Genomic DNA, 288,358 nt, shown 5'->3' with positions numbered 1-288,358 from the left:
CAGGTCTATTGTTTTTGTGCACAGATAATGCAATTTATTATTGCTAACAATGACATGTACATTAATGATGCACTGGTATCCCCACAGGATGATATATACCATCTCCTTGCTATCCCACCCTTTCTTCAAAGGTTTTATTTCTGCAAAGTAATTAGCAAAGTGTTTGACAACTTGCACTTACCTGCGTCATCACACTCACTTCTGTGTCACAATGCAGCCTGTGCAGAACCTCCTGCTCTGCAAAATGAACCCATCATGTTCAAATCTATTTCTTCATGATATTAAATTCTTAAAACAGTGTGATTGCAACACACTTTGACTATATAAAGCATTTTCTATCATTCATTCTTATCAAATTTGGATTGTAGAAACCATTGAAGAACAGTGTCATTTTATTAGCAGCAACACTGATTAGTGCTGCCTAGTATGTTTATAAATGCAGTTCTGTCTCACAGTTCATCGTGCTTACAACACATTTTTATAGATGGTTGTACAGACAGCAGCCATATGCATGCTGTGCCTCACACAACCATTTTAATGTGTTGGTTTTACTACGAATAAATCTGTTCTCTGCTGGGCATTTATCACTTGTTTTTATGATAAGTTCACATATCTTAAGTAGATGTTCTTTTAAGTCTTCTATTGCAAAACATTACTTTAAGGTATCATTTAAAAATCCCTTTCCTGTGTTACGGTAACAATGACAGAACAAAAGCAGAATTGGAACTCCCTTCCAGAAGGACAAGGAAAACATGTCAGGACTGTGGGCATTGAACTCCACTTTAATTCCCTATTAGACCATCTCCTAACTCTTCAAATTCAAATATTTGTTATTCTCTCCAGTTCTACACCATCATGATTAATGCTTTCCTCTTGTGGACCATTTTTAGTAGATTGTTATAACTTTCTCACATCATAATTTTGTGTGGCTTTCCCAAGCAATAGATAAGGATCAACCACCCATTCTCATTCTTGGCCAAGTTTCCTTTTAGGATATTTTGACTACTCCATTCTTCCAAACACTACATATTTCATTTTCCAAAAATTATTATAATAAAAATATGACTTTGTAGAAGACTGCTGCGAGATAAATTTTCAGCTCACTTAATTTCATAATAAGTGCCAATGCTATACAATGTCGTAATTCCAGGATAGATAACGGCCCTATGTCTTGGTCTTAATGACAACTACAACAAAGCTTTAGTCATAAATATGACAAATTCCACTTTTATAAGTGAGGTTTAGTTTGTTTGTTTGAAGAATTGTGGGAGTTTTATGGTTTTATTTGGGGAGGTTTCCCCCAACAAATCTTCAAATCTATTTTTGTTATTTGGAAAGCTCATCTGAGAGCCCCAATGGACCTTGAAGTCCTTTAAGATTAGAGCTTTAAGTTTTCAAGCGTAGAGTTTTATTTCTAGTTAGTAAAACATTGTAAGCATTAAATTATTGGTTGCTAAATATTAAACTTGAAAAAACCAAGTTGTCCTTTACATTTAGCTATGGTTAGTCAGTGAAAATTGTACATTTGAAAGGTGTAGTTCTATATTTATTTGAAGTTGAATCCACTAAACCACAAACAAATGGTTTTCTAGTCTCCTGCTTCTAGAAAATCAAATAGAAGCTTGCAATTACTTGAACTGCACACCATCTGCTGCCACACATATCTGCACACCATCTTCATCAGGAGCTGGAGGAGCTGGAGGAGTAGGTATGTCTGGGAAGTAGGTCAGCATTCTTGGGGTTTAACATACTTCAGAATAACTCTCCTTACTTAAAAAATTATTCAGTGGTATGATGAGGAATTGAGAAGCATTCATGATGTGCTCCTACTTGAGTTCCTACTGTCAAAACTTCAACATATAACAACAACAAGAAATATTTTCATTAATTTGTTTGATTTGGAGCAGGTCTTTGGAAAAAAAAATCTTCGTTCTTCACAGATTTTTAATTTTTATATGGTTGTAAGAGTTCATTTTTCTTTATCTGATTAAATGTCTATAGAAAGCTGTTCAAACAGGTTCATCAGTAACATATGTCAACCACATAAAATTAGGCCAAGCACTGGCATCTGTTAGCAGCTATTTTCTCAGCTTGAAAAGTTCAGAAAAGGGAGAGCAGCACAGAAATCAGTTCTGTCAAAGAGCATTGAACACTAAACTGAGTAAGTCAGAGGAATCACACAATACTGTGATCTGGAAGGGACCCACAAGGATCAGCAATCCCAGCCTTAAGTGAATGTGGGGACCAAACCCACCACCTTGGATTATTTGTGTCACACCTCAACGCACTGAGCTCATCTCAGGGTAAGCTTTGCCAATGGCACAAAAAGGCACTGAAACATCCCATCATCCCTTGAAATGCAGGTTATGTTTGTTTTCTGTTGAGTCCTACATAGAAGCTTTCTTTCCACCTACTGTATAGTCAGCTTGCAATATGAAAACAGGAAAGAGCCACTTTTCTCTCTGAAAGGATATTTTTTTATCACAAAAGTATTTTTACCCCAAAATAAAATGTTTCAGCACCTTTTTGCTGATTTTTTATTTAAAGTATGAGTTTGGTTACAATGTTAGAAAGACTGTAGGCTGATATTTTTTAAAAAATAAATATTAAATCCTGTTGTAATCAAAGTGATTAAACACACAGTAAAGATTTGCACTCAGAGTGCACCATACTTTGGTTATTCAGTGTTATTTTTGTGATATTTTTAAAACTGAATGAGGATTTTTTTTCCTTGTGCAAAAACGACCTGAAATAATTTAGTTTTATTAAATCCATTTTTAAATAATACATTAATACTGCACCATTATGTCTGCAGTAGTACTGAAGCTCCAGATATCAAAAATATTATATAAGTTATGGGAATTACAAGCCAGCTGGGAGACCTATTTAGGATGATAAAGAATCAAAGCAATGTCCCTAGAGAGCAGTACAGTTATGTAGTTTATTAGAATGTTTTAAAATAACAGTTTAATTCAGATAAGAAATAAGAAATCCAGATTTGGGTCAAGCATATTTTAAAGACTTGAATTAATTTTGACTTTCACCATTTGAAAAAGCAACGCAAAAAATATAACATCCATTAAAAAGTTTTGTTTGTAAAATCTTCATTACCTATTGAGAATATATTGTTATTACATGAAATTTCCAACCATTTCTAGTTTAAACTTTGTATAAAATTCTGCCTCTGCCAATTAGACATGCATCAGTCCCTCAGCACAAAGCAATTTTACCATGTGATGTTCTAATGCAAAAGGCACAACACATGAAAAAGCATGGGGTTTGTAGAGTGAATATTTAGTTATTCTTTAGGGTGTCATTTGTGGCTTTATGAAAGAACAAATCTTAAAAAAAAGAGAGGAAGGCGTTCTCCTGCAAGTAGAGAGGGATACAGAAGATTACAATACAACATACAACATAATCATATATTTACTGCACAAAACCAACCACAGAAATATATACATTCATTTTGAGAGTTACAGCAGATGTTCACCTACTTGAAGTTAAGGCCAACAGCTCTCCCCACCCCCATAAAGCACTGCCTAAGGGGAGAAAACATCAACAAACCAAACAAAACCAAACAACAAAATCAAAACACATATATGACTTATCTTATCTATGGATCTCAGCTCCCTAGCTGCTCAACTTGAGGCTTTTGGGTTATAGGATGACCTAAAATAGCTAAAAATATTCAGAATATGCAGGTAGCTGCTCTGTAACTTATATCAACCAATGCATTACAAGGCTTTTAAAAACTGCCAAGCTGCAAATAAAAGCCATTCCAAACCCACATTCCTTTAAAATGTCACCTGCAAAGCAAAAAAAAGGAACTAATTTTGTAAATTTTTCCTTCCTTTTATCACCTAATGCTTAGGTTATTTGTCCATGAAGCATTCCTCTTCGGCCTGATAGGATTCAAATATATATTGCCAAGAGAGAGATGCGGATGTAGGAGTCCATGACCAGTTGTGCAATTTCCATTAAATGGATAGAGTCTAAAATTCAGTAAACCGTGTGCAGAAAGAAAAGTAGAGGAAGGACTGCACCAGCACAGAGGTAGAAATTGACCAGTTCTGGTTTTAGTATGACTGTAAAGCAGAAGAATTTTTGCTCACTCTCTCTGTAGGCACACTTTAATCCACACACTGGCCTCATTCCTTAGTCCTGAGGCAGTAACTCAACAGAAGAATTTCCCCAGGCCTGCAAGCAATATGCAGCACCTGAGGGAAAGCCCACTCCTCCCTGTCCTTGCCCCTCTTTCCCAAGTGCTCAGGTCTGCTGGAGCCGGTCACTCTGATCCAAACGTTCATATGCTCATAGCAAAGACTGGCTGTAGAAAGGACAAAACGGCCACCCTCATCCCTTAATCAACAATCCACCCCAAAAATGTGATAAATTTAATAATTTATTTATTTATGGGCACTAAAAATACAGGGTCATAGCACTCCTCCTACTTTCCAGCTACTGCTGTTGCATTCCTGCTTCCAAGAATGTTAGTTAAGGCCTCTGCTTCTTAGACAATTGTATCTATATAGGAATACAAGAACAAAAATTGATGTTATTTTCTACTTTTCTTGTTCGCTTGGACAGTTTTATGTCGCTGTTTTAAAGCCAGTGTACACTCACAAGGATTGCATTACCACAAGTTTTGTCCATGTCTGCATTTATTTACTCATTTTTTCATAAGAGAAGAAATAAATAACTTTAGAAATTGATTGGACTCAGTTCATGTACTAATCATTTTATATATATGTATGTGTAAAAAAATCAAGAAAACTGGACATGGCAGTTGCCACTATAAACAAAATCAATGGACTCTCAGACACGAAAATATAACATTTACTTGGAGGAAAAAAGAGTTCTTATCTTTCACTTGTCCTTATAATACAATCAAATTAAACTGCTTTGAGAGAGGAAAAATAGAAAAATGCTCTAGTTGTAACTGGTGTTCTGGGCCAGGTGGTCTCCATATGCTATGTAATTGTCAGTTCCAGTTTTCCTTTTCCACCCACCAAAAAAGCCTTCAATGTCTGTTACTCTGCCATTCAACCGGTTATTGGGTGCATAAAATGGTGTCAGAAATTCATTAGGAGCTACCAACTGCACCACCTGAAAATCTCCTACTTAACAATTCAAGATAAAATTATTTTTAATAGCAATAAATTGTTTCAGAATAAATTTGGAGATGGTGTTCTGGGTATACTGATGGTATCCTCTTCTTACTGCAGATATATGTTTACATTCATACTTGCTAGATTTAGCTAACTTGTCACAATGAATTATTTTAAAAGTCAAGGAGCAAGCAGTTTCCATCTACAGAAGTGTATAATGATTGAATAATCTTTCTGGATGTTGCCAGTAGTAAATTTCTCCAGATTTTGGCTCACACGTCTTTGCCTTAATGTCTAAGGTGACAAGTAAATTCAGCTTGGAAGTTGTAGGAAATATTAGTACTGGCATATATTCAGTAGACTCAGCACATCCATCAACACCATGTATTTGTCCTTAAAACTGAATTATGAATTATTGTCCCTTAGGTCTCCTACTGTCCTTTTCAAAAAAAAAAAAAAAAAAAAAAGAGTGAGAAAGATTACTCTATTTCTCTGCCTATCAATCTTTTTTCTTTACTTTAAAAAGCTGCTTCTTGTTCACCCACTCTACGTAAGATTATTATCAAGTATTTTTCTCTGATGGTAATGACCCTGTCATATTCTTCACGGGTAGCAAAAGGATTTTAAGCAGTTGAGTGTCCCATGGGAATGTAAGAAATCTTGCAATCATATATCTGCAGTTAGAGACAGACAGCACAAAACCTTCCAACATTTGTCATTCAGTTTTGCTCTACCTTTTATGCACATTTTATGGTGGCAGCATTTCCTCTTCAAGATGGACTAGGAGGAATTTGGAAGTAAGAAGTGTTTTTCAGGTAGGGACTTACAAATTAAGATGATGTGCAGGGAGGTCTAATTTGAGAGGTTTAAAATTAGAAAAGGCAAATCAGGTTTTGGTGGGTTTGTTGTTGTTGTTGTTTTTTTTTTTTTTTTTTTTTTTTTTGTGGGGTGTTTGTTTGTTTGTTTGTTTGTTTGTTTGTTTGTTTGTTTGTTTGTTGGGGGGGGTTGCTTGCCTGGTTTAGTTTGGGTTTTTTAATCACTGTTACACCTTTGACTCCAAACCTTAAAGTTGCTGTTAGATATTAGTCTTTGGAGGGGGCTTAGATGGAGCCAGTCTTGCTTTAGCTCCTTGCAAGATCCCAATCTGTAGATAAGGGGATGGATCAGTGTTGTCTGACCACAATGATCTCTTCATATTTCTTAATTGGCGTATGCTGTAATTAAACGTACATAAAATTCAAAGAAAAGAACTATTGAAGGATTTATGATAATGGAAGTTCTAGCATGAGGGGAAAATGACTTTCTTATCACTAAAGAGTTTATACAATGAGTACAGCTTTGCTTAGAGAGGTAAATACACTTGTAAACTTTATGTCCAACCCCAAAATGAATGTGTCCGTGTCTCTCTCATGACACTTCTAGCAACTGGAAAAAATATCCCCAGATAAACACAGCAGTGAACCTATGGATTCACAGTTTCTGCTAAAGCAATCACTGTAACATGTAAACCACTGCTTTCAGACATGAGGAACATCCTGAAGCAGCTAAATTAAAAATTATTTTTACAGATTGGAAACAGTTGCCAGTGCACCACGTATCTACATAGATTTATTTTATTTCCCCCCAGGATCAACATGCAGAGTCAGATAGTAAGTCCTGTGAAGACACAATAACATTACAGAATTCATGCCAAGAGTTCCACCTCTGAGACTCCCTGTGCATTAACTATTGAAACAGCTGACTGCTATTTATTTCAGTTGCCCTATAAAAAGCCCTCAAATTTACTAAAATTAGTCTCTAAAACACATAAAGATGCAATTACAATCTTTGTGAACTCATTTACATGGTTAGTATAAGTGAATTTAACTAAGAAAAATGCAATTGACTGATTGTAATTAACAATATCAGTTTCATTCAAATACCAGTTTTGAAGAACATTTAATTGTTCTGCAAAACTGGTATTTTTAATAGAGGCAGAATGATCATCAATAGAACCTGAGTACCACCTTGCTACCTTATATAACCCTCAGATTATACACAAATCAAAGAATGAGTGCTAAGAAATTATTCTGAAAACAGTTAGAATTTTAGCATAATTTAAATTAATTTTACTCTGGATACTATATAATTATGGGTTGGCAATATCATAATGTTCTACTAAGGAGCTGCAAGGTGCCTACTTCCAGGGAGACACAGATTGGACAAAAGCCAATGGGAAATATAAATTTCACATCCTAATCTCTTCAAATGAAATCCTACCCCCTCTAGAAGTCAAGGGGAGTTTCACTCTTGACTTTAGTGGGAAGGTTTTAATCTGTAAACAAAAGAAGACTTCTTCATTGACATTCTCTAATTTTGTATCCTGTTGGCTGATACCTTTTTGAAAAGGAAGTTCAGTCCTGTCTGTTCAGACCCAGTCCTTAGTTTTACAAACCTCAGGGGGTCCAATTAGAAGTAGAGAAAAATTTAAAAGCTGTATTTTGCCACTTAAACACAGAAAACCATTTTGTACCAGACACATAAAAATGCACATTTAAATATGACAATGGATTTGCCAGCATGAAGGAAGTTCAAGTAGCGTAGTTAAAAGGTAAAGTTTTCCAATGCTGCACTGTTCAGTTTGCATGGGCTTTTAAACTCTTATCTGAACTGTTCACATTAGCTCACCAAACTGTATAATAATTTATCACGATTTTCTAAGTAGGGAAAAAAAATACTATTTATACTTGTTCTACTCATTTACTTTTGAGATTACTCAAACTGAAACCCAACATATTTCACTATTTACTGACAGATGTCCAACACTGAAAAAGCATTTAATGATTCCTTCTGCCAGAGTCTTCCTTAATTATAAAAGGAACCAAGTTCAGTGCTGTTATTTAGTTACATTCTAAAATGTTTCTTGGACTCTCTACAGTCATTTTGTTCTCATAGACTGGATGATGTCTCCAGCGTGACTAGTCCAGACTCTGGATGCACGCTCTCCTGACTTTATAACAAATACTTATCATCTGCCAAACTCAACTTGCTACAGATTTGTCTGCACTGTAGTTGGAATGGAAAAAGCTAGGATATCGAAGCAGACACTTTGCTACAAAAAAACCCTCAAAACAAATTTCAGAATGTAACAACAAAGGCACTTAAAAGACACCACAGACTTTTAGGAGGAAATCTCAACTGAGATGGATTTCAGAACACAAGAAACGCTTAAAAAGGAATCAAATATCTTGTCATCACTTGTCAAGTGGCTCTTCTAACACGTCTGTACCTGACAGATTGCTCTCCCTCCTTCCAGGAACAAAAAGACAGTACAACCAATGTTAATATTTACATTACACAGGCAAAACAGTCTCATGAACCATCTTGATGGGCAAGAGAGGCAAACCAGAGACTGTGATGAACATGTGGAATAAATTTTTGGATATGATGACTAGCACAGTCCACTCTCTGTACAAGTGCTTTTTACTTCTAAACAGGTCAGTTTTATAAAAACAAATAGCCAATGTATTCAATTGACTTTTCTTCAGAATGATCTCTCCAGAGCTTTTCCCCTGTAATTCACCTCTTCCTACCTACTTTTACTGGTTTCTTTGTTGTAAAAGCTTCTTCAACCATTGTGCCAAGATGCAGTCCAACAAATGTTGTGGTGGTTCCTGACATGAAAATTTACATAAAATGTTTCATATTGATTAATTTAGTTATTTTCTAAATGAGAAAGCCAGGAACTAACATTGGGTGTTTTCTGCCAAGAGAGAATCTGACTCCCTGGAGTAAGTTTTCATGAGAAAAAAACATGGCCAGCTCAAAGTTAGGCTTTAGATGAAAACAGATAACCTTTCCTGCAGAAAAATTATAAAACTCTTCTATCACATCTCTTATGTCAGAAGACAAGAGCTGAAAATCAACAGGGCTAAGAACAGTGGCCAAGTGTATAATTTTCAGTATAGACTGTTGAACTATTACTTTTGCACGTCTCTCTGCAGTCTGATGTGGACAAAGCACAGCTGCCAAGTGTGAGTGCTGGGACAAAGCAGAAATAATGAAGTGTTACGGCCCAATAGGGAATGTAGGTTAAGGATTTGAACAGGCAAAAAGTGTGAAGGGCTGATGCAGAGCAGTCCAGCTGCCAGAAAAAGGAATAGGCAAGAGGGAAAGGTACCTGCAGCAATCATGTCAAAAGAGGCTACCCAGACCTACTGTCAGGACGGTGGCCAGTCATTTATTAGTGTTTTGAAATCTGATTTCAGTTGAAACTTCAGAAAAGCCAAGTTAAAAATTCTGTTCACTGGATTGAACAGGGAATATAAAAAACACCGAAGTTATCTGGAAAAGAAAAGGACAATGTGGGGCTGTGGATGTCCCATAGGAAACTTTTAATGATGGCAGTAAAATAATAATTAGAAAAAATGCATAAGAAAGCTCAATCAATAATAAAATGCATCAACATATGTTGTATAAAACTGCAAGAATTATAGCCTAAAAAAGTGATGACCTAAAATTACTCAAGCACCTCTCAAGATAATAATAATGCAGATCCAGTATAAGATAGTTAAAAAGAATGAAAAAATGTTTGCAATAACATCTCTAAAGATAGCAAGACAAAGGGTAAGAAAATATTTTTCTTTGGATCATTTAATCTGTGGAATTATTTCGTTTCTTCCTGTTAGAAATATAATACTGAACTGAATGAAGCTCTGATGAAGAACTGAAAGCAATGCAAACAGGAAGGAAAGTACAATCCCATAGGTAAATGGATGTAATATGGAGGGGAAAAGATAAGATTTAGCTCTACAATATTACTCTCCAGTCAACTAAAGGAAATGCAGCCTTTTTTCTACCTCTATTACCCTCCCCACAGCCCCAAGATTTTAACTGGGTTCTTGATAAGTGAAAAAAAGTTTGATCTATTCGAAGAATCTGAAGTTATTGAAACAGCATTAAAAAGTTTCTTTTGCCTGAGTGGCAGCTGGTAAGAGCATTAAGACACGTCACACAAAAGTTCAGGAACAGAGATGATGGCACATGAAAGTGAGCAAGACTGCAAAATAAAGCAAATGTGTTACTGCAAAATTCTCTTGCCTCATTTCATGAGTGTAATGACCCAAAGTGAGAGACTAATGTCAGGTTTAGGGCACCAGAGTGGCACTTGCTAAACACATCATAACGTGTCAATGCTTGGGCTTTAGACAGCTCAGCTACCCTAGATCATCATCCTCTGCTGAGAATTCCAAGAGAAAAAACCTAGCGTTTGCTGCAGAAGTAACAAGAGGGCAGCCTGCCAGATAAACTTAGAAAAACTGGGGAAAAGAAAACAGGGCAACAAAACAAAGCCAAATATAATTTGAAAGTTAGGATCTTGTAAAGATATAAATAAAGTACCTTGGATTTTTGAGCCTAGTAGTGGGCTAGAAAAACACTCTCTTGTTACACTAAAGCTAAAGATGGAATTGGTTCAATTGGCTGCTCTAAAGGCATATCAAGAAACCATTTTTTAGTGGGCATTATTTTCACATGTTGGCATCTGCATTCATCTCTCAAAATGAACAGGGTGGGGCCATAGGCACGTGTAAGAGATTGATTACCCTAATTAGAAGGGTACCTTATGATTAAAACTGTGATATAAAACAAAAAAAAAACCCCAAACAATTGAAAACCATAAATATCAGCTGTTGAGAGCCATCCAAGAGGTAGGCACTGTTACAAGAGTAATTCAAACATTTTGTTGTCGTATTGGAAGATCAGAGGTGTGAGCCCTCTCTGATCATCTTTCAGATATTCCAAATAACTCAGCATACAGAAATTGTCTGCTTTTAACATTGTTTCCAGATGTACTCTTTGCCAGTTTTCTTCTATTTGGACTGATATGAATGACCTGAGCCTTGGGAATGCAATTATACTCTGGGACAAAAATGTTATTTTCTCCAAATAAAGAACAAAAATCTGCAAGGCAAAGATATGTGGTGACGTCTCATCTAAGTTGCTCTTCACCCCAGAAGAGAGGGCAAAGGAAGTTTTGATTACTCCACCCATTTTAGAGTTTCAATGTATGAACACATTCCAACATATTCAAGTAATTAATTAGATGGCTTCAGATTCAGTCTTACAGCACTGAGTGCCCATTAAATTACAGAATAGCAATTGTGTTATTAGTATATATATTTATTTTGGGGGGGAGAAAATGAGACTAATTGGAAAAAATGTAATTGAACTAAATAATTAAGTCAAAGATACAGAATTTGCATTTCAGCAGTGGTGACTAATCCTTCTGATAGGGCAGGCAGAGCATCCTCAAGTATTAGTATATGGAGTGTAACCCTAGAAAGATGCCAGTGTATGAGACACTGCTGGGCTGTGTGTAGTAGAATCAATATGCAACAGGTCTGCCCAGAGTCTGCTTTCAGCCCACACTGAAAACTCTTTGGCCCAACAGTGACAGAGGCTGGAAACAGGCTCCCAGAGCCAAGAGGAGTAAATATGGCCAGTTCCCAAGAGCTGTCATCCTCAGAGCCTCATGGCTGCCTTCTGGCCAGCCTGCTGCTTCCTTAAAGCCAGACCTGAAGCCAGCACTTGACAGGAGGGGACTTCTGGCTTCCTGGGAATAAGCATCACTTAGTGTATCACAGATCCCAGGAATTATCCCTCTGATCCACAAAGACTCCACAAGCTGTACTTTAAGCAATGCTACTTTTGACTATTCAAATTTCAAGTAGCTGGAATTCATCTTCCAGTGAACCACTAAGCTGAGAATTCTACTGTTAGTTTGATGGGAGAACCTCTTTTTGGAGCAAATGGATGAATGACTGGCCAGTTATAGTTATACTAGGAACTCTCTGGGGACCTCCCATCACATACCAGGTACATATCTTCCATCTAATAAAAGTATATTTCATCACTATACAAGATACCATGACAATAAAGAGAACAGCACAATTGCAACTGCCAGCCAGTTTGATGTCAGTCAGTCCAGCCCAACACAGAAGAGAAATCTGGATAACATGACACTGGTCCAGTTAGCAGTGCCCCAGGCCTCACCAGTGTATTTTCATCACTGACTTTATTTCTACCATTCATATTTCAGTTACTATTTTACAATTACCTGTATGTCCTTTACTGTATCGATTATCTCGGTAATGCATTCCAAACAAAACTCATTCAAGCTACAGTACTTGTGGATGAATTTCATCTGAGACTCTTGGTTCTTTAGAGGAATAAAATGCTGAGAAAAGGCTTCACCTTGCTGGTGGATACTGGGCTGTTTTTCAGTGAGTGCTCACTGAGAAGAAACCAGTCCCTGTTAGCACTGAAACCAGCAATGCTGCAGTGAGCTCAGAAGCAGTTTTTTCTCTCTTCTCTGTAAGAATTATTTTTATAAGACAAAATTACTTCCTACTTTTGATGCTGGAGTCTGTGAGTCTGTTCTTCATGGAAGAACCATACATGTGCAGCTCACAGATAATCATAACTCTTTACATCACTTTCTGCAATTTCCAACTTCCCTTACATATGACTAAATATGAATTCAGTGCTACATAAACATCTAAAATGAACCCTCCTCATCATTCACAAGTGGGAATATTAAAACCACTAGACATTTGAAGTTAAGGGACAATTTCTTTTACTGTAAATAGATCAAATTTGCTTAATAAAACAATTATCCGTATCACTGATTTTCATTTATTCAAACAAAAATATTGTTCATTCCAGTGAAAGGCCACTACGAGTTCAAATATATTTCATGTCTCCTTTTAACAATTGATGTTTTCTTTTACCTAAGGGCAAACATTAACATTTGCACACCATAAATTTAGTCTCCAAGCAGCAATACTCTTTAGTTCACTAAGAAAATTCACAGAAATTGTTTTGCTTAGCAATTGTAAAAAATCAGTTTAGATAATATAGCTGCTGAAATTGAGCATCATTATTCAACTTTCTATTACAAATACAGGCAGTATTGTATTGCTTACGTAGAATATGAGAGCAGCTTTCCCATTTAATATCGGATTTCTGCACCAAAATTATTTTTTCCTTCTGGAGAAGGTAAAGCTGAAAAAACATGAGTTCTCCCACCAGTGGGAATCTCTGTCCCATCAAGCAAGAGGTCAGCAGTTTACTGCTGTGCAGGCAAGACCGGCTCTTTCAGAAATGCTCCTTAATCATTCTTTTTCTTGTTTGTTGTCTGGCTTATTGGTTGTTTTGGTTTTGCAGAAGTGGGAGGAGAGTAGAAATTCTTGTTGGGATGGGTAACAATCTTATCAAAAGTCAAACAAACGGTTGTGTCACAACATGGAATTGTACACACTAGAAACTACATTTATCTCATCTTCTTGATATGTTCTACGACAACCTTTCAACCACTACATCCCTGTCCCAAGAGAAGTCCAGCAGATGTTGGACCGAGTCGGAAGATTTGCCATAGCACTGCCCTTCTGACCAAACACAGACTGGTGACAACTGAGGTCACACCAGCCAGGAACCACACCGTTTTACCTGGCTGTCTGAACCGCTATTGCTGAAAATAAAAGCATAAAAGAGAAGGAGCAGCCAGTGCTTTAAATTGATAGTCTCCTGCCCATGCAACTAGGGTGCTTATTTTGGTTTGTCTTTAGAAATGAAAGAGGCTGATACATTTTCAGTAGGTGGGGAATCAAACATACTAGACGAAAAAGTCAAAGTGAGTTGGATAAGTAAACAAAATATATCAAAGGAACTCAACTCCTTGGCAGTGGTAACAGTGGATTCCAGTGGAGCTTGTGTCTGGAAAATTGGACTCCAGGGCCCAAAGGGATTAATTTTTCAAATTTATTTTACTTTCCTGTTGCAGATTTGGAACTTTGTACTCTTAGGTCTTCCACTCATTTTCTTTCTCCCTCTAAGAACTGGATAGCAGGTCAGAGAAAAAAAAGCTGAAAATATGTATTAATTACACAGTAGATTTAAAGACTTCCTTTCAACTTGGTACTATAAATAGGAAAACAAACAAAGCTATTGACATTAGTCACTATCAGAGAGGAAATTATTTCTCTGATTATTCCACATATACTGTTTTTCTACAATTCTATTTTAAACTCATAAAGTTGCTACAATACATAATAAGGTAACAATTTTGTCATACTACTGTTATGTAATGCTATTTCAGAGCATTGTAACACTACTTACAAACACCCTTAAAAAGAGAATGTGAGCACTTACATACTGTGAGGCCTTTTACTAACAAAGACCTGATAATAATGTCCTTCTGGGACACAGTGCATTGTTTTGGGAAACCAGTAATCTTTAATTCAAACTATAAATTACAATGACTCTTGGCATTCCATCAAAGTGAAATCTTTGCAAGCATAGCTATTTTAGTTTTTTCTCTTGCATCATTAAAAGAAACAAACTTTGGATCCTCTGCCCAAAAGCTAATCAGAAGAAACGTGACAACTTTCAGATTAAGTCTTTAGAGAAATGCTCAAGGCTTCAAGTATGCTTTTTTAGTCTTTTATTTGAATGTCTTGGCTTCTTTGAGCCTAAGCAAGTCTCACTTTTAAAGTGGGGTTTTACTGCTAAAAACCCTCTCTAGTAATTTTATAGAATCATAAAACTGTTTGGATTGGAGGAAATCCCAAAGATCCTCTTGTTCCAATCCCCCTGCCATGGGTAGGGACACCTTCCACCAGACCAGATAAAGCAGATAAAGTAGCTAGAATACCAAAAGAAATGTTTCTCTTTGATGACTTTATTCAGCTCATCTAAAGCAAAGAGGGGAAAAAAACCCCCTCATTTATTTCATTGTATAATGAATGCAGCTCTAAATGAGTGCAAGTTAGCAGATGAAAGTCTGGTTACTGCAGAGCAAGAACAGTCAAACCTAAATCCTACAGCTGACTCATTTATATTTGAATTTTTTAAACTAAAGTCCGATTTTTAACCCAAGTTCAGTGAAATTGTTCATCTATTTGTAGGCAGATCCTTTCTCATCAAGAGGTATTTTAAGGTAACACACATCACTACATTATGCCAATTCTCTGTCGCAGACATAATTCGTTCTGATTTGACTGAAGTTTTAATCAGCTGCCAGGAGAGCAAGTCCTTCACTGGTGGCATTCAAAACCAGCTCTAATACCCGAGCTGCCTTGGGAATTAGAGCTGACCTTATTGTTATAGCTCTGAATGCACATACAATGCATTTTTATCTTGCACAGCTAAAAAAAATGGTTTTCTATGCCTTGAAAATTAACAGAGTAATCTTATAAAACAGCTACAAACTGTATTTACACATAAATGAGTGAAGTGCTACATGTAGATAAGCAGCAACTCAAACTAAGCTGAGAGGCATTCAGAACAGTAATTACATTAAAAATCAGGTATTTAACCAAAACCAAACAGTTTTAGAAAGTTTTATTTGGGCAACAGATCTTATTTGGGATACAGTGAGGGATGCCTGACACAACAAAAAATTAAATCCTTCCATCCTACAGAGCATGGGTAAAGACTTCTCCGGAAGGTTGTATCACACTGGGCATCCCACTTCATGTGAAATGTATGGGGAAAATCAGGAATGGAGAAAAAGTGCAAACTTCTTGGGTGTGCAGAACATTTGAAAGAACTGGATTTATTCTCTAAAGAGCAGACTAAGGAAAGGTACAGTGAAACACTCTAAAATATGCCAAACAAAAAAGAAGTTGCTCTTCATATAAAAAATAAGACCAGAAAGCTCATTTTCAATCTGCAGCAGGGGAATTTCCAGCTGTACAGCCAATGACATTGATAAAAAAGATTGTGTGGTATGTTCAGAACTCAGTTTTCCTTCCTTGGGACAAACTTCAGTACTCTAGGTTCCCCCAGGCTTATTTGTCATAAACCTCATAAAATGAGATTGTACTCAAAGCTGTGCAAGCCCTGGGATAACATGAACACAGACACATATATAGGTATGAAAACTATTCTCCTGAACAAGAAACAACAACCAAAGCTACTTATTCAGAAAATATAACTTGCAACACACACCTAAGTAGGATTTCATCAATTGAAGACAGAATCAAATGAATTCACAGTGTCTCAGCACACTACAATGGTATTTTGGTAATTGCTGATTTGCCCCCTGCTTGAAATATAACTCAGCAACAAGAGTGAATTACTACACTTTTAAGTCTGTATTCCCTTAAGTCTAGGATAATAGCATAATTTATTTTGGAAAGGACCTCCAGAGATCATTTAATCAAACCCTCTGCTCAAAAGAGGACTAATTAGGTCAGGTTGCTCAAGGCCTTGTACAGTTGAGTCTTGACAATAGCCCAGGAGAGAGATCCCAGCACCACTCTGAACAGAATATTCCAGTATTTAACGGTTATAAGGCTTTTTATGAACTTGCTTGAATTTGCTTTTCTTATTTTGAGAGATGTTACAAAAGAATACATCTATATTCTTAAACTTGTCTTCAGGAGTGTTAACACTGAATATCAAGAGAGGCATAAAAATCACTGCTAATAAAGTATTTTTACCAGATTGATCACCACATTTTCACAAAAAAACCCTCCAAATTGATGAATTATTCATAAATAGGTGTTTCAGTGGGTAAGTAGGACCAGGTTTGTTCTGCAGTAAGAATCATGTTAAGCTTTTCTGGTTTTTGCAAGATTAATTTTTCAAAAAAAACCAAATTGCTTTAAATACCTTTATTAGTCATTGTTACCAAAGCAATCCAGAAGCAATGTGAGTCTCTCACATATTGAATATATTTATTTTTCTCAGTATTTGTCAAGCTTCTTTGGGTTATATTTGGGTTATTATAGTATATATATTATTATGTGTATTTGGGTTATTGTTATATCATACAACTACCCCCAAACTAGATTATGGAACCCTTAAACACTACTGGGAAGATGCACTTGGAATTCCAGTCAGAGTCAGGCATGAAATTGGCAGTCCAGGATTTTTTAAATCTAAGCTTTTATACTGCACAACCAGAGAATTTGTTTCCAAATCTCACATCTGAAACTTCTGCTTGATTGTTGAAGATGCTGATGGTAAGTTTCCTGTGTATGCATCTGTGGCTTATCACCAGACATTACAGGGCTGAGTTAGCCTGACACTTACCCAATTTCTTTGCCTAATTAAAATATTTCATGCCTGCTGCCCATGTACCTGCACAGCCTGAACATTCTATAACCAGCATGCACCTATACTCCTGACTATACTCCTGACTATAGAGATATTTTCTACCTTGTCTCTGAGTTCTCATCTTTCCACAACATCAAAAAGTAGAATCCTGTAAATTTAAAATTAAGGACTTCATAGAATATACAATAACTTAATTGTCTGCCATCTTTAAGGACAAATATACTCATTATAAGGGCGGGGGGAAGAAAAATAAGCAAAACCCACCACCAAACTCAGAGTTAAGCCCTGATAAGATATTATCACTGACTTTACTTAGTACCAAGCACATTATAAAGCCATTCTAAAAGGGAACATAGAGAGTCTCCTGTGTTCTCACAGGTATGAATCATGAGAACATGGGACATATGTGAAGGAACTAAATAATCTTAATTCCTTCCTGAAATTCTTAAATCTCTAATCATGTTCTAAAGAGGAAAATTAAGAACAATTAGGTCATATGCTTAGTCTTTGTAAAACTTCTAGCCTAGTGTGTTTTGCAGCAAGGTACACCACACTTCTTAGAAATACTTGATACAGCCATGCAGCAAGTTGTGGAAATTGGTTTTTAAGTACCAGCTTTAGTTTATGCATTTTTCTTTCAGTGATTTATTTAAAGCAGTTGAAAGATACAGCAGTGGTTTTGCAGTAATGAAAATTCCATTTCTTGTAGCACTTGTGTCTTGGCTTCATAGCTGCTGATTTGCTCCAAAATATATTACATAATAAAATGGAATTTCCAGACAGAAGTCAGTACTTAGCTGCAAGATATATATCAGGGAAAACCTCTTCTACACATTGGCTGCTAATTATATGCTATTGGTTCTTGACAGAAATACTTTCTGGGTTACATTTATTTTTTTGTTCTCATAAAGATATTTAGAGAAGACTCTATAGCATACTTCCATTTTATTTCCCACACAAATCTATCCAGCAGAATCTAACAGCAGAAGCAGCAGAATAATCTGCCAGAATAATCTAAGATTTGATGGCGGAGCAAGGCAGAATTACCATTTCTAAGGAAAAGTGGTGTGTATTACTCAAACTTAAATATTGGATCCATATAACATTCAAGATTATAAACAAGTAATCTACTAGTTCTTTATTCAATTTAATCAAATTTTCTACATGGAATGCATCTACAGTTCAAGGGAGGAAGTGGAAGGGAGTCCCAATTTTGTTTAACTGGAAAAAAGCCATTGGGTTTTCAAAAAAATCCCAGTTACATAGAACCCAGAAAGTACACTATTTCTAAAAATATGTCCCAGTGGATATTCTAATAAGAAAGATGAAAAGGCTTGAATAAATTAGAATAAAGTCAATATAAACCATTATGTGATGGTCTAATTAACTGTATGAAATATGTAGATAAAATGTAGTAGCCTATATTCACTATAGAACACTGTCTAGTGAAGTCACAGATTTTCCAAACTAAGAGGAAGATCAAATCATAAACTTATGTACTCAGATTCTTTCTGTGTGACATACAAGCTTAACACCACATCCTACACTTTATTAAGAGAATGAGATGCTGGAATGCTGAGAAGTGAATAAAGAACATATAGCCAGTCCATTCCCTTACATTTTTTCTCAGGAAAAGCAGATAAATCAGAATATTTTTATTTAGGCCTTGTCTAACAGCTGAGTTAAAATACACTTTCAAAACAAATTTAGAAGACAAATATGTATTGATCAATGTGTATTCATCCATATTCTTGAGTAGTGCAAACCTCCAGCTGTTCTAAATATAGAGAGATTTGACCGATTGCTATCTCTTTGACTAAAGCATTTTATCAAGTGAAAATAAACTCCCTTCCTACATTTGTAGTTGGTAAAGAAAATCTATCCAGTTTGTAAAAATATCACCACATGGAAAGAGATACAAATCCTAGGCAAAAAATGAAATAGAAACACTTAAAGTAATAAACACATCTCATTTTTAGGAGAGACTCTTTAGCAAAGTATTTTTTCTGGAGATAAAATGCCAGCATTGCAATGCAAGGGGTAAATGAAAGGGGTCAATCCGGAAAAAAAATTATAATTCAAGTGACCTTGTACACAAATGATACAATTCTTTAGTGCTTTGTCTTTCACCTGCATTAAGCCAGACCCTTGGTGTTACTGTCACCACGGGCAGCATTTGCAGAGCCCTGGGCAGGGCCAGGCTGTGGGGACAGTGAGGGCCCAGGAACAGCCTGAGTGCAGCCCTGGCACAGCTGCCCCACAGCTGGCACAGCCCCGGGGGAGCCAGCCCAGGTCAGAGACCTGCTCAGAGACACAGCTCCAGCACCACAGGTAATAATACAGAGGACTTGTGCTTTGCCCAGGAAACTTCCACTCCATGAAAGGGTGAATCTTTTTGAATAAGAGATTTTAACGTTTTGGGAAAGTTGATTACTAGTGTGTTGGTTGGTGAAGGTTTATTTTGTTTTGATTTGGGGTTTTTTTAGGCTCTAAAATCAAATCTTTCAAGCAAATTCCAGAGGAAATATTTTTTCCTTATCAGACTCCTTCGCTATGTCTTGCAACTGTCACCCACCTTTTCAGTTATGTCTCCAGACACCATTCTCACCACAATCAACTTCTAGCTCTCCTATCCTGCAGTGGGATACTGACACCTATAAATTTAAATAAGAGATAAAGCTACAGCTGTATGTACATGGAAACTTTGAAATAAATAAGGAGGACATTTTTCTATCTATCACGTTTCACATACACACACAGAGTTTACTTTTGCAATACTTTAAGATTTTCCATAAACACAGGTTACCTTGAGGGTTTTTGTATGAAACTAAAGTCTGATATTAGTGAAAATGGAGCTTTTCATAATAAGTATTAACAGGTCCATTAGTTCTCTGATTGGGTTTGGAAAGATTCTTTTTTTTAAACCAACCACAATCCTGGATCTCCTTTCTCCAAAAGTGGAAAGACTATTTTTAACCTATTCCAACTCCAATACCTCCTCACATCTGAAAAAGACATCGAGCAGACATGGTGTTCCCTGAAAAAAAGTAAACTTTTAACATATTTATGGGACCCCAATGTTTCATTCAAAACAGTATTAAAAGGTAAAAACCGTCCCACAAACCTAGAGATTTTCCATATATATTCCCAAACTTTCACTCTTCTACAGTAAAGCCCCACTGGAAGAGTAGTGCACAGATAATAAAAGTTGATATACTTCATATTTGGTCATTAATTAAAAACTGAACTAAGAAAGTGGCACCTTATTTTGTGAAATCTCCAAATGCTCCAAAAGGAAGAAGAGCCACCACTTCATTCCTTGGCCTTTTAATATTTTCCTGTTGCCCAGAGTTCACTCCCCAGACCTCCAACCTACAGCTAGCATAATGTTCCTTTGTTAGAAGTAAATATATTTCACAGATGTAGTGTTAAAATAAAATTTTGCTTCCTTGTGAAATGGACAGAGGTGACCTTGCCAGTGGGTGAGGTAGAGTAAGCTGTAAGAACCTCAGTGCAGCAGCTACTGAATTACACACCTCCATATCCTTGACCTGCAGCTGCAGCGAGTGTGGGTTTTCAGGAATCTGGGCTGGACACAGGTGTTCTGCTGGAGGTAGGGCTCTACTTAGACCTTACCTGAAGTTAGTCCTCACCTCTGTCTTATCTCTGGCACTTAAATTAACTGGAAATTACAAAGGGAGTCAACAGCCAATTGCTAGTCACCTGGCAAAAAAAATGGATAAACAAAAGGAGCAAAAGAATAGTGTTTTCAGAGTATTTTCAAGGCAGTTACAAAATTATCACAAGGCAAAAAACTGGCAAAATACAGACTTGGATCAAAACTTTTCAGACCTTCAAAAGCAAACTGCAAGTATAAATGGGTGAACAAAAAAATAGATGGCTGTGAAAGAAGGAAAGAAATCCCCTAGATACTGAAGAAGGGGGCGGGGGGAATGTAAGAACTTATTTCCTAATTTAAGAAAAAATAAAACTGGACATGCAAGAAAAGGTAATTGAATACCATCACAAATGGCTGCACAGTTTTTCCCCAGAATTACAGAAAGCTTCCTTCAGAGCAAGTTGTAGGACCTGTCTTGAATCTCAGGAGTAATTAATTTTTGATAGATCTGATTTCTTCTGGATTACCTCTGAAATCAAGGATTAAGAATTTTGTGACCCATACACAATGCCTGCAACAATTTTTCCTCTCAGACAAGTAAGAAATGAGGCTGAGATAATTTCTTACTCCAGTGTTACCTGTTGCCTTTTTAAGTACCAGTTGTTTGGTTTGTTTAAGTAGTGCAACAGATTCCACGGATTTTGTTTAGTCTACAGGCCATCTTCTGAGCAGCCATTTAAAGAACACATGCCAATAATTTGCTGAATATCTACTGTATGCCAGAGGCTATCAGAGGAAAAAGAATCCTTCAGCTGACTGTAACAAATAGAATAATAATACCAAACAAGAAAAATATACAATAATATTATCAAATAGGTATTTTATGGTTATGAACCAATATTTTTTGCATTCTGCATTCATCATGATCTCCTTTAAATATTTCTCAAAATGCCTCAGAGGCAAAATATTAAAAAGGCCTAAGGAATGTAGGTGCCTTACTCAGGTTTTAAAACATGACTTAAGTTAGTTTGTTAGCTGGATACTTCTGAATTTTTTTTCTGTTCTCTATATTTAGGGTACATCCCATTGGTAACTGCATAAACATCTTAGACTTCAAATAAAACCACTTTGGGTAAGTAGTCAAATTCCCTCATATTTTGTAGTGTCCAGAAGGCATCCCAATTCTTTGTGATTTCGTATGAAAACTGCGTGTACTCACATCCAAAAATGTGAGTATGTGCAAGGCAGTTCAAAGGTAACACCAGTAGAACACATATTCTACGAAATACAAAGTTATCATGGGTACTCCAAACTCTGGTTTCATATTAGCTCATTCTTAGTGACCTTATCCCAACTTTCCAGGTCAGGTTTTGAGTGTCCTGCACATACTGTAACTTTCAGGAACGTATCTAAAGCTCTCATTTTGGCTTCACTTAATACTCATGAATTGTGTGACTCAGAGTGAGTCAAGCAGATGTGTACACAAGCATATAATTTTCTGATTTACCTTCCCCTTCCCTTTTTCCTCTTTTAGCTACCTTTGAGCAAGCCTGTTAGTCCCTCTTTTGTCTTTCCAGAATTGCACGTGTAAGCAATATTAAAACCAACAATACCCTCACCATCTTCTTCCCTGTGTCCCAATGGTTCAGTCCAGTTCAGTTCTTAGGTAGAAGTCTCTTTTCCAACATGTCTGCTTTACTTAAGATGTAATTAGAAGCATGAGGCAGCTTTTCCCAGTTCATTCTGAAGCATCTGGCATTGACCACTACTTGCCTTCTGTATGTCAATGTATATGTTCATGAAATTAAAACCAGACTAAGATAATCCTTGACCAAGTAAAATGCCAAATTTGCATTCTAGAATTCATAAGAAATCTACATCTACTTCACAGCATAGGCATGCTCATCTCCTCCTGGACCTCTGTCTCTATCATTATGAAAAAAGGAATTAAACCAAAGGCAGCAAGTAATAAAACCAGTAGATGGATGACAGAGCAGCCTGCTAGTGACATTCCTTTGCCTGTGCTCCATTCTTACTTCTGTCACATTAATTTATGCAAACAGTGACAAGAAATAGAAGAAAAAGCATATAACCAGCATCCATCACATCTGACACAAATATTTTAGTTTTAGTAGGCATTGAAAGAGGGAGTTTACAAATCTGGGATATATTTTTAAGTTTCATCTCTTTTGCTGTGGAGTATACTCCAAAGAAAGCTTTTTGCTCCACCAAATAGCTTATCATGCACACCTGAAGTTAATTCATACCACCACATCTTCACCATTAATTCTTCAATCAGTTAATGAGCTCTAATTAAGAACTGTCCAAAAATGCAAAGAGGGAAGATGACACTGGTGCAGAGCCCAAGCCTCACCACAGTCATCCCCAGCACCCTCCTGGCTCTGCCAGACAGCTTGAAGGAGGTGTCCAGTTTTGTAAATGAACCAAACCATAAATATGCAAAAGGCAGGAAAAATCCCAGGTTGCTGATTTTGGTTTATACACAGTTATAGGGACAGGAATCTTGCTGAAGGTTATTCACACCATTTCTCCCAGACTTGGTGCTGTTCATCCAAATCACACCACAAAGAAGCAAATTTTCATTGTCAACCTCATCTACACCCTTCTCTATTGATACCTGCAAGTTCTATTTAGTTCTCAGGAGGTTTTTATGAGCAGGAATTAAAAACATTCCCAGGAAAGGTCCCATCTGTACAGGTGTCTGAGGGGTGGCTGCTGTGAGAGGAGCCCCGGCCAGCCCCACAACACCCACGGCCAGACAGGCTGAGCCCTTGGGGAAGCTGCTGCAGCCTCTCTGAGAGGATTTAAGGAGAAAATGCCACAAACATGCTGATCAGTGAGAAAAAAAGTGTGGTTAACAGGCCTGTGACAGCCGAGGTCAGAAAAGGAGAGGAGGAGGCAATCCAGACACTCACCATTGTGGCTGGATATTGATCCTTGGGACTGCTTTTACCAGTGATTTTACCAATATATAGTGAAGAAATCACAAGAGGATCATTGCTTAAGGGGGTCATGGCCAGCCATGCCACCATGGCAATACCAGAGAAACCTCCCTAAGGCACTGCCCTTTGTCAGACTGCTCTAGAGCTCTGCTTCCACCTCTCCCCATGAACAAAACATTCCTGCACACCAGGGCCTGTCCCCTATACATTCCTCTTACAACCTGAGCCTCAGTCTCTGTCTCACGTACCATCCACGCTTACTCATCCTCTCTGTGGGTGGTAGCATCAGCATTTGAAGATGCCCAGAGAAGTAAATTGCAAGTTCAATTCTGCCATTCCAAAGACTGCTCGCCTTGCAGATGTTGCTGTGTTTGTGCATCTGTGTGTGGCTCACACGAGTGCAAGGCCTGGAGCTGGGGGTGATGGACCAGTCAGCACTGAAACAAGAAAAGGAACCCAGAGCAAACTTCCAGAAAAGATCACACAAACATTTTCTCAGGATAAACTGAGAAGTTCCCAATTAAAAAAAAAAAAAATAAACAACCCAAATGAATCAAAGCAAAACCCCTAACAAAACAACACAGAAATTTATTCCTTTCTCAGCAGGCTTTATTATCTCAAAGATAGAGATCAGGTTGAATTCAACTACAGAGTTAAAAAATAAATCTCTAATTTAAATAATTTTGAACAGCAGATAAACTAATGATATTTTGATAACCGTACTATGCGTGCTATGCAACTTCTCATTGCATATAATGGTTTTTTTTTTTTCTTTTTATCTATGAGATGAATTGCTAAGATCCTCTTGATAAGCAAGTTCTGTGATATAAAGTTATGAGGCAAATAACTATCCAGTCCAATCATGGCACATTTCTTAGCTATACCACAGGTAAGCTATTAACAGTGTTTATCTGTTTGGCATTCTGTTTATCCTTGTGGGAGATCCAGTATCTGCCATCTCTGCTTGTCTGTCAAATCCCCTCAGCTGCTCCTTGTATGAGCTTGCCAGAGACGTCTTGTGTGCTGTGCCCTGCTGAGGCTCCCTCCTCCTCTGCTCCAGGCTGGCTTCCAACTTGTGCCTCACTCTGCCAACTGGAGACCTGCCTAAGCAGCTCTGTTTTGTTACTGGTCAATGTCCATTAATAATACCACTTCACATCATCTCACTAATCCAAAAGACATCATTACTTAAATAAAACACAATCAAGACCTAATAGCAGGCCACTCTTAAGCTGCTGGACAACTCAAAGCCAATTCAAGCAAAGAAAAATCAACTTAAGAAAAAAACCTGCAGAAATAACTACAAATAGAATTTACCAAAGTCTGGATATAAGAAACACAAAACAAACTTAGCAGGATAAGATACACTCCCTCCTAATATGAAGTTTCTAACAGCCAAATTTTAATTTTATTCATGATGATATGAATCTTCAGCAATTCTACCGTTTTCCCAGATAGCCATTCTGGATTTGCCCCACCAGAGCCAAGATCAGCATCTGGCTTCTGAACCCCATTCTCTCACTTAAAAGCAGCTGATATGAAGTACTTATGTATTTTATTTTAGGCTTTTCAACCTTCTATTAAACCTTTTGGGTTTGGGGAAAAATTATTTCTTGGATATCACTGAAGTTACTACCACTCCTTTCCTTGGTAATTAAGATTTATCTCTAGCAATGCAAATAAAGTGTGCTAAAACAAATCTGAACAATACCGAGGATTTTTTTTTTAAATGTGTAATTTTTATAGGCTCAAGAGTACTAATGTTGCCCTTCCTGTGCTCACCAGACATCCCTATTGGCTCTAGCACACAACTCAGCCTTTTACCTTACACAGAGATGCCTATAGAAGCTGACAGAATGAAGAAGCTTCACATAAAAAAGAAAATCCACCCATCTGGGACCACTTTGCTATTTTCAGTTTTCCAGCTTTTCACTAGAATCAGAAAGACTAAGTTGCAAGAAAAAAATTTCCTTCTCTGGTTGAAATTCAGAAATATGTAAGTCAGCACCACTGTGGTTCTAATCTCAGCTTTCAGCTTGAAGAGCAGAACTGTGGTCACTTGTTCTCTGTAACTACCAGAGAATTCAGGAAAACTGTTAAGATCAAATTATGCCTTTTCAAGGACAGGCAACTCACATGGTAATGTGCTGAGCCACCACCAAGGAATGCTCTGGATTCTATTAATACAGGGGCAATTTTGTAGCATTTTCTCTAAATATGTAGCCTTACAAAAAAGCCTTATTTTCATGAAGCTAACACAGGAAAATGTGGTTAGAAACTTACTGGTTAAGTATAGTAACTTTGGCTTGAATAAGAGGACAATTATTCTGGAGTTTGTAATTTAGGAATTAACAGTTAGATCATAAAATAGATTACTGGTAAACACAAAGTATTAAGGATTAGAATAATACTTTTTTTTTTCTTTTCTTTTCTTTTTTTTCTTTTTTTTTTTGTTACTGACACCAAGAGAGCAATTCACTATCTGTAGTATGCATGCATAAAATGATTAGACTTGGATGCAGTTTTTGAGGTATGTGTTCAAGAACATTCAGTTACATCTTAATTTTTTCCAAAAATTTTATACATTCATTTACATTAATGCATGATAAATAAGCTGAAATACCATATGTTCATATGGCAACACCTAACGAGCTCTTGAAAACATGTTTTTAAAGTGTTTATCAATTCACTATTAATTTTTTAACAGAAAATTTCCAAACTGCTTTCTCAACAGCTTGCTATCATAAAAAGCATGCAAAAATTCTGTTATATACACTGAAATACTTTATATAACCTGGAGGGAGTATTAAATTTCTTAAGTGCATATTACACCAGTACACCTTTCCTGTGGCTAATCAGAACTAGAAAGCAGTCACAGCAATTCTGCAGTCAGTGTGAGGTGTTTCAAACTGTTCATCTAGAAAAACACAGTTTCTATTTGCAGTCCAAATGGTGCAGTGCTCACAAGAACTGTGCCTTGTCAGAGCTCCCCTGTGTTAAATACCAACCCTCCCCTGGAACACAGAGCTCCAGTGTGATTTCACTGTGTGAAGATGGCAGAATTCTTTGGCATTGGTGAAGAGACCTGTGTTTCTCAGACTGCTTGTATTACTTTAAATATGTATATAACATCTTAGAATTACTTTTGATTATTTTCTGAAAAATATTGTTCAATACTCAGATGCTGACAAAAAATTCAAAAATGAAAAGAGATAATCATTCTACACTGACTGGAACTGTAGCACACATTAAAACTGCTATGAGTAATCACCTTTCACAGAAGGATTCTGTATCTGTATTCTGCTATTCTGCTTCAGTATCACACTATGCAACCAGTTCAAGCAGAAGTATGGAAAGTTTTCTGAACAAGAATAAATTTAAAAGATCAAGAAATTTCAGCTTTGATATGAGTTGCACCAGAGATGTAAACATTAAACATTACAATAGAGAAAATGGCCAGAAATTATCTCTCAGGTTTTTTTATCATTCAAGGAAACTCGTAGTCACACAAAAAAGAAATCTTTAAGTAGATTTAAAGTTAAGAATAGGAACTGTGTTTTCACATAGTGAATCCTGAAATGGTAGCATCTATAACTTCAATATTTTGAATGCAAATATACAGATTCAAAATGAAACAAGCAAAGTACTATAAAGAAGTTTTGTCACCAGCTTTCAAACATGACAGTAGAGATGCTCTGAAGAGGAAACATCTTCTATAACAAATTCCTTTGAACTGGGACATTGCACTGAGATGTTCTTACACACGTGTGAGCTTCCACTCGGCCACTCTTTGGGATAGGATAAAGGATTAGATGGATTGTGGATCTGACACTTTACTTGTGCTTTCCATTTTATACAAAGACATATGAATACAAAAAAAGCACCCTACTGCTTTCCAAGGATACTAGAAAAGGAATTTGCATGATAGAGCTCTCCCAATGATCATACAAGATTTAAATTTTAACTCTTTAGCTTAAGTTGTTCTGCCTCCAGCTATTGAACACTTCCTCAATGGACAGGAAATCATCTCTAGTTCCTGAGGTCCTCAGAGCAGATAGAGTTTCAGAATGGAAAAAAATGAGAATTACCAAATCAAACAATCAGTTTCCTGTCTTTCAGGAGCCTCGTGCCTTACTGTATAATACAATATAAACATGAGCTCTGTTTTCTCTTAGCATTTTCATTTCAGTCCATAATAAAATAAATATCCTTATTCATATAAAAGAAATCAAATTAAAATGAAGTTGACATATTACATTGGAAATTAGTTTTATGCCAATGATAAAAACAGATCCAAACCATTTACTATTCTACTTTCATTCCATTGCAGTATTTGTAAAAACTGGTTAACACAAGTGATGAGCCATTCATGCTACAAGATATAAAAACATATAAAACTGACATTACAGAAACTGTCAGAATTTTGTTATTTCTGCAGTGTCAGTCTATGGCTTGTTATCTCCCACACTGTGCACCCTGCTCCAGGATTAAATTGAAGCCATCAGAAGAGCCACAGGGAGCCTCTAAAAAAAATCCTGCTAGTGATCTGGGACTTGGGAGTTGCTAAGAGGAGTCCTACCAATTCAGATAGCCAGGCTGCTGAAGAAAAGCAGGAGAGTTGGCAGTAGAAGATCCCTGGCAGTGCCTGGGCCAGGAATAAGAAACAAAGTATTTTTCAGCTGATTTTTTAATGGAGGATGATGTGGTCATGCTACATCTCTGTGTCTATCAGAGGGCTTGACTCGATTGCTCCAGTCCCTGAGAACAATGACTGCAGGTTTTATAGGCAGCTCCAGAATGCAAAGACATAATAGGACAGACAGAAATTGCTCCAGGCAGAGGGAAGAGGTGGTTCTTAGAGCTGGCTAAAGGGAATATATTTTCTATATTCTGAAACTTGAAAAAAACCACCCTGAAAAAAACAAACAAACAAACAAACAAAAACAATCAAACAAACAAACAAATACTTGAACTTTCAGTAGCCACATCACTCCACCCTTAGAAGTTTCTGTAATAGAACAGTTCAAACTCCTCCTCTTTCTCTCCTATGCAAGAGCAGGAGTCTCTCCTCCCTCAATCTTCATTCTCTCCTAACCCTGCTGGAGAGATGATCCCTTTCCCACAGGGACAACTTCAGTTTAACTACTTGCTCTCTGATTATGAAATGCTTGAGGCTGTGCTAGTGACTTATGTTCATCACTACCAGAGCAATGTGAAGTATCTGCTTTCTCCAAAAGACAGAGAGAGTACTAAAGAAGGGATAAGCCATCTCATGCTTTAAAATTTAAAGACTTTTAGGGGATTTGCGGACATAATATGTTTGCTTTCATTTGCAGATACAGTTCAGTATAATAAGTAGATGATAATTAGGAGCAATCTATGCATCAGATTCTTTCAGTAGGACTTACCCCTGCTAGTAAACATTCATCTTATTTTACACAGCTTACTTAATATTCACACTTTATATGCATAAGAAATTTTATTCTTCTTTCAGCCTTTTTGGCTAATTTTTCCAGAGTTGTATTCCATGAGATTTACACTGCAAAAATGCTGAAGCTGTGCTGAGGCAGTCTCTTCTTTTCTTAACAATATTTTTTTTTTTTTTAATCAAGCAACTTCAACATATTCAGACTGTCACCAAAATAGCTAAGCACCCCTAGGACTATAATGCTTGTCCAGACAAATGCACATTCCTGTCTGTAGAGACCTAGCCGGAATGTCTAGCATCAGAATTTCACATTTTGTGCAGTCAATTCTATTTCACATACTAAGCCACAAACCCATTACAGTTGAAAACAGCAGAAAGTCTGTTTTAAATTAGGTGACGCAAATACAGTAGTAACAGAACCCCAGAGAGAGCCCAGATGTATAGTGTATACACACAGGAAAGGCAACCAAGTAGGAAAGGCAGGTATCTCTTAAAATGCTTTCCAAATTCACGGGTTTAACAACAATTAACACTACTAATGAATAAAACAACACATTTACTGAACAAAACGGCAACGTAGTGTTTTACATTTCCCTTTTACTGAAGCTCTACCAAATATGAGCAAGAGAAACAGGTAACACCAGAGTGTCTTCAAGGAAGACTATTACAGCAAGGGCTCTCTTCCTTTGAATGCACAGCTGCAAGAAACAGGACAATGTGAACAACTAAGGGACGACAAGCCTTGCAAAAAAGACATTTAGGCTCACAAGAGTCATGATCATTTACCAGAAAAAACCATGAGAAAAAAATTAGACAATATTGCATTTTATACTATAGCTCCTTTAGACAGCAAGATGACTGCCTGAATCAATCTCATTTTTAGACTACCTGAAATTGTTCTAGCTTCAATGTGGAGACAGAAACAAACAGCCGACAATTTTTTAAATAGAATTGTTCTATTTTTCAAAATCATGATTTATGAAATGACCTGATGTAAAAAAAAAAAAAAAGTTTCCATGATTAGACTAAACCCATACCTGTAAATGAGTTAAAATAACTCAGGTCATTTTCTAATGGAGAATTGCATTAAATTATTTGATTATTAAATAAAATAACTAATTTATTTAAAATTGGGAGTATTTGAAGAGACTTGTCAACTCATCCAGTTCAGTTCTTCCAGCTATGGATCTAGCCATAGTACATTGTTCCACTTGTCCAAGGACAAAGGAAGTTATTCATAACTGGTTAGTGGCAGTAGAACATACACCTTTTGCTCTGTTCTGAGATTTTTAAGGCCAAGAAAAAATTGACTTGTTGAGGTGATAAAGCCTTGATTTATATTAAGGTAGCTCAGTAATTCAAGAAGAGCTGGCGCAAACACTAAAGAAGTTGTAGCTATTCACACACACACAGAAAAAATGCAAATTGAAGAAATATTGAAAAAATAGTACTTTTAAATTGACATTTAAAACCCCACAGAAATCCTCTACCTTTAAGAAGGAAGCAAGAGAATCATGCACATTATGAAGCATAAGTTAAATATGAATCACACAGTAGTTATGTCAAATTGCTATTTTACAATCAGCAGCTGGCTCAGAAACAGTTGAGAAATTGGAATCTTTTCTGTTCCAAAAAGTTGGCTACAAAATCAAGCATCTCTTACACTCATTGAAAGGTGCACAGGATATTTATTTTGCATCAGTACACTACAGACACAAAAAAAAGACATTAAAGCCAAGTGTAGCATCTCACTAAGGAAAAAAATATTGTCCAAAATGTTTCATTTCTTGTTCTGTATCAATCCTCTAGATCTTTCCTTTTTTCCCCATGTTCATCTCTACAAATTTCTTTTAGTTGCATAGGTTTTCCCTGCTATATTTTTCTATAGTATTTGCTTCTCCTTTATACAATAACCAATCTATATTTAAAAATCAGTTCTTCTCATAGAAGTGATTATTTTAGATTCTTCAAATCCATAAGCCAATGTTTTAAATTCATGAGACACTTTAAAGAAAGCCCGTCTTGTCGTATTTGACTAAAATGAGTCAACATAATAAAAGATGAAACAATATTAGTCTTAAGACATACATACTTTGATATTAATTTAAAAATATTTCATCGTCAACTGTCACTCTGGCACATTCACTCTATAGTTCATCCTGTCTTATTATTTATGTTAGAAAAATCTTTTAGTAATAAATTTATCCAATTTACCCTGACGGAGTCAGCCCATGATTCAAAAAAATGAAGTTGGCAGCATACAACAGGAGTGACAGGATAATGAAGAAGATTTTTACTCTCAGGCATTGTTTTACTGTCTTTGTACAAGGTTTCTTTCCTGTCTCAAGCTGTCAGTTGGGGTAGCTTGGGAATGACATGGATGAAGGGGTTTCCCTTCTCTAAAGTACCAACCACTCAGTGTTCCCATATTCAGACTTAAAATATATCTAATAAATGTCTTCATACTGCACCTGTAAATAATCACTGCAAATAGAACTGATCTTTATAATTTTTTTCTTAACAAAATAAAACAAGCATCCTTATAATATCAAGAACTTTGCTAAAAATGCTAAAGCTTTTTTTGAAAGATACTCCCTAGCCAAAGTAATGAATGGGATTTAAGCCTAAAGCAAGGTCTTTAGCTCTGGTTCATTATTGCATCCAGACATGTGGCTCTTCTGGAAGATTGGGGGTTTTTTCTTCACATTTTAATTAATTTCTGCATTTCAATAAAGCTGGTATATAAGCCTAATGGCATTAGAGTTTTATCATCCATACTTTTGTGAAGATTAGTTCAAATTGAGAGTAAATCTTAATAAATGCAGAATATTTCTGAGACTTGTTGCATAGCTTTCCTCATGTCTGAAAGAATAAAAAGTGGGCCTGAGCTTCAAGATTTGGTATACTTTGTCAATCAATAAAGATCTCTGCTGAGGGCAAGATAAGTATCCAAGATTTGCATTACAGCATGAAATTTGCATCAAGACAAAAAAACAGAAGAAAAAAAACCAACAGAATTTCTTATCAAGCAATAAGGCAGAAATATTTCATTTAAAGTCTTTTCCCAAAGACCCTAAACATTTATTTCAAAAGATGCATTCAAAATAAAATGGATGCAAAAAAGTAACAGAGAGGATAAGAACTCTTTTACAAGAAATGACTACAAGTACTGCCTGATCCAAAAAAATAACAGAGAAAATAAGATCTCTTTTTTTACAAGAGATGACTACAAGTACTGCCCAATTCAATCTACCTAAGCTGATGTTAATAGAGAATATGATAATTTACCATCAACATACTAATAAAAAAATAAGTACGCTTTTTATGCAAATATATGATAAAGTAGCCGTAGATAGATGTAGGCAGCAATTTACAAGGCTCTTTTTAATATCAAACAATCTTCTGGAACAATCTTTCAGCTACAGAAACAACTGAACTCATCTCAGATGAGGCCTGATAAATTTACAATAGACTTTATTTTCTTGCTCTTTTACACATTTCTTAACCTCTCAAGTGTAGGAATGCTTTCCTAATGCTTTAATGTTTTTTCTTGCTTGATCTATGTTTTTTAGCATCTATTTTGTGTTTCATGACAGCATTAAAAAAATGCAGGAAACCGTATATAATGATATGATTCTGTCACTGTAATTTTGGTCTTGTGCATCTCAATGATCACATGGCTTTGATATGCCACAGAAAGCTTTAAAATGCTGCATTTAATGGTATATGTGGTGAGCCACAATTGTAGAGCTTGGTAATGCTTGCTTTGGCTTTGCAAAATGGGATATCAAAGAGGTATAAGATCAACTTGCCATATTTGGCACCATCAAGTTTAAGTTAAACTTGTATCCTAGGTGAATGGACAGTCAAATAAAACCATCCCTCTGGAAATAGCAGGGTACTGTGCATAAACTAGAAAAATTATTGGTTGTAAAGCAGTCTGGACTGAATATAACAAACTCAGCTGGCTTGAGCTCAGGGAGCTGTTTCTTTTGCTTCATAACAGAGCTTTTGTTTCAGAAGTTGGAGACCCTGTGTTTAGTCCAGCAACAAACTCTGAAATGAATCAACCATGTGTAGGTTTGATCATGTGTTTACCAAGGCTTCCAAGTGTGTATTATTTTGTCCTTGTACCTTAGTATGATGTGGCTGCCTGTGTACTATCCTACACTAAAAGAAAAAAACTAAAAATAAACCAAAGCCTCCCCCTTAAAATATTTTTAAAAAGCAATTGTGCCAGAAAAATACATTTCTAATCATCCAGAAGACACACCTACTATCACACTAGCTCCCACAAAATGGCTTTTTCCCCCCATCTCAAACAACTCATCACACATTTTCCTTCGTTCTTCATGGTAAATGGGTCATACTCTATGACCTATTCTTAATTCCTTCTGTCAGTCACCAAAATTTCCCTACTCCTATTGCCATTTTAGTCTTCTTTCATGGACTAAACTACATTATACAACCCAAGTTTCCCATTTCAGGTCATTATTATTATTTTAAGGTAATTTCCAACTTAAATATACACCCATTCCAGCTGAATGTGGAAGTACAAGTCAGCGTGAGGAAAGTTTGTATAAAGTCTTTTGTATATTCAAATTTCAGCCAGTGTGTTCCACAAAAAAAGCTTTTGTGAAATCATTACCTTGGAGATGAAATAGCACTGTGCTCGAAACATACTATCTTACAGCCTGAAATTTGTGGTTTATAATAATTACTTAAGAACATTACTCAGGAACAGAAAAACAATGGCAAGCAGGAAGTTGTATCTATTTTATTCAAAATACTTTTACAGTACATGACTTCATGTACTTGACACCATCAGGAAGGACTGGGAAGCTTTACCTAGAGGTACTGACAGCTTAACTGGGGTTAGAGGGATGCCCACTTGGTAGCAAGGGAAAGAAACTTCACTTGCACTGACAGACACAATTGTGCCTTGCATTTTATGCACTCCCAAGGGAGATTTGTGCTTCACTGTTTAGAGAATCACACTGTGAGTCAGTCTTCAAACCTTCCATAGGTGAACAGAAAGATCAGGCAAGAAGTTAAAGGAATGCAGATACTGACTCAATTTACATACAGCACAAGTAGCTGAACTATTTTGAGACCTGAAAAGGAAATCCAGTTAATATTGAGAAAAGGGGCAAGTAATTTGCCCAGTTTGTTAGGGAGGTTTTCCAACAATCCACAATGTTGATTTAATCCATTTCTAAATTTAGTTATTTGGCATTTTACTAAAATACAAGTTTAGAACCCTCACTATTGCTTTGAATGAAAACCTGGTGAGCTCAGCTACCCGGTCTGATTTGCTTTCACCACTACTGAACAAGGCAAGAATCTACTCATTTTTTATCCTATTGTTGCAGACACCCACAGGGATAAACTCATACTATTCCAGCTTAGCAAATATCCACAACATCAGTCTGTGGCTATATGGTTTGCTACAGTTTTTTCATCTGTATATTTCAAATCTTAGTGTTCCCCACCTCTTAACTTCCTACAAAGAGGACAGCAAAATGTCAAAGTTCCAAAATACTGGGAAGGCCCTCTGGATGAGCTGGTTTGTGTATTTTGATGTACATTCATTGACACTAACTGAAGACCACTAGACAAAAGGAAAACTGATACTAGGAAATCCAAATGATGCTGTGCACTGAAAACCCTTTGGATTGGAAACAGCATCTTTACCTAAATACTGCTCAGGTAGATGTTCTTTTCTTTTCCATTCCTCTGTCACAAACTATTTTTCAAGTGAGAAACAGGAAAAACAACACAACCAAAAAAACCAAACCAAAACAAAAAAGATCCCAGGAACAACTTTCATTACCTCACCAAATTTTTTCTTTGTTCATAATTTTGGGGAAAATTATGATAACCTTATATATAATTGATATGTTTATTTTGTTTTCTCCTTGTGAAAAAGTAGATTTAAGGTTCTTAAAAACTATGAATAGTTTGCATAACTTTTGCCACTACCCTGGCCAGTGTAAAATAGTAGCAATCTAAAGGAATTAAAAGTCCAGCAAATTTTCAGAAAGCACAACAGAAAATACGGAGAACAGACATACAGAATTAACTTACATCTTAAGTCTGCTGTTGAGTACCACCATACTGAAGCAGTAAATAAGGATCCATTTTTGTACCTGTCAAAAAACAATAGGCAAAGGACTCCTAGTAATATATTAATTAGCAAGGGACAGAAAATTTCATAATATGCTTATAGTAATCTATCATGGTAAGAATATGAGCAAAAAAACCTCTATATTTCTAATAAATTGATTTTCTTAGATTTATAGTGAGAAAATGAACAGCATAATCTCAGGTAATGAAGACTAAATCGTGCTTCTGATATCACTTATTGATGACTTAAATGGACATAAGTTTATTTAAACAACCATATAAATAAAAGTGGCATCAGGATGAGATTACACTGTGTATGGCCTGAATTAAAGTTCTCTTACAGAGATATTCGTGTTTGAGAACTCAAGCTTGTCATTAGTTCACCTTCCTTGCTGCTGATTTCTGAATACTTATTCCACAGTAGATATTGAAATACACAGAGTGGAAGGGAAGTCTACAGGACTTACCACAGCAGGAATTAGCATCAAGTTACAGCATAAGAAGGAGTGATGAAAAGTTCATGATAAACCATACAGCTGGATTTTCTTTTAAAACAAAACAAATATATAGTATTTTCAGACATTTTGCTCAATTTAAAACGTTTAAATTGAATTATACTTTAAAATTCTTATGATTGCAAATAGACTGCCTTAGTCTGATGAGTCTCATTTTACAGACTTGGAAGAAGAGGAAAAAATATAACCAAGAAATGCTATTTACTGGTTGTTTTTAAAATCAACCTGATCAGTTTTATTTTACAAAGGAATGTTGGTCTTTAAATTCTGGCATCACAGGACTTACTAACTCAGAGAATTTCCCCTTTTCAACTACATAATTCTCCTAGTCCTAGCTCTCACTCCTTGTTTCTTTTGGTGTAATAGATTATCTCAAAAAATCTCAACATGGGTAAAAACTTGTCCTCATGGGCTTCAGGTTACTATAAGTGTGAGATGAAGCTCCATAACTGGCACAGAGAATACATAAAGATACATTTTTATGGCAGTTCACTTAAAGAAAGAAAAAAAACAGCTGTCTGAGACTGCTCAAATATTTGGAGCATTACAGCCACGTTGTGAGAAGCTGCTGAAAAATCAAATACAAATGAAATCATGAAAGATGGGTGATAACTGGAGCTTATCATAACTCAGATACATCACAGGAACACCAACAGCCACATGCCAAAAGCCAGACAAAGAGATGGACCCAGCTCAGCTTCACAAGAATCAATGTATCTGCTTTGGAGGAGACTTCTTACAACCCTGAGTGACAGGGCAGGGAGCAAGGCAGGACTTTAAGGCAGAATTATTTGCACCTACCTCAGAATCAGCAGTTCAAAAGTGGCTAAAGGGTTTGCATTCCTAAGCTAAGTTTTAGTAGAACCCACACTGGAGCAAGGTTGCTTTTCAAGTAGACATAATGCAGATCTGTTTAAAAAGGCAAGTTTAGACAACAATTCATAAATAATTACCTATTACCTATTCATAAACAATATGCCTATCCTTGGTATATCCTGTATATCCAAATCTTGTTCCCAGGTCCAGCAGTTTTCAAGCCTTGGACTGGTACACGTTCAGCAACCCCTTTTAAAGCCTAAGGTAGCTTTCCTTCTCCCTTTATATGTAGCTATATGTCTGTTCTCTGCCCTATAAGCATTTCCCAGGTCCTCTGCAAACTCTCCAGCTGCTTGTACTGAGCTGTGAAAGCTCTGCCAGGTGAGCATGGCCAGCAACACTCAGAAGCTAATTCCAGGGAAGGCCCAACATCCCTTCCCTTTGAAAAAGTCCACACGAACTGAAGCAATCCCTCCTCAGGCCTAATTTCATCTTTTTATGAAGTGTAGTGCACAATAAGCTGTGACCAAACAAGTGACAAAATACACCTATCTATCACACCATGGATGGAATACAGCGCTCAATTGCTGATTTTAAAAATATCTTCCTGCTAAATTTAACTTGCTCACTCTCACAGTACAGCAGGACATTTTGTACCACCCAACCCTCTTGGTTGTGCTTCCCAGCAGTACCACAACAGTGGAGAATCCTTGGGAGCTCTTTTACAAGGAGCCCCACAAGGGTTGTATTTAATGTGTGCTTGATCAAGAGCTCACTGATCTCTGATATTTTCACTTAAAATGAGACTTTTTAATTTCTGGATGGATAAAGGAGCATATTTCTGTTGCAGGCCAATTTACTTGTGAGGGAACAGCAGGGGAGGGTTTGTTTTCTGAGGGAGGTCATCTTTTCCCATGAAGTAGCCTTTACTGGTATTAGACTGTTTGCTGTTTTGTTATGGTGATTTTGTAAAGCTCCCCAGCCATAGGTTTGGCATAGACCTATGAAAGGCTGGTACGGGCTTCAATTTTTAGCAACTCTTGATATTTAACAACTTTTCTTTAAACAAATTATTAAAAACCTTGGATCTGAGCTGTCTACCAAATCATGACCATCAGAATACACCGTTTAAATTTGACTAAATAAAAGCAGCAATTTTTTAAAAAAGGTGAAGATGAACACGTTTTAAAGTGAGAGGCCTAAAAAGTAAGAGAGGAAGCAAAGCACTTAGCATCTATTTTTGAGGGAAATTTTTCAAAAACAAAATAATTCCTGCATTTCATGCTGCTGTCTTCTGCATAGAAAGAAGCCACTGTTTTACAAGCCAGACCATTTTGCCTTTGGGGAGGGGAAGTCAGGAACAGGGAAACTCCCTGTTGAAGGGACAGCAGCAACATTCCCATGCCTGCAGCCCATTCCTGTGGCTCCCACAGCTGGAAATTAAACAGAAAAAGTGGGTAATGCAAACTTGTGGTCAGGTTTCAAAGTTAGTAGATTGTACCAGCTTGGCACGCTTGAAATCAAACTGTGCATTCTTTCATTCCATTTTTTATTGTTTGATCCATGTAGGTGTTTTCAATTTTATGAATGTGCACTGTGACAGTGTGCTACTGCTCTCTCCACCACCACAAGTCTTAAAACACAGTTTGTGTTCCTCTTTCTCAATGCAGTTTGAGATTAAATTTCACAACATGACTAACAGTGTAAGTGTAAATAATATAAAATAAATTAGGAGCTTCATTTTGTAGGATAATTTAATGGGTACTTTTTAAATATTTTTATTTCTCAAAAACGGTAAGTCCAGTAAGTTTCAGAAACTTATCATAAAGTTATAGTAACACAAGCTTTTGTGTTTTCTAAACATTTCTAAAAATGGGACAACAAGCTACTATCTCTTTGCCATTCCTTTTTTATAATAAAGAAATAGCTCTAGAATTTTCTTGGGAATTTGAGACATATTCAAAGCAGATAATACATAAATTCCTTACAGGCTAAGGTAAGCCATTGGGGATACAAGCCTTGGAGACAAAGCAGTTCTGATAAATGAACCCTGACAGAGACAACAAAGTGACAGACCCACAGGCAACTCTGAAGGCAGCAGCTCTCCTGCCTGTGAAGCTGCCACGAAGCATTACATGCCCAGGTATTTTCACCTGCCTGTTCATTATTCTCACTCCTGTCAAAATGCATCTCTCTTGCTACACTGTCATTGACAGAACACTCACTTTGGGCTCCAAAGGCAAACAGGCCAAATTCAGAGCTCTAGCAATCTGACATGAGCCCACTGAAGTCAATAGCTATGCTTGCTTATATATTCATGAAGAATTTTGTGTCAGTGTCTTAAAATTCTGCACTATTCAATTAGGTGCAATTCAGCACAGGTTTGTAGGAATTTAAGGGATTATTTCAAACAGCAAAACTGCAAGATTGTAGCTTATCTCAGCTTATCCAGATACTATCTGGAATTGTTCTGAGTTTTAGAATCAACACTCCATCAATCTCTTCCTCTTTGCTGTTTGCAGCACAGGCATCACTGAATGCTGGACACTGAATGGCCATTTTCATTTAGTCATTTTCCTTTCCCAAAGAGCAGCTCACTGCAAATCAGCCTTTCTCATTCACTGCTTCCTATGGGTCTTTCCAAGTATTTTCATATATCCCTAATCAACTTGGGTCAAACGGAAGAGTATATACAGAGGAATAATCATCCTTTTTGATTTTTTCATCCACTCCAACATTTCTCCAACTCAAAATGATGGTAACATCATTCTGGTTTATATTTGTCTTAGCACCATATAAATGCCCAGGAAATATATATTGATTCTATTTTTCCTACATAAACCCTCCCAGATACACACACTTTTTAAAGAAATGTTCTAGCTACCTTGCAGTAGTTGGAACAAGTCCTGGGGAGAAAAAAGACACAGATAAGTATAAACCCCAATGAGGTACACAGACATATTTACATGCTTAAAAATCAGGCACCTGCCAAAATACTAGAAAGATCATAATCATAGCTGGCTTGCAGATGTGAGAATAAATAAAAAAGAGAAAGAGTATTCATGGTTATGATAGGTTGGATGTTTTTATCTAGGGGAAACTTAAAGACAAGATTGCTATACTTCATCTGGAATGAATTCTGAGCCTTTTCCATACCTAAAAATAAAAACAGATGTATAAAATCCTATTGGCATGACAAAGCCCAGCTTTGAAAAGGCTATTGTCTGCAAATCTGCTGATCCTTTAGGTCTATCTTTAGGAGGACTAAGGGATTCTGAGCAATCTAGGGATGATAGCAGGGTATCATATATATAATATTCAGTTCTTGGAGTAATTTTTTTTCCTCTCCATCTTTCAGTCTTGTTCTCGTATCTGATTATAAATCGGTAGACAATTAGAAGACTAAGCCATATAATAATTTTTGGGAAATTACTGCAAGTCATCACCTGGAGTCATACTGGATGCAATAACTTTATCCTTAGTCTAAGACAAACATGGCCTCCTGTACTTCACAACTTGAAAATACACAGTGTGGAGGCTATAAATATATTAAAGCCTTACTTTCTCCAAACACAGAGAATCTGCACCAGCAGTGCACCTGTCACAGACAGGTGATCTCTGGCTTTAATGTCTCGCAGCATTACAAACAAATAGTCCTATTTCAACCTTCAGTATTTTGTCCACTGTATTTCAGAAATTCTGCAACTGATTTTATAGTCTTTTCATAGTACCACCTTCTGGAATGTTCAGATTTTTTTCTGAACAATGTTTTGGTTTAGCAATCTTATCTCAAGGCATTATGTATAAATTCATCAAATGTTTTTCATTATACCTCTTTAACTTTAATTATATAAATAAGCAAAATATTTACATCCTCATAATCTATGTAAAAACCACCAGAAGTAATTTAATACTGAAATATAGGGATTTGGGACTCATCAGCATCACTGAATATTGTTATGTAGTATAACATTTACTTACTGCTATGACAGTTTGGTAACCAATACCCTTTGAGTGTCCAATCACATAAGTTTTAAAATAATGGAGTGGGGGAAAAAGCAATGTAATGGAACTTGGATTTCTTAACTAAGGATCCAAATGTGAAATTCCATGTTCATATCTTTTTACTGCCTTTTTAATAGAATTTCACAAAGATACAAGTAAATTAAGATATATTTTAATCTGGAGTTTTATATTTTGTGCCTTTTCATCTTCCTCAACCATCACTACAGTAGTAGACCTTGTTACTTTTTGCTTCAGTCCAGACTAGTTACAAATGAATCTAATTATTTTATACTTTGGGCAATGTGCCTGGCAGACAGCAGGGCTTGGACACCCACTGATGCTTTGAAGATACATGTTGAAAGCAAAACATGAAATCATGTTTTACTGATAAAGTTATTAATTTTCATGGTATTGACTAGAAAATAATCACTTCCTGGAAAAATCTGGGCAGCTGAGATTATTACTGACTACCATAGAATTACTGAAGTATTGTGAGCACATGTTAAACATGTCTTTAAAGTGTTAGGGGGAAATGAACACTACTAAAAGTGAATGAAGCAGAAATCAACATACTGATCATTTAATCTAAGACACATTATAGAGAAAAAAGGTGTATCACAGTTTCAAAATAACATCAGATAGGAAAATGCATATGCAAAAATTTATGCTTAAGCGGCATTTATTGATTCTTTTGTAGTTCTCCCAGAGCTGCTATATTCTCCTCTGTTTGTCCTAATATCAGATGAAAATATTAATATTTTTTACATTAAACAATGACCTTGACTTGCCTTCTACAAGTTCCCAAACAACATGTAAACACACCACCTCTGAGAGAGGAATTTCGTGCTCTGCAGAAATCTATTCCCATGGACAGGAAGCTTAAGGCAATTTGGGAGTTTTAGTGCAATCCTTGTTTCACTCTCCCATGTCACATGAACTACTCAATGCCTTCTGGGAGCTGCTGTTTACACATCCAGCCCACTGGGCTCCTGGGACTGGTCCCTAAGACTTTGTAGGAACTGTGCACTGAAGGCTGCCCCACATTTCAAAAGGAAATGGTCAGCCCTAAACAGAGTTTTCAAATCTTAGACAATTAAAAGGCACCAACCCAAATTAAAAGCTTTTCTGTGCCTAAATTTTAAAGCTGCTACATGGAATTCAACCACTTTCCTCAAAGGGTTTTTTTTATTTTCTGGGATAAAACTGAAACTTGGTCTAGAGAAGATATATTACATGGCATGCTTATGCATGTGATTCAGGTTTCATCTGCTTGGACTATTAAAATGACCATTTTATGAACGGAGGGGGATAATTAAACATTTTTGAAGTCTGAAAGCACTCATATTCCAAAGCAGTCATCAACTGGCAACCTCTGTGACTTCTTTGAGAGGATTGTCATTTTGGAGGAGTGAGTTAAATAAAATGGGACTTTTATATTTATTAAATTATAAACTACTAATGTATTTTTTCTTTTATTACTAGTTAGATGTAATTTATGTTTTGGCCCTCATCTTCTCAAAACTGGGCAGGTACGAAATGGAGCTTCCTGAGGCACAAGGAAATGTTCACAGCTCCCTGAAATGTTACCTTCGTTCTCTCTGTGTTCATTCTTATAGAACAGGATAAACTTTTTCTACTTCAAAATACTTTAACAAGTGATCACTCATGAAGATTTCTATGCATAGGAAGAGGAAGTAGAGGACTTTCATGGCTGGACATAAATTCATTTGCTGTTAGAAATTCACCCTCTTAACTCTCTCCAGGTCTTAATTTTGCACGTTTAAAAGGAACTGTGAGGGTGGTAGCATGAATGTTGCCAAAAACTAATAAATATGTTACAAGTGTGTGACACATGCAGACCATTAGTCTGTGCCTGCACTGCCTCCTTGTGTATAGAGATTGGCCACCAGTGCTCCCCAACACAAAACAATACCACAAAACAATGCAGAAGAGGGACTTTAGAGGCCTTTTATACTTAAATATCTGTGTTCATAATTTGTCCCAAGTCGTAATTAAAAATGGACTGTGGTATGTAGATATTGGCCCACTGCTTCAAGAACAACACTTATTAAAGCAGAACTAAACAGGGACACTCTCTTTGATAATATGATAAACAGCTGCCAATGCGAGCAACTGAGCCTGCCTACACTGTCCCCTTTTAGCCCTCCCAGCCCAGGTATTAGTTTCAATTGATCTCCTTCAAAAGGAAGTTTCAGATAAAATGTAAAAAAAACCAACCAAAACCAAACCAACAAAAAACCCAATCCCTCCCCCTCGCCCTCTGCCAAAACAAAACAAAAAAGCCAAAAAAAACCCCCCAAAAAACCAAAAACAAACAAACAAACAAAAAAATTTGAATGTGTTGTGTTTCAAAACTGTGAGAGACTTGAGTTTTAGTTAGCCATTGGAAAAATTCAGAAATGGCAATCAAAATGCTGATTTCTGGCAGTTCTGGTGTGTAATAGCAATATGTAAAAACAAAACAGAAACTGAGAAATGGCATCAAATATATGTGTCTCATTTTCAGTTGTCTTAAACGAGGAAAATTCTGGTATCCCTTATGCATTATATTTTAGAAGATGTTACGCACATTACACTAATTGTTCTTTTTGTTTTTTCTCTTGAATGAAGTATAATTATGATTACAACAGGCTATGATCTCAAAAAGAAATTCATACAAATAAAAAGAATGATGGGTTGCTGTTATCAGACACACAGTGCAGTCCTATAAAATGCCAGTAGGTGAGCCTTGAAAGCTTGAGGAGTTTGGCTGAAATAAGCCTCCAAAAACTTGAACTGAATGACCATGCCGAGCTGGTAATGCTGCAGGATACTTGATACTTCCTGCAGCTTGCTGAACAGGATGGAGATGTACTGCTTATATGCAGTAAAACACTATTTCAGCAATATTTTTCTGGAGAGGGAGGTGTAGGAAGACCAGATTATTCTACAAGACAGTCATGATTAAGATCCAGCTAAGTCAATGACACCAGGCAACACAGTCATTGCTGCTTTTCTCCAATGAACTTCATAGGCAGACATTATTTACTTTGTTTTATCCTGAGGCCAAACACATAGCACATTCCCAAAAAAATTCTGGTCAGAATATATTCCATTCACAAATGTGAATATGTGATAGCTCCTCAAAAAGATACAGCTCAAGGCACAGGTTTCTATCAAAGCAATCACCATTTCCAGGGGTCGGCAGGAACAATCTGCCTTCTTAAGACTTGAAAAATCCTCAACCCCACACCCCTGTGCCAAATCTCCCTTTTCTTAATGTTAACAATATCCCATGTTTCTGTCAACGAAGTTCTGGAAGAAGGATTCTACTAACTCATTTCTGAGGTAACATCCCTGAAGTGAAAGCAGCATGGATTATTGTCTTGATTTGATCTTATCTTAGAGAAACATTGAAGATAAGATTCTCCAAATATGTCTTCATCTTCATGATGCTGAGGAACTGGATACAAGTTTGATGGTTGACATTTTTAACTCTCAGTTTTAACCATATAGTTAAACAATGGGATAAACCCCTGCAGCAAGAGATGTGTAAGTTCCTACCAACTACAGCCCCCTTCCAAATCAGCAGACTCCTTCAAACAGCAGTCATGTCATTTAACCCTTTCCATCCCTAACTATAACCTTAACATTGACTTCATTCCTTACACAGGCCTACAAGTTTTAACCTGGTATGTTGGTGTTTCTGGTAGCAAATCCCTTTAATGCACATTCATTTTAAAATGGTAAGGATTTATTTTTTTTTTCACCAGACACTGTACAAATTCAACCTTCAATATACATACAGCAACAAATATGAATCCAATTTCTGGCCACACTACAGGCCTGCTTTTGGATCTGTGTAGGTTGCACAGTGCAGCTGCCACTCCAGTTTTGCTTATGTCATTCTCAATACATTCTCCTTAGAAATAGAACAGTAATGATAAAATTTCTGTGGTTTTGTGGTACCTGAGCTAAAAAACCTGAACTATGCTGTTTTGTATTTAATTTCTTTTACTATCCTTTTTCCTCCCTATTTCTTGGGAATCTGAAAGAAAAAATCAGTGGGCACAGTCATTCCCTAGCCCAAAGGGGCTGAGGGTTGGAGAAAGCCTTGGCTTCATCCTTCAATTGCTTAGATAATGGAACTGGGGCAGTTCAGTGAAGCTGTATGCTATTATTCATATCAGCAAAAGGTACATTACCCCTCTTGAAGATAGAATCATGGTAAGTAATAGTGCCATCATTTTGTGTATATGCATGTGTTTATATATTTCTCTCCTTTTAAAACTACAAAAAGGAGCTGATCAATATTTCATGTAGCAGAGATCATTCCACTGATCTCCATCGGCAAGACAACTTCTTTTACAAGGGTTCACTTCTCTGAAGCAGTGTAACTCACTTTTCTTCCTAATAATAATCATATAACAGACAACTCTCAGCAAACATAGATTTGCACCAGAAATGAGACAATGATAAAATACCCACCTACTTAAACCAGAAGAATTAAAGCAACAGAGAAGCCAGTGGGTGATGACTTTTAAGGTAGACATTTATTTTGCAATATTCACTTATGTGCTGTGAATAGAATTGGAGAGGGCATCAACATCTGTCTGAAATTAGAAAAAAAAAAAAGTCAAGTCAATATTCCTGAGATACAGGTAAACCAACAAAATACCCATACTCTTCTTTACAGTACATTGTTTATTCCCAGTGAAATGACCCCTTTATATGTATTACTTTTGATGATGTCAAGGAATATATTAGAAAAATACAGTGTGACTGCAAGAGAGCCAAAGAACATCATATTTACAGTTACATTTCATTATGGTGCCTATAGCCTGAAGAATGTGAAAGAGCTGCTGCTGTGAATTTCTTGTGACCTACAGTGGTCCAAGGAAACATATTCTCTTCTCCATAGTTCCTAACCCCTCCCCCTCTCTGCCCCAAAATACAACAATGACCCATCTGTGCACATACAAGAGAGCGATTCCTAATATTTAAACATGGATTAATCTGCCAACTTTGATGTATCAGGGACAGAACATAATGAATGTCACAGTGCTTAGTCTTTCTTTTCACTAAAACTGTCTTGAAGAGTAATGAGGAACAAAAAAGCCGACAGAAAGAACAAACCACTATGGATCACAGATGATTTAATAAATAACATCATTCACTTCTCTTCTGTTCCTCTCTGAAAATATTTTCACATTTTAGCCCTCTTTCAGATTCAAGAAAGAAAATATTTCTCCTGAAATTATATCTAAGAGCTGTAATTTTCTAACAAAAATCTTTAATTTTATGGCATTCATAAAGCTTTTCTGTGCTCCAAATCATTACCTATTCTTTGACATATTTTCATGGCTGCAATTACTTCACTCTGCACTTCACTAGAACACCATCATTACAACTTAGAAGGTTATGAACAATAACTAGGAAAACAAGCTAAATCAATTAAGTGTAAATCAATAATCCCTACATAAATAATTTGATGGGTGGCAACATGTGGATCTTCACCTAAATGACATGTAACTTTTCTCTTGTAACTGCTGAATCTGATGGCAATTTATTACATATCTGCATGGCTTGATGTGCTAGTAAGTTAAAAGGGGTCCTGGTACAAGAATTCATATAGAATTGAAAATACCTTTCTATTAATGTAAGTGTGCTACCTCATCCAAATTAATACTTAGAATTTTTTCCTCTTTGTTCTACTTTGGATTGATGTAGGACCACAAAATTCAGTGGGTATCTTTCCACTGCCACTTTGGGAGATGAACCACATCCCCTAAACTTAAAGATCCATAAAGGGACTGTGTGAAATTACTATTCTCTACACTATGAGAATTCTTGTTCTGTCTCACCACTACCTGAAATGCTTCCATTTCTTTTCCTGGACAGAGATAGTCTTTTTCCTTTTTCCTAGGGAAGAGTTTAGCTGTATCCATTCAGGTAAACAGAAAGGCTCAAAACAAAGTCAGAGAAGGCATGTGTGATAAGAGACCGGAAGCAGCAAGAATGCTGGTGACAAAGACATATAATTTATAAGCATGAAGAGGAAACTTGAAATTTTATAGCGTATGAGATTTTCCTACAACAAAGTATTGAGTAAAAATAATAAATTGCCATTGGGACTACCTACTGATATTGTAAGCAGCAAGTTAATCTGGTCTGTTCTACAAAGCATCCAGTGACTGAGAACTACACACACCAGCAGAGCAACAATAGTACAGATTTAAGGAGACCTGTATGCAGTTAGAGTGTAAGACAGACAATTGTAAGACAGGATGAAATATTCCATAAGCAGCCAGGGGTTGTATCACAGTCAGTGGGGGAGATGGTTCAGTGGTGCACACGGTAGTGTTGGGTTAAATGGTTGATGATCTTAGAGGTCTTTTCCAACTTTAATGAGTCTGTGCCTAAGCTGTGGCACAGAAAGGTCAGATACATACAGCATTTTGGTGTTCCACAGCTGTACTGTGGGTACCTACCTGGGGTGTGAGAATAACCTCGAGTGTCTCTTCACTGAATGGCTCAGCACCCAATGCTCAGCACTCAAGGGAGCTCAGATGTAACCGTGCCATGCACTTCAGTCCCCTCACGCAAATCTAATGACACTGATACCAACTGCTCAGGAAACCAAGGACAGAAAGAGTTAGGTATATTAACGGAGCACAGTGAAATGAAAGATATTTTAGGAAAGGACAATCGATTTTTGAAGCATAATTTGACACATAAAAGAAACATGTATTTTATTTATAAAGTATATATTTATTAATTGCTGTAAGGCATTAAAGAAATCAGTGAAGGGAGATTTTTAAAAAATCCACCAAAACGTGACCATGGTTTTCTCTCATTTTCCAGAGGAGCTGGGGGAGAACCCGATCCCAGCCGAAATCTTCGGCTGGAGCTGCTGCCCAACCAAGCTGTGCCGGAGGTTTCCAGCCGAGGGGCCGTTACCAGTTCCCGCCGCGCAGGTGGGACAGGCGGGAGTGCGAGAGGGAGGTTTCCCGGTGAGAGGAGCGAGGACCCGGCTCCCCGGGCTGCAGGATGGGGCGAGGCGGGGAATGGTGCTCGGTGGCGGGCTTTTCCTTCACCACCCCGCTCCCTCCTTTCTTACAGCCGCCTCAGAGCGAAGCCCCCGGAGTTTCCCCCAGGGTGTGTGAGAACAAGCTGCGCCCGGGAGGGCCGTGAGGGGAACGAGCGGCCGGGGCCAGGCCGGACCTGCCCGCACCAGCGCCAGCGGCGCTTTCGGGGGGTCAGAAGGGCCACCCCGCACCTCAGCGCCCCAGCTCCTGTCACGCACATTCCTCTCCTCAGTTCTGTCCTGTTTCGCTCCCTCCCCTGCCGGCGCCCCCTCCCCCGCCTGTCCCCAGTGTCGCCCCCCTGCCCGTCCCCGCTCCGCGCCCCCGCCCTGCGCCCCCGCCCTGGCTCCGCGGGGCGCCGCGGCCGCCTCTGCGCATGCTCGGGGGAGGGGGCCCGCGCGGAGCGGCGCGGAGCGGAGCGGGCGGGGGGCGGCGGTGACCCGCTGAGGGGACACCCCGGCCCCGGCCCCGGCCCGCTCCCGCCGCGCCTCCCGCGGCCCCCGAGCGCCTCGGGGAGGGCCGGCGGTGCCCGTGGAGCGGCTGGAGTGCCGCCGCCGAGGCGGAGGGCGGTGCTGTGGGCGGCCGGGGCAGCCCCGCGATTGGCCTCCGCCCGGCGGCTGGCGTGTCACTCGGGCTCCGGGGGTGGCCCTGGGAGCCGCTCGCCCAGCCCTCTGACGGGATGAAGCCTTTAGGGGGGATGCGGAGCTCTTTGCGTTTTGATTAAAGCCCCTCGTCTCCCCTCAGTCTGAAGGCAGGGCACCGGGGAGGACGGGTCGGAGGGGCCTGTGCAAGGCCGGGCAGAGCGGGAGCGGGGCGAGAGAGGAAACCTCTCGGTTTATCACGTATGGCTCTATAGGAGAAGTCATCTCTGGGAATATAGTGGAAAGGACGGAGCTGGTATAAACTGAAGGCGCCCGTGTTTAATTCACACTTGTGGGTGCCCAGCATGGAGATGCAGAGATGGTCCACAAGGTGGAAAACGAGAAGGTGGCCCTGGGACTCGGCTGTGACCGTGCTCATCACCTTCGCTTTCCTTCTCCGGGCTGCAGAGGTCAGAGGAGGTAAGAAAGCAAAGGGGAGTCCAGTGGCCTCTCTCCCCTCCTCGGGGAAAGGACCCAGGGCACGGCTGAGGCCGCGTTCCAGAGGAAACCTGTCAGAGCTCCCGGTGCTGGGGAGGCTGAGCCTCCCTCCAGGTGCCGCGACGGGACGGCTCCGGTCAGCCTGAAACTTTGGATGTGTTTTTAATGAGCTAAAGGAGATGCACTGGCGGGGTGGGAGAATGAAAGAAATACTTGTTGAACAGAGAGACTTATCCTCTTCCAGCGCTGGACTCTTGTTTGGTGGAGTGTGCGTCCAACTTTGTTTTGTTGAGCTGAAGTTCACCAGGTTGTGAGTGGAATTGACCGACAAGTCAATTTCAAGCCTCTTCGTCGGAGGGGCAAGGAAAGGGAAAGTTGGGGGTGCTCTGATTTTCTCCGTTTTCCACTTTTTTTTTTTTTTTTTTTTTTTTTTTCTCTCTTTTGCAACGGGTTTTAGTGGTCGAGAAGTTTTGCAGGGCGCAAGCGGAGGAGCAAACACACTTTCAGGGCCCTTTGGCAGCCGTGCGGAGGGCAGCTCGGGGGGCAGCGGCGCCCCGCAGGTGGTGCGGGCGGTGCGGGGCCCGGAGATGCCCGGGGGGCTCGGGGGGCTCAGCCCGAGGACCGCCGGGCTCCCCGCGGGCCGTGTCAGCGTCCCCAGCCCCGTCCCAGCCCTGCAGCCTCCCCGGGGTGCCGAGTGGTCCCTTAGGTGTCCGTGGAGCCGGTGGGCAGGGTGCGGCCCGCGGGGGACTCGCAGGGGAAACAAGAGGCGGGCGGCAGCGGAGCAGCCTCAGCAGAAAGGAATCGCCGCCCCCTCCCCCGCACCGCCCCTCTCGCTCTGCGCGCTTTCCCGGCCGCACCGCTCTCCCTGCGCTCCCCGCGCTCCGCCAGCCCGGCCGCGCTCTCGGGGCTGAGCTCGCACTTCGCCGGGCTGCAGCGCGGAGTCTCCGTGGTGGGAGAGCTCTCTCCTACTGGGGGTGAAAACGCTGCCTCTTCCTCCTTTCCTTCCTCCCTCCCGCCGGAGCCCGCAGGCGCATCTGGAGGCCAGTCTGGCTGGGACTGAGGTTTTTATTTTTTTGTGGGTCTGCCATCAATGAAGGGGCTTAGCTCTCCGAAATGAAGGGTTTAATTTTTTATGTATTTATTAATTTAACGAGGTATTTCTCGATCTGAATCCAGAATCAACAGGCGTCCTGGAGGGAGCAGGGAAAGGTGATGAGTTTCCATTCAAGCCTTTATACCTGGGCGCAACCTTGGCGGTGTCAGATCAGTCAGGGCTCCTGCCCCCTGCTGGCCCCGTTTCTGACAGGGACCAAGGGGTCAGATTTCATCCCTCCTGCAACTCCACGGGCTCGCTGGTTACACCAGCGTGAATTAACCTCGCTGAGCTCCAAGGATTCGGCTTCTCGTTACTATGTGGAAACTAAATTTCTTCAAGGAAAATACCGTCGTCAAAGGCGTGATTGATTTCTTATGCCACTTTTCACAGTAGAACTGACTAAATTAAGTAGGGTTTATGTAGACTATGTTTACATAATGGGCTGGATGCAAATGACAAGTTAAAAGAAAATCTGAACCCAAGAAGCACAGGAAAAGTCAACAGAACTTACACTGAAGTCAACAGAACTGACACTTACTGGACTGTATTCAGCAACATTAGGCAGATTAATTTGGTTGTGGTAACTTTATTCAAAACTAAAAGGCTGTATTGATAGCCTTCTAGTCTTTTGGATAAAGGACATTTCAGAAATATAGAACTAGAGGCTCCTTATTCTTTGTAGAAGCATTCAGAAAAGAACTTAGTTCTTGGCCTTTTCTGCGATACAGTATGCTATTTGCTTAGGAACTACAGGGAGCTGTGTGTTCAGGGCTTGATCTGTTATTGAAGTCAGTAAGAGTTTTTCCATTGACTACAGAGGGACTAGAATTTGACCTAATTTCTCTAACAGAGTACAAGGGACTTGTTTCTGAATCATCTGTTATGCACTCTAATCTTATTTAAAGTAGTTAAAAGATAACATAGGGCATAATGATTCCTATTTGAAAATTGGAGAGGGAAAATACCAAGGAATAAAAAATATAGCATGAATGGCAGGTAAACAATATGACTAAGTGAAAATGCTGGATAAAATATGAATGCTGGGCAAAATATGAGTTGCTCTTTTAAACTCTTTTAAATCTTCTGTTCTTCAATTTTCTTTTCATAAACTATCTCTATGAAAAGAAAATTACATGGTGTATTCATATGAAGTGTTAATCATATAGTAGTGACTTTTTAAAGACTACAGAAATCATTCCATGTAGACAAACCTCAACACATTCCTAAAATTCTTGACTTTTTAAAAAGTTTCTTTATTTAACAAAAAACCCCACCAAAATATAGGGAAGTATGAGGTGTCTTTCATACTTGTAATAAATGGTGTGCAAAGAAGTGTTTGGGCTCTTGAGTTATTTCTTCTTTAGACAGAAAAAGTTACAGAAGTGAGAATCAACTGTATGGGAAAAGCAGTGACTCATACTTGGTCAGCTCAGTGCCCACCAGCTCTTAAGTGGCTCTTTTCAGAAAATGTTTTTGCTTTATGACTTGGCTAAAGTAAACAAAATTCAGTATTTTTAAAGACATCCTTTGATTTCCTTTCCCCTTCCTCACCTTTAATACTAAAACTGTTGGTAATGTGTTTGGAATGAATAAACTCATTTAGTCAAAATGGCATGGCCTCAACACTATAAATTTTTGTACGGGCTTGACATCAATGCACTATTGTGATGCTGATTTAAATTTCATGGGCAAGAAATGAAAAATCAGCCTTTTTATTATTTATAAGCTTTTTCAAGCAAATGGAAATCTAGCTCTTAATCTGGGTGAAAAAAAAAAAGATTTAAGAAGCCTTACTGAAAATGAGGTTATGAATTTATATATAGAAAACTTTGGACCTTCTGTGTAAGCGATGAGCAGATTTGTTTCTAGAATAAATAGATACTTCTTGCTGTCATCTTTGGGAATACAAAGGTTCCTTGTGCTTCCCACACACAGGCTTGGAAAGCAGTGGGAGTTCTAGGTGCAGGAGGAATGCAGAACTGGGCCAATTAGTGATGGCAAAAGGAGAGTTTTCTTTGTGGATGCACACTTAACACTGCTACCTACTTGTGTTTGCTTAGTAAGGAAGATATGGATCTGTCTGTTGAATTAAAACTCTTGCATGCATCCAGCTAGTCTAAAGCTGTACAAAATGTGTTTTAAACTAGGAGAGTACAAATTTCTTCTCAGATATATCTGTGATATAAAACACTTTTGGTTTTAACTGATCAATTAATTTTTAAGATTGAAAAAGAATATAACATTATAAGCATTCCTTCATTTTTCAGTGAAATTGTCTTGTGTGATAATTTGTGTGCATTTTTCAGACTGTTATTCCCAAAGTTGGCAAAAATGAATAAATCAGAGGGTGATTTCACTAGGTGCAGCTAGTGGTTTAGCTGAAGTTTTTCTGAGTCCCAGGGATCAGCAGGTGAAACGGTCCAATCTTCCTAGAATACTGCAAGAAACGCCTGCATGTATATGTCTGGTTTGCTATGTAATTTTGATTTCTTAATTGTTTCTAAGGTAAAATAATCATTTCAACTTTGGCAGCAGACATCAGATACAGAAAAAAATGACTGGTATGTGTTGTTGATTCTCTAGAGTGTGTATCCTTACATTGAATTTAGAGGGAGACCTCACATGGATACAAGAAAGGACTATTCAGGCTGCAGGAAATGGTCACTTTCCTACCTCTGCAGAAAAGAAGTTTCTCAGCTTGAGTTTTGTGTATATCTTAACAAATTTAACTGTATAGGTGCACAAATACTCTGTGGGTATGGCTTGAAATAATCTCTTCCCTAGTATCTATGATTGAAATAACAATAGGAAAAAAACCCCTTTGATATAAAAACTTTCCTGGTGCTTATCTTTTGTTCTGATTACTAAGAAAAACCTATGAAAAACAACCCACTCCCAAAGCTCACAATTGTTTCTAAAATTGGTGTCTGCAGCAGATACGAAATGTAGGAAAAAGTTGCCATACTTATTTTTATAACTGTCATGCCCAAAGGTACTTGATCTCCCCCAAAGAGAACCCTTAATTCTGACACAGTTGCAGCAGGAGCCATGACATTACTGCTGAGGTTATACCTAAAACACCCTGGAGCAATTATGTCTTTCCCGGATTTGTTTTGTACAGTGGTGAACAGTAGGGTTCCCATCTGCCAGCAAGATTAAGAAGTTGCTTTTCTTTTCTCTGTAGAGCGTTCTGCTTCTTTTCAGAAGAAATCCTCCTAGCATTGGTTAATTTATCATTGTTCTGAGTATTTGTTGATAATGGGGGGGATAAATTAAGCAGAGCTTGAGAGAAATCTCTTATGTTCTAAGAATGTGAAGTCTCATGTAGTGATAGAGATTTGCCCTCTGGATGGACACAATAGAGAACAGTGACTTAAAATGAATTAGGTTAACACACATGCCTGTTGCAAGGGCTTATAACTGTTCTACTCAGTATTAAATACCGAGTTTACAGACTGTAAATGTAAGGATTAATTGTTGACTCGGTTATTACAATAGTAGTAGAATCTGGCAGAACTTAAATTCTTTTTAGCACATTAGCAGACATAAGGGACTGTAAAAACCTTTGTGAATTTCAGATCTGGGACTTCACTGCAAGTCCAAGTGTTAATGTACACAATGTGCAAAATAGAAGATACTTGGCAGAGCTCATATTACAGAAGCAGAGTGTTTGCTGCAAACCAAATGGAAAGATGCATTATAAAAGATGAATAAAAAACCAACTCAGATCCTGATCCAGCTGTAAATAATGTCACTGGCAGCTAAGCTTTGTCTATGATAGAAATTAGCTTAGTAGAAATCAAATTACAGTCACATTTTTATAGTAGACTAAGTGCTACCTACTCTTCCCTTACCTGTGTACCTTTCATCACTAAAATTATCATAGTGATCTGATATATTATCAGCATTCAGAGTTTATACATAGTTCAAGACTTTATTACCTGCTTAAGAGGAGTTCCTGCTAATATTGGTAGGATACAGAATTGAATCTGATTTCCTTGCATTTCTCTCACAAGTGAGATGATACTTTTGACATTGGGGAAAATACGGTGAAAGATTTTAGTTGAACAGTTTGGTTCTATCAAATTAAATAGGATTATATTTAATGGCATCATTTCTAAATCTTGTCGTCGGCTGTATTCTGTGTTTAAAGCTGAAAAATGTACAAATGTTCCATATTTGGAAACTGTCATTTATTGGAAGATATTTTTAAACTCTTATTTGGATTAGTTCTCAGTAAATACCTTGATGACAAAACTTTTAAGTGGACTCAGTTTCTTTCATGTTTAATTGCTGAGGAAATATCTTGTCTCTTCCTGTGGCACGGACCATTTTTAGACTGTGTCTCTTTTTTATATGGTAATAGAAACAGGATACTCAAGAATGCAATACTTGTTTTGCTGATTTTCACAGCTGAAACTACTGTGTCTGCAGTCTGTACAAAAAGAACTTTTTGAATCTTTAGCAGAGGCCTCAGTATAGTTGGACACTTGAAATGCAGTCCTAAAAGATTTTGCTCTGGTGCAAATTAAGAATAAGTCCATAGAAATATGGAGACAAATATTAAAATATTCTAAAATAACAGATCAATACAGATCTGCACAGATGATGAACAAGCCCAGTCGTCTGGGGTTCTAAGTGAAACCTTTTATGAAATCACCATCAGGTCTGTACTGATAAAAGTACAATCTATCCAGTCTCAAGAGGGCTCTGAATAACCCAAAAGTCACATTTTGTAGTGAAATACATTGTGATAAAAAAACTCAAAATCTAGGTTACATTTCAGAATTATGCAATGTGATGAAAACTTAAAAGATTTTTTTTTAATGAATATGTCTAGTAAATAAATCAGCACACAAGCTGATGTTGCTAAAGATCTGAATGCATAGTTGTACATAGACAAGTTTTCCAATGGTTTCAATATAGGATACAAGTGGTGTGGGGAGAGGATTGTGTTTTTTGGGGTTTTGGTTTGTACCATATGAGTGTTAGAGGTTGGTCTTTAAAGTGAGATGTAGGTAGCAGTTGATGAGTATCAAAATTGCCTCCTGTAAATGCCTAGACTGTCTGCATAGCCTTTGAAATACGATAATGTATTGAGTAGATTTTGCAGCATAGGAAGTCAAGGAAGAAATTCCAAATAACTGGTGTGGAAAAAGAAGTAGCCAGTTCTGAGGAGTTTCACAGAAACCTCTGTTGGTGAAATAGTTAGTCCTAGGCTATTTAAAGCATTCCTGTATGCATCTGGATAATCTCTACTTCTTGTAAGCATTAAATATGAAAGCACTGCAATAGCACCTATTTCTAAAAATGTCACCAGTCAAGATTCCAATTACATAATTCATCTAGGAAATTCATGTAGGAAAATTCTTAACAGGTAAAACAACCTTGAAGTATGTCCTGAATATATTCAGTTAATCTCATAGATTTATATTCAGATTCCTAGGAAAAAAAACAGCTTAATTTTCAGGAGCACCATGTAATTAGGCAACTCAATTTGTTTCCTTTTTGTACCTTGAAGATGCTCTGTAACTCACTTTTGAAGCCCATAAAACAGAGAGTTCATTTTATCCAGCTCTAAAAAGTCCATCTATGAAAAGTACTGGAACTTTCCCAAAGGACACTGCAGAACCAGTGCTTTGATGCTCATTCCCAGAGCAGCTCTTCTGTTACAGGGCTGGGAGTTGGGAGGCAGGGGTTCTCAGACTGCCAAGCCCAAAAGCCAGTGAGGAGGGCTGCTCTGCCCGGAGCTGGCCAGGAGGCAGTGGTGAGGGCTGAAGAGTGCCTGATCCTTTTCTGGTGCTTAGACACCTATGGCTGAACTGCAGGGAATCATTTCTTGGGATACAGAGACTAGAGCCTGCAGTGGGAAGGCAATAGAGTCCCTTGTAAGAACTGTAAAGCTCAGTGAAGCAGTTGAGTATAACATGCTTTTCAATTCCTGCTTTTGGATGTTCTGTATTAATACCTAACAGATGAAGAACACAGTAAAATAAGAAGTGTATATAATACCATTATACATATTTCAGTTTTTAAAGGCTATCTAGCATAACTGCCCACTATAAGTAAAAGTGTCCAAGAGTAAAATTAAGAACAGAAATATTCTTACCACATTAGAAATAATATAGTTTTCTGGTGATTTATTTTGTATCCTAAAAGTCAATAAACTATCAGTTTATCAAATCCAGATTCTAATGCTGCTGGTAAAAAAGAGGTAAAGACCTCTAACATTAGGTCTTGGACCATTTAATGAGTGTTGGTTAGAAACTTTCATCATTGTTGATCTTTATTCACCTGTGGAATAGATGGAATGTCCTTAGAATGAGCTCTTAGAGTTATAAAGATTCAAAGTTTTAAGAAAACTAAATATACTAAACAACAATAGGTTAGTATGTTTTTAATAGGTAGTAGGGTTTCAAACACCTGTGGTGCAGTCAGTACCTTCTGCTTAGGTCCTTAGAATCCTAAAATACCTAGAAATCCAACTAGAGGTAGCCTCTTTTCAAAATCTTGTCCACCTCCATATAAGAAGTCCCTTCATTAGTACTCAACAAATACACACATTTTAGTCTACCAGACCATCACAGCTTGTAAGTTTTAAATGATCTGTTACAGCGACATAAAACTGGACTAAACTTTGAGAAAACACTCCATTTAGTACTGAAGATTAATGTTTCAAGGCTCTTTAAGTTTTAGTTTTTGCAGTGGTTCCATTGGAACAACTTACTGGCAGAATGAAGCCTATTTCCATGGAAAAATATGAAGTAAAATAATAGTAACTTAGAAACATTAGTCTTTCTAAATTTCTCATATAATTGTTTGTACTGGGGAAATTTAACCTCTTTTCTACTCCAGGGTTGTATCTCCCTAATTAGGAGTTATTGGTTGTAACTCTTAAAGATTCTTTGTGGAGTGAACACTGATAAATTTTCACTTTCACACCAATCAAAAAATATGCATTGCTGAAGAATTATGAGAACTCAAGAATTTATCTGTTTATTGTATCAGAAAAATGTATACTACTGTTTAAAAGTACTCTTTACTGTATCAGAAAGAAGGAAAGGTAAAGTTGCTATAGGTATTAACAGTATAGCAAACATTGAGTTGCCCCCTCAGTTTGCTAAGGTGAATCTGTAAAGTAAAGAATACTGTCTCCTTTTTCTCCCCCTTTGAGTTTTGTTATTGTTTGCTTTGAATTTGTGTCCTCCATTAGGCAATCTGGAAGCATCTTGTAGATTATGTGGATAAGCAGAGCCTTTAAATAGGGAAGGATCATTGTGTCTGTGCTCTCTCATAAAATTGAGACTAACATCCAGGAGTTAACAGACCAAAATCTAAATATAATAGGATTTCAATTTCTTTGCTTTATTAGGTAATTGGACAAGGAATAAACACATTTTAGTCTAAATTAGTCATCCCCTGGCAATTTCTTATGAGAATGAGTTTTGCAGCCAGACATTGCCACTGCAGTCACTGCCTCCTGTCAGTCCTGGAGGGTTCCAGTTTGAGGTGTGATGGTGAAGCCCCTCCCTCTAAAAATGCACGTAATGGTTTCCTGTCTTCAATATGATTTTACCCTATCTACAATAACTGTCTTGAACTGTCTGGCCCTTAGGCACCAGCACCTTCATCTGCTGTTCAAAAGTGCTTTGCTGTATAGCTTATAGCAAAAGAACAGGTGTCAACTTGGTACACCCTATCTGTGAAGGTTCAGGGCTCCATTCCCACTGCAGCTTGTAAGTGGTTTGCAGCATGTTCCATGTTAAATAGAAGAAAACTTCAGGTGTTGGACCTTTAGATAGACCCATTCTGACTTCCATGGTTATCTTTTAAGGAATAATCAAACTCACTCAAAAATTCTCTATTCCGTCAGCAACAGATTTTCAATTCCAAGTCTACTGAGGACCACTGCATACATCTGGGATGGGATCACTCTAAATGTTTGACCTCTTCAGATCTGAGTAAGACGTGAAATACTGTGTGAGATCCACACTAATGTGGAATTGCAGCCACTCATGGAATTGGCACATAAACTGCTTCTTACTACAGCTGTACCTAAATTAGAAACCTGGCTGATAACCAGCTAGCCTAGGTGGGTCAAAAAATATTTCAGAAAAAGCAGTATGCAGGGAATTTTTTTTCTTCAGAAAAAGAGTTTCCAGTAATAAAGTGTCGATGTCATTTTATTTGAATGAAAAGAATATGATACAGAATTTGTCAATTTATTTTTCACTACAGCAGACTTAAATTGCTGGTAAAATACTGTGATTGTGAGATGATATGTATGCTAAGAAATAGAAAATCAGTTTTTACATATACTGAAGTGTCAATTTAAGTGTCAATTTATTGTCATTAGCTACTTAGGGTGCTACAGGACAGAACATTCTACTTAGGTGAAACAGTACAGCTCTATTTTTAGGGTGTGTTAATGGCCTAATGTTTACCAACCTCACACTGAAAATAATGTCACTCACTAAATTGATCTGAGTAAAAAAAACTTTGTAAAAAGCCTGTTTTAGATCAAAACATTTTCAGTATTGCAAAGGCACTAAAATAAAGACAATTAACCTTTAAAAGGTATTGTAGCTAGAAAGATAATATGTATAGATTTTACTCTTTTATTCAAAATAATTCCAAAGATGATATCGCTGCCATTAGATGGACTGTTGATCCATCTTTCTTGGGTTCTGTGCAGTTTGCCTTTGCAGGGTCAGATAGGCTTTGTCACCATGCAGAAATTTAATGGTGGCTGCTGAAGCAGAAATGAGGAATTTTATTGCCTTTTACTGAGGTACTAAGTTCACCATGGTCTCAGTTACAGACAGGATACATATTTCATAAACTAAGATAGGATGAAGCACCATTCATTTAATTACTGTCTATATTTAAATAAATGCAAATGTAATGAACCAGACATGACCATTCCAATGCAAATTTTCTTGCATATGTTACAACTTGTCCCTTTCTTGTAATGTCTTTTCTAGCATTCCCATAGGGAGATGGAGGATTGCTAAGCATTTTTACTGAAAATTGGGGTCATCTTTAAGAGGAGGAGGAGGCTTAATGTCACATATTGAATAAACCATGAGTATAGGTTGTGTGTCCAAAGGACTTCAGTTTCTGCCTTCCTTTACAGTTTCTCAGCCCCTCCATTCCCTGCTATCATAATTTGTATTGTTATGGAACCTGGGAACCTCCTCCATGGGCAGTTTCCACCAAGAGAAAGAGAGAGCCATGTTGTGTAATAGATTCCAGCTCAAATGTCAGGAAGTCTAAGCGAAGGAAGCAAGTCCTCTGAACTTGAATAATGAATGATGTTTATATTTGTGACATTAGGGCATGTCAGAAATTAATCTACTATTTTCACCAGATTCTGCTTAACTCCAGATCGTACCACACCGAGCAATGGTAGTAATTGTTAGGTGTAATGCAGTAAAAAGGCAGCAGAATTTGATCCATATGTGTTGTACCAGTATTATTAATAATGATATATCACAGATTCCATTTCAATTTGTATATTGTGGAGTGAATGAAAGCTATGATATTTTCAACTGTGATTATATGATAATGTAGTCTAGATTTCTACAGACTTTTTACATCTTTAATGGCATTCTATTTTTACAATATAGGTTATGAATTAATTGAATAGAAAGCAGTGTCATAGTCTTTAAAACAAATATAATGTTGTCTGTAGAGGAAATCTAGGATTGGAAATGCTAAGCAAAATTGGAAGTAAATTTTTGGATGCATTTTTTTCCTCTCCAAGTAAACAGAAAATGCATGAAGCTCCCCTTATGTATTTGATGCTTGATAGTCTCTCCTGACCTGCTATGTAGAAGTGTGATCTAGTATCCAGTTTACAACTACTTAGCTTCAATGAATCCTTTTAATTTCCAGCAGAAATATTCTGATTTTTTTCATAAATTTCCTAATGGAAGAAAGCTGAAGGGAAGGGAAGGAAGAGTAAATATGACTTTGGAGTTATATTAAATATGAAATGCTCTGGACCAAATGTTCTGATCCATTCCTCTGTAAGTATGAAAAGCTCACTGAGTGAATGGCTCTACTTCAGTTGTACCACAATAATGAAGACCAGAATTTAACTCTACAGTTTTAAATATTGCAGTTACAAGTCATTTTGGGGCTTGAGATGTGACACCATTGATTTTTCTTTGTGTGTTTTACCTTCTTTATATTTGAAAATACAGGAACTTATGATGAAGTTAAATGAATTGTTATCTTGAAAGATACTGGAATGCTCAGGTTCCCATCTCACACAATTCTGATTTTTAAAAAGGGATTTTTGAAGAATTCACCTTTGCCATTCCAGAAATCTTGGTATTTTTAAGCATTTCTGCTTTGGCCACTGCTGCACAGTCTTTCAGTGGCAGTGAGAGCTGCACACGTCTCTCTGAAGTCTCTTGAATCAAGGACACCGTTGAACTTTGCATTATAGTCATTAGTGCAGATCAATCCTCTGCAAAAGTAGCAGAGTGGAAATTTGCATTTTGATTGCAGACTGCAGGCTTGCCCTGAGGAACACAGGCTTCTTTTCATAGGGTTGTCTTGTGGTAGCATCTGGATTGCCTGCAAGAGCTGGCCTTCATGCCTTGAAGCAGTTGTGCAACATGGCCATAAACATTCTACAATAAGGGACCTGCTTTCCAGGTCTGGATCTTGTATTTTGTCAAATTTGCCCTGGCAAACAGTTGAGTTTTCAAAGTTGATGTTGTAAGGACATCATTAATTTTGTAAGGAGAATTAACTCAATCCCAAGAACTGGTAAACAGAGCTGTTTGCATGATTCTTGTTTGTTATTTCCTTGCCATCTGAAATCTTGACACTAAATTGGAAGGATACAAAAGCATTACATTATATAACATTAATTTGCATTTTTTCTTTACTTTTTGAGAAAATTATTGGGGAAAGGTAAAATCATTTAGGCAAGCTGTTAATCATAAGGAAGGTCTCATGAAAGACCCTTGACCTGTCAATATATGGGTTATATTAATGTTGCCCCATATAAACACAAGCTGAGATCTTAGTTTGTGGACCACACAAACAGGCAAACTGCATGTCCTTAGCCCTGGTGCTCCTTCTGGTTACTGCTTACCATTCTCAGAAATCATGTGGGAGCAGCATGCTAGAGAAAAGGCAGTTTTCAGAAGAAACAGAAGCTGTCAAGATGCTGTTCAGTGACATTGAACACTGCAGACCCTGGCAGAGAGAAGCCACAGGCTCTGCTCTTCCCCGCCTATGAGTTGCCTTCCTACCTCTCTCCCTGGTCTTCTAAACAGGCAGTGTTGGCTGTGTGAGGACTGCTCATTGTGCTTTAGACGTTGAGCAGGTTACCTGTAGCCATTTGGGCCTGAGCTGCACTTTTTCAAGAGCTGCTTATTTTAGACTGTATTCCTACATATGTGTGTTCTGTGGCAACTGCTTCTGCTGCTTTCTGGAGAGACATTGAGCATGTTATCTGAGCAGGCCCAGTGAGCTCATCAAGAATTTTAAGACTAAGGTAATAGCAGCATTGTCAAGCCTACTGAATGTTTGTTACAAAAAAAAAAAAAAAAAATCTTGAAATTCCTTGAGACAAAATCTCTACAGAAAAAAGAGGGGTTTTCTGCAGAAACCTCTCTATATGGTAGCCCCAGCCATGACACAGCAGGATTCATGCTTCTTATACATTCCTGCCTGGCATTCCTGTTATCTAAGACTTCTAGAGAACTTCTGTACTTTTTATTTGTTGGCTAGTATGGCTATCTGAACTCTTAATATAAATTAGAGAAGCAGTTTCTGTTACTTGTCATCTATATGAATTTAATAGGTCAGCCATGTTATCTTTGGGAATAGACTAATTACCTTTTTTGTGTTAATTCCTTCATGTAACTTGTCATTTCTATATAACTTGTCATTTCACCTAGCTTGTTGCTTCTATGAAAAATTGCATTTCTAGTAATTATTTTAAACTGACTTGTCATTTCACCTAGCTTGTTGCTTCTATGAAAAATTGCATTTCTAGTAATTATTTTAAACTGACTAGTCCTGCTATTTTGTGTTTTGTTAATCACAGTTTGTGGAAATAAATAAATAGCCAACTGTAGACTATTAGCAGAATGTTTGTTCTTATTATTTGGAATTTGTGGTTTGAAGATTGTCCTATTATTATTCTGTTTCTTGTCTGGAAGTTTTTTAGCAGCAGAACTAGCAGGGAGTAATGAATAATCTTGTTTATGGGTGAATGGTCTCCCAGTCAGCCAGGCAAAGAAAAACCATTATTCTAAAAAGTAATGAAGACTCTGGTACAAATTACAGAAAAGAGCAAAGGATAAAGGAATGTAGCAGCAGTTAACTTACACAGTGAAGTGAATTTTTTTACTAGTATTTCTACAATGGTTCTGCATTACTGGTTCCAAATAATACAGGTACATCAAAAATAGCTGTTGCTTACTAGAAAAAAAAGTGGCAGTTACTTCAGAATGTTCCTTCAGTCTCTGTGGCAATTCCTTCAGAACTGTGTGGAACACCTATAGAAAATACATTATATCCATTAAAATTATTTTTTCAGTACTCAACAGAGAATTTAGACTAATACCACAGTGTTTTCACACTATTGAAAGTTTTCTTTTGAGAACGTTTAATTTCTTGAATTTGCCTTATATGTGGATTTTAGGTAAATTCAGGTGTGTACTGTAACATTCATTTCCAATATGTTAGTTCACAACAAACCTAGACTATTTGGTTTAAGTTTAATAACTCAATGATGATCCCATGCAAAAAGGAAATGAGAAATTGCAAGATGTGAAGAAAAATTTTAAAAGTTCACAAGCATTTTTGTGTGAATGTATTTTAAGACAGAAGAAGTTTTGTACTTTCTAGGCTGACTGAGAAAACAAAGATTGGTTTAACCACAAAGTTGAGTTTTTCAGGTTTGGCGGTGTCAGGAGATGAATAGGAAGAACTAGTTAAACTTAACTTTGTTCACATCTGTGCAAATAGTTGTTTAAATAGTTGAATATTCACAGGTAGTGAATTTTAAACCTTAAGTTGATATTTGTTGACAAGTAATATGAATGATAATAGAGAATAAATCAGCTTTAGTTAATGCCACAGTGTAGTTCAAAGATATGAAGTCAGACTTACCAAGCTCATTTCTCAGCTTTAACATTGAAATTCATTTAAAACTTTGTCTTCCCAAATAAAGTGGTTATGAGTTTGCCAACATAAAAACTGTGGAATGGCTCAAATGAAAAAAAGTCTGTTGACATTGTGTTTCCACTCCAAAAAATACATTAAAAAAGCTATGATTTGTAGGTAGTATGGGAATGAGCACCTTAATTTTTCCTAGGAGAAAAGACATGCAGTATGCTAACTTTTTCTCTCATTGCTTCTCTTGGAGTGCTTGTCCATTCAGTACTTTTGCCAGTACTTGCTTGTCCATTCAGTACTTTTGGAGAACTTAAAAATTAAGGCTTTTTGTTGGCTTTATATATATGCAGGCTTTTTTGTTTGTTTTAATTTGCATCAATATCAGTGCAATAACATCTCTGGATTTCAACTTTAGATTGTTAGACACTGAGCAGAGAGGTGATCTTATTGTACTTGGTCTCTAAAGTATAAATTTGCATTTTAACTTGGGAATAATGAAAGACTGCACTCTGTACATTTAGTCCTTGTAGGCACAGGACTTCTTTCACTAACTTGGATGTGAAATTAGTTTAACTGCTTCCTTATTCTTTTTTGTCTGAGAAAACAGTTATATGTAATCAGAATATATTTTGATGTTTGCAACAGATGATTTTGTGGTAGCAGATTATTAGCAGCTGAATGCTTCTAAAAGTTTAATGCAAACTTTCAAGATCAGTTCCACTTTTGAGAAGTCGCTCATTTAAAGCATGTATTGGAAGATTGAAGCAGCAAATCCTCAGCATTTGCAACTGGTGATTTTCAGTGTGTAGGCAAGTAGTTTGAAAATCATTTGATCAGACATAATTTGATCATAAAAATCACATTGGATGGGATGAACTCTTACATATTTTAAAATGAATAATCCTGTTAAAATAATATTATGGTGTAGGAGTAATGTGCAATAAGTCAAAATAAAATGCAGCTACTGCTCTGATTAGACATATACTTTTTAAAAGGAATTAAAAGGCTTTTTGGAGGCTGCATGTCATAGAGATGCAAGATAAATAATTCTTTTTGGTTTTTGTTTTTTTTTTTTTAACTTTGTCAGCTGAACCTGTTGATGTGCTAAAAGCATTAGAATTTCACAATTCTCCAGAAGGAGTAACAAGAACAGCAGGATTTTGCACAAACAGAAGGAATTCAAAAGGATCGGATGTTGCTTACAGAGTTTCAAAAACTGCACAGCTGAGTGCCCCAACAAAGCAGCTGTACCCAGGTAAGATTGGCAAAAACCTGTTACTTTTGTACATTACCTTGCTGCATATGGTTTTATGTTCTCTAAAGCCTAGCATGTAGTCCATTATCAGTAGCACAAAACACTTCTCTTATCCCTAGAGTTGGGCGTGCATATGAATGGCAAGATGGGCTCCTAAATAATTGGCTCCTAATAATAGCCACTAAATATTTCAGTTTTTATTTGCTTTAGTTATAAAACTCTTCATCAAATTCTGTCACTGCTGGAATTGACTTGTAAGTCATATTACCTGTTCTTTCATGATGCTATCTGATGGAAACCTAATCTGGTGGCTTTGGCAAGTTTCCGCCTGTTTCAGTAGTGCATTTAAGAGCAGTTGTGCTTTCTGGAGTAATACTGCAGTGGGAGAAATGAGTTGTGGTTGGCCATTGCAAAATCATTCCCAGAAGTACCATCTGGTAACAATTATCGCAGAATATCTGGGTATTTGGGGGACTAAACAGGGCTAGTTGTGGATAGCTGTGATTCCATCTTCTCTCAAATTTCTCTGAAATGAAATAGTCAGATTTTGGGAAAGATCTTTGATTATTACGGAGAGACTTTTATTCCATTATTCTATCACTTGTCACCTGACTCAAACTGTTAAGGAAAATAATAATAACAATATTAAAACCCCAAATCATTGAAGATTTAAATTTTATGTTTTGACACATCATATAGAGTTAGAACAAGTCATACAGAATACATGCAGATTAGAAGTGGCAAAGAGAAATGCTTCCTTTTTTTTTGTCCTTCAGAGTAGCAATTGTATAGATACCACTCAGATCCAGAAAAGGGTCAAGCATGCTTTATTTTGTAGTAATAACGTATTCTCAGAGCAGCAGCTGTACGCAGTTCAAGAGTAACTTACACATTTCCGTAACTCATCACTTACTATTGGTGGAAAAAGATCAAAGCAAAATTCACTACAGATATAACATTTATATTATTTTTAATACAGTTCATCAGGTTTTAATAGACCATCTCAACTAAGTTTAATGGAAAATGTCCTTCTATCCTTTACAGTAGTGAAGAACCATCAAAACAATTTTTTGGAGGTGATGATGGTAATTACTTCCTTTTCAATCTTGCGGAACAGGCATCCTCTCTCCTCACCACAAGAAATCCTCTTTTTTCAGATTATTCTTAAAGAAATTTGAGTGATCACGTCCCTTTCTCTTAGTGCTCTGTAGCAGTGGAAAGACAAGAAGATATCCAAGATAAGAGCAAGCTGTGAGATATCATTTCAGCTAAACAATACACATTTTAATGTGTCCCATCCTTGCTTTCATCTAACTCATGTACTATATCCAGTAATTTTTCCATCTTTTAAAAATTAATTTAATTTAATTTACTAACTTCACAGAATATAATGGACCTTGATTTCATTGACGAGAAAGTTATTAAATGATTGTGATATGTAAACTGCTTAGATTTTGTGGTACTGTTGTTGTACATGCTCTTAGTTATCTTTTACAAAAGCATAAAGGAATGATAACCCAGATATATAAAAAGATTTTTCTAGATATTTTCCCTCCAATTCTTACTGGTATCCATAGTTATTATTCAAATAGAACCATTCCAATTAACAAGAAATTTAAAAGTGTTTGAGAAGGCTTTGAAGACTATTCCAGATGTATGTCCAAGAACTATATAGGCATATAGTTTTCATGCTAAAATGTCGTTTCTTTTTTGACTTTTTCAATCAAAGCTGTGTTTAGAGGAAATTTTCTTCTGATTACCCAAAGTAGACTCAAGATAAAATGTTTGGGAATATTATGTCATAGCAGCGATTACAGAAACTACTGAGCTGAGACACATGACTCTTTTTCAGTCACCTTTCTTAAACAGCTCACGTATTCCTCTAGGATGTTATGTGTTTGAAGAGCACATGCCCAGACAAGCTGAATTATTATCACCTGCCTTAAGCACTTTCAACATATCTTTCAGATTAGCAGTGCAGATAGGGCAGGTACTCAGTGCTTTTCTTAGAGTTTCTTTGCCCTGTGTTGATAGCCATCTTTTTTCTTTTCCTTTTTTGTCATCTATTTGCCATGACATTAGAAGGTATAACATATAGCTTAATTTAATGTACTTTACCCTGTCATGAAAAATTTTTAGTAATGACTCACCAGAGTAGATGAAATGTTTCCTATCTGTTGAGCTTTGATTCCTTCAAAATAGGATGTCAAAACAATGTATAAATATGGTCTGTGTTACTACAGTGTTTCAACAAGCCTCCATAAAAAAGGTAGAAAGTGGTAGAAAGCACACAGAGTATCATTGCAGCAGATAAAATAAAAATGTAATACCAGCGGGTTCTGGTTAGAAGGGTAGTATGTCATTTAAGGGAAATTCTAGAGATTTTGTTTACACATTGTAATTCAAGAAGTAAAAACTTGTCTTCAAGGAAGAAACTGGGTTTTCCCACAATACCTGTCTTGGAAACAATCTTGGAAACAATATTTTCTCTGTTGGAAGAAGAAATTCCAAAATCAGAGTTTGACGAATTCTTATATGTTTTAATTCATTCCAAAACCACAAGATATTATTTTATTAAAGCTTGTTCTGCTATTATATTAAAATGTTTAAGTACATTTTATCCACTCTCCTGCACACAAAGCTGCAGTTATATTCATTGCCAATGTTATTATTAGATTCTCATCTATTTCTTGTATGTCAAATTACAACTGAAGCCACATGGATCCAGAGCATATTCTGAATTTTAGAATCTGTCTTACATTGTTTGTTATTAAGCCTAATAGAGTTTCACATCGAGCGAAATGCAGATTTACCACAAGATTCAACAGAAGTGGTACTACAGTACTTCCTTTATTAACTATACCTACTTTTAATTTTGTTTAGTTGTAAAGGTGGAAGCAGTGTTTGATATATCATTTCTACTTCAAAAAGAAAGCCTCAGGAAATAAGTGAGAAGTAATATTCTTTGATTTTGCTTCCATTAAAGAAAATTAATCACGTATTTTTTTAATGTTATGCACCATATAATTCAACAAAGACTCAAATATATATTGTGAGAGAGAAACTAAAATAAATTGTTATCAAGGGCTACTGAAGTGCCTGGGAGTCATTGCTAAGGTAGTGATGCTTGTTCTGTTGAGTGAAAATGTAGTGCACACTTTTTAATTAGAAGGTTGCTAGACAGAAGATGAATTTAAAAAGCAGTGAATGTGAAACTACCGTGGTTCTGTCATACTTTGTGTTATTACATAAATTCACAATAGATTTAGATTACCTTTCCTACAAAGACAGGCTGAGAGAGCTAGGCTTGTTCATCCTGGAGGAGAGAAGGCTCTGAGTACACCCCATTATTGGGGCAGTCCTTCAGTAACATTTAAGCACTCTTAAGCCTTTCAGTACTTAAAGGGGCTTATGAAAAACAGAGGTAGGGACTATTTACTTGAGCAGGTAGTGATAGGACAAGGGAAAATGGCTTTAAAGAATAAGAGGAGAGAGCATTGGAGGTTATGAAAAAAATCTTCACTCAGAGGGTGGTCAGGCACTGAAACAGGTTGCCCACAGAAGCTGTGGATAAAACCTGAAAGTGTTCAAGGCCAGCTTGGATGGGGCCCTGAGCAACTGGTCTAGTGTGGCATCCCCACCATGGCAGGAGGTGGCAAGAGATGAGTTTTAAGGTCCCTTTCAATCCAAACCATTCCATGATTGTATGATTTACAAGTTATGTTTTTAAGAACCATTAAGGTATAACTTTCAGGAATTAAAGTGAGACCAGAAAGAAAAAAAAAAAAAAAAAAAAAAAAGACATAGAAAGTATTCCTAATATAGTTTTTTATGTACTCATTTTTGAGAATTAGAAAGCCCTGCAGTTTGTGTGCTAGATCCTATGTGCTTATATAAAAAAAGTAAAAATGGTTTCATCTTTTCTGAATTTATAACTATATATATCACTTTATTTACAGGTGGAGGTTTTCCAGAAGATTTTTCAATATTAATGACAGTAAAACCTAAAAAGGGTATTCAGTCTTTCCTTTTGTCTATCTACAATGAACAAGGAATTCAGCAAGTAGGTGTTGAAGTTGGTAGATCCCCTGTCTTCCTGTTTGAAGACCAAAATGGAAAACCTGCCCCAGAAGACTATCCTCTTTTCAGAACAGTCAACATCGCTGATGGCAAGTAAGTGTAAAATTTTAAAATGGAAAATGTATTTCAGACCACTGTGTGTGTGATTATCTATTTACAAGCAGTTTCCTTAAATCTTTCAATAAGTCAGTAACATAGTTTCTAGCTAGTTGGTCTGGTATAGTACAAAATTAGAGAAGCTTTGCAGCAGAATACAATTCCAGCTCCAAGTAGCGCATACAGCTAAAAATGAAACAAACCACCTTTCTTATCAGCCATTTTTGTAAATCAAGGGTGAGGAAATAGTCATATAAGTTAATCCGACCCAAACTTCATCTATGAAGATTCTTCCTGTGCAATATACAGAGAAGCTGTTTTCAAAAAGTCTCAAGGAATAATCTCATTAAAAGAAATGTCTGGTCCATCTGAAGGTGGTAGGCAGCATGAAGACAAGCTGACAAGACAGAGTAGTATTTCTTCTATCTTGAGCCAAACCAGCAGATAAATAAAATAGTTTGTGATATCTATGTATAAGGAAATCCTATGTATATGGAAATCAGGAAAGAATAAGCTGAACAATTAATCCCAAGTGCTGCAAGGGTTTATACTGCACCCCCAATAAAGGAATTAATCTCAAACACCCATTGGATTAGTAACACAGTTAGTTTTTTGTAGCTTTGTAGACAAGCAATCATTCTCTGTGAATGTCTTTCTTGTAAAAGGACATTAATTCTTTCAAAGGCTTTTATTTGCTGTGCTACAGTCCAAGAAGAGCAGCCACAATCTTCAGAGATACACAATAATAAATTTTACTAAAGCAAAAGAAAACAACTCAGTGAGGAAGGGCAAAAATTGAACTATAATGAAATATGTTTATAAAGCAATAAAGAAGAAAAAAAAGGAAAAAAGTAATTGTCTGTTTGGCCAAGTGTTACCAGACAATGAAATTATATGATGAAACCTAGACTTGATTCACTTCTCTAGCAGAAGGAGTGATAAAAAACAATGCAGATTTTTTAAAATGGATTTCTGCTAAATAACAAAGCTTTGACATAAAATTTCATCCAAATTATTAATAAACTTGCAAAAATGAAGAAATAAAAATGATCTTGATTTGGTACACTATCCTACAGTGAGGCCATGCAAATTCTAAATCAACTGGAGTCAGTCCTAGGCACAGTGAGCTGTGATTTCATGCTTTCAGCTTCTACACACTTACAAAAGATAAGCCAACAATTTTCTTCTGACTCAGCTATTTTATGAAGGATCTAGGACAACAATCTTCATCTCAAACTGAGATATATTTAAAAAGTGTGAACAGTCCAATGTGCCTGAGGATGCATGGCCAGTTTGCTTTTATAATGATAGTGTTTAACAGCATTCCAGAGAAAACATGGAATTATAGTTCTGGCTCAGTGATACTGTTTAGCAGTCAGATTCCATTAGCTTCAAGGTGTTCCTTTTGATACACAGACACTCTTTGTAACAATGATCTAAGCTTTCTCTCTGATTAAGGCAACCCTAATGCCACAAATGCCAACTAAAATAATTTGATTCCAGCCTTCCTCTTACCAGTCACTAGCATGACATATTTTATATTTTTTGCCCTGGTGTATCAAAGATTCTTTAACCTTTTGCTCCATGCTGGATTACAGAGCGGTCTGCTTTTATTCTTAAACATTTGTCATAGCAGAGAGGCTCACAAAATTAATGTAGCCTGTCATGATTATTCATAAAGAACATAGTAGAGTTGGGCAAAACATACAAAGCTTTATTCTCAAATGTCTGTAAAATAAACTCACTTGTCAGTACTCTGAATCACTTAATTCACTTTTTGGTGAATATTATGTAGGCAAGGCTATTGTTGCAGGAGTAATGCCAAGTATTTGTAAATATATATTTATCTGGAAAAGTGTCTAAGCTGGGACTGTTGTATGTATTTGAAAAATATCTATGGGATACCTTCAAATATGCAAAAGAGCATAGTAAAATTTTGGTGGCTGATCACACATAAAAATAGTAAATTGTAAATAATAAATAATAACCTGCCAGGTTAACTATATTTGCACAAGTAATTTGGAAAATCAAACATATTTGTAAAAAATAATCTGCTATCAGATCTTTCAGTCTATTAGAGTATAAACTGTGCACTGGCTTCTAGTTTGAGTTTGGTAATGTTCTCTGGTTAAAGCTGCAGAGAAGGTCAGCTTGAGCTTCAGCTTTCTGAGGGTGTTCACAACGAGCTGCAGATCAGACTCCTTTGGGGGACAGAATGTATACAGCAAATAGTCAAAATACTTTATACACTTGTGTATGTATAAAAGAAAGAAATAAAAGGAGACATTTTAAATTTTATCTGTGAATTAATTGGTGCACCATGTTCCTATAAACTGATTTGATAAGGACACAATGGCCAAGTTTTAAAAACATAAATTACAATCAAATTATTTTGGGTCTTTTTAATAGGTGGCATCGAGTAGCTATCAGTGTGGAGAAAAAGAGTGTTACAATGATTGTTGACTGTAACAAAAAAACTACAAAACCACTTGACAGAAGTGACAAAACAGTTGTGGACACCAATGGCATCACTGTCTTTGGAACCAGAATTCTGGATGAAGAAGTTTTTGAGGTACAAATCAATTATGGACAAATGGAATTGAGTTATTTTGTATTGAGTGAGATGCTTAATGCAAACTAGAATAATATTTTAGGTCAAATGCTGGGATAATGTAAAAACTTTTTTTCTAGAGCATGTTAGGATAGGCTGAAATAAAAGAGAAAGGGGAAAGAGTACTGTTGGAAGATTTGGTGCATTTTCCTGTCCTTTTTGTTGTATCTGGAAGGGAGTTGCTTTTTTTGTCTTTCTGCCTAATATTGAGATACCTGAGATATTTGGAAGAATTAATCAGGAAAATTTGTGTAGTATGATACTAAATCATTGTCTTTCTGTGTCTCTTAAACATTTGCAGATATATGTGTGTGCTGACAGTATTTTAGACCAGGGCAGAAGGACCTGGAAAGTTTTCTGTGTAATATGAATCTGTTATAGTGTTTATCCTACTTATTACTCTTTCCAGTAAATGGAACATACTTTGGCAATAGGGACATATATGTTTCCATCATTTACTGGCCAAGAAGTACATATAGGAAGGGTAAAATGCCTTGAAGAAAGTAAGTAAATGCCAATCATGAGGCCTTTCTGGGTAGAATGCTTATGTCAATAATTATTTTTACAGACTAATTATGAAGCTTCTTAGATCTACACTTTTGAGTTTCTTCTATATGTATATGTATAGTATACGTATACATATACATATACATATGGTTAAAATTGAAGAATTTAAATTAAGAATGAAAAATAAGAAATTAAAGATTGGTAGTTATTTCATCTACAGAACATCTGTGCTCTATTAATGCCCATAGTTTTAGTCTTAGCTTTAAGCAGAACAGACACTTGAGAAGCCACGTAGGTATCAAGAGGGGAAGTAGGAATTTTGAGTTTGTGGCATTGTTATCTTTGTTTTCCTTGGACGTGATGAATTGTGGGCCTTTTGAATATGAAAATTTCTGGGGTGATTTAGTGGATCAACCAGTACAATATGTTTAGTATTTGCAGCCTAGTTCACCTGTAGTCCCCGATACACTGCACATCTGAGGAACATTTTCTGTTTGAAGATTAATTCCGCAGTTGTTTCAGTCTGCGTTGTGACAAGGATTTTTTGGTCTCCTCATGGGATAATTACTTTAAGTTTTCTTTTATATTTCTTTCTTAGGGGAGAAAATGGCTTCCCCAATGTTTGTGTTTGACAATAAACTGTCAAAAATGTGTGCAGTGTGAATATGCATAATAAAAAGGGATTTAGAGAAAAAATAAAATTAGATAAACTAATTTATTTTTTAGTGTTTTCTGTGTGATTTTAGGTTATAATAGAAGCTAAAGCAGCAGGGTCTGTCTTGTTCTTGCGAAGTTTGTAACCATTTTAAAAGTTGTCAAGCAGGGAAATGCACAATAGCTAAACATCAATGTTTGGTTTGTTTAACTCAGTGCAATCGCTAAACAAAGATATGTGTGAAGTTTCAGAGGTGCTGAAATGATCATTCATGCCTGTTTGGAAATAATTTTTTATTATATGTGCATAAAGAGAGATATTTATCATTTACCTAAAAGATGGGAAGAGATGTGATAGAGCGCAATTATCTTTTGGTAAGCAGCTGTTGAAAGAGTCGATAAAGCTGGTAAAGTCGGATGAATATATAATTTAGCAAATTGAAATTAGTACTTAAATCAGAATTACCAAATTAATTGAAGAAACTCAAAAATAACCCTGCATTTTTCTTGAAGTCAAACTTGTGTGAAGTCAAAATGGACACAAGGGTATAACTTTTAAGAATTTGCTAGAATGAATTAAAATTACTTTTCTCTGAGGGTGTTGTCACTTGTGGAAGGAGGGAAAAGGAAAGAAGTAGTAGATGGTTCTCTGCCAGATTTTTTTTCCAAAATCTGGGACACTGACATGGCAAGTCAGTGCTTCACTTCCAGCTGAGACCCACTAAGAAGGAGGCTTTGGACTCACAAAAGAAATTGTGCAGCTGTCTGTAAGGTCACTTTAGAGGCTGAATCTTAAGATTCAGTACTGAGAAGAGCAACATTTCTACCTTTTTTAGCCTCACTATACATTTCTGAATTTCTTCAGTGATTAGATTTTCTTATTCAACTGAGTGGACCTCTCTTCTCTTTTTTCGTTCAGAGAAATCTGCCTTACTGTCTTGTAAGGCTGTCTTTGAAACTGATGGGGGTTTAGGTTTAGTCTCAAGTCTTACTTAAATTAGATTTCAATCCTTTTGGGATGGGTTTCTGCTTTCTTTGTTACTGTAAAGCCACATGGCATAATTTATATCTATGTTCAATTATCTGAATCTGTAGGTAAAAATGTGCATGCTGAAATTGGAATATACCTCAAAGTGTAAACAAAATACTGGGCCATATACAATTTAATGGATCATAAAATCATAGAATATCCTGAATGTGAAGGGACCCACGAGGATCATGGAGTCCAACTCCTGGCCCTGCACAGAAGTCCTCAAGAGTCCCACCATGTGCTGGAGGGCATTGTCCAAATTCTTCTTGAACTCTGTCAGGCTGGTGCTGTGACCACTGCCCTGGAGAGCTGTTCCAGTGCCCAAACACCCTCTGATATCCTCGGATATTTCCTGATATCCAACCTAAACCTTCCCTGGCACAGCTCCATGCCTTTCCCTTGGGTCCTGTCGCTGGTCATCACAGAGATTGGTGTCTGTCCCTCCTCTTCCCCTCTTGAGGAAGTTTCAGACTGCAATGAAGTCTCACCTCTGTCTCCTCTTCTCTAGGGTGAACAAGCCAAGTGAACTCTGTTCCGAGCCTGGCCAAACAAAACATAATCTAGTTCACGTTGAGTTTGTCTACTGTTTTTCTACTCTCTAAAGAGCATTATTTTTGTTTTATTAACAAGAATTTATCCATCCCTTAGTTACTGCTGCTACAATTTCTAAATTTTAGCACTGTTTCCTGAAATCTATCTCTGCTTGCAAGTGTTGTGGTTGTGTGTTAAATGTTCTGTTTTTCACATTCGTGGCAGCTCAGAGTGACATTTGGTGATTTCACAGGTATCCTTGTTAGTATTTCTGTGTTATGAACCCTGCTATAGCTTGAGACCACAATAGTCACTGAAGATACACATAACACAATGTGTCTTATTCTGTGTACAGGAAATTCCAGAAGTTATCTAGTCATGACATTAGATTTAACTGTTTAAGACTTGAAACTGTTACTACAGACTTATATGACACAGCCTTTGTTAGCTTAAATGTAGGAAACAATTATCTTTTACTCAGCGTGTCAGAAGGATTAATATTGTATCCATGCATCACAGAGGTCATCTTATCTTGGATAATAATGATATTTTTACTCATAATAAGCCAATGATTTGGTCATAGGAGCAGTGGAGCACTCTTCAGTCTCCTCAAACTGAATGGAAATTTAAAATGTGAAAATAATAATAATAACCTGTAGATACATATAATGAACTCTTGGACTTCAGTGACCTACTAATTGAAGATGATACTGTTTCTTTTTGGTCTTGAACCAATGTGTGCAGCAGAACATAACTGCACCAAAGCCTGTTGCATCTCTAAGGTAACTCACTGCCACTGAAATCAGGTGCACACAAATGAGTCTGAAACAGGTAATATTACATTACATTATTCTGACCTCCTCACAACTTGATTGTATCTTTTGAAAAAGGAATTACTCTTTCAGTCATATTGCTCTAACATATTTGCATGAATTATTCATTTAGAAGCTTCAGTATAAATATTATTCCTGTGAGGAATGTTTCACACTTACTTTAAAACAGTGTTACGACCCAGTGGCTCAAATATTCTTCTTTTTTTCTAATGGTGTTATATTAAGTTTGTAATACAAGATTTAACTAAATTAAATTCTTGACCATTTAATTTAATTTCATTTTTGTTCTTAATGTTAATCTCTGTTTTCTAGGCAGTTGTCCTATCTTTGTTCTGATTCTGGCAGCATGACTGTTACTAACACAAGAATATGTTATAGCACACTAGCCAATTTTAAGTGCATACATTTTAATTGGTGTGACACAACCTCATGACATAACTTTCCTATGATGATCAATAATTTCTGAATAAGTAAGCATTCTGGGTGCTAAAGCTAAGAGGCATTTTTTTTGGTGGTGCTGTCAGAAAGATTCTTGTTTAGCTGTAAAAGCAAGAAAAAATTATCTAAGGTGTTTTCTAAATCTAGCAGGCAGTTATGTGTTTTATATGAGAAAATTCCAATTTGGAGTTGCCTGCTGCTTATTCCTGAATATAAGTGCTAACCTGAGATTTTATGACATTGTGCTTTTTAATATGGAAATCAATATGATGTTAAAAACAAGATACTGAATTCAGCAAGCACTAAGCACCAGGTGCATACAAATGATGAGAAGCAAATTATAAACCATGAATGCGTCTTAAAATAATAAAATTATGCTGTCTAGAAACTGTATTATTATTAACTGCCAAATTATGAGACCTTCATTTACACTGCTAAGCCCTTGCTCACTGAAGTGAATCTTTTGATATCAGTGGGACTAATTTGTAAATGCTTGTTTTTGAAAGACTGTCACAACATTCCTCAAACTTTTTAATGTGTCTTTTGAAATTAATATCGTCTGTGTTTTCAAATACATATTACAAGAACAGCTGGTTTGTAAGTGCTTGCTGTAAAGAAGAGAACTCTCAAAATGCAAACCAAAAAAAAAAAAAAAGAAAAAAAAAAAAAGGAGTGAGATGCTGGTTCATGGCACCTAGTAAAGGAATTTTGAATTGCATCCATTGAAATATGTTTGTAGCTTAAATGTTTTATAAATAATAGGGATCTTTTTATTCTTTGCCAGCTTTAAGGATTTGTCACTCCTCATTTAATACTATTGGTGTGAACAATACAGGTTTTTTATAAGTATTTTATAATAACTTACTACCTAACAGAGTCGTTATGAAGATATTTCCCTAGAGACACCTTTTTTCCTTCAAAGCTCCACACATCAGACCAATACCATTTTTTAGGCACTTTGCTGTAAATGAATATAACAAGACAAAACCTGGTGTATGAGAGTCTCATTGAAAGCCAATGAAAGCTTTCACAGCACAGTTTATAGATTAAATCCCTGCAGTAATACTTGTTAATAAAGAGTATAGGTTTTGATACTAGGCATTAATCTGTTCTCATGTAAAAAAAGCAATAAATCACTTGTGTACAGCAGGGGATTCCTATTTAAAGGAATAGGAATAACTGAGTGAGCAGCTGGAGACAGACTGAGTGCCCTGGCAGCAGTGTGGGTTAGCCTGCAGTTGAGGACCTCTCCCTCACATATCTGTGTGCATGGGAAGCCCCAGTGGGCAAGTGCAGACTTGAGCAGAATGAGTAGAACTTTATTGACTGCTCAGATTTGCTGTACAGCTAAAGCAGAACAGAGTAGCCAGCCCAGTTAGCCCCCCAGCAGGGAGTGTGAGAGATGTCCTCAGTATCCTCTGCTTCACACCGCAGCACCAGCTAAAAAGAGACACTGCCAAAATTATTCCCACTCTAGTAATGTAGTAATTGCTGCTGACCCACTGACTGTCAGACTAAAAATAACTGTTTAACATTCCAGGCAAAAAATACTTAGAATCAGCCTTTTAGGTATCAACACCAGAGAAAGTGGCCTACTTGAGCACTGAGAAGTGAAAAGAAAACCAGCACCAAAAAAACAGTAAAGCAAAGCTGACAATTTTTTCATTTCAGAGGCACCTTATAAAAAACCAGTATTTCTCACAAAAGCTTTCTATTTGGCTTGGGGTTTTTTACATTATTCTTTTTTTATCTCAAAGATTGGTCATCAGGTGTTTATTAATTTTTTATAGTATTACCAAACTTATGTTCAATGAACAAAGGTAAATCCAGTTTCCCCTTCTTACTTTTGGAAGTAGGAGGGGGAGAAAAGAAGAAGGCAAAGTTCTGGTAATTCATTGGAATTCAAGTTCATTTTCAAGGATTGTTCCCAAGAAACAAAGGAATGGTCACTTAACTAAACTGTTGGTAATTACATTTAAAATTAACAACCTGGCATCAAAGAATGCTGCATGTTGCATCAGCGTCAAAAGATTTAGCAGATAGGTTTTATCATCTCCTCATTTATTATTATGTCTAATACATTTCAGTTTTAAACAACAGATGTAAATAAGATTTCAAAGATACATGAAAATGTGAAAGATTTGTAGATCTTTTATCTAGAAAATAGGATGTCCTTGGGCACACGTGCGTGCCTGTGTTTATGTACACTTGCTGTTGCACAGGCATTGTAGTAAAATCTAATCTCTCAGCCAAGAATTGCAGTTGACTTTGTGAACAGCTGTGTTTTGAAGGTCAAAAATTAAAATTGGCATATCAACCTATTTCTTAACCAAGCTGAACTTATCCTTCTATAAGCATGGTATTCAAAGAATGAAGAAGACATTGATTTCTGTGGAAACTTTGACCTGTACAGTATTCTGCTTTCACAATTTATTGCTTTTACAGTGCTTCAGTTTGGCAGGCTCTAAATATCTTTCTCCAGCTATATTATGCAATGGACCTGGGTTATGGAATATTATATTAAAAGCTCCTGGAATTCCTCAATCCCTCAAATCTTTGCAGCAAGATTAAATGAATTCTGCAGCAGGTTTTTGTAAATTCTATGGTAATAATATCCATGCTGTCTAGACTTTTGTTCTTTGGAGTCTATAGCTGTAACTGTCACATAACTAATTAGAGAAAGTTGCCACAAATACCCAGGTTAGGGTATTTGTGCTGATTTCTGCTGATCTACTAAAAAATTAACTTTGTAATTTTTAGGTTTTAGCCATCATATTAAAATGAAATACTGATTTTGTTCTTCTGAGTTTAGTAACTAGCACTGCTTTTGTTCTGCTTTCATTATTATTTATGTAAACATCTTTAAAATCTAATTATTCTTATAAGCACATAAGAGGTACTAATTGTATCCAGTGTGAATCAGAAAGATATATTTTTCTAATTCTAACCCTCACACTCTAGTTGTAAGAAGTATTTTTGAACTTCTAATATATAAATTAGTCATTTAAGTAATTGCTGGGGGTTGTTTGTTTGTTTGTTTGTTTGTTTGTTTGTTTGTGGGTTTTTTTCCTGCAGACCTTCTGAAGTAATGCTTACCTGGTATTCTGTGGACAGAATAGTTTTCATCTGGCAGGGTTATTGCTTTATTAGGATTCTTGTAAAAGCGATATCTCCAAAATCTGCCTCTGAACTGTTTGAGTTTCTTGTAGAACTAGAGAAAAACCAGACCATTAAAATTTTACACACTGGAAGAAAACCTTAATTTCTGCACTGATTTCTTCATACAGTGCCCTTACAGCCTTCTATGAATTTAAACTTTTGCCTTTTTAACAATTTGGCCATTGATAGTAGAGGTATCTTTTTTCAATTATAGGAACTTTTAGATAATAAATAGACTATAAATGGACTACTTTATGGTTGTAATTCTCCAGTGCATCATATTTATAAAGCATTAGTAAGATTACCTAGTTAGGGGGAAGAGAATGTTTCAAGAAGATCTAAAACTTTTTATGAAGTCAATTAAGGTAATAAGCAGCCATTAGCATTTACTGATATAACAATAAAATAATTACTTCCTTACTAGTCATGCCTTTGATGATTTAAATAATTGAGAAAATCTGACACCATATCTAACTGGAAATTTTCTTTGTTCCCATTTTTGCTGTGGAATCTAAGACTCCAAAAATTTGGAAGCACGTGTAGCAATTATTACCATGAGGCTAGCTAAAGCAATAATCACATGAAGATGTTGCCAAAATTGGAAAGAGAACTTGTTAGTTTACTGCTTTCCTGCAAATTTGATCTCCATTTCCTTTGTTTGTTATTCAATGCTGCATTTTTCTAGTGTAGCACTTATTTTCACATCAAAGCTATTTTTCCAGTGCAGATGCCCCACCTTGTGCATTACTGCTTTGAGTTTTTCAGCAAGTCATGGAAGTGTACATGCACATAAATTTTCTTATTCCAGGAAGGCACTGTGGAATGTCTGTGAGATTCACAGAGGAATTTTCAATGAGTGCATTTAGCACACACTTCTCATTCTTAGCTGGGTTGTTCCTTGTAGTAGAACATCTGATGTGAGTAATGTATGAATGCTCCTTCTAGCTTTCTAGCCTGGTTCTCCACATTTGCTCTGGCATGCAACAAAGAAGTGAATAGCTCCTCAATCAAAACAACTCCTTTTAGTACTCTTGGAGAATTCTTCAAAGAATAACTTATTTTCTGGAGTACCTCTTAGAAGGAATCCTTCTGTACCATGTTTTTGCACTAGGAAAATTGGTGGACAAGATATTTTATGATTCTCAGACAGCTTTTATCATATAATCACAAGACTGTTTCAAAAGTCTCTGATTTTAATTATGAGCATATCCCTGAAGTAGAGAGGAATGAAAATGTTCATAGACTTTAACTATTTTTATTCCATATTGCAATGAATTATTGAACTGTGTGTTGCCTTTGTGAGTTATGTGTCAACTTTGAAAACAACTTAGCGCCTTTTTCTATAAAGAATTTAGGATCCAAACTAAATACTATGATTTAAAATTGGTCCATTTTACTTCCAAAGTAGTTGTATGGTTAATGTTATATAGAATACCTTGCTGGATGTTCTCACTACCTCTGGGCAACTGAGATGTAGCTCCCATCTTTCTTATCCCTAATTAGCTAGTTACATTAAATATCTGACAAACTACTGTTTAAAGTACATTGTTTTAGATGTCGTCCAGGATAAAAAAAAAAAAAAAGGTTATGATTCTCAAAGGTGAACTAGGCTTTTAGAACTTTTTGGGGCAAGTTCAGCCTGCACTTTGTTATGAGGATTAATATGGAAAAGTGGCTGTGTATGTCTGCCTGATAGCTCACCTCACATTCTCTGTCTGCCTTCTGCTGTTGTTCCACTCTCCTCTGTCACCAAAGCATGGTGGACAACTGGCTCAGTAGACGCACGAAAAGCTTTACTTCTATAACATGCTAGATACCACTTCCAACTTTGAAATTGCCTGAGCAGTCTTTGCCAACAGATGTGTTGAAATGTTCATAGAGAAGGAAGAACTAGTCTATAGACAGTAGCCTTTTGTACTTTATTTTTTTCTCTATGTACTTTTCAGAGTACTTTAAGGATGCTAAAATGTATTTGTACATTTTAATCTATTTTTCTTTCTCCTCCTCCATTTTTGCTCTTTCTCTTGATTTCATCACTCTAGCCCATGAGACTTCCTTTTTTCCTGAAATTTTCATATAAGAAAAATGATGTGACATATTCATATATGTTTAGATATGTCAGTATTTTTTACAGGTCAGCTATTGGAATTCTTAATAACTCATAATTCAATGTTCTCCAGACATTGTGGAGATAGATCTTTACATGCCCCATTTATGTCTCCAGGTCATGAAATATGACCAGATTATTTGTAGTTTATTTGCAAGGAACTTTATAAAACTCTATTTTGGTCTCACAAAGTGAAGCAGTTAAATTAAAGAATGTGTTTGTAAAGACTGAAGCAATTCTGTGAAAACTTTTCAAAGAGAAAGAGTGTAGATTTTTCCAACAAATACCTTAGGATGGTAACTAAATCACAATAATGAAATCTGCAGTAATGCGTGTGGAACTTCATTTGCTGATGTGATTGACCTGATCTGAAAGGAAAGCTCTTGGAGTATTCTTACAGTACAGCCAATACTTAACAGGATAAAATACTCAGAGAAACAATTTAATTAGCAAAGACAGAAAATTAAAACAACAAATAGAAAAGGAAAATTAATAACTTACTGGAAATGTTTTTATAGCACATATTGAAGGAAAAACAGGGAAATTAACATTTGGAATTTCAAATGTAAAATCTATTGGTTCTTCAGTAAACTTCTTGCACATGAATAGCCAGTAGCAATTTATGTATTCTGTAAAAATTTAAGTATTCTGTGCAGGATTTCTGAGGGCCTCTATCTATGTGGAGCCATGACAGGCAGACAGGCGGGGCTGAGAAATACAGTCAATGGATCAGGAACAGCTTTAACCAATTTAGGAGCATTTACACCAAGTGGTAACAGCATACCGAGTGCTTCTTGCAAACACTCAATCCAACAGAACTCAGTGCCAAAATTCCATGGCATCCAAGACCAGCACAAAGCTCCAGAGTACTGGCTGTATTCCTGGGCTTGTGTTCTCGTAGGCTCTCCGACTAAACAGTAGTTTCAGGAGCTGTTTGGGCACGGCTCCCGCTGGCTGGCACTCTGCAGACACGGGGATCTGTCCAGGCACCTCAGACAGCCAGGAATGCTCAGGGCCAAAGAGCAAGACCATGCCTTGAGCTCAGCAGGGTGAGGACAGAGGTTCTACACATCCACCTCTAGGCTGCTCAAAAGGTTCACTTACCTCTTTTGTCTTACAGTTCCTTATGCTCTCTCATTTTTTCCTCTGCTTCACTTGGTTTTAATGTGGTTGGTGAAAGAGAAAGGGCAGAGCATTTTGGAAACACTTTGCTGGAGATGGAGAATGTGTAGCCCTGACAGTGACTGACAGTGGGCTGACAGTAGGCTGACAGTGACTGTATAAAACCTCTCAAATCACTCCAGCTCTTGAGGGAGTCATGGAAGAAATCAAAGGGGATATTTTTCTGTATATGTAGTAGGTTTTGTAAGATGTCCAAATCAGGAAGCATTAGTGAATTAAGGAAAATAAAGGAGACAGTCCAGAACTGCTGACAGAGAAACAAACTGCTGCATTTGTAGTATTTATGGAAGCCTAGAAAAAAATATTCTATATCTAAATTAATCTGAGACACACATGAGTCTGTAAAAGTGAAGTGGACTTAGAATACTGTAAAACACAGATTTTTAACATACAGCCATTATGTGCTATGAAACTGTTTCCTACTTTATGAAAAAATAGTTTAAAAAGTTGCAGAACCAGTAAAATTGAAGATTATTGTTTGATTGGTTTTTTTCCAGCTTGAGGAAGTTTTGCTTGTGTCTCTGTTTTTTCAATTTAAAAGGAAGGAATGCTGCAATTATTATTTTCTATTTTAAAATATTCTCCAGTTTTCTTAATTTGTTAAAGGTTACTGTTACAATAGATGTAAAGTGATTCTGGAAATATTGAGAGATTTGTGAACTTTCCCACCTGTAGGTTTTCATCAGCTATGATATCTTGTGTTTTAAGACAAAACAGGTACAGGTATACTAACAAAGATAATGATTTGCCCCTATTTTGGGAAAAACAAAATAAAATCATGTTAGAAGTGTATAAATCTTAAAAATCACCCCCTATGGGGAAATAGTGAGATATTGAAATTAATGGGTTTTGACCAAGAATGTGTGCCAATTTCCAACAAACTTATTTTTATATGAGCATAAGAAGGTCCTGGATGAGAAAATTTATAGTGGAAATGTTGGCAGGAATTAACCTAATGCTGCTTAAATAGTACCACTATGTTGAGACATATGCTGGATACCAGACAGCTTTCTGTGGAAAATGATAAACATACAAAGTCTCTGTAGGGGATCTCAGCAGAGCCATTTTTATTATCCAGAATAGTGGGTCTCTTTCTGTGATGTTGTTTTTATGCATGATATATGGGAATAGAAGCAAAACCAGCATTTTTTAGCAGTTACATTTTTTTCAGTACATTCTGCAGTGTGTATTTACACAGTGCTCACTTAATTATATTTTATTCAACTAAACTGTCTCTGGTACAGACTATTTTATTTTATTTTATTTTATTTTATTTTATTTTATTTTGTTTATTTTATTGTCTTCTTTGAGAATGCATATGTGATGCAAAACTCAGAATTATACTGTTGATCACTTGCATGCTGAGCTGCATGCTGATAGTAGGAAGTGCCCTGAATTAAATCTTAGGTAATTATACTGATTCCCAGTGAAGAAGTAAACAAACAGCATGAAAATCACAGATCAGAACTTATACCCTCCCACTCCCTCCTTTCAAAACCAGACATGATTTTAAACCAGAATTTTGCTCCTAGTCCATTCGCTATCAATTTGCATTGGTTTTGCCATGTGAACAATAGTTGTTTTCCATAATAGCAGAAATTAGGTGGATATGTTATTTTTAACCACAGATGGAAATATCTAAGTATTACGTGCCTGGTTTTGTTTCTGAATGTGAACTCTGTATTCCTGATGAACTGTAGACTACCTTTGGTTTTGTTATTTAATCTGCATATGTTTTTCTGCAGGGTGAGATCCAGCAGCTGTTGATTATAGCTGATCCCAGAGCTGCATTTGACTATTGTGAGCATTATAGCCCAGACTGTGACTCCCCAGTGCCCAATGCTGCTCAGGCTCAAGATCCTCGAGTTGATGAGGTGAGTAATCAGTCATGTATTACTGGATTTATTGCACATTAGTGGTTGTGATGGAGAAAAGTTACCCAAGGAACACTTCCAGCTAAATGGCATGCATTGTTCTAGAGGTGAAGAAATCAGGTTGCAGGAATGCATTCATTCTAGCTGTCCACTCATTTATGTCAAACATTTGGAGGAACCTATCACCCTAATGGTGTTTGGACAACCAGAATTCTCAATGAAGTTATACTGTAATTCTTTTAAAAAATTGTAGCAGTATGAAATTGTCTACTCCTGCATATTTATTCTTCCTGTGTAGGTTTATAATTTTACTGATGCTGGATATCAACAAAAGCCACATTTAAAAGATGTGGGAGCTTTGAGGATCCCACAATTGTAAACTTCTCCTGCTAAAAGTGCCCTGTGTTTTAATGATCTGCGTGCACAAATACATGTGCACACAAAAGAATTTCAGCCAGTTCCACTCATAGGAGGTAAACCAACAAGGACAAAACAGAGTAGGAATTTTTCCCAGAAACATGAAAGATATTTAGAGAAACCATTAGTCACTGTAGACAGTTCTCACAGCCACAAACTGAGTAATTCACCCAGGTCAAGATAGTTCCTCAGATTTGACCTCTGAGCACTTTATGTATTGTTGTACACATTTTAAGTACTTGCATAGAACAGTGTAAAGGGAAACACTTTTCCAAAATGTAACAAGTCATAATTGAACTTGGCTCTGGACAGCTAGTGTGCACGCCATGTGTGATCTCACTGGTTATTACTACTGATTGCTCAAGAGATCAGCATTGAAAATTTGCTGAATTGTTCTCGTCTGCTTTGAGCCTGTTTTGGGAGTGAACATTTCCTAAACACATGGTAATTTTATTTGTTGTTACTATTTATTCTGACTGAAAATTATGTCAACAGACAAAGGCCCATAGGGTGCAGAATTTCTTTCAGAGGGATTCCCTCCCACATCCATTCCATCTGAGGTGTAGTTCAAGATGTGTCAAGTCACCTATACACAGGCAGAGGACTTCAGACTGCGTTGCAGTGTGTGGGGTCTGGGCTTTTCAGGAGGATCCCAGAGGACCTGCTGTCTGTGTGCCTGCATATCTCGATCTCCATATTCCAAACCAGAACAGATTGGAAACATATTTCTAGTAATTTATGCAAAGACAAAAAAAGATAGCAAGAACTAATTTTTTTTTTCCATAAATAAGTTTCAAAGAAAATTTGGAAACTTTCCTGGGCCTTGCTGCTATTTGATTGCTCTTGGGTTTAGTGGATTTTAATATGTTTTTCAAAGGCCTATTTTTCCCTCTTGGTAACACACAGAATTTGTGGGAGTGCCTACAGAGAAAAAAGTAAAATCAAAGATCTGAGTTTGTAATGTGACATTTTAAAATGAATTTGAAAATAAATTCAAAAGCACTTAATGATTAATAAAATGGAGAACTATGGTTTCTATTTATTTAATTTTTTTTGCTGAGAGTGGTGATTTGATTATTTTGTTTAGCTTTCTAAGCTATAATTTCCTTGTGCTCCTTAAGTTTATATGTCACTTTGTATAAATGTTCCCAGCGAAGTCAATAGATCTCTTTAATGTGTAGTAGTGATCTAAAATAATCCCATTAGCAATGCTACCAATATGATAAATATGCCATAGAATAAATGACTGACTGAATTTATAGAATTATAGAATTGTTTGCTAAATAGTAAAAAACCAGTTTGTGCAGGCAGGCTACTTTGTTATCTTTTGAGAAGCAGCCTGTCAAATCACACAGATAATTTCTTTAAGGAAATAAACAAGCTTTATTTAAGTACTGAAAGAAGTTATAGAAGATAGCAGTGCTGATTTTTGTAAACTGTAATTGCAAAACTAAATAAGATTTTAAAAAAATAAAAATGTATTTGCATCTAGTCTATAAGGAAAATGATTGTTTTAAAATGCTTCGTTACATGTATTGAGCAGATTATAACTTTGATTAGTGATATCTGATAGAATTTATAGACTTAGACCTTTGCAAAGTTTCTTGTCAACATATGAAATTTTAATTAAAAAAAAAGATATTGTATGGTAAAGTACCCAACAAAGAGATTCAAATCTGGGTGCCTTATTTCAGAAATTACTGTAAACAACTAGCTGTCGCTGAATTAAATTTTTAGTAGAGTTTCTTAGTAATTGTGCTAGAAATGTAGAAATGTGTGTAAAATGTATGGCATTAAAATTTGTCAGAGTAATGATACTGCAGACAGTAAACCGTGATGGTAACACAACTAAAGGCAACGTTACACACATACAAACCAAAGAAATAACTGCAGGGCAAACATGATGAACTCAGACTTACACTGCAATAACAGTCTGTGTGCATGTGGTAACAGAAGAACCTTTCATCTACAGCAGATTGTCCCCATCTGGGATACTAATCATGCTGAAAGCCAACATGGAAAGATTATTGTTCAGCTTGATTGGTTTCATGGTTTGATCTTCAATGTTTTCACACAAACTCTTGTGGTAGGAAGAGGGAAGAGAGAAAACTGGGCAAAAGGCTAGGCAGGATTATGTCTTCAGAGTCTGGATTAAACCAGCAGAAGCTGAAAATATTTGTTGGGCATTAGCCTCAAAATATTCTGGTTGTTAAAGAAGGGAAAGGGTTTTCCCCAAAATAGTACAGTGCATATCTTGGTTTGTAAATAAAGAACTAAAAATTCAGATGCATGTGTAACTCACTTACTGTATGCAAAGATCCAGGCAAAAAGAAAATATTGGCTGCAGATGAATGGGGTGGGGGAAGAAGAAAGATAGATAATTTCAGATGAGAAAATATCTACTAAAATTTTTAGGAGGGAAATTACCAAAATGGTGTACCTCAAGCTACCTTCAAGCCAACGGTAGATACCTTACTGAAACTTTGGGGGAAATGTTATTCATACTTTAGTTTTCAGTTACAGGTTGACTTTAGGAAGTTTTGAAGTCTGCAAGAGTTAGCCAAGGTGGTCTGATACTCTCTTTTGGCCTTAAGTCTCTGAGCCTTTGAATTATCGCAGTCCAGAATAAGAAACTGATACTTGGCTTAGAGATAAATTATGTGATTTCAGAGCCTATTAATGTGTGTTTCCAGCACTGATTACAAAACCCAGAGGAAGCGATTGACTTTTCATCAGTAAAATAGAAAATTGTATTTGTGAAATTGCATTTAGGAAGATGAATGAGATTTCTCCTGAAATTGCACACTTTTGTAGTCTCCTGGCAAGCTCACAGCCTAGGAAGGCATTCAGTCTGAAAAGCCGGATTATTTTTAGACCACTAAAGAAGCATTGAGAGAAAAAGATTTAGGTAAAAAGATATTGGTTTAAGGGCATTAGTTCTTTGTTTAGCTGCATATAATCCTTATTGCTCTAGGCAGTGCTTCTTTCTCCAAAGGAGCAAATAAGCAAATATCCAGCATTTTAGGTTTGGAGGCTTTTCTTTCAATAGTAGTGCTGATTTAAAGGAATCATTTTCTGAATTTATTTTCACCCTATCCCCTCTTTCCAGTTCAGCTGGTGGAATTGTCTATATGTTTGTTGTGAGAAGGGTCTAAGATTTCATCCAGACTAAAAATAATTACCAACCATAAAATTGGAAAAATTATGGAATATATTGTGGTGAGTTTCCATTAAATGAGTTTGAGAGTGCATGTCACATCACTGCAACATCAGAAATTAAATATTTGCTTTTTAAAATAGTTGAGTTTTTCTCAATGCCTTAAGACCTTCACTGTGCTCTTATATGTAAATTTACTGGACACTGATTTGTAATCATATTGTCTTTATTAATGATACTTTAAGTGTTGTAGTGAGATTTCCTTTTTCTTGTTGCATTTTCTTTTGCTTTTGCATCTCATTCGAACTGCAATTTGGGTGATCCAACAGAGAGCATTTCAATGCCTATTTTTTACCTACAGCATCTCTTCGTGCCTGAATCAAATGCCAAGTTTACCCTAAACAAAGTTCAAGAAGAATCAAGCATCTCACAGTGGGATTCACAAAAATAGCAAGCTGTGAATAAAGACATAGAACCAGTCAGCCTAGAAAGGGAGGACTTATCTTAAATTCTACCCTTGTCTGCAGACTTACCCAGCTGTGCTGTTCTGATCCCCCATTTAATTCTTCTCCCTCAGCAAGATCAACTCCTGCATCCTCTCCTCTCCCTTCCTACAAGGGGTGACTTGAGGATTTCAAGATATAAGCTTTGGAGCTGATTGGGTCTTTATATTTCCATTTTGATTCAGTCAGTCCCTTTCTGGGCCCAAGTGACTGTATTATATGCCTAAACAAGATTTATTTAACTGGCCAACCTCTAACTACCTTTTTGTGTTCAGGCTCTGCAGAATGTGTTGCCCTTGGCTGCTGTCCAGGACTATGGGCTCTGTGTGAGCAGTTCAGGCTGAGCTGTTGGGATAGATGCATGTCAGAACCCTCCCTACACAGAATGCTTCTATTCTCCTGGGATTTGTTCATCAGACCTAAGTGTCATTCAGTCTGAAAACAGGAGAGCAGTAGATTAATAGTATTATCCACACACTTTACTCTGTTATTTATTATAATTTATTTCCATCTTCACAACATGTTTTCATTGAAGTGTGCATCAGTCTTCCTTGTTCTTGCTTGTGAATAGCCAAGTATGAATCTCTGTAGCTGGTCAAGGTCAGAGTGGTGACCTCAGCAGTTGGTACTACACAAAGAGGTGTAGCCTAGAAGTTCAGGAAACTTTGGGGTATTTCACATTGAATGTATGATTTGGTTTTAAGGATCCCATATAGGTTTGAAAATATATTTTAAAACTCTCAACATTGCTTTTCTAAAAGACACACACCTATGCTTTTCTTATAAATACCTTTGTGAACATTCTGGCCTCTGTCTTGTTTTCGAACCCCTTTTTTCCTATAAATGGAAATGTATTAAATTCCTTTCCAGTTCAATCACATATACTTGGCCAGCTCACAGAAATTAGAGCAGTGACAGACCTAGACAGTCTTCATCATCCTTGATGTTGGGCAGTATATTTTCTGGAGTATCATCAGGTCTACTTTTCAAAGCTATCAGGCTTTGAAATCTTCTCTTGGAAGATTATTCTGTAATTCAGTGAATCACACAGTCTGAGTTGTACTGAAGAAATGGCTCCCTAAAGGAACTTGACTTCATTTATTTTGGATCTATCCCAAACTAATGGATTATTTGGAGACATGAAATGTTTTCCTTTAATGAAACGAATTTGGCAAATTAAAAGTGCAAATTGCCCTCAAATATGTTGACTTGGAGGCTTCAGGCATCCTTTCAGAACCTGTTAATTTAGTATCTTTTGTGTGTTTGATGGATCAGAAAGACTAGTTTTCTGAAAAATCCAAAAATAAGACAATTTAAATGTATATTTTAATATTTATTGTTATCTTTAGAACTGCAGTTAGCTAATTTAGCAGATATTAAAAATAGTGATCTTCTTAGCTCTCTTTTTCTTTGCATAGATAGATAGACTTTTTATATAAGGGAGTAACATAATGAAGAACCTTAAAAGTCTTATTCTCCTTTTGAAATAGGATGTCTTTGGAAACTGAAGATAATGTTCTTATCTCCTTGCTTGTATCATTTTCATGAACAATATAAGGACTATAGGGTAGAAGAGCCCATCCTTTAAATAATTTAATTTTACTTCTGCCCTAAGATTTACATCTTCTACCATTTATTTGTTTATATTACAGCAGCTGATTTTTAAAACTCTCATTTTGCTTGGCATCCTTTATTTTATTGCATTTTCTAAACTGTGAGTGAGCCTAGAATATTTCAAAGTCATCTTTGCCTCTTTAGCTTGCACAGGATTTGGCATATCTTTAGGAAATGGAAAAATTGAGCTTATGACTGTTCTGTGGTTTAGGATTTAGTTTATTAATTATTTTAATCTGGAAATGTAAAGCATAATTTGCTAAAATCCTAATTTTGGAATGGGAGGTTAGGTTTTTAGAGTATGGATAGCAGAAGAATCCGTTTCTAAAGTAAGGTTTCCTTCAGAATATTTAAGTTATTTCCCAGTTCAAAAAGGCCTTGTATACTGCTGATCCTCTGCTTCAAAAATTCATCTGATGAAGAAAACAGTTCTTCTCTTTAAATTGGAATTGCATGATGATCTGGTAGTGTAATATAATCGCTCTGGTGAAGAAAGCATGAGGTCATAATGGAAACATTTTGTCCCATCAAAAAGCAGCAGGTTTCATTCTTCCTTTCATTTGTTAGAAAATAGTCATATGCAATATTCATTACAAGAATGGCTGTTTAGTAACTATTGGTGGTCTTACTAGAGAAGATAGAAAAGCAAGAGGAAGAAAATTGCATCACATCTGAAGTATGTGTTACCTGATGTCTCTTAGCTGAAATCCCTTGCTGAGTTTAACTTAATATTGATTTTGGAATTCTAGATCCTTTCTCCTATATATTTAAGAGTCTACTTATTATTTTTCCTCGATTACTAGTGCAACTATGATAGATTTCTGTGAACTCATCAACTTCTGTGAACTAGCACCAGGGCCTGTGTTTTGCATATCCAAAATGTAAAGGAACTTTTCTCAAGGTTTGTTGAGGTCAAACTGATTGGATCATACCCCTGTTTCTGGTCGTCTGATAAAGATGACCTTTTGGTTGTGTAGCTCCAGAAGAAGAAGGGGTATGTGTCAAATATCCAGGCTTAACTGGTAATGGCAGGGTAAGTGTGAGTTGCCAGCTTCACTAAAGCCAATTAATCTGTCCCTGATGTTTGTATATTTCGTCTTCATTTACTTGACTAGTCCTTATCCAGTCCTTTTGTCTCCTATTAAGAACTGGGACAGACTTCATCAGGTTGAGTTGGTAAAACCATTCTGTGAGTAAATCATATTTCTAAAGTGCATCTTTACATCAGCTAGGGGTGTAGAGATGTGTTCCTCCATCTGGACAGATTGTGCCATAGGAAATACACCTGGAAGATTTTGCATCTGTATTTAACTCTTTGCAGCAGGAGCCCTAGAGTTCAATACAAAACATATTCTCTGTTTATTGGCTGTTGTGAAAGATGAGAGTTGCTGGTCTTTCAGAAGAAAAAGTCTTGGTAAAGGAAAGATTGCTAAGAATGAAGTTGATCTTGAAGAACGTTTAGGCTACTACATATTTTCACTTGTCCTCCTTGTATCAGTGAGACTACAAAGTACTGCAATTTCAAAACTCCTTGAATATGGTTTTGGCATAGTGGCTGCATGTCCTAGCTTGTTAGTTCAAGAATTTTTGTCATACCCTTCTGATACTGTTCTCTTAAAGTGGAAGATCTTCACCTGCTTGGCAGTAATCTGACTCCAGCATGGAAACTGTCAATTCTCATCCATCCCTATTATTTCTTTCTGTGTGCCTGCATGTCAGTGCAACCAAAATATACTCTTGTGATCGCATTTTACATATAAGGAAAATTTCACTTTCTTTAACAGAAATGACTGAAGCACAATACCCAAAAGTATTTTCTGTGTGATTATGCATGATGGAATAGATTTATCCACATACTTGTACTTTTTTGTATGTTTTCTAGTTCTCATTCATAAATTTCTGACTTTTTGAATAGGCCTCTTAGCATAAATATCACCCTATTTACTACTTTCTTTTTAATACTAGCATACTTGGCACAGATATTTTTCCTTCCTTTTTTTCCCCTGATCTACATTTCTGTTTAGTTTATGGCCTCTGAAAAACTACTTGTAACTCACTGCAATTTTATTAGTCATGTGGTTGGCGCAATTCAGCACAGCCATTCAGCTTACCTTGAGAAAAGCTGAGATTTGCAAAACAGTTATAATACTGAGCAACACAGAAATATGTATTAATTGTCAGTTGGTCAAAGCAACTGCTGGAATAAATGCTTCCAGTTTCAGCATAGGTTTACCATGCTTACTAAAGAGGAATCTATATGTCTATAAGCTCGTAACAGCATATTAAACTTAAATCTGGCTAACAAAATGGTAGTTCTCTGAAAAATGTCGCTCCACTTACTTCTTAAGATATTGGATATTATTTAACATAGGTAGTGTCTTTTGCTTGGGTTCCAGTAAAAATTACATAGCAGAGCGTTTGATTCATGTTGTTTGGCTGAGAAAGCATTTAAGAGTATGGAATTGGTTACCACTGTTAGGGTGGAATGACTGAATTTAGATGGGTATATGCCACTGAATACTTTTTTTTTGCCTTGTAGATAAACCTAGTTTGTGTGGACTTCTCCAGAGAAGATAAGCAAATCACTTGCAGACATTTTTTTAATTTCCAGATATATACTGCAATTTCAATGCTATTCTGTAATTATTTCAAAAAGTCTGGTTTTATCTGTGCAGTTCTTCCCTTACTTCCTTTTTGTGGTTACTTGTGGTCTCCTAGAAACTTGTCATTGCATTTTCTTTTTTGTGTGGCAGTGGCACACTTCTTTAGAGACAAGCTGTATTGAGTTGCATTGCCAGAACTGCACAAGCCAGAAAACGTGCTTTTATACTTTGACAGACCTGTAAATGTATAATTGCAGTATAGTATTGAATGAGTACCAAAAGTATGTTACATCCTTCTTAAATGTTTATCAAATCTCATGACTAATCAGTTCTTATGTGAAAGGGTAGAAATTATCAAAGGACAAATGAGCAAAAAGCATCTGCCTTCTGAAAAAAAAATCCATCTTCTTTTTAAGAAAAGCTGTTGATCATAGTAAGACTCTGAGGAGTCACAGGAGTGGAGTAATAGAAAGCCATGTAAAAGGATTTTTAAGTGATTAAGGGTCTTTCAGCATTAGTCATACTTGCTGAGGAAATCAACTTCTGTGCATTAAAATCATAAGTTAAAAAAAAATATCAAAAATCATTGCCAGAGGGAACAGTTAAACCAATGTTTTGGTCACATGGTAGGATATAGTTTGGAATATGGAGATCAATTTAAATTTGTTATTTCCTCTAACATATCCATCTCTTTCTGATAATGATGACTTCTATGAATCAGACTGATTTGGAAGTGTAATGTATTAATTCTCTCTCTCATCAATATAATGAAAGAAACAGTTATTGTCTTCATTTTACAGATGGTGCTGACTTGTAACAGGAGAGAGATTTCAGCAGGGACAAGTTCACATGAGGCAATTTGAATGTTTCTTCCTAAAGGGAAAGCAAACACTTGTCCAGACTCTGGCCACAATTCTGCCTTCTTTTGGCTCCCTAGACACACAAAGAGAACTGGTAGCAACCAAGAGTCTGCTTTAATTTATGAGACCAGCCAGTTCTTGTATCATGGTAGGAGTGGAAAGAGAGTTTAAAGCTGCCCTTTCTTCTCAGTTCTGATGAGTTGTACTTGGTGCAGGTAATATGGAGACCAGGATCTTCTTGTCACAGCCAAGAGTACAGCTCAGGAGTTCCTGGCTCTCTAGATCATGCTCACAACACTACACAAGCCAATTTTAAAGCTCCTTTCTCTTGTAAAAGTTGGTGTGCCAAATCTTCATTTGATAAAAATTATAGAAACAGAGGTATGGAGCAGTTTACAGAAGCTGGAAATGAAATTACAGCAGTGAGGCATTTGCTCAGGAAATTTATACCATGGAACTGCCCTGGTTTTCAAACTCAACATCAAAGAAGAGGAAGATAGCCATGTTTTCTTGTGAGCTGTGGCCTCTTTCCTGTATCTGAAATTATTTATTCATGTCAGATATTGGCATCTCTGCTCTTCTGGTCACGTGAAAAAAATACAGGTAAAAGGCATATTATTTGAAATTTAAAGATTAAATAAATATATGGTTTCAAAAGATCTGTTGGTGTTCCCAGTAGTCAAAATTATACTTGATGCTTCTTTGCAGTCCAATAAAATAGAGGTTTTTCCTGGCATTACTACTTACTGTTTTACTACTTCTGTACTGTGCTTTGGAAGAAATAAGAAGCTATGAGGTTTTTTCCCCAAATGAATAATTACATTGAATTGTTCATACTGCCTTAATTTTGTTAAACTTTATTCTTAAGTAAAGGTGAAGATATTTTCCAGTATTCCTAATCTAGTTTGCTACCACTAACATGGGAATGCCTGATATTTTTCCATTTACAATGTAGTACACACCAGAAGATCTTATCGAATATGACTATGAGTATGGGGATGCAGATTATAAAGAAACTGATTCTGTAACAGAGGGACTCCCACTGTTCGAAGAGACAGTAGCACAAACAGAGGTAACAATCTGATCTGTTTGTTGTGTGGTGTCCAGCTGTCTCCTACCACATGGTTTGTCAATTTGTGTCTTTGTATATGAGCTTAATGCTTTCCTCTCACTCATTTCTTTATTTGGAACTGTAATTCTTGCTTTCAGTTGGAGATGGAAGATCTCATGGCTGACAGCATTCATCTCGTATTTGGTTACCTCTCTTTCATTCACCCTTTCTTGATTTTCTTTTCATTTTATTTATGTTTTTCCATTCCATCTTTCATAACGTTTGCAGAAAAAGAAAGCCTTGGTCAAAAAGAAGAAGAGGACAGTGGCCGCTAGCTCAAAGGACAAACCTCAAAAGGCCACAACAAAAAAATCTGAAAAATATGCATTCAAGAAGAAGAAAACTTATCAAGCAGCAACAAAAGACAAACTAGGGGTAAAGGTAGCCAAGAAATAATCAAGATCTTTCCCAGACCAAGACTGGAAGATCTTTGATATTAAGAAAAAAAATTACCTAACCCCACTAGATGAATACATCTGGCTAATACCATAACCTTAATAACAGCAATACCTCTTGAATTTTTCATACATGGTTTATTTTAATAATGTTGTTTTTTTTCATACTAGGCCAACGTTATTGATGGATTTCAAGATTATAGCATAGCTGAAACTGACTATGGGCCCCAGACAGAAGCTCCCTCCAGAGCTACTGAAGCAAATGAGGTAATAAGGACTCTCAAGAAAATACTTGTCTCACCAGGTGTCAGTCATTAAAAAAGTACAAATGCATTTTAAAAGGATGGATTTCTATGTAAAAGATACAAACTCTACCAGCATTTAATGTAGTTTTATGCTTTCTCAGCTGATATCAGAAACTTCTATTTTCTTGGGCAGAATTCCCACTAATTCTGTGGAGATCAGCCAAGTCTTCAGCCCGCAGAGTTCGTGATTCTGGCAATAATTCAGTGATCTGTTGTGTGGGAATGTAGTATTGCTTCTTTCAGTGTGGATGTGAATGGAGCTATGTCTAGCATAAACTAGGTTAGATATTAGACATAGTCCTCCTGATCCAATAGGAAGAGGAGTCTCTAATTTTTCCTGTAATTTTTAAGGTGCAGCATAAAAAGAGCCTAACACAATACAAAGAATTGCTGCCACCACAGTAGCATATGGAAATTGAGTCAGAATTCATAGTTTCCTTTTCATAGTTCTTCACCTAAAAAAGTCAAATTATTTAATTTTCACTTGTTCTATTCAAAAGAAACATTGAAATTTGAACTGTAAAAAAAGATAAAATTATTATTTAGACTTATGTTGGAAAAGGCATTTCTAGAAAGCCACAATAACAGGTCTAAACATTATTTTGTTAAAATTACTGCACCTGAGCCAGTGTTGATTAATATGTTTGCATATTAATTAGCACTAGTGTTAGAAAAATGATGGCAGATTTTAAGAAACATTGTTCTCATTTTTCTTTTGCATATTCCTTTCAAAATTAAGATTTTTGCTTAAAAGATGTACAAAACTCCCCCTCACCCTTTCCTCTGAATATTTGAAAATAGAAAAAGAGTCCACATTTTGTCTATGGTTTTCCTCCTATGTATCGTGTAAGGTGAAGGTGAGCTAAGATATGTTTTACTCATTTTGCTGTAAAGCATTCTTGTGTTCAGTCTCATGTTTGCTTCTCACAAGTTGATCATCAGATGTATCTAAATCACTCAGTTTCCTGGGGAATTCTAAGCTGATTGTGCAATAGTAAAGCTATGAGGTATATTCAAAGTGCTAAATGCCCTCAGAGGTGAGAGCATTTCTTCATAAAGGTAAAATCTGGCTTAGAATTGGTTCTGTTCTGTGTTTATTCCAGCTGTAAGACAGAAGTCATACTCCTGTAACTAATGGAGTTAGGCAAGCGTTAAATGAGAATCTGGCCTTCTATTTTAATTGCAATATATTTCAATGTCATTATTAGATCATGATTTTTTTTAATTACACTGGATGTTGATTAGCTCCTGAATATTTTCAAGATCATACTACTTCATATTGTCTGATCATTTTATATCAATGAATATCTGAACTTCTATTTCTTTCAAAATTATCCTGTATGCAAAATTATCAAAAGCCCTCTATAATAATAGAATAAAGCAATCCTCCTTTATTTCACAACTGGTTTTGTACATCTCAAATATAGCATTCTTTTGAACTGCTTTAGTGCTTTTATGTCGTTTGCTTGGTTTGACAGCTTACATACTTTAAGGTGAAAGTCTAGATTTCAGAAATCTTAAAATTAATCTGATTTGTACTGATGGGATGTTGACTTGGACAAAAAAATGTAAATTACCATGACACACACACAAGTCATGACTTTTACTGGTAAATAACTTCAAAATCATTAACAAGAGAAAAGAAGTTTAGCTTCACATTGGTATTTATAGACAGAAAATAATGGAAAAGGCTGGGCTTAACTAAAGTGATGCTTGCACCTCCTCCACATTGCTATTGTAAAAAGATCTGAACTTATTCACTGCTGATTGCATATGTTCATTCATGAATACTTGTAAGAGTGAAACCAAGCAGCGAAATTCAGCTATATTTGGCACTAAAGTAACATTACGCCAGCAGTACACATAATACTGGATATATTGAATTCAGTGGTTTTGGAAATAAAAAACCGAAGCGTATGGAAACATTACTTCTTTGTACTACTTATACAAAGATCTTTTAATTACTCTGAAAGGCTGAGCTTCCATTCCTTCAGACTCTAATTAAAAGACAATATGCTGTAGTTCTACTGTTCTTTCTTCTTTTGACAAGTCATCATGGTGGATGAGCGTATGCTTACATTGCTTTACTAACAATAACCCACATATTCCTCCTATTCCCAAATCTTTGCTACTGATACGAATAGCAAAATCCTGTTGAAGAAGTATTTGCTGAAGAATACATAACTGGAGAGGATTATGATAAAAAAACTGAGGCAACTGAATATGGAAGCAGAGGAGTAGACCTCAGTGAATCTGATCTGCTGGTAGATGGAGATTTAGGAGAATATGATTTTTATGAATATAAAGAATATGAAGAGAAACCAACTGATTCCACTAATGAGGAGTTTGGTCCAGGTGTTCCTGCAGAGACCGATATCACAGAAACAAGCGTAAGTTGACTGGAGGCATAATGCAGACTAATCTAATTTAGCAATTCTTTTATAATTGCACAGTCTCAGAACTGCACAGACCCTGATCCAGAGGTTCTTGTACATCTCATTTCTGATAGCCTTTGGATCAAGGCCATCCTCTTGTTTTAGTAATCTTGAACTTTTTATTTTTTATCATGTAAGATTTTTGTCTCATTTGCTGAAGGGAGTAAGGGAGGGTGGAAGATGGGAGGGAAAGGAAAGAGGAGGTGGAATTCAAATAATAGATTATAAAATGAACAGTTTTAAAAATCTTTCTAAACTAGAGCTAAAGCTGGAAAAAACATAAGTTTTAATGCAGGTACAAGTGCTGTAATATTTTTATATGATTACTTTAAGAAATCGAAATGCATATAGGTGTCTAGAATTCTATGGCTTTTGCTGCTTTCCAAGAAGAAAATTCATGAGTGGGAAGGTTAAGGCCTGAACCTTTTCATGAAAATAAGCTTAGTCAATAATGACAGGTTTATGGTCTTGCAGAAGTGATTTAACAGCTCGGTAAATATAAAGATAGGATGACATGGTGGATCCTGTGAATCATGCTCTTCATTCTGAGTTTTATAGCTCTCTTTCCCTCTGACTTAATCATAGGCAAAACAGCAAGGCTTTAACTTTCCTTTAGTTGTGCCAAGATCCTTGTTTACCAGTTTACCAGCTGTGGAAGCTGCAAATAAAACTAATATGGCTAAGACTGGAAGAAAAAAAAAATCATATTTGGATTTTTTTAGTTAGGAAGACCCAATATAGTAGAAAAGGAGAATTTTGTTTGCACTATTAGCTCAGTCTTATCTTTATTTTGTCCTCACAAAGACAAAACTTCAGTTTACAAAGGATGCAAGAAATAACAGCAAATGCTGTGAGGATGCTTTTCTCTGCCAACCTTGAAACCCATCCTTCTGTATTTCATTTACCACTCCTTTCTAAACCCTGCTGGGGTCATTGTATTTTTTAATGATCCTTATCTGTGCAATGTGATACAAGTGTACTCTTTTCCTTCTAGCCCAGATGGGGACACTGTGGCAGAATGACACAGAAAAGTTCAGATTATCTGTGAAGCAAAGAGCCCATAAGGCACCATTTGTGCCTGCATTAAGCAAATGGTGCTGTAGACTCTATCCCCTGGTGTAAATTTCAACTTAAAATGCCTTGATACAAAGCTGAAGGAGTCAGGAATCTTGAATTAGAACACAAGCTCTGGTCTGTGCAAGCTTTATTACAGTTCTCATATGCTGAACCAGAGATATGTCATTTTCCTTTGACATATGGCTGTATTCGGAATAACTGAAGTTCTACCTATGATAAAAAAGGCGAGATGGAAAGTACTCAGTATCTGGGAACTTTCAAAAAGGGGAAATATTTCCGAAGATGGAGACCCTGATGTCATTTTTGCAAGTAATCTACACTAATCTAATAAAACACGATTGTCTATACCTCTTGCTACTTGATTTTTATGAACTACCAGTGAGTTTATGAACATCATTACTAGTGAGATCTGTGCCTTTATAAATCAGTGCAAAATGTACAGTCTGTAAATCTCTGTTTTTCCATTCCAAAGTATTTCATGCAGAAATACTAAAACATTATCCTTACTATTCTTACTAATCCTCAGCTATTTTAAAGTAAATATTGAATCACTTACTGAAATTAAAAAAAGTTTTAAAAATTTTAATTTTAAACTAGTCAGAACTTAATTTCTAGTGGATATGTTAGCGATGAAAAGAGGTACTTTTGAAGAAAAATACACTATCTCATGGGTTTTTTAAAAAAAATAATCAGTTCCTTTTTCTTTGTTTGAAACTTGAATCTGTTTTTTCCATTAGAATGTGCTATTGACATACTGTTTTAGGTACTTCTGTTACCTTAATCCTGAACCCAAAACTTGCCACAGAGCTGGTCCTCAAAGAATTTGGCAGTTGATGCTATTTCAGGTAGTGATGAGGCATCATCAGTTATCTATGAAATATTCTTTAGTGTCCACAGAGCCATTTACCTCCTTTCTCATTTATGTCATGAAATCATAGACCTTTCTCAGGTTACTTTACATGTTACGGATGTCTAGTGAATGAAATTAGGAGCTTGAAAGGTACTGTCCATATTGGACCAAGGGATCTTTCTTTCCATCTTACTTTAGGCTGCTTAATTCATAAAGCCATGAAGGATTATTGTCAATTGCCAGGAATATTTCCAATCACATAAGAAAAGAAACAACGTTGTGACTTGCACATAAAAGTTTTAGAATTTAATTTCAAATTCTAAGGTAAAGCATGGGATAAACACTCATGGGATGCACATCTCATTCAAAAAGTACAAATTGACAATATCCAATAATGGAGAAAGCATGCATACAGGTTTTTGCATTTTCCATTTCTCATGTATTGAGGTTTTTTTTATTTATATGGTTTATACCTGTGATGTATTTTTTATAGTACAGACCAATTCCAGCTTTAGCTTTTAGTTACAGGTTGCTGCAATTCTTTATTGTACCAGGTCCTTAGACCTTCTACTGATTTTCATTTTTGGGGTTGTTTTTACTGGCCAGGTGACAGGACATGGGGCTTATGGAGAAAAAGGCCAAAAGGGAGAACCAGCTGTGATTGAACCTGTAAGTACAGACGTCAGAGAGTTTTTCAGTAGCACTGTATGACATATATTCACTGTTAATGCATCATTACCAAACCTTGTTGCTCATGATAGGATGACAGCATCCACATTATCCATGATCTCTGAAACAGTCCCTGTAATGTGGATGGTATAAAGTGGTTACTGATAGTGGCCTGTTCCTGCTACTCCTTTGGTTACATGAAGCACTAACCACATGTTCCTTAAAAAAAGAGAATTTTGTGCAGAGAAAAACAGATCATGATCTTATCTTCAGGCCATTTGGTAACTACATCTTAGACAGATCTACCCAGATAACTTTCAGCTTAGCCACAGGTAACACCGTCACTACATGTTTCAGCAAGGACAAGGAAGTCTTCCTCATTTTTAATGCCATGCAACAATTCAGATTCTCATTCTAATAACTGTAGAGAGAATATTTCTGGGAAAAAATATCAAAACTCTAAGAAATGCAGACTTTAGTACCTCAGATGAAAATATTTTTGTTTCTCTACAAACTAATAAATGAAGTGTTGTTTTTCATCCACCCCTAGGGCATGCTCATTGAAGGACCACCAGGACCAAGAGGACCTGCTGTAAGTAGATTAATCATAATCTCCTTTATTGCATTTTATTTATCCACTATGCTTTTCTATTCACAATAGAATAGATTAACACAATATTGGTCTTATTATAGTTCCTAAATGTATTTCAAATTTAGCACTTTTAGAAGGGTATAGAAAAGGGTCACCTCACATTTTCAGTGACAGCAGGCTACAAGCTGAGGGCACATGAAACTCTAAGTTTTGAATGTTGATTATAAATCTTTGTAAGAAAAAACAATATGCTGTCTTATAAATTATTTTATCCAAATATGTGTTCATCATAACTTTCCAGTGAAAGAATAGTTCAAAAGTCTGCAAACATTCAGCATAATTATGTCATTCATTTTCTATAGGGTCTTACAGGTCCCCCAGGTCTACAAGGTCCCGTTGGTCCTCCGGGTGACCCTGGTGAAAGGGTAAGTCAACAAACAGATTATCCCATGCATTCATGGGATGTCTTGCACTAATTGCAACAAGTGTGAATTAGTTCCTGATCTGACATAGATCCAGAGATTAGAAACTTTAGTGGAATTGAGGCTGATTCATTCAGCTAAACAAATGAACTGAGAATCTGGACAAACATTTTCTTAGCAGTAGAAATATGTGCTGTAAATACAAGCAGAAGTTTAAGTTCTGATTTGTTTGTATTTGTCTGTTTTCATGTGTTTTGCAATATACTAAAGTAACGTATACAAACATTTCATCTGGATTGAATGAATTTTTAAGAAATCATTATGGCCTCAGCTACAATATGTACAAATACAGAGAAAGAAAAGCTTTCAGAATCAAAACACATGAGCGTATTGAAATTGATGGATAATATTTAGATGATCTTGGAAGAATTTATTTGCCATATTAAATAATATTTAGCTTGAGAAACCTACTAAGTCATGAAACTAGTTAAAATTTAAGCTATTATTTTAGTCTTCATGTTCTCATAAGCCTTTTCTTATTGCCACCACAAAAACAATTTTAAAATAGCCTAAATATTTATTTGAGGAAAGTAAGCTACTAAAAGACTTTCCTGTGTTTTATGAGTGACAGTTTACTGGTGAATTCAGCATATTCATGCTGTATTTGTATATACAAGATGTTGAGAAGATGCTATCACTGTATAATGAGATAATATTAAAACCCCAACAATGTTTTACCTTGCTGGTAAGTCAGCATCCACACTTCTGTCATATTTCTGTCCTGTAAATTTAGTAAATATTCCAGAATTTGAACTTGTAAAATGGGAATTTTAACACCTAGTAGTGGAACTACCGACAGTAGTTAGTTTTGTAACTGGCTGCTTACTGAATTCATCATAAGGAAATTCTTGACTGAGCACGTCATGTGCCTGTCATGGACCAGACACAGCACAAATATATAATTGCAGCAATTAGGCTGGGAGGAGAATGGATTGAGAGCAGCCCTGCAGAGAAGGACTTGGGGGTGTTGGTGGACAAGAAGCTTGACATGACCCAGTAACATACACTTGCAGCCAACCGTATCCTGGCTGCATGAAAGAAGCGTGAGCAGCAAGTCAAGTGAGGTGGTTCTGCCCCTCTGCCACTTCTTGTGTGCCTTCTCTGTGAAGACACGCTGAGCTGTGGGGGAAGGCTGCAAGAGAGGTGGAGAGAGACCTCTTAACAGGGCCCATAGTGATAGGACAAAGGGAAGGTTTTTAAATGGAAAGAGAGCAGATTCAGATTAGATATTGGGATGAAATTCCTTACTCCGACAGTGGTGAGGCCCTGTAACAGGTTGCCCAGATGGCTGCACCATCCCTGGAAGTTTTCAAGGCAGGGTTGGATGGGCCTTTGAGCTACCTGGTCTAGTGAAAAGTGTCCCTGCCCATGGCAGGGAGGTTGAAACTAGAACTCTAAGGTCTTTTTGAAGCAATTCCATGAGTGTAAATTTATGTAAGTGACTCAAAGGGTTTCTCTTACATTATAATATTTTTGTTCTCACCTTTTTACTCTCATGTCTCTTCTCTTAGGGTCCACCTGGTCGCCCTGGTCTTCCTGGTGCTGATGGTTTAGCAGGTCCCCCAGGTACCATGTTAATGCTGCCGGTAAGTTATGGTTACAGGGTAAGCAGCCTACAAAAACTGGAAGTGTCTTTCAAGAAATGTATAGGTATTTTCTTTTTTTCATCTAATTTTGTCTGTGGAATGAGAGAATGATACAGAATTTCTTTTATGGTGTAAACATTTGCAATTCATACATATGGTGCCTTTTTTTTCCTCAAAAAACCATATGCTTTAGCTCCTGCATGGCTGACAGATTGGAACCTTCATGAGTGAAAACCACCTTATATTTTTAACAGTAACTATATTTTGCTACTATATGTCCAAAACAAGGAGTTTGCTGTTGTACAGAGGGCCTGTACTCCCAACAGGCGTGTGTGCTTTCAAGTCTCATTGACATGGAGATTTTTAAGTATTCCATGCTTCAAATTGGACTTCAGTGTCCTCTTTGAAGAGTCAGTGCATCCTTTGAATAGAAATATATGCACATAGCCAGCTCTGCTCCCACTGGAGTCAAAGCAAAACACCATCTGTTTTAGCAGGTGGAGGAACAAGCCCAAAGCTGTTAAAGTATCTTGTGCTGGGGTATGAAAAGCACTGTGTGCTTGGAATTAATTATTCCTAAGTGTGTGTATGGATGAAAAAGATCTGTGTCAACTCTGGGCATAGGCAAACTGGACAAACTGTGGGCAGTGCGAGATTCATGCAAGATACCATTCATGGGCCTGATAACTAGTGTGCTTATGCCATACCTTTGGAAATCCATGCTTCTTGTTGCAGCTTTGCATTTCTGCAGCACTGCAGAGCTTCTGCCAGCAGTGTCATTAGCAATAACGGTGCAGGAACAAAGGAATGAGCACTTAAATTTTTATTCTGTAATTTATTTTGAAATTGTCAGAAATTCCACAAAACTGTTTTATTTTAGATGCCAAACATTTTTCAAATTTGTGTCTGCCTTAAATTAAAATACACATTTAATGTGGATAGCTAGCAGTGTACAGAGAATTAATTAATTTGGGTATATATTTTTATTGATGTTTTGGAGGCAAGTAAAGTCTATTTTAACCTCTTTTTTAAATAAACAAGCAAACAAACAAATGGAAACCAATATCTCATAAAATCAGGAAGATATTTGCTCATAGGAGATTATATTTAGACTTCCGTTACAATCACCAATAACTTCATACTCATGTTGGATGCAGTGGTGTCCATGCAGCCATCTTCTAAAGTTAGTAGAATGAACTAAAGGCTGTGACCTTGTGACTTTGAAGCAGTTTGCACTGTTGCAGCAAGTAAGAAGTATGATTTAGATTTCATAAACTCTAAATCCTTTTCTTGTTTTGGTACTTGCAGTTCCGCTTTGGTGGAGATGGTGAGAAGGGCCCAACAATCTCAGCTCAAGAAGCTCAAGCACAAGCTATTCTTCAGCAAGCCAGGGTGAGCACAAAGACCCAAAACCTGATTTGTTTTATATCCTGCAGGATGTGAAGTCAAAGAGGGGGGGTATTTGCTAGAACATTCTAAAAGTCTGTTAGTGTAGAACATGTATGCTGGCTGGCGGCTTTTTCTTGACACCTAGTGTTCTGTTTGTCTTCTCAGATTGCTATGAGAGGTCCACCTGGTCCTATGGGACTCACTGGAAGACCAGGTCCTGTGGTAAGTTGACAAAACAGGGGGTCAGGTTTAAGAACATAGTCATATAGCCCATGGATCTCATTCTGGCCTTGCCTACCTTGTACTTACTTTGTACTTATTTGAAATTAATATTATATCATTATAGTTTGTATTCTTATTCAAGATCTACAATGCAACTTAAATACTAAATGAGTTTTTATTGTAGGTTTTGTGGTGTTTGGACAGAGCACACTGCTGGACTTACAAAAGTAGTGGATAGTTTTACATAAATATGCCTTTACAGGCAATCGTCTCTGTAATGTAGCTACTAATACAATTTGTTGTAGTAAATATGAAACTCTACAGAAAGAGATACTAAAGCAAGGGTTCGCAAAATCACCTTTGCTCAATATTTAAGCTAAACCTGAAAAGTTTGTAAGAGGCATTCCTATAAACAATTAAGAGCCACAGATTTCTAAAATAATTACACCTTTTTTAATTTCAGTCCTGAATTTGACTCAACTGCTAACACCAAATGATCTGGAAATGGCCCTGTGCATGTTAAAATATCTTAGTGTTTGTACGGAATGTGTACACTTGTATTTTTAAGCAGATCTGTACAAGAGCAATTCTTTCTAGAGTAATTTTTCGAAAGTAAATAGTAGCTACCAAGCAGAGAATCTGGCTCACAGATTCCTGATTCATCACAATTAGGTATGCAATACTTGAAAAGAGTCAAATATATTTGATCTATATAACAAACTCATACACGATTTCCAGCAATGTATTTCATTCAAGAGACCTGCAGGATAACATTCAGTCTGTACAGACAATACTCTGGAACTGCTGCAAGCAATGAGGACTTCACAAGGGCTGGTATGATACTGACAGTGGGTTGGATACCTTTAGCAGAGGTATAACCTGCCTTCATACTCATGCTTTTGTGTTTTAAAAGCCTCCATGAATTCCTGTATGCAAAATTCAACAAATTAATAATAGTAATAGTTGTTTTGCTTCTGAACCACCAGGAGGCTCTAGAAATCCAACTCTTTGATCTAGATTTTTTGCCTACAGTTCCAAAAGCAAGTTTCTAGGTCTGTAAATTGTTTTTCTACCCAGCTTCTTTTAAGAATAAAAAAGTTGGAGCTTTTCCTTTTTATTTGAATTTTATTTTGTTAAATTAATTAGTAGCCCATAAGATACATTAGTAATGTATTAGATACTAAAGATCTTAAACATAGTGTCAAAGCCCCAGTCTAGCATTAATTGAGTCTGGTGTTCACATGCTTAATTAACATAGCATAAAAAATAATATCTGCCTAGAGATAGTAAATGTAATCAATTATATTAATTAAAATCAGAGCTTATACCAGAGAAACCCCAAGAGAGAGTCACCACCTACCAAAACCAATCTTCTCTCCACTGCCAGTACCAGTGTGGGATCTGATTTTCAGTTTGCTTAGGACTTGAATTAATATCTGCAAGGTCAGTGAGGATCTTTCTACTCCAGGGTGTGAGACTCAGCACTAATCCAAGCCATTAGATTACTTCTTCTTTCTAATGTTAACCTAGAAGGATTATCAGTTTTCAAAGGTCTGCAACATTTTTTTTCATATTAAATACATACTTTGGGTCAGAATCTGTTTAAAAGTTAAAAAATACCACTATTCTTCTGCACAGAGTAACAAACTCCCATATCTTCTTTCTCTGAGACTGTATTCTGTGTGTGCATGCCAAGATGTTTTGGTTTATTTTGTCTGTTTTTATGAGACCTCTAGCTTACTCTCACTAATACTGCCCCTGATTCCATGTACAGTGTGAATGAATATCTGGTTCTGGCCTGTTTATGATTAAAATTTACTCTTAAAATCTATATCTTCATTTCATAACAATAGAGAGATGTAGTTATATAGATTCTCCACTTCTTCAGGGCCAATTGTAAAAAGGACTTGATAAAAACATCACTGAAGTTCATTACAAGATTAGACAGGGTATTTTTCATTGACTACCATGATCTTTGGATTGAACTCTGAGACTGTTATTTTCTGTACAGCACAGAAATAAAGGTAAAAAGAGGTGGCTTTCAGCTGTCTTATTCTCTACAATGATGCGCTTCTGACTGTACTACTTATGTTCTTACTGTGCTCATACTTAGCTCTCAAATACTAATACAGAACAAAGAGTTACATTTTGCCTTCATATCCATGGGAGTTTTCTTTGGTAAGAGAAATATTTCTGCCCAGTGTTTAGGCAGTGATAAATCAAGGTAGATAAAACTGTAGATAGGAATGATGAGTTCACACCTCCTGATGAATAGAGGATTATTTGTTATTTCTCCCTTTAATTCATGTATGGAAATAAAAAGTAACTTATTATTTTAAAGGGGCTTTTGTATACTTAAACAATATATGTTCTTTTTTTTTTCATCAAGGGTGGACCTGGAGCAGCAGGTGCTAAAGGTGAAAGTGGTGAACCAGGTCCCCAGGTACATTAGTATTCCCTGTTATGTTTGAGCATGTTTTATCTTTAAGAATTTTATTCATATCAATTAGAAGAAATCAATCAATTATATGCTTCCTGCATGCAATTGAAGAAAAATATCCTTTATAATACGATCCTATAATTTCAGTAGCTTGATCAATATTAAGATTGTAGTTAAAATCAATAGCTTGTTTATTCATTCTGAAATATGAAAGTGTAACAATCTTTGTATAACAAAAAGCAATTATCACATGTAGAGTGTCATCAGTTGAAAACCTGTTTAATATTGTCACTTCAGGCTCTTTTCTCTGTTCAATAATGATATGTTAGTCTGCAATGGGATGACCTTGGGCTCTGAACTTATCAGATCTCATAAGGTGAGGGAGGTTGAATTTGATTGGTAATTAAACAGGCTATTTTCAAGAAAGATGTGACAGATCAAGAATAAATCTTTAAGAATCAGTGCATGTTTTGTTTCTCAGCCTAGTATTATATAAACTTCTCCACAGTCATGTCAAAGAGCACTGAAGCACATGGAAATCTTTCAGTTTAAACCTAAAAGCATTAAGGAGATTGTGAAAGAAATCATGAAATAAGTATCCAGAACAATGATTTTGCCAGATCTCAAGTAGTATCATGGATTTGATACATTACTAAGGGCCTGTCTTAAAACTGCACATGGATACTTGCAGTAGAAAAAGAAAAAAATAAAAAATCATTCTGAACAGTTGTACAGTCTTTCAGTTTGGTTACTTACATTTTTAATGTTTTTATTCATTTGCTACACAATATTTTGGATGGCTTGTCCTTACCATTGCTTTTATTCACCTAAAAATGCATTTGGGTGGGAGGTGAGAAAATTTCCACGGTTATGTCCATACAGTAGTCAGTGAAAGTTACATGTGTTTGGAAAGTGAAATTTTTTTTTCAGTCTGGGGTAATTCAGTCTCTCTCTAGTTAATCCCATGTTGTGTAAAGCTAAAACAGCATGTGAGCTCTTTACTAGCACAGCTCACATTTGTATATATATCTGAAATAAGCATTCTTCAGTTTTCACTAAATAATTATAATGGATATAAAATAATTTTGGCATGAGAGGAAGAAGGCTTTTCAAACTACAGGACTGAGATCTTTAAAGCCATGAAAAGAATGTAAGAGACTTACATGTTAAAAGGATGACTTATGGCATGTGTAGTGCCATCTCATCAAAACTGGCATTAGAATTAATACTGCTAAGGCCAGTTTGGATGCCCATGTGCTTTTAAAACCATTGGGAATCTGGGAACGAGAATCCATCTCCTAGGGAAAAAAATGCAGATTTGTGTAGAAAAAAAATCTTACTTTGTTCTTGAGGTGAGGTTTTTTAATAACTTTTTGCTGACATTCATGGAATTCTAAGTGTTACCCTCTTTAAACTCAGGGTCCTCGTGGTGTCCAAGGTGCCCCCGGTCCAAGTGGAAAAGCTGGCAAAAGGGTAGGTAGCATATGATCAGTTCTGCTCTGGGTAAATAGTTTTTATTTAAATGTATTTAAATATTAAGTGATTCCATTGCATTTTCAAGTGTTTGCCCCTTTGGGATTTTGCAGGGACGTCCTGGAGCTGATGGTGCCAGAGGAATGCCAGGAGAACCTGGTGCAAAGGTAAATAATAATGACAATTGAGCCTTTAGTTCAGTCTTGGAATGGGCTAAGCAGATTTTATGTAGGTACCACAACTTCACCCAGGCCAACCCAGAATTCTTCTCTTAAGTGAAAATACTGAGGTTTCAGAGAGCTGGGTCAGATGCAAGAGCTGAGAATGAATCATCCATTTAGAATATGGTAATTAATGGTAATTCCTAGTAGTCTGACTTTGAAGAAACTCGATTCTTGGGGCATGACTTCTCTCTCTCTGAGTTAGTTTCTAGTTACAGTGTATCAGTTATAGTAAAGTCAGTTTTGCAACTGCAAATTGCAGCTGGAATCAAGCTTTTCATTTCAATGTGAAAAGTCTTTTTATAAATAGCATAACTACAGCACAGTGAAAAACTGTGACATTTCTATTACTACAATTTGTAGAAGAAAACTTTGTGAGTTTGATCTGTATGCTCAGCCCCATGTGTTTCATTCAGTAACAAAAGTGAACATACAACCCAAGGGTAGAAATTAACCTTCAGGGGGAAGGCACTATTTATTCAGACAATTTAGCAGACATTTACCAAAGCTGATTCCTCATTTACTAAAGTGATTTCTTTCCTAGGGTGACAGAGGATTTGATGGTCTTCCTGGCCTCCCTGGTGACAAAGGTAACCGGGTAAGAAGAAAAATATGTACATTTATACAACACTAAACTAATAGAGTCACAGAAATAATTCATTATTCGTTAAGAACAGCACTAAGGACTGAGGGGAAAGTTAAAACAGAATGTCTGCTTTTCACTCTACAGATAATAGCTGTACTGTCAGGCAATGTATTCCAATGTGAAACCTTTGAGTAATATCAATCAATAGACAAATATATATACATTTATAGTTTAAATATATTTGCAGAATTCAGATCACATCTTCAGATAGGTTTTCTCTAATTTTTCTTAGTTCAGGAATTTGCCTGTTGGACTTCTAGTCATTGCTCTAAACAGAAGAGTAATAGGGAAAGGAAATTGCATGAAGTTTCTGTATCAGGAGCATGCCAAATTTTAACTTGCCTAGAAGCTTGCTCAAAAAATGAGTATGAATATTTCAATTACAAACTGAATTTTTTAGTGGGGCTTATTCCAGCAACTGCAACTTAAAGAAAGGCCACAGTCAAGTCAGATAAATTAGGAAAATTTTTAGTAATATTTAAAACAACTGAAGTACTTATTCCTTTTGTCATACAAATCTATGGAATGAGACTTCATCTTTCCCTACAAAGCACAGAAATAATCACAGCCAGGGATTTCTGCTTCAGATTATACCCTCAATGTAGGTGCTAGCACCCTGCTGAGTGTCCCTCCTTTACTGTTGTCCTGGTAAGTGCAGTGCACCGTGAAAGAAAAAGTGAATGGGAATGTCAGAAAAACTATTTCCAAATGTGCTAAAGCTCAGTGACCAGGGAATTATTACCTCACCCTTCAGTGGGTAAGCACAGTTGTACTTCCTAGAAAAGCTCGGCTGTGTTGGCTACCAGACCCTAATGTAATTCTTTTTAATATCATCTAAGGGTACTCTTTTGAGTTCTGTTTGCAATGGGTAAAGAAGTTCTGCTGTCATCAAGAATTCGTTTACTGCTCTTTCATCATCCCTGTTTGGGTAAAGAGTGTAAAGCAGTCAGTGCATCCCATGATGGAAGCCCAGCATGCTCAGCAGGCCAACAGCAGAGAGGGCTCCGCATTAAGCACTTGCCACCTGCACTCAGAGGCCTGAACAGAAATTTGGCCTGAGTCAGGCAGTGTGTGTCTGCTTTCCAGCCTGGAATATTAGACTTGTCTGTGGTACCTTGAAGTCACTAAGATTTTTTTTTCAAATATTCAATTTTTTCCATATTTCCATCCCAAAATTAAAAATTTAACACATACCTCCCTACCATTAATAAAAAAAAAGAAAAATAAGTTGGGTTAAAACAGTAATGAAAATAATTACTTACTTTAATATTTCATCCCACTATTTAAAAGCCACTGGATTCTTGTGTTTGTGTGAAAATCTTCTGTATAAATATGCACTTTTCTCCTTGTGAAAGCAGCTCAGTTCAAAGGCAGATAAGAAGGTTATAGCTCTTGCAGTCTTAGATAGTGACAACATGTAATGCAAATGTTGGGTTCTCTTTGGCTTGCAATAATAAACACAGCAAGAAAAGTGAAATACTTCTGTTGAAATTATATTTCAGCTGTAAACGAATCAGCATTGAAAACATACATTTAGAGTAGAAGTTTCAGGGCTGATTTTAGAATTAATGATATTGGACATACGAGTTGCAAACTGAATGTCTCTCTCAGGTTATGTCTCTGTCAAACACAAGTTTTCAGACAGTAGTTACTGAATGAGATTCTTGGACTTCAGTGTAGAGCAGATCACATCATATGATGTCGTATCTCTTTTAACCTTTTTATCTGTGACTTTGAACTTTTGTTATTTAGATTTACTAGATGCACTACTCTTCTTCAGTATAAAAGCAAGACACTATACTTTTAAAATAGATCCAAGGGAAAAATAATTCAGGCTTTAAGAGAACACTTGAAGGCAAGAAATAGAGCTGAAAATTTGAGAATGCTGATAATGATAGGAAGTTTTGTTCTTACTGAATGACAATAGCAGGACATTGAATACACCTACTAATCTATATCTAAGTACCATGTGACTGCAAGAAGAGAAAGGTAGTCCTTAAGGGGGTGAACATTTTCAGTATTTGAAAGCCTAAGTCAGTCTCCACCTTGATATAAATTGGAAGCCAGAGGAAAGACCATGCCTCTCATGTCACCTTTCAGAAGTGTCATCTAACATGTAGAAAAACACTTTCTCTACCTGCAGTTAAAATAGAGTAGTTGCAGAACCTAGCAAAAACATGAAGAGCAATTCATGCATTGAATTAATCTTGAAGGTATTAGAGAGCAGTTCATAAAATTTCTGTTTCTCTTCCATGCTGGGGGAGGACAGAAAGGCAATAGAATAAAATCCTAACATCCCTAGAATTGAGGGATGTGCTCTGGGTATATGAGGGTTACCTAAAATTCCCTAGGAATGCTTGGAAGTGTAAAGAACAGAGCCACTGAACAGTGACTCCATATATCTCTACCAGAATCCCCAGCAGTGGTCAGGCTCCTTGGAGACACTGATAAAATTAAGGCAAACAGCATGAATACTTGGGTGTTGTCCAATGCCAGAAGGAAGTCACAGTCTCAAAGCCCACTGCCCAGAAGGAGGTCAGTCAGTGGTGTTTGAGCTCTGTAGCACACTAGCTCTCTTTAGGAACTGGGAAAGAAAAATAAATCCTAAAAGTATGGTCCAGAATCTACTGAGGTTCTGCATATATAGACTTGAAAAGCCTCAGACTCTGAGGGGAAGTGTGGAAGTCTGGCTGCCTTCCAAAGCCTCAGACAAACCAGTCCCAAGGCTCTCAGTAGCTGGTGCCAGGGTGCGTGGTTCTGAAAGGTGGTTAATAAATCTCTGTATATTCCTGGGCCCTGCAACGAGCTTCTTAACTTCTGCCTCATGTACACGTCTTATTTCACTGCAGTAATACATTGTGTAGGGGAGAGGGAAGGTGGTGATGAGACAAAGGAAAATGTGGGTCACACTGCCTTTTGTAGATGTAGCTTGTTTATGTTCTGGGGCCAAAAATCACAGAATCAGAGAATCACAGAATATTCTGAATTGGAAGGGACCCACAAGCATCACCAAGTCCTACTCTTGTTACAGAGTGAAATTGTACAAACACAAATTATTCATTGTTTCAAAAATGCTCATCTGTTCTTATACAAAGATAATGAAAGATTTTAATGTGTACTATAACTTACAGATCTGTATCACTGTGTCAAGACATGTTTTGACACATCAAACTTCAGCTAACATATTTGTTTTCAATTCCCTTCCCATCCATTATTGCTTCCAGCAGCAGAAAGTTTCCAGCAGTTATTTTAATGACTTTTCTTATCCTTCAGGGAGATCGTGGCCCACAGGGACCCCCTGGCTTACCTGGTGAAGATGGATCAAGAGTAAGTTGCTGTTCACACAGGAAAATCTACAGTGAAGTCTCATATAGTGAGAATAAGGTCATGATAAATGTTAGGTTTCTTCTAAGACTTGTTTTCCTTTTGCACAAAACCAGGGAGAAGATGGGGAAGTTGGTCCAAGAGGTCTCCCAGGTGAAGCTGTAAGCAATTCTTTCTTATTCTTCTGTTTCTGTTACAAACAAAAGTCACATTCAGATATTTTTCCATTCTATTGAACTGTTCTGAATTGCAGGTATAAAAATTATTTCATATGTTTTTATATAGAGAATACTGTTTCTGGCTGAAAGCAAATGGACAGTTTTGTTAGGGTCAAAACAGCACTTAAAGGATTTTAGAATTAAGGATAAATCCAGCTAAGTGTATACAACTTCAAGAATCACAAATGCTGTTTCTTATCCAATTGTGTGAAATCAGTCACTGCCGTTCTTGTCACATCAGAATAGAGCCAAGCCCCTGTTGCTTTTAAAGTGTTACCTAAATATCTACTTATTAGAAATCAAGGCCTAGGTTCTCCTCTTTTTCACACTACCATGCTTCATTGTGTATTTTACACTTGTTGCACATACAGAATTTCCACTCCTGTCAGTTGGAATTCTGCAGGTGCTGTCACTGCAGAACAGAGTTCTGCATTGCAGGCAAGAAATCAAGCCTCAGAGAGGGGAATTTTACCCTAAATTTCTGATCTGCTACTGCCTACTCACAAAGCCCAAAGACATGGCTACAGTTAGTGTCAGTGATTTGTGACTATATGAGGAGACTCAGATCTGCCTACTTTAGCAGCAGAACATGAATGATGACACAATAATGAAAACTACTACTCATTCATATAAGTATAGAACCAAAAGATTATGTTATATACCAAAATCTTCTTCACCTTATTTATGAGAATAGCCATTGGTCTTTTTGTGAAAGTTTTTAGGCATAAGTGCAAAAAATCTAATTTTTGTTTCCAGAATGTATTGTATTTATTGTAATAAAATCACTAGCAACTTTTAATTATTTATTGGATCCTTACTACAGATATAAACACTATTTTGTATTAGAACAGTAGTATAGAGTATGAAACACCATCAGGTTTTCAAAAGAAAGGAATACAAATCTGTATGTTCAGGTCAGACCTTCAGGCCAAGACACAGCTGAAATTTTGTGGAAGATGCTGTGCCAATGTTCTGCACTGGGAAATATAAATATCAATCTCCCACCTTTTTCTGAAGTGACCATAAAGAGGCTTAATCAAAGCTTGCCTTTACACTCGCATCCTGTTCAGAAATATAGTGCCCTTGAAGAAAATCTGTTTTCAGTGATTTTTTCCCTTTCTTCCTTTCTTTCTTCCTAATTAAGGATGCTGCCTTCCCTTCATCCTTCCTACTCCTTATTCCATTCCTTGGCCAGTCCTGCTCACAGGCATCTCTGTTCAGAAAAAATCATGCCGGTATCAATACAGGTTTCTTCTCTTGCAGGGTCCACGGGGATTACTGGGCCCCAGAGGAACACCTGGGCCCCCTGGACAACCTGTACGTATGAGCTGTCAAGTGTTTGCAGTTTCCAGAAGGAAAAAAGGAAATCCACTGAAAATTGCTCTTGTTATGTTGTTTGTTGTAGGGCATTGCAGGTATTGATGGACCTTCAGGCCCAAAGGGAAACATGGTGAGTAAGTAAACTGGGAATTAGAAAGATCCTAAGAATGCTTTCCACATTCTCTCATCCCTGCAACTATGCCATCCCTTCCATTTAATTAAACTTTTATGTCAACTATTTGGATTCATTATGACTTTATATGGAAAAGACAAGGCTTCTGTTCTTAGTTTCCAGCCAAAAGGCCTGACCATGCTTTCTCTCAGACTCCTTTAGCACCATGGACTCCAGTGCTTAGGTCCTATGTGTGGGCTGTTATTCTCTATTAAAGAAAAGGTCAAGATATTCATTAGCATGAAAAAAATTCATACTGGAGAGAAAGTTGCTGGTAGACTTTAAAGAGGGAGGAACAAAGATGAGTTTGTACTCCTTTTAGTCCTGACAATGAAGATCTGTAGTGCAGAAATGCAAACCTAATGCCCTACTATTTTTTTGCATGGTAGGGTCCTCAAGGGGAACCAGGACCTCCTGGTCAGCAAGGAATTCCAGGCCCACAAGTAAGTGTAAAAGAACTCTCAAGAAATATGATGTAATGTGCAGCAAATGTTTAATAGATGGAAATCACTAAAAGGTTAGCTTTTCATGTGCAAAACCGATAAAGCTTCAAGGATTTTATAAATAATGCTGCAAATGTGCCGAGGGCAGTGGGAGCTGAGTTTTCAAGTAAGTTTTCAGAGGGATTTTTCATTCAGGAGAAAAATGACTCATTCAGTGTTCCTGGAATGCAGTAGGAATGGCCACACCTGGAGGAGGGTTCTGAATAGGATCTTGTTACAGACCTACTGCCAGAATAGTGGCTTGTGCAAAAGGCTCGCACAAAACTCCTGATCTAACTTGTAAGTGAAAAAAAAGAGCCACTTATATTTGCCCGTGTGTTTAAACAGATTAATGAGGGACCTTTAGTAGGGTGAATGTATGTACATTGTTCTCCCTGGTTTCTCACACTGGTTTCTTTCTAACAGGGGCTTCCTGGTCCTCAAGGTCCTATTGGGCCTCCTGGTGAAAAAGTAAGTTACAGCATTATTTTGTTATTTCACAATCAGTTCTGTGCCACTTTGTTTATGAGCTTGAGGGCTTCGCTATCTTTTATGGAATAGTAAGCTAAATTTAAATATCAGATCTTCCTGAAATCATCAAGTAAATGAATAACCAATGAATAGCCAGTGGCTTTCCTCTCATATACACTGTTTCACAAGCACAACTTCCTCCCTTTATTTTGGATTAATTTTCTGCTATTACCTTCAGAATGCCATCTACAATATTAAACAATTTGTACTTTTATGTTACCTGATTTCATAGCAAGCTGCAAAAATTATTTTTCTTAATCTCTTTTATATAATAAAGTTTTACCTATTCGAGTCTGATTTTGTTCTTTTTTCAAGGATTATAATAACTCTGCAGTGTAATTGGCATACTGTAGTGTCCTTTGGTGGCTTTTTCCTCATCTGTTTGCACATTTTCTTATGGCTTGAAACTGGTCCTCTATTAATTTAAAAAATGTCACTATTGAATTTTATGCGCATTTCATTTTTGCTGAATTAGTGCTCAATTAATTCTTTGATTTTTTTCTTTGTTATTTACCCTGTTCTTTTGGAGAAATTAATACTTTTTTACCTGTCAGTGTGCTTAAGTATTATTCTAGCAAAATGGACAAATTCCATGATATCAGCATTTCCTAGGCCTTCAAAAAGGCTTTTCAGCTATGAGCTCTGGGGTTCTGTACCCTGCACTCATCACCTCTTGAACTTGTTGATAACTTTCATTGGTGAATCCTTTTATTCCTGAAATTCTATATAGTACTTAGTTCTGTACACTGGAAAACTCTTCCCCACCTTGTGTTATGTGTGTGCATTTTCATAGGGTAGATCCTGAAGCCTGTTCTCAGGACATTATGGATCATTTCTGTAGGCTAAAGATTGTAAGAACTGGCCTTGCACTTACATATGCTATGAAAGTGTCATTCTGGCTTTAATTTTATTTTTGGCATATCCCTGATATCCATATCAAGGGATTTAGGTATGACTGCGTTTTCTGTCCTTAGCTCTTAGGGTCACATGTGTTGGACGTGTTTGTGCTGTTTATAAGATGTGTGTCTGTTACTGCATTTAGGGACCTCAAGGCAAGCCTGGCCTTCCTGGCCTTCCTGGTTCCGATGGGCCTCCTGTAAGTAAACAAATATCTAATCCTTTGAATGTTTAACTACTTTTACTAAGGGACAGATAATTCTGGATACCTATGTTATGAAAAGAAAATGGAGGGGAAAAGCAATGGTAGTCCTAGCTGGCAACAACATTATAAAATCCATCTAAAATCCCTATATCATTTGAGCTGTTAAAACTAAGAGAATTAAATTTTTGAAGCAGCTGCTAAAAACATCTGTGGGCTTTTAAAATGTGGTCCCAGATGATGAAATGCATCTGCAGCATCTTCAGGGATGCATAAATAACCTACTAACACACAAAGGGCCAGAAACTGTTCCACTGTATCCTACCTTGTCAGTCTGGCAGAGCAAATCACCTGTAAAAATGCTCACCACTTTTCTCTGAGGAAGCATGGAACAGACTACATCTTCCTCAGCTTCCTGGCCTAAGGTCCATATTATGTGTTTGAGGTGCTTCTTGCATTGTCTAGACTGGGACACACCTAAGCCAAGCTTTGTAATTGCCAAGGAATTCAGCTTCACTCTGAGGCTGCAGTTGCTCATGTGAACAGAGATTGTAACCACTTGAGCAGCATGGTTTAGGCATTCAGCTTAAATGGAATCATTGGCCATAATGGCATGCCCCTACACTTGCTTTCTTGCAGCAAAACATTTTTTTTTTTATACCACTAAGAGCCATTAGACAATGTTATTTCTGAGATGTTGTCTATCCTTCCTATGCAATTGCCCCTTACAATTTTTCTTTTAAGTGAAATCTGCATCTTTTAAACCTGACTTTTAGCAAGGTTTAACAAGGTCACTGCAAATATATTGCCAGTACAGAACTGTTCCCAGGGCTCTCACAATCTAGCCTTTTACCTGCCAAAGTACCAATTTAATGGAGAATATTAAGTGCGCAATGATAGTCCAGCTGAGTGCCTGTATCTTGAATCATTGTCTAAACATTGGAATGTTTCCCCTTATCCTTTCCTGTGTACTGGAAACAATGTTCCTTTCCAAACAGAGGCATTATTTCTCATCTTCATCTCGTTAAACCATCAAAGCAAGGAGGGAAATGCTGTAAGAGATAATCAGGTGTCAGCCCAGGTGTGTACCTGATACACACTCCTGCCGTGCTGGGTTGACCCCAGTCAGCAGCCAAGCACCCACCTACTCACTGGCTCACTCCTCCCTCAGCAGGGTAGGGGACAGAATCACGAGGGCAAAAGCAAGAAAACTCCTGGGCTGAAGTAACAACAGCTTAATAAGTGGAAAAAATGCTATGCACACAAGCAAAGAAAAATAAGGGATTCATTCACCACTGCCAATTTGCAGGCAGATGGCCAGCCACTTGCTGGGAAATTGGTTATGAATGTCCTCCCTCCTTCTTTCCCTGAGCTTTTATTACTGAGTATGACATCATATGGTATGGAATATTCCCTGGTTAATTTGGAGCAGTGTCCCAGCTGTGTCCCCTCACAGCTCCGTGCCCTCCTGCAGCCTAGTCACAATTATCTGTTAATTTTTAGCTTCATTAAATTACCCTTAAGTTTTGCAATTTAAGTGCAAATTTTGTAAGAAGGTAAAACAGTGGATTGGCTAACATTTTGAGTGCTGTAGCATTAACATCAGTGATATAGAACCAAGTCTAAGATGTAAATTAATTTTGTTCAAAAAGCAAGTCACAGTAGAACAAACACATAGAAGGTTGAAATTAAATCAGCCTTCTATTGAATCTTGTGATAAATTCTGTAATTAAAAAAATATTTTTAGGAATGTCTTCATGCTACAAAATAAATCACCCGTGTTTCAAAATCAAAGGTAAGAGTCTCTTGCATTAAAAGCCTCTTACTGCTGAAACATAAACTAAACAGAAGGACTGGTCAGCATATTCCTGAAAATATTGACATGAATGTAACTTTAGTCCAGTTTTTCCTTTGTTATGTAAATTAAATTGGTATTGAAAGTAAAAGCTTTCCTCAAAATGTGTGTGATTATTCTAATACAGAAGAAATGTGATTAATGACCTGAAATTCAAGTGTCTAAATAATTTTGTTTTAATAATAAAATGCCACTCCTTAGAAATTACTGCTTTTCAAATCAGACACATTTCTCTTAAAACAGGGTCATCCTGGCAAAGAGGGTCAGTCTGGAGATAAAGGTGCATTGGTGAGTTTTAAAACTTTTCCATTTATTTACATAGATTTCAAGAAAGCTTTTGGTAATTTTTCATCTTTAGGACAGATTTGTTACTTACAAGAGCTATTTAAGAAGACAATAGAAAATCCATGACACATTGAAAGCATCTTTTCACAGACAAACGTACATATAAAAATATTAGAGATAGTAAATAAGATAAAGATTACTCTTTTAAATTAAACCTCATCTTGGAGTTGGCAGAGTGGCAATAAAAAGTTTGCACACATTTCTTACAAACAACTTGCAGATATTTTGAGTTTTCAATTCTGTTGTATGGCGTACTCACAAGCATTCTTCAGAAAATGCTTTTTTTGAAGCTATAAAAATGCATGCAGAGACCATGCAATTTTTAGGTCATCTTCAACTCAGTGTCAGAGTTAAGTATTTTCTCTTACCTTATGAAGCCCTCAAAGGGCCTTGAAGCTACTTAAAGTGTTCTTCTTACTCAGTATTGACCTTTATTTATCCAGAATAGCACCCTTTATAGCACCTGAAATCAGTTTCAGTTTTCAGGGGCAATACTAAAAGGCTGTATTCTGCATGACAGGATGAGTGAATTAATAGGTCACTTGAGAAAGTGCAGCACCACTGATATCAGCATATTTGTCAGAAGTGTTGTTATCTGTAAAAGACTTGTAAATTTTGTCCTGATTTCTTAAGAAAATAAAGCTTACATACAGCATTTGTATTTTGAAAGTCCAGGCATGTGGCCATTTGCCAGTTCTTCTGTCTTTTGAATTTTCTGATAAATTTCAGCCAAATTAGATAGAAAATTCAGTTTCTCAGAGATGTTAACAGTCCAATGGTTTCATGAAAAGAAACATTGGAGAGAGGAAACAGACCCTATCTATGTCCCCATTAGTAAAAGATTTTGTTACCTGTCCATCTCAGGCATGGGAGAATCAGCAGAGCTCAGCCTCCAACAGAGGTATTATGTTTCCAGGCTTCCTGGCTTCCACCCTTCATAGAAATCAGTTTCTTTAGGCCCTGCCATCAGATTGCACAGATCCATGTTCAGCATCTTTAAAATACTCACAAAAATGTAACTAAAAGAATCCAGGCACCAGTCAGTAGAGATAGTACCATGAGCCTTTTAGCTTCCAGGCTGGGGATGTCTTTTTTTTTCTTTTTCTTTTTTTTTTTTTTTTTAAGACCATGATTTTTATTTTTCCCACTATTTTGATCTCTATTTTTGACTTGTGTCATCATCATAATTAACCTGTATATTTTCTCCAATAAAACACCACTGGTTTCTAACTGGCATATTTTTGTTTGTTCCTTTTTACAATCACCATTGTTTCAAATAATTTTTATTATGCATAGATGCTTCCCAAATATACAAGTTAAATCCAAGTTCACAATTCTATTAATAATTTATGGTGACATGGTGCTTTTTAATGCCTTAACTTAGTGGCAGGCAGCCCAGTGTTATTTTGCTGTCTCATACATTATAGTGAAAGAATAAGGATTACATTCTGAAGAGAACTGCTTGCTAACCAAAAACTGTGCAAACAAAGGTTCTTTGCTTCAATATATTTTAGGGGCCTCCAGGTCCTCAGGGTCCCATTGGATATCCAGGTCCTCGTGGTGTAAAGGTAAGATTTAATTATTGGATTCCTCCTCTCACACCTTTTGAATATATACTTGTGGTTAATTCTTCATATTCTTCCTTTAGGGTGCTGATGGTGTACGTGGACTGAAGGGATCCAAAGGTGAAAAGGTAAACCTGACTGCAGTTAATTCTTTCCCTTTTTACACTGCAGCGTCTTCTGTCTCCTTCACTGCAGTGTGCTTTATCTCACAGCAATGAATTTATTTTTGTCTTTCCCTAAAGACATCCCAAGCCCAGTGCCTAAATCAGTGACCTTCATGGTTATTTATATTCACTTTGTAGACTAGTACAAAGTGAATATAAAACCTTCAGTTACTAGAATTGTCAATATTCTTTGCAGCAGTTTAGGTAACTTCTCTCTAAAGTGAGTGGAGAGTTAGACATCCCCTCCCTTAATAGTAGATACTGTAGTGGATATGGGAGGCTTGTGCATCAGAGAGATTTGTGGTGACAATATGGTTTTTATCTGTTTTTATAGAGCCATAAGATAGATCTGTATTTTTTATGTACACTGGGCAATGGCTTTCAAGGTATTTTGTCCCAGATCTTTGGCTTCGCCAAAGTGATGGACAGCCCCAGTCAGATCCATATATATGAATGTGAAGAAAGCTCTTATTTCCCCTGATACTATTAATTCAGTGTGTAGAGCTCTTCCTGGAGCAAACACCAACCACTGGGATCTGGACTGACTCCTGATGGTCTGCGGTGGCTGAAACTGCGGCCAGTGTTGGTTTAAAGTCACACTTCCTTCAGCACTCAAAATAGGAGACACACAACAGACACCATCAGTCATACCTCCTGACCACACAGGCAAATCCACTCTTGAGGCTCTGCTGGCTAGTATATATATATAGGTATATAGATATTTATAGATATTTCTAAAGCAGAAGACTCAGTCTTGCCAAAAAGCCCTGATTCAGAACTTGGCTCAGGTGCCAAGAGCTGCTGTACATTTTCAAGCCTTACTAAACCACACTTTGTCTAGACTGCATGCTCATTTTAGAGTTGCTCTAAGCTGAAGAAGCGTGTTTAATGTCCATGGAGACTAGACAGTTCAGAACCCCAGCTTTTTCTTGGGCCTTATTGGATTAATAATATCATGCTTGGACAAAATACAGGACTTGTATGTAAATACATTTCATATATATATGTGCATATGTACCTGTGTATCTCAATGAATACCGATTAGCACAATGTCTCCAATACTTCTCTGTTCCTAAAATTGATCTCACAGTTGCAGTAAGAGAGTGAATTCTACAGAATACCTCCAAAAGTCACAGAAAGATATTGCATAGTTTGTTCTCTTAGTGCTTTTGGGGTGTGTTCACAGGCCTTTTTTTACTGAAATTATTCAACTGCCATTACATGAGAGAAAGCACTGCAAGAGATCAAAATAAATAACCTTATCATTTAGGGAACCCTCCATAGGTCTGGAATGATCCAGGGATATCAGAGGAAGCCTGTATCTGTACTGACTAGTAAATGTGACTAGAACTCTTTAGCTACTTTTCGTTACCAGCAGAGGAGGAAATAGAGCATTCAGCTCTCTCCTCCTACACAGAATAAAATCTGCCTCTTATAGATCTCAATAGCTGGAACCTCACTGTGAAAGCTGAAGAAGAGTTTCAGTTCATTTGGCAGCCATTTGGTCAGTAGTTGACACATGGTCAGTCCTTGCTAAGGGTTCTCATGTAATGATTACTGCCCATATTATTGGCCATAACTGAGCAACTTTTAAAGCTGAAGCTTTTTTGATGTATTCTTCACACTGCCGTTTTCATTTCTTTCTGAATTTTAGAAAAAGCCAACTTAAATTTTTAATTTATGCAATATAAGGTGTTAAAATAAAAGTTTGTTTTATCATATAGAAAGCATGGCAAAACTGCTTTTACACTGATTTGTAGTATATTTTTTTCAATGAATTATAGTGTCACCTCTTTTGAGTTTTTTTAAATTAACACACTTTATTCAAAAACTATATTTACTTGTTTGATTTGTTTTGGGTTTTTTTGTTTTTTGTTTTTTGTTTCAGTTTGGGTTTTTTTTTCTTCGTTTGGTTTGGGATTTTTGTTGGTTTAGTTCATTTTTGTTGGTTGATTGGTTGTGGTTTTTTTGGGGTGTTTTTTTGGTTTGGTTTGGTTTTTTGGTTTATTGGGGTTTTTTTGGTTTTTTAAACTTTTGATGCCTCCTTGCCTATTTTGAGTTGTTTACCACTAGCAGATCTACTTCTATCACCCTTTCTAGGGTTATTGTTGCATACTCCATGACTACTTCCAAATTCAGAATGGCTTTAGCCCTGCAGTCCATCTCACTTGGTGATCAGGGAGAAGATAAAACTTCTGTGGGCCCAGGAATGAAAAAAGCAAACTTCTTTTTGAACACGAGGATTAAATACAAAGTTTTCTTTCTTTTTGTTTTGTTTTGTTTTGTTTTTTTCTTCAGTAATGTGGAGCACATTGTCGCTCTCTTCTGGTTTTATTGGCAGTCCAAATATTACTCAGATTTAAAGTCAGCAGTATTACTTTAGCATATAAAAAACCAATAGCATTATAGTAAAACGTTTTACTATGTTTTTATTCATCACAAAGACCTTTGCTACCGTGTTACAACTAAGCATTAGATGAAAATAGAATCTTTGTTGCCTGGATTTTGCAACAGTAGTTTTATGATGAGTCACACAGGATCACAGAATTTATTTTTTTTATTACTAGGTTGGAAGAGACCTTCAAGATCATTTAATCCAACCCATGCTAGGCAGAAATAAATATTTTTTATTAGAAATAGCAATAATGTGCACCTGTTTTGCCACTCTATTTGGATTCAGTCTTAATGCTTATTTTGTTTCTACTTTCTTTCAATCGCTTCAGCCAGTGAGTAGGCAGGGCTGAGCATTGCTGGATATCAAAATGCTATATAGTGATCACTACTTCTTTTAAGTTATAAGCATTAGTATGTTTAGGTTTTGTGTCAATTTATTAAGATGTTACAGGCAGTCAACTTTTGAGTCATTCGTGATTCTATTAAGGCACTAGATTAAAAGAAAAACTACTTAAAAGGGAAGTTCCGCTATCAAAAGAGTGTCACTGATTTATTTGTCACCAATTTTTTTGGACTATTAAAAAGAATGATAATCAAAAATGGGACTTAATAAAGGACTTTTCAAGACAATTCATATTAAAACAGAATAATGACATTGTTTCTACCTTTAAATAAATTTTTGAACAACTGGTATTAAGAATATTCAAACTAAAAATTGATTTTGTGTAGTGCACTGGTGTACTTTTTATAAAGAAGTAGGTGTCTGATTAGATTTTCTGAAGTTCCCACTTTATCTACACAGTTTATCTTAATCTGTTGTTAATTTATTTTCTCACCTTTTTTGTGGGAAAAAAAAGTTTCTCTGTATTACTAAGTCTTTACATGCATTTCTCCCTTTTTTAGGGTGAAGATGGTTTTCCAGGATTTAAAGGTGACATGGGTCTTAAAGGTGACCGGGTAAGCATTTATTCATAGCCCAAATATTCTTAAAAGTTTAAATGTTATTGTTTTGAAAGGATCACTGAAGTGAACAAAAGTACTTAAAATAAAAATAAAATAAAGGCTAGTATTTAAAGTATTTCTATTCCCTGTGTGTGCATAAATCCAATCCAGAGATATGGTTCTTGTGAATCAAAAATGGCACAATCATAAAAAGGAAGAGAATGTCCATTTTGAATATCCTTTTCACTGAGCTTCTTACTAGGGGATTTTCCTTTCCAAATTCCAAGATCTCCAGTATTTGCCTGAGGAAAAGTTATATAGATAAAATAAATCTATCTAGGATTTCTATTCCAGGCCAGCATTTTGCACATCTCTGCCAAAATGCTGTTTATGTAGCCCAGCGAGCAATTACTTTTTTTCATAGAAAGTGTTGTGGAGGTTGTAAAAAAGCTTTTCATAAGAGGCTCCTGCCTGTATCTGTAGTATGTATAAATAACTGTGAAGATGGTAGCCACGTAAGTACTTAGATAAAGACAGTTTTCTTTCTATGGACTGCCAGGATGCCTTCTCAAAAATTTAAGAAAGGAAAAATAAGAATACAGTTTCCAAATGCAGCTGTCTTCAAGCAAGACAACTAGGCTCTAATGCTCTGAAAGTGATAGTCACTGTCTAATTTTTTAATATATTTGCATTTATATAATGAACATCAGTAGTGATATTTTCCTAATAGGAAACTGGACAGGGCTTACAGCAACCTGATCTATTTGGAGATGTCCCTGTGCACTGCAGGAAGCCTGGATGACCTTTAAAAGTTCCTTCCCGTCCAACTATTGTATGATTCTATTCTCTGTTTAGATTTGCTGAAAATTTATTTTTAAGTAATTGTAGGAAATCTTTCCAATATATGCATGAAGGCCATTGTTGTATTTTAGGGAGAAATTGGTCAGCCAGGTCCACGAGGAGAAGATGGCCCAGAAGGTCCCAAAGGTCGAGCAGGTCCATCTGGGGACCCAGGTGCTGCTGGTCCAGCTGGGGAAAAGGTCAGTAGCCAGAAATCAACAGAAGCAGACCATTGCCTCATTCATAATCTTCATAACTGAAAAACAAGCCTTCAGATCTGCAAAATCTTTTTGTGACACTACTGCAACAGGCCACCAGAGTTCCCATTTGATTAAGAATTGGGAAGTCTTATCTTGTAAGTAAACAAAGAGGCATTGGAGTACTCCAGCAGTACATACGGCAACTCCATTCTTATCCCAAATTACATACAGTGCATGCCAGCTGTGGAAAACTGCAAATAAAATAGCTGGGCACAAAGGAGGATAAAGGTGCTGCTGAAGAGTGAATTAATATTGAGTCATGTTACAACAAATGGTGACTTGGAAATTTTTTAAAATGGAAAACATTTCCCGAAAAAGTAGGTTTGGCAAAAGGGAAAGGGGTTGTTAAGAGAGAGGACTGATAAAAGGATGGTGAAAAAAGAGAGATCAAGCACAAGGTACAAATCTCTGTAGAATCCTGGCTTCAACAAAAACAAAAATAGTTGGTAGTTTTTAAATTCAAATTTGAGTTATTTTTAGTTCTTATTCAAATTACTTGCTATGAATATAGGTTTTCAACTGTTTCTTCTTCACTGTGACATATTTGGGACTCTCAGTATACAAGTCAAGAATCTGAAGCCCTAAATATCAAAAGATATTTGAAAAAGTGTTGGTGTTGATAACACTATATGCTGACCTTGGAATTTTAGACCCCCAGTTTTCCCTTTTTTACAAATATTTACAGCTTTTCTTTCCCACTGGAAGACACACATCTTCTGTGGGTATTCTATGGATACTTGGCCAGAATTGAATGAGTCAGAGAGGAATACCTTGGTGCTGATCCTGTGCTATTTATTTTAGTGCAAAAACTGGAATAGTCATTGTGATCTTTTAGATTTTCCCACAATGTTTAGAAAGTCTGTAAGAGCAGATATAAATGTCTTGTTCCCCTGTCATTCTTCTGATGTATTTAATGCAAATGTACTATCCTTGTAAGGAAAGTAATGAAATTACTGCAGTAGTTCTTGTTCTCTGTGTTCATCTGATTCTATGATAAGAAAACTCTTTTTCCCATGTAGGTCTAAAGCTGGATTTGCTTGGTTAATGAAATTTCAAGTAGGGTGCAAAAAAATTAGGAACAATATCAGAAATGAGCTCAAAATAAAAAAAATTGTATTCGCACGCACAATTTAGGCAACTGGACTTACTGACTCAAAAAATCAGGGGCAAAACTTCCACTGAATCTGGCAGGAGTTTGATGTGCTGTCATGCTGCAAAACATTTAAATCATTGTGATGCATGTGGCTTGTTTCAGGGTGGCAAATAACAGGAAGCATTATAAGTAGGTTCTTAAATGTAAAAATTGTTCTCAATAATGTCTCACCAAAGATATGTGCTTACATGAATATGATAATACTCAATATATTTATTTATGTGCTGTATTTTTTTTTACCAATAGACATTTTGAGGAAAATTTCTTTCTCCATGCAAATCTCTCCTTCCTATTTTGTGTTGTCTATGGTTACTGCAGAGTACCATATGATACTTTACGGTCATTTTCCACTAAGATCTTCTCCAGAACTTGATATTCTAGAACACAGAGAAATTCTTCCCCAAAGTTCCCATCTTTCAAAATCTGAAACTGCTTTCCCTTGCCTTTGAAAGTGGCAAACCATCACTCATCCTCTAGAGGTCTAAAGAGACCAACTCAATGGAGCAGGGTACTGTATTTCTTTTCTGGGAATGGTTGATGTCAGTGCTGATCAGTCTTTTCTGAGCATAGCAAGCTGGTAATGGTTGTTGACAAATCCATTGTCAGCAAATAATCAGAGGGGTATAATTTGTCATAGTCTTGGTTTAAAACTATTCAGGAAAAGAATTGATTCTTCAAATGCCTATTCATGAAAGTCAGCCATCACACAGTATAAATTAAAAATAATTTCTTCTCACTTAAACCTATTAACACCCTGATTTTTTAGAGAATAATTATTGTTTAATGATCTCAACCACATAGAACTGCACAGCACTTCATGGAAGAAAACAACTTTGAGGAATTGGTTTCTCTGTATTCATTCATTGGAGTGCATTTTTGTTTAAATTTGGGGCACTCAGTCCAGTGGATTGTTTATAAAAATTGATATAATTAATTATAAAAATGGATTAATCAGTGGATTAATTATAAAAATGAGAAATTGATTTAATTAATTATTATATTCCATGGAGTATCATCACTCTATGTTGTAGAAAAATTATTTTGTATGGAAGGTTGCTGAACCACAAAGGAGGATACAGTAAAATCTAACACTGCCTTCTCATTGCAGGGTAAGCTCGGCGTACCTGGACTGCCAGGATATCCAGGGAGACAAGGTCCAAAGGTGAGCTGTAAATGAGCTGTATATTGAGTGCCTTGACACTGGTCACAATGGCAGTTATTTCATTTCTGTGTTTGGGGAAGCAGGGTGTGGACATCAAAGAAGAGGCCATTTTTCTCATTTTCTTTCTTGACAATCATATTCTGAAGCAGAATCCTGAATAATGTGGGATTCCATATGTCAGGCTCTTTATGGAGCACCTCTCCTTACTGTACTACCCTTTAGCATCTTCTCCTGAGTTGTATTGTGCCAGCATCAAACTGGCATGCACTAAGCTGGAAAAGGAAGGAATTGCTGACATTCTTGAAAGAGAATAGGCACTATATTGACTAAATGGATGCTGACAATGATGGGAATTTTCAGTGTGGTACAGGGATTCCATTTGTGTCATTACTCCTTCTTCCATGGAATAAACCATATTTCTTTGAAACATATAATTTACAATTTTCCTCATGGTTTTCTTTAGTTTCTTTTAAGACAAACATGACAAAACAAAATCCTTAGTTAATTTAAGTGTATAGATCTATCCTTCAGCTACTTTACATATTTGGATTGCAATAGGAAACCACACAGGGGCTTCTGGTTTAAAACATTTTTATGAAACAAATTTATATCTGTTCATCCTAACACATCTTTAGGAAATGAGCATGTTAAATTAATTGCAGGATCTCTTTTCTGAGATTAGAAAGAAAAAAAAAATTGGATAAAAGCAAAGCTCTACAAACACTGGTGTAGAGGAGACCATTAGGGAGACATTGTAGCTCCAGCCCCTCTCAAAGAAGACCCATCTAGCTAAATATCACAAGGAAAAGAATCCCTTACTAGTCCTACACATCTGAACAGTCATCCTGCAGTAAGATCCTCAATTCTGCTCTGCTTTGGATTTATTTTTATTTCCAAATATGAAATTATGGGGGATTTTGGATGAAATAAATCTTCCTGAGTGAGAAAGTGTTTTTCTGACTCTGCCCTATAGTTTGACCCTTTTTAGTCAAGTGAATGGACCATCTGAAGAATGCTTATTCACTGAACACTGCATCAGTGAAAAATATTAGAATTATCTATGGAAAATACTCATGAAAACTATTCACATTGAAAGACACAGGGGTTTGGGCTTCAGTTTCTTAAATCAAAATGTCTGAGACTTCAGTCTCATTGTTCTTCTTTAGAATTGCCTTTTGAAAAATCTAAGATAAGAGTATTGCATTATTCAGTTCTAAGAACAAAAATGATGTAACATTTCACATAAAAGTTGATGGTTTTTTTCAACAAAGATGAAGACCAAGAACTTCCTTGCATTAAATTTTTATCATGTTAAAATTGAAAATAGTTCTCAAGCTCCATTCACTGTTGCTCTTCTGATTTGTTGCTTAAATGTCCAAGGAAGACTCATGACAGCTACAATAGATAACTAACTAGAGACTTCTTTGGAAACTGAATCACAGACCAGTTCAAATTGACATGAGGGACTGAAAAGAAAAAGCAGAAGAAAAATATATTAGCTATGTAAAGCAAATAGGAAATCTTGTCCCAGTATTGACAAGAAATTTGACATCATTCTTTTTGTTGATACTTCCTTTTCATTAAGTTTTTTTCTAAGAATTGTTTTCAGAGTACTGCCATTGTCTGATAATTTTCAGTACACGTTTTTCTCCAATCCAGTCCTCTTGATTAGCACAGCTGCAAAAACTACTGAACATGTAAGACATTTATAACCAATCATTTGGTCTGTTTTCCAGCCTTTTAATTTTAAAGAACATGCCTGGGTTTCCCAGACTAGAATTTTTAGTTTTATTCTTATATAAAGTTATAACTAGTGAAAAATTAAGAAATAAAAAAGGAAAAGGAATATAAAAGGAAAGGGAAGGAATAAAAATATTACTTTTCTGCCACCAGTCAATATCAGTAAGGGTTTCATTACAATCTGTGTTAGTGAAGTTGTACTACCCCTAAGTCTTTTATGAATATTTGGAATGATTATGTAAAACAGGATTCATTAGAGGAAAGACAGGAGTAAGAACAAGAGATAAAAAAAAAAAAAAAAAAAAAAAAAAAAAAAAAAACCAGAAAAAAATTCAAAGAGCAGCAAGAAATTCTATTTTAGGTTATTGTTATATGTATTTTATTTACCACTAAAATGCTAACAGCAAGCTGCACAGGCATAGATGCATTGTGACAGCAGGGACACTGGCTAGTAAATTTTAGTGGCTGACCAAACCAAACGCTCTCTTCATTTTTGTCCCCAGTCAGGTAGAAGTATATTTTTTCATGATTATTGCCTCTTTGCCTCCCCAGTTCCTTAGGAAAAATTAACACCTTGGCAGATAAAAAGTCTGCTGTGTCACTGAACCTCTATGCCAGAAGCAAAGAAGAAAATAATACTGTTCCCACTGGACTGGGCAGTTAGCAGAAGGAAAAAAGGAGGAACAGAGCTCTGGGAGCAGTTTCAAGTCAGACAACCTCATAAATTCTGCTTATGTATGGGTTGTGTGGATCCGTTATATGAAACAGTCCACTGGTTGGTTTACAGTGAATAAAGAACTTGAAGTAATTAATTTACAGGTCAGTAAAGTGAATAGAGGATGTCACAAATCCTTACCATTTTTTTTGAATTATTTTTTAAAAGAATTATCTTACTGTGAGACAACAAGGCTTTGTTTGTTTGTCTTCATTATGATACAATTATTTCTAGAGGGCTGTTACTTTCCTACCTTAAAAAAAGGTGCAGATGTAAAGAATATTTTATTGTCTAATAAGATGACAAATAATGTCCATTCTGTACGCTGATTTTTTTTTTTTTAATGCTTTCTGGACTTGAGGCATTATGGTAAGTTTATTTACAGCTGTCACATTGCAAGCTTGACATTTACAATGTACATGGAGTTGTGCTTTATGTGTCTACTAAATGTTGGCTTTCCACTGTTTGGCTCTTGATATCCTCTGACATTTGCATTGATTTCTTACATAGGGCTCAACTGGTTTCCCAGGATTTCCAGGTGCCAATGGAGAGAAAGGTGCAAGGGTATGATAATACATTCTTGCATAACACTTAATTAACTTCTAAAATTCAGTGCTGGGGGAAAAGACTGAACATAAGGATACAAGTTACTGTCTAAAGAAAGATAGAAACAGGCTTTTTCACATTCAAGACAGACCTCTATGTCTATGTAAAACAGCACATACTGTGGCACTATCTGCAATTCTTTAAGGTATTAATCTAAATGTACAAGAACTTGGACACTTTCTTGCTGCACATACTGCCATAATTATGTAATTTGAAAAAGAGAATAAAAATCACCTTTGCCTGAAGGGTTTGGGGATTTTTTTGGACAGTCTAGTTGAGCGAGTTGGCAAGAACTATTTTCCTGTATCCCATGAATTATCTTGCTACCATGCAATTTACCCTCAAGGAAATTTCAACTTGTATTTCATTAATATTCTGACTTGCCAGAAGGAGTTTTTTTAGGCTTAGCTTCAAAAAGGCAAGATATACCAGGCAAGATGAAGAACATGTACCATTACATACATTAAAAAAATGTAAAATTACATCTCCTGCTGCTTTGTTTGCTTGAAACAGGTGAGGGGAAATGTGTTAAGCATGTTCTTAAACTATAACAATTAAAAATAGATTAGAAAGAAGGTCACTGGACTGTTGTCTCTAAAACTCAATTGAATATGGCAAGTTATGTTAGAAAGTTGGTGAAATTAAGTCAGAATTCATAGCTGATAGCAGCATCAAGTCAAACAGGTAATATATATTATTATTCTTAAAGTATAAATTCATTATTTTAAGATCAAATATACGAAATCCAATAGAATTTGCATCACTTAAGTACAGTTTAAATTGTTCTTGTATTATTTTAGCTAAGATAAAGATGCATTGTTATGTACAGGCACAAGCAACAAAGCAATGTTTAACTCATCTGTGTTGTGAAAAAATGAGACGACTGCTGATAAAGGCAGCAGTTTGAGAAAAAAAGCGAAATTATAGGATCAAACAGGATGCTTAAAATTGATATATTGATATTATATAGATCTGTTTTCAGGCCTTCATAAAGCTTTAAGTTCAGCTAGGGTATTAACCATATAATTAATACCATCAAACTGCTAGTACACTGAAATATTAGGCTGACCATCCATGAGCCCATAACTGCAGGTTTTGTAATGAGAATCAGACGTTATTGTTAATCTTGCCTAGAGGGTTATCATGTTGTTTTATGCTACCATGCTTACAGGCACTAAGAAAGAGAGTCCTTGTCCTTGAGAAGATCACAGACTGAGTAGCATTTCAAAAACACATCAATTTTATTCTGACAAGTGAAATAAAACCAACAGTAAAAATAAAAAAAGGTGGAGGGAAACCTGTCAAGAAAACAGGTGAATGCATTTAGCTGGTTTCCAATAAAAGGGAGCTTTGTGCTAAAACATCTCTGATGATTTTTTGGTTGCTGGTTTGTTTACCTCAAAGATTAGAAAGTACCAGCCGTCAGGTTCCTTTCTCTAGCTTAAGAATACTTTCTTGAATTTTAAGATTCTTTGCATTACAAAGCACAGCAATTCCAGTGCAGAGGCTAAAGAAAAAATCATGTTGAACATGATTAGGAGATATATTAAAGCAAAAAATTAAGGGCTGATATTCTGGCTAGTTCTGTATCTCTGTCAAGTGTGCATAATTTTGGTAGGTATTACAGTGCCCATTTCTGTTATAAATGAAGAGAGGCTTGCCCTTTCTTTTCTCTATTAACCTGTGGAACTGTCCACAGGAATCTGGGAACTTTGCTTTTAAGGCTGTTCATGATGCCAAATCCTTTAGACTACTGCAGAGGGACTCTGCTTGTTTAGTGCCACCTTCAATACTGTTTTAATGTAGTTTAAAATGTTCTAATGCCTCTGACAGAATCTGACTCTCAGGCAAATTTAGGGCATTTAGTCACAAGCCCCAGTGACCTCAGAAAGATAACCAATTTTATCAAGGACCGTGATTCTGTAAATTGAAATGCAAAGTAGATAGTTAAAGGTAAAATAACATTTAAACTTAAGGGAGTTGCTCTCTGCCTCCAGTAAAAAAAACCCCCTTTACCTCACAGAGTGCCTGCTAAGATTTCTGTGAACTTTTCTTTCCAGGGATTGCATGGCAAACCAGGCCCCAGAGGACAGCGAGGACCAACAGTAAGTTCTTTTGATTTGCAATTTAGAAGCTTCCCTGTGTAAATCGTCTCCACTATACTGTGAAGAATTACTTTTTTTTAGGTTATAATATCCAGTATTTACCATCAAGTCTATCTGTGTTAAATTGACAGGGTCCAAGAGGCTCAAGAGGTCCCAGAGGTCCCACTGGTAAACCAGGTCCAAAGGTAATTGTCAGCACACTGTATAGATTGGCTGCAGGCTGTTTCTTTTAAATAAGTGCGACTCCTTGAACGTACTGTCTTTCCTTTCCAGGGCACTTCAGGCAATGATGGTCCTCCTGGCCCACCAGGCGAAAGGGTTTGTGAAAGCCATCTTTGTTCATGTTTTTTTCCCACTATATAGGAGTGTGATTGAGGGTGGGAGGGTTGTTTTATTTTCAATTCTCCCTCTCATATCTCTGTGCTTTGACCAGGGTAACCAGAACTAACAAAACCTCAGTTCCAATGATGCTTTTCACAAAGTTATAAAAGGGGTGGCTAAAGTTTACTCAAAGCTGTCAGCTGTATCTCAGTTATGTACATATATGACCCAGAGAGTACATACACTCTGTGTTACATCCATGTGCTTTGTATTTCCATGTGCCCTGTGAATTAGAGGTGTACTCACAGCTCAGGCTCTTCTGAATTCCTCACTTACTGCATCTTACTGCCTGTTCATTGGATTAGCAAACACTCAAGCCACATCCAGAAGAGTCTTTTTTGAAGCAGCTGAGGTTTTTTTGTTTGGATCAGCTAAGAATTCCCTTCAACCTATTTTCTGCATGCTTCAGAAATCCTATTGTTCTCTCTAAAACAAAATTTTCTGCTTGCTATTATCATACCAATCAATACACAAATCCACTACACAGCTCATTGTACAGCACTGTAAAGAAAAAAGAGTATTAATAAATCGTATTTGTTATGGGCAGCACTTGAAAACCCAGTCCATTTAAGTGGATGAGCTTTCTGCCAAAGTATTTTTGCAAAGCTTAAACTTTTCTTTTGTAGTCATATTTCAGTAAACTGCTAACCCTTTTGATATAGGAAGCCTAAAGATCTTCTCCCCATATCCACAGCAAGGTCCCAGTGTGCTGTAGGAGTGTTAGTCTTCAGGAGGGAGCTCCTTGTGCATTTTCCCCAGCTCCATAATGTTACCTTTTTTGGCATTAGCGAGGATGTGGGATGGAGAGAATGAGGCAGGAAGGAAATGTGGGTTGCTTTACACTGAGGAGGATCAGAGGCAGCCTCCCAGAAGGGTAACAGCAGATCCTTGTGGAAGAGGAGTTTGCTGACAGCTCCAAGAGTTTGCAAGGAAGAGAAGTTGTGGGGGTACTAAAACAATGAGCAGATCAATCCAAGATGAAGGCATCCCTGGAGAGAAACTGATAAAAGCAAAGAGATGAAGAATCACAGAGCACCATGTCTCTCATCACTTGTATAATATAAGTGTGAGGCATCTATTTGCTTCCCAGGAGGGTGAGTGTCAGCCAAAAAATAAAACTGTCATCTCACTCCTCTGAGACTATTTCAACTACCAAACATAAAAAAAAATAAACAATATTCTGTGTAGCTACTGTAAAAATGAAATTTAGTAACAAAAATGAAAATATAATTTTGATAGCAGCTGTTAGTATTCTAGTGCTTTTTCTCACATAATCTGTCAGTCCACTGGCTTGAAACCTGCAAGCCATCTTGTGATTAAAAGAAAAATGTAAAGCTTTTTTAATTAGAAAGCCTCAAAGTGTGAAAACAGGGGAAATTACTGAGAAAGAAGGTGCTTTTAAATGTAAAACTTTGTGTTCCTATAGCCCAGGTTCTGAGACTGACCAATTTCATTCAGGTATTTTGTAGCTGAGTCAATTTTATTAGTTTTCCTCTATAAAGCTCTACCTTTTTTTTTTTTTTTTAAAGTTTTATGTTATACCCAGAAACAAATGAGGGAAGTTAATTTGTTCACAGACATGGCATATTGAAAAAGGACCCAGACCTTCATATGGAGCATATTTGTGTGTTATGAAGGTTTCCAAAACAGACTTATACATCTTTTTAGAAAAAAATATATTATCGATAGGGCAGTAAGATCACAAAGATTTCTCTCTTTGCCTAACACTTCTTAATTGATTCAGATTTAGTATTTCAGTTTAACAGAAGCCTGGCCTGGAATAAGAATAATTTAAGATCAAATTCTCCCAGGCTGGGCACAAGAGATCCTCTCCCCAGTGCTTTGCCCACTACAGGAGGCAGCTGTGCTCTGCAAGCCTGGGCTCTAAGGAATGAGGCTTATGGAACACCAAGGAGCAAAAGGGTAGAATAATTTGGGAGATATGGCCTCCTGCTTCAAGTCCTTTGCATCAAACCAACATTTCTAACATATTTGGACAGCTGATACCATAGCAAACCCACACATCGCGCACTAAATACAATAGGATAAAGTCTTGAATTTATGACATGGGTACATAACTCAGCTGTGGAACAATGCAAAATGAATAAGACTCTTAAGATTTCACTTAGTACACCAAAAACTAAAGAGCAAATAGGATTTCTGTAAATTGACATAGTACCTTTCAGCATGTCAACAGTAAATTTTAAAAGCTGGCCTCTAGGGGTTTTTATGATAAAAACTTCAGAAAGAGTGATGTAAGCTAGTACTTAGTGAACATACATGCATAAAACAATGCACTCAGTTGATCAGCTTTAGCTAAGTTTGTAAAGCCATGCTGCATGAAAATTTTCTCTCTTCATACATCTGTATATGTACAAAAACAATAAAAATAAAATGCTCATACATCATGATATTTTTAAACTATTTTTCATAATAGCAAAAATGCTGTATTTAAACCCAGCTAACTCTGAAAAGTTTATTCTATTTGGAATTTTGTACTGTTGTACTGATTTGAAATATTATCAGGGTTTAGGAATTTCCAAAGATGAATGTTTGACTGAAAGTTAAAAAGATGACCAAACTATTAACTAAATCCCCTGGTTTATGCAACATTGAAGAACAGTGCTTCTAACTCACAGTTGGTTCCTACTTTATTATGCACAGGGGTAGGATGCAAACATAGTTGATATAAGTAGTTTTCCTCATTTTTTTACTGCATTCCTACACAAGCACTATTGCTTTCAGGAAATCCCTCCAGTGTCTGTGCATGTGAATTGTTGCTACCAATATTTATGATGGTGTGGCTGAGGCTTTATGCTTAAATCCAGACATTACCTGCAGGGTTCCTATATTTTATAATTGAAACAAACTTTTCAATCCAGCTTGAGTAAAACTTCACTTGTTTGGTTGCCTTTAATCCAGGGACCGCAAGGGCCTCAGGGACCCGTTGGATTCCCCGGACCAAAGGGACCTCCAGTAAGTATCTGTTTTATTAAGTATGTGTAACAACAGGAATGGTAATTGTTGCAGAGTGCCTCTGAAGTGAATAATTTATGTAATGAATGGTTTATGTATAGATTATAAATATTCTTGTTGAGCCTTAAGGGTTTAGACTCACATATTTAACATAGTCATTGGTGCAGCTCTTAAGACATTGAGAGTAAAACTGTAAGTCTGGTATGTCCAGCCAGTAACCATGTGACACACTGAGCTCAGGCAAAATGCTACTTTGCTGCTGTATATTTCCTTTGAAGGATTGCTTCACTGAGGAAAAATGAAGAGGAAGGTGGCATTCATTAGTAGCAGAAATGTAGAGAAGTAATAGCACACTTCAGCTGCCCCCTGAACCAGTTTAGGTGTTCTTCTGGTGTGCCTCTGCTCATGTGCAGTACAAAAGCAGCAAACCACCTGTGATTTTTTTTTTTCTCCTATGCATTTGTTACTTCTATTTCCAATTCCAAAGCCTGAAATTTCATCAAGCAATTCTGTAATGCTTAGATTTGTGTTGATTCATTAACCAAAGAAAAGTGGAAGTAGAGGGACTTCCAATGACTTCTGAATTTACAGAAATCTATTTTGAACATGTTTGCATTTGACAACAGTCATTCTCCAAGCAATTTTTAGGACGCAATAGGAAGGACACAAGGAAAAATATTATGAAAATCCTAGCCAGCTAATATAGGAGCAGTTAAAATTTACCAAAGAGTAGTCTAGAAATAAAAAGAACAGAGATTCTGACAGCTATTTGCACACTTTTATTGAGGATGGCTAAGAAACTGCTTGATTTATGAATTTTATAATTTCAGGGTCCACCTGGAAAAGATGGCTTGCCTGGGCACCCTGGACAGCGGGGTGAGACTGTAAGTAAATGTACTTTGCTGTGTTAGTGTTGTCCTAAAGGTTGTGATTATGTGATCAAAACCAAAGAAATGGAGACAACAGGGAAAAGGGAAAGAGGCTGGCATGAAGAGCTTACATAACTGTACTTTTCTTCTAGATAGGGCATGAGAAAGCTTTATTTTGCTCCCATGGTATAAGTGTGAGGTAATTCTTGGCTGTGTCCAATTAGTAACATCAGAATGAGATTAAATATTCAATATAAGTAAAAGAAATTAATACCCACATCTCAATTTAAATTAAGATTTTTCAGACAATTACTATACAGTAGTTTTCTCACTGAATGCTATGTACCAAAAATAGTAACATAAAAAAAGCCTTATTGATGATAAACAGGTAGAAAACTGAAAAGCCAAGACCTTTGGAAAGTAGGATTAGGAATGATTGAACCTATTAAAATAAAATAAAATTTTAAACTATGTAACTCCTCTAGGAATCACAATGAATAAATTCTGGTGTCAAAATGAAAAAGTACTATGTAATACTTTAAATTGAGTTATCTTTAAAAAACACACTACTTCTGTAGTGTCAGAATGTTACTCATATTCCATTATAAAATAAAATTTCTCACTTGGATTTTTCAGAGCCAGAGAAAGGCATAAATGAATTTATTGAGAAATTTTCTCAGCATGTAGAATGTATTTTAGGTGATTTAGCTTCACTGGAAATCTCTTAGTGACTGCTGAGTCACTTCCAATGCTGGAAGGAGGAGCACAGAGCTTAGAGTAACACATCCCTCTGAAAATCTCTTATTTTCTTCTACTAGTATTGTAGCATTTTGACATAGTAATGTTTTGAAATAATAGTGGCTTTTTTCTGTGTGAAACATGATTGACTCCTTCTTTGTTCTTTTCCTTTGCAAAAATGCAAAGACGGTGTTGTGGACCATAGGGATCAATTTTAATCATTGTTTACAATGCAGGAAGCTCAAATTGTTCTCTAGTTTGCTGTTAAAAAGTTACAGTTTTCCCTTTAGTTTTAATGCTTTGAACATGAGGCAGTAATGTGCTAGTACAGGAAAGAAAGAAGAGAGCATCCTGTGCTGCAGCAGGGGGATCTTTTCCTTCTGTCCAGCCATGCTGAGGCCAGCAGCAGTGTCCAGTTCTCCTCAGGACAAGAGAGAGCTCCTGGAGAGAGGCCAGGGCCACTAGGATGATTAAGGGACTGGAGCATCTCTGCTGTCAGTAAAGACTGGTGGAGCCAGGGCTGCTCAGCCTGGAGAAGGCTCAGGTCTTGCCCAAGTGCAGAAGTACCTGAAGTGAGCTGTAAAGAAGATGGAGCCAGGCTCTTCCCCTGGTGCCCAGTGACAGGACAAGAGGCAGTGGGTATAAACTGAAACCCAGGGGGTTCCATCTGAACATAAGGAAATACTTTCTCCATGTGAGGGTGACCCAGCACTGTCACAGAGTACCCAGAGAGGCTGCAGGGTCTCCATCTGAGGTATTCGAAAGCCATCTGGACACATTCCTGAGCAACCAGCTCTCAGCATCCTGCTTCAGCAGAGCAGTTGGACAAAATTACTCCAGAAGACCCTTCCAGCCTCAGCCATTCTGAATATGTGATACAACTTGTAACAAAATATTCAAAATACAATGAAACTATGGATTCTGCTACTATGTGAAATGTGAACCAGGTCCTTCAGGATTCACTCAGTGCTATGGTTCTCTAATTTTGTCTCACTTTTGGCTTAGTAGCATTATACTGATAAAAAAACTTGAATAACTTAGGAGCAAATGCAGCTTTTTATTAGAATTGTTTTCTGCCCTGTGTGTTTGTAAACTTGGGCCAAAACGACATTTAAAATATTTTTCCCCCATGGGTTCTCATATATGTGTTTTTGTAGAAAACCACATGGCTTTAAATCAATCAGTAGGCTTGTTGACTTTCTTTTGCTGATGAACATATCCACTTCAAGTTTTTAAAATATGTATGAATAGAAAACTTTCATTGCACTCACTGGTAGATAAGCGTATTAAGAATTCTGTTTCTTATTTAGACACTTATCTTATTATAAAGTTCATTGGTGCATATTGGCATTTCAGCAATTAGGGAATTAGGATAAGAGACATAGTCAACAAATTAGAGAGGCAGATTTACAGATTGCACTCTGCAGCTTTTTTTATGGAATAATAAGCACATGTTGACAGCAACCAAGGTAACTATTGGTGGAGAAGAGGCTGCAACTTTTTCCCCCAGTAAGACATATACGCTTTGAAGAACTGACATAGTTTGTTGAAATTGTGGACATAGCAACAGTAATATCCTGATAAATAATTTGGAATATAAATGCAGGTATAAGCTTTGTACTGAAAACCAATATTATACCAGCTTGTCCTTAGAAGTGAATATAAATTTCAGTGATGTCAATCTCAGTTTGGCAGGACACATCAACAGTGAAAATTTCCAGATTGTCTGCTGTTATGGAAGAATTTAGTGTTCCATGCTTGTGAAAAGATAAAATGGAAATATACTCCCTGTGTCATCTATTAGAATTAATTGAGGGCCTTCTTGCTACAGTAAATTATTTCAATAAATTGCCTTTCACAGGAAATAAAAAAAATAGAGGCTACTTAAATACTTCAAAGCACACTAGGCATTAGTGTAATTTTTTAATTGCTAAATATTTTAGAGGAAGCCATGGAAGGTTCAGGTGTTCTTGAGTAGTTGCTGCTGAAATCTCCTTTGCTTTTTACATCTTTTAAAAATCTGGGTCTGTAGGAATAGATAAGCTTGTAACAAAAGACAGAAAGCAGGGTACTGAAACCATCATTAGCATCAAGAAACAAAGCATCAATGCATTCTGCAAAATTGAGATTAGCAGGTCTTCTCCAGGTGCTTTCAGTAAGTGGGTGAGGTTCAACATTCATTGTCTTTCCTGACAACAGGCTTACAGCAGAGATTTGATTGTATAAAGGAAGGGACATGGGAATGATTCCATCTGGAGCAGTTCTGATTTTCTGTCTGTAGAACAAATGGGGTGTTTTTGTCTTTTTTTTTTCTTTTTCTCTTTTTTTGTTTTTTAATCCAGATCATTTCAGAGCTCCGCGAGAGTGCCTGAGTTAGGGGCCAAACTGAACCCTGGTAACATCTGGCTGGCAGCCAGAACAGAATCAGAGTAAGGCAGAAAAGCTCAAACAGGAACTGATGAAACAGGGGCAGCTATCAGTCAGACTGTGCCCAGAGGAAAGCTGAGTAGGGCCCAATATTTGAAAATTTGGGGCCAGATGAGCCCTTTGCTTTACACAGGTGAGCAGAGCAAGAGGCAGACACAGGCTGTAAGGCAGGCAGTCTCCTGTAGGACCCTAATGTGACCCACCCGTGTGACTGTCTAACACTCTTCTAAATATTCTAACAATATTTTAAAGAAATATTAGAGCATAATTCAAAAATGCTCTTACAAAGGGACATCCTCATTCCGTTGACTAATTTTGGCCTGAAATCTGGGACCACTGATTAGAAAATAAAAATCCTGTAAAATATGCCCATGTTCTAAAATACTGTCTCAAAAGTATTTCCTTTCTATTCTGGTTTTGACATCACACCGATTTCTCATTAGCTTCATTGTTTTTGTGGCACTCATGTTGCCTTTTCTACCATGTCTATATAACCTTCACCTTCCCTGGATCTTTATTGCTTTTCCTTTTTTTGGTCTCACCTTCACTTTAATGCCCTTCCAACTTAATCCTCCATCTGTGTCATTCTTTAAAAAGCGTTTTTATGTCAGGCTTTATGACTCATAATATACATATGTAAAAATGTATTTTCAACTGTCTTTTAGCTGCATCACTTATGCATTCAAACTCATCTAATCAAGTTCTCCTAGAGAGATCTGTAAAACTGACAGCAATTTTACTGCTGTACCACCTCAAAGAGATGGGAACTGAGAGATGGAAGAAAGATTAATCAGCATTTCATTTCTAAGCATACACAGACAAAAAAGATTTCTCTTTTTTATTTCCTGAAGAGAAGGATTGTGTGACATGGAATTTCTTATTCACCTCTTCAGCACAGATATAAATTTTGCTCTTCAATAACTTATAAAGGGTAATGTAATATTCTATAATTATTTTACAGGGTTTTCAAGGAAAAACTGGTCCTCCTGGTCCTGGTGGTGTTGTTGGCCCTCAGGTACATAATTTCATTTCATAGTTGACTTCATGAGACTAATGTTTAATGGTTATATTATAGATAAGGCAGTTCCTTTTGCTGGACCATATCAATGGTTATATTAACTTTTGTAATAGAAATTGCCTAATAATATTAGAAAGCTATACTTAGTAATCATCATTGATTCCACAAAAAAAAAAAAAAAAAAAAAATTTGGGTTACCTTTCCACTCTGTTTTATGTTTTGGTTTGTTATATTTGTTCATTTGTTATTGGTTCAGAGGTTTTTATGCAATTATGGAATTGGTGGTTTACAGAAGTCAAGGAGATATTTCTACCATTAAACATTTTAGAAAGTACAATGCAACATGTGAATTTCTTGCCAGAGAAAAATTCTCAGTAACTTTTAGACTGTGGAGAGATAAATTCTCAAAATTTCATTTGATTTAACCTTATTCATTTACAACTTAATCAAGCATTTAGAGCTTTTTTAGCTAATTCCCTTAGTGGAACTTTTCTGCTAGGGAATCTGAAGAGAGATCTTTCAACTTTCCTTCCTTACAATACCTATTATTCAGAAAAACAACACTACAGAAGTGTTTCAAGACAAGAATAGTACATGGATTTCTCTCCCGTGTCCTTTTCGTAACCTTCTCCCATACACGCTGTGTTTTAAAGCTTCAGTGCTTAAGGAACAAGGTCAGGATTTCTCTCTTTGGAAGCTGCACAGACGTGTCTGGAGGCAAAATGCAATGCAAGATTTATTTTATAGGACAAAGATATTTTGTAAGTCAGCCTTGCCTGGAGGGAAGGTGAGGAATGTACACTAACCAATGGCAATACTGTTGGGTAACATAACAGCTGGATATGGAGTATCTGCTCCTCTCCACTTCCTCCCACACCCTGCAAGAAATGAAATAACTTCAGGTGACTAAAGCTGTGCTTTTGTGCTTAGGGTCCCACTGGTGAGACTGGGCCAATTGGTGAAAGAGGCCATCCAGGTCCTCCCGGTCCCCCAGGTGAACAAGGCCTCCCAGGTGCTGCAGGAAAAGAAGGTGCCAAGGTATGATGTGGCTTTGGGGAATAAACAGGAAGGGACAGATAAACTGCTGACAGTGTGACATTTCAAATCATCATGCAGACATGCAAAATAAAATCAGAACATACAGTGTAAAATCATGATTGGCAGGTTTCACCCAGAAGGACTTGCAAGACTTTCAGAGTCTTCCAATTTTAGAGCTGTGTCTCCTTCGACTGAAATAGTGAGAATTCTCTTGAGCTGAAAATTAATATTTTTGGAATAAAAACTTTAAAAAAAATTGTTTGCATATACTATGCATTCAATATGGAGATGCATAGTAATGACAGATTCACACCAAGGTAGAAAATTGCATATTGGCATTTGAAGTCAGATGTGTAGTAGTGAATAAAAGGCAGAATTTCACTGAATAAATTTAATTCCTTGCTTAATTTTTGTCTACCATCGGGGAACACGAAAAATATTACTTACCTAGTTACTGTGTAATTCTATTCAATTTTTGATTATAAGTGGGGATCAAAATTTTTTACTGAATGTATCTTTAAACATATTTTAATGGCTTGTGTTTTTCACTATTTGTATTCCATAACTGGTACTGTGCTTTGTCAAAGTTCATTATTAATTTAACCACAGACTATTGTACTGATAAAAGAATTTGTGGGTGAATAGCTGGGGGCACAATCTTTGTTTTCATTACTATAACTAGGATCTGGTAGTTAATTTTTATCATGCATTGTACACTTAATTTTTAAACATATTTTTAAATCAAAATGTTATATGTTTCCCAGGGTGATCCAGGCCCTCAAGGCATTCCTGGGAAAGATGGACCAGCAGGTCTTCGTGGTTTCCCTGGAGAGAGAGGCCTTCCAGGTGCTCAGGTATGATACAAACAACTAGACAAATTGCCATGATAGTTCTAAATAAATGAAACAATGTATTAACTACTTTATTTCATGGAATCTTCTACTGTGCTTAAAATAAATGCAATAAGAGAACAAACATCAAGCATCCAACATTGTCAAATATAATTGTCTAGATAACAAGAAAGGAATTTATTCAGGTTTGTTTCTTTGGATCTGTATGTGTTTCCTATTATATGTGTTGCAAAATTACTCTTGAACTTTCCAGTTTAGTAGACAAGCTCTTTTTTTTCCTTTCCATTTTTTAGGGTCCAGCTGGTCTGAAAGGAGGGGAAGGCCCACAGGGTCCACCTGGCCCAATGGTAAGTAAACATAATAATTTTATGGAAACACAAACAATATGACCCAATAACTTCTTTTTTCTTTAGATGCTGTGGTGTTTTCATGTATGCAGTCTGTAAAACAGCAGACAGATCAGACTTCTACGAAGTAACCATACTGATAAACATGCAGGGATTATGAAGGTAGAAAATATCTGAAGCCTTCTGTCACTAGATTTAGTTACGACATTTACTTGCTGCTCAGTACTTGTCATTAATACAAATTGGTTTTGAGATGAGAGAGGTTTTCCACAGAGGAAAAATCCGTGGATAGTGACTGGTGGACTAATGTTGTGGTGAGCTTGCTTTGGCAGGATGCCAGGTACCCACCAAACTGTTCTATCCGTTCTCTCCTCAGCTGGAGAGGAGAAGACAAGATATGAAGTCAACATAAGGTCAGGGAGATCAGCCACCAGTTACATCATAGGCAAAAGACTGGGAAAATGAGTTTAATTTATTTTCAATCAAATCAGAGTAGGATAGATAAGGCAAAACAAAAACAGTCTGTAAACACCTTCTCCCCACCCTCCCTTCCTCCCAGGCTGAACTTTGCTCCTGATTTTTGCTTTATCCTGCCCCCAAGCAGTGCAGGAGGATGGGGAATGGCCTTCAGTTCATCACACATTCTCACTTCTTCCTCCTCAGGGGAGAACTCCTCACAGTCTTCCCCTTCTCCAGTGTGGGGTCCCTTGGCGGTGAGGCAGTGCTCTCTGAACTTGTCCAACATGAGTCCTTCCCACAGGCTGCAGTTCTTCATGGGCTGCTCCAGCCTGGGTCCCCCCCAGGGTGCAGTCCTTCAGGAGCAGGCTGCTCCAGTGTGGGACCCCATGGGGTCACAAGTGCTGCCAGCCAAGCTGCTCCAGTGTGGGCTCCTCTCTCCACAGGGCCACAGGTCCTGCTGGATCCTGTGCCAGTGCAGACTCTCCACAGGGCCACAGTGTCTGTTGGGCATCCACCTGCTCCAGTGGGTCCCCCATGGGCTGTGAGAGGATCTCTGCTCCCCCTCTGTTGTGCATTTTTTCCCCACTTCTGGAATAGATTATCCAAGAGGTCTTATCCCTGTCACTTACGGGCTCAGCCATGGCCAGCCCATGGGTCCATCTTGGAGCTGGCTGCTGTGAGATCCACTGGACATGGGGGAAAGTCACTTCTTTCTCCCAGAAGTCGTCCTGTAGTCCCCTGCTACCAAACCCTTGCCATGCAAACCCAGTACTCCTGTGTTCCCTTTGTACAACTGTGTAAAATCATGTCATGCAGAAATTTTCCTTCTCGGCATTTTAAACTCAGTAGTAGAGTATGCTTGAAGTTACCCATTCTCTGTTGTCATGCTTTATGCAAAGAAGTTCTACAAGGATGCACTGGCATTCAAAACATGGTAGAGTTATTCCCAAATGTGAATTGTTTAGATTTTGACAGTCATCTTGTCAACTTACTTCTTTCATTCAGTGCAATTGAGGTTAGAAAAGAAAAGAATCAATCATCACAGCTATTCATGTTAGAAAAAAAGTAATGGAAGAGCTGAATTTCCATGTGCTTCAACAAAGCTCTCTTATGTCCTTGCAATTCATATTCAGAATAGAATGCATTAAACAAGGATAAAAAAAGCCACACATAGTACTGTACAAGTAATACATAGGACTTAAATTCTTAAAATGAATTATTGAATTCTTAATGCCAAAAATCTGAATTTACAGTTCCTAACACTGTGAAGTATATATATATTCCCAAAAGGCACCAAAGAATGGAATGGAATGGAATGCAGTAGGGAGAGTGAAAAGGGGTATTGTCTTACCCATTTGAAGAACCTGAAACATTAAAAGAAAGGATGAATCAGAGTCAAGAAAACATAGACCAGAATAGTCTCTTCAATCTAAGGGTCATACCTTGATTTTTTGTTGAAGGAGCCCCTAAGGCTGGAGTGAGCTCTCAGGCAGATGTTTCAGGTGCAGTGACCCAGAGCCCTTCTGAGCATGCAGAGCAGCCAGCACAGGCAGAGCTGACGTGTGACACAGCCCCCTTTGCCAGCCAGCATTGTTCACACAGGAGTTGTGCCACTCCTGTCATGGGTCCTCAGAAAGACACATCACACAAGATGTGAGGCAAAACTACACCCCTTATTCAGTGATAGTTGTATTCTGAAGTACATACGTTTGAATTGAAATTCAGATGATCCATGTTTTTCTAATTCTTATAGGGTGTGTATAAGTCAGTGTTTTAGTTGAAAGCATCAGAGCTTTTTTGAGGAAGATGTCCCCATTTACCATCCTTTGGTTCAAATCAAAGCTCTCTCAGAGCTCATGAATAGTATTCCTTTCATGTGAAACCAAATTGGTAGAGAAAATCCAGGAACACTATTAATGCTCCCCAGCTAATGCGAGTTCAGTGCCAGACTGAAATCATCATTAATTATAGTCCAGAAACACACAGAGTATGGATATCAGGGGCACACTACCAAGGACTTCAGTTCATAAACCCGTTCCTGTTGGGACCACCCTTCCTGCCAAGGTAAACATAAGTCATAGAAACAAACCCTTAGGAGGCTGAGAATTTTTTTCATATAGTTTTTCTGGTCTTTAAGAAATAGATGCAGTGGTAGCAGTGGTTGAAAGAGAGTTTGAAGGGCAAATTTTAATTTTTTCTTAAAATATAAATTGAGCTTATTATAGTGCAAACAGGCCACTTGAAGTACAAACAGGACCAAGTTGCCCTTAAATTATTCCAAGAGTCCTCAGTAGGATTTTTTTATCTGTTTCATCTTTAATTACTAACTTGTTATCTCAAAACAGTATTCGGTGAAAAAAAAGGTGTGTAGCTGCCCTTAATACTGAGTTTCTGTGCACCTTCAAGCAGCACAACTGAACCACAATTGCTTGATTTTTTTTCACAGAAGCTCACAGCAGACCACGAGCATCAAATACTCTGAAAATATTTTCCCATCTATTTTTAGCCAACAACGGGTACACACAGAAGTGTAATTGTAGTGGAGTCTTCATTTGCCATTTATAATAGGAAGAGAATCCATGCCACTGGCTGACTTTCCTCCAGTTCCCTGCCAATACCAATTGTTTCTAACTAGCATATAGAGTCAATTATACGCTTTATTTGGCTGCTGCGTACATCTGCAAGCATACCAAACAAATGACTGCTCCAAATACTGTGCATGCCAATTACTCTGTTTAGAGGGATTTGGACAAAAGAAAGAGATGCATGAATGCATGTCAGAGCAAGAAGGGGTTCTGCAGGATTGAGGGGGGGTATTTTCATGGTTTGGGTTGGTTTTTTTTTTTGGGGGGGCAGGGTGGGCAGTGGTTGTCTGTTATTGTGAGGGGGGGTTGAGTTTTTTGAACAGTTGTCTTTTATCTGCTCTCTTTGTTGCTTCTGTTTGTTTTCTTCCCTTCTCCTACTACTGTGTGGAACGCTGAATCCTGATGAGAGAAAGCTCTTTGGAATGTCAAGCAGTCATTTTTCATTTGCTCATTTAGGAATAGGATGCTCAAATTAGACTCAGAATAAGCCAGCTGTAGGCTACCCAATTATCAGTACTGAACTATCTAGAGCTATCTTCATCTATCTGACAACATTTTACAGTCATGGGAACCTTCACTTGTTGAGCATTTTGTTAACCATCAGTAAAAAGTATTGCTACTACCATGCAATGTATACAATAGCTGTCATTACAAATCTCCTCTCAGGAAGTGACATAAAACCAAGGTTGCTAATGAGTTTATAGTCTCTATAGCAGCAATACAAGGCAAAAGATGACACTTCCATTCTGTAGAGAAGTTTTAAAAGATTAATAAATAAATAAAAAGATTCCAGGATGTGAGCACCACGAGACCAAAGGTTAACATGTGGTTTCATAACATATGGAACTTGTTTCATAGTGGGATAGAGTGACCAGGAAAAAAAAAAAAAAAAAAAAAAACCAAACAAGAACACAAAAAGAGAGAACAGACTTAACAGACTTAAGAAGCTGCTTAAAATGCTTTTCTGAGTTGTGACTATAATTTAGTATGTTCTGCTGTGCTCAGAGGCCATTCTCGCAGAGAAAGGAGCAGTTCCTTGAAAACAGGTGTAGTCCCTCTTCATAGCTCATGTGAAATGCAAAGATAAATGTGAAAAATACTGGCTGAATAAAAAGAGCTACTGGAAATTATGGCCTCTGTTAGTGTCTGCTGTCTGACACAGGAGAGATCTATGAGTTATTTGAGTTTTTTCCTCTCTATTCTTACATCCTCCTGATGAGATAACCTAAAATTGTTTCGCTTATGAGAGCTGACAAGATCAGAGACCATGGTAGTATGGCTGTAGGGTAATGACTTTTTCTTGTTGAATTCACTGAAGCCTTAGGAACTAAAATAACAGAAATAGGACAGAAACTTAGGCAGCCACCCAGACTTAAAAAAAACCCCAACACCTGGAAGGATAAAGTCATCTATGATTTCCATAAAAATTCTTTGTTTGAACACTCATGCAAATTTAGACCTTACCAAAGCAACTTGCTAAAATACTTTGAGAAACCATTCAGCACTCACTTCTGTCACATTTATGTGGAGGGAAAAGCACCTTAAGATGAAATTAGTACTAGTTATGCTAATGAGGTCAGTCCAGGACAAGTATGTCATGAGTAAAGGCAAAATAATGGGGTCCTCATAGGTGAAAGCATCTTAAAATTCCAATATCTGTAAGACTGCAAATTTGATCTTCCTTCAACATGAAAAAAAGGCTATTTAGAGTATCAGTGTACACCGCCTATTACTTTTCTATACTGTGATGTATCATCCAGCGTTTATATCAATTAATGAAGTGAAATTACCAATCATAACTTTGAAGTGTTGCAAACTATCTTGAAGGTGTAAAGCTGAAAAGTTGGGGAAATATTTTTTGTACAGCAAATATTTAACAGGACTCTCTTAATGAAAAATTGTAATTTATTTAAAAGACAGAAAACAAAAATGCAGTTTTAGTGGTTTTCAATACAAAGTGCCTGTTGTTTCACCTTTAATTTGTAATACTAGATTTTTGTCTTTTTCTGTGCTTATCTAAAGGTGCCTGTATATAAAAAAAACCTTCTCTGTAGAACACACTAAATTAGTCACTACACTTGAATGGATTTTTGCAGAGGTGAATGTGATCATCACAGCAATGAACAGCACAAAGCTTTACTAAAAATTTTGGCTGTGGTGTGGCTTAGTTCTGTATTTTGATATGGTGAATATTCTTCCATCAAAACAGGATGCTAATATATTTTGAAACCATAGAGGGAAATAAGTTCTTGAAAACAAGCTGGTTTCAAGGACACTCTCATTAGGATGAACAAGTACAGGAAGTGGTATTTACAAAAAATAAAATTAATAAGTGTTATAAATAATAATTAATAAGTGTTGTATGGACTGTATTGAGTATGAACTTCAAGTCAGTCCATTCAGCCTTTTTTCTTTACTTGTACACAATGGATGCGTAACCTTCGACCAGCTGGACTCATAAACAGCTTCTCTCTGACTTGCCTCATGAAAACCACCTCATGAAAATTACCAGGGCTGTCTGTGCATGCCTTTACCTGTGTATGTTTCTGCAGGGCTCTCCGGGCGAGCGCGGAGCCGCGGGCACCGCCGGCCCCATCGGTCTGCCCGGGCGCCCCGGCCCCCAGGGCCCGCCGGGCCCCGCCGGAGAGAAGGGCGCTCCGGTGAGTATCCACAGTCCACTGAGCTGTCCAGCACAATCCTCCTGCCAGGGTGCTCCTTGTTCCCACTCTGGTGTTCACCTGCTCAATATGGGTTCTCAGAATACCCAACCTACTCATTGTAGAGTCACAAATATGTACATTGTAAAACATTTCTCCTCGTGCTCTCTAAGATCAGGAGGGGCTAAACCTGTTAATATCACACAGGGAGTGGATATAAATCAGTCTTTCATTAAAGCTTCGTACCCAGCCACTCTGCATTAGAGTACAAGTGTATTTGACATCAGCTTCCATTATTACTTCATGTAATTCTCTTATATATTCTCTTCCCTTGATAGTTTTCTTTCTGTTGCAATGTTTTCTGTTTTTCGGGGGTGGTTTGGAGAGGGATGGGTTTTTTAATTTTGTATTGGTACCATGACTCCCTGTACTGAAGGAATTTTCATTACTCTCCTGTGATAATGTGGATTGCTTAATTTTCTTCAAAACCAGGGTGAAAAAGGTCCCCAAGGTCCAGCTGGACGTGATGGAATACAGGGTCCTGTAGGTCTTCCTGGTCCTGCTGGTCCTAGTGGTTCTCCTGGAGAAGATGGTGACAAGGTGAATCATTATAATTGGTACTAGTGCATCTGGGAGATCTGTCAGTACAGTTCTCTGTAGCTTTCCCCACAATAAATAGGGTGATGAAACAACAAATCTTATCCCTGCCTCACCCAAATTCCCTCTGCCTACTGCAAAAAATGCCTAAAAACCTCTTCTATAACTAAATGTCTGAGGGACAGCTGCCATGGGATGTTAGGATTTGTGTTAAAGAATAGCATTTATCCTGACAAAGAAACAAGGATGAAAGTGTGGCAAAACAAGGCAAGTGATGCAAAAATTGATTTTTGCCTATTTTAGAAACTTGGTCTACTGAATGAATAAGATGAAATGTCTTCAGTAATATATAGGGATTCAGAACCCCAGAGGTTGTGCTGATAGGTTGAGGGTGTCAAAATAATTATGTTCACAGCAGAGATACTCTGTTGACCTCTGGCAGCATTTAGAATTCGGCACCTTTCAGGATCAGCTGGTGTGGTTGCTTGACCCAGCACTTCTCTTAGCACAGGGTAAAGGTGAAGATTTCAACATTCATTTTTGTGATGCATGAGTGTTTTTTATACCACAGACAGTATTTTCTGTGATTTAATTTCATGGTCTTATTTATTGTTTAATGAGAACATCATTTTCTAATGTGGTTTCATGGTGATTTGAATAATTTTGAAGTTTTGATATAGTGTGCACTCCAGTGAGAAGTTGTTCAGTCAGAAACAGTTACATGAGTCTGTAAATCAGGGTACTTTCATTATAAGTCATATTGAAGGTGACGTGAGCAACACAGTTTCCTTTATTTAGAGCTCAGATGCATTATACTTCAAAGCCAGGTCTTGCTGCCCTTTTCAATTCAACAATCAATATCTGGATTAATATGACATATTATTGATCACTGCAGAATTGCTCCCTTTAGACTTTCACAGTTGAAGCAGCAGCATAAAACATAGAATAATCATATCAAAGGGAACATTTAGAGATACCATGATACTGACTTCAGCTAAGTGTGAAGGAGACGATTTTAAACTAGTCTAACTTTTAACTTTCAATTACAGGGTGAAATTGGTGAACCAGGTCAGAAAGGAAGTAAAGGTGACAAAGGAGAAAACGTGAGTAGCAAAATCCTTTGTGCATTACATCTGTTCTTTATAAATAAAAGGTATTCATGCATGAAGTATGCAGATAGCCTTGCTACATAAATGAGCAGAAACAAAGACACACACCTAAAATGTTCCTTCAAAATAATTTTAATGCAACACTAGAGGTTTGTACTTACAGATCCAGGCATGTATTTAGTATTGCTCATATTCCTAGAGCTTACAGAATAATTACAAAATGTAAAATACATTCTTAAGCACCTTTCCTGTATCATTGAGATTCCTCCATTCTGAGGAATTTGAGCTGGAGTGACCAAGAATTCCCATATGTTCTCTTACTGTGATGAACTTTACTGACTGTACTGTGTGAACATACCCAGCTTTGGCTTCTTAGCCATGAGGATAAAAACTCTGGAGACTCACTAGAGGAATCTACTAATGTAGTTTTAAAATTTTTAAAGGGTATCTAATTCTTGGGGAGCACAATTAACTGATGATGGATGAAATGGCTTATACAAGTTTTCATATATTATCATTAGGCCAATTTGTGAACCTAGGACTAATCAGGTCTCTAGTGTTTTGATTTGACATTTTTCTGTCTTCAAAAATTAATTCTAAAGTTCAAGCACTTCCTTTTTTTTATTTAGGCCAGACATATAAAATTAAGCTCTTTTCACTGTGAAATTTGAAGCTAGAAATAATAAAACTAGCACTTATTTATTTCTGTTTGATTGTGGTTTCTTTCCTAAAAATTCAAAATGGTATGTTTTCACTTCTGTTCAATTTCAAGAAAAACTGGCACTTTACTTGAATACTTTTCCTTAAAAAAATGGGCAATAATGGCAGAAAAATCTCTTTTATTGTTGTATTTCAACGCTATTCCAGTTAGCAAAGCTCTGAACTCAACACAGGGATATTCATGGCTAAGTGTATTTATCTTGAAAACAGTGTGATCTTTGACATTAACAAGTTATAGAACAGTATATTACTTTAAAAATTACACCAGATTTATGGCTTGCCTATTATCAGATGATGTTTATGGAAGGATAGGTACATACTCAAGCAAATCACAGGTCACAGAATTACAGAATCACAGAATGGCTTGGGCTGGAAATGAACTTCAGGATCAGCTAGTTCCAGCCTCTGATCCAGTTCCACTTCAGGCTTTGCACGCGATCACAGGCACATCCTGTTTTCCCCTTTGCCATGCCTCTTCATTAGAGATGCTTTGCATCAGAGAAATTCAGGAAAAAAACACAAGCTGCACTCTTCTGTTTCAGATAATTTTACCATAGCTAGTTATGCTGAGCATTAGACTGTGACCACATTTCCCACAGTGAGTACTGATGCATTTGGGCCTGTTCCAGCAGACCTGCTTTACAAATTAAGTGTCTGCAGCATTATTATTTGAGAATGTATCCTGGACTCCCAGTCTCAAGGTTTAATGCATTTGAGAATATTACACATTTTTCTTAAAATACAGGATTCAGTGTTGAGGCCTTGGCTGAAATGAATGTAACTCCAATTGAAGTCATGTGTCTTGAATCTATTTGTCCTCAACTGCAGTCATTAAACCCTGAAAATTTCAAAATGTGTTTATTTTAAATCTGCTTTCCTTTCAACATGCTGATAGATGCCTACTGGGGCAGGGAGAAAGGACTTGGTCGCCTCTGAAAGGTTCTGAAGAGGAAGTACCCAGTCTTGAAATCACAGGACATAAAGGACAGATATTTACAATCTCAAACCACCCACAAAAGGCCTTGGTGGGCATTTAGAGCCTGATCACAGCAAGGATCCTGATCAAAGAACTGATTCATCTTTCCTGTTTAAGAAGAGCTGGAAAAATCTTCAATTCCCCATTGAAACTAACAAAGATTTATTTTTGTGGGTTTGAAAATACTGTGCCTAACTATGTTGGCGTATTCTAAGACAGCACAATTTTGCTGTTGATGTGCTGTCCTCTCTTGAACTCCAAAACCTCTGCAGTTATCACTGCTGCCTTAATTAACTGAAGATTCTCTCTTCATTCTGATCAGTCTTTCTCCATTTGCCCTCCAGAGCAATGGAAAAAAAAAAAAATCTGGCCGTGTCCAAATAACTCCTCATTAATCAATTGCAGAGTACGTTCCAACAGTGCTTTATATCAAAATGGGTTTTTAAATGAGTTTAAAAATGTGTAGGCCTCATTCCAGAGCCTATAAAATGAAGGCGCACATTGAAGCATCTCAAAGAGTATAGAAAAATCCATGCATGCCAAATCTCTTTCTCATGGTAACACTTCCCAGTCAGCTGTAGCATTCCTTGGAGTCTTTTCATTTAGATTGTCACCACAGAGGCTAGAAAGCTTTGGTTTATCTATTGCCATCAGGTATGGGACAAAAATAAAACTGTAAAATAGTAGAAATTCAGAGCTTGATGCTACATACTCCCTAGAAAATAAAATGTTCCAAAATATAGATAAAACCCAAAGGAATAGACTACAAGACTTAGGAAGTCCCTTTATTTACTTCTCCTTATAAAGGGCACAATAATCTAATTTTAGTCCTAGTAAAGTCTATAAATCCCAGCATTTTTCTGCTCTAAACCAGAATTGGAAGCCTAGAAGTTGCAGGCAACTTGGCATCTGAAATAGACTAGAATTAACCAAGGCCAGGTGTTAAGTTTTGTGTCTTCTCAGTGTCACTCTTTATCAGTCTACTTCCTCTAGTGTTGCAAAAAGGAGATTCAAATTACCACATCATTTAAACCTAATCATAAAGTAGTATCTTGCATTCCTGTACTCTCATAGCTTCATTATATCACATCTGCATGACTGACTTCTAATTATGTGCAATATAATTTAGTTATTATTCTGCAGGGAGAAAGAAAAAAGATGTTCCTCTCAGAGATTGGTTTTTTTGCCATGCTGTCAAAAAAAGACTTAGTATCAAAGAGAATGTGATTCTCAGTGCTCAGCAAGAACTTGCACTTTTTCATGTCTCCTGGAGGTCAAAATAAGCTTTGTGGCATTGCAAAAATAATTAACAGTTTCATAAAAACTACTCCAAATAATAGGCATTTGAATTAAAGATAGATTTTTAGATGATGCTTTAAACATTGAGGGATATTTTGCATAAATCTCGTTGAAAGTTTTGATATTTTTAGTTGCAAAAAAAACTTTATTTTGATTCACATTCACACTGAAATCTATTCTGCAACTATTCTATCTATTCATTAAAAATGAGCTTCCAACAAATGCCAGCACTGTCTATTATAGATGTGAAAATCTGAGTTTTTGAGAGTTTGTACTGAATGGAAAGGACTAGTGAATGATGCTACATCCTCTTTGGAGAAACATGGAATAGATTGTCATCTTGCAAGTCATTTTCTCTCATGTCTGTATTTGCTTTTAATCTCACTGCAGATGTCACAATCACTAACTTGTCCTTTTGGATGTGTTTGTTGCAGGGTCCTCCGGGTCCCCCAGGTCTGCAGGGTCCTGTTGGAGCCCCGGGTATAGCTGTAAGTAGCTCATTCAAAGCGAGCCCCAACCTTGCATAACTCAGTGGATACTGACTTCTTTGAACTTTTGCTCCTTACTCAGGAATATATTTCAGAACATCACTAACAGTTCTGCCCCTGCTCACTTACATGCAGTCTTTTATTGTAAACAAGCCTGCATGGGTGTTACTCTATGGCAGATTTACAGCACAGCAATAATTTGACAAAATTATTAAAAATTAAAAACTGTAAATAGTGAATAGGGGCTTTCAGTGAACTTGTTTGGTGGTGTGTTTGGCAGCTCAGTACAGATACACTTAAAAGAGAGTGTCTCTTTTTAAAATCCACCTGATACCAAGTGAATTAATTCTTACTTTTATTTAGAAGGCTCTGAATCCTTTTACCCTGAATATTGGTAGAACTTTTGCTACTCATGTTTGCATAGGTATTCAACAGCTGGAATGTTTATGCAGATATAATAGAGAGGGGGAATTCAGGGAAAATTTTTGTAGCAGCACTAATGACCTACATTAAAGCAGGACATGTACTGATATTCTGTTTGTGTAACAGATTTCATCCAGCCAAGATGGTGAACATGCACTTGTTGTGATTCTGAGCTCTTTTGTAGTTGTTTTCCAGTCATTTCCATGGAGCTTTTCCTGTTGTTGTTATCAGAGCTGTGATAGTTTTGCTCTTCATTGTACAGGGAGGTGATGGAGAGCCAGGCCCGAGAGGTCAGCAAGGGATGTTTGGGCAAAAAGGTGATGAAGGTCCTCGAGGCTTCCCTGGGCCCCCAGGCCCTATTGGCTTACAGGTAAATTCCTTTATTATTTTACCTGACATCTGTAAGAACATTGATTTCTGTGTCAGAAACTGAATGACTGTTGTCTTCTAATAAATAAATGATAGCATCAGTTTATTAGAACTGAAAGATCTCATACTGATGGGGTTCATGCACGGATAACAGATTTAATGCAGCAGGACTTACATATATATCTATATCAGAGCATAAATTATCCAGACTCCCACCTAAGCTCTGGATAATCCTGGAAGTGGTTTTAAAATCACCCAGTATAACATTTCTTTGTGTGCATTTTTTGGGTTTTTTTTTCCCCAAAATTTATTGCGCCACCTAGTTTAAGTACCCTAGGACTACCTATACATTTACTGTAATATGAAAAACTTCCTTCCCTTTCTTTCCATTTTAATGCAAATAGTCTTTTTCTTCTTGTTCTGCCATCCTGCCCCCTCCCAAGTTCACAAGTTTGATATGTAGATCTGATTTACATCGCTTCATATTGATTTATAACTAATCATTACTGGGACCCTACTGATAGTATTCTTCTCTGTGGATTTTAGGGTCTGCCTGGCCCACCAGGTGAAAAAGGTGAAAATGGTGATGTGGGCCCAATGGTAAGACTTATTCCCCACTCGTCACTGTGAAGGACATAAATATTCTCCATATATCATTGTCTTTTCTCTACAGCTCACCATTTGATATTTGATAAGATACTCCTGAACTTGGTGAAAAGAGTATGAAACGTTTTGTGTAACATAAACTCTCTCTGGGGTTTACTTTGCTTTCACACATCTATCCCCTCATCATTAATATCAAGATTCATGTAATATGAGAAAATACTGAAAAATGGATAGGAAAGCAAATACTCTGTGTGCCTGAGACAGGACAGTGGCAATCAGGTTCAGGAAAGAAAGAGGAAAAGTAGATATCACTGCACCAGAGAGTCTGGAGGTGCCTTCCTGAATTTCAGGCCATTGTTATTAACATACAGCATCAGGTACTTGCAGGCCAGACAGTGGTAAACACTGTTTGGCTCTGTTTACTTTCCCTGGGTGATGCATTTTCCAGCTGTTTCTCCTGCTGACAGAATGCCTTGTAGGCTGTTTCTGACTGCCACGCAAGCTCTGTACTCCCTACATTGGCCTCCAGCACCTTGTGCCAAGTCTGGATGCTTTACCCCTGCCCATCTGTAGGCACTACAGTGCAGTTCTGCCCCAGGGCTGTCACAGACACTTGGGCTGGTCCAGGGTCTCTGTCAGTGGGCTGAGCATGCAGGGAACCTGTGGGGAAAGAACCAATCCTCAGGGGGCCCTAAGCATCCTGTCATGTCCAGCTCAGGTACTGTGTGACACAGCCTGGCTCTCCTGTCACCTTGTGAACTCATCCAGCAGGCAGCAATCTGGCCCTGCTGTTCCTGTTGCATGGTGAAGATTAAAAGCCCTCCACAGATTGAGTATATTATTTTTCATTATTCATAAGTTCTTCATGATTGTGACTATATTATATCTCTTCTATGATTCTGTCATATCACATTGTCTCTTTGATACAGGGTCCACCTGGCCCACCAGGTCCAAGAGGTCCCCAGGGTCCTAATGGAGCTGATGTAAGAATCAACTTATATTTTGTCTTGCTAATTGAGTAATAAGCACTCTATTTTTGATAACGATTTTTTTGGGATAACAAATACCTTTTATCCCTGTAGGGTCCTCAAGGCCCCCCAGGCTCCATTGGCTCTGTTGGAGGTGTTGGTGAAAAGGTGAGTGTGGACAGAAATCTACTAGAAAGAGAAAATATTGGAATAGGAATGCTATATGATATTCATTCATTAAAATTATTTTCATTGCTGTTTTCAGTTCTCTGTTCAGAAAATTGTCTGCTAGGATATGGAGTGAGTTTGTTTGGGATTTATTAATTTCATATTTCAACCAAGGAACATGCTGGATTGTATCTTCCTTGTTCTTAAAGGAACAATGAGGTACACAGGGATGTAAGGGCTTTTATTCTGTGAATTTTTGAAGCAACAGAGTAAACTATTATATAGGGCAAGCAAAAAGTTCAAAAGAGAGTCTTAAAATGCTTGTTTATGTTTATTTTATCAAGCTACGTGACCTCGACCACATCACCTATGTAAGCCTAAATGCCTTTTGCTGTAATGTTACAGATTTAATATTATTTTTTTCCTGAACATTGGAATGAGAAAGAAGATTCTGAGTGGAGCATTAGATGGAGGAAACAAAATAGAAATATATTCCAGGCCACTATATAAATTGTTATTTAAGAAACTATGTAGATTGTTCTTGAGTATGTAATGATTTGCCAGAGTATCACATATATTCAAAGAAACACCAATGTCAGTAAATCCTAGAAAAGACATCACTAGGAATGTCAGTATTGGTAGTCTTTCAGAAAGCTTTCCATATTGTTAGCTTTTCAGAACATGAAGCAAGATTTCCCTTTTTCTAACTAAAATAGTCTTTTAAAAGAATCTTCAGGTGTTTCATGGGGTTTTTTTTCCTACATGCCCATATACTAAATCACTTGCCAGTGCTCTGGGATGTGGCAAAGAGCAAACTAGAATAATATAGCATAATATTTGGTTTGATGGAGAAATATCCTACTTTGTCTCCCTTACTGTCCTTTGAGACTAGAGGGTACTGAGCTCACACAGATGTCACTGTGTCGAGCTGGCAGTGCTTCACTGCAGTGCTTCTTTCTCAGGGTGGTGCTCTGAGCATCAGCTCCCCTCTTGGGAGCAGCAGCATTCTGGTATTTTCAATCTTTTTTCCCCCAAATTGCACAAGACACACAAAACTCAATGCCCTCCTGCTTGACTGCATTATTAACAAAGATATTCCCTCTAATGTCCCAAGTTCATTACATTGTTCATCCAGTCTACTTTAAAAAAGATCTTGGCCTCATGAAGGGCTGCAGAATTGTTTTTTTTCTCTCTGGGAAGAGTATCAAAAATGTGACACAATCTAAGAGTTGAGAGAAATAAAAAAGTTACTGGGAAAAGGGAGTCAGTATGTCAACGGAATACAGAAAACAATGGGAATTGTGGGAAGAAAACATTTTCCTGTTACCACTACTGAGAAAAATGTTAATTATGACAACATCCAAGGTAGCACCCAATTATATAAAATGCTTTTTAAAAAACATCTGGTATAATATTGTGGCCCACTGAACTTGATAGGAATTTTGCCATTGGTTTCAGTCACCTCTTTAATTTTTAGTGTTTCATGATCAAATTATATTCCAGTCATTTTACAAACACATTGCCTTATATTGAACTCCTTCCTCCTTTGTTTCTCCCTGCAACTCATCTGTGTGATTTAGAATCACTGTTTGTGATGATTAGGCCATGAAATTTAATTCAAGAACACGAAGTTCAGACTGTTTATCACTTGGCTGTCATTTTTTATTTCCTCTAGCTTAATATCCCATATTCTCTGCATTCACAAAGAGAAGCTTCCAAGTGTATTATTGTGGAAGTTTATATAAATTGTAATTACTTTCCTCCCTCCTCCTCCAGTGTGAGTACCTGCCCAGGGTATTTTCCTTGTTAAGATATCTTCCTTCTTAATTTCAGTTCCATTTAAAGAGATTTCAAGCTGAGATATCATCAAGAGTTGTTTTGTCAGGGGGAGTTGCTGCAATGGGAGGACAGGTCATGCTTTTAAACAAAACATGCATTTTTTATTTTCCTTTTCTTCCCACACATTTTTCCCCCAATGTTTTTCTTATTATGTCACCGTGCTTTGGCCTCTGCACCCCTTTCAGGAAAGACACACTATACTAAGGATAATTCAATGCAGCGAGTGTAGAATGTGGAAAAACATTTTGGCATCATCCCTGTCACTGTTGAGGAGACAAGTAGGTTTGCTCACTTGCATATTTTAAAGGTTTGACCAGGAGATATTTTTTAATTAATAGAAGGGTTTCAAAGCCCCCTTATCTTCTGGCAGAGATAAACAATTTTTGTCACACTTAGTGCCATGCATTTTTAACTAGCTTGTTGTTTCCCCTGCTCTGCACACAAGGGCCTGAATGTTCAAAGGCATCAGCACTGCAAATTCCTGTATCCCTGCATTATTAATGCTGTAACCTCCACTGAGGGCCTGGCACTGACACTCAGCAGAACCTCTTAAATCCAGCTGCCACACCAAGAGCAATCTCTTTCTTCTGCTTTTAATTAAGAAAAATAGAAAACCAGAATGTACCTACACATGCTTATCTCTAATTTGTATTAAAGGTCTAACATGCAAATATTCTAAATAGCCAGGAAGTTGCTCATGACTCCTCTAACATGTGCCTTAGAATGTACATAAGAATTTACAAGAGGGGAAGCAGACCAAGTAATGTTAACCCCACACTTCCACAGAACCTAATGAAATAAATTTGCCTTTATAATTTTGATTAATTTGTGGTAACTGCACTGAGCACTGTGCTGTTTTTCTACCCCTTCTCCTTTCCACAGCTCATTATAAACCATTAGAGTTAGACAGCAAGGCAAACCCAATGTCTGCAGAACCTAAGCGTTCATTCTGTAGCCTCTCAGAGTTCAGACCTGGTTTACTGCATGAAAAAGTCTGGTGTTAGAAAACCACTATACTCATCTGGGTTTAAATTTCTTCCTATTATATTGTTCTAAAAAACTTTTCAAAGTAGTACACCAATAAGGAATGCAACACAGTAAACAAGGGAGATCAATAGTTCTCATGCTTAATCATTAATTTACACTGCAGATGGAAGTGAGAGGACAAAATCAATTGAGTGTCCTGGCTCTGAGTTTAGAAACATGTTTGATAAGTGTTCACAGACAATTTTATGTGTGCTTATCCTTTTTACACACATCTGTGTGTAGGCACTGCTAAGGTACCTAATCAAGGTGTGTCTCTGACAGTTTAGGCTACCTGAATATCCACCCTAACAAATTACTTTTAATAACTTTACATGTCCTCCTGAGTGTGATTTTTTCTCATCCTTCTCCATCTCTCCAACATCCTTGTAAACAAGAGCCCTCCCAGAAAGCACAGCCTGTAGAATTTCTCTCAATTAAAATTCGTTCTCCACAGAGCCATTATATGTAACACTGTAACACATATGCAGACCTATGCAAAAGTGATTCTCTCTAGAGTTACAATTTCTCTCTCTCTTTTTTTTTTTTTTTTTTTTTTTTTTTTTTTTTTTGAGTTGTTTTGTTTTTTGTCGTTGTTTTGTTTGGGGTTGGTTTGTTTTTTGGTTTTTTGTTTGTTTGTTTGTTTGTTTGTGAGAGTAGCAAAAAGGAGCAAAAGTAACTTCCCAGAATTCAACCAAAAGGTGGCAGCCTTCCATCCACTTTCTCTGTGCTTTGTATGGACAGTTCTCTAGAACTGATCATAAGGAAAACAACACTTTTTAAGCCTTAAAACTTTTTAATAATGTTTTTTAAATTTTAACTTTTAAACTACTTTGCCCAGCTTGGTAGAAAACATCCTGTTTGCTTAATCCAAGGTGGTTTTCAGAATTGATCATGTCTACACAATGACATGACCCTTTGTAGTTTAGGATGTCTGTCTTTCCTTTTTGAAATTCTGTCAGAGGAAGGCTTTGCCTAAGAAAGACCACAGTAACTTTTGAAAGATCTGAGTGGTTAACAAAAGAGAGAAAAATCTCCAGTGATGGAATAAGCCTATTATTAGATCATAAAATCTGTTTCCAAACAGAACATGAAATATTTCCTATGGAGAAGGCACATCAGATTCTGAATTAATGCCCTTGTTACTAAAAATGAAAAGAAAGATGAGGCCAACAATAGCTATAGATTACACAGGTTTTAGCAGCTATAAATATGCACTCTGTAAATATATATCAGCTACAATCTTCTCCATCAAAACACTGTTTAATTCCATTAAGTTACCTAAGCCAAATACAGCATTTCATAGTATACAGCATTTTATACTTGGAATATAAAAATCACTGTCAGATAAAACAAGGATTGCATACATGGATGAGGCACATTTTTTAGTAGAACAATGATATAGAAATATTAATGTGAGATGAAACTTTAACTGGTCTCATCTTTCACAAATGCCCTTTAAGGGAACATCTTGACATTTTCTAGCCCTTCCAATTTCTCAGTTTTCCACACTGCTGCTCGCTGGGGAGCTGCTGTGCACAGAGCCAACGTCACCCCCAGTGCTCCCCTGGTGCTCTCAAGTGTAGGTCAGAGGGAGCCCAGTGTTGCATGATAGAATGAAGATGTGTTTGTCAACAGGAAGGGTAAGAACTGTGTTATAAATCAAATGTGGATCATCATAAATTACAATATCATTAGGCAGAAAGGCAGGAAAAGAACACACTCTCTCTGAGAAGCTGCCAAGGGGATTACACTGCACAAGGGCTTGTTAGCAAAGACTGGGCACAATCAGTGCTCTTATGTCACTGCTTTATTTTGTCCTGCCATGGGCTCACCTTTGGAAAGGCTCTATATGGTGGACTCTGTGGATATAATATGGCTACTAACTTGAATAACTTATTTTTGCTGATTCCAGACTTCATTCTCTGTTGCTACAAAAATCTCAGTTGATTGATAGTAGGCATGGACAAAACCCCAATGCTAATGATGCTGCAGACTCAGTAAATGCTGTGCACAGAATAAGGAAATTAAGATTATGAATTTTCCTAGAAAACATATTTAATGCTTATTGACCTGAAACATCCACTACAGGTTTTGTTTTGTTTTAAAAAGAATGCTACAGAAGTAAATTAATATTAAACACTAGAAGAGATCATTAATTTTTGAGATTCCTACAAATTTAAGTATATCTAATAAAACATACCAGAATTTCTAAAGGTACATTCACCCTTTAATAGTGCCCTTTTTAAAGGGCATTTTAATATTGTTCCTAAAATGTTGGTTATCTGTTAATTATCCCAGTCTGGAATTCAGTTGAAGGGTACTGAAATATTTTCCTGTAATCTAATTAAATACTTGCACTGGGCCAAATTCTGGTCCCAGTGAGGTTATCATGCTGCTATGAGCTTCTCTGGAAAAAAGTTCAGTACCTACACCATAAGTTTTGGTTTAAAATTGTATTTTATGATTTATAGTTTTATATTGACTATGTGGAAACGACAGACATGCATTAATTAACTGAACTGTCATTAAATGAAGAGAGGTGTGCAGGTCACACATGTTAGGAAGGATACACAAATTTATTCCAAATCTATGAATTCAGTGAATGATTGGGTAAAATGCATTTTCAGTACTGAACTACTCTTGTTCATAGATGTAATTATTGGCAACATTCATTTGGTTTGGAAAAAAATACACTTGGGGGGAAAGATTCCTCCCATTAGCAGTTGGATTGAAAAATTCTTTAGGATAAGAGTATGGATTTCTTAGCTAAGCACTCCGTAACAATCACAAAGCATATTCTGTTATCCTTCCATGACTTGTATCTCTGTGATGCTAATAACTAAATATTCTACTAACAGAAGAGTTTTCTATAAAAGTTTATGCATCTGACCACTGAGCTAGAAAATAATTGGTCATAACTAAACTTTAAAATAAAGAATTGAAAGACAGTCCTTGAGCTAATACAGTGTATTAGCTCAGAAGGAGACCGAATTATCTTAAATGTTAACTTAATAGTGCAATCTTTGACTTGCACAGATTTTCTATTCATACAGTATCATCCTGAAAACCATCTGCTTTATGAAATAAATTTAATCACTGGGAAATACATAGCACACACCTCTGTAGCCTGTGGAGAAAGTTTTTCTAACTGATGCTATTATTTCATCTTAGGTTTTTCTTTGTATAATATTTTCTTCTTCTAACAGTAGCTATAGCAATAATCAGACACAGGAAATTTGCAGCATATGGGATAATAAAGGGGAACATCTTCCAAAGCCCAAAGGGAAGTTTAGTCTCCCTGGCTCAAGAAAATATTAGTTTGATGTATTATCTCTAAAATTTCAGACTCTAGTTCTGCAAAACCACATTCATAACTCAACCCCCTCTAGGTAGACCAAATAAAAAACAGTTCTTATAAACTGTTTAGATAAATAAGCGTGGGAAGAATATGTAATAACAGAAGAAAATTCATAGAAATATTCTCCGTAATGACTCATAAGTTTATTCTTATGCATCTATAGGGTGAGCCTGGAGAAGCTGGTAACCCTGGACCTCCTGGAGAATCTGGAACAGCTGTGAGTATTTTGTTGTGTTGCCATTAACATTTATTATGGTGAACTGAGGTATCTGGCAGTGCTAGCTTTGGTAAGCATTTCCTCAGATCACTTGTGCACTTGTGTATGTCTTCTTTGAATTTGCAGCGAAGAATTTATACCTTTAAAATGACATTTGTTTCCCTATAATCATAGCCACATCTGGTACTAACAGAGGATGGAGATTTCCCAAAAGAATACCTATTTTTCCTTCCATAAGTATTAACTTTGGCTTGCATGTTTTTTCTTTCTGGAAACAGTTCACTGATGCAAACAGGGTACAGAATTTGGCACTTGACCTGAGAGGTCCTAATTTCCCCCTCACATGACAGTGTTTATTGAGAAGTGACATGGCCCTTGTCTGAAAAATGAGTTTGCCATTGCGATCCTTTATTTTGCCCGTTCCATTTCCAGATGGCATTTTGTGTTCATATGTTTTCCACAGGGTCCAAAAGGTGAAAGGGGAGAAAAAGGTGAAGCTGGTCCACCTGGAGCAGCCGGACCTCCAGGTGCTAAAGGACCTCCAGGTGATGATGGGCCTAAGGGTAACCCAGTAAGTGAGCTTCATAATTCTAACCCAAACCACTGTGAAGCATTGCTGAAGTTGCGTGAATACAGAACCATAGCATTTCCTACAACTGCACTACATTCAATATATGCTTCATAAAAGATTTGTGATGACTGCTACCTGCTTGGCAAAGGATGACACATTCCTTGCTTTTTTCCCCTGATCTATCTAGGGCCCAGTTGGTTTTCCTGGAGATCCTGGTCCCCCTGGGGAACCTGGTCCAGCTGTAAGTATACCTTAAAAACAGTTTTAGGTCCTAGTCTTGGTTTGCACTTAATTCTAGTTGAGCCTGTCTCTTTCTTGTCTGGGGATGAGCTCTTGCCTCTAAGATCTGTTGCTTTTCTGTTCATGCACTTCTTGAGGCTTAAAAAATGTCTCGAAATTATTTAATAGTTTTGAAAAATAATGTCCTTGGGAAAAGGCTCTGTAGAAAATTAGTGCTCTTTTATTTACATATGAAAGTTAGTAACTTAAATTAGCTGAACTTTTGTTTATTTTCTTTGAATTCTATAGGGTCAGGATGGTGTTGGTGGAGAGAAGGGTGAAGATGGTGATCCTGGTCAACCTGTAAGACTTTTCTTTCATTTTATTTCACTTGCATGATCAGCTGATCATAAGAAAGTATCTTTTGCCAAATCAGTGGTTTTTATGCAGTCACACTCTTGAAAATATTTTCAGAGTGAATGCTTTTTTCTAGTATACTGAAAAGTAACTATTTATTTCCTTGAAGAGGAGGAACTGCCCATATTAGAGTAACACAATTAAGCAAGGGCTCAATTTCTTTTAGAAGTAGTGATGTGTTAAAGGATTTTTACTGGAGCTGCTGAGGAGCACTAAAAATAGAGCAGCTCCGAGCATAAGAAAGGAATTTTTTGCTGCAGCCAAATAATCTTTGTTAGCTGAACTAATGAAATTAAGCCAAGATCTTAAGCAGTATCTGAGCAATACCCATATTAAGCATTGAAGTTCTAATTCTGTAGATTCTGTCCATTGAAAGGGGCTAACACATGGCAGATGTCTGTGGTATTTAATAAAGATGAGAACTTCATCCTTTCTTACTGCTGAGTTTTTAATTTTCTGTTGCAGGGTCCACCAGGTCCTTCAGGTGAAGCTGGCCCACCTGGTCCTCCTGGGAAAAGAGTAAGGAATATCTCATGTTCTCTTGTGCATTTCTCTTTCTGAGACACTGTGTCCTAGAGAACTTCAGCTACTTATCCCATGCTGGGACAATCATATGATGTTTGTCATTTCTTTTAAATAATGTAATGAGAGAAATGAATAAATAGAACAGCAGAGAAAGCTCTTTAACATGGCTAACATGGAATATAAGAACAAAAATACATAGGGAAGAATGTATCACTTGCCCATAAAGGTGCTTTTTCTTTTCACTGAAGATTCAGTGTCTACTGAATCAGTCTGCTAACAGGAGTGAGTTGGTATGACAGTAATAGCACACACCATCTTTAGGCACATGTTTGTTTGCTATCAGGGAGCAGGAAGAATGTGTCTGTTTTGGTGTCTTTAGTCTCAGAAATAAAATCATTTCAATGCAGATACTGTGCAAAACTATGTCATCCCCTCTGCATACAAAATTAACAGGCAGACATTTCTGTCACTTATGAAGCTATTCCATTATTTCTAAAACCTTTGAAGGTTCACAGGCTTTACAAATATAGCTAATCCAACCCAGTAAATAATGTTGCAGTCCCAGAACTGTTGTAAATGCATCACCCCTTAGGTGTGCTTCAGAGAGCAATTAAATGCAGGTTTTACACTTTAAAAAACAGAAGAAGTGGCATTAATAAATGTAAGCTGAGAATTATTTAACAAAATATGTTAAATTGCTTGATTTAATGGGCTTGAATGAACTGACATGCCTAATTAGTTGTATTTATTTTACACAGTAATCTATTTGATCCACCAGCATACAAAGTATTTATAATATTCTAAATGATTATGGTAACATTAGCAACCTTATCACTAGAACTGAAATATGGCTCGATTGAATATTAGCAATTAGTATGTTTACTTGACATCAAATTAAAATTTCCTGCTTTACTATACACAGAGGCACTAGCTCATTCCTCAGATGGGCTATATTCCCTCTGATTGTACCTAGACAAAAAACCCAGTTTTGAAGCACAAATTCCACTTTACCTGTGGTTTGACACATTTCCAATTTAGGGAAAATGCATGGCTAAACATTACTATGTAGTTCTTTCTGAATTTTGAAGAAAACATTTTGTAAAATCAGATTCAATATGACTTGAGTACCAGAATGTTTCAAACTTGTAGGAAATTTGTATTATGTTGATGTTACACTAGAAAGAAACAGTGAAAGATTGAAAGGTTCATACTTAGATGGAAAAAATGCTTTTCATTAGTTTTCATCATTTGTATGATAGAATCAATTTCAAGAAAAAGCACCAACAAGAGTCTTTTAATTTGGATTGAGGACACAGATTCAGTAGTAATATGGCTGTCTGTGCAGTGCAGCTCTGGCTATACCACTAGAAAGCAATATTCCACCCCATTTTTTGGTTTTTTGTCTCTGATGTAATGAGCTAGCAGAGCTCAGAATTCATACTTTTAATTAAAGGCTCTTGAAATCCTCAACAGTAGGTTCCTTATTTACTTTGTTACTCATTTTCATGCCCCTCTTCTGTTCTATTTTATAACTGACCTGACCTCAGTTTTACTGCCCGGTGTTCTGAAATCATATTTATTACCAGGTGTCAGAGTTTGGAGCAATTTCTGTTTAGTTACAGAGTTACAAAGTTTCCCCAGCTCTCCCTGGGAAGCAAGTTCTAGTGAAAGACATGAACATAAATCGTTTTTCAATTGTATGTAAGAAATTTATAAGCCAAAACCATAATCTACAAAGGGTGGCTTTTGTGACATAGTAATTGATAAAGCCTTTTAAAGTGTTTTTTTTTTTAATTTTCATTAAATAGTAATTATTATTTTACATATTCTGGCTTCTTAAATGAATGATCTGCACATGCGGATCATTCAAAAATTCATGCTCAGAAGGCTTTATACATCAATGGATAAAATGCATTTTATATATTGATGCAAGTAATAAGCTGCAAGTAATGGTAGTAATTGTGGCTGCTTATCTAGAAATAGAGATGCAGACTGAACCCCTCGACAGTTAGGTTGCTATCATTATTTTTCTGAAATTTAATCTCTTACTTTTGGGACTTCTTTTTGGTTTGCCATACAGTACTGGTTAACATGTCTAGTTTGAATTCATTAATTTTCATCTGACAAATGTTAAAAATAGCATGAGGAAAAGATGCCATCAGAGAGTATTTGTCCTTCAGATCAATATGCAATCAATACAGATCAGCACAGACAGCACTCCATGCCTGTGCTCCTCCCAGCCCTTCAGTGTGCCAGGCACTTGAGCTTTGGGATCTACTGCTGGGTTGCTTTCCCCAGGAGTGACAATCAGATGTCCACATCATGTACACATAAACCTCCATATACCAACCAAAAAGTATTAGAAATTTAAAGGTCAAGACTAAGATATGTTTTTATTCTCAACTGGAGGCCATACTATCTTCTTCCATTAAAAGAAGAGATGTCAATACAGAAGGAAGGCCAGCAATTTTGCAGAGCAGAAGTTTATTTGGTTTGTTGCCTTTAAATACAATGTTAAATAACTTAGGAAAAGATAAAGTGTTTCTATGAAGGAGATTTTTTTTTCAGTTTGGCTACAGCATGATGCTGCCTCAGCAGGGTGTACTCACCACTTAAAAATTAAGTTGATTTTCTCTGTTGATTGCAAATGCACAGAATACCTAACAATATGCCAGGTTCCTATCTCAACAGGCTGATGAAATGTAGTAATGGTTTTCTGTGTTGGAAATTGTGTTTTGAGCCAGATGACAGAGAGCTATAAAAAACAATTTAAATTATTTTAATGAAATACAGAGGAACAGAGAAAAAATATTCAATAGACTTGTGTAACAAAAATTGAGAAAGAGCTTGTTTCTGCATGATTTCTTTTGTCTTCTCGGTTCATAAAATGTATCAGGCAGTATGTCCAAAATTACTGCTCAATGTTCATAAAAATCAGCATGGTAGCTGGGGTGATGAGGAGGAGAATCGTGCATTAATGTAAAGTACTGTTCCTGAGCTCCTTTCTGTCAGTTAGAATCTCCCAGCCGCTCCAGCAAGGGCAGTGCAGGAAGGTAAGATGAATAATAACAAGCAGTTTGTCTCCGCAGAAGCCGCGGCTGTGCCAGGCCAGCAGCCGCAGCCCGAGCCAAGGAGCGGCTCCTGCAGCAGCTCTGTGCCTGGGGCAGCCTGGGCACTGCCTGATAACCAACACCCCTGCTCAGCACTCCTCAGTCATTCCATTTGTCTTTTAGCCACCACACTGGGATTAGCCCTGCTAATTAATTCATGCTGCAGCTGCATTTCTAGATTATGCACAGACTGTATTTCCCAAGTACAAACTGCCACATTCAACTCTTTTCAGCTTCTTAGATAGGGTGGATTATAATCCATATGGGAACTTCAGGGCAAGGAGTTTTCAAGCAGTGAAGACAATGGGCATGTAAATTAATTCTTGTAAGATAAAAACTCATGTTTCTAAAATGTTTCTGAATTTATTTATGTACCTGTTGATCTTTCTTGTTATCACTGCAGACTGTAATCCACCCAACAAATTACAACCTACACAAAGGGGTATATGCAGCAGACATCATGAATTATTATTGGAACAGCAAGGATTTAAAATATTCTTCCTGTTTTAAAGAGTCAGTATTTGGCCCAGGGCTTTTAAGCTTCTCTGTATTTTGAAAAATAAAACTTAAGTCCTTTACCCCTTACAGCTCTTAAAAATACCAAAGAAATAAGCTGTTGTTACCCACAACACACGGCCAAAGTCCTCTGTGGGTAATTCAATTCATTTGACATTATCTTTGATGTAAAGTCTGAGCTATCTCTGTTGGCCAAAAGGTTCATGCAGGGCTGCAGATGTTCAATGTCTCCCTGGAGAAAGCTTAATTTCAGAAGCAAATAAATGATCTTAATATACTCCTATGTAAATAGCTATAAAATGAATATAAATTTCCAGGAATGAAAACCAGTAGAGTTCCTCAAGGTATGTGCCAGTAGCAGTGGATAGTGAAATATATCAGGCCATAAAAAGTTTGGGCTAAATTCAGCTCTAGTATAAAAGATGGCTTTAGGTCAAACACTGATCCAAAGCCCTGAGCTCAGAAAGCAAACAGGCAGATGCTTGACTGGAAGTACAGTTCTTATCTGTAATATTAAAATTGTGTCCTGATGCTTTACCTTTAAGGAGCCTGAATTGTTTTTCTATATGTTGTTGAGAAGTAAAAAGCAGTAAATAAATGGAAGCGATTGAATTTTTCTTGTTGCTGGTCTTCAGAACTTTTTTTTCCGTTTAGTTTCTACATATCAGTCTGCTTGTTGCATTAATGAGCAGATGAGTCTTATACAGATTCACAAAATGACAGCATTTGAGCATGGTCACTTTTCTTTCATTTTCCTTTTAAGCTGCTCATTGGTTGGCAAGAAATAGCTACTTGTAATAAAGACATTTCCCAGGCTAAAAATTAACCTTGTAGGAGAACAGTTGGTCCATTATCTTGAGTGCATCTTTTCTAAACTAAGCATATAAGAGAACCATTTTCAGAAGAGCACATTAAATTTTAGACACTGCTCCTGTTCATAGCTGAAGCAATGAATATTAATTACCTGACCTAAAAATCAGCCCTTGATGTTTTGGAGGAGAAAAATGCCTTTTTATTTTTCACTTTCATATTTAGTGGATAATGTGTCAATTTTTGGCTGTCCAAATGTAATCAGGCCCCTTACTGAGCCCATGCCTGACTTTGAGAATAAAGAAGAATTTGCCATGCTGTGCACTGTAGAAAGAGAGGCTTTTTTGGAATCAGTGGATAAACCACAGTGAATAGACAGAAGTCAATGCAAAGCAAGTTTAAAATTAATTTTATTGTACATATAAATTAGTATCTTTCTTTTATATCCTGTTTTGTTGGTTTTGTTTTATTTTCCCAATTTTATTCTTTGGTTTGAACCTCATCATCTTTTAGATATTCTAAAAACTCAGAAAATTTTATAAGGGAATAAGAGCTGTTTGGTATATGTCAAAAAAAGAAATTTTATGCTATTTTGTAAGCATTTGCTACTTATTAAAACCATGGGAATTGCACTTTCAGAATTTTTTTCACTGGTTATATTTGAAAAAACCTGAGATTATGAGCTCAGTGTCCATATTTTACAGGGACCTCCTGGAGCAACGGGTGCTGAAGGCAGACAAGGTGAAAAAGGTGCAAAGGTAATACACTGGATTTTTTTTTTTTTTTTTTGAAGCATAGAAGTATAAACTATTTATAAATTAAAAGTAAATTGCTTATGATGCACTGAGTGTGGAGCTTTTCAAAGTAATAATAGGTAATCTGTAAAATCCACATTCAGACCCAGAATCAATAGCAATATGTAATGGAGTGGAACCAGCAGTGCAGGCCCAGCACAGCCCACCTGTAACAAGCAAGGGCAGCCTGCTCTGCTGGCCTCGCATCTCTCTATGAAGCCACAGACATTTCACTTTGGAAATCATCCTGTGCAGAACCATGGCTTTTAAAAATCACTTTGCCTCTTGTACATCCCTCCACTGCCAACCTCAGTCAGTCCCCCTTCTCTGACCTGGTCTGTTCTTTCCAGGGTGAACCTGGTGCAGAAGGGGCTCCTGGAAAAACAGGGCCAGTTGGTCCACAGGGACCTGCAGGAAAACCTGGCCCAGAGGGTCTCCGGGGCATTCCTGGCCCTGTGGTAAGTAACAGAGCACACAGTATTTTAAGTGTTGTATTTCCTGTATATACTCTGGTAAAGCCAGCTTCTTGTTTTTTTCTAGGGAGAACAAGGTATGCCTGGAGCACCAGGTCAGGATGGCCCCCCTGGACCTCTGGTGAGCATCTTTTTCCTACATGTCAGTCATAGAAGCCTCCAAATACATCACCAAAAGATCTCTCTTCTAACATTTGAGACCTTTAATATTCTGTTAAAATCTGAAGCTGAGTATATAAATGAACTATATGCCTACAAATGCACTGACTTCCTGACAGCTGAACAAGAACTTTTCAGTGCATTGCTGTATTTTAATTTTGTATTTTAAGAAAGTAAAACTGATATGTAAAAGTTTCTGAAGTTAGGTTTCCCTCCTTCGCCTCCCATCCTCCACAGGAGATTGCTATCAGGAGAGTGTGAAGCCTGATTTGCAGTAGACATTGCACACAACACACTGCAGGTGAAAAGTCTGATTCTGCATTCCAAAAGCTTAAAAATTTCACATTTCATTCATGAATTATGCATTTGCCTAGGCTTTTGCATCTAGTGATATCCTGAAGTGGAGATGGAAAGCGTAAGCACTGAATGATATTTTGTACATGAAATGTTATGGCATTTTTGAATATGTGCCAGGTGGAAAAGGTCTCTTATCACTCCTATCCATAGCAGAAGTTGTCCACTGTCACCAGGAAAGCAGTGGTGAGGAGACAGAGACTTAGTATAGCAGCTCTTCTCCTTGTGGACACATCTGCAGTGTGAGATTAACAGCCTCTGAAAAATTCATGTCTTTGGCACAGACACCGCATGCCCTGCATTTTTTACCTCATTCTGTACAAATTACACAAAACCAGCATTGCCATACTTATAAAATCTAAAGATTTCTCAAATTAAGCATTTAGTTGACCCTCTGCTTCAGAGGTTTCTATTCATACAACCCTTTATAGATTTGTAATTATAAAGTAATTTAAATACCACTGTAGCATCATTAGGATTTTTTAAACATACATTTTAACTTCATCTTGGGTTTTATATCACATCATCAATCACAACCATCAACCACTGAATGTGTACTTGGATTTGAACTGCCTTTAGGAACATTTCAAGAAAACATGATCTGAGCAGGATGTTAAAACTTATTTTAACATTACTTCCCTTGATTTATATAGGGCCCACCTGGATTGCCTGGACTGAAGGGAGACCCAGGTTCCAAAGGAGAGAAGGTATGCTTTGCTAATTGGTTGTGTCTTTCTAACTTCAGCCCAGTGTAAAATCTGTAAAAAGTTAGCAGAAAGAAGCAGGAGGGTTTGTATCAGCACGGCATAGTACCATGCCTATCAAACAGCTTCCCACAGCCTTAATAGTCATCATGAAGTTTTAAGCCATATCCAATATCCTGGAAACACCTAGAAAGAAAAAGATTACTGCCTGTGTGGTAATCCATTGACCATGTGATCCTTGCAGTGAAAATCCCAAAGATATTGATGTAAAGAGAAACTGTCAGATTTACCAGAACAAAGCAAGTAGAAATAATGAGTATTGGCATTTTTTATTTTAAAAGAACAAAATATAAATATTTAACAGCTATAATACTTTATTTTGAAATAATGGATTGAGACATCTGGGATAGCATTTTTCTATGGAGTCCCAACAATGTATTGATTGCTTGTGTATCAGAGAAGAACTGTAGAGAAAGAGACATGAATATAGCTGTGCCATGTGAACATGTGCAGGTTTTGTTATCTGCTTGATCAGCTGTTTATGCAGCCATATCACAGGTGGAACTCTGTGAGATGTTGATAGCAGCTACACATGAAAACTGGCATGAAATTTGTACCCAGGGCACTGTGATTTCTGTGCCAGTTTCAGTAAGGACTACCTTCACTTAGATCTTTCACCAAATAAGCAGTCTCAACTTGCACATAATCTGAAAGTTTGAAAGACCATCTAACAACAATAAATACGCTTTTAGAATAATTTGGTTTCAGGTTGATTGTTGACATGCAACAGTGGTAACCATGTGAAAGGTCTAATTTATGTGTTCGCAAAACACATTTACTTTAATGTATATTAACTATATTTTCTTAAATCTTGTTTAGGGACACCCTGGTTTGATTGGCCTGATTGGACCTCCAGGAGAACAGGGTGAAAAGGGTGACAGGGGTCTTCCTGGCCCACAGGGATCTCCTGGAGCCAAGGGTGATGCAGTGAGTACAACACACTTGTGTTTCCGTTCAAGTTCCGTGCAAGCAAGGAGTATATATTTCCAAGCTTCCTTTTGAAAGACATAAAGTTGTTATAAACATTTAACACCCAGAGTCTCCTGCAAGAGGTTAAAACTTTCTTAGGCATTGTAGAAACACAGCAAAATTAAACATCTTTAAATGAAATCATAGAGTGTTTGAGAAAATGAAGGAAACATGTACATCCCAATATGCACACAGAACAAGTTAACAAGACGATAAAAGTAGCAGCAGCAATCTCATCATGTTTATTAATTGCATTCCCCAAAGCAGCTCCCTCTCTTCTAGCTGTTAAACCATGTTTTTAGGGCACTATGTAAAATGTAAGGTTTCCAAGCCAATCTGAAGGGGAACACAGCTGTGACAATCCATTGCAGTCAGTGTAAAAACAACTACATGCAACTTAGATTGTCAGATAATGTCTTAAACTTGCTTATTTTGGCCTCTAGCACATGGCCTAACTCAAAACTCACCACAGGTGGACACTTAATGGAACTACATTTTTCATAGACCTGATTTTTTTAACAGACTCTAGTATGGGGAATACTTCAGTTCTGTGCTTATTCTCTTATTCTGTTTTAGGGAATTTCTGGTCCTGCTGGTCCACTTGGACCCCCTGGTCCTCCTGGATTACCTGTAAGTAATTTCATCCAGCCCTCCTGTTCTAACCATTCCCAAAGCTGTGTGCAATACACTCCAACCAGAGTTATATGTTCTTCTTGCCCATAGGGTCCCCAGGGTCCCAAAGGTTCCAAAGGATCAAGTGTGAGTAACTCTCCTTTATGCTTTCTGCTCTTTCCCTTAGCTTTTGTGTGTGTTATTTTTCAATGTTGTGCAGCATGGTCAACACTGCCCTTCTTTCATTGCTCTATAGGGTCCTGCTGGTCAGAAGGGTGACAGTGGCTTACCTGGTCCACCTGGTCCTCCAGTAAGTAAGAATTCTTACCTTGCATTACACTGACATGGTGAACCTGTTTTGACAAGGGTAGGAAACAATGTTTGGGAACTAAAATATGAATGATTGTTTGAAAATTCATTTTGCAGGAAACACAGATCCACCAGGCACAGAAATACATATAACAAATAAAAAAAAAACCAAAAAGAACACCCCAAAAAATCCCTATAAATCACGCCCCCCCACCCCCAAACAAAGAAGCCCCTCATGCAGTGTTATATTGAAGCACAGAAAACAGAATTCTACTGGTTTCCCCTGATGATACTCTTCTGTTTCCAAATTTATTTTGTATATCAAAACAAACTAAAATGAAGAGTCTAAATCTGAGTGAAGTGTTTCAATTTCTTGAAATTAAATATATTAAATATTGTTTCCTAGACCCCAAGTGGAATTTTTCATAGGAAACATCCAGAGTTTTCAATTTTCATAGAATATGTCTGTGCTTGAGAAAATTAACAGCGATACAGAGGCAACTGTGAGTCAGTTCTGCATGTCACTTTTGTGGGAGCAACAAACTGTTTCCCAAAAAGCAATGTAGTGAGAAGAGTTTAGAGCACAACAATGGTTTGGCCTTCTACAATATTTTTTTTCAAGTAAATCAAAGCACATAGATATGAATCTAAAGGAAAAAAGGTGAAATAAAGAAATAAATGTCTTGAAGAAAGTGTATTCAGGGCATTTCCAAGCCACATTTGGTGGTCTTTCTCTGCTGAAAAACTAAGGGAAGGTATGATTAGATACATTGTTTTCCACTTAGGGCCCTCCAGGTGAGGTAATCCAGCCACTGCCAATTCAGTCACCTAAGAAGACAAGAAGATCTCCTGACTATATGATGTCTGATGCTGGTGATAATATTCTGGATTACTCCGATGGTATGGAGGAGATCTTTGGCTCCCTGAATTCCCTGAAGCAGGATATCGAGCACATGAAGTTTCCTATGGGCACTCAGAATAACCCAGCCCGGACCTGCAAAGATCTGCAGCTCTGCCACCCTGACTTCCCAGACGGTGAGTTCACACTGCACAGCCCCAGAGCCTGGGCTCTGCCAGGGCACCTTGGCACCATTCATCCATTATTGCTGGATGGCTCATACAGTTGCTCAACAAATACCCCTTCACTGAATCCATTTTTACAGGCATAAAAGTTTAAAAATGTAACACATGTTCTCTTGGTAAGAGTCAAAGTTCTTTAAATATATAACCTGATCTACTTTTCAAGTTAAAACCTTTTAAAGTGATGAATAAAAAGCTGTTGTTGTTTTGAAAGGTGGGCCTTGCATTTCCAGGACAATCAAAACAGCAGTGTGATGAAAGAGCTTAGTATAACAATATGAAACAGTTTAGTATTATATGAGATTTATGTTCAATAATAATTCTCAAAAACTTTACTAGTCTTTTAGCCCTGGAAGCAATAATTTTCTCTACTGCATCAGCACTCTTTTTTCTAGATCAGCCAGCAAAGATGCATGGAAGTTTCTTTAATACTGTTTAATGCTACCAAGTAGTAGTGTAATAAAATCCAAAGTAGTATGAAGAGACCCAGTGTTCCTAAGAACTATCTTGATTTTATTATTCTTTGTTGTTTTCTTTTTTTCTTCTAAATAATTTTACCCCTCTGAAAACGTTTAAATGAAAGCCAGCCTTCACTAAATTTTCATCCTTTCATAATTTTTTCAATTGCAATGCATATTTTTCCCAGTTCAAAGCAATATTTTTTTCTGCTTTTAAATGGGAGGAAAAATAGATTTTGACAGTTTAATAATATTTTATTGCTTTCACTCTAGATAGATAAGAACAGATGGTTGCCTTGAGGAGTAGTTAAGCAGTGTATGTGCTATATGAAAAGGACATATTTTACAATTCAGTACCCTCCATAATAAGGAATGGTTTTTACAGAACACATTCACCTTCTTCATTTACCAGTATTTGCTTCTTTAGAGCTGTCTTCATATAAAAGTAATCTTATTTTGGTTAAAATAAAAGCAAATGTGTTCATTAAAATTCCAAATTCTCCAGGGATAAGACTTACAGAAAGGAAAGACTGTTTTCAATATAGAGCCTAAATCAACAGAATTGTTAAACCCCATAAATACTTTGTCTATGCCCTGTATTCAGAAGACAGAACTGGTGAAGGGATTTGTCATTTCTCTTTGAACCCTCCACTGTTTGTTTGAAACTGGATTAGATTAGTTTTCATAAAGTAGTTTGCTGTTCTGTTTGTGAAACATCTGAAGATAAGAACCCTCATAGAAATCATCATTCTAATCAGAATAGCAGATTTTAAAAAGCACTGACTGTGAATGGACCTTGGATGGGGTGCAGCTCTTTCCATGCCCAGCCCTCACTGGTGTTGCAGCTGCATAACCCAGGAGTAAAAAGGTCTTTGCTTGAGGTGGATCCCTCTCAGTGGAAGCTTTGGGTGCTTGTGCCAGCTGCAACCACACCAAGCCCCATGCAGACACCTTTGCGTGCAGATAAGGGTGCAAATTGCTCCAAATTTTGCTCCCTGACCTAAACCATTCAGATAAAATAACCTTCCTACAAACTTTGGAGGATCATTAGGTAACAGTAAAGCCTGGTCCTTCTGAATACCATTTCTACTGTATAAGGCAAATATTTTCTCTTTTGTCTTAGGGGAATATTGGATTGATCCTAACCAGGGCTGTTCTGGAGACTCCTTCAAAGTATACTGCAATTTCACAGCAGGTGGGGAAACTTGCATCTACCCAGATAAGAAATCTGAAGGAGTAAGTACCAATCTGTGTTTTCAGTTGGCTGTTGACAGTTCCTACTAGGCTGTTACAATGTTGAACTAAACAGGATAATTACATTGCCACATTTTCATGTATCTGTCTTTCTAATTACATTTACATTTGCATATATATGAATGGAGCAGTAAAATGGTACATAGAGTTAACAAATACCATTTTCAACGTCAGATAGGGAATCTATGCACCTGCTTGCTAACATTTTGCTACATTTCAGAAGGCAACACAGCTGAGCAGCCACTTACATTACATGATCTAGTATTTTTCACCTAAAACCTAAACCTTCCTGTGTTTCTCTTATGGGTTCATTTAAATCTATTCATTTATTCCTATGCAAAGTAGATGTAAAAGACTGTATTGATACCTTAAGTTTTAGCTTTCATATTTTCCAGATTCTGTACTGCATTAGTATGTAACTCTGAACTTCATATAAAGTGTTAGCAAGTTCTCTTCACAGCTTAGTCAGACAAAACACTCCTTTTCCAGCCTGAGAACTAAGAACACTGTTGCAGCTTCAGGCCCAAAAAGTATAAACAGTGAATTGAGGAGAGTAATCTGGGAGGATGGGACTTCATAACTTGAAGCTGTAATTGGACAATTAACCCCAATATGTAAATGGACCAAAAGTTATAAAAGTGTGAAAACTCATGACTTGGAATCCATCTTGGGTAGAGCCATGTCCAGGCTCTTGTACTGCCTAAGGTGTATCTTTTGAGGGCATTTTTAGTAAATACCTACTTTATTCCTTTAGCACTGTCTAGCCTCTGTTCCAGGTAACCTCTCTAAGCATCAGTATTAACAGTGTCCTTACTCACTGTTAAAGATTACATCTGCTGGGGCATATGGTGTAGAGAGGAAAGCTTTCTGAAATCTTGCCTAAATTACAGGGATCTGTTAGCATCAACACTGGGGAAAACTCATTTAGATACTCCACAGCAACAATTTATACCAGCAGTTCACCTGACTCTTAACAGATTAGGACCATCTCCCTCAAATAGAACTAACTCTCTCTTGGATTCCATTTGAAGTCACTAATTTGAAGGCATTCTCTACAAGAAAAACATTCTATTTTAGACATTTAAAAGGTGGCTGAGATTTCAGGATAAACCATTCTTTATTATCTGGTGCGATATTTGTCCCAAGTAATGTAAAACCTTCATATCTGTCAACTATGTTTTAAATACTTCTGTCTCTGCTGTTTGACCACACAGGTTAGAATTTCATCATGGCCAAAGGAGAATCCAGGATCTTGGTTTAGTGAATTTAAGCGAGGCAAACTTGTAAGTTGTCACTGCAATATAACTGTATTCACAAATCACGTACGTTTCCAGCAGTCAGCAAATCACAGGGAATTTTCTAAATATTTACATAATGAAAAGATCCCCAGCCTTTTTGCCCTAAATATTACAGCAGCTACATGACCTCTTGCCCCTGGACATCAGAAGCCTGGTCTGTACTGTCCCACAGTGATCCCAATGGTCACAGCTGGTGGTGAGGATCTGGAGTACAGATCTCCCACCCCAGTCTAGGTAACTGGAAATATACAGAGTATGCAGAGGTGAGGCTGCAGGCTGACTAACCTTATGATTAACTAAAAACAGATTACCAAACAGATTCTGCTGATTTACACTATAAGGCAGGAGTAATTCTCTGTCTTTCCCAGTAGAACAAAGTTGAAATATGTAATTCTTCATCTTAAATATACTGCAACATCATGAAAATCTATTTACTGAGTCATAGCTGTGTTGACCTTTAAAACTTCATAAAATGTTATGTGTTGGTGGATATTTTTATTAAGGGCAGTTATATGGTTCTCTTTTGTCAAGAATAATTTTGGTTTGCATTGTACCAAAGAAAACAAATAAATATTCATCTAACTTTTCATGTTTTCCAGCTTTCCTATTTGGATGTTGAAGGCAATTCCATTAATATGGTCCAAATGACATTCCTTAAACTACTGAGTGCCTCTGCCAGACAAAATTTCACTTACAACTGTCACCAGTCTGTAGCCTGGCACGACGCACCCTCTGACAGCTATGACAAAGCACTAAGGTTCTTAGGATCCAATGATGAAGAAATGTCTTATGACAACAATCCTTACATCAAAGCTCTCCATGATGGCTGTGCAGTAAGTAGAGCCTCAAAGAGTCTTTACAAAACCAACCTGTCATTTAAAGTAGAAATCAAACAAATCTATTTTTTTCACTGCTTTCTTCTGTGAAAAGCTTTGTAAACACTTTACTTGTCATATACTGATTTTTACTAGATTTTTAACCACAGTACACTAGTGCCATATTCAATTTTCACCTATGTACCAAAAAAGAAATAACCACAAGCCAAGCAGTAGAAAGTGAACAAACTTGGAATGTATGCAGGCTGTCAGCCCTACTGTGCTGAAAGCAGTCTTATCTGCTACTGTGTATGAGCACAGTATAAGGGAGCAGCAGAAGCAAAAAAGATAATGAAAGGAGAAGCCTAAAAGCAGAATATAATTATACTATAAAAGGTATACACAAATAGAATATTTATTGAATACAGCAAAAACATGTGTCATGTAAGTCCTATGTATGTACCCAAACATAGTGAATTAATTTAATAGTTTGATATGTGACTTTGTATTTCCTTTTCTTGCTTTGTGTATGCAAAGCCAGGTGAAGTTAGTGGATTTTACTATTCAGAATCCCCCTTTAGCTCCCTGGAGGTGTCCAGCCATGCATCAGCTCCCTGAGCACTCCCCTTTCAGGGTCTCTGGGGCACAGCAACTGTTACCACTTCTCAGAAACAGAACAGTCTCTATTTAACACTTTGAAACAAAGACATCAAAAGAACAAGTGACAGTTGAAGCCTCCTTAATTATTTTGGAGATTGATAAAGAAGCATTCTGAAGGCAGTTTCTGAGAAGTCAGAGATACAGAATTTGGCACCTGAAAGTGCCAGGAAATACACCTGGCTCTGAGGCAGAGATGCAGCTCAGGAGATGCAAAGCACCTCCCTCCCCTCAGCAGTGAGACTCTAATACACAACTGCTTCATGTCAGCCTTTCTATGTGCCTTGTATTTTCATTTCACCTTTGTTATCCACAGAAGGTAAATGTAGAGCTCCAGAGAGAGCTGAAAGTTGCAAATGTCACTAACTAAAAACACTCAGGTCTGTCAGCTTGGATGCTCATCTGAACTCCAAGACCCTGGTATAGCTGAAAGGGGTCTCAGCAGTATAAGAGACCACCTAAAGGAAGTGCAGTGCTGATAAATGATGTGATGACTGGGCTGTGTGACACATGGAGGAGCTACAGAGCCTTCTCCAGACAGCAAGGGTGTGCCTTCAAAGCTGGCTTCTAAGTGCAGCAGGTGCCAGTTCTGTCAGGATATTACTTTATTTCCTATCCAAATAGGTGCTCTAACATTTTTTGGGGCAGTTACAGTATTTCTTCTTAGAAGTGGATCTTCTCTGTTTCAGAACTAATTAGTGATTTTTTTCACAGAGAAGATGTGCATTGCTGTGAGAATATTATTGTTTATAAAATACTATAGACATGAACTGAGAAGTCTCTAAGAAACATTAAATACCTTAGATTATTTTTGTTTGGTAGGCCTACTTTAGTAAGTAAAAAACCTATGGGCCATTCTCCAGCTAAAATCAAAACATTCCATGTCACATTTTTAAAATAAAATCATAAGAAAACACAAGATTTAGTGTTTGCAGTATCTGGTGCATGATAGGGAAATAATTTAAAAATTCTACACTTCAGAGATAAACTATGAAGATCTACAGCACATGTTAAATGCTCAGATTTATAACAGTTTTGGTTTTTTCCTTCTTTTTTTAACAGTCAAGAAAGGGCTATGCAAAGACGGTGCTGGAAATCAACACGCCCAAAATAGACCAAGTGCCCATAGTTGACGTGATGATCAATGACTTTGGTGATCAGAACCAGAAGTTTGGATTTGAGGTCGGTCCTGTCTGCTTCCTTGGTTAAGCTTAAGACAAAACCAGATCAACACAAATGTTGCACTTTGGTGCTACCAACCCACTTCATGCCACATGCAAGTTTTGAATAAGGATGGCATAGAAAATGTCTTGCTGTGTATGTATGTCTTATCTAGAAAGTAAACGTTGCCCTTGTAGGGCCAGAATCACATGACTTAAACTTATTTTGCAAAGATGCTGTGGCACAGACAGACAACATAGGGCTCACTTCAGGAACACCCCCTTTGGATTCCTTTGGTGCTGTAAAAAAACCAGTGACAATGGTGCTCCTTCCCTTACAACAAAGAGGTGTTTAGAAAGTGTTTAATATAAACTGTAATTATTCTATGTACAGCACTATACTGTGATTTCTCTGTCCACTTCCAAAACTTGCATGTGTCTCTGAATTGCATCTGGCTCTTATTTTACAACTACAAACTACATTGTCAATACTGTGTATGTATTCTGAAAAAAATAAAACTGTAATTGCCAGCAAAGCCAATTCCATTTCTGATTAATAATAAAATCCCTTTGTATATATTGTTGTTGAAGAGCTTTGTTATTTGAAGTTGCCAGTAAAATTAAGGTGGCAAAACTGGAAGATCTTGAGCAGCACACTCAAACAACTCCTTTCTGCTGATATCACTCTGTGAATATAGATAATGAAATTAAAGCACTTTCAAAGGTGCTGTGTTCCATGGTGCTATACCTCAGACTTTTTATTTTCTATTCTAATTCCATAATTTCATAAGATAACTGTATATACCTAAAATAAACAAGTTTATATTTTTGGGTGGGGAAAATATGTAAGAAAAAACCCAAACTTCTGTGTAAGAGAACTGTTTAAAATCTGTGAAATAAATTAGTCATATAGCTTTCCTTTTTTTTTTTTTTTTTTTTTTTTTTTTTTTGTTAATTCATCTGGATTTGTTTCCATTGTGCTTATTTGGTCTACATAAATATAAAAACTGGATTTGAAACAGTTATTTATGGATTTTTGCAGTGTTTACTTAGATATTTATGTAAGCAAAGATGGATATTTGTTTCCTGAACTGGATCCTAAAGATTTCACAGAATAGTCTATACAATATTTGCCCGTCCCATTAATATGAATTATTTTTCTTCCTGTTACTCCACCTGAAGGCCAGGGATGCAATATGTCTAGGTCATGTGATTCTACACAGTTGCTAAGCAACATAGGAGGGACTGCTTCCTCAAGAGCTGTCTTTGACCCAAACCCTTACAATTCACTATTCAAAGCTCGCCAAAAAAACATGTTGGTTTGGCCTTCCCTCTGAACATTTTATTCAGGTAGTTGGAAGTAGAAATTACATTTTAGCTTTACAACACAAAATCCTTTTGTAATTATTTTTCATAATATATGTAAGACTTGAAAATAAATGTTTGTTTCTATTTCTTATAAATTGTTAAATTAAATAGTACTAGTTTCTGCTGGCTCGTTTCCAACTGGTATTTTCTTATGCACGTTTATACATGTAAAAGTGAGATTCCAAAAGTCAACTTCTTGCTGTTCATATTTTCTTTTATTTTTGAACCAAAGTTTGTAACTGTCACCTCAAAGAGGGAAATACAAATTTTATTAATAAAATCAAGTCTTGTTTATCTGGATTGGTCATTCTCTTATTTCAATGTCCAAAACTCACCCACTGCCATTACTGTAACTTCATTCCGCTTCCAGACCATCCAGGCTTGAAAGAAAGGAATGTTACTAAATGTCCTGGCAAGCACTGGGCAACAGCACTGGGAAGAGGTGTTAACAGAGAGGGTAACACCTGGCCATTGGCAGTAGGCAGCAGGGATAAGTTCACAGCTGGTTGGTATGGATTTATAGCTCCAGCAGTCTAGATAATAGCATCAGACACAAGACAGGAGCCTTATACTCCTTCCCCAGCCACTCACAACCTACAGTGACTGTCCATGCCTCAATCTTAGGCTTATCTTTGTAGGACTCCATCAGGTAGGCAAAGGACCCATTTATTAATAGGAAATGGAAGACAAGAACAAGACCAAGACTTGGAAAGGAGTGGAACACAAAATATCCAGCATCTTGTTTTAGACTGCAGAACCAGAACCAGTGATGGGTCCAATGACACGACATAGACCCCTTCTCCAAAAAACCTCCTCTCTTTTTAATCTGCTACCTGTTCTTACTAACTCTGACTATGTCTAAATAAGATGTGAGGGCAACTGCAATAAGTTTGGCAGAGGAGCAGCCACTTTCTCCTGCACAAAGGGGATGGGTTAAGTTAGGGGCTGACCTGTTCAAGCCTATCTAAAAAAACCTCCTTGGCTGAGTGCCTTAGGGTAAAAAATAAAGATGGTTGTGGTTTGGCAGAATCAGGATTAGTCTTCAGCAGAATGTTGTTTTTAAGAATTCAATGATGTATTCAAGCAGCCAAATGAAAACAGATCTTTTCCAGAATTAGTCCAAGCATTTTGCCAAGGTTTATGTCAGCAAGATCACAAAAGAAGAAATGAACTTGTACCTTCTACACTTTTCAGCAAGGACCCATCTGGTTTATTCTTTAACCTTTCTTAAGGCCTTAATCACTTACCTTACTATTTATCCTGTCATGAAAGCATCTCACTATTGCTTGTTATCTAACTCCTCTTTGTCCGTTCTCTTTTTCAATCTGCTGTTCTTGTTTTCCCCAAGTTTCGGATTAAAGGGGGAAAAATGTCATTATATATTCTTGTCTTCAAGCAAAAGTTATGCTCTTGTTTTTCCCTTGAAGGAAGTCTCCTATTAGCAGTGCTTAAAATCCAAACAAACAAACCAAAAGGACACTTAAGAACAGAAAGAAATTTCACATCAAAACTCACATATTGGTCTTCCTGTGATAAAAACTCCAGATTCTATAGTCAAATATATATTCTATAGCCACAGAAACATAAAACATCATATTCATGATATGGTATTATAAAATATGTAGAAACAAATCAAACCTCCAAAACTATGCAAGTTAATTCCTTTACTCAACCAGAATAAAACAATGATCAATAGTCTTCATATACTAAATTAAAGATCTGTGTAATCACAAAAAGACTGAAATTGTTTTATGAAATCTGGATTTTACCTCTAGAAACAAAACTTGGATGTTCCGTGATCATGCGATCTTGAGGGTTCACCCTACCCAAAGCAGACTGGGCAATTTGTTTTGAAAGTTTGCCTCAAGCCCCTCTAAACAGAAAGCCAACCCGGAGCTGGTTTCTTCACTGCAAACACCAATTGTGGTTGTGTTCCATGGAAATGGAGTAACTTAGCACATGGCAAACCAAGCCCAAAAATACTCGAGACTTGGGCAATGTTCTGTCCAGAATTACATGGACATGCAAGAGAGATTTAAATGACAAGCTATGACTAGAGTGGCAGAAACTGTTCTGTGTGCATGACTGGAGTCTTTGCCTCTCTCTCTCACCCAGCACAGGGCAGTATCAACTCACCATGACTAGCACATCTCTTGGAATAAAATGCAATGAAGATATTTTTTTCCATTTCAAGGGAGAGCCATTATGGCTAACATCAACAGTCACCTTGTGCCACTAAAAGCTACAAAGCTTCAAAAAATAAGGACAGTGAGCTCCTTAAGATTCTTCCCCTTGGGAACAGCTTTGTTAATTTTGAAATTAATTTTCACCTGCTAATGGCAGGAAGGAGAAGCCTTAATAGCCACAGATTTTCTATAGCAAGCATACTCATTTTTCTGTGAAAGAACATCTTCTATTGTAGATGCACCAAAAAAATGAAAATTACAAAGACAGGATATTAAATGTCATGTCTATTATATTTACCTGGAAACGTGTCTTATTTGTGTTCCTTTTGAAAGCACATAAATTATCAGAGGCTCATTGTTAGTTCAGTGAAAAGCAATGCCAAGATTATTGCCAGGGAGTAGATTGCTCTAAAGCTATTTATACATTTTGTTTTCAATAAGAACATTGAAGATTAATACAGTAAGGAAGGCTGCAAGCTTACAGATATTCAGACACACTGCTCTAGCAAAAATTGGCCTGGTTTCTTTCTCAGCTGTGTGAATGAAGGCTCTGTTCTAATGAGAGACGACTCAGCCAAAGCCCACAATGGACATGTTTTGTCTAGGTTGTCCAGGGAGCTTTGGCAGACCTTGGCTTTGTTTCCAATATCTCAAGGGTGGAAGAAGTGATCCCCATGAAAACACACATAATTTCAGTAAGACAGGCAAGAGTTGTTAAAAACTCAGCAGTGGGACTGAGATCTAAGTGCCTCCTCCACTCCTTATTATAATATAAGAATTTTGGGGTTTTTTAACATCAAAAAAAGCAATGTAGCTAAATCTTGCTAAAGCATGAAATAACTCCAGTTTGAACTGTGATTAAAACGTGGATGAAAATTAAACATTCAGTCCATCCAATAAGGTGCTGGATGGAAACCAAATTAATTCTCTTCTAGCTCCAGAAGTTCTCTAAACTGTATCTTCTGTTGTGTTTTCAGTGGTTAATTAAAAGAACCTTTCTGAGTTCAAAGGACTGGGACAAGGCTGCCCAGAGCCCCAAGGTCATCTTAACAACCAGGGATGAACACAGGAGCCTCACAGTCAGCTCCCCTCTCACCTGAAATATTTCACAGCCAGAGATCCTGTATGTGGCCTTAGCCCCACCATGGCCTGCAGAAGCCCAGCCTGCAAGCTCTGAAGCTCTCCAGCACAAGTAAAAAGTAAACATAGCTACAGCAGAGCCATAAAGCTGAGTTTTTAAATTAAAAATGTTGATTAAATGAGGACACTCAGGAGACTAAATTTCCAAGAGATGTGACTAACAAAATAAAAACATTTCACTGTAATTGTTGTTTCTGAAATGGAAATTCTGATTTCTTATTTGTTAGTTTACACAGAATGTTACTCAGAAAGTCCACACAAGTCAGCCAGAGTATATCATGGAGCTGCATGACTTCTAGAGCAGGTCCTCCCCATTACAGCAGGAAAGTATATTAAGTGGAAGAAGAGGTGGAGAGATTTAGAATGAAGTTGGTTTTATTGACATAAAAGCTATTCTGTCAAATTTTAACTAAATGAAAAAAAAATGGTAAGGTTTTATATTCTATCCTTACAGTCTCTTGAGCTTGTGCCCTTTTTTTTATTAGAATATCATCTCGGTGGCAGCTCAGGTGAGTAAATAGCTGTGCTTTGTGGTCCTGGTGCCCAAATTAGCTCACAAAATAACATAGCACAATGTCAGGGCTCAGGCTCTGGAGAATGCATAAATAGATCATCTTCCTAACATTCGCTATTCAGTAACTTTCTGATTTGGATGTATAGGGATCACTTATCCCTTTGTCATTCCTCAGAAAGATTTTAGAAATATCTACTTGGCTCTAAGCCTGCAGAGTTGTTCAGTGCACAGATATTAGGATCAAAGCTGTTTACTTTCAGAAAGGGCCAAAAATGGAATCTTAATTTTTGAAAACTTTCCACAGCACTCCAAATTCTGAAAAGAAAAACTTACATTTCACTTTCCAACTTCTCCCTCTTTTTTATTTGTGGTGTTTCCATTTGAAATAATGAGATGTGTTTGTCCTAACTCTTTGAATGCATTTGATTGACAGGAGGAAGTTCACTGGTACCCTCACCAAGGTTGTTTTCCCATATGCTGGGAGACAAGAGCTGAGTACAATACTAACAGTGGAATAAAGGCACCTCTAGAAAAGAAAGGCACAATAAAATAATTGTCAATGTATAACAGAAAGGAGTAAAATGTTGTAGGGGGAAAAGGAGGAAATAAGAAAGCAGTAGGGAAATATGTGGGAAAAGAATGATAGGAGAACCTGCTTCCCTCAACGTAGGCCAGGAGGGTGTGAAATCTTTATGGGCAGTCTGGGAGCATTTCATGTCATTGCTGGTACTGCAGGGCTCAGGTTTGTTTCTCACAATCAATGCAAAGGCAGGGTGCACTGCCCTGTAGTTAGGAGGCAGCAGCAAATCTGGTTTATAAAAAACACACCTGAAGAGTAGCAAAGATTGCAGATCCCTGTGGGAAACACCCAGCACTGCCTGCAGCCACATCCCTGTGCCTTGCTCTCCCTCCTCTCCCTTCCCACACTCACCTCTCTCAGACACTTCTGACACTGCCTCCTCCTCTGCAGGACCTCTTTTCTTGTGGAGCAGACACATTTTGCTGGGGCACTGGAAAGCACAGGAGATCTGAAAAAGGGGATGAGATGCTTAACTTTGAGGGTGAAGAGAGAATGGATGATGGGGGAGGGTGAGCAGGTTCAGAAATCAATATACACCCACACTAAAATGCTGCCAGACTCATAAAATATAAAGCCTGTCTGGACCATCCAAATTAGGAATAGGCAATTTCTGTGTCCTTTTCCTACCACAGAGAAGCATGGCAGCACCAAGGGCTGTCTCTGAAAGGAAAGCCAGATAAAAACAATGAGGAGATCAGCTCACACTGCTGACCCTTTGAAACCTCTCTCTGCACTTTAAAATTTACCTATTTCATTTTCTGAACACATTGACCTCAAACCAAAGCCACAATATCTTAAGGAACCACATTTGAACTCACATCACATTTTTCCATTAAAATAATCCTGAAAAAGCAATAAAAAATTTAAAATGGATAGTTCACATGAAATGAGGATACCTGAAAATGCTCCTGATTAAATGATTCTTGACTATTTCAATGCATTATGCAGTTTTGCATGTGTGCATTCATTTCTCATGTTTTGCATAATCTTTCTGATGACTGTATGCACAATGCACCATGTAGAAACGGCAGTGAGCCAATGTGATTACTCATTAAACTTAATGAGAAGGTTAGAATTATCTACTATAAAACTAAGATGAAAGCAAAATCACAAATTTGAAAGCAAAGGCCTGAAACATATGCAAGTACAGTTAGTTAATACCCTCTTAACATGCAGAACAATAAATACATCATATAGATATAAAGCAAATTTGGATGCATTTTACCCAAGTGGAACTCAGCTGTGATGGTGTATGAAATGATACATTTAACTCTAATCAGACACATAACTCAGAGGAAGAAAAACCACAAAGGGTTCTCTTGCAACACTGGAATATTTTTGATAGCCAGATAGCATTCTGCCCTTTTCTGTTTAAACACTGTAAAGGAAGACAGAGCTTGATATGTGCCTCCAGATCTCTGTAAATAAATGCTGGGTGACTCCTACACACAGAGGTCAGGGCTGTACCAACACAGCAAAAAAAAAGGAAAGGATGAAGCCCAGGGCCTGCAAACAATGTATGTGTGACAAGGGAGAGTTACACAGGAAGATGATCAAGTACAGCTGGTGGATCATAAGATCCATAAAATAGAGTATCCTGAGTTCAGAAGGACTCACAAGGATCATCCAGTCCAACTCCTGGCCCTGCACAGGGCCATCACCAAGAGTCACATCGTGTGCCTGGGAGCATCGTCCAAGCACTTCTTGAAATCTGCCAGGTTTGGTGCTGTGACCACTGCCCTGGGGAGCCTGTTCCAGTGCCCAGCCACCCTCTGGGGAAAAACCTTTGCCTCATATCCACCCTGAGCCTCTTCTCAGCTTCACATGAGTTACCTCAGTTCCATTACTGGTCACCAGGGAGAGAGATCAATGCCTGCCCCTCCATTTCTGCCTGTGAGGAAGTTGTGGACTGCCCTGAGGTCTCACCTGTGTCTCCTCCACACTTACCAAGCCTAGTGACCTCAGCTGCTCCTGATTTGGCTTCCTCTCAAGGTCCTTCACTGGCTTGGTAGCTTTCCAATAGGTTTAAATCTTTCTTCTATTGTGGCACCCAAAACTGCACTCAATACTTACAGTTTAGTAAAGAAAATTAGAAATACTCCAAAGCCCTTCTTTAAGAGGTATCTTTAAGGATGCTTTTAGATGTTTGTTCTGACCAAAACTCCCAGCAGAGGCCCCCAGCAGCAGCCCCCAGGTGACCACTCAGAGCCTGTGGGCCTGGCCTGAGAGGGGCTGTGCTCTACCAGGTGGTTCCAAAGCTCACAAGGAGACCTTGAGCCCATGTGTGTGTCAAAAGAGATGTACCTCCACTTATCCCTAGCCAAAACCCAATGTTATCTTTTTGTCAGGAATTTTCCTCCCCCCAATTCTCATTTCTCCTAAAAGCATCATATTAAAAATGTATCACCCACAGAGTTTTATGCATGTGAAAAAGGTGGATTCTCATTTAGTTGTTACCCTTTCAAAGGCATAATTAAGTTTGAAAAAATCCACCAACAAAATCTCAAACCCCACCAAATACAAACCTTGCCCTCTCCTCTTGTGAGCTCTGACTCCCTGCCCATGGTGCTTGCAGGGCGATGGAACTCTGACCTTCCTCCCTGTCATGCCATGTAAAACCCTTCCCATGAGTTAACACTGCTCTGGGGATCATTCTCTCCAAATCTTCATGTCCTGCAGCTTCCTGAGGTGAAGGACCTTTTTAGAGTGAAGGAACAAAAAGGGTTTGTTTTCTTTACCCAGGTGTTTCTGTGGTAGAATGGGCTGCAAAACCTGAGTAGCTGTGAGCATTTAAACAATATTTAAACAACTCCATAAATGAGCTAGGGATGTGTGTCATTGCACTATCTAAAGAGTTTTTATGCTGAAAACACTCCCATTGAGACATGAATCATATTAAGCAGCTTTGTGGCAGATACGGTAGCTCCTCTTTCTCTGAAAGCTTTGATTGAGAACTAAGCCACATTAAGGGTTTAGTGGTTGAGCCTGGGAGCTTCCTTCAGTAAACTCCTTCCTGAATTAATTGCTGCTAGAGCTCATCACCCATAATAATATTTTCAGAATCTTTCCTCTATTATCTTCCTCTGTCAGGTTAAATTCATCTTTTTGACATGACACACATTAAATACTGTTAAAGAGGAATAAAAGTTTCACTGCTCAATAGGCAGAAATAGCACAGAGTGTTTTTACGGTCCACAGGTCTGATTTTGCACTTGGTGAAATATGAAGGACATTTTGGAAGAATTTTAAAAATAAAGAGTTGAAAATAAAGAATTCTCTTGTCCGCCACCTTTAAGGACCATGGCAAGGATTCTTCTAGATTCACAACTTTAGGACGTTTCTATGCAACATGTACAACAAAGTAAGGGAACTGCACCAGTCTTTCACATAGACAAAAGCATCAAATTACCAGTTGTGGTTTAGGCTGGGCTCCCTTGTCCTGGTTTTCCTTAGCTGTGAATTGTTTTAGGTTGAAGGTATCCTATAGAAACAAATGGAATGATAATACTCAGCTGCCAGGCAGGCAGGTGGGGATTGCAAGTTAAAACACTCCTGAGCAGGGTAGAACTCCAGGCCATGGTAAATTCTTAAATTAACAAAGGTGTAAACCATGCATTCTCCCTTGCTAGGCACTGCTCCTGTGGGGATTGCAAAAAAAGTTCTTACCCTTAATGAGCTAGGATCCAGTTATGCAGGAAATGCAAAGACACATTTCAAACACCTAGAAATGAAAGGAGAGAAAGGTTAAGACAGTCTTGATCTGTATCCCATCTGAAAATACAAGCAAATTCTCTCTGGCAGATGCTTTTAGAACTCGGAAAAAATCAAACCCACAAAAATTATTTTTCTCTAATGCTTTCATGAAAATACTCATGAATTGAAAAAAATTGCTTGAGCTGTAAGTATAAATGATGCATCTTACAGGTGTCCAAAATATAAAAGATGCATCTTACAGGTGTCCAACCTGAAACTGTTTAAGTAGGCTTAGATTTCCTGTACTTAAGTGGAATATGTTTAGTTTTTCAAATTCTTAAAAGCTTTTATATGATATTTGGAAAAAATATCCCTTCAGTCAATAAGACATTGCAAATAGATGCCAGTATAAAACATACAAAATATACTTTAATAGAAGTTACTCACATAAATATAAGTTCATATGAAGATAAAAATAAATTCACTCTTCACTGTGGTGAACTCAACCACTTATAAATACATTTGGTCTAATTTCACAAAATTTCTATGTTTTCTGATGATATCAAACCAAGACTACAGAGAGCTGAAGGCAGATATCAGGTTAAGTGAAAAGGAATCAGAGCCATCCTGCTTTTCTGACTGCCATTATGGTAATGTGATCAGTACCTTGACAGATGCTAAGAAGAATAATTTTGCTGATTGACTTTTCTTCAAACCTAAGGCTGTGGGCAATCAAAGAAAATATGAACATCTGGCTGAGCTTTTGATTGCCATGCTCACTGATGTAGTGCACCCAAATAAGCAACAATTAGTACAGCTTGTGTCAAAAGACCCATCAGTTAATTCAAATTAAGTCAGGAAAATTAAATCCAATTGGCATTCATGCATATTTGTATGCAAAGTTTAAATAAGATTCTTCTGCATTACATTATCCTTTATTTACAAGGGAAACACATGCAAAGTTTTGTGGTTTAAGCAAAAGCCTTATTTTCAAAAGCCTTTTGACTTCTTAAAGCTAAACTTCTGGGAACACTTTTGTGTTCTTTTGAAGGACATATTCAATCTAATAAACATAAAAATATGTTGGCTTTCTCAAACTCATATTTCTCACTTCTTAAAAAATTCAAAATTTCGAAAAGTTATTCATAGGCATTTTGTCAGTAGCAATTACAATAATGGAGAACTGATATGTGGGTAAATTTACTATCTAAGATGGTGCCCAAGATAACTACCAGATTGCAGTAAGAAAGAAAAATCTGAAAGCTGAAGACTAATTTCCTCATGTTTTTGCTTGATTCTGGGTGTACAACCCTGGGAATATGTACTTTCTTTAAAAAAAAAAAAATAGCTTTCCTGTTGGGATTCTATTTATGGTAACAGTAAATTAGGTTGCATGAGAACCTGAGATTAAAACTAATCAAAGGCAAAAGACAAGTTGTGTGTCTAATTTTTTAAAGAGAATTTTAGAAAAAAAAATTTACTTAATTCTAGCTCCTTGCAATAAATAAACTTTAGTCATTGTGTGGCAAATATTGTTTCCAAGTTAAGCTGTTAAATTTTTATTAGTAACTTGGGTGTGAAATCTGTTTTTTTATTTAAAAAAAGTGACACTCTGGCTGAGGTGCTATCTGTGCTCAGCTAACTAGAAGTGAAATTTACTGTAATCTCAGCTAAACCTCAGTTATCTTAATCTGACCTGACTCTAAAATCGTGTTATGAAATTCCAGGATTTCTGCAACTCATTCAGATGTGTGACTCTAAAGCCTAATGCAAACCAGTGTATCTCAGACTACAGAGGGGTCACACTGGCATCCCCAGCTGCAGCTTTGCTCATGGGCTGGGGTCACACTGCTCCTGAGTGCCCAGTGTTGTCAGAGCCAGGGAGCTTCAGAGCAGAGCTAGGAATACCTAAAATACTGATAGAGTAGGAGAGGGACGACGTCTACTGATAGAGTAGGAGAGGGGTGGGTGAGTCAGTCCACTGGCCAGGACACACACACTACATTATCAACTGCCACTAATGCAATGAGTGTGGCCAAGCACCTGTTAAAGTCTTTTCTATTTCTTAGGATTCCCTTTGTTTTGATGCCAAGAAATAGGTTTTCCTAATCACTGACTTCCATGAATATTGCAACTCAAACACTCCTGAGAACAATCAGATCAATTAATTACGAAATTATGCTGCCCTCATAAATCAAGACTTAGCCTGTGATCCATAACTTCAAACAGTCTTTTAGCAGCTGTTTTCTTGAAGTTCTTTCCTTTAAAATAACTAATGTCTCTTACACATCCATCTTCTGATTCAGAGGTTAAGAGTTCTTCTACTAGCGTTACCTTTAGAAATATGGTTGATGGAAAATTCCCTAGGTAGTCTAATGATATGGTCCAGTTACTCTCAAGTGCACAGGCCCCTTATAAATGCTACTCAAAAATCAATATCAATCCTTCAGTGCCTTCAAAAGATGTGGAGTAAGGGCCATAATAATGGTGATTGCCTCCAGCAAATAACTGTTCAGTGATTATACTGCAGTGGCCTGGAAGTCCAAATCCCCCTCAATAACTTTCAAAATGGATGCATGCTGGGAAATGTAAAATCATCCCTAGCAGGCAGGTCAGTAGCTGCAGTTTCTAGTCAAGTACCTATTTATTTACTGTGTTGCTCTCTCATTATTGACATAAGGTTTTGGAGAAGAAAGTCTGCCAAAAAAAAGGTAAGCTGTAAAACAGGTCAGCATTTCAGACATGTTCAGCACAGCAAAGGGTACTGTGCACCACAGGAGAATAAGCTGGCAGCCCCCACCCCCTCCACCCCCTTTGCCTGTTTTATTTAGGAATCTGAAAACAGACTAAGGAGAATACCATTTCAAAGACTGTGTTAGGAGGGAAAATCACTGCAAGTGTAAACAACAAAACAGCATTCATAGTTATCACCTCTGATATTTATTCTCTGAGTAAAGCAGCTGCTTGCTTGGAGTCAGGAACAGGGAACAGGAACAACAGCAAAGTTTGAAGTAGTGTGGCACTTACTTTATCACTACAACTCTGAATGCAATGTTATGGCACTTGCCTGGAGTTCAAGTTTCCAGGGTTTGCACATGAGCATAGTGCAGTGTATTGAAAGTTGAGCACAGGCCAGGTGTAGCAGCCATTGCTTTGACTCCACACTCAGCTGCACCACAGGAGTAAGAGACTGGCTACAAGTCACCCAGAGCCCAACTTGCCTTAAGGCATTGCCTTCCCATCTCATTATCTTCTGCATCTTGATACTGAATCAAAACTAGCCAAACAAAATCGTTTGCCAAGACATCAGGGTTTCCTTAAAGTCTGCTCTTTGGTTGAATCCATGCTTGACCCATGTGTTCAATTCACTCTTAAAAATAAAAGACATGACAAAGTTCTCTCTCCAGAGAATTCTGGCAAACGTGTGCTCCATCTTTCTTAAGATAGGAAGGCCTTGACAAACAGAATAGAATACCTTGCTACATTTACACTTCACCCTACCAAAACTTTTAAGTAAAAATACTGGAAAAAAATTTCCATATACATATATAGATCTATTGCCAGGGATGTTACCTGCTACAAGACACAATGAAGTAATGATGTAATAATAATTAAAAAAACCTTTGGAAATTGAAAGATGGTGATGTTTCTGTATGTTAGAAACAGAAGTACAAAATAAAGACTGAAGAAGAACTCCCATCTGTTGTTTTTTTTTTTTTAATCCTGCATTGGATTTAAATTATTTTTATTTCAACCACCTCTCAAATATTCAAGTTTATTTTCTACCAGTATTCCTACCAATTTAACTGTCTTAGCAAGTTCTGGAAAATCAACCTTTTTTGCAAACATGTTGTACCACTATGTTGAGTTCTACAGCTCCATTAACCATAACAAAGTAATTATCATGTGTTTTTCCTGCATATATAATGTAGTGTTTGTATGAATGCCTATTGCAACTGGAAATGTATTGTGCCACCTAGCAGCTGACAGTTCAAGCAGTCCATAAATATTAGAATAGAGAAAAGCTTAGATTTCAGAGCCAGTTTCATTGAAAATTCTCTGAACTGGCCACTCTCTTTGTGCCATCTGTTCTCATAGGACATTCTGGTAGCTGAGAGGGTTTTTGGTTGAAAAACTTTGAGAACAAATGTTATATCCAAATATATCCTCTGCAATAAGCATTAGGTAGTGAAATAAATTAGACTAAGTACCTACCCAGGAGTAAAATTTAGGTTTTATAGGCATGAGTGTTACCAGAGGTATCAAACTCAGGGAACCCATTATGATTTAGACCCTAGTGATATGGCAATAATAAGATACCTTAAGCAAGCTGCTGGCTGAATCAGTCAAGTTAATCTCAACTGTGTGTTAGTGAAGTCATTTTATCCACATAAGTTGATTTTAGTCCATTAAGACAGCCCTTTTACTTCACAGTGAGCATACTCATTACATTTCCCTACATTCATTTGTCTTCATTCGAAGGAGCACTCAACCACCTTGGTGCTTATTGCCATTAACAAGATTGTGGTTTACCTTAATGCAGTATCAAATGAAGTCACAAAGAGTCATGTGAATGATAGCAAGGGAAACTGCATCAGCGTGCACAACGTTACCATGTAGATGAGAAATATAAATGAGGGATGAAATGCAATTTAGGCAAACACTCAGATGGAAAACAAATGTGCCATTGCAGATAAACAATTCCTGAAGCAGCTGTATAGGAGTCCTCTTTCACTTGCAATGGGATTGGAAATCAGAAGAAATCAGAATGTTAAGCAATCAGGAAATAGTAGATATTTTCACTAAAGTTGTTGTATTTCAGTGAAATTGACAAGACAAGCATTATAAAACATAGAGAGTTAACTGCACGAGCATTCTAAAAGCTTGTGTATTAAAGCTTAAAAATTCATTTGGCAAAGAGACTAATAGGCCTAAAAGCTTTCTAGTTCATTTTAACACCTTCTGCTTTTCTCATTAGTACTGGCACTGATGTTCAGTTATTATTGTAGGATCTCATAATATTTACAAACCCTTGGTATTTTTCCTCCTTAGAGACCTCATCTGAATCACTTTTGAATATCCAGCAGATATTCAAGATACTGAGTTCTTAGAAAGATGCAAGACTCTTTAAATACCATGTGAAGCACAGCTACAATCTCTAACTACTGTGTTTAAAAACTAAAACTTTCCTTGAAGACACTGTCTCATATAAGTACCTGCTGCTGGTTTTATCCTCTGATAATGATCAGTTTGTGCTGATCATGGAGGATTAAGGATCCCAAACCAAACTAATCCCACACTGCTGTACAAAGTCCCCATGTTAATGTCTCTAGCACTTATTATGGTCAACATTTCCAGCACTCCTTTTGAGAAAAAAGGTTTTTACAAGTCCTCGGCCTCCAATATTTGAGAAAAAAAACAACTCCTGAGGCCAAAGTGTATGAATGGGAGAGGATGGCTTTGCCTTTTACAGTACTGATCTTACTAAGTTTTAAAACTCAAGGGAATACATTAATTTGACTGAGTACTCCTCACTTCACTAAAGAATCAACTTTTATCAGCATATAAGGTTTGTTCCCCAACTCTTGCATGGAATGAACTCATGGGAGCTGAGCACAGCCAAGAAAGTGCTTTTTTAGAAGCAAAGTGTCACTGTGTAGCAGCATATGGCCTGCTGAGGTCAGATCAGATGCAGATGTGTTTCAGAAATACTTGCAGTTTTCATTTTCTCTAAAATTAAAAATGTCTACAGGATAAGAAACATCTTCATTAAGGATGGGTTCCTATATGTGCTCCTTTGTGTACACCTTAATCTCCTTCTACATTAGCCATAGGGAATTAATAAGATGCTCAAAGTGAATTTCAGTGAACATGCAGAAGCAGCAGGTAGGTCAGAAGAAATCACTCATCTCTCACTGGCATAGCAGTCACATTGTGGATGTGGATACAGAGCTGAGAGGAACAAGAGTGATGCTATCCAAACTCAGAATGCCTCAACCCATCAGCAGAGTCAAACTACAACCCCACCAGCAAGGGTGACCAGCCCCAGCTACAACCACCACAGACTGTAATTTTGTGAGTAAGCAGCAGTCCAGTAAATTATCTATGTCCATGTGTGTTAACCAAGCTCTTATAACCTATATTTCTGATGCTAATACACTTTTTTCCTAACTTTTTTAAAATGGATTAGCTTATGAAGCATCTTTCTTTCTGTTTGAAGAGCTTCTCAACTCCCTTCCCTGCCTGCCCCCTACACCACTTTTCCAGAAATATATTCCCATGTATTCATATTTGCTGTTTTAAACCTGCATTGGGACTATGTAAATCAAATCTAATCTGCTAAATGGCTAATTGTTGAATTAATGGTGTTTTTAGTGTGTATATTTATATGTAGCTGCCTTGCCCAATTCCCTGACCAATGTGTGTCACCAACAGCTAACCCCAGTACTGCCACTGCAGCTGCACCTCCAAAGAATAGTGGCCTATTCTGCTCTCTGAGGAGAAAGGAAAAGCATCATGACATCCTACTCCCCTTGAAATCTCACCAACTCAGGAACAAGTTCATGCAGGACAGTTTGCTCTGATTCTGTCAGTGTTTATACTTAAGGCAAAAAGGGCATGACGCTGATGACTAACGGTACAAGGACACTGACGTATAAAACTCTATCAATTAAAAGGAAACATCTACTTTCATACATACAAGAATATAGTCAGAAATCTGAAAACCCTTTCTTTGTTCTTCCCAAATTAGATTACACATATATCATTATCATCATCATTTTATGGATATGTAGGAAAAGAGCATGAGAAAAGAACATGCATGATTGACCTTCAAATCAAGCCTCAGCTTGACAGCCTAGATCGATGTATTATCCAGACCTCTCTTTCTCATTCTGTTTCAACTGCCAAAAAGAATTTGTTTGTTATAAATAGGAACTCTCCAACAACAAGCGAAAATAAGATACAGGCAGCCACCTTGCAATGTACCTTTTCTCAAAATTCTCTTTGCTTTTTAAAGAACCCCAAGTTTCCAGGCTGCTTGCATGAATAGCACCCGCATCTCTTGGACTGGAGTGTTCATAATGAAGTGAGATCAACTATTTACAATGTTTCCTGGAGGACATAAAGGTGACATAAGTTATAGATTAATGGCTTTTTGTTCTCTGTGTGGGAAGGTCAGAGGAAATCTCAGGTTCCCAGTGGGTCTCATTTCAGAGGGGGTCTCAGTTTCAACAAAAATGTAAACAGATAGAAAATTCCGGACGCAGACTCTATAACTTAACTGCAAAACAAGCAAACAAGTGGTTTACCACCACTTTTTGAAGTCCATTTAGTTCTAATACTGTGTTTTAAAAAAGAATCTTGACTGGAAGATTCTCATAATTTTTCTTTATGGATATAGAATGATCGAGAAATTGTAAAAAAACCCACAACAATCTTAAATTACAGCTTCAGATGGCCAGTATTCTAACAAATGAAATTATTTTTTAACCCAGGGTACCTTCGAAAGCTATAAATGTCACTGAGATTCCCTTGTTGTGAAGACAGGTAAGGAGTGGGTGTCTGAAGTCATTGTTAGGCCCTAACAGACTTGCATTCATTGCAGGTACAGTTTTTGTTGAAGTACATAAGCCTTGGGAAGAGCACATGCTGGGTAGCTGTCCTCAGGCCAGCAGTAATTAGCTCCCCTAAGAATCCTGTAGTCACGAGGTGCCGTTAGCATTAGGAAATGTACTGCACTTTGAAGATGTAAAAGGATTTCAAAGAGCTCATTGGTACCAGATTATCCACTACACTGGGATTTCTGCATTACTGTTTTTCAACTCTTATTATAAAATTATAAATAGAAATTCAGTAAGTAATTTGTAAGTTATTTTTGACAACCTGTTATTGTACTTATTACTCAAAACCCCAAAACATAAGTTTTTACTAGGAATGTCCCTTTTGTGCAAGGAAACAAAAGTTTGCTTTCATTTATTAAGGAGCCTGAAAATCAGTTCATTTTTCTTTTTCCCCTTGTGTACTCCTTAAAAAAAGTTTGTGGTCTGTATAAAAGAACAGAATTCTTAGAAGTAACTTATTTTTTCTTCCCTGATGATACTCCAAAATTCAATGAAAAAAACCCCAACAAATCACAGAAGGATTTTGTCAGCTTTTCATAATAGGAAAACAGAACAGAAATGTAAGCTGCAAAAGGCTTTCTTTTGCTGCAAAAGCTCAAGATTAATATGAAAGTGATAATCAAAAAACCAAGCGAAAGAGGAGTCACATAGACATCAGAAAAAACCTTTTTCTCAAGGAAGGTAATGCAGCTCAGGGACAGGTTGTTCAGTGAGAACACCTCAGAGGTATTTGAGACTCAGGAAAACAAGGCCAGGACTGGATGCACCAAACTCTAGTAACAGCAGTTCAAGTGGGGCCTGGAGTCGATAACTCCCAGAGGACCCTTCCAAGCAAAAGTTACTGAAACTACTGCAGTTACTGAAACTACCCTAGAATCATCTAAGAAAAGAGTTAATAGGATTTTAGTATAAAGGCTAAACATGGAAAACCCCCTAAATATAGAAATAAAGCCAAATATTGAAATTCTAATGCAAAAAGAGCAAAGATTGAAATAAGGAAACATATGCATTCCTCAAAGTCACACTGTAATTCAGGGCTTTTCACTGAGTTGTACATACTAAATGGAAGCCAAGAAGGGACTCACAACTTTTTTCTTTTCAAGTCATCCTAACAGGAATCAGATATATTTAGTCTATCACAGCAAGTGTCTGTGGAAAGATAAAGTGTTTACTAAAAGTTACCCATATCATCTGTCATAAACATGTCATTTTATACAATAGAAATCCTTTAAAGATAAGTACTATCACTTCAACATACTTTTCTTCATATAAGATTTCCCTTCCTAAAATTTCACCTTTGAGACTTCAAAATGTAACAAGAAATTTTCTTTTTTTTTCCTTTGTTCAGCACTGTTTATACTCAGGCATTCAACTCAACATTGAACGCTAGCAGGGTTTGTAACTGGTTGGATAGGCTGCCTGTTCTGCAGGTAAAAAAAGTATATAATAAATATAAATAAATATAATCAATTCCTCTTGAATACTTGAATTAGTGTATTCCCAACAGGCAAGAAACTGATACTTTATTCTATCATCCTGAGAGCACATCTTATTGTAGAAATGCTAAAGAGAGAACCTAGCATGAAACCCAGCTTCCCTTCCTCATAAGTACATGCCTGACCCACTTATAAGATTGTTCTACTTCTTTAATGAATAAATAGATCATGATTCCACTAGTTTCAGATACAGCAAATTCAAGTGACTCAGCTTTAGTTGGGGAAGCTCATACTACAACTGTTCATAATTTTAAAATCTGGAGATTTATGGTTCGTCTTGTGTACCAGCCAATATCAAAGACATCATATCTGTAGCTATAATATTTTTCTTGCACAGAGATTTTAAAATATATTTGAACTGAAACCTCAGAGAAAATGATGTTTAAATCATGGTGATTTCACTATGAAACCAAAAAAAATAAGACCTACATTAACCAGACTCAGAATTCAGTGCCTATATCAATTCCCTCCATGAAACAAATGACCATCTGCTCCACTTGCACATAAGAAATATTATCTTCTCTCTTTGCTGTCCTAATTATCTCCCCTCGCCCCCTCCCTGCTTTAGCTTTAAATTCTTCTCTTCATATAACACTACCCACCTATTTTTAACTCATGTCTTCCAAATTTCCACTTGGCTGCTCACCTCATCAGCATATGGTAAATCTGCTCACTGGTACTGCAGATCTCCTATCTGGGACCATTTATGAACCATCTTGTAGCTGGCACAGTCATTTACATGTCTTAAAGGCATTTACAAAATGTCACCACCTCAGAATATACCCTCATAAGAAGCTGTGACCAGATCCACTTAAAGCTCATGATCTTAAATTTGTTCACGCTGTAGTGGGTCATAATTTCAAAAATTAAAATAAAGCTTGATGCTAAGTCTGGTATTATCATTCTAATCATCCCATTCTGATCTTGATGCTTCCATTTGATCTGGAAATTTTTCTTATATTGAAAAGTAGGTATTTGTGAGATTAGGAAACTATTTAGTATTTATATTTTTCCTCTCCAAAAGAAGAGGAAAAATGCATTTCTACTCTTAATTCCTTCCACTCTTGATTTTTTTTGGAATACTAGATTCCCTCTTTCAGATGGCCAGTGAGAAAAGTGCACCTAATGAGTGTTCTCCTTTTAAGATAAGATGAAGGGATGTTTCTGACCTTAGAGGGTTTTATTGCTGAAGTTTGAGTCTCTAGTGATTATCTTACAGCTGTTCAATACCAATTCTGGGTTTCACATAAATGAGTAAAGTCTTTCTTGTACATAAGCCAAGAAACAATGTAGAGCTGCTCATCTGAGCTTTTCTAATTGTTTTTATACCATCAGGAAAGGAATTCCTGTAGATAGGTTTGTCATAATACCTTGTTGGCAATTTTTTATTTAACAATTGCCTTTTGAAGCTAAGCAAACCCTCGAGAAGAATAAAGCTATGGTGAATACAGTTGCAATGCTAATTAACAAACATGCTAAAAATGAATGTTTTACTTAGAATTTTTTTTAAAAATGTATTGGATATCAAGTAGGCAGGAAATATATGGAAAATCAAGTTTTATTTCCTTGAAAATTTGACAACCTGCATTAGAATAAATTGAGCAGAAATGCTGGGCAGCAAATTAAAGCAAGGGCCTTGTGTGTGCCCCTGGGCATTATTTCTCTGGTGTTGATGTTTACCTCAGCTGCCCTTTGGGTAGACTGCAGAATTTGAATGAATTTATAAACTTCCCAGTAACCTCTAGGCTCTAAAATACTGCAATACAAAGTACTAGCAGCAGTCACCTGGAAGAGATTTACTGATTAGGCAGCCCAAGATAATTATTAAAGACATAGTAGTTTAAATACTGCTGTCTCATATTTGTAAGCAAAAGAAAGGAAGCATTAGCAACAGATGGACTTTGGCATGTTCCGATACTCTGAAAAACGTCAAACCATGTTTATATAAGAAAATAGAAATGCATCTGAGCTTCTCTGCAGAAAAAAAACTATTAGTAAAGTCAAAACATAAATGAAAACAACTGGCTCTGCTACTATATTTTCTCATTATATCTGATATTGTTGTCCTCGAGTATCTAGAAGTGCTAATGTACAATGTTTAAACTAATCCTGGCTCAGAGGTGAGGTCTGAAGGTGGATACAGAGATTTTATTAATCCCCCTCTCTGATTTTAGTCTGCTAATATTAATTCTTTTTCTTTCTCCATCGTGTGATGTTCTTTGGGATGGGCTATAACTAACCCAAATATCACCCAAAAGGAAGCTATAATATAGATGCTTGATTTGATTTGTCTTTATCAAGTTAATTACTTCATCCTGCACTCACTTTCCTTTATTTTTTGCAGTTTCTTGAACCAAGAGAATGAACTGTTATTGGCTAAGGAAAAGAATAAAAAGAAAGGGAGGGGTAGAGAGAGGAGATGGAATCTTCATTTGTCTGCATTTCTCTGAATCTCAACTTCTTCTTTGCATTCAGGTAGATTCAGTGCTAAAAAATCCTCATTAATAAATAAAAGCGACCTTATAACTCTGTATTGCTTTTGGTCCTGAAGAACATCAAAAGACTGTGCAAACCTAAAGTAAAATGCAATCAATTATGCAAGCTCTGGGGATTATTTCACCAAAGCAATTGATTTAACTTCACCACTGCAGCCACTTTTCATTGGAAACATATCAGCTATTTAACAGCACACTCATAAAACAAGGTAACAAATTACCTCAACATTTCCTAGGGAATAACCTTTCAGTCTTTCACTAGAAGAAGACGGGTCAAAAATCACCTTTATTTTTCTTTTCACTTCAGTTCATATGATCTCTACCTATAAGAAATGTATTAGAAAGGAAGGAAATCCAACTGAAGATTTCATAGAGTAGAATGTATAGCTTAGGTTTCAGTAAATTGATAATGGGATCTTTAATGACTGCATACAACAAGGATTAGGGGTTGTCACATCAAACAGCATTTCTATTTAACAGCACGACAAGAAATAGACTTCAGGGAGAAACACGACTCAATTCACAAATGCAGGGTTTCCATCAGTGGAGATATTCTATCCACGTATGATCCCAGAGGGAGTATATGCAGGACTTTGACGACTGACATTTATCTCAACAAAATGGAGAGTTCCGAGCTTGACAAGGGGCACTACCTAAAAAGAGAGACACTGTCTAAGATATCATATCCAAAGTAATTTGTTTATTTCTTTGTCTTGCTATACATTTTTTCTTCTGTCAAATAGGAAAGTGATTCCTTTTCTTCCCTTCTCTTGGGCTAGGGCCACATCTTACTTTCCCTATGTATCTAAAGAGACAACACTCTCTGATGTTGATGCCCTTCAGACACTTCCCATACTAGTAATACGCAAATTATATTTCCTTTTTTTCAAAAGTGCCGAGAAATCTAGAATTGCCATTATCACTCAGCAGGATACTGTGATGTCTTTCACTGTGTTGTTGGTTATGAAAAGCTACATAACATCATACAGAAATGAAATAACTTCATTTTCACCACTGACTCCTTCTTTCTGACATTCTTCAGTATGTGGATCATCTGTCTTGTATTCCCATGATCAGATATTGAAACTTAGCTTTAAAACTAAACTTTTCTCAGAAACCATAATGCCAGAGACTAGAATCTTTGCCATGTCACAGGGTTCTGTCAGAGAAATCCAGTAAGGTGACATCATTCAGGCAAACACAGTTACACAGAGGAGGATAAAAAAGTCCTAATATACCCAGGTGGACAGTAGAGGAGCACTGAGTGCTGAGTAGCAGCTGCCATTCTGATGGCAGTGCTCATTGAGAGCTGCCAATGTTCATGCACTAAGCTGGAAATGCCTGACTCCAGCAATAACAGGCCAGAAACTGCCAAGTGCCAGGAACACAAAGCGCAGACCACCAGCAGCACTCTATAGCTCCTATAATTCCTGAAGATCTGTTTGGAATGGTATTCCTCTTGACCTCTGTTAGCCCATGGGTCTGCCTGACCTCTCTTGCTGCTTGTGTGGAATCAGCTGTACCAGCATGCAGGTGTGAAACAGCATTTCCCTTGCTTGTAAGCAGTCAGAATGAAAAAAAGGGTTATAAATATTGAAATAGATTCCCAGATGCCAGTGTCTCAGGACAGGTGGGAATATGACAGTGCCCAAGTCTGTCTAAAAGCACACAAGGACTGTGCAGGTAACAGCACTTCTCTGAATAAGAATTTTCTCTGGCTTTGGCAACAATTACCCACGGAGGTTATATTTTGTCCCCCTCATATTAGAATTTTTCTCAAATCAGCACTGTTCTAAAGAGGACAATTTAAAGTGTAATTCAATCTTTATTTGAGATGTATTAACATGTATAAAGAACTGCCTTCACTAAAGCAATTTTCAAAGGGTTTTTTGTGTTTTGTTTTCATTTTCTCTCTTTTTTTAGCCAAACCTGTAACACAATACTTTTATTTAATCATCCTCAGAGATTTTTTCATCTTAATTCTTGAAAAACAAAAAAACTTTATTGATGTGTACTCTAGATACCGCATGATCTAAGGAAGAAATTTAGCATTCATGCATGATATTTTTACTTTGCTGATGGTACAAGCAAAAATATATTGTCAGAGTCCAGGGCATCCCTCTCGGTGCCCTGGAGGGTCAGGGACCTTGGCAGAGATGTCTGGGACCCAAGCAAGAGGGTTTGATCCTGGACAGGGGGATGTGGAGCTGGTCCAGGGAGGTTGGAGACCCCCCACGGAGTGCAGGAAGACACTGGCTTTGATTTTAGTCCATGGGAGAGGCTTCCAACACTGAGAGAGAAATACAAACCACAAAGGTGTGAAAACAGTAGCTTGGCATAGCACAGGGGGGAAAATTTTGTAGTTTGGGGGTTCTTAGAATGGAGGTAAATGGGGAACAAGATGGAGGATTTAGGGCGGTGCCGTGGCTTCTTCTTGTTCCCCCTTGGCATCCATCTTCTGCAGTGATGGTGGCACAAAGTAGTTTAAGGGGATTGGGTCAAAGTAGAGATGACCATTTTAGTATAGGTAATAGGCATTGGCACGGAATTGTAAAAAACAGACACGTAATTAACTATGTGTATAAGAGGAGAGCAATCAGCAGTCAGTCACCTTTTGTCCCAGCCACCATTCAGATCTAGGCTGGGTGCGGATGAAATTGTGAGATACAAAATAATAAACAACACAGGAAATCTTGAAAAACAAGACCTTGAAGACTCTGTTTCTTTCTTGTGATGTGGCTCAGGGCTTTCAGAGGCAAAAGACTCTTAACCACCTGAATCTCGGGTGAAAGACCAAACCCAAGAGTATATAAGGTGGCATTTATTTAAGCAGAATAAAAAGTATGACAAACTAGAGAGAGAGTCACTGAAAGACATTTGGCAGCACTGGTTATATCTGAAAATAATCCAGCTGCCATCTTATTTTAGACAGTCACAGGAGTCTGACTGGCTGATCTAAGAAGCTGTCATCAAAGAGATCTGAAAGCTTGATAAAGTACAAGAGAAATCAAGAGAAATCAATTAGAGAAAGAGAAATCAATTTTTCAAACCCAGCCAATTTTCAACTTGGATGCTTGGGGAACACATGTCTTAAAGGCATTTACAGCAGTATAACTGACTGGCATAAAGGAACTAGAAAAGCTAAATTACTCAAGATAATACTGGATTTGTCTATTTGTTCTGTCATCCACTTTGCACACATTAATATTATGTTCACTGTACTTTATTCATTCTATTTTCCTCTTAACAGATAAAATGGACTCAGCACTTCCACTTTTGGATTCTCTTTTTCCTCATTTGCAGACACCGTATTTACAAAATAATTGTTTCCATTTTTTTTCTGCTAAACATCTTCACCTCCCACTACCATTTCTATTTATGTGTATTCAAGTGTCTAAGTTCTTCTGAAAGTCAACAGACTCTTTAAAGAAACGCCCTCATTTATTTTATGGAAAATACCTCTGGATGTACAGTCCAAAAGGCTTAAATCACTTCTAGGACTGAGACAACGCTGCTGCCTCTTGTTTTCCCTATGGCTGTTTCCTTGTGATGAAAATTGTGGTGCCCATGTCTGTAACTCATTTACACAGCTTTGAAAATGTAACCTGAGATCTCCCCTCCATTTCTCAGCTCCAAAGAATTCTCCACCTTCTCATATAATTTCTTTTAAATCCATGACTTCCAATTAAACTTCTACTAAACAAGTTAATAGAAAAAATATATTGCTGCCTTAAAATTACTGAATTTCTCTTTTTGTTTTATGCTCCCTCAAGGAATGTTTTAAAGAGTGTACTTACATACAACATTTTGCAATGGCTTGGGCATGTTGGGTTTTAAAAGTGATCAGATTTCAATTGTCAATAATGACCTTGCAGGACCTCAATAATTACCACAATTCTCACAGGGTGCTTATTAAACTTTTAATGTTCTTCCTCTTATTTAAAAAACTTTATTCCTTTTGCACAAAAAAAATTCTAGATGATTTCAAGAGGACTATTTATGCCTAAAGCTACTTACTGATGATAAAAGAGTAGTACAGTTTGCTCATATTTTATTTTTCCATATTTGCAGCTATTTTATATTCTGCCCTACCTTGCTATGCACTAAATGCCTTGCAGCTTTTAGATGCTTGATGTTATAATTTTTAACAGTTCTTATATTCCTTTCCAGTGACATCAGATGTAATTTTTATCCTTAATTTTCGTGAAATAAGTGTTTTGTTTTTTTCCTTATATCATAATCACCTCTAACATCTCACAGTAAACAGCAGGTGGTTCTAATCAATCTCCTTCCACCCATTACTTATTCCCATGAATGTTGTCTCTTAAGAGTTTTATGGGTTTGGAACTATACATGGTATAAAACTGTCACATAATTTTCATTTCTGATGATCCATTATTACAAGATACCAGATGTACAGTACTTCTTCTTAATTACCATACTTAGGGCTCATGTCACAGAACTAACTGAGATAATCTTTGAGATAATCTTTTATCTGGGTATTTTCTTCCAACACTGGGAGGACACGATACTACATCACCACAAGATACGCTCACACAATATTTAGAAATTGCTTATAGGAAAAGCAATTTGATTCTCTGAGCAGCAAAAAGAAGTCTGCAAAAAATGCTTTTCCCATGCATTCCTCAACCTCCTGCTGTCCATAGGGCTACTCAAGTGCTATGTTTTGAAGAGCTACCTTCTTAAACCAGTGAAAACAAGTTTTTGTCAGGTAGGAAAATAATACACATACAAGAAACTATCTTGCTTAGTCCTGAATGATATTGCATTGTAAATATTGATTCTTCTCCTCTAGATCCTCACATTTTAGAACTAACATTCCAGAGACAGAATAACTTGTCTGTTGGCCAAAAAAAAAAAAAAAATCTTAAAAAATTAGAATTAAGAATTCTTTCAAAAATTTTAAATTTCATTTTTCTCAAAATAATGGACATTTTAGCCAGCATGTCATTTATAGCCTGATTTTCTAAGCCCACGCTGCCTGAATCATACCAGAGAAAGCCCCTTTTCAGAAGGTCTTGTCAGTCTTGACCACCTGGGAAAGAGATGCTCAGCAAGTCCCTGCTGGACTGTACAGCTCACAGGTCATTAGGAATAAAGTATCTCACGATGATCACTTTCTCTTCTAAGAGTTGCAGAATTTTCGTACTAGTTATGGATTTAAAGAAAAAAATAGTTTGAAGCAGATTTAAGAGTTAAAAGCATATTCAGCAGTGCTATTTTTACATTGCCAAGTAAGCATGAAACTCTGCTTTAACTTCTGAGTAAAAGCAGAGAAGAGCTTATCTTCAATGGGAGAGGGAATATCTGTCTCAAGAGACTGCGCTGCTGCATCTAAAGTCATCCAGAAAACACTGTGTGCCAATCAATTCAGTTCCACTGAGTGCTAAAAGGATGAACAGGCAGGTTTATTTTGCAAACTGAGGCTGAACCTGGCAGTTTGGAAGCTTGGCTTCCTTTCCTTGCCAAGTTCTCTCTAGCCTTAGTTAGCCGTGCACTGCTTCACTAGTCCTTACTAGTGTAGTTTTGTCTTACTTTTCATTATTGTTTTGAATGGCACAAATACAGGAGTGCTCACAGTGGAATCTTCTAAGAAAACTTTTGAAATATTTAATTGGTAAAAATAATTCATATTTCATTGTTTGACTTAACATTCAACCTACTGCAAATAAAAGACATCTTTGTTTTCTGCAGAAATATTATGTCAACTATAAAGTCAGTTTGCTCTAACGTGGGACCATACTTTAGGCTTTGCTTTTGTGATCATATTTTCAATGCAACTTTTCTAACAAGATATTTAAATTATAGTTATGTAGTTCCCAATCAGAAATCTGTTTAATTGCAAGAATTCAGGTGAATAGTGAAAGTAGTCCAGAAGCAAAAATTTTAGAATAGCTAGTATAGAAGTCAATTTTAAAATATTTTTTCTTAGAAAGAAAAAAATCACCTATTCAAATAGATTATGATTACCTTCTATTCAACACTCTCAGAGCAAATTTTTCAGGTGCTGTAAATTGACGTGGCTTCACCAAAATCAGTACATTTTGCAAGTCTACAAGCTGGAGTTCTAACCCTTCATTATCCAAGTGACTTCTTAATACAGCCTGGGTATTGTTCTGAACCATGATTTTCCATGTATACAGAGACTCTCAAAATTCAATGGCTTCCAGACATTCTAATAGCTCTAATTTCATGATAGTTCTTCAAAACTGGATCCTAAATTACTCAAAAGTGCAAAATATATCATCTGCATTTTAGAATCTACACACAAAGTTCCACCCTGATTTATATATTTCTTAACTCTACTGCAGATAGCTGAGAGCTAAGTCTGCTCTAGTTTGCACTGATACGGATGATCTCACCAGATCATTCACCTACAGATTCTTCAACAGCTTAAACAAGCACTGTCATGGTTTCTAGCCTTGCAAGAGGAACCATTCTGCTATCATCATCTTCACACTTCACAGTTTTAAGTATTTCTATCTTATGGGAAGTTCTTCACTGCAGCAATAATAGATCTGTATCATTCAATAACACAGACAGTTCAATCCCATGTATCTGAGGCCATCAGTACTGTTTTCCTGGGATAAGGTTTTTGTTCATCACATGCACCAAGAGGTTATGCATAAAGTCTCTAAAGACTGCCTCACAAACCCTCCAAAAAGGGACATGTCTGAGACAAGCCAGAAAATGGGGCACGTTTTTAAAAGCAGGACTGTTGCAGGTAGAGCTGCAGAGGAACTTGCAGTGCTGCTGGCCTGTAGGCAGAGACAGATTGCTCTCATTTAGACAGCTCCTTGGGGCTTTCAAAATTATGCCATGGGCCATTCCACGGGTGTGAGTTATGAGCTGCAACTGTTTGAAGAGCAGCACTGAATTTCACCTCAATGTATAGGTTCTGCAGCCTGATATATATCATGCTGACATGATATCACTTCTTTCCCATCAGAGCTCTGTTGTTCAAATCAGTGAATTCAGAACTTATTCAGGTTAGCATCTGGGGCTAGTCCCTAACTTTCTGGAATTTGGTAAGCATATCTAATATAATTCAGACCAAGTTTTATTCAGATTTCTATGCTGTTATTTCCAACACTTTCTTGTATTTTTATGTTTCAACCACACAGTAAATTACCTATTGTAAAAAAATATATTACTGATGGATTCATTACTTAATTTGCAAAACTGACACTCAATTCCAGCATATGAATATGCAGGACTAAATAGTGAAAAAATATGATGACGAAGAAGTCTTTACCTGACACATTGTGCCAGCCTCATTCTGCATGTTTTAGCTTTTCACTTTGGGTCCCATTTTTTTTTATCATCCCATATTTATTTTTCTTCTTCTTTGTACACTGATCACTCACAGTTTTTCTTTCATACAGAATGATATTGCAGTCATATTTTCCTTCGAACCGTTGCCATTGGAATAAGTGATGGTGATTTCTCTTATTAGAGCATGTTACAGTAAATAGTAGAAAACACCAAATAATGAACCCAAGGAACAAACAAGTTACCATCAGGTAACTTTTCTTCTGATTCAAAAAGTCCCTTCAGATAACATTGGAAGTGTGTAAAGATTTCTCCAGGTGGCCTTCAAGTCATTAAAAAAATGAACCAATTATTTCTTCTAGCAATATACCTTTGTTAAGGATAAAATACATTCTAATTTGATACAAATCTTCAGTCAAAGAGAGATGCTGCAAGGCATTTTGGACAACAGCAGTCACTGTTCCACAGACCCTTGCTAAATACAGACTTGGCACCCAGGTTTCCCCAAATGAAAAAACAAAGGAGCTGCATTCTTCTGTATCTTGGCCTGCAGAGTGAGGAGTCCTAAGAGAATGATGAGAGACTCAGAGGCAAAGCCTAATCCTTCAGGGGAATCAGTGAAAGACAGGCTGCACTGAGTACCATATTCCCAATCACCTCCCAAAAGGCCTTCCAGGAAAAAGATCACTGTGGCAGTGAATGTTTTTGCACAGGCACCACCGATATAGTGCAGAAATGTTCACATTCTGTAGCTTACTCCAAATCCCTAACAAATTTGGTCCTGCAACTGTCCAATCCTCCATCACTCTTGCAAAAAAAAGCCCACATTTCCATTCCTGGTTTTAAACAGCCTTAGAACTGTGTATTCAGGGAGGCAAAAATCAAGACTTGGACTGTGCAAAGACAAGAAAGATCTTTTGCATCTTTCACCACTGTCAATCGGTCACAGCCAGCAAAAAGAGGAAGTCTCAAATCCATCACTGCGTTTCAAAGAGGTTTGTTTCCTCTCCCAATTTTTCCAGTTTCACAGGGCTTTGAAAAAGCAAACCCATACTTTGAGTTCCCATGTTGTCTGCAGAAACTGAAAAGCCTGAAACACAACACCAGGTCTTTATATTCCAGGACATTTGGTTTGTGGGACGTATTACAAGCCAGTTGCAATATTTTTCAGTATCTTGTCTCACTTTTTTGCTTCATTTCACATGGTACTTCACTAGGCATTACATCAGCTTTTTTCTCCTTTTCTTCTTTTGCAGTTCGGGAATCTGAGATAAAGCTAATTCAGAACATGCTCAGCTATCAGCATTGACTTTATTAAGTTTTATGTAGGCAACTTGAAATTACTGCTATTATTATAAATTATTTCTTCTGCTTTACTTTTTATGGAAGTATTGTAATTACTTTACTGTCAAATCAGCTAATAGATTAATATACCAGAGTAAGACTACACCAAATTTTACAAAACTAATAATTCGTGGACATGGTGTAATATTATCTGGCTTCTGTGGAATTTTGTTAGCTGTTAAATTTTTGCTATCAAGACCATAAATGATAAATGTTCCTTCCCCATTCCTACCCAAAACAGAAGTTTATGTTTCAATTATTGTGACTGGTTCTCACCAGCACAATAAGAAGTTTCCCCTCCAAAATAATAATTCATTGAAATTAAAAGTTAACTAATACTTGCAAAAGCCTATAATTGATAAATTTAAAATAGTAAAAATACAGTTCAGTATGCCAAATAGATTCAAGCACATGGAAGCACTGGAAGACTCTTTTATTGTTCCCATTTCTTCAATTTCAGTATAAAAAAACTGGAATCTGAAGTAGGACTAGAGCAAAACCACTTTGAGTGTACCTTAATACCTCTCAAAGAAATTTTGTCAGACACAACTTGTTAGTCAGTGCCCTCTCCTCGCAAATCAATAATAGAGTTGGCAGTATTCAAAGCACAAAAGGACTGGAAATTGGCTTTCTTGGCAAAAATATTCCTCTGAATCAGCCCTCAGCATCTCTTTTCAAGACAATGCTCCTTTGCTTCAAATACTGTATTCTGCCACTTCCAGAGCAGTGGTGCTCTGCTCAATCCATCTCCTGCCACAGCATGCATTCAACTCCCACAGCTTCATTAGAACAAGATTTCCTTTTATTCATGTTATAAAATGACTAATTTCCTTTTTCAGGATTTAAATACACTTTTTGTGACAAATACTAATTTGTAGACTACATGCTAAGCTTAATGATTTTGATTTCTTCATTTTCATGTTAGAGTCTGCTTCTCAGTTTCTGGAACAGAGTGGATGTATGAATCTTATTGAATCCAAGTAAAGCTTATTTGGCTCTGAAAAGCAGGCAAGGTGAGCTGGAGCCTTCATCCATCACTAATTAACTCCAGAAAGCTGTTAAATAACTAGATTGCAATATTTAGTTTAGACATAAATAAACCTTTGCATTTCTCATTAGAAAGCACTCTCTATTCTTTTACCCTTCAAAGAAATTTGTCACTGATTTTGAAATTTGTCATACTTCTCTATATAATCACTTCCTTTGGCAACTATCCTGTTGTTATTTCATTGGTATGAACCTATTGGCCTGCTGTTCAGCCACCTTTTCTGACCCAGGTGAAGCTAATTTTTTTAATCTGCTGAGACTTAAGCAGGTAATTACAGAAACTATATTTACAACACAGTGGATTACCTGTTTCTTCCCCTTTTCTTGAATTCCATTCCTAGACACAGTCTTCTACTTCTCATCCCTTCTCCCCACCTCAAGGGAGGCTGTGGTTAAGCTGTGGAGAGAATTGGCAGAGAATTTCAGGAGGTGGCCTGGCATTGGTCAGGAAGACCACAATGTACACAAGGCCTCTCCAGGAAAGTTCTGTGCAGCTTTGCAGGACACAAGTCACTTCTAACTTGCATTTCAATTGCTTGGGTTAAAAACAATACCTTCTTTCCCTTGCAAGGTCATAGTGTTTTAAGCAGCTGTGATTTAGATCTAAAAGCTGTTATAATTTCTTCTTGCTTGAGAGTCCAAAGACACACGGGCAGTTAATTTGGGTGACAAATTCAGATGGTGCAGATTTCAGATTCTATACATCTTGTCAGCAGTCTCCCTCGTTCTGGTTCAATAGAAGTTCACATGAGATTTCAGCCTTTTTACAATTTATGTTTCACTGCATCCCTCCTGTGGACCCTGTAAGCTCTGCCAACCCCAAGAATTTCTGTTAATGAGACAGACAATTCATCTGCCATCCCATCCTGCTCAGTCCTTTAGCTTCTCAACTGCAAATAAGAATGAAAATTATTCCTAAGCATTCTGCTTGACAGAGAGTAGGGGTTTTGAGAGATATGAGAATGTACCAAGGCTTTTTTAGGAAACAGTAAGCCTTTCCACCTAATATTTGGCAGGATTATCTTTCTCACCTCTCAAAAGGTCAAGATTTCCAAAGAATATAATTTTCTTTTTCACTAAATCTTTGTGTCCTCAAAGGAAAACAACTCTACACTTATAGTTTTAATTGCTAATCTTTGTCACAACTCGTTATCCAGAAGAAACAAAGGATTGAATTTTCTATGTAGGTGAAAGGAACCACTAAATTCCTATCAGTGCCAATGGCAGAAGATCAAGGTTTGAGGCCCAGCACTCCACAATCATTGTAAATTCAGCTGTCTAGTGGAATCCACACTGAGACACAAGATAGGTGCTAAGCTTTCAGGGTTCTTTCCTGAGAAAGGAACAGCATTCCTAAACTAGAAACATACCTTATCTTGTAGTTATATATTAAATACTGGGGAAAGGGCAGGGAATATCATAGCTTACAGTTAGGTGCCTATATCCAGGTCTCTGCAGTTTAAAAAAAAGAGTGCCACCAAAGTGTGATCAATAGATTAACAGCCTGACCATCAAGGCCATCATGTCCAATTGTAAGGATGCTTAATTCAAAACCGATTCTTCAGCCTAGCCAGTAGGAATTTCATTTCCTAAAAAGGAAATCAAAATGTCCTGGGCTTAAAAACAGATTAAGTGATAGATTTTGACCCAGCTGCACTACAACGCCACTTCTGCTGCATGCAAAGCGTTTGAACAGCTGTATGGTCCAGGCCTTGATGGTTCTGGGGCTGAAAGTGTTGATACACTAAATTAGTTGCCTGTTGCCTACCTTGACTTCCAACCAGCCCAAATTTCCCACTTTTTTGAGCTGCATGTGTCATCTGGAATGGGATGGAGCCATTTCTTTCCACCTTAGTCTTCCTAACCAGACACAGGTTATTCTGAAGTAAAGCAAATCTCTCTCATAGCATGCCTACAAAATTACATGCATAATTACTCATTCTGACATATCTTTTATCAGTGAGTATCCATTCTTTCATTGACTAGTAGCGTTGCTAAAAATTATGTACTGAATATGCACCATTAACAGCCTGGGAAGAAGCTCCTCTTTGCATAATTTTTGAACATCAGTTGGTTACAAAACTTTTTTTTTTTCCCCATTCAACCTTGAGCAGAGTTAGAACTTGTTAGTTGACTTGGCAATAGAAGCATTCAGGTGGTAGGAAAGAGAAATTACCAAATTCCAGTTGAAATTGCTTTGGTAGAGTGTGTTCTCAGGAGGATTTATATACAAAGCAAAGATTGATAGTATTTACATTTTGATGTAGTTGAATGTTTTGAAAAATCAGTCAGTATGATAAATGTGAGTTTCTTATTATCTACTATAATTTTATCCAGCTGTCTTTTGCCAGAATACACCACTGACTGACTAAACATGTTTTTTAACTTATTCTGGTAAAATAAATAGGAAGGAAATTAGGTATGATTTTTTTTTCAAAAACTCATTGCAAAAATAATCAACAGAAAAATTGTCATGCATAGCTAATTCTACAGAAGGATCTATGATATTACTCTGTATGTATCAGAGAGTTAAACTAACTTTTTACAAGCAAAACAGAGCAATACTGTTACTTCAGAAAGTCTTTGGATCTTTTAATAAAACCAGCTTGAAGCTATATTGGGATAACTTGCATCTGGCCTTTATTATCAGAGTATTTAATTTTTAAAAGTCCATATGCGATCATTTCCTGGCTTGGGACATACATATTGAATTTTATTGTAGAGATTTTACTGTTTAAGTTTTCACTTTGACTGATATAAAACAATTACAAGTAAGCTGGTTTAGGTTTGGGAGGGTTTTTTGGGGGGGAGAGGGTGTTGTTGTTATTGTTTTGGATGGGTTTTGTGTGTCTGAGAAGAGGCAAGGAAGAAAAGTTGCTCTTTTCAATGGACTTGAGAAAAAGTCCTTGTGACAAGCTCAACTACACCTAAGCAGTTCTTGACGGATACTTGCCTAGTGTGTTCTTCACCATCCCCACTGATGGGGGCTACACAGCCTTCCTAGGAAATGTCCTGCAGTGTTAAGGATCCTTATAGCTGAGAAACTAATCTTAATATCTAAAATTTTCATGCTGTAGTTGCCAGTCTTTTCTCTTACACACAATGAATATGGAGATCAATGTGGTCTCTTCCTCTTTTCAGCAATCTTTAACATTTGAAGACTATTACTAAGTCTGTTCTCAGTGAGGATCCATTTAAAAAAAACCAACAAAACCTAAATTTATCTCAGGTCCTGTGTTTATGCCACCATCAAGTCACCTTGGATAACTCTACTGTCCTTTCCTGGCTCAGCTGTGAAGGGAAATAACATAAAACCAGTTGAAGTTAAAAGCAAGGGCTCTTACAAGACAGACAAGGTAAAAGCCATCTCATGGCTTTCAGGAGTCAGCTGGCAGGAAATAATTCTGATGGTTTCAGTACAGCAGCTCTGTATTAGCTTGTCTAAACAAAACAACCTAAGGCTTGAAAGTGTTTCTTAAAGACCTTGTCTTGTAACCTACTCCTTCCTCTTTCCCTTCTCCAAAGTAAACTTCTCATCTTTAAATTGCAGTCTGGTACACATGCACCTGGAGATAATATTCAAATTCCTGTTAAGCTCATATTAAAAATAGTACAAACTATTCTATACCCTTTACACCTTGATATTTTCCTTCCTCTTCTTAACAGCAAATTGATAGATTCAATTAAAGTGCTGCTAAGCCAGGCATACCTCACCTTCTACTCTGCAGCTGATTACCAGTATTGTAAAAAGCACAATACTTTGCACTTGGCTTCACAGAACTGCCTTCCATTTTTTAGGTTTTGGGTGGGTTTTTTCATATTTCCTACTTGTCCGCACTATTTTCAATTCTACTCTTGTCTTCTAATTTGGTTGCAGTCCTTCCCAGTTTGGAGTCAAGCAGAGAATGCTCTATAAAGGGCTCAGCAATTAAACTTCCCATGCAGTGCTCAATTCTGCATATCTGGCACAACAGAGCTTGCATACTCATCTTTCTTTCATTAGAGATGGCCCTAATTATGTTAAGGAACAGGTAGAATGAAAAGCCAAATAATTTAATAATCATGAAAATAACACTGCCTTCTAATTCCAAAGGGAGTAGCATGGTCACCCTTGAGAGCAGGCTGCTTATATGGAAAATACAATGTGCATTTTATGCTTTGAAAGAAGGCATTTGATTCTCTGACCTTCATGAGCAAGCCCAGCAACAGCATTATCTGATTTTTTGTTTGTTTGTTTGTTTTTAATAGTAGTTGCTCTTATTTCCAGTGTCATTGCAATACTTTGAAAACAAAATTATCCAAGGCAGTTTGAGTAGATGATCACTGTATGTCCCTTGCGACTGAAATAGTCTATTCTATTCTGTCTATTCTGCTCTGCATCTGCACAATCAATCCCATGTTACTGCTCCTTCAGGCAATGTTACCTTGTACTTGTATCTTGACTGTATTTTTATGTCATTTTAATGGGTGACCTGGTATAAGTTTAGAACTGGTCACTGTTGCATTTGAAAAATTGTAAATTTTATTTTTTTTTCATCTAAGAATTCTGTACCAGACTTCTGGAATAGTATGTAGGGAGTGTATCACAACATTAAAAAAAATTTTAGTCTCTCCTGGGACATGGAAAAAAGAGGAAAGCCACACAAAAGATTCCTGCAAAAGTTGAAACTGATAAAGATGTTCATCGTTACTAGGTCATCCTTCTCATTCACATTGCAGAGAAAAAAATCATGATTGTTGGTGAATATTTCTGTATATTTCAAACACTGGTTTTGAAGCACTGGAGAAAAATAATGAAAGTTGACTCCTCAATTCCCGGTCTCTAATGGCTTAAGGGCAAAACCAAGGTTCTGGGTAAAAGCTGAAATAAAGGGACTGAAATTGAAATTAAAGTGCAGATACAGGAATATCCTCATGGATTTTAATACATTTCACTCAAATTGTCTCTGCCTTTTCCTCTGAGAGTAGAATCTAGACACTGTAAAATTCCACCATCATAGGAAACTCAAGAAAACTGCCCTGTTTCATTTGCTTGGTATCATATTATTCCAGTTCAGGGAGCAAACAGGCTGAAACTCTGGGAGCATCTTCAAGGCTGAACCATTTTAAAGAAATGCATTGCTTTACAATCAGGGAAATCAAATTAAATTCTGTATTCCTTCCATTGCTATTGAGTTCTCACAAACATTTCTTAAAAACCTAAACAAAACAACGAAAGCAGATATGTAGATATGTTTCCAAAGGCAGTAATATGAGCTAAACATACAATCACATATGAATTGCATAAGCATCAGTTAACTATTGCTTCACATGGCTCAATCCATTAATAGGAACAACATAACTGACCTTCTATTCTTTGTTATATGGATTTTCACTTTCTTAATCATTATTCCTGTGTCTCCTGCTTATCACTACTCTGGATATTTTTAGCTGCTTTGCTCAACTCTGAGCAGAAAGAACATAGCTCCTAGGTACACCTGCAGACAGTGTTATGGAGAATACTTAAAATTCTATTTGTATTTAAATGTTTGCTTTTATTGTTCTCGTGATTACGCTGAAAATACATCACTTTTTAACTACAATATTATGGGCCTGGAATGCAGAGGAGTACAGAACCAGGTCTCGAAATTCCAGTTCTTCCCTACATTCATTTACATTTTTACTTAATATAAGTTCATTTTTTCATTTCTTTTTTTTTACAATGGTAAGTTCTTAACAGGCAAGTTAATTTCTCTCCCACTGCAGAAAGATGTTAAGGACTGGTTATATTTCAGTTTGTTCAAAAGGTAATAATAAACATTCACTCTAAGCATTTTCAGCCAGCTTATGATGTTTACTGCAGTGTCTTTTTCTAAGGGCTCATTAGATTTTGAAGAATAATGATTAATTGCTGAATATAATGTATTTTTTCCAACACTGAGAAATGTGTGGGTTATTGTATTCATGTTAAGCAAGTAATTCATTAATATGTCACTTGAAGTATCCACCATCCTAATTTACTATTTCAGGGGCCTAATCTACATGCATTTCCTTGCCAATGGCTGACCTGTTAATTGCAACATCAGCAAGGCTGCAAGATTTATTGTTGGCCTATACTAGAACAGCCTCATTTAAGGATGACTCTACAACACTGACTGAAGAATTAATTAGAATGATTGTGTAGCTTATCCAACATTCTTCAAGACTGTTAGGGAAAAATAATCAGAAAACATTTTTTATTTTTCAAAACTACTGCAGGTAGAACACGATCAATAACAACACATCCTTGTGTCTAAACACTATAACATTCTCAGATGACAGTCATGCATCCAGCAAACACATTGCATGTGCAACATCAGCAAAGCCTGTCAAGTGTTTAAAGCCATGTTTATGTGTCAGAATGTGTATTTCACTATTGGAATTACTTGCAGAATTGGCTGAGCGGCTATAGGCATTAAGTACACATACATGCATACCCACACTATTTCTTTCTGCAGTACTGTCATGATGCTGTCACATACTGCTATCCCTAGGATCACTTCTGTCCAAAGTTATAGGATATGAATTAATATATTTACCTGATTTCATCCTCTGACAATCTGTTTACAAACTTGTCTTAGATGTTTTTTTCAGTTTTCCTATTCTATCTGAACTTAATGCAAATAGGAAACTTGTAATTTATCAAAATTATTTGCATTATTAATATTTTAAAGGTTTTAAAAAGTTTTCCTTCAGCATGGGGTTGATCAGATAGTTGTATGGTTATATAATATGCTTCTCTTGAAATTCCTATTATAGATCTGTCGTAGCCTCAGTGGCCTAAGGGTAAGTAAAAGCCAAAGCCTACAGGGAGAGAAGAACATTTGACTGTAGCAACTCACCTAGCTGGAAATGTCATAGGAGTTTTCAGACCTGCCACTGGAACACATGAAGGCACACTCATCTGCTGAAGGTTTATTATTCAAAACAAACCCTTCAGATGTTTCACCTATGAAATGACATTGTGACTCCTTATAAACCTTGCCTAAAAATTATTTATCAGAGAGGACAGAACCGCCTTTTTCATTTCCCTTACCAGCTGGATGGTCTATGTGGTGATGAGCCACATCAGAGAGCACAGTGGAAGGTACAGTAAGGCTTGGATAACAACAGATTAATTGGAGAGGTCTCCTTTCAATTACCTTATCTCAGATTGTCCACTAGTGCGTTTTTCTCTTTCTCTTCCTGACATCCCTACCAATATAACACATATGTTAGAATAATTTAACCTTACAAGGAGACAGTGAATGGTCACTAAATGACCAGTAACCTTGACACTTTTGTACTTAATGAAAAGAATTCCTAGTCTTTACCTTTGTTCTTACCTTATTAGCAAAGAAATGGAGCCTGTATTTCTGTTGCTGACAGTGCCCATATGTTCTTAACTCCATTTTGTCCTCCTCTCTGTCACAACAGTAATGCATCCATAAAGATCTACATTCTACATGAAGTTAATTACACTGAATCCCCAATATTGTAATTAATTTTCAAAAAACCCTCCCACTATTTCCTGAAATGTAGAATGATTTTTTTAAATGTCAAGTAAATGTGGACAAAATACTCAACACTTGAAGGCAAGACTTTGCTCTCAGCTATAAGACTTTGCAATAAAGACAAAGGTTTCCTGAGAAGGCACGAACCTAGGTCAGCTAACCCTTGTGAGAGTGAGGGGTGTCCTGAATCAAACTAGGACAATAAATTCTGCCACAGACAAATTATTACTCATCAGAGTTCTGTCACTCCAAGGAAAATAGTGATTTTCTGAGTTTCCATTCTCCTCCTGCTTCTCAAATTTCTTCATAACATCCAGTTATTTTGTACTTAGTTACTCTGAGATCTTAAGCACTTCACCTCCAGCTTGTCAACCAATTATCGCTTTTACAGGCTTGCCCCATTTTATGTCATTTGCAGTAAGTAGCATGAAAAAAGTATACAATGCTAGGGAATCACAAAAGGTTTTTAATTTTGAGTAGTTTTTTGGGGTTCCCCCTCCCCTCCACCATCGAAAAATTCTATAATCTATTTTCTTGCCACTGCAGAAGCCACAGCTTTTGTAAACATTCCAATGTTTTCACAAAAGGAAGTCTCCTTGTTCTTCACTTCCTGGTGACTTCTATCACATCTGTGCAAAGTGCAGGTTTTGTCTTCCCAGTCCTGAAATTATTCTACTACTCCACAGCATCACCCTGCTTCTTGTAGACATATCTATCTGGGGTTTTCATTCAACAAGGGGGGCCTAAGGAACAAAAATCTTAGGAGATTATTGTTCACATTAACCCTGTACATGCTGACATGAGAACTCTGTCAAATAGAGAGATAAATACAATTTGGTTTTGCACTTTTGACATAGCACTTGCAATTTTTATGGACTTTTTAGTCTCAAACATTGATATTATCTGTATTTCAGTTCAATGTATCTTTCCCTTTAAACACAGTATTGGAAAGTATTGTATTACTAATGCAATGAACCATTTCTCATGATCAGACATAATCAAATAAATATCAAAACAAATGTATACTGTTGAAGAAACCCTTCCATTAAAACAAAATCTCAGAAGTGGAAATGTAATACAGCAAAGAGAAATGTCCAGCAAATTACAGCTTTCATAAGCTTTGCTAAATGTCCAAGCCAAATTACTTATTTTATGGTGAGCAGAGAAATGGGCCTTGTGCAAATTCCTGATACCATTCTGGTCTTTTTTTTCAGGAGCAAAGTTATAATTGTGTCATCATGACTCAGTGGAAATCTGTTTTCTCTAATATTGCCTTCAGTCCCTTGAAATAAAACCTTGTGAAAACCTCTAAGGACAATGTTTCTGTAATGCAAAAGTTCATAATTTCCTGAGAATGTTCTTTTTATAACCCTGTGGAGCTGAGGTCTAAGAGATGGTGCTGGATCTTGAATACACAGCACTAATCTGTTAATCCATAAATAGATATACAGCTCAACACTTTAATTCATAGTTGTCTAAGTGAGTAAGGAAATTATTAGATTTAATATGACTCTAGATTTAATATGACTTTATTTTAACTCTCCCAGATAGTCATGTGTGTTAAGACTGAAATTTATTTTTGTGAGAGCCCATGTATTTTATAATTACTATCTTAAATATAAAAATTATGAGAAAACATATCTCACACCAGTTGATTATTACCTAAAAGGTCTTGATCATTTAATATAACTACCCAATAGTGCTTTTAACTTTGGCATTCTGGAATTGCATTGAAAATGTTCTTTAAAAAAAAAAAAAAAAAAAAAAAAAAAAAAAAAAAAAAAAAACAAGGCAAAAACCCAAGGCATTTAGTTAATTCGCTGTATAGCTTTTAGTACTGAGCAAAGCTTCTTTTCTAGGCCAAAGCATTTTACTGTTTCAATAAAATATTTAACACTTGATACCAACTTTCCCCAGTGAAAGTTTTTTATATTTTCAAAATATCTTTACATTCTTAGCCAAAAAAATAGAGCAAATAATATATTTCTGACTAATAGTATGATTCCAAAACTTTCTTTTTCTCCACAAGCATTCCATTTTCTCCCACAAAGAAAGGCTCAGAGAAAAGACCTTGTGAGTTTTTTATGATATCATTGTTAATGAGAAACATGTAGGTTGATCTGCTAGGAAGAAAAATATGGCCAAACGATGTCAGAGGAACCTGGTAAGAACAGGGCTGAGTGTCCAGTCTTTCACCAGCAGCAAGGAGCCTCAGCCCAGAGCTGTGCTATCCCAGAATCACACACACAATGGGCAGGGTTGGAAGGCACCACTGGAGCCTGGCCAAGCCCCTGCTCAGGAAGGTCCCCTAGAGCATGTTACTCTGGGTTGTGTCCAGATGGGTTTGAATTTCTCCAGAGGAGATTCCACAACCTCAGTTATGTAACATGCTGCAAGAGTCCCGTGACTTCTCGTATTTTAAAGAGTTGGTAGAAACAGAAAGAGAGAAACAGATCCTTTTGCAGACTGCTTTTTAAGCTAAAGTTTTCAGCTTTAATCAGGTCAAAAAGGGAAGTAAAACACAGAAGAATCAAGCAAAAAGGAGATATTTAAGAAATGATGCAGCTAGAAGCCATGACAAGACATGATCAGACTCTTTTATGTAATCATAGTATATAAACAAGGAAAAAGAATAGATTCCTCTCCTTAGAAAGAGGATGGTGAATTAAGTGCATTTACTTAAAATATTTGTAAAATGACAGCTTTCTGATAATGACAACAAAATAAATAACAGGAACAGTCATATTTTGCTAAAGGATCTACTTTCAGAAGTGACACACAAAGACTTGCATTCCCTCCCAAGTGAGCATCTAAAGCACTGGCTTCAGCAAGGCTTCAGCACTTAGGCTGAAAAGGCTGTCACATTTTACTATTTCTTCACATCTAAGGTTTATTAGGATTTTAGCAATAAGTATCTTTTCTTTCCTAGTGGAACATAAAATTGCACTACTTATGTATATCTTTCATGAGATATTTATAGTGCAGTAGTTGGTTTGTGATTCATTTTCAACAAAATTCCTTTAAAATCAAGTACTTTTCTTTTTGTCTGGAACTGGCTCCTGTAGTTCCCAGACCAGGTCTGCAGGTCAGAAGGGTCTGGTGCCAGCTGGCTTTGCACTGGGTCCATGCATAGCTTGGCACTTGCCTTTTATGAGAAATGAAGGCTAATGCTCCAACCTTCTGACTCAGGCTCAGGAGAAGCACTGATCATGAGGCAACTTCAGGGCACACAGTTATTTTGAAAAAAAGGATGGGTTTTTCGGTATGATGTCAGCATAAACTTTGCCTTATTTTGGTGTGACTGAGTCATACTCCTGGAGACAAACAGTGTTACCCATTCAGTTCATTCAACATCTGTCAAAAGCCAAGATAACAACACACACGAGTTCCTTCAGCAAACAAAACTTCCCTAAGAAAGCACTGTTTGCTCTCTAGGTTTAACACCCAGCACAGAATGAATAGAAGTCAAAATCCCCAGAAACATCAACATTTTGATTACTTTTCCAGCAAGGTCCAAGGATCTTTTCTGCCATAAGTTATCACATGTTAGATTTTTCATCTGCAGGCTGATGTCGTTACCAGGTAGTGCCCAATTTATATATACATTTTTTTCAATGTTATTCTCAAGCTCTTCTTTTTTAATGTTTAGCCTTTATAGCAAAGCACCCACATGCCTAGAAATGCCTAACATCCATTCTCGTATCACACTTGCCTTCATCATAGATATCTTTGTGACTAATCATTCCCCTAAGGTTTATAATTTTACATATTCCTCTTTCCTTTTTTTCCCTCATTATCTTTTTAAGTAGAGATGTGTTTGCATCCTCATTTCCTAAGAGCCATGAGCATGTATATGGACAGCTGCCACAGCTGGGGGATTGAGGTGGACTTGCAAGAGCATTTTTGTCTGTGACCTGCTACTTGCAGTTAATAATTTGGAAACATGGCTTCCAATCTAATTTTTCAATTTTCTTTAAAAGCCAATGGAATATTATCTACCTCTTTTATGTATAAGCTCTTCATTATAATCCTGCTCTTCCAAGCCAGCCAGTTACATCAAATACATGACATTGTTATGGATTGAGCAGCTATTCCAGCTTCCCTTACGTCCCTGCTTTTTGCTGTCATTGACTTTTTTTTTATACAGGCCTTCCCAGTGTACTCTCTTTTAACAGCAGAAGATCAATCATCCTTTCATGCATGATCAAGTATCAGAAACTGCAGTCATTCCAAGATGGATTTGCTCTACCTTTATAGCCTGTTCTTTAGCTACAATTGCACTTAAGGTCACACACTGATTTATCTCTTTCACATAGATTGCTGAAATATTTCTCCATAATGGATATTTTTACTCATAATTTTACTAAGTATCCTAAGATAAAATTCAAAATGACATTAGGCTTTGTTTTTATTGTTTGGCAAGGGCTGTTATAATCTAAAAAAACAATGCATCCTAAAATATTGTGAGCATAATAAACTTATGCAAAGAATTCAACAAAGGAGCATGCAAAGGCCAGAGCAAGCAGGGCATCTACTGTGAGTGTCTATGTAAAGAACACAGGTCACAGAAAACACCCCAAACTTTGGCTTTTACAGATGGTTCCTGTTACCACCCAGGAACAAAGGATCCAGGCTCATAGGGACTTAGGAGAAAGGAGGCAGCATGGGCATTAAGGACCCCATGTCAACTGAATGGAAACCTAAGGAGTGAGACCAGCGCACACGGAAGAAATGATGACCTGGTATTTATCACACAGTGGCTCTGGTTTTATAACATAGGTTGTACAAACTGCTATTATTCAACCGAATTTTTTCTATAGAGTCATAAATCTATTTTCATGGGATAACCTCTTTGCATATAGTCTTTCAAATATATAGCATAACTAAGGTGTGAGGTTGCTTGCACCTTGTGAAATGCAGCTATGCTAAAACAGTAAGACAAAAATTCAACTGAAAGACAGTGAAATCAGTGGTTACAAAAAAGGGGGAAAAAAAACCAAACCAAAAAAGGAAGAATGCAAATGGCAGATATTTTAGACAGTAGCAGTGGGCGATATTCTATGTTGCAGCATGTTGTCGGCAGATAATTACTCTGACAATAGCAGTGCAGAATTTACCCTACAATAACAACTTTAGCCATCTACTTAGATCATAATATGTGACAATTTACAAATACAAAACCACTAGACTAAATGATCTTGTTTAAATGTCACCTTCCTACTCAGATGTTCCACTCTCTGCTTTGTATTCCTAGTTTCATTTCTTTACTTGTATAGAAAACAATACATTTTTAAATTGCATTACCCTTAAAACCAAGGAGAAAGTGAGCCAAGTTTTCTTTTCCCCCAACAAGTATTGGCAGGCTTATGAACTGCGTGTCAGGTATCAAGAATAAATAAGAACAGCTCCAATGAAGTTCATAATGTCTGATAATTCATACCCACTGAGGACCTGAATTGGATTACAAATTGCAGAGTCATTTCTGTCCTTAATTACAGTCATGCCACCTCACTGCAGAATTCATTTCTACAGGTGGAGCTTAGGGTCTGAGCTTACAGAATATTTATGAAAGCTCATGATGCATGAACAGGAGAGGATTTCACTTGGCTTTCACCTCCATCTGAACATTGACTTAGAATATGAATGCTTGTTTTCTAATTTCTACTCTGGTAGTAGAATTTTTAGGCATCTTCTATTGAAAAACTGAGTGTCAATCTGGAAACCAAACCCTGCATGTGTTTGAGATGCAGTCGTGGCTTTCAATTGTTTTCAAATATATCTGTAAGCAAGAATCTCAAAACAGCCTTAAGAAATTCCAAATACTATATATTTCTGTAGGCTAAAATTCCCATAAGAAGTTCCTTGACTAATATTAAAACTAGTGGAGTCTGAAAAGATGTTTTCTTGCTGGAATTGCACAGAACAATTGGAATCTTCAGGGAAAGCAAACACAGCTGCAGCATCTTGAATAAGTGCAGTGATTAAGTGTACTACCACAATTATGGTAATCCATGTTCAATTTGAACTCAGACTGAAACAAGTGAGTTGGAAGGCTGCAGGCATTACCAGAAATAGTGTATTACAGGTGGAGAGGACAGAGAGCTTCCTCAAAGGAAACCTAGCAAAGGAAGATCAAGGGAGCTCTGGATTTCTGCTGGAAGGTTTAACATGTAGGAAAAAGACAGCTAAGGGAGCTAAAACAATGTGGCCATAACAACTAATGTTTATTACCTAGGAGAAATTTAACTTGGAAAACTGAAAGGTGCTTTATCTCCAGAAAATAGCCTAATTTAAATGTGTATTGACTTGACCTCTCTGTGATATAGAACTAAAATTTTAGGAGGAAAATACCTTCTTGTGGTAACTCCAGTACATCTTTTCACACCAAGTCATTCATATATATCACTGAAACAATAATCTTTCCAAGAGGAGGGGCAAAGTTATTCCTTTTCTTATTACAGCCACATATGGGAAGGACAGATATAAGCAAAAAGAACAGATGGGGGGAAAAAGTACAAAAACATCACATTTTGCATCATATTTGGTAAATACGGAAATTTTGGCTTCGTCTCTCATCAGCTGAACCCTTTATTCACTGTTCATTCCTTTTATGAACCTAATTATGATGGGTTTCATCAGACAATAAATAACATGGTTTATCTCAGCTTTAAGTGACCAAATCAGGAGGTTTCTCTGAGCTTGTTATTTGATGCTGAGCATTTGCTTTGTCCTTTTATTCTCCAAAATATACCACAAGACGCTGATGCAAACATTTAGATACAAACTGTGGGCTCAGGAGATAGAAAGCACTGCCTAAGAGTAAAGTATTTGTGCTGCTTATGTTCATGGAACTTTTCTCTTGTATTTGGATCTTTCATGGTAGTTTGGAGCCAATCAGACTTAGCCTTTGTGTCAGAATACTCCAATGAGTAATATTATATACGGGAAGATGATGGCTTAATAACCCATTCTGAAATACTAAAAATGCATCTTGACTGAGGAGAAATGTGTAGCAGCCCAGTTCCTACAGAGTGAAGGCCACTGCAAAGACTATGAGCAGCAGGACACTTCCCCCAGCAGGAAACACTTTTAGCACAGACCTAGAGTTGCAACACCTTTATCTGAGCAAACTTCCAAGTGATGACTCAAATTTTCCCATTGTATCCATAACCCAGAAGGGAAGCTCTGCATTCCATGTGTTGCTAGACAATGTTTTTCTTGTATGTAAGATAATTCCTTTGAAAGCCAGTTGGTTAAGACCTCCATTCTTCATTCATGTCTGCCATTGTTCTTTATTCTTACATAGAATCTTTTTTGTACACATTTTTGCTTCCGCTTCTTTTTCTTATTTATTTTTAATACCAATATGCTGCTTGAAAGCAGACCTCATATTTTGAAAATATTAACTTAAAACTTTCTTTTCATAATTAATTTCCACATATATGTAACACAAAACACTTGGAAAATATGTGTATCTTGATTCAAATTCCTGAAATGCTCTGATGCAGCAAAGTCAATTTTTAATTTGCTTTAGTAAAATAAAAATTTAAAAGCTGGAATAATTAAAATCAATTGAGTTAAGTGTTCCTAAATTTTTGTTGAGTACTTTAAAGAAAACTCGTTTTACAACCAGATAGATCACTAAAGTAGAGCATATAGCAAAGCAAACTTACTGGGGTATTTTATCTGCATTATTAAAGCTTTGAACTGCTTGTGCATATGAAAGAAGTCAAACTTATCAGCAAATTTCAGGGGTTTGTGTGAGTTTGACAAAATGAAAACATTTGGTAGGGTGTATTAATTTCAGCAATGCTTCACTTCAAAAAAGGAATTGGGTAAGAAGAATGGAAAAATCCTTGTGCTAAAGCTCTAAGTCACCCAAGAAAACTTCTTCAAAATGGAAAAAACTTACTTTCAGTATAAATATACCAAATAGGAAAAATAATACTATCTTGAAAATTTGTAAATTTGAATAGCATATATTTGTAAATATGAATAGCATATAAACTTTTTTTTAAAAAAAAAAGATTAAAAACAAAGTGGAACTCTTTTAGTGCATCAAGCTGAAAGACTTTGAGCATTTGTAGGGTTTATTTCACTCTGTAAAATGCATTGTTTAATTCAGTTTTGGAAAGCTGTAGAAAACAATATTTTCTTCTCCAAAATAAAATTCCATTCCTGTTCAGGTCTAGTAATTAGCAGTAATTATTTCCATATTAATTGGTGCATACTGCCTTTAATGTGCTGCTCAAATGTTTATTTTTGATCTGTATCTCATCAGCTAGAACATCCATATGGTTTACTTTGGAAAGATACACTGAACTTGTTTTCAAAAATAATATGGGCCACCAGATATTCACTCAGTCAATTTTCAGAAAGCTTTATGAATCAGAAACTGGCATTTCTTAAATTACTGGGTGCCTGACTTAGCACAATCTGTCATTGATTAAAAAACTAAGAAGTGATGAAATCCCATTGGTGTTCTTTGGAACAGGCGCAGATGGCTCCCATCTCCCTGAATAAGTTTTATTTTGTTTTCCTCCACTCAAAAGGGAAACTCGGTAACACTGTGACAAAAAACATACTACACAGAATAACAAGTTCAGGCACTTTATGAGAAACTGACACATTGTTTTAAAGGAGAATAGTACTTTCTTGGGAACCGAAGTGTTTATAGGATTATAAAATGCCTGGGATGACAGCACACTATGTAACCAGGCAATAAGTAGTGCTGAAATCTTTGAGTCCATTATGATTTTCTCCTGCAGCTTTCTCCTGGAGATATCTCATACTTTCAATGACATAGATGAAAACCAGAGTTCTACAGGACAATCGCTGGGCTTCTCAGCAATTTTCTAACAACAGGCATGGAAAAAATCTCACAATCTTCAGTTCTATTCTAGCTTCAAGAAAGTAAAGTGCTATGGTAGGCATAACTCCAGTTCTATTTCACCATGAAAAACTGCTTTTTTAGCATTGCTTTTCTGTTGCAGTTCTTTGTGCTTCCATCCAGTTTCAATCTTCCTTACTCACTCAAATATTACTTACACCTGGGCTTTCCTCTCCAACCTCTTTCCTCCAAATTTCCCTATCCAAATTCCCTGTGGCTCCAGCAGGTTCTGCTCATCCTCACTCCACTTACCAACTCAGGCCCTGTTATTTGCCCACAGTGCTGACTACAGATATTTACAGATATTTTTCCAAATCCCATCACTTTTTTGTATTCTTATCTAAATTTCTCATCAGAAAGAATAGCTGAGGTTGTGCTCTTCATTCTGCTGTGGCAGAACTATCCCTGAAGACACACACAATTAGCAACACGCATACTCACCTTACAGGATTTTTCACTGACCTGCAATTAACTATTTGAGTGTATACCTAGAATTTGACTGTAATATTTCTCCTTCTATGTTCTAGCAAGTCATCAGCTGCTGTGAGTTTTGGGGGGTGGGTGTTGTTACCAGAATTGTTTGCCTTTCAAACCACTACAGTCCATCTTCAAGGAGAACTTTAAAAAGCTGATCATAGCTGCAGCTGAAGCGCTGCAGAAATGCCCCCGAGCGATCTGCAGGGTTCCTCTGTCAGTGCCAGCCCTCTGCAAAGAGACTGGCAACAAAGCCTGAGTCAACTCACGCAAGTGCAGCGGGAAAAGCTCTCTGCACACAATGTTTATTGAGGGAATAAGCAGCCTGGAACTCCACGTTTCAAAAGCAGATAAATTCCATTAGGAGAGTTTGGTTCTGCTATAATATTTGAGTGTACACAGCACAACTGCAGGTCTTCATTTCCACCTGGACAAAAAAAATCAAACTAACCAGAATGCAAGTATGTGCTGTTGAAATATTTTGTGTTTTATTCCATGTATTTAACCATGATTCACTTGGACATTTAAGGAATTAGGTACTTGTGAACTATTAGGAAGAAGCTTGCTCATTTGTGCCAAATACTCTGCAGAACACTACTATTCACAGCATCAATACCTAAATCAAAGCTACCTTAACAAAAATGAACAGAAAATAATGATTGCTCCTTAAGATAATAAATATTACAGAATACTATATTGTTTCAGAAAAAAGGGGAAAAAAGATAAATCTTTACAAATAGACAGAGCAACAGGAAAAAAGCAATTTAAGATGGCAGTAGGAAACATGGATTTCCCCTAGTCAGACATAGAAGATTGACGTATATACAGAATTGGGGGGAAATAATAGTGAATATACAATAAGAATTCTGTAAAAAGATATCTAGAAATAAATACCTAAATATAAAATATAAATACCTAAAAATAGGCAATAGAAATAAAAAATAGAAACCCAATTTCTAATTGAAACCTGTCTTGTGTTTAACACTGCACTATACACACTGCATTTGCATTGCTATAATTATACATCTGAATATGTATATAATGAAAATGGGATAATCAGAGGTAAGTGCTTTTCCAAAATTTTATAAATAGCAAATTTATAATGTATCAACAGATGTGCTGAGAGGTAGTTAAGGGTTGTTTTTGATGAAGTGATGCTGAAAATTAAAAAGAAGAATTAATGTATGATTTGCAGTCTTTATACTTAATTACATTGGCATTGGTTGATTATAACGGCCGTTTTAAAAGATTTACTAGATTTAGAAATGTTAATGTCCACAGTTTAATCCAAGCTCTCCAGAACTGCCCTTTATTTCTAATATAGAACATACTTCATGGAAGTTTTGTAGATTTTTTTCTTAGTTTTAATTTTATGGCAAGTATCTAAACCCACTGCATTTCTGCATCTGGAACAGTTCTTACTCTCACAGACACTTGTGCTTTCTGAACTCCCTGGCATGGTGCTGTCCTTCCATGCTGGAAGAAAAGTTTTGCAGACTTTGGAAATGTAAAAGGAGTCCTGTATTACTAATCGGAGTTCTGGGGCCAAGAGCTGACTCAAAGAAGCCCTTGAGTCCATCACATCAGGTCACATGTATCTCACAACACTCAATCGTCTACTAAAGTCACTGCTGAACTTGTTTGTATGAGAAACCAATTTTTCCTTATTTCCTTTTAAACACACCTTATGGACTAAACCCAGAAGGAAGCAGTGTGAATTCTTTGGCGCTATATTCACCAGGACATAAACCAAAATGGAATGCATTTTTGGATTCACTGTATTTAAAAAAAAAAAAAAAAAGTTTCCCTTCATATTTAGGATATTTTATTCTATTCACAAAATCATTCTATATTTTCCCAATTTATAATTTTATCCTGTAGGTACAAATGTTTACATCAATAATGGGCTTGTGTGATAAAATTGTGTAATGGTGCTTTTATAGCAGCATTGTAATAGCTTTGGAATTAATGATTAACTCAAGGCTAGAGAACAGCAATTATTCAGCTGGATTTACTTGGAAGGAGCAAAATCTCCCTTACAATTGCTTTAGCAAAACAATTTCTGGAAAAGAGAGAAGATTAGAAAGAAGGTAGTCCCAACAAGAATATTGTTTTTAAAGTGTCTTACAAAGAAATTGGTACATTTATTTTACCAAAGGCTTGAGAAGGGATTTGACTACTGTGTGTAATTATCATCATCAGAGGAAAATGCAGGATATTTAATGAAGCAGAGCTTCATATGATTCATTACAACAGATATTTGTAATCTTTCTAAATCTGAAGGGCTAATTAATAGACTAAATTTTCCAATTACTTCAGACCCCTTCTTCACCTAACCTGTCCTAGCGGAGGGAATCATCCATCTTACCCCCAAGAAAACCTAAAATTAAGGTCTTGTCAATCAACACAAATATTATGTTCTTTTTCTATGAAAAGATCAGGTCACCAAATCTTAGGCCCAGTATTAGAATCAGTTATATTTTATAAATAGAAATGATCCCATTACTTTTATAAATTCAGCTTTTCTTTTTCCTAACTGTCTGAAGTAGCATAGAAAATACAGTAATTGGAAACTTCAGCAACAAAAAACAAAGCACCATTGTGGTAAATTTTAAGTTCATCTTGATAGAAATGAGTGGCAATTTGTCCACTGGACTATTCATGCATTAGCACACAAACTAGTACATTAGTTCAGTGTGGTTTGGCATCCTAGCTAAATTCTTTCCCTGGTGTGTGTCAGGCAGTGCAGAGCAGAGGTGCTCCTTCACTTGCACTTCCCAGTTGCACTGCCTTTCTTGGTCTCCTCATGGAATAACAGCCCCTAGTAGAACCCCTGTCATAAACACATGTGAATGCCTAATGAATTAAATGGAAAAAACTCCAAATTACATTAAACTGATTTTTCTCACATAAATGTGATGCTTAAGCACTCCACAAAGAAAAAAAAAATGTGAATCCAAATTAAGAGAATAAATTCTGACTTGAAAGACACCATATGTAAATGTTGATTACTCTTTGATTATGTTGATTTTGGAGGGGGATTCATAATGAAGGCAGTACATTTTTTACTTAATGTGTCCCACTTTTAAGGAACTGCAGTAAGACAAGTGCAATCAAAGCAGCAGATTTAGTTTACTCAGTCAGGAGCTATACGCACAACTGCTTCTGATTTCCAAACTTGCCACAGTGAATCAGATTAAAGGCCCCGTGCTGTGAACAGCAAGGCAAGGACTGTGCCAAAGCATCAAGGCCCCTCAGTCAAAAGGCTGACATTCACCGAGGTTACTGAAACACAACAGAGGATTTTAATTGAGACAGTATTTTAAAGCAAGCCAGTCAAATACCAGCTTGAGTTCAATGATACCAAGAAGTATGAAATTATATCACACTACAATTCATAGGACATCCAAGAGTCTTGTAGAACAATGATACAGCATTTTGAAAAATCCAGGGATTCATTTCATCAAGTACTTAGATTTCTCTAAGTACTTACATTCCTTAGAAGAATGAATCTCCTTGATTTCAAGTGATAGGTTTGGTCCTAAATCACTTAAGTTCTGCTAAAAATCTCACTTTCTAGCAGAAGTTTCTCAAAAATGTTTCTCATGTTTTGGATAATTATTTCACCTAAAGAGTTCCTTTTCTTTTTTTAAAAAAAGGATGTTTGATTTAATAGTCATGAAGAAATTAAGCATATGGTTATTAAACTTTGGGCAGTTTCTAAACTCCCAAAATTGATTTCCACTGGCACGTTTAATGTCCTGTTTAACCCTAACAGAAAATTAATTAATTCCTTTAACAGCTCATTTGTCCAGCTCCAAGTACCTCACAAACAGATACTAATGAAAATTTCTAAATGTTTCAATACAATCCCACTTTACTAAACTATTACATTGTTGAAAATTGCACTTGTGCAAGAAGAGACATGAATTCTGCCGATTTTGCACAAAAAAGGCTTAAGTGAGGTAAGTTCCACCTCTCTTCTCTGCAAAAATATACTTAGGCAGGGAATGCGCCAATGGATGCGATTACTTCATTAGAAATATCACTTGATTTGGGTCTTCATTTTACCTTACAGGTAGCTTAACAGCTCTGTTATTAATCATGTCTTAATGTAAACACTTTGAGGCTGTTGCTACTCAGTAATGCTCATTACAAATAGTCCCTGTGGGAAACACCAGCTTATTTCATTAAAACTCCCGCCTGCTGTTAATTGCTCTTCAAAAACATGAACAAATTAACTGTGTTTTAAGAGACAGTGGTGTAAATTTGTACACTTGTGTGTGTGATTGCTGGGGTCTAATGATTTTCCTGATAATCCTCTGCTGTGGCACTCAGTGTATGATAGCTTGCGGCACCAGCCTGTTTTAATCAATGTTAGCAGTTAATGTTACACAGGTTAAAAAAAGAAAATATGGTTTGAAAACCATAGTGTTCATCATGCCAGCCAAGACACAGTCTCATTTTGGGTCATGAGTAATTAATTTTTATGTTTTAATGAATATTTTGTGTGAAAGAAACGATGCTTGTTAGCTGGGATGATTAATGTATATTAAATGAGCAAATTAAAAACTCCAGAATATTTTTATTATGACAATGACAAAAATAAGCTATGTGCCACCTTGAAGATGAAATCAAGGGATTTCCACAATTCAAAGAGACATGTGGCTTTATATAAATTGTAATAACATCCAGTTAAAATAATGTAATAAAGAAAAGAGCATTTGATTTAAATGTCCTCAATCAGAATGTTAGTAAACATGCTCTATGCAGTAAAAGCAGCCTCCAGTACAATTTGCCCAGGAATGCATAAGAAAAAGAAAATCACCTTTTTTAAGAAGATTAAGTAATGCTTGTAACAAATATGTATTAAAAAATATTTTTTTATTATCTTCCTCACAAAAACCTACAGCATTATAAGACATTCCAGGGCATCATCACAGATGCCTAAAGTTCCTTGGAAAATCTGTGGCTGGAATCCAAAAATGGAAAGGAATTGAGTAAAGAATAATACGGAGGATATATTTGTTATTGAAGAAATCATTCCTCTCTCTACTAGGACAACTGAACTTGAAGTTTTACTTTGCGTGTTCAGCATTGCCCTCTGATTTTGGGGGAACCAACACTTCAGATTTAGCTGGGCATCTGAAAACTAGCAGTGTGATTGTCATTAATCATCATTAGCCACTTGATTTCAAAAAAGCCCCAAAAAACTTAATGGGTAACAAAGGAAAGGGATACTAAAAATGCCAATGATATTTAAACCTTACGGCATTGATAATGAATGATTTAATTACACAGTAAAGTGTATATTTCAGATAACAAGGCAATATAGCTGCTTTTCCCTGTTCTTTTGTCTGTGTTCTTTTCAATATTCAAGAATGCATAGTAAATGACATCGTTTTGGCTAAGAGTTGTGTTTTAAATAATTATATGAATTCAGGCCCTGGATTTTCAATGCACATAATTCCACAATTTAATCTGACCATAATCAAAGGAATATTTCTATAATACCTACTTAAGTTAAAATTTTTTTTTAATCATCCTGAAATTTTCCAATAATTTGTAATTTTCAATCCTCAGATCTATTATTTTTGCAGAGCAAACTGGAATTTTAGTCCAACTCTGAGCAGTCCTGGGTATTCTTAGCACATGAATAAAATAACCAATATGGTGGAGGCCCACTAATTGCAAACAATGCCTAATAAAAATTAATCCCTCAAGAAGAGAATGTCATTGATGATTGTTTGCTCTACCTATCAACAACTTTATCACTGTTTTGTTAATGTGCTCAATCATGAGAATCTCTTTCTTCTCTGTAGAGTGAATGTTTTCCTAATTTGACATTTATCAGAACATTAGAACATAAAATACCATAAAGACCAAAGGACTTAGAAAAAGTTTAACAGATGCTTAAATAATTCTCTGATTTTTCCTTGTGTAATCTTGATTTAAATGACAGGATCATGTTAAATACAGCCCTGTATGCATAAGGATTTCTAGCAGAGATGCACCTGTTAATTTGCAAACCCTAGAGTCTTTGACACACTCAGCCATCTACTTGCTGAGTTAAGGAAACCTCAGGCTTTTTGCACTAGTGTCGTCCCTGAATTTCTTGCCTTCAAGTGTTTGAGTCTTTGCAGCAGCTTCTCACGCTGCTTCATGTAAACAATATTGTATTCTTAGAATTTATCTGTATGTTTTGCATTCTTGTTCTCTGAGAGAGAACTTGACTGATGGTCATATTGACCAATGGAGTCAGGAGGTTGTAACCTCTTTGGGCCAATCTTGGCCCTCTGTACAAAATGTATATAAGCCTGTTGGAGTCAGAAAATAAAGAGCTTTCCATGTTTCACCAAGCTGCTGCCTGCTGTCCTCTGTGAAGGTCCACTCCCACGTCACAACGTGTTGCCCCTCTAAAGGCAGGGGTAACACACTAGAAGGTGAACAAAACAAGCAAACAAACAAAAGGAAAACAGGCGATTTTTGGTTATATGGTTGGTTGGCAGAACAAAAGATTTTCTGTCTTTTAGCATATAGAGAAAACAGAAGTAACTTGACTTGTAGCAGTCAGAAGAGCCCTGTAGGGAGTAGGAAAATGAAAGAAAAACAGTTTGGGGTAATTTCTTTTTTTAAAAAATGTATTTTGAGTATTTAGTTTACTTGCTTATTTGCACATTCCATTTCCCTTGAAACTGCAATTTTTCAGATGCCAGCGGTACAAATTTAATAATTCATCTGAGGCACAAATTTGACATTTTAGGTCTCCACCAGAGAGTGTAGCTTCTTTACAAAATTAAAATATTTATCTCAAACCAGTGAAAATCTTCTGCTTAATATGAACTCAGCTATTCAAGAGTGTCTCCCATATTCACAGTGTGCATAAGCCAGATACTCTGAGCCATCTGTAAAGATCAAATCACAGTTCTAATGGAGAGATATTGCAGAAGTGCTGCAAAGTCTTGGTGGACTTGGTAGCATTAGGTTAATGGTTGGAGGTTGGAATCCATTATATTAAGGGATTTTTCCAAACTAAGTGATTCCATGATCCTATGAAAGCCATAAAAAGTGATGCTATGACTCCGGCCCATCCATAAGTAACTCAGATTGTAAGGTGCAAAAATCTCTAATCCTTCCTCTCAAAACACCTTTCCTCAAATACCAGGCTCCCCAATCCTACACCACCATCATACTGTGAGGAAAATGAGGAGTTTTCTGTAATAGAACGGAAATTAATAAAGGCATGGCAAATAGAAACCTACTGTGCAGTCTTAGAGATCCTACAAAGACTGAAGAAAATACTTGCTGCTATTGCAGAAACTCAACACTATCACTTGACCTCAGTGGGGTTTGCATAAGTTTTCTCCCTTGCCAATGGAAAAAGAAGTGAATTAATTCCTGAAGATAAGGAGCATCAAAAAAAATCACAATGAACTTGACTCAGCAAGGGTTAAAGTAATGAAGGGAAATTGGTTTATACGTGCTGCACAGATTGAAGCAATGCAACTTGACAAGGAAATGCAATTCTCTGGCTCTTTCACTGAATGAGCAGGTTTAGGGTATGTTTCACAGCTGCAAGAAAATTAGATAATCTGCAGAAGAAACAAGCTTGGATCAGCCAGAAAGGACATCAAGGACAATATTCATACTGCATTTTCATGATAAACAGTCTGAGAATGTCAATGTTTTTTGCATCAAAGAAAAACTCCAGGAAATAGGAATATATACATAGAATTTCCAGGTCAGTTAAAACCCAAAACCTGGAAAAACACCAAAGTACATTTTAAAATTCATGAGCATGTTTGGGGTAATACGTAGCCCAAGGAGATTCCTAGGATGATTCTATAACTGTCCAATTTGGAAGGTAATTTTATTATTTGGATTATCAGAAGGAGCAAAATGGAATAATAAGTCTCCCACAGACCTTGCTATTTGGAAGCTGGGATATCAGAGAAGGGTTTGCTGAGAAAGGGTTCAGCTGGTCTGGGAAGTCACCATGTCTAGAGACTCACCACGGCTGTTAACTTGTTCCAAAACAAAAATGGCTGGCATTTTGGGAAAGGTCATACAAGAGCTGCCAGGACACAATTACAGCCTTAGTACATAAGAAACAGAAATTGTTTAGGATTTTTCAATGCCTAGGTTTTGCACTGTCTTTCATTTTTTATGGTTACAGTTAAAATTAAAGGCAAAACTTGCAAATCTTCAGTCCTTTGGGATTGCATTTCAAAATTCACTGCAACAAGTGCTGAACCTCTCAAGTGTGAATAATGAAAAAAATCAATAGATTCTCTTGATCTAGGGTAATTTAAAGATTAGTTTGACCAGAATGGCAACCAAATCTCTTTTTTTTTTTTTTTTTTTTTTTTTTTTTTTTTAATCCAGAAAAAAGGCTTAATCTGCCTACAAAAGGCCTAATCTGCTACATGGTAGAAATATTTCCTCAACATCAACCTTGCTGAAACCTATCTGGAATGTAAAATACAATAAAAAGGGGCATATTTACTAAAACAGATACTACTTACCTTGAGCTCACAGATTAAGGGAGAGAATAGAACCTACACAGTATATTTAACAGTTACTTATGGGAGGATATTTTTCTGACATGACTTGTTCACACTACCAATGTACCAGTTACATATTTCTTATTGAAATGCATTTTTTTCCAAGTCTTCAAAATTTCTTGAAATTTGGAGGGGTTTTTTTGGATGTAGCTTTGTAGCACGTAAGGAAAATCAATTCATTTACCTAAGATTCCAAGCATATCGGCATTATATGTTATCAATACTACTGGATCTTTCGTAAAACTTAACAAAAAAATAAAATTGTGATGCTGTACATTTGGGCACTTGCAGTAAGTTCCAAAATACTACAATTAAAGAGTAATATATTTTCTGCTACTGTCATTATCCATTCTAATATTAGTAGCATTCTGTGTGAACTCCACTAGACCAGAGCCATCAGTAAGTGTTAAAACTCCTCTTACAGCTTCCTGAACAGATTACAAGCAGGAACAAATTCAAATTATATTTCAATTTTCAACTATTTGTTATAATAAATAACATTAAAAATCTCACATCAGCTTCTTACCAGGTTCAAGACATAATCTCATATACCCTGAGCCTACAAAACAAGACTACCTTTTTTGCATTAATTATAGAACTGCAACCCACACTATTGTGAATCATAATTCTTAGTCTTCTCTGTTAGAGTATGAATGACCAAAAAATTCCCTCAACAAACAATGAGAAGGAGAGCAGAATTAATCTGACCTTGAGATTGATAATTTAAAAAGAAAATATACTATAACTCATATGCTTGTATTTCCTGGCCTCCTGGTTTTAGAACATCAGGCATGGAGAGACTAATTTTAACTCCAGTTTCCAATGCCAGGCTGCACAAGGCACCTACAGGTGCTGCCCCATTTTCCAGGCAATCTTAGTTTGGTCAGCTGAGAAATCCAAATCCATGAATGTTTTTTGCAGTCACAAGCTTTCCAGAATAGAAGCCAACATTTAATTTCCACAGAAAAGTGCTCTGAGTGGGAACATGGCTTTGTATTTCTAAAGTAATCCAGTTTTATTGAAATTTATTGAATGAACAATATTTAAAGAGAAGGTACCTGACTAGTAAATCACTAGAAAAAGACAAATATGCTAAGTGCCCTGCAATTAAAAAATTAAATCAATCAATTTTTAATTGACATACTAATTTGTTGAATGTATAAAGCCAGACACAATGTTTTAACCATGTTTATTTATTGTATTCATGTTACCTGTTACTTTAACCTTCAATGACTGTAAAAAGCCCCAAACCCAGAATCTTCTCTACTAAAAAGACCAGAAAATCTCTTTTTAAACAGAACTTTTCACTGGTTTAATTATGCTCCAAAATGGATGGAACAGAGTAAACTCAGAATGTTAAAGAATCCCATATATAGCCTATGCCCTGCTTTTACTGAAAAGTGAGACTGATTTTTTTTTTTAGATCACATTAAATAAAAGTAGTTTACCCTCTGCTATTGCAGAATTTAGCTGAACTGCACTAACAAAGAAGCACACACTTACTCAAGGACACCTTGCACTGAGAGAAAAAGCCACAACATCCAGATCTCAGTAAAAGCAGAGTAGTTCACATGGGTATTTCTGTGATTAGACTTAGGCAACCAAGACCCAACTCTGATGTACTGACATTGATGGCAGCTTCTCACTGCCTGCTCCTTGTAACTTGTCCAAGTATAGTCATGCTTAATGACTTCAGTTAAAAAATCAATCACTTTTTCTGATGCACGTCACACATTTGTTATCATAAAGCATTGATAAGTGTCATAGGAAGAGATATGCCTCCAGAAAACTAGTGAAGCCTAAGAGAAACCGAAAGCAGAAATTAATAAAATACTGAGGCACATTTCAGTCAGATAGATTAAACTCTGGTGAGTCTCTTATTCAAGAAATTGCTGTATTCACTAGTTTTACCTTGGAGTTTGTGGTTAAAAATGTTTTGGTAATATCATGCAGTTTGAAATAAAAAACAACCAGTCTTGCATTAGCTACAGCAGGCTAGGAGCTTGTCAGAGTATCAGTTGAAACAGCAGGTTCCATATCATTAACTCTCAGTTTATATTATGCTCCAGAGACTTCTAAAGTAGCAGAATGTGTGCATTACTGTGTAGGCAAAATAGGAAAGACAGATGTTGAACTGACCTCTTCTCACTGCAATCTAGTCCACTATACTAACAATTGCACTAGGGATGTCTCTAAAGGTGTACAGAGAACTCCACAAGAATAAAAATGAAAGGCGAATTCATTAAGACAATATCACCTGATTCACATTGCAAAAAGACTGCCAATTTCTTTGTGGGAAAATGTTTTGGGAGTCAATTAATAATGACCAAAATTACTCTCTAGAATAACCAAATTATTTCTGACCAATCCTAAAGAAGAAAAGAGAAAACAGAAGAGACACTGATATTCTTATCCAACATCATTTAAATTATCTGGGAAAGCTTAAGTGAGGGAGCTTCAATATTGAGAGACCTCAAGCAATATCATAAAAATGTGCAACTCTGCTGCAATTACCATAAGGATAATTAATGTAGTTTGAAACTTCTAGTGTCTGCAAGAATTTGAGAAGCCAAAACAGAAAGGCAGTTTAGTTTTTAATGGTTAGTATTATGTTATGCTTTTAGGGTTGACTGGGTATGCATTTAGTGCTGGCATTATAAAATAATTAAATTGGAACTTAAGAAAAACAAGGCACTGTGACTTCCAAATGAAATTGCAGGGAGAAAATGATGGATAAACAGGTCACACTAACAAATACTGGAGGAATTTACACAGCTATGGTCTTGTTCTACCAGGGGCTCCATGCTAAGAATGTCAGATATTGAAAGCTCAGCAACAGCTCAGCAAGTATGAAAGAGGTTGCTCAGATGAAGAGCTCACTTCTGCAGCAAAGCTTCTCAGTGACATAAAATAAAAAGACATGGCATTGAATCCCGCAGACACAGTAATAAAGTTTGTTTGGATACAAACACCCACATCTCTTCAATTTGCTTTCCCTCTTCCCTTTTTTTTTTTTTTTTTTTTAACTATCTATCCATTCAGTCTTTCATCTTTGCTTACCAATTTTTAAAGCTGGTAAGAATTTGATTGCAATGAGAGTTAACTGTACTTTTTGCTGAAAATATATTTTCAGGAATTGTCTATTTTTCCATCTTTCTTTTATTTTATGTGGAGTAATATTTGTTACAATTGTGCAGTAACAGCCTCGGCTGTGGCATTATACTTAATCAACCTAAAGAAACAGTTGGTTTTGGCAATATTGATCAGAACATCCAAGGACAATTAAGCTTTCAGGCTTACCACTTAAAGCAATTATTACTTTGTAAAGAGTCTAATGATCTATTAGTCCTTTCTATGAACCTTGCTATCTTGTCTTCATCTGTGTTAACACTCCACATAGTCTAGCTAAGCTACAAAAGTGTTGGAAATGTTTCACTGGTGGTTAAACATTCAAAAGTCCTAAATGATTGAGGTAACTGAACCTGTGTGCAATTTTAATGTTATGAAGGCACTAAGGCTAGTTCTATGCCTGAAGCTATATGGCCTCTTATTTACACCATACAGGAGATTCCACTTCTGTAAAAAATATGAGGAAAACAAATTGGCTTTCACAAATTCTCTGATAAGATCTAAACCAAAGCACACTTAAGCAAACAATATTGGGAGTATGTGCTCAGGGGCACTCAGAGTATCATTCTAACCCTGCCACTGATGCTTCCCTTGTCTTTCAGAGCTGGATATTTGGAAGCCAACCATCATCAGAGCTACACCATCTGGCACATACCACCTGGCATACCTGGGCTGCAATGGCTGAGGATCACTACCTTAATTAAACACATTTTATCCACCTCACAGGGATGCCAACAGTAATGGACAGTGGTGGCAAGGTAGATACTTGCACACACACCACACGCACACTCTCTCATGGGATCACCAAGGCATTTTCAGGGCTTATAAATACAAAGGATATGGCAGAAAGTAGTATTAAGATATACATAGTACCCATTTCTTCCAATTATTCTGATCTTAGCCTTTCTTTTTCTACCACTTGTCCTGCATCTCACAGTTGCTCTACAGAAATAATTTACAAATCCCGCAGGATTTTGTATGTGTTCGATATTCAAGCACATTGGAAGGCTTCTGTAATGACTCTGCACAGTATTCACTGCAAAAGATTGCAAACTTTCAGCAAAATTTCAGCCAAAGCTGGAGAAGAAATATATGTTAGAGCTCTCAAACACAGAGTAACTGGAAAGTATTAACTATCTAAAATGGATTAGGTATTAAATGGAAAGGTAGATTATACATGAAAAAAACTCTTCTCAATTGTTTATAGAGTCCTTGAAAGATTTCTTTCTAGGATATAGTACATTGACTCAAATAGATTACGTATTACCTATTTTAGTATATTTAGGAAAAATAAATTTACAGGAGCTAAGAAAAAGGTTTAAAGCCACTAGAAATTTGGATAAGAGTGAGGGAGAACTAACAAAACCTGCCCGTGTCAGTTGTGTATCACAGCAGTGATCAGTGAGGCAGAGCTGTGGATGCTTGCCCAGATCACGGCAAAGCAGGACCTCTCTGGAGCAGCAAGAAGTGCATGTTCAAATGCAGAGGTGCTGAAGGGATGGGTCTGCACACTGAAATGCTGTACAGTGCCAAGATGATAAGAATTAAGTGGTTCCACATAAGTTATCCCTGTTGGGAGGGCTGGGAATGTAGTATAAAAGGATGTTAAATAAGTAGGATGGGCAATTGAGACCTTGTGTTGTGCCACTGGATAAGAAGGGGAAAACATGATGGCTTTATTTAGATAGCTTATGGACTTTTCTTTGATCTACTCTTAACATTAAATTACCTCATAATTCAAAGCAAAATATCTACATTAAACCAGCACAAAAACATCTATCCTAGTGAAAAGGGAGAAAAGAAATTTATGCAAGCTTCGGGATCTGAAATACCTTATTCTAAAGCCAGACAATTAGGAAGTCAGTAATCTTGTTGATCATCAACTATATGGTCCAAAATTAATATTTATTATTATGATCTTCAAACATAAACATAAGCAGAGCATTTCTTTCCAAGCTACTCTTGTTCTTTCTTATTGCAAAAGTGGAAAAAATTTTGATTAAAAGAATTTGGTTTTCAAATCGTTTGGGTGTCTTTCTTTGAATTATTTTTCTTTCTTCTTTAGCATGCCATTTTTCTTATTGAAACACAATATACAATGACTCACTAAACCATGTTCAGAGGAGGAATCCTAGGTGGGATAAAAGAAATAAAAGCTGCATTGAATAGAGGGAATAAGGAATCCATAGCAATTATAATTATGTAAAAGTTCATAAATCATTGTCAAGATCTCTCTGCTAGCACTCCACAAATATGACTGGCATCTCATTAAATAATACTTCAAGGTTAAATATTTCTGTCTTTTGCATTTTCATTCTCTCTCAAAATTTTACTTCCAAGACTGCCTTCCACGTTTGTAATGAGTGTATTTGTAGAAGTACAACACACCTACCAAAAATATAATGGTCTAATCAATTACCTTGCCTAAAAAAAAAAAAAAAAAAAAAAAAAATTAACATGATCATTCAAACAAACCCCAAGGAAACACTTAACAGCATCCTAAACTGATGAAAGCCATCCTTACTGGAACATAAAATGCAAGCACACAAATACTCCTGGCCAAAATCAAAACTGCATTTGTAAATAACCGAAGATTTTTGTTGAATTTTCCCAAAGCTGGATTTGAAAGTTTTCCCCTGGCTAGATATTTGTAAATCTTGTCTGCCTGGCTCTTTGCTATTCCCATTTCAGTTTTAGAGTTAAAAATGGTCATGTGATTTCCAATGTAATAACTGTATAAAAATCCTTACTAACTTGGGCAAGAAAACCCAACGAACACACCAAACCAAATCAAAACAACAAATTCACAAAACCGCCCAACTTCAGTCTCGCCTATGTGTTTACAATAAGTTTAATGATGGGAAAACAGATTGACTAAATATTTTAAACTGCAGGGACTGCTATGGTCAGCTGCCTAATATATGGACAACTCTTTATTGAACCAAAATTGACATTTGGGCATGCAAGTGTAGATACGTATTCTCATTTTTTTCATAGATTTCTTCTATAGATTTTTTTCAGTTGGTCAAACTTCTTCAAACTAAATTTTGTGTTCATTTCATGCGTTTACAGTTCAGAAACAAGTAAATGATAACTAACAGTGTGGAATTCAGAAAGCCATCTGGACATGGGAAAATTTTTGGTATATGCACTAAACTGCTGAAAGTAAGAATCCACTTAATAGCCAATAACCACTAATGATAGTGAGAAAAAAGTATCTTTTTAGTTATGGATACATTTTAACACATTATGAACATGTTTTAAAGTGCCACTAGATATTTACATGTTGAAGGTCAATACATTATATCATGCACTATGTATAAACACACACAGCGCCACTGTCATGTGAAAACAGGCAGTTTTCCCCAATAATCCAAGAATGCAAGGTACTGTTGGATTTCCATAATATAGACACCTCTGCTATTGTTGTATGCATCATACCACCAGTATGATACCACAAATAAATAAGAAAAAAAGATGAAATCTAGTTAGTCCTGAGGCTGCTCTCTGTTCTTATGTTTTCTCTGCTGCTCCCTTCACCTCATTCTCCTTTCCAGGGATCACTTCTAAGCAGAATACCATTATCTTACTTAGGTAACGCCCTCAGCTTCACCTTCTCTGACTAGCAGTGTCCTCTGGAAGCCCTGGAGCTCTTTTTCAAGCCCTGGAATTTTTCATAAACTGCCTCCTGCAGGGAGCAGAAGGGCTAATCTGATCTAAATGCTATATTTTGCCTATTTTTCAACCTGTATCACAACTTAAAGACGCAAGATTCAGTGATGAACATGAAGACACAGACTAAAGCACTTTTTAAAATTACTATAATGAAAGTAATCTCAAGGAATGTTGAATTATTAATGTATGGCTAACCTTTTAGCCTTCCTTTTTAGTTTTCACTTTGATCTAAGCATACTTCTTTCATTAAAAGAACAATCAACCCATTTTAATTTGTCATCTTCATTTTTCAATTTCTTCACTGTGGTCTGAATAAACGTAAATCATCTCAGCAGATGATGTGAGAGTTAGCACAATTTCCATAATATACGCTTGCTGTTTAAAATGCTTGAGATATACAGGCACCAACTATTCAGTTTTCCTTTCTGCTCTTTTCCTTCTGCTCCTGTCCTTTTCTCTTTCTCCAAAACAGGGATTTTTCTTGTTTTAGATGGAGTTGAAATTGGGGTGATTTTTTCTGGGTCTGGAATCAAAAAGCCTCCACCTCACATAAAGCAATCTAACCCATCAAGGCCCTGCTGCACACAGCAGCTTCATCAACTGATGGCAAAAAAGTTCTCAGAACAGTATTCTTTAGCCGGATATTGATGCCAAGCCAAGACATATAGCATGAATTATTTTATTTATCTCAGGCTTTACCTTTAATATTTGATGTACTGAATCGACTATGTAAGCAATAAAGCTTGGCAGGGACAGGGGAAATACAGGAGATACAGAGAAAATTAAAAGATAGGCAGACAAATCAGAAGGCTGTGGTGAAGAGCACTTATAATTTGTTTTTTTATTGCACATGTACAGGGCTAGGCATAGTCCAAGGCCTTAGACCAGGACTTAAGTAACCTTTTAGTCTCCATGCAGCTGCAGTCTCTGCTGTCCCCACAGCATTTCCCGTGTTGGGAGCTCCTTGTCAGACAGAGTGCATGGGAGGTAGAGCTCTCCTGACTGCACCATCACAGTCATTGCCCTCAAAAGCACCCATTATTTTGATGCCTTTACTCCAAACTTTCAAAACCAGATAAGATCTACTCCCAAAGAAAATTGCAGGGTATTTCCCCAGTAACTTCAGTGCCATCAATGTCCAGCAGCTCAAAAAGGCAGACCCTTCTATTACTGTCCCCTGATGTTTCTACTTTTAGCTGCCATTCCTTAAGACTGGTGAATAACTACTAAACACTAGTGGTGAGGAATAAACTCTTCTTTCCTCTTGGAACAATCTTGGCCAGTTAAAGGTGATGTTACAACTCTACAAACCTCCCATATCCAAAACTGTTGGAAAAGATGGGACAGGAAGGACTTATGAATATGACTGCATGGTAAGAAATACTGCAGATATAAAACCTGTGAGTGAAATAGAAATGAAAGCCAGTTTCGAGATGTGTGCATGGCAGGCAGGAAGATGGTGATTAGCTGAAGACAGGAAAACAAAAGACAAGAATGTTGCCTTTCCACCTTGGCACAGACATCCGGGAACAAGTGCATAAGAAAGAAGTCTATAGAGTTTAGAATATAAAATGACATGGTAATGTAGTAGTTCTTATAGGCTGCATGCAAAGTTTGTTGGTTTTGTATCTCACACCGATTGGTCACTGTAAATTAAAATATGCAACATAGAAAGAGATATAATGTATTGTGACAAGAGGATTGCTCTCTTCTCCTGGCTCTCCTACTCTCTTCTCTGGTCCTCTCACCCCTCTTCCCTTACCTCTCTTCTCTTAGCCCATACCCTCTCCTCTCTCTCACCTCACTTGCTCCTGTTTTCTCCCCACGTTTTTCCCTGCTCCTACCCCGTTTTTACCCCTTAGCTCTCTTCTATCTCTCTCTCCCCTCATTCTCTCTTTAGGGCTTTGCTCCAGCCGAGGCTGGTGGCTGGGAGCAGGCCCGCTTTACCCACAATCCTTGTAATAATAAAGCCACGTGTTTCTAGAACATCTCAGGTGTGCAAAGTTCCTTATGCCTGCCATCCACGGAAAATTTCTACACAAAACAATAGTCTGTACTCTTCCACAGCATTCACCAAAGCATAAGCATTTACACCATTCTTCATGGTAGACATGTTTTGTTAAAAGCACATTTTTGGGGACAACCATTTCATAATGTGAAGATTTTTATTGTGTATTTATTTCTATAATTGATAGTAAAGATATCCAGATAAATCTCAGACAAAACCCTTGATACTATTTCTATGCATCTATGAAAAGAAACTGTTAATGGGATTCTCTTTAGCATCTTAGACATTCAGCTTGCTAGACTTTGTATTAATTTTTTGGCTTTCTCATTTCAGAGGGAGGTGAAGCATCAATCCTGATGTGTTCCTTTAAACCACTGTCATACAGAACAGAAATACCCACACTATTGGGAGCTGTGTGAGGAAACGTTTGTTAGATATGAAGAACTCATAGTGCTGTTTTAACAATGTGAATTTCAATGTGTTTTAACAGAGTGAATTTCCCTACGAAATTAGAGTGCCTTTCAGTATCAAAATGACTACTAACCACTTACAAAAGTAGACATACACTTATTTCAATTTTAGAAGAATAGCACTTCTATAGCAATTTGTTCATTTGAGAGCTTAATAGAGATGAATAATAATTTTGCCTTTAACTCCACTTACAAAAATCCATACAAGTTTTACCTAGTGACTATGTCTCACATAAATTAATTATCTGCAGAGAACATTAGAATATTTCTTTTTCTTCATTTCAATTTCAAAAAATTACTATTTTTAATTGTTCAGAATTACTTGCAAAACAGAGCCCTTTATTAATAGTGAGGATGAAACCAACTATGCAGCACGTGATTTGACATGAATAATTACTATTAGCACGATGAAAACTGCATCAGGAATCAGCACATAGTTATAGTATTACTTCCGTTTGTTTCATTTATTTTTTTAGCTACACTTGAGAATGAATATTAAAAAAGACAAGCCAGGAAGAGAAGGAAATGAACCTAAGGTTAACAAGAGCAATTTATTTCAAGAAGGGAACGGTGAGGATTGAAACAAAATAAGATATATTGCTTTATTTAATCTTGTTCCAGAAATTCAGTGCAAAGGAAGGAGATTTCTGAAGAGGGAACAACCTACATCTCACAGCCTTCAGTTCAAACCATGGCAATGGCTTAGGATTGCAATTGCAAATAAATTACAGTGATTAATTACTCAGATTTTGAGCCTTTCAAGATTTTGAAAAGAAAGCAAGAAATGCTTATATGATGTCTTGCAAATATTCTGAACAAACAAAAAAGCCCAGCAATATGCCAAGGTGAACATATAGAAAAGTAAAAGAGATGGATTTTGCATTCAAGTTGTTTAACAAATAGTTCTTAAAATCTTCTAAAACACAGCAGTGGTGACATAGTAGCAAATTAAGAAAACCCTTTAATGCTGTGGCTTGCAGGAAAATTACTGAAGACATGGAACCTTTTTCCCACTTGAAAGAGAAATTCCTGCAGTTCTGCAGCTCAGTTGGTGTTCTAATTACACTTTGGCACAGTCATTCGCAGTCAGTGCCCAGTATATGCTCAGTTACAAAGGGTAGCATGATTAGCTCTTCTGAGTGTGAAAATTTGTAATGATGCCAATATTTAGATGTTTTGATCAGAACCAAAATTTAAGTTAACACCACTGCAAGATTTGCTGAATATCTCAATTTTTCTTGCAATCACAGTCAGCCAGAAAAATACTATTTAACTACCCTCTGGTGACAGCCTGTTTCTCTACAGAAGAAAAGCAATAGTGTAGCATCCACTGGTTTAATTTTCACTAAAAATGGAAAAGAATATGCTTGTATTAAGAAACTCCACATCTGTAAATGGACTGGAAAAATAACTTTTAAAACTAAACTTTCTCTATTTTAGAGGACAAAGTATTCCAGTTCCAGATATGCTTAATGGCAACCGTGGAGTGTGGATCAATAAAATATAGTAACTGTCCATCAAAAATATGAAGATAAACCTAAGAGCTGTGCAGTGAAGCGTGGAAAGACCTATCTTTTCTTCTTGAATGTCACTGAGAAAAATAAGTACTTCAAAACAGTAGAACAAATGATTGAGGTTATGTAAGAGACTGACAAAACCAAATTGAATTGTCTTGTTTATATTAGTAAGAAGAGATAGGAAGATCCATTTCGAATTAGCTGCATATTAGCATTTCACATTTTAGGAGTTACTGAATGTACAAAGATTAATACAGATAAGAAAAAAAAGTAAGACTTCAAAATATGCCCACACTGATTTTTTATAAAATACACAAATACTTCAAACAGTTCAATTTCAAAAGGATCATGGGAAGGATTAGTTAGAAAAAGCTTGTCTTTGATCCTGTATGATTCTTAAGTGTTGATTAAGGAAAAAAACAACAAACACCAATACTCCACTGCATCCACACCCCCCCCCCACCCCCCCCCCAAACCTCATCCATTAAACTGTTTATTATCAAGCAACCACTTACCACTTCTCTGCTGAGGTGTACTAGGGTAGAGATGAGCAGCATAAGCCATGGATTAACACCCTTTTTGCTCCTAAAACAGAATAAAACCATAGCTTACGTCCTCAAAGTTTACAAGTGGGAGGGAAGAGCTGAGTTTCCACTAAACTGAGTTGTCCCTGAAGTGCCCCACATTCTCAAAAGGTAAATAATTAATATAAAGTCCCATTCTACCAACTTTCTAGTCCTGAACAAATTGAACATACAGCTAAGGCTATAAGCATAACTTCAATTCTGTGAATTTCCTCTTTTTACCAGTAAGGGGAATTAAATGCTATACAGTCAGCCTCAGTTCTACAGAACAGAGCTGATGGACTATCTCAGCTTTCCTGGTGTCTGCTGGCCAGCTGTAATCAAAATGGGGTCAATGCCACAGGAGAGCTGTGCCCTCCTCCTCTGAAATATATGAAGTTCTATTTCCTAATAGTTTTTTTCCCCTTGAATTTAATCTGTAATTATAAAAATACAATAGAGATCTACAGCATTAATTCCATTTCAGAACAGCTTTTAAACCCTTCAGAGATTGGTACATTTTTAGCTGTTGAGGTAGCAGTCACATTACCTGCTGAAATACTAATAGTACCTGCCATATTTTATCATGATTTTAGGCAGGCATAAAAGAACAGCAGGGGACTCAAAGAAGAGAATAACAAAAAGCTCAAAAATATAACAAAATTGTTGCATCTTTTTGTAAATAATGTCTACCTAATAAGGACTCTTGTTCTTCTACTGAATATTTAAACAAGGGCATTTGAAGAACCAATTAATGTGAACCATGAATTGTAAATTTGGAAACAATTATCTCTGACCCACACATCTACTGTCCTGTGAGAGCTTACAGAGTAAAAGAAAAATTCTACAGGAATTTGTCCCTTGGGGGAATCCAAAGCTAGAAATGGAATCAGTTTAGAACGATACACCAGAAAAACAGCATGCAATCTAGTTTTTTAAATACACAATACCTCTTCTTTTATCTACTCTGTCCTTTCTGAAAATCCACATGGTGACATTTTTGTTCTGATATTTTTGCTACTCTTTATATGAAATCAAACAGATCAGTTAGATAGTACCTTCTAAGAGAGAACCACCAAGAGAATTAAAAAAAAAAAAAAAGGCAAATGAAAAACCCATATTCCACTTAAATGTCTTTACTTCACACTGGGAATTGTTTCTAGTAGAGAAGTATTCTAAAAGTTCACTATGCATAAACTTCAACTCTTCTCCCTCAGCCCCAAATGGTCTCCCAGCCAAATGCTTTATATGTCCTAAAAATTGTGCCTTTAGAAAACAAGACTATTTTAACTGAAAAGGAAACAATGATGAATATTTTTAAAATAAAGTAACAAAGTTTCCATGGTAGTTGTGTTGGCACACAAAACACTGAAATTTCACTTGGGTGTTTTGATTTTTATATTAAGTTTACCTCTTCTCTGTGTTTACTTCCCATGAATAATCTTGCTCTTTCAATGAATATTCATGAACTGTGTGGGACTGCAGTTGTAATGTAGCCAGCAGGCATTAGTCATTTACAGTTGGAAGGCAGTAGGGTGAAATCCACAGATGCATTCAGCCTGGCATTGTTTTTAACAACGGGGAAATGAGGAAGGAATGTATCCTTAGGTGAGAGTATAAGACAGAGATGCAGTGATGATTGAATTCTGCTTGCATGACCTTTATACATTTCGGTAGCCATTCAGCCTGCGGACAGGAACAGCAGTCCAATAAAGTTTAAATTAACAATAGAAATTATTTGCATAAGATTTTTAGAATTACTTTACCTCAGGATTCCACTTCTGTACCCTAAGTGGTGGCTAAATGCAGCAGAAAGTATGTGTTTACAATATTTTTGTGAGCATTCAAATTATAGATCTGGCACTGGCAGTTTTGCATCCCCATAGAGAGACAACCCACTTGAATAAAATAGACAATCAACCATGTGCAACTTCCACAAATTGCCCACAGGCAAGCAAGGGAGACCCAGAGTAATATTTGCACATGTTGCAAACTTCCAAATAGCTGAGATGTCCCAATTTTCACAGGTTTATGTTTTTAATGGGCTAGTGGATGACTTCCAACACTACGGATAGCATTTTCAGCTCTTAGATTGCAGTGCTATGGTGGAGTATTAAGTGTTCAGGGGAATGCAAATAACTGAAATTACCCAGGTATACTTTGTTTCTTCTAATGTATATTTATTTTAATGTGAAATGGGGAGAAAGAGAGAAAAACCTAATTTAAGATCTTGTTTGGGTCTTATTTTATCCCATGCTTTGTAACTCTACCAAAATCCATCCTCTCATCACCTTGTTAAAACAAAAAATACTTTAAAAAAACTTTACGTTTGCTGTACTGGAAATGCAACAACAAAAATCGTGGACCTAAACAATGTAGGAATAAGAACTAACATTACCTATATATAAATCAAGTGTATATTCTAAATTGCTGACTTTATTCTGCCCTGAAAAAAACTCTTTTGTTAGTTGATTTCTTTTCTTCTTAGTCCTGGTCAGGTTTAGGCTGTTTGATCATCATAATTTAGGAGAGACTTAAAGAGTCATCCTAATGAGGAATTCTGTAATTGCTGCTTGCCAAGAAATCAATCAAATGATCTCTTTCAAAGTCTATCACTAACCTCATTAAAACAGTGAGAATTGAAGCTGTGACTTTCTCAATTCATTCCCTTGAGGCCACACTGAATTCTCTCAGTGAGGAGCTCTGAGTGCATCCCCAGATGTGCAGACTGGTCACTGGTGCAGGGCACAGATACTGAGGATCTCATCTGGTCACAGAGATGAAAATGGCTATTGGGGTGCTTTAAAAGCTTCCTTTATTTTGCTTCCTTTCGTTTGCTATGTAAAAACGGAGGGAACTTAAGGTCAGCTTCACCTTCCAGGCTCCCAGTCTTTACCTGGCTCCCAGTTACTACCATGGGGATTCATCCTAATGACTAGCAAACAGCTACTGGGAGGTGCCCTGAATCAGTACAGCAAGAGGCAAACAGGCTGGCAGGAGCCTGTGTTTAAAGTACAGGTGCTCTAGAAGATAAGAAAGCCCAAAGGAAGTGATAAGAAGGAAGGTGATGGATACAGCACATTGCAGCTGTGCTCTGTTCAGCTGGCTGCTGCAAGCAGGCTCATGGACAGCCTGGTACTCCCTCTCCCTCTCTCAGACCTGGTGCCATTCCCGGATCTCCTCCTGTTCTGTCCCACATGATCACATGGATATGAACTGACTTTAAAGTGTCGCGCATGGTGTCACACTTCCAATAGGAATAATAGAATTTATTTTCTAATAGCATCATTAAACTTACAAACTACAGATAGCATTGTCGAAGAAATTGGTATATACCAACACAGTTCCAAAGACCAACTTTCCTAAACTGTATAAAACTAAATTCCTGCTATAATTATTGCAGCTCTCCAAACTAAGAGTTTTTTCAATACATATGTTATAAAATATTTGTCCCCTCACCAGCTCTTAATCTTCTGAAAAAGTTCCCTAACCTCCAGAGTCTTAATAAATTTCAAGTTAGTGAGACTTGATTAAAGACTTTCTAGCATGAAAAATGTTCCTTTTTTTTGTAATGATTGCATTCTTTCAATATGATATCCATTCACATGCTTCAGTCCAGCATAAGACTTAAGCTCTGCTTAAAATGTACTTAATGCCACAGGCCTCTCCTTCACATAAATCAGCTTGTTCTCCACATCTCACAGCACTAAATAATGACTGAACAATGTTATCAAGTGTTGGAATTAGACATCAATTCACATCACTCAATGGAAGCATCTAAACAGCAGTCTGAGAAATATTACCATATTACCAACCTATGACATATACAACATATCATGAATCACATTGAAAATTCGAAATACACCCTGCTGAAGTCAATGTTTCAGAGAAGAACTCTTCAAAAGTAGCAAAATAGTTAGGTCTTCGATAGGAATATTTCCTACTTAGGAGAACTGTTGCTTTTAATTAGATTGGAATGTACAGGCATTTCTTTTAGATGTGCTTAGAAAGACCACATTTTACCATAAAGAAACACAGTAGCAGAGAATCATCAGTGTTAATCCCACACAATGACATGACACAAATTAAAAGAAAGTATAATCTGACAGATTCATATTTTGCTGTTTAATTGGTCTAACTTAACATGGGCATCAGTTCTGACCAGTCCAGTTGTGATATAGTATTTCCCCAGTGAAGATGTGGGCATAAGTTAGTCCCCAAACTCTTCCCCATACTGATAAAAGAAAGAGGCCCGTAGGAGAAGGCAAGAATTTAATTTTCTCAGCAAACATTCTCCAGGAGATCTTCAAGAGAAAAGCTACAATCTAAGGCTTAGTCTTAAGCATTAAAAATGAGCAGGGAGATGTGTGTTATTGACTCTTTCTTATCCGTTATTCAGTACTAATCAGCATATTTTGTTTTCTTCTTCAAAATCAATGTGGTAGGACAACTCTTTGCATTATTTTTAATTAACTTAACAGTATGATTTTAAAAATCTCTATTTCTTTTTCAAATAAAGATGCAATAAAACGTTCAACACATAACTGCAGCTGCAGGAATTATTTGCATTCAGGTATCTTTACCAAAGCTGAGGTAGAGGGTTATGGGCTGAGGTTTACCACCCAATGAAGCTAAAAACAGAACTCTCATAAATTTCACAGTATTATGAACAAAATTACAGTGAAAATTACTCTAAAATACTACCCAGAACAGTGTGGATCCCACTGACCTTACTGGCACTGATATTACTAAATTTTTTTTAAATTATTATTTTATTTGGAATAGTCTTCCAAATTTGAGTCACAGGACACACTGCATTAGAAAAGGATACATGAAAAAACTGGGGCAAGGTTCAAGAAAAGCAATCACAGAAATGCATATTTGCATGAAAACTCAGAGCCCAGTTCCCAAATTATCCTGAAATCTCCACTGGAGTTTAATTTAATGCTGAAGTTACTCAAACCAGAAAGAAACATCAGCTGCTCACTGTACAGGTCTCCAAAGACCTGAATACCTGAATGTAACTCAGTTTCAGTAGCATTGCTCAGCAGCTTTTCGCATATATGCCTAGCTTGAATTAATTTTCATAAGCTGTTCCTAGTTTGAATTCATTTTCATAATGCTATTCCAAGGGATCTGAAAGGATTAGACATGCTTAGAAACATTTCTAAAATGTTAATTTCCTGTGTTTGGTTCCTCTAAATTTTCACTGTACCACTACGAGGTATGTACCACTATTTGAGGGAAAATTTCAACAGATTTAAACAATTCCTCAACCTTTTCCTTGCTCCTTTTTCTCTATCCCATCATTATGGTTAAGGCATCCTAAAGAACCACATGCCAAGAACATGAACATCTTTGGTCAAAACTGAAAAATTAACCTGGATTTCTCATATCACAATTAGTTATCATAGTTATCATATCACATCAAGACAGGAAAACTTGGTTTCCTTGGAACAAAGTTCAGGTTTTCTATCAATCCCAAGAGGGTGAAAAGTGAGATTTAACCCCTACCAACAAAGACAGGAACAGTTAGAAAGTGACCTGCAGATGCACACTGGGGGTGCTTCCAGTGAGAAGGATGTGACCTCAGTCTGACCTTGATGCACAGACTTCTTTTCTCTGGAAATGAGAATGAGAGGGGAGGAGATGGAGACCATGGGCAGGTAGGGATCAAGTGTTCTGGATTGCATTATCTCTTAGAGTGCCATAGAGAGTTCAGGGCCTCAGAAGCCACAAAGCACTGTGAGGTTTCCCAGTCTGAGGAGTGTCTCCAGCCAGCTCTCAGACAGAAGGCTACTGATGATTGAGTACCTCCCTGCAAGGCATGATCTCACCTTTGTCTGCTCAAGGAGCTGATGTGCCTCTCACTCCCATCTAAAAGTGAATTTTACAACATCCCACATTTCAGTGACTGTTTTAGGAATAAGTCTCAATGGAAATGAGAAAGGCTGAGAGGAAGGGACCACAGAAAGGAACCAACATAATGTGATTATATTAGAGAGCCAAGTAGTGATCTCTCCTGCTGAACTACTGCCACTGCCAAGCTTTTGGTAAATGCTAAAGCAGAGTAGATTTGGAACACAGGACAGAGCTTTCACTGATGGAAGCTGGAAGTGCAGCAATGGCCAGAAGGGAAGATACAGCCTTTGCGGAAAAAAAAATGTAGTAATCATTGAAATAGTGGTGCATAAAAGTAGTTACTAAGTTACAGGAAAACTCATCTAAATATGTGATAGATTTCCCTATGAAAAAGCCCTGTCCAATCTATACATTACATTTCTACTCCTGCTGTACTTGTGTTTTTTCAAAACAGTTAATTTGTCTTTGTTCTAAATGTTTACAGATACAGAGGATATTTTGTAAGATTTCAGATCACTGAAACATAAGCTTTATTTACTAAAACAAGCACAACCAGAGAAATAGGTGGCTTAGGAAACAAATCAGAGCCAGTGCAATTACAGCAAGACTTGACTTGCCTTCAGAATGTAGCCTTGATGTCTGCAAATCAGATTCTAATTTAAATCCCAGTGGGAAACTTAAGAATTAGAATGCTTATTGCTACCATGGTGTTCTGTGTGTGATTTCATTTGGATTTTGACATGCAGCATTAGAGTATAACTGGGTGAAAGAGTATAAATATATTATCACCATGCCTACCTTTATTTTATTTTTGCAGATTCTTGCACTTCTCTAACTTTACCCATGTAACTACACTGAAATCAAAGGGACTATTAAGGTTATAAAGGTTAAGCAGATGCTAATATGATTTACAAAATTTGAGCCCTAAAAAGCAAGTGGTTTCAAATAGGAAGAAGCAAACCCAGTCATCTTTGATTTCTATCTCTTCTGGTTTCATTAGATTTTCTTTACTTTCACAATCTCCTTTTTGTAGCAGCACCCAGCTCTACAGCCTTTTGCCTCTTTTCATTTTTACAAACCTACTGATTAAAAAAATGTTTAACTTAATATTACCTGTAGGGAATCACAGTTTAATTAAGGTGTTTAATTTCTGTAACTGCCAAAATGGCTGCTATGCATGGTGTGTATGTCTGAGCAGTCGTCTCTTCATTTTACAAAGAATACACAGCCCTATGTAGGACAGCTATTCATCACCTTGATGAATGACTGCCAAAGGTAGTGAAGTACCTTGTGGCCTTTCAGTGTCCAGCACCCACAACCTGCCTCATCAGCAGTCTGTAGTCAGTGCTATCACCAGCAATCAAGCTGGGCAAGCTGGACATGTCATCCTTTCCCTCTACAATCCTCAGTCCCAGCCAGTGACCCCTTATCATTAATATCAAGCCATTTATATGTAAACTTTTCTCCAACTCAATGACCCTGCCACCTGAACCTTAACAAAAACCCAGCTCTAATCACTTATCCGCAGTTAATGATACTCCCTCAGTTCAATGTAAAAGGTTTCTAGTGGCACATGCCAACTTCAGGTCTTAGGTTAGTGTCAATAGCCTCTTTCTGAATTCATGCCTTATTCTAGCTCATTTGTATTCGCAGTTCATGTCTTATGACATATATATATATATATATATATATATATATATATATATATATATATATATAATGTTTATATATTAAATCGACTCCAGACACTCTTTCAAGTAATAAAAAATTAGCCTTTACCAGCACTTTTGGAACTGCGGCAATAGCCTGAATCTCTTCTTCCCTTTACTATGTCTCACTCAGCCACTGAAGTCCCTGACCTAAGTGCTGGGACTACCTGTCAGCATCAGTCCTTTGCTGAGCCTGGCAGCACCTTTGGAATCTATGGCTCACTCTGAATTACATCCATATCCCATGCACTGCCCTGCACGAATTTACACCAGCACTTCCTTACTTCACTTCATCTGGCAGTACCATGGATTAAAAGATGCATCTCAGCATTTTAATCTCTGCTGATGCAGCTTCAACCTTTCAACTTGAATTAGAATATTTTCATCCACCCCCTAAAAGCAATGTAGAAAATTCATAAACTAATCTAAATTATTTTCTAACTTGAGCAAACTGTGTTTTATTATGGGAGATGGGAAAAATTAAACTCTTTTACTTTCATTTTAGAGAAAGCATCCTACAGAACACTGACATACTGCTCTGCCACTTCCAAAAAGAACACCATTTCAAGCTGCTCTGTTCTGCTGCTTTTCTAGAAATTAAATAAAATTATTTCAGTCAGAGAGGGAGCATATGCTGTGACAGTACATCTGAAAATAGTGTGCAGATTGGCCAGCACTGAAAAGAGTGAGAGCTGAAATGCAGTAGAGGTGTTTTACTGCAAAAACCCCTTTGAAGGCATTTGCCAAGGAACTATTCCGAAATCCTTTCTTTGACTTCCTGGAAGATTCTTACAATTGCATCAGCAGGCATACTGCTCCTGGAGTGTGCAGTCACAGGCTGCCCTGGCTTTTGGGAGTATTCAATACCTTATCATAGTTCTCAGTGCAAGTGCCTATGCTCAGTAGTGGGAGTCAGCCCTGGAAACACAGGATGAATTTTCTCGCCAGTAATGGCCCTCCCCAGTACCTTCAGGGTATAGATGAGCACACTGATATGTATAGTCACCACTTTCTCAGTTTGAGGGTGATCTCTCCTGTTCCCACGCCAAACTCTAATTCTCTATAAATTTGAAGAAGAGAGATAGGCTGAGCCTCTAGTAACAAATACATGACTAAAAAAAATTTGGGGGTTTTATGGTTCAAGTCTAATATAAAAACATCCTAGATTTGGACCTACTTCACAGAATAGACAAGAATCTTACAAATATACATGACCACATGGACATTGGTGAGGTTTTTCTACTATGTAATCTTAGAATCTGCCACTTTGGATGACCATAATATTTATTAATTTTCAAATGCTGACTAGTCACTTTCATCCAGTATTTAATTTAATTATCATATCTGGCATGAAAATATTTAAGTAGCTGCAGAATAAGCAAAGCATAATATGAAGCTTGAATTAAAGTAAAACTCTCTTGTGAAGTAATAAATGTATTTTCTTTTCAATATGGTGGAGAAAAAAATGGAGTTGACATGATGGTGTTTTAAAATCAGAAACATCAACACTGCATTATAAATTATTCTATCTCTCTTTGTACTTTATATTCATGCAGTTTTAAGTACTTGTGATTTCTTATCTCCAGGCATCTTAAGTGTGCTTGAGAACCAGAATAAATGCAAACTCAGAAGCCTTCTTAACCTCAAGACGAAGGAAATTCCATTAAATTCCTCATGACATTCTCTATTGTAATTTCGGCACATTTATGATAAGAATATGGAACTGCCTGTTTTCAATGACTCTTCAACCTGCTATCTACAGGCTTGCCTATCTCTTTAATAGTGCTTTGGACTTCAGAGGATAATACTGATAGTTTCTGAAATGAAACTATCTCAGTTTTTAAAAGATATCCTCAGACATTAATTTTAAATACAAAGTAGAATTATCTGTGTTTAGCTTAAAATTGATTTATGGGATTGGATTTAATGTGCTAATATCACATTACAGTGATTTTATAAGCTGTGAATCTTCTTTTTAGAACACCTTGTTTCCATTTCTTCATGAAACTATTCCCTCTTTCATTTATCTAGACGTGAACACTATGTGATGGTAAATTGCACCCCACAAGTTTCCACATACCATTGCACCCCTCACCTTCTGATACAGAAAGCTGTCTTACAATTAAATTAACAGAAATACATGTTAAAAAATATGGCAAGAACTTGGTTTTATGGGATTATGCTGTGCAGTATAACAAACCAGAGGATCCCAAGTATTTTGAGTATGCATTTCATACTCAACAAGATAACTAAATAATTTTCAAGAAAGGAAGTCTACTCTTTATTAATTAGGGTAAATGTTTTAAAGCACTTACTTGATTTTGGGTCAAAAAACCCTAATAAAAATGAGTCTGGTATAACATAATTTAATTGGTTCATTTCCAAGGTAATTATGAACTAAGGGATACAGACAAGCATCCAGTGGGATCTCCTAAATACCTAGCTGACGCTATTTTCTACCTGTAAATTTTTTCTCTCCATGTGGAACAGAAAAGGAGGGAAAAGAGTAGTAAGTCAGTTATATTTCAAAATTGTCACCCTACCTCAGCATAATTAAATTCCCTAAAATAAAAGAAAATGCACAATCTGTGATATTGAAAGAGAAAAGTAAACTAATGTCTGCTATGAATTCCACATGATCTAGATGTATGAAAGGGATCATGACATATGACATGATACTGATATCATATCACATCACACACAACGTGGTCTAAGAAGCCAGCACAGGTATTAGTCGTTTGAACTTATTCGTAACACAATTTTTTTAGGGCAAAGTAAATATAGCTCTTGAAGACACAGAAATATAACAGCTGAAAGCTATGCAACTAACACTCAAACTGTACATTGAAGAATTATAGTTTAAAATTTAAAATAACTCAGTCAACTCATTTAGACTATGCTCTGCCATGTGCATAAACCCAGAGCATCTAACATGTACTTTTGATTTAAAAATGCTGTCTCTAACCATTTGACACCAATATTTCATAAGGGCTCTTGGCTGCCAGCAATCACATCCATCTGTTATGCTGGCAGAGTGCTCAATCACAAGGTGTGCTGGATCTCTTCATTTTAGGCACCACTGCCAGAGAAATACAAAACCCTTTCAACTGAGCACAAATGCATTCAGAAAGTACCAGCTAAAGGCTTTTTGGATGGGGCAACAAACAGGGCAGAATATAAAGAACAGAGGAAAGAAAGTAATAGATCTAAAGAATTTAATAGCTCTAAGAGCAGTCTTACCTTTGCCTGAAGAAGTGAGCAAGCATTGAAAAGAGTCACTACCAACCAACAGCTATCATGCTAAGTGATACTTCCCACGAGACACATATTGGAGGCAATAGCACTATCTTCTATTTCTTCCACAGAGCTTAAAGAACACTTTCTGATTTCTATTTCATATATGTGCATATATAACTATACACACTTATAAATACACATGCATTTACTAAACATATACATATGTATAGCAAATATAAATATTATACACACACAACAACAAATATCTGCATGTTATATATACATATGTATGTGTATATATACATACATAATTTTTACTGACAAGCTCACTGTGGTTCATTACAACTACTAAGGAGAAAAATCTACTTTGCTGTAAAGTTTTTTTGGTTTTCCCTAGGGGAGGAGGCAGTCACTCAACACTTCTGCATAGCAAACACATTTTCCTGCACAGTTACAAGGGAGAAAAGCCACACAAGAGAGTGTGGCTAATCCATTAAGACAAGTTCTGTATGCTTTAGAAAACCACTGCAGCTCCAACCTTGTTTCCTTTTGAAGGAGAATTAGGAAAATGTCTTCACTTGGGCAACAGTTTTTGCAGCCATCATTTTCTTGCTACTGACAGTATATTGGTTCAGAAGGATTTAAGCATGGAAATCTCACTGGAATTTGCATGTGGTTTTCTCTCTGCAACTATCAAGAGATCCTTAAAATAATTTCTCAGCTATAAAATATCGTATCTGCCAAATAATTTTCAGATTATTTCAATTTACTCCATTAAACAAACTCAGCTTTGTCACACATCAAGGCTCGGTAAAACAGCCTAAGAGACAATTATGAAAAAAAATTCTAAATTCTAGTTTCCTTTTTATTTATTCCTCGGCACAGTCAGCCCCCCAAAAAGAGTAAATTCACAGGAACAAAGCTCAGTATTTTCACAATCATTTATAGATACTTGAGCTTTGCTTTCCAGAAAAGTGGTGACTGCATATCAGGAGAGCAAAGGAGCAGTGTTAGAACCCCTGCACTCAGCTCAGGAAGTACTTTGCATTACCAGCTGTCGCCAAGGGCTCAGCCCTGTGGGAAGAATCCTGTTCTGCCTGCTGCCATTCTCTCTCAGCTGTTTGGCCAGGGGCTGCACCAAGGAGCATTCTCATGCCAGCAACATTACAGTCTCCAGCAATAACTGATCCAATTTGGCAAAAATGGGCTTTATCTCTTTGCTGACTGTGAGCAGAATGGATGAAAACAGTGAGGTCTCTACAAGTCAATGCCTAAAGTGCCACTCCACATTACTTAACTGCAGCTACAGCACCAATGGGATGTTCAGATACAAGCTTGTCAAGGATTAGGAGATTTTTTAGCAATCAAAAGTGCTTCATGGTATCAGCTACAGAAATTGTTGGAGGAAACTACAAAATATAGTATTAGATGTCAAAATGACAGGAAAATGTGAGAATATTGATCAAACCAGAAGAGAAATAAAGGTCTGCAGTAGAACAAAATACTTTAGCTAAAGTAGTGAAACAGTAATAAATATTTCATTTTTAGTACTATTTTTGTAAGAGCAATTCCTTGAGGTTTCAACAAATTTCTCATACTTTGTCATTTCTACTTATTTGAGGTATGTGCCGCAGAATCTTCACTCAAGAAGCCCAAAGTATGAAAGCTTCAATTTACTCACCAGAGAACAGTTCTTCATCTATAATTCTGCTGGTTTGTTGATTGCTGTCTTTGTGAACTTCAAATTATATGGGTCTCTTCTTTGTCTGGAGGAAGATAAAACAATTCACCTCCTGTAAATACATTCCTGATTTTTGAACACAAAAATACCTATACAGCCTGCAATTGCTCTAAGAAACAATACAGTGTTTCAAAATTAAATTCAGAACATGACTCCATCTCTTTGACTACTGAAGCAATGTTTTCCAGCAACAAGATTGTTTTACAAATATTGTACACTAATGCCAATGTGAAATGATGTCAGTGTGTGGCTGCACAGTAAGACTCTGCAACTCAGAAAAAATTAACTGAATTAATTAAAAAAATTAACTAAAATTAATTAAAAATTAATTTTTCTGCAGTGTGATAGTGAGAAATGAGGATTGATAGTAACTGAGTGACATCCAATTCCTTGAAACTTTAGACTTTCCATCTGTCACATGCAGGCACACCGAGTTCTTTTTTCTTTTTGTGTTTTATCTTCTTAAATATTGCTTTTCTTCCCTAATTATAAAAGACTAGTTTTCCATCAACATTTATATAGATTTCAACTTCAATTCACTTATCAGATTCCTGTAATACTGCAAAATGGTAAATATTAGAAAAAATCATAAAATAATACAATTTCTAAACTGAGAATTTTTTTTTTTTAAGCTGCTTTCACCTGCGGGAGATGAGCTTATATCTGAATCACAGAAGCTATATACATAGAATTTGATGTAGAAAAACTGTTAAAGTTGTACAAGTCCCAGTTTCAATTTTAAGGATGATAATGCTTTTGGCTTCAGATCTTAAAACAGTAAACATTACAGTACAGGTCAAAACTATCATAACTTATACTAGTATATTTCAAGGCTTTCATCACAGAAATGGGAAAGAAAGTAGCCTTGTAAGCCAGTCAGGGCATTACATCCCACAATTAATTATTTGCCTTCTTTGTTATTACATGAACAGTTCATTGAGAAGTAAAAATCTCTGTTCTTCCCAATTTCCACTTTTTACTTCCAGTAGACATTTCAAAAGTTACCTGTAGCATTATTAAGCACATGAAATCATACCCATCTCTAGTGATATTTGTGGAACTGATACAGTTCTGGTTCTGAGAGAACACCATCATTTCACATTGAAAAAAATCAATCAGGGAACTATTTCTCCCAGAGCTTTTCATACTATTCCTGCTATACCCCAGGCAAATTACATTCTTTGCAAAAGTAACTCATAGAATAATTTTCCCAGAAAGCAATCAATAAAAGCTCCCCTCATGCCCTTCCATCTCTTGCTGCTTTCCTGAGAAATAAAGCCACTAGCTGTGCTGGCACCTTTGATAGATGATTTAAGTGAATTTCTCTGAACATATTCCCTCTCTCTTAATCATATAAGTTGCAAAACTGTTATTCTGTAGACCCTATATATCATTGAAGCAGGTTCAACTCTTCAATAATCCTGGAAACACAGCAACTGACAATCCTGAATGAAAGCAAACCAGCCCAGCTGGAAACCTAAAAAATGTATGACAAAGTCACACTGAATGTTCAGAAAGAGAAAAGAATTTTCATCAAAGCTAAAGAGTATTTTCTCCAAATGAATAAAAAGAATTGCATTATTGCTGCACAACAAATACAGACACAAGAAATCCTCTTCAAGTTTTAGGAGATTACATACATCTTTCTTACTTAGTTTACTAAGTGTAGTATGTATTTTAAAATATTCTACATTCACATTAAATTATAAACCTATCAATTATTTTAAAATAAGGCATAGATACATGTACAATAATTTCCTTAGCAGTACGTCAAATTATATAATTTATCTATTTCTAATCCTGAGTAGTAATAAAGGCTTGCAATGGCAAGTAGTATTTTATCACTGGTTAATGTACATTTTTCTTTAAAGCAAGGATATATTTAAACTTTTCCTGCTCCTTAGCATGAAACTGTAATGATGTTAATTTAACTTAGAAGTAAAACAAGAGCTAATTCAACTACAAGAAAAGCTAGCCTAGTTATGTAAACCTCGGGATGAAACTTCACCTCAAATGAAACATTTGAAATGAAAATCAGCCCCTTAGACTTGCCTTTTTACTGGCCCTAGAAGCAATACAGTAGCAGCTCATCCACTCAATCACTTCTGATTTTCAGAGCTTTTTTTCCAGAGGGATGTTTAAATGACATACCTAAATGTATTTTATGCCAAACAGTCCAAGTATTAACAGAACTGACTTTGGGTCTTATACCTAAGAATAATTACAGAAATCATTTCATCTGTCATGTGAAGAACCCAGAATAAAATGAGTTGTCACAAAGAATTGTGTCATGTCACCATACACATGCACACACACATTTTATACACAAAATATTGCAGCTGTTCACTTTCCCTCCTGCAGGGACACTGTCTAAGGTGGCAGCTTTCCTTGGGGAATATGCTATCATTAGATTTCCCATTTGGGCCTTTTCCACATGGAGAATGATTTTTCCTGTACCAGATTAAATCCTCCTAATTTCAAACTGGAGGCAGTCACATCAAATTGATTTTCAGAGGCTGAAGAGAGGAAAAAGATGTTTGGTAGATTGTGTGAGAGGAAGCAGCAATGTAATACACATTCTCAAAATTGTCCTTGCATACTCTGTATTTCAGAAGCCCTTGAGATTTGCATTGCTCTATTTACTTCATTGAACATTTCAGCTCTAGTAATTCCCTCTCTCATATCCACTGTCACAGCATCACTGGTAGTGCTGGATTTCTGTGTTGCAAGCAGGACTATGGCTCCTTTCTGAACTTATGCAGTAATTTCTTCAAACAGAACCAAGCCTGTTCCAGCAAAAAGCCTAAATATTACAAATAATAATAAAATATCTCTGGCAATAGGAAAAATCATCTTAAGAGTTCCACTGCACTTAGGGGAAAATGGAAAGGTCATCAGATGTCAGAAGACTGTCTGAACACAGATTTGGGAATTTCAATCAGGAAAGGACAGAATTGTCTTTAGAAGTGTCATATTCTGAGGTAAGAAGCCACCAGGGATGCTGTCATTACTGGGAAGATGCAGAGTGAGCTTCTCCTTGTCATGGACACACTACTGTACATTCCTAGGGAAGCAAGTGATGGGGGAAGCAAGAGAAAATGAGTTCTCTCTAGAAGTCTGTGTGACTTTTAGATTTTGCTGTTTCAGACAGTATGGCCTTGCTCATATAAAACATGAAAAAATCAGTTTTATTGAAGTATTTCTGAACAGTTTAAAATTACTGTCTCTTAATTAAGCTTATACGACCATACGCATCATGCATTTGTGTGTTTATATGCATAAAGATTACATACTAGATCTCATCTTGCAGCTTGAAAAGCTACCATGTAAAATACATTCTTCAGACAACTTCAGGCTAGTTGTTAATGCTATTATGCAACCATCCATTGCTGTGTAGCTGCTGCAGTTTTAAGTGAGCTAAAAAACTTTAAAAATACCTTTTTAATTCTTCTGGAGAAAATATATAGCAATTTATTTTTTCCTTTGTTTTCAATAACATTCAAAATTCAAACAGGAAAAATTACAAATTAATTTAAAAAGAGTTTAAAATTAATCTCCCACCTACTAAAGCACACGATGTACCACCTTCCACATAACATGGTATCCAAGATGGATAAAGGCTATTTCTTAAGCATCCAAACATATTTAACTATTAACTGCTAAAAAAAAAATCACAACAAAATCTTCTTTTTCAATTTTTTGAAAAGCTATTCCTCCCTTAGAAAAGCTGGAAAACTTCTATTGCCTATTACCACTGACAAACAGGCCTGGCTTTAGAGTTGGGTTTATAAACTTTTTCTGTTATTTCAACATCCCTATTGCCATGAAAACACTTCACAAACTCTACTAACTCCACTACATTACACAGAGAAGTGGAAAATTGCAACATAATGGAATTATTTTGGCAAAAAGGGAGAGTTTAGGCATTGCTATTCAAAACAATGTGGTCCTACAAATACAACAGCAATACTGATTAATATGCCAGGATACATAATTGGTCCCAACAAAAATATCTTTGAGGAATTTCTGGAATTTCCAAGTACACCAGTAAAATAAAGATAGAGAGATAGATAGATAGATAGATAGATAGATAGATAGATAGACAGACAGACAGACAGACAGACAGACACACTTCTGCAGTATCTATTCAAGTATATTTCATGCTTGAAAATCAGTTTCAGGTATAAAGAGCACTTATAAACAACAGCTTGACTAAAGACTTCACTTGAACTCCCCAGGTAAATTTAATCCCATCTAACATCAGGCATCAAGCAATCAGCTCTGAAGGTTCCCATCACAAGCAGTGGTGAGAGCTCCCTCTGGGCAATGACACATTCTGGTTGTGACTGGCACCTCAGAGGCGTGGAGTAGCACCTAGAGCAACTTAAAATTTCAGAGGTTGTCCTAAGCATTTAGTTCTGACTAGATGAGTAAACTAGGTGATAAACTCTTACTTTAAATTAATGTGAAATCCTGGGTTAATGTACTAAAAGGAGACAGCAAAGCTTTTCAATTCCCTCCCCTTGTATTGCTTACTATTTCAGACTGGTAAAGGAGAACAAAAATATCTGAGAATTTTTATACTTTTATCTCATAGTTCCATAATATTATCTTCTGTCATGGAAGTGACATAAGAAACCCATGTGAAGGGAGCAGCAAGGGAAAAAGTGAGTGTTATTAAGCAGAGAAGCAAGGAGACATTTCAGTGTACAATATTTGAGAATTCAAGCACTGTACAGGTTCCCCCATGTATCTCTCTCTTATCAGTATATATAGTTAGTTTTCCCACAGTGTGTGATGATGAATAACATGAGATATCAAAGTATCACTTTTATTCTGGAATGATGACAATTCAAAAAACAGATTGCAAATTTTACTATGAATCAAAACTGTTCAAAATGTTCTCCAGACTCTTCATCCAACAGCGAACAGTAATCAACTTCTGTAGGTGTTCACTGCCACCAATTTAAATTCAGCATCCCTAACATTGAAAATGGCTGAAGATACTGACTTCTGTATAACTCCAGCAGAATGATGCCACAGCAACTCCAGTTAAAAATACCTAAAAGAAATAGCAGCTCCTGTCCTGTATCTATGCCTCCTGTATATTTAATAGGAAGGACAAAACTTTAATTTTTATTATTAGATTGCAGAAGAGTAGAAATAAATTAAAAATTACTAAAATTCCTTTTAGTCATTTTGATATAGACACAGAAATTTAATTACCAGAAATAAATCATCAAAGGAAATGCCAATGTAACTTCAGCTGATTGAGGTATGAACACCAATAAGCAATTCTAAAATAAAATATAAAATTTATGGTAATTTATTCAAGTTCATAAGAAAGCTGTGATAATCACTGACATCTGAGCTTCATGAAAGTATCAGCTAAGGATCTTTCTTCCTACTGATCTGCTAGGCTGAACACAGGTTTCAGTGTTCGCCTTCAATATCTTAGTTCTGTGATAAGAATTTTGCACATACAGGTATTCTTCCTGTTATCATTCTTATTGTATTTAATATCATCTGTATTTATATTTTCACTTCCGTCATGCAACACACTGCATTTTTTGCAATACATACACTTACTAAGTTGCAATAGCACAGTTGCCATTTTACTGAGTCCTAACATATTTGTATTCAGTAGAAGCAGCAAGTCCACACCACAGTGATGTTAATATAACTGGGCACTAATCAGGAAATGACATTTTGAAAACCACTGTATTTTTAAATTGCATTCATGCAAAGAAAAGTCAACTAACCCACCTCCCTGCCTTATTGGCTGTTTTAATCCACAGACCTGTCACAAAGAGAACTCAACTGCCAGAAACACTCAGTGTTCAGATCACTGCTAAGATTAAAATCCAAGAGATTGTCACCATTCCTTTGGTGACCTTCCTGGGAACAGGAAGAAGCAAGGTAGATTTTTTTTTTAAATTGTAACAAAATCCCGTGAAATACAAATGCAATTTGGAAAGAGATTGTATTTATTTTTGCATTTTTTCTTTCTCCTTCTTGTTCTCAAAGCATTTTTCCTACAAAAATTATTTTTAAAAACCCCAAAAAATACAGAGTGGTGATGGTTCATTACACATTTCTTGGCAGGACAACACACCTTCTTTCCTTGAAGGCCAAGGAACATCTCTTGAGTTTTAGGCCAAGATTTTCTTAAATGGTTGCTTTAGTTCCAAATAACCAGTCTGTAAAATTAAATACGGAGAATATCTAAAATAAAATTTTGTTTATTTTACATAGATTCAGAAGTTAATAAAATAAAAACCAGGAAAATCTTTATTATGACCTTTTAGACCTCTAGTTGTTCTGAGTTGGAATGAAAGTTGAAAATGGGACTGAGAATTTCAGGCAAATTGATTTGGAGTGTTTTTAGTTCCTGCTGCTATTGAGTTTACAAACTTTAGTTATCTCAGAAATACTTGATTATCTTTACATTTAAATGGAAAATCACTTCTACACCATTGGTGAGAGCAGAAAATCTAACCTTCTATATGCATGTTAAATGACCATGCTTTTCAGTAAATTTCAATTGCAAAGGTGCAATTAACCAAAACAGCTTTTTTTCCTCCCAGGTAGTTCAGTACTTTAAAATCACATTTCTACCAAGCTTCATTAATAACTGGTTTGCAGCAGATATCAGATATTAATTGCAGTAGGACTTACATAAGAAATGTGTTTTTAACAGTTGTTCATTAAATTTTAATCTTGTTTTTCCCAGTATAATTTCTCCATGAAAAGTTTTGCCCATGAATGATAATTCTAGTTTTACTTAAATTCTACCTGAACTAGCAAACAGAAAGTTATGTCATATCTAAGAAGTATGGGGGTTTTTAACAAATGAAAGTCTAAAAGCAAAAAAAGATAGGTCAAAAGCAGCTTTCACCTATACTGAGATAATTCTTGAGTAAACAATAGGCTTCATTAGTCATGCCAGGTTTCTTTTTGCGTGAAGTTTTTAGTGAGAGTAACATTTTTCCCATATATTCACATTCCTGAGGATAAAATGTTACTACTGCAGGCCATATCAAAGCTTTCCCAGCTGAAAATATTCAGAAAGTGTCACAAACAAATCATTTGTGATGGATAAGCTGCCCCTATAGGGCAAACAAGCAGAAATAAGGTTTCCTTCTGTCCAAGGAGCTGAGTTCCCAGACATAACAGCACTTACTGCTCAAATGCTGAAGACATGAGTTAGCTAATGACTAAGTCCCCACATTACAACAGAAGTCACACAGGAAAAAGTTTGCCTTTTCAGGAAGTCTCCTCAGTTTAGTCCAAATGGCAGAGACACTGCTATTTACTTTATACTCAACCAAACCAGCCATTTAATGTTTCCAATGCATTTTAATTTTCCAATATGTTGCAAAATTCTGAATACAAATCTCATTACTGCCTTACAGAATCAATTAAAAGAAAGTACAGGTTTGTCACAGCAGATTAATAGACATTAGGATTCCTGGCACCTTGGACAAAAACCACTAATTCTTACTGTGCAATAGCAAGCAAAAGAGAGACACCATTGAGTATTAGTCTGTAGAAGTGAACTAACAAGACACTGAAAAGCTTAAAAAATGGATTTTTGTAAAAATTGGAGGCAACTGTGTTTTAGTTTATTTGCAGTTTACTCCATATGGTCAAAACTGGTATAGTTTACAAAACACATCTGTTCCTCATAATTTCTCAACAGGAATTCTTCCCCTTCCGTATCCCTTTGAATATTTTTTTATTATTCCTCAGAAAATTCAATTTAATTAAGGCAGAAGCACTTAGAGTTCCTACTTCAGATATTATGTGCTGCTTTCAAAAAGCTACTTGCATATGCTAAGTGGAGTGCTAATAATAGACCAGTAAAATGCAAAGTTTGTTTCAAACTTCAAACTTTCTGAGAAATTACTTTCTGGCAGTCTTGAGGAGAGCTATTAAACGTCAATTCAGTATCGCTTTTGATTTCCTTAGACCAGATTTAGCAGCTGAACTGAATGAGGCGAGGCACAAGGGAAGATATCCTCAACATAAGCCTCCCAGGCTTTTATGTTTAGATCAAAGGGTATTGATTTACAATTCTGAGGATGAAAACAGTGGTGAAGAAACCTAGGCAGCTTTAAGTAAAGTGCTGACATCAGTGACAGATCTGATTTTAGCTGTGAGTGTCATCATATAAAAACGAGGCCAATGGCCTTGTCAGAAACATGCTTTCATTTCCCCACCCTACTTGTAACACTGGTAACTATGTGAATGCAAAACAAAGTAAAATAAAGCTATCCAGGGAAAAACAAAAAAAAACTCAAAAAACAAAAGCCAAACCACTTATATATCCTAGCTCAATCACAGAATGAATGCAAAGTGAGATGCTAGAGGAGCACAGGAGAAACAGCAGTAGTAATAAGTGCAAGAAAAGTAAGATCTCTGTTGCACAATATAGTGGGCTCTTACTCTAAACACAAACCCTTTGCTGCCTCAGCAATGAGGGGAACAGACACCCTTCTTTTTAAAGAGGCACTCCATAGCCAGGGGTCATCCAGTACTAAAAGCTCTGCAGATCACATCCATGCTTCCTTTTGTTTCAGTGTGAGCTATTTTCTTAATCTTCTAGGCATTTTAAGTGTTAGCATACATAAGGGTCATTTTAACATAAGAGAGAGAAAAGACTTTTTGAAGGAAAGTGGATCTTTTTTAACTGTTAACTATCACTTTTAATATTCATATGGGTGGAAAGTCCTTTTTGTTAGTTAGCTGATTTTCTGATTTTCCTTTTTAAAGCTCATTAAGGCAGCAAAAAATTCATAATCCTAAATAGATTAATACTAAACAAGAAGACATGGGATACCACAAGTTTTACAAAGAGCTTTTGCTCAACCAGAATTTCTAAAGGAATTTCAAACTGACCTTGAGCTCTAAGATTCCTGAAGGAAAATATCAGGAGAAATTAAGCGTATCTTTCAGGAGGTTAATCCACTTTTCTCTCTGAGAAAAAGCAGAGGAAAGAACAGCTCAGGAGGTATCAGCTCCCAGTAGTAACATGATTCATGACATAGAGCTCCCTTCCTACGTCTTATAGTATTCTCAGCAGCATCCCTCCTGGTATTCCTCAAAAAAAGAAGCAACCAACAGTGCAGCATCTGTAGAGTTTTCCCTGGAAGGTGGCAGAAGAAGGTAGAAAGTGTAATACTGAACAGCATAGTGGGGGAGAAAGTCACTGTTCAACACCCTGCAACACAGCTTTTATCTTCAGAAATGACATTTAGACAATAAATAGAAATTCATATAATTTGCTGCACTCAGGACAATCTCTAAACCTGAGTGTCAAATTCTGCTCCATGGAAGTAAGAAGATCTTCGGCAAAACAGTGTATTTCTTCACAAATCTAATACCAAATGGATATGGGGAGTACATATGACTAAACTCTGGAGTTCTTGGATGACAGTATTTCAGCTGGATGATTATATAATATAGTTTTTCCTATTCCTCCTAAAGGCAACAAGAAAAGCATTTTTTCTTGTCATCACTGTGTCTGAAAGAAGCAGGTCTTTAATCAGGAGGTGGGTATGCTGACATTGTTATATGAACAGAGAGGCAAAAAAAAAATTAGTTTTTATCCACAGGAATATTGTTTTTAGAGGTCAGAGTAATAGAAAGAGTAATGGCTAAGAGTAACAAATGGATTAATGTCCTTGTTTCTAATCAATTCAAATAAGCACACTTCCACTCCTTGAACTTGATAGTCACTTGTTTGTCAGCTGGCCTTTAGGGAGAACCAATTCATTGATAATTATAAATTTAACCTGACCAAGCACAGCTAGTAACACAGACATCACCAGCTTTTTTATCTTTTTACAAAAGGTTCTTTTTTTTTCTCAGTGTCACGGCTTCTTCAGCTTAAAAGAAAGACGCAGCAGCCATGAAGATACTCTTTGGAGCAAACCTCTTATCAAGTATTTTCCTGAACATAATAGAAATAATAATGCATAATTTCCCAAGCTACAATGCCCCACACCAGTTTAAACCTCAGAGTACATGAAAGCATCTCAATAGCTATCTAAGGGTGAAATACACTATTGTCATAGACCAAAAACTGCTCTACAGAGATAACACAGGCAGAGGCAGGATATCTGAATTTCCTCTTAAAATCCAGGGCAACAGAGCTGCTTTAGTCACTGAGATCAATGCCAGTCACTGCACCACATCGCAGGGCCCATAGAGTGTTCACAGACAGCTCTGCTGGCACTACATTTTTTCCTTCATATAAAACCAGTCTTATTCATCAACCAGAGTGTCTCTTGCCCCCCCACATGCCCCCCCACATCCAGGGGGCATAAAGACTTGTGACCAACCTTCCATCTCAAGGCAAAAATCACTCTGTGCACTTATCCTGGGGTAAGAGATAAAGAAATACAGACAGCAATCTTCAGGGGAAAAAAAAAAAAGCTATCACAGAAAATATATTAAATGTATGGAAGAATCAAGCATTTGAAAATTATATGGCTCCCTATCATATTTGAAACATTTTAGGAAATGAAAAAGAATGCACAATAGGTCACGGATAGGGCTCAGAAGCTTTCAATTCTATCCCTCTCCTGTCACTGAATTTCCCTAAGCATCTTTTTTGGCCTCAGAATGAATGCATCAGCTTAAACTGGGACTGTTTACACATACTCTAGCAAGGAGGAAGGCATATAAAGTAAGAGCAATGTACAGATGAAAAAGACATCAATTAACAAATCAATTTTCTCTCAAAATATTGCAGCATCAGCAACTATCCAACAATATTTAATGCATTACTTTGTAAAAATGAATTACTACACTGTGTATTGTTAAAATATTTCATGTAATTACTAAGAGTTATCTAAACATCACTCTGCACAATAGACTTTAGAGTAAAATAGAGCCCAGTCTGATTCATGTGCAGACATGGGCAATAGAATTAATTTGTCAGGCAATAAGGAGTGGACAGAACAAGGAAAAAGTGGAATCAATAAAAAAGAGGAACTTTTCTTTTACAAACACAGTATCCTAGGTATATTTTAAGCCATTTTTTTCATGTCTATGTTCTTTTTCCTAATATGGAAGAAAATGGCCCTGGATTATAAAAATTGTGTTAACAAAATACATTGTTTTTCTAAGCATTTGTGTATTAAAAGTGACATAAGAACAAAAAATATACAGAAAAGTATTTTGTTTTGTCTTTATCCATCAATTCTAATAAATTTCACAGTAATTTTCAGAAATATTACTACACTGACCAATTTTTTCATGGCACAGTTTTTCTCTAGAAAAATCAGAAACAAGAAACATGAGGTGTTTCAGTAAATTCCCATAACTATCTACAACAGGAAGTGAGAAATGGGATTGATCAATGTTTTTAATCAGACCCTGTCATGATGCATTGCTGCACTTGTTACAACAAATGTTAGGTAACTATGCTATTAAAATAGGCTTTATTGCAATTTTATCATGGCAACATTATAGATTACAGATTATTCTTTTTGACAACATCACAGACACATAAAATGACACTTGTGATTCCAAGAACAATCTATTTCACCTCAGAAAACATCTACTGTCCAAAAAGGAACAATTGAACAGAAACTAGCTTTGACTACTGAGAGATGACTGAAGCTCAGAGAGGTGTACAGCTAAAAGTTAATATACTTTATATGTTGCAATTGTATTTCAAGAATTACCTGATTCTTAAATGCACTTATTTATGTCACCTACTTAGGTCAATAAATAGGAAGTTTAAGCTCAGCATGATTAATAAGAAAAAAATAAACTGATAACAAAGTACAATCACAATCTGCATTATCTTACAAAAAATAAATATATAGCTATATTCTAATTTACAATTTATACAAAGAAACACCAAAGACTGGAAGATGTTTTAGAAAATTCTTTTTCAAAGACATATAGAATACTAATCATTCCTTGGCAGGATAATAATAGCACCCATAAAATATTTAAATGCACTAGTATCCATTGTAGTATAACATCCATAATAGAACTGGCATTAAAGTGACAAAAGAAAATTTAACACAAAATAATTAATGCAAAGAATTTGAAATACTCTATTTGCCTAAAACTGCTACACCTCGAAGATCACAGGAAATAACTTCCTCTTTAAGCTACAAATCTAATGTGTAAATTACCTATAAACCATTAGCCTGAATAATCTCAGGGGAATTTAATTACATATACAAAGTCTTTCATGTCAATTATGTTGAATATAAAAACAGTGAGTAGTAAATAACTTTCCATAAACAAAAATTTGCTACCATTAAAGAGATCAAGATTTGTTATTGTTACACATTGGAGCAAAGAAATAACGTGAAGCTTCATCTCATCAGGACTCAGCAGTACACAGACTTTGAATGTTTAATTCACAATGGGTCTGCAGGGCAACCCCAGTGATCAGAAATGGATCAGAATGTCTCCATAAATCACAAGCTGGTCTAGATTTCACTGAAGCAAATGTAAGTGGTCAAGAAACCAGTATGTACTTGAGAAGAGGAACCAGCTGTCATCTGGCTTCAGGGCTGCACAGGCACACAGCCTTTCTCATCACACAGCCCTTGTCCTTACTGATAAACCCACCCCTGAATTTAACCACATTACATCCCATGAGAGCTGTAGAGGAATATTGAGTCAACTTCATTGCACAGATAACAAAAGCAACTTTTTTCCAGAATAATATCATACGTGCTGCAAAATGAGACTAAAATAAAAACCAGAAGATCATTCCCTTTTAAATAGCAAATCAATCTAGTTTTCCAAATAAATATTTTATCACGAGCAATGCCTAACTCCCTTATAGATAGAAACATTGAGGTCCTCTACATGAATGTGCATTTTCTAGGAGACTCTGTAAAATCTTGAAACAAGGAGTTAACATTGCCTTTAAAAAAATATTTCACATAATATACTCTTCCAATTTTTACAGTAAAATGGCAAGAATCTTCATCTGCAGATGCTGAACTGCTTTTATTTATTTTACATGCCCCCAGTTAAGCAGAAAAAAATTCTAACCAATAATAAAGAAGGGAATTGCTAATGTACAAATGCTGTTAATTAAATATAGTATGAATGTACTGCGAGATCTGGTTGCAAGGAAGGATAAGAGTAACCAACATAATTTCTCTCCATTTCTAATTCTCTTTTGGAAAACAACCTACCCATTTGCTAGCCCACTCTTCTATTTTATGGCTCTGACACTTTCATCCAGCAGCTTTGTTGTGCCTAAAACAAAATTCAATAGAAGACAAAAAGCAGTTATAACCACAAGCCTGCAACATGGATTTCTCTTAATTATAGCTACAGAAAGACAAGAGGTTGTAATACAAAAGAAAGATTATGAAATACATTTTAAAAAAATCTCTCCTTATCCCAAAATGATTTTCAGCTTTTCTATTACCTTGCATGCAAGTCTGACTTGATGGGAACTAATGATTCATGATAAAGTAATGAAACCTATTTTCAAACTCTGGAAAACTTTAGTGCTGGATTCTGTTCCCAGAATTCTTTTAATCTTCTCTAGCTATATTTTCCCAGTAAAGCTGCTCAGTTAGGCCACAATTTCACAAACTGCTAAAGCATGTGTTAAATGCATTTTTCAATCAATGCTTTATACCATAGTCAATCACCCTGAATTCAGAGTGACTCACACCAGAATTTTACCACTTTTACTTACAATTACCTTTCTGAAAGCATGACTGAGCCTTATGTTCTTTCTTATTCCTCCAGCATCTTCTCAGGCTCTCCCTATTCAGTCTCCACACATCAAAGGGATTCTGAATGATAACCGAAGCTTTTGCTCACCATATACCCAGTACTAAATTCTGCTTCAAAGACAGCCAAAATACTGTATGCTCAGTAACAATAAAATAATAGAACATCTTTGTTTTCTCCTGTAGCTGTTGTTTTATATGAGCACATAAACTGTGAATGCCTTCTAAATTTCCAGAAGCATTTGAATATACTTAATTAGTGTTTCCCTAATTGGTGTTTTCATATTTCAGGAAATATCTCAGACCTTTGGAAGAAAACTAAGTGAAACTCTAGAACTGGACAAAAATGAATTCAACTCTATTCATATGTACATTACCTTTTAGCAGTTCAATAGCATATTCTATAGCTTACATTTAATTAAATTGTCATAAATTACCTTACTTTTCTTTTAATCTGTATTTTAATGTAGGATTTTTTTCTCCCCATAACTACAATTCCCAGCTCCAGCCTGCATTTTGTCAGATAATGGTTCCTCTTTCACACCCTTTAAAAAATATATAAATTAAAAAAAAAAAAAAAAAAAAAAAAAAAAAAAAAAAAAAAGACAAAAAACCACAAGCCCTATTTCTAGTGTCTGTGCATTAAAACCTCTAGGCAAGAGTATTCTCAAGTTGACATATAAAATTTACCTGAGTATTTTTCAAGAGCTTTGTTACTGTAGCATTAAATCATGACTTTGTGGAAAGAAATTTTATTAGCTCAAACAATTAATATCTCTGTATGATCATTTCCTTCTAGCAATGACTTTTATTTGATTCATTTAATAGAAGATTGAATTTTGGTACTATACAGAAAGACATAATGACTAAGAAAAACTGGGTGGAAAATCAATCTAAAAATTAAATAAAAGGTTTCAGTAGAGAAAGAAGTAACCGTGAAGAAAAACAGTAAAATGGGGGATTCTTAGTACTTCACCTTTAAGAAGGTGCCAGCAATGGAAAGCATATTCAGGGAAACCCGAGGCAGTCTCTGGGTCAGTTATCTACCTTTCAGAACATATAGTCACCACCTCTTCCTGAAAAATAGTAGTATGTGAAGAAATGCAAATCACCTGAATGAGCCCTTAAGAAAAAAACCCCACGAACTATGCTTCTTTAGTGATATATATATTGTGTTCTATATATGTGTACACATGTACAAGCAGGTCTTCAGTAAGCATCACAATAATTTTATAAGTATATTCAAAACTGAAATTATACCTCCTGTGCCTCTTCTCTGTTCTTTGGAAAATACTGTGTTACACAAAAGGACTGCAAAGATTAATTTTTAAATACCTGGAGTGTAGACACTGGAAATTTAACAATTACAGCTAATTAGTTCACCAGATAACAAAAGGTCATGGTTCATGCCTGTATGCTGTCCGGTTGTGGGTGTTTAAAATGTCAGGAAACAGGCAGACTGACCTGCAAATTGTGAAATGAATTCAAATAGAGCTGTATTTAGGACATCAGAATTATGTAAGGATGAGTTTTTCATTAAAGTCTGAACCTTATAACAGGTTCTGTCTTCAGTTTCCTGGAACTTCATTTTAATGTACAATATTAATTAATAAAAATCACTTTTAAAATTATTATTTCAAAGACGTTCTCATTAAAATAAATTCTGACAATACAAGTGTTCTACAAAGAATCCACAGTAAATTCAAAAGGGCTTTTCCTGTATTACATATGATGGGCTTCTCATTGTTTAGTTATTTATAGCTGATACAGTAGTGATAAATTGACTTTAATCTTGAAGTGATTAATATGTGATAAGGTATAGAAACCAAGTTAATAGGAAAGTATAATGAAATATGAATTCTGTCTTTCTGAGACAAGTGCAGAATTCAGACCTGCTTCTTCTCTTGGGCCAGGCATGTAAGTGATACCCTGTAGAGGAAGAGCTTATTAGTGTCTTTATACAAACTTCAAGTAGAAGTAAAAGGGCTTTAATTGTCACACCATTCAATGTATCTTATTATGTATAAAAGCCATCTTGGGAAAATAAGGAAGCCTAATAATGTTTTGGAGCAGATACCACTGATCAGACAGATAGTAAAAGAAATTACTCATAAAATCTTATATGCCTGTAAAAAACCCAAGAGGTGGACACTTAAAGGAACCTAGTAATACTAAAATAGATATGTCTCTATCTAGACACTGTATTATAACTTCTACCTACCTAAAATTTGTAATTGCTCGTTGTCATGTGGGATAATAAAATACTCTCCCACCAAAACTGCATTCAGTTGACTGGCTTTACTCATTTCAAGGACCTTTGGCAAGAGTCTGGATTGCTCCTGTGTGCAGTAAGAGATCCCATCAAGGAGGCTGCAGTGTATTTCTTGCAGAGTGATACATATGTCCAGAAATTTTGAAGTGTTGGATAAACATCCATAAATTAAACCTCAGTATTACACTGCATCATAAATTCAGCATTTTCTCATTTATAAACCAAGGCACTGTATAGGCCTATTCACTTGATATCATTGAGATTTCTGTTAAACAAAGAAAATCACAACTCTAGTCCTGTCTCCTCAGCTACAAAAATCAATGGATTTGATCCAGCAATTAGATCTAAAATGACAAAGGACATGTAAGAAAACTTGGGTGTGGAAAATTGTGTCTAGGATTCAACAGAGCAAGTAAAATGAAATGCTTGATGTGCACAGAGACAGCAGCTGAGCTGCAGGGCAGACACAAGGCATGGTAAGGTCGTGCTGGTTTAGGTACAATTCAGTGAATACACGTGAAATTTAACATCCCCCTGTCATCTTAGTCCTCCTACATCCCTGGAGTATTGCTTTGTCCAAATATTTGGGGAGCTGACCTTAACAGAAAGTGTGAGCTGAGGCTGTCACGTGGAGTAGCCATAGGGACAGAAATCCTTTTCTGACACATCTGAAAAAAAGCTCTTGCTGGTCCTGCACAACATTTCATAAAGAATGCAGGGCACAGCTCTCCTAGCAGATCACCAGTCTATCTTCCTGCTGACTCTGACCTCTTAATCAAATTCCCTCTTGTATTTCAGCACACTTTCTCTTCCACACACACCATTGAACATCAAGTTCAATGACCCTCACGGGCCCTGCTTCTTCTTACCCCACATCCCTCTGATCCTGAAATCTTGCTTAAAACCAATTGATGAGATTCTAATCACACTGATAGCAAAAAATGAGAAAGTTACAAAGTCACATTTCTTTTCATTAAAGGAGCAACAATTAACTACATTTGCAAATAGAAAGATTTTTCTGTTTATAAAGGAAAAAAACAAAGCACAATGGTACACTTTCATTTGTACACTTCTGTACTACAAAGTCAGCCCATTTGAAATCACCCAGCTTTCCATCCCTTTCCCCATACACAATCAAACAAATTCTGGCTACATTAGTAAATATTGCTAATATAGAAAATAATTTATTCTCAGCTGGTAAATCATTAATTAAATTCAGACTAAGGGACATTTCTCATAGCAGAAATGCAGCCTCTAGAAAAGAGGGCATTTATAATATCCAGATTCTCAGGTACAAAATCATAAATGATGATGCTACAGTAACTTCAGAAATAATGCTATTAATTGGATCTTAAAATTTCAAACTCAGGTAAGACATATCAGTCATATATACACGCTACAGTATTGAGATGGTTCATATCTGCCATCCTGCCAGGCTTCTGACAAATTGCAGAGAGAAAATTCTAACTTTCTTTAATCAGATTGAAACGACATAAAAGTAACTATGTGTTACCTGGCTCCTATCTCCTGTTACCATGGTTTATATTATCCTTCCACATTCTCAAGAGAACTGAACTTTCTATGAAGATTAATGCTACACTCACTTCACTGCACATTAATGTAGAAGATATTATTACTTTGAGCCCCAGAAATTCCACTGGCAAACAATATTAAATCCATGCATTGTCTCTCTAGGTATCCTGACATGTCGGCCTTAGACCTGCTGTAAATTCAGCCATGGCTGATAGCAGGACTTCGGCCAGAACTTTGATTGAAGCATCCACTTAAAAAAACCAACCAACCAACCAACCAACCAACCAAACAAACAAACATATATATATATATATGTATAGCCTGGAAATACATATCAATGCAAAACTATTTTTCCTATGCCATCCTATTGGTTTCTATTGGAACACTAGAAAAGCTGCCAAGTTTCACTTTGAAATATTAATATTTTTATAGATTTGTAAGACCTTCATATGTTGAAATATTAATTATACTGTTTAATGTAATGTATTCATCTCTAAAGATGTGTCTTTCAGAGTACTGAAATCTCTATTTGTAGAGATTTACCTCTACTTTTTAAGGGAAATATCCTTGAAACTGCTCTAAGGAAAATTTATGGGATAAGAAAAAGATATTTCTTATATATTCCCTATGTCTTCTTGCCCAAATAAATAAGCAAACACTGAGAAACTTCCACATTCTATGGTGTCACCATTCTTTAGAATTAAATTAATATAGTCTTTGCAGAGACTTAACAGGTTCTCTCCAACTGCATATTTACTTCAGTACTTATCAAACTTAACTTCCCCTTCAAGTGCTACAAGATTTTGGGTTAGGAAAGGAGAATAAGCACAAGTTGCTCAGATCTGAAAATTGTACAGATGGTTTCCTTCTCTGATGCATCCCTAACTGGTATTGCAGTAATTACATACACAGATTGGAATTATATGTATCAATTTTGATGCAGAAGTTAAGAGAACAATGGAGAAAGGAGAGTGTTCATGAAGACTGCCCATAAACCTTTAAAATTTTTGGAAAGCAGGATCTTAGTCAGCAGCCCATGCCCAGCAAAACGCCTGCCATGAAAAATCTGCCCCTCTGGATTTGAAGGTGCATTGATGGTATTAGCTCCCACAGGTCTGCATATTCCCACCTTAACACCTGAGGTAGCAAAGGTACAAATTATGAAACAAGCCAAGCAGAATCTACAATCTAAAGGTCCTGTTTAACTTTACATTTAATATTTGGAGCAAGAAGCAAGACTTGGGGCATTTAATATTTCTGTGTGGCTTTAATACGGGTAGTAACAATTTAATGGTATTAATCTTCTGATCCCATATTACTGATTTCCAGTCTTAGAGTCAAGGTTCCTTTCCTGAGAATTCCCAAGGGAATAGATGCAGGCAACAAGCAAACATAGGTAAGGGGATGAGACTGATCAAAGTGATGCAACTGAACACAGGCACTTACCACATATATTAGGAGCAACAACAATTTTTTAAAAAATTTGTATTATTTTAAATAAATATCATGAGAGCTTTACTTACCACAACCCTCTTGTTCAAAGATATACTTTTATCATATTTTTATATGGTGAAACTCCTTCTGTGAAACTGTTTTATTCAGGAAATATAACCCTGCAGAGTACTACGTAGGTAAAAAAGTTGCAGGTAAAGCAGCCCTCTGGGGAAAAAAAAGTCCTGTCAATCACCTGTTTGTCATAGTCATACCCTACATCCTGAGAAGATCTACTTCTTCCAAGTCATGCCAGTTTCGAGCTGCCTGTTTGATGGATGCACTCAGCTTGGACTAAAGAAGTCTGATTTGTGAGAGCTGGGTTTGGATCCTAAAGGCTTCTCATAAGATTTTAGTATTCTAAACTAAATGTAAAATGAGAAATGGGGCTTATTTTGATAATTTTCATATTTTAAGTCAATGCAAATGTAATAAAAATAGCACTATGGAGCAAGAAGCTACTTTTTAATTCTTGCTTCTCAAAACAGCTTAGATTTTGCACCCAAAACATAATAAAAGAATTCACACTATTTCCCTTGAATTTATTTTATTTTATTTTATTTGGTTTTAGAAAGGATGAACTTGAACTTATTCACTTTGTGTCATAACTCTACACCATGAAATACCATGGTTTTTCATTTATAGTCTTCTCCATGAGCTCAGAACTCTAATACTGCCAACATTTCCACAAAGCATTCAGCAACAAAACATGGCCAGGTTCACAGATGTGTCTGTGTCCCTCTCTGAATGTGATCCAGATATAAAAGCCTAATGAACACACATGGCCTAGACACTGTGCACATCTTAGGTGTGTTAATAGTAATGTCAGCAGAAATGGCACATTGAGGCAGTTTTACATTTAGAAGCCAATAGTATCTGAAACTGAAATACACCTTGAGCTGAGAAATCATTTTTCCATCATTAGACCTCAATTCAGAAAGATACTGAAAGATGAAGGTAATTTTCCACATTAACAACTTGCTTTCAAATAATTGGCTTTTTAAATTACCAGACAAGATTGCATTCTTTAAAATGAGGCAATGAAACTATTCCTTGTTAATTCCTGTCAATAGGACACTGATTTGGCTTTCTATAACAATAACTGTTTACGGGCTACTTATCTTACCTCAGCAGTAGTAAACCAAAACAACTATGAATACACATTTTCAAAATTAGCCCAGGATCTTCTAAATACTTTAAAGCTACATATTTGATTTTAAATGTTATTACTGGGTATCTTGAAATACTTATTTGCATAGTTTTCACAATTTATGTCTGTGGTGCAAGATTCTTCAGAAATTTCTGGTATATAAAAGACCACTGCTCCTTCTGTTTCTTTTTTTATGAAAATGTCCTGTAAATCTACTTGGAGATCCAGGTTCTACATTCTAAAACTAATCGCACATTCTCTCCCTTCTTGATCTTTACACATGACCATTTTTGCTTGATTTTTAAGTGGAAAGAAAAAGTCAAATGTGTAAGGTCTAGGGCAATCTACTAGCTTTGATACCTTTGTGAGTCACTGGCAGTAATTTATTCAACACAGCCATAAGGCTTTGGTGACTTCTTTAACCTGATAGAAGAAATCATGATATTCTTCCTTTCTTCAAACCCACATGGGTCTCAGTGGTCATCATGTGAGAAGGAAAGGTCTGGAAATGTTGTGTTCCTTCTTTTTTCATTCTTACCCAACTCATAAATACTTTTTATGTTGTCCTGATTGTGTTTCATCAGAGAACTGGACTCCTTATGAAACAAATATAATGAATAACATGTTTCAGGGATAGCACTGCTGTTTCCTCCAAACTCTGCCATTTCCCAAAAAGCTAATTGTACCCTATGGCTAAAATATAGCTACTCTCTTGTCTTTCTTTAATAACTTGCATATCAGAAACAATATTTGGTTAAGTAATGGCTTACATGCCTGGACAAGTCACAGTACTCAGTCAATGCTAATTGCATTTGCAGCTGACTGAGAGTGTGCCCCGCGGCAGTTCTTTCAGATCAGCAGCCAGCCCCAACCTGTCACTCCAAAGCAACATTTGTGTGACTGTGCTCTAATTACTCATCCACCCTGTTCATATGACCATGGGACTTTATGACTTGCTAATCTATGGAGAACTGCCAGACACCAGATACCACATCTTCTATAGCATTTAAGGCCAATATACAGTATTTCCAAAGAAATATTCTGCCAATTCCCACTGTGACTACTAACAGCTGCAACAGCTGGCCCCAAAAGATACATTCTCAATGTGCATCTTTCGCAGAAAGAGGCTCAGACATGAAACTCCATAGAAGCTACCTGGTTTAAGGCTCTACCTCTTACAAGGAGGATTCCTGGAAAGAAAACCTTGCAGAACAAGTGTAGATTAATCTTGGAGAATCTCTACAAAAGAGCAACAAAGCCCATTTTAATAAACCCTATTCTCTGAATAAACAAGCCCCACCTCTTCACATCACTCACTATGTGAAGATTCTCCCTGGATTTTATTCCTGTCAGTTTCCTGTTGCACAGAAACGCTGTGAGTTTCCCTTAAAACCACCTCAATATGGCTATTGTGAGGAAGAGTTAATGGCCTATTGTTTCAGGACAAAAGAGGTTGGCCCTCTCAATCTGTTGTTTTGTAGGTAAGAAGCACACACAAACTTTTAGCTGTCTGATCTAAGTGCAGCTATTGATTATATGACAATGGAAACAAAATGTCAGGTCGAGATTTTGGAACTACAGGAAAGTAAATGCCAGCTTATATGCATAGTCTCTTTATGTCTCAAAAATAACTTTCTCCTTCATAAACAGTACCATTGATTGATGCTATTCAGGCAAATGTCTAAGAACATTTTGTTCAGTAATTATTGTAGGCTTGAACACAGTCTATAGAAGAAAAATCTATTTTAAGCCCAAAACTCAGTGTGCCCTTCACTGCAGGCAGGGCTGTGACTAACAGAGATGTCATCCTTATTATCTTTACCAGATGCAGAAGCTCAAAACAAACCATTGAGCTCATTAAAGACATAAGCATGGGATAGCATCCAACAGTCATAGCAACAAATTACTGGGCTCCAGGCAAACTAGCTAACTACAAATTGAAGTGGGAAAAAAGAGTGAGTGTAAGATACACAGTAATCATTCTTAAAATCCAAAAGTGATAGGTAGGAGTTAGAAGTATCATTATCCACCAATCTCAAGCTTTCAGCTATACTGAAAAAAACAAGCATTTTCTTCAATACCATAATTTTTATGTATTCTAATAAAAATTACCACCAAGAGGGTGATCAGTCAATAAAACAAGTTCTCTCAGGAAGTGGACACAGCCCCAAGTGTGTCAGAAACCAAAGAGCATTTCAATGACACTCTAAGCCATATGGTTCATTTTAAGGTAGTAGGGAGTTGGATTCAATGATACTTAGGAATCTCTTCCAACTCCAAAATATTCCATGACTTTATTGTCTCCTTTGAAGGTCTGTTGCTCACAAAATGGGCATCTACTTTATCAATGATACCAACAGTTTCATTCAAAAGTGAACTAGTGTTAAAACTCACTGGATATATTCCAGCACCTGTCTTGAAAGGTTTAGATAACCCTTGGAAAGATCAGTGCAGAAAGCTGGAGTTCAAAGGGCTCTTACAGTGGTCTCAAGTCCACGTCTAATTGCAATGAGGAAAGGGCAACCAGAGCATTGTCATGAAAAAGCAACATCTTCCATCCTGAGACAGCCAAAAATATCATGGGAGGCTGCCAGTAGTATAAATATGTTTCAGCAAATCAGTAGATAAATGCAAACTTTATTTCAGCATCAGACTATTTTATCAGACTATGAAATTGTTACCAGTTGCGGCTGAAAACCAAAAACAACTTTGAGGAAGTGAACAAAAGTCTGCTTACATTTTATGGGCATTTTTTTTCTAGAAGAGCAGACTGGAAATCCTATCAGATTGTTGATATTCCTGAACAACCACATTATCACAGCAGTTAAACCTAGGTCCATTTCAGTCAAACAGAAATATTGTGGCCTCTTGCTCTGCACCTGCCATATTTTTCACCCTCTCTGTTGGAATGCTATAATTCATTGTTACAAATGTGGAATTAAATCAACACCTCTGAATCCAAACAGAAAAATGGAATAGAGTCAATCTAAGTTTTAACAAATAAACATAGCTGAGTGGAACATATTGATATTCCATAAGAGCCTACTTTATCTCTGGAAACATTTTCAGTGCCCATTCATTATCTCTAAAACATCAGCTTCTTTCATCCATAAAGATGAAATAACTGTGCTGGTCAAAGTGCTAAGTTTCATGTAGACTTCTTGTGAAACTTTAAACTACTAAAGGAATAGAATCATTATTATGGAAAAGTCTTTGTGTTAAGAGGTCTGCCAGCAGATATGAAGGGTCATCTTCAAGGCACAATCCAGTATCTGCCTTTGCAGAGGGTGTCAGGAAAAAAAAGTCATTAAAGAGAAATAGCTAGGTCTAATACAAAGAATATGTTTCTTTCATCTGAGATTTTAAGCCTGAGTTAGCTTCCTGAGCACACTAAGATTTAAAAAATAGCATTTTACAGGTAGATATTCAGAATCTCCAAAAGAAGAGGGTATAGACTAAAATCAATTCTCCATGGAATCATCTCATTTTACAGTATCCTACAATACTACAAAAGAGTTCAGCAAGGTACTGGGTATGACTCATTTTTCATGGAAGTGTCTTAAAAATAAAGCACAGAAGCTCTTTATGAATTATCTCCCTTTGAAAATACTTGAAAGACCAGACTGCAGATTGCTGACATGAAGATGTCAGATGAAAAGAAAAACTATCCAATCCATTTTATTGCACATTGGATATATTTTCATTGGACTAGACTATACACTCTCATGAATCACAATTCTAAGATGCCAAGAAAAATACAGGTTTAATACTTATTTAAGGGATATTACAGTTGACCACTATGCCACTCAGAAAATAGGGCATAATTTTAAAATTACTAGGTGAAAGTTAAAAATATAGTCATTAGATATTCATTAAACTGTGGTCATTTACATTTTGATAGTCCATAATAGTTTCAGGATTGTTATGAAAACCTTTTGCATGCCTTTTTACGCTGTAAAGGCTAAATCCCTGGGGAATTATTAGGACCTGACAGCTCTACATAAAGTTGAAATAATGAGGTTTGGCATCTGAGAACTCCTTAATCCTCTTCCATCAATACTGCTGCAATAATTGCAAGTGTCAGGCTAAAATGACTGTGAGCCTCAGACATCTGTCACTTACAATTACACAAAAAATTGGTCTGATTATTACACTGTATGTTTTATCACAGAACCACAGCATCGAACTAATAATTACTACAGTTTGTGCAGTTTGTTTCAAAAGCAATTAAAAAAATTTAAAACAAAAACCAAAGAAACAAAGCCAGAAAGACTAGCACACACAAAAAGCCCACCCAGACTGGACTTTCAAGGAAGCCCTACTCAACTATTAGAAGAAAATTTTCCTCTTCCATAGGATGAGACAAACTGTAGTTCTCATCATGAATTCATCCATGTTTATAAAGAATGACATTGGTAGTAGTGTCACTGAAAATAACAGTTACATCAGACCTACATTAAGTAACAGAAACCAATAGTGTTTAGAGATACCCGTGCTAGCTCTCCAGGGCAGTGTCATGTGATATTTGCAATTTTAATCAAGACTTTTTTTGCCATGCTCTTCCTTGAGATAATCTACCTTTTCTGACCTGTTGAACTGTCACAGATCACTGTATACTGATGCATTAGTACACTGAAACTTCTCTTTTCCACATACAATCTTCAGCCTTTTTATTCTTCCTTATAGGTTATGGTGACTGCAAGCTGCTGAAGGATTATGCACATTTAGCTCAGTCTGATCACACTGTGATAGAAAGATTGCTTGACGTGGAATGTGTAAGTACTTCAGCCAGCTTTGCTGAATCAGGATGATTTCAGTTCTTTTAATCCTGTTGTCTCATGTAGCTTTCATAATATTACTTTCTCAGAGGTAAAAGCTTTTGCTGCTTTTGGTTACTTGGTAAATAAGTATGGTTAATTTTATCATTTTTTCATTCTACAGTACAAATGTGAGGGCTTGCACAAACTACACATACATTCAAATTTCTGCTTGGAATAACTACTGTTCTTAAATAGTTACAGTTGCTGTAGAACCATTAAAAAACTTCATATCTTATAAATGAATAATCCTTTCATTAATTGCCTCTCTATTTTTCCCATGCATTTGGGTATGAAGGCTGAGGCACTGGCAGTCCACCAGACTTCTCAATGGATAATTTCCTCTAAATTATGAACTAAAACTATTTTTACTTCCACATTTTTAGATGCTCTGTCAGTTTTCTTTTTATTATTGGTATGAGGAAGTTATTTATTACATTGTTATGGTATGCTCCGCATCTTCTCTTTATGTTCCTCTCAAGATATATATATATATATATATATATGTATATATCACAAACATGTATCTGTTTTCTCATTAAAGTCATTACCCAAACTCATCTTGATATCAGAACTAGGAAACTCACAATAGACCTTTATTTGCTCATACAATTTTAAGTGAAATATTTGAAGGGAAATCCAGTGTTCTAACACTGAGCCTTCAGGGCTATCAGTCAAAGAAGGAATAAAAGTAACAGTTTTTGGAATCTCCTTTAGCAACTCCAGATTATCTTACTTAACATCTCCACCTACTAACTTTTTTTCCTACTTATGTTCTAAATCTAGAGGAAAATGCTAATAAAGCAAGCTGCAACTCACCCTCAGTCAGAAGTGAAGTTATGCACTAAAATTGTATAACAAGCTTATTTGTCTATATATCTTCCATACAAGCCAGCTGCAACTTTCCTTCCATATTCCCTCTCATGATTGCAAGGATTTCCATATAAATACGGTAAAGATACTCCCCTGCCCTTTATATCCTTTATGAAAACCTGGCCTTTCTGGGAAGCCCACAAAACCCTTGATGCTGACATGCCAGGAAGTAACCTGTCTTCCTAACTGGCACTATTTATTGGCTTTCTTTACTCTTCTATTTGTCATACCTACACATCATCTTATGTCTTAGACTTAATTCCTAAGCACCTGGGGCAAGGATCATTTATTAACTCTGTTTGTACAACATCAAGTGCAACAGGGTTATGATTTATGCCAGACCTGACAAATTAAATAAATAGCTTGTCTGTCCCCTGAGAGTCTCAAACACTGGTTTTCACAACATTTGTAAAACAAGTACAGGAACTGAATAAAATTACTTGGAAGGTAAGTTCAAACAATAAATTCTGTGGACATTCCCCTCAAGCTTAGGAATGCTTTTCAACTTTGCTGATTCTCAAAAAATATTTCTATTTCAAGAAATCTTTCAACATTTTTGTTCCCAAACATAAGTACCTGAATAAAGCAAAAAACTTTAGGTGCATGAATAGAAAACTACAAATGACACACTTACAGATAGAGGGATCTATCAATCACAAGACAAGAAATATTTGTCCATTACCCTCTGGTTCTCTGGCAAGCACTTGATCAAATCTTAAAGATTCCCTTTTATCAGAAATTAAGTAAACACATGTGGATACAGAATGGATTTTAACATTTATAAATATTTCCTAAGGGGCTTATCTATCTATGGGTTCACATGACTTAGCTGTTTTATAAGGACTACATGGTTATATGTATGCAAAGCAGATATAATTTGGCATTTCAGATTTCTGAATGTGTATTATTCCTTCTGACTATTGAGAATAATATAAAAGATTTTTTAGAGATGGTCTTGATGGAAAACAGTTGCACTCTGTTCACTGGTAAGAGTCAAGCAGATTCAGTAGAAGCATTTGCCTATTTTGTCACTCAAAGGCTTTGAAATCAAGTCAATATTTAACAGCGACACCTTACTGAATTTGGTAAATGTGTGTGTGTGTGTGTGTGTGTGTGTGTGTGTGTGTAAACTCTTGCCTCTATTTCATGACAGGTGACAAAAAGAAGATGATGTCCTTTCAATCTTTTCCTCCAATCCAGTTTAGCTAGTGTATAGATTCTACTGAAGAATTAAAACTGATGCCTTTAAAAGAAAGCGAGAATAAAGGTGGGGGGGAGGGGGGCAGAGAAGAGAAGAGAAGAGAAGAGAAGAGAAGAGAAAACAAAAAGGAATTGTCACAACTGGTCAGGTTAATGCAATCTAACACATCCTAATTACCACACCAGGACAATTCCTAGATTTTGAGTGACTTAGTACAGAAGATAGGTCAAATTTGGACTTGGAAAACTGTATCACCATTAATCTCTCATAGATCTTTCAGTGCATTACCATATGGTCCCACATATCCTGTAACTTAGTAACAGAATTCAATTTTTATTTGGTTTCATTATGAAAGATAGTTTTTCAATTTCACAAAATTTTCACAACTCATAGACCAATAAAGCTTTTCATTTGTGCAAGTGGACCTACTGGTCTAAGGAAAGGCTAGTGTTAGAGTTCTCACATATACTTACAGAAAGATTTTCAAGGATTCAGTTTCCCAGGTTTTTCTCCAATAAATATGGAAATAGAATGCACAGTCCTAAAATTTATGCCTGTATACTATATTGGAAAAAAATCAACTGTGGTTGTAAAAGGATGAAAAGAAAGGATTTTCACACCATTTATATGACAAGTTGTTCCTGTTTCAGTACAGGGGTGCTTAGCCTGATCTGTAATCATGCTGAAATTGTACATGCAAATTCTGACCTCAGTCAAACTACCTAAAGAATGAAGAAATAAGCAATCTGTTCCTATAAACTGTTAAATTTTCTGAAATCTGACTCCAGGGAAATAGATTTCAAAACTGAAACCATGTCCAGACTACTATTTTTCATCATTCACTCATATTTGGGTGAAGTTTTTCCCTCTTTTACAGGCCCTACTTGTGCACTCATGCTATTTAAACTGAAGAATATATGATTAACAAAAGACAAAGCAAACACAGAATGGTAAGAATGTAATGTTACATTTCCTCAGGAAGATGGAAATATTTAAGATGGGTAATGGTGGAAAGAACAATAAATAGAATCCCTTAGTAACAGGTTTCCTTTCCTAATTGGGTAGAAATCCAGTTGATAAGACTGCTAAAGGATAAGACTGATAAATGAAATAGAAATTTATTCTCACAATCTACATTACAATAGTCTAGTTAAATTTGATTTAAGGGTATTCTCAGAAGGATCAAATTTTCTGCCCAGGTGAAAACACCAAGGGAAAAAAGAATTCCAACATGTACAAAAAACATGCTTGAAAACCCTGTGTCAGGAGAAAAGCATTGTTACTTGGAAGAAGGGAAAGCACAAAGAAAGTGTTTTTCATATCAAAGGCAGTGTTTGGCAGGAGAATGGGCATTGGTCTCCTGAAAGAGAGAATTCTTCTTCTCAACTGGTCTGACATGAATGCCCTGGGACAGAAAAAGAATCAAGTCAAAAGTAGTGACATGACAATGGCTCACGGTCTTAAATCTTTGTTACCTGTATTTTGTACAACTTAGGAGACACAGCTGCAGACAAAACAAAAATTTGGGGATTCAAGAATAAATCTTTCACACTCTTCTTTTTTTTTTTTTAAATTGCAGGCTCTAGTCATTTTATGCTTGTTTTTCTGCTTTTACTTCTGGAATAGCAACTAATGATACATCTTGACAGATACAAAAAATTGCCAAGGGCAAAGATCCTCCTGGCCTATGGCAAATGGAAGAGAGATCTAGGTTGAGGGATGTCACAGCAGCTGGAATACACACTGGCAGAGATGAAGCCCATTGGCTATGGGACACCAGAGACAGCATGTAGTAATTATACTGCTTGATCATGTGTACCATACGTTGTGCTTCTCCAGC

The 288,358-nt window shown here is 36.7% G+C and overlaps 1 protein-coding gene and 1 long non-coding RNA gene across 6 annotated transcripts; one reads left to right on the top strand and one right to left on the bottom strand.

Moving 5' to 3' along the window:
- Window positions 1-48,448: 48,448 nt before the first annotated feature.
- COL11A1 (collagen type XI alpha 1 chain) lies at window positions 48,449-180,705 on the top strand. Of its 3 annotated transcripts, XM_083867940.1 has the most exons (68): window positions 48,449-48,828; window positions 64,179-64,346; window positions 68,306-68,519; window positions 70,932-71,094; window positions 83,320-83,448; window positions 93,558-93,674; window positions 93,942-94,088; window positions 94,280-94,375; window positions 96,558-96,803; window positions 99,382-99,444; window positions 99,995-100,036; window positions 100,399-100,461; window positions 102,030-102,104; window positions 103,413-103,496; window positions 103,659-103,715; window positions 106,105-106,158; window positions 107,575-107,628; window positions 107,742-107,795; window positions 108,394-108,447; window positions 111,769-111,822; window positions 111,936-111,980; window positions 113,301-113,354; window positions 113,443-113,487; window positions 113,919-113,972; window positions 114,438-114,482; window positions 115,585-115,638; window positions 117,740-117,784; window positions 119,356-119,409; window positions 119,490-119,534; window positions 122,868-122,921; window positions 123,839-123,946; window positions 126,268-126,321; window positions 129,287-129,340; window positions 131,443-131,487; window positions 131,619-131,672; window positions 131,761-131,805; window positions 134,791-134,844; window positions 135,675-135,728; window positions 139,840-139,893; window positions 140,827-140,934; window positions 141,699-141,788; window positions 142,079-142,132; window positions 147,729-147,836; window positions 148,326-148,433; window positions 149,480-149,533; window positions 152,969-153,022; window positions 153,708-153,815; window positions 154,361-154,414; window positions 155,350-155,403; window positions 155,503-155,556; window positions 161,943-161,996; window positions 162,460-162,567; window positions 162,755-162,808; window positions 163,096-163,149; window positions 163,669-163,722; window positions 168,869-168,922; window positions 169,309-169,416; window positions 169,499-169,552; window positions 170,598-170,651; window positions 171,528-171,635; window positions 172,254-172,307; window positions 172,401-172,436; window positions 172,546-172,599; window positions 173,384-173,633; window positions 175,260-175,372; window positions 176,605-176,673; window positions 177,288-177,521; window positions 179,223-180,705. In XM_083867940.1, exons 1-68 carry the CDS (start codon window positions 48,714-48,716, stop codon window positions 179,367-179,369), a joined length of 5,571 nt encoding a protein of 1,856 aa, XP_083724066.1. In that variant the 5' UTR covers window positions 48,449-48,713; the 3' UTR covers window positions 179,370-180,705. The 3 variants fall into 3 exon arrangements, with proteins under 3 accessions (XP_083724066.1, XP_083724067.1, XP_083724068.1); XM_083867941.1 differs by lacking the exon at window positions 93,558-93,674 and having other exon boundaries at window positions 93,942-94,094; XM_083867942.1 differs by lacking the exon at window positions 93,942-94,088.
- LOC310912938 lies at window positions 162,716-259,698 on the bottom strand. 3 transcript variants are annotated; one of them, XR_014590747.1, is made up of 6 exons: window positions 259,389-259,698; window positions 246,852-246,921; window positions 210,405-210,495; window positions 208,892-208,972; window positions 170,605-170,702; window positions 162,716-163,711 (listed from the first exon to the last, which is right to left on the bottom strand). It is a non-coding gene; the product is annotated as an uncharacterized lncRNA (long non-coding RNA). The 3 variants fall into 3 exon arrangements; XR_014590748.1 differs by lacking the exon at window positions 208,892-208,972; XR_014590749.1 differs by lacking the exons at window positions 208,892-208,972; window positions 210,405-210,495.
- Window positions 259,699-288,358: the final 28,660 nt, after the last annotated feature.

Source organism: Zosterops lateralis (genome assembly GCF_965231275.1).
Source record: "Zosterops lateralis genome assembly, chromosome: 9".
Taxonomy (NCBI): Eukaryota; Metazoa; Chordata; class Aves; order Passeriformes; family Zosteropidae; genus Zosterops; species Zosterops lateralis.
The sequence above is the reverse complement of the archived record's forward strand: the minus strand, read 5'-3'. Positions and strand labels throughout refer to the sequence as shown.

Excerpts from the sequence above, each read along its gene's own strand:
- COL11A1 (XM_083867940.1), top strand. The coding sequence starts at position 48,714 with ATGGAGATGCAGAGATGGTCCACAAGGTGGAAAACGAGAAGGTGGCCC. Across the intron at positions 131,488-131,618 it reads GAGGACAGCGAGGACCAACA|GGTCCAAGAGGCTCAAGAGG; the intron begins GTAAGTTCTTTT and ends TTAAATTGACAG. Across the intron at positions 131,673-131,760 it reads CTGGTAAACCAGGTCCAAAG|GGCACTTCAGGCAATGATGG; the intron begins GTAATTGTCAGC and ends TTTCCTTTCCAG.